This window comes from Dysidea avara, chromosome 13 (genome assembly GCF_963678975.1).
Source record: "Dysidea avara chromosome 13, odDysAvar1.4, whole genome shotgun sequence".
Classification (NCBI taxonomy): domain Eukaryota; kingdom Metazoa; phylum Porifera; class Demospongiae; order Dictyoceratida; family Dysideidae; genus Dysidea; species Dysidea avara.
In genome coordinates this window covers 15,418,199-15,704,643 of record NC_089284.1, presented here as the reverse complement: position 1 = coordinate 15,704,643, position 286,445 = coordinate 15,418,199, and the positions used below count along the sequence as shown (strand labels likewise).

The following is a 286,445-nucleotide window of genomic DNA, read 5'->3' as shown; positions in this document are numbered from 1 at the left end:
AAGAATAGAAAATAACATTAGTATAGCATAATACTGTCTACGAAGTGCTAATGTAGGCCATCTGAGCTCTTTTAAACAAACATCACTGCTCTTGGTCCACTTATGAACATTAGGATCATACTTACTCTGAATCCAACGTGCTGCCTACGCTGAACACTTTCAAGTACATTAATATCTTTGGATGTATGTGGAGACCAGACGGAACAGCCATATTCTAAACAAGGTCGTACAAGGGCCTTGTAAGCTAACGATTTAGTAGCAGCTGTGCAACTAAACATGGCTCGGCGAAGGCGATTTAAGCAGAGAGAGGCTTTGTGGGCTATTTTTCTACAATGATCTGACCAATGAAGCTTGGATTGAATCAAAATGCCTAAATATTTGACTTTTGACGTCCAACTGATTGGTTGCTGTCCAATATGATAAGTAAAAGATATTGGTGATCTTTTGCTAGTGATACTGATGGCTTCACACTTACAAGGGTTCAAGGTCAATTGCCACTGAACCGCCCACTTGTAAATACATGACAAATCTTCTTGGAGCTGTAAGCAGTCATCAACAGAGGAAACTATCATCAGCAAAAAGTCTCAAAGATGAGGACTTGACGACAGATTTGATATCATCTATATACAAAATGAATAATAAAGGGCCCAAAACAGATCCTTGCGGAACACCTGATATAACTTAATAAAATCATATTCGTGAAGCTACGAAGTTGTCAAACCCACGAAGATACGCTTGTAATTCAGTGAGAAACGTTGAGAGGTCAAGTTAGTTCGGTTGCTAGGCACGCGTTTAATCGAAAATTAATGACATCATTAATTATACAAAGAGAAACGCACAAAATCAGAAATGTTACATCACAACTTCACGATACGCCCTTCGTGAGGAACTTTCCTCCGTATATAGAACTCTAGTTAATACTTTGGGTAATACAGTTTTGTAGGTATCAAGATATTCTCTAATAGAGCAGTCACAAGACTGCAATCACATTTCTACATTTTCTGGCATCATGATCAATTGTTGAAAGAAAACACATAGTCGAATTGAGAGCATCTGGAGGGAATTCTGGAGGACATATTCCTAGAAGGGGGGATGACTACATCCTATGGTCATCATTCTGCATGGGGCTTCTGTGCTTGAGACCAGATTCAAGAATTACTTGTGTATGTCATAAAAGACACTGCTTGTAGAGCGATACTGAACATCCATAACAACAAACATGGCAAAGTGCACACAAAACTACATTATATTATTATTAAGTGATCTTCAATCAGTTTGTTCTTCAATTGGTGCTGGAGTAGTCATACATCCTCCAGGATCCTGTGAAACAATAAGTGAAAACTATTACCATGATACGGTGTAATGTGTTTAGCATGAAACTGACTACTAACGCAATAAACAGGGTATATTATCTGGCCCCTAGTATTTCTAGAAACATCATTGACTTGTAGTTTAATCATTGGTTGGACGGTATAACAGATTTGACTACCAAATCATGAAGATTACACATGCAGTACAAAGCACATTAATTTGTTTCATTCATTTTACACACAGACAGAATACTCTAGTTAAACAGTCATTTTTACTTTTGGATAATGGGGATATGGTATTGTAGTTGAATTGAGTGACAAAGGCCTTCTTTGTTATTCCAGTACTTGTTACTGGATCTTCAGTCACTGATGGGGAATTACTATTGCTGTTCAATAGTATACATGTGTACATGTGTATTCTAATAAAGTGAGCTACATGATCTCTAACACTCATCTGTCTTACCTGGTTGAACTTCTTGAACTCTACAATTCGCTCAAAGATGAAACCCAACACGTGTTTGGCAGATTGAGAGTCACTGTCCAACTTTTGAGTGACACCTAAAATGTTTCCACATTCTCTCACGTAGTACTCCAGATCATCTTCTGTACCTGCAGTACACACACAACAGTGACAGTATCAACAGTTACCTATAATTAGACCCTTTTTGTGGTGGATTTTGGAGGTGTCTAAGTTACTTAGACCCTTTTCATGTTTATTACACACTGGCAATGCATCAATTAATTTTAAACCCAGGACTGTTGTTACAGGTGGAGTGATGGTTGTTTCTACTAATTAACACTACATTTCTCTGTTATAAGCAGCTGTCAACAGTGTTAAGGTACAACAACTACATACAGGGTCTAAATAAGTTAGACTTCAGACCACAGGGGTCTAAGTGCTGGCCTAGTCTCACTGATCGTCGTAACTATCTGTCTGTGTCAACACTGTATGATATCCTCAACACTGTTTGATATCCTCAACACTGTATGATATCCTCAACAACAGAACATCTCTTAACTTTAATGATTACTATCGCTGTAATACTTCCTGCACCAGAGCCCATGAACTGTCTATTGTACCTTTACTATCTTCTATCAACAGTCACCGTTATTCTTTTTTTGTGAATACTGTATTTTTGTGGAACACTGTATCATTTGATACACTCATTATTAAATCTGTAAATTATTTTCGTCGCTCCATTTATCATCTTTTTTGTATGTAGCTTTTTAAGTCTCTGTGTGTGTTTTGCTTATTGTAACTATTGTTTCTTTTCTTTGTAGTGTACTTTTGTGTTGTTATTCTTTGTCCTTGTAGTGTTATTTTTGTAATGTATGTGTTTAGGGAAGCACCCTTGTACAGGCTATGCCTTTTGGTGCCACCCTGTCATTTTGGAAAATTAGATAAATAATAAAATAATAATAATAAGTAATTTAGTAACCCTCAGGCCCTGTGTGTGGCGCTACTACAGGGCCTGAGGGTTACTAAATTACTTAGACCATAGATATAATAACACCTATCAGGATTGGAAACGGAAGTGGGTGCACATGGGATCCGTGTTTCGGGTACTTTTGGTACATCTTACTACATAGCAGAGCAGTTTCACTGGATAAATTAGGCACTACTTATTAGTTATGGCCATGAGACATGCGCTCAGCGTACAAATTAGTTTAAATACTCACAGGTGAAAAAGATACAAGCCCATATTTCATAGAGTCCAACCCTGCGCTTTCAACTGACACGGTTACAGAAACGAAATTTACAACCAGCAGAAACTTTTTACCTCAGTATATTGCAGTCTAGCGGCTCCATTAGTGTGTAATACAACCTCATAGCGAAGTAGTTGAAATTCGTACAGAAAGTGAGTTATCTGTACCAACACAGTAAGGCGAAACACAAATAACATCAAAGGCTGTGACGTAACATTGGGGATTTTGTACGCAAATGATGATGTAGCATACTTCCGTTTCCAATCCTGGTAAGCGTTATTGTGTCTATGCTTAGACCCCTGTGGTCTGAAGTATAACTATTACATAAACAGTGTTCAGATAACAAGTAGCGCTGTTTAGTAGGGATCGCCCCAATAATGAACATTGCCTGCCAAAATGCCACCTCTAAAAACCACCCCTGAAATACCTTGAGTGGCAATAAGTACCATAATGGAATAAATAGTCTTAGCATATCTACAAACACCCCACACATGCACCAATATTAAATTTTAAATACTTGTATACAGCTTCTTTCTAGTAAGAAAAAACAAGCCTATAACCTTAGCTCTGTTACTGAGTTATGCTTGTCTGAAGGAATCAGGTTAGTCGGTCAAAAATGTCACTAAATATACATATTTTTAATTTCATAGCATCTACATCGGACACATTTTGGGTCACACTAAAGTTTCTTCAGGCTGCCAAGGTACCATGAAGGTATTGTGAGGCTGGTTTCTGGTCAATACTCTTTTGTGAGAAAGTGCAAACCTCCATGATCCCTAATATACAGTACTACTGTATTGTACAATAAACACATGTGATTTCCTCAAGATTTACTTACATTTAAGAGTTTATCTACAGGGCAACTGATCACTTGTCATGGAGTCAATACCATCAAGCTCCCAACTTTTAGACAAGACAAATTACTTAGTTTCAAAATTATCAGCCTTCTTTTTCAGAAAGCAACACCTCTACCATAACCTGTGGAAGTACTGTATCTGCATGTACTGTTTCTAAGGACATAAATTTTGTGTTGTGTTGTTGGTAAAACTTTCACACTCAAATTTTGTCACTATCAGGATATGGTCTATGCCATATTAAAATATGAAACTGTACAAATGCCCAGCCAACTGTAGGGTCACAAAATTTCTAGCTTTAAATATTTGTTACAGTGTACACATATACAGTAAACGCATATGATATTGTAACCCATCCACCCACCACTCCGTGCATACATATGTCATTGCAAAATATAAAAACAGTACACTCACATTTGTTAGTAAGCTGAGCAATTCGTACTCTCTCAGATGAGAAGTGTTCATCCAGGTCAAACAAGTCTAATGAGGGAGCAGGCAGCTCACAGAATTGTGGAGGAAACACCTACACAGATGACATCACATATATTACTACAGCATTATTCTTCAAACATACACATGTGTAGTGTATAAAGCAATAAATCAAAGGCAACTACTAGTACAGATATCGTAGAACAGACATGGCTGAGTGTCATTTATACTACCACATAGCAAGTCTTATTGTGATTCGTGACTTTTGTGAATTAATAGCTACGCATTCATAAAAATATGCCCCCAAGATAGCTCTGATCACATGGCCAATTGCTATGCCATCTCAAAACATCACCAGAGTGTAACTAGTTACCATGTGCATTGAAGCTTTCTAGCACTGAAGGAAATTTTTCACGGATCACTCTTTATCTTGTTTTTGAAGGGAATTGTAGTGTGAAAATTTTTCGGACTTACAAAAATACAATAATTGGTTCACTGGTAACATTGGATGGAGACAATTTGTAAAAACTTTTACTCTAAAAAACAACATACTACATACACACAGATCTCTTCCTTTACTCACCGCAGGTTGTAATGGTGGGAGGGGAGTCTCAAACTGAGGAGAGATGAGTGTTAGAGGTTCGTGTTTCAGACCAAGTGTGTCATATGTCCTGAAATACAATGTGAAATACATATCAGTTTAAATAATTTCCTTTTCAATCATAAATAATCTTAAAGGTGGAATTTACTACATGCACTATACACCAATGCCTTACGTTACTACATTTCCCAGGCTGTGACAAATGTTATACATAAGTAATTTGTATGATGCTTGTCGAGCATAGAATTACTCGAATTAGACACTCATTACAATTATTAATAGTTCAGTGGTTGACTGTGTTCCATATACTGCTATTTCACTAGGCACAGAGAAATGGTATGCCCAAAAGCTCAAGCACAGCAACCGCTATAATTCTTTTACGCATATAGCCAACTTCCTTTGTGATTTTCATTTGTGATTTAGTAGGATTAGTGCTAAAGTTTATGCAATGACTGAATATTACCTGAACCAGTAATGGTATGGTGTATGACATTTTGATACTCATAGAGCAGTCACCTAACTACTCTAATAGAACATTCAGTGGAAACATGAAATCTATTATCTGTATCCCCAAATCTGGCTGTATTAAAATATGTACCTATGTAAAATGAGTTTATTTTAAATGCCTTCATTGTTCTCATACAGGAATGAACACCTTATTTAACTGCACACGTACTACTGAAAATGCTCTCAAATTAAATTTCAAATTTCTAAGCATTCAAATTTCTCCTATGGGGGGCATGATCCCAGACCCCCTAATATTGGCTAAGGTACAGTGATTGATTTAAAACTATTTCCTTGATGACATCCACCCCATGTGACCCTGTCCTTGTATCTCACTGCTAGGCATTCATCTGTATCAAACAGATCATTGTAGGACAGTTAAGGATTCAGAATATTAGGCGTCCATCTATGTATGTAACTATATACTATATAATACTTGCTCTCGGTTCACTTGTGTGAGCAGTTCCTGACTGCAAAGGGCTGTATTTTATATCTCACCAATTGTTCTAAACATGTCCTTCATAGGTGCATTATAGAAACATTGAAGGCTTCTTTATGAATCACACACATACACACACACACACACACACACACACACACACACACACAAACACACACACACTTGATCACATCTGGCAGAACTGATGTATCCATCTTGTACATGGACAGGTCAAACAGAGATGTGAAATCTCTAGGAACCTCATCAGTCTCCTGCAAGCAGACTTTTACACGTTCCGACATCGTTCCAACATCAGGCATGAAGTGGTAGTCAGTAACCTCAGGGTCTTCAGCATCAATGGCATTTAGTGTGATCTCATCTGTTGTGAGCCACCGAAATATGACATCCTGAAGAAGGGTAGTGATATGTATTTTTGATACAAAAATAAACCACACCTACACACTCACTAGCAACTACAAGACAGTAACTTAATGAAGTCTATACCAACCTCTGGACATAGAACATAGTGCCTGAGAACTAATCTGGCATTGTATTTCCAACCGATAACCTTCAAACAATATTGCCTCCTGGCTAACAAACCATTTTTCACTAAAGCATATACGTATGTACTTACTACAAAGAGCATATTTTAATCAATCAGTTGTCAACAGTCAGGGTGGCCGAGTGGTCTAAGGTGCCAGACTTAAGATCTGGTCCACTGATGTGGACATGGGTTTAAATCCCATTCCTGACAAGTTTTTAAAAATATACTTTGTACATACAAGTTTTTACATACAAGCCAATGACATTCGCTTTACTAAAATGCTCACACACATCTGATCCATTTTGAATGCTTGATTGGGTATGATCAGCCAAATCTTATGTTTGAAGTTCAGCTCAACATCAATCAACAGTCAGGGTGGCTGAGTGGTCTAAGGCACCAGACTCAAGATCTGGTCTACTGATGTGGGTATGGGCTCTTAAATGTAATTCCCATATAATTAGCAATCCATGCAAAAAACAGCCAAGCTGTATAAAGGGGTGTGCCTTTAAAAGCCTGGGTGAAAAAGGTTGTGAAATCAAAGGGCGCGGCCATGAAATGGCTACAGTGACGTTAATGATAATAGCTGCATGTATTATCATTAATGTCATTGCAACCATTTCATGGCCACCACCTTTGATTATCATTAACATCAATGTAGCTGTTTTGTGGCCACCACCTTTGATTTCACAACTTTTTCCACCCAGGCTTTAAAATCCACACCCTTTTTATACAGCTTGGCTGTTTTTACATGCTTTTGTATTCTAAATACCCCAAAGCCAACCATAAACTGGCATTGAGGCTTGGTTTACATAATTATTGTTCTTACCGTATAGTGAAAATCTTTGGCGGTAAGAAACTTTGGCGAAATTGGTGAATAGCATTTGATTCGCCAAAGTTTTTTCGCCAATTATTTTAGATAATCACACGAGCACATTGAGTAACTAGAACTTGAGATGAAGGTTAGCTCAAATGGGTTAGCTCGTACCACCACGCAATAAAGATCAAGCTGACTTTGGAGATCTTCCTAGAATGTGTTCCACAGTTGTAAGCACTCCTTGGGATAGCATTTCCAACCGGCTTCCCGTTCGCACGTCAGCTAGTTCATTGTCTCGCAATGGATTTGGCCAAATACTTTGATATACATGATAACCTCTGCTACAGGAGTTCACTGAAAAAGTAAATACGGTCGCTCTCGGCATAGCAGGAGATAGCGAAGTACGCCTTTGCTAGCACATTGTTAGATCAGTAGCTATAAAAGTACTACAACAACAACAACGCTAGCTACCTATACACTTACTACTCTACTTAACTGATGAGTTGACACCTTGTTGTTATCCTTACGCACTGTACAGTAAAACTTTGGCGGTAAAAATTTTGGCAAATATTATTTCAATAGGCTCTTTCCAAAACCACGCCCACTTTTTGGCCGCCATTTTGAATGGGGCCACCGGGCCAGTTCAAAAATGCCGCATGGTTGTTGTGTTCCTTTGTGCCGTAAAAAAGGGTATAGGACTGTTATTATCGATGAAAAGGAAGTAACAGTGTCATTTCACAAATTACCAGATGCCAGCCAGAAGGACATTAGACTTAAATGGCTTCACGCAATCCTTGAGATGTCGGTACGTCGTGGCCATGTTTCCATGTAGAACAACTACATTGTGTGTAAAGCGCTGTGTTGTGTACTTGTTTATAAATGAATACAAGTAGCTTAGGGGTGTAAGTCGCATTTAAAGTAATTTTTCACTTTGCAGGCAAGAATTTTAGACCCGGAAAATGGACAAAGATTTGCTCCCTCCATTTCAAGCCAACAGATTTTTACAATTTCTGGGGCCCCTGCCGGCGTACTCTGAAAGAAGATGCTGTTCCATCAAAGTTTCCTTTTCCCTCTAAGAAGGTCAGTAAAGCTAGAAGACAACTTAATCAAGTTCAAGCTAGTGAGGAGCCATCCAGTTGTGAAGATGATGAACTGAGTGAAAGTGATGAACCGAGTGTAAATGAAGAAGTTGAAGATGTACCGAGGTTAATGCACAACTTAAGAAAGCAAATGATGAGATCGCTAGGCTGAAGCAATTGCTAAGTGGTGCAAATATGGAAATAACTGAGCTACAGAAAGGAGTTAGTAGAAAACGTATTGGAATTGAAACTTGTCAAGATTCTGATAAGGATATTCAGTTTTATACTGGCTTACCTTCTGTTAGTGTATTTTATCAGTTGTTAGAATATCTTAGTCCATCAGGGAAGAGATCTAATGTAGTATACAATGCTACAGCCCAAAACTGGATGAAAGAAGGATCAGCTGCAGATTCAGGGAATGCTGAATGGAGGGAGTCAGATTTGCAATTAGGTCGTCCATCTAGTTTAAGTCAGGCAGATGAATTGTTTTTGATGCTAGTGAGATTGCGACTTGATTTAAAGATATACGATCTGGCCAAATGTTTTGAAGTGTCACAATCATCGGTTTCACGGATATTTTCCACCTGGATCAATTACTGTTACCTCCGTTTAGGTATGTTACCATGTTGGCCCAGCCATGATACAATAAAGGATACTATGCCTGCTATTTTTAAAGATCAATATCCAAACACAACAGCAATTCTAGATGCAACGGAAATCAAGGTCCACACTCCATCTTCTCTCCTACTCCAGTCACAGACCTATAGTAGCTACAAGTCTACAAATACGTTTAAAGCACTGTTAGCTATTAGTCCAGCAGGCCATGTAATTTTTGCCTCATCACTGTACACTGGGTCTATCTCTGACAATGAACTAGTAAGCAGGAGTGGATTTTTGGGATTACTTCGACCAGGAGATGAAATAATGGCAGATCGTGGCTTTACAATTGAAGATTCATCAACTCCACTGGGAGTTGGTCTAAATATTCCTCCTTTTCTAGGCAGAAGACAGCAGATGGATGCAGTTGAGGTGGTAGAAACGCAGCAAATTGCTTCACTGCGAATTCATGTTGAACGTGCCATTCGTCGAGTAAAAGAATACGACATTCTTGCAGGAGTAATGCCTGCATCTCTTGCAGGGTCAGCCAATCAGATTTGGACTGTTTGCTGCTTATTGACAAATTTACAAAATCCATTAATATCATGTTGATAAATATTATATAGTACAGTACAGTATTTATTGAATGATATTTACCTATTCACTGTTTACATTTATTTCTTGGCTGAGCATGCATGCTTTGGGTAAAATGTATTTGAAATAAAATTCTGTCAACTTCAGGTGCATGTCATTCCAAAAGTCTTCATTAAATCTTATTCGTTGAACTGTGAAGTTGCAATGTGTATAAATAACAAAGTCACACCAAGATAACTTAGACAAGGCCATTTGTCCTTGAATTTGAAAAAAGTGTTTGTGATTTTCTTTCAAGGTTACTGAACCACTTTTGATTTCAGCAAAGAAACTTGAGTCGCTACAAGCATCTTCTACTGTAGAGAAGTGTTGTGTATAAGGGCACTTTATTTCCAGTAGACCAAATGAATTTTGCTCTGCTGAATCTTTAACCAGGCCATCAGGAGATGCTCCTAGCCAAGGTACTGAGGGGTTGACAACTAATCCACATCTGTGTACGGTGAAACCGGTTCTGGAGCAGTATGCATTTCTGGCTTTCACTTCGTTTTGAATACCATGAGTTATTTGTACAGGCATTGTAGTAAATTCCTTGTTATTAAAAAATGAATTGATAAATGCTTCAGAGGGTAGTGACTGCCTTAGTAATACATCACCAAATCGTGATGCTGTAACCCTTCCCACTCTGGACTGCTGCCACTTTGTAGATTGGGACTGCTCGCATGTAGATCGTTCCAAAGAGTGGGCTGCATCTAATGTGATAGTGAGTTTTGACAATTGTGCACGTTGTTCTTCACATTCAATTTGAAATACACAAGGTGTATTGTCTAATGAGCCAATTGGCAAAGCAGGAAATTCCTGGCTGGTCACTTCTGTACTGCCATGTGCTCTTGGTTTCTCATATTCCAATGCTTGATAAGATAATATACTACCTTTAGGGGTACAGCCAAATGGAGTGCTTACAAACTCTTCTGAAGGGTTATCAGGCAATAACTGAGCAAATGCACAGAAGGGATAATTGTCCAATAAGCCACTCTTGAAGCCATGCTGTTGTTGAAAATTGTAGTCTTGAACTGATTTAGCACGGGCTTCATAAAGACTACAGATTACTGGGTGTTTTTTTGCTTGACTTGCAGATTGTTTGGCTTTACAATATGTAATCGACATAACTGGGGCTGGTTCTATTTCAATAGGCCGGGGCTTGTGCCACGACTGTTGCATTTGTGTACATGTGAGGTCAACAGGTACATGATTAAGTTTCATCAATATGTAATGGATCAGTTGCTTTAGCAATCCAACAATGTGGCTACACATGCCTGCACTTCCAGCAGTACATGAGCAAAAAGCTTTAACCACATGATGTGGTACATGGCTCGAAATTACAACCTTTAATTCATGCATTGAGTCATTTTTCTTTTGACTACGATAACAGCGAGCTTGTATCCAAACCAGGTTATCTTTACAGCAAAACCGAATATGCCTTCCTGGTATGTAGGACTCCATAAAGTATTGATGCCCCCTCTGAAGATTGGAGTAATCCACATTGGAAAAGCTTTCACTCTTCTTTAAACACTTTCCAGATGACTGCAAGTGAGTCACAACAATTTCTTCAGTCAGCACAGCTGGAAGTACACCCTCAATTTGTTGTGTATAAGGACCCTTCGGCCAACACTTGCCAGTACTCAGCTCAAAAACTGAATCCTCTGCTTCATCATGATGACATTGCTCAATAGCAGCCTTCCTCCGTGTGTACTGTTTATTCGGATCAGGATCAACAATTCTGCTGTCCCAGCCATTAGAAATATAAGCTTTCACTCTAAATTAGCACAAGGGAATACAATAAAGTTTACAGCTTGTGAGTATGTTAGTGCAGGTGGGTTACCATGCAGCAATAAAACTATAAACACATGTTTCTACACACTTACTACGGCTAAACAAGCTCATCTACAAGTATACAAGAAACGGGACTTTTTATAATAGCTACGACTAGCTAATTTAGCTATAGCGATTTTAATTTGCTTACTGCCTAACATAGTCCGCCTTCGTTTTCAGCTTGGATAACCCTGTTGCCCCTCGACAACGCAACCAAAACTTCAACTCAGCTACTTTGAGCGCTTCAGGATCACGATTTCCTAAGGCAGCTCCAGGAATATCCGCTTCCGTTAAATTACTTGCCATGGAATGTAACTAAAACCACACAACTATTTGAAAAGTGGTCCCATTCAAAATGGCGGAAACATTGTTACTATGACGATGACATACTTTTGGAAAGAGTCTATTGCCAAAGTTTTTTCCACCAATTTTTTCAACGGAGGGGTTTCGTCACACTTTTTTTACCGCCAAAGTTTTTACTATACGGTATCTACAGATACAATGACAATAAGACAAACTAGTATTCTACCAATACAGAAAAATATCTACTGATCTGATACCAAAGTCAAAGGATCTAGCTATGCAATAACCAAGTAACTAATAACTACTGATTGTTACTATAATTTAGTGCTTGCTTGTTCATGGCTATGCTAAGTGCATGTATTTATTTGCAATAGTTTTATTTTATAGTTAAAGCACCACCACGTGTGTGTATGGAAAATACAGTACGAGGGGGCGTGTTGAGAGGCTAATACAGCACGGGGTGAAGCTGAGTGCTATATTTGCCTCACGACACCCCCGAGTGCTGTATTTTTCGTACACACAAGCATAGGCAATGCTTTAAGTGTTATGGATATCAGTAAGTGTTTATGTAATCTATTTATAGTCATAGAACGAACTAATAAAATTAGTTAGGCTAGTTTTAGCGATTTACAATGTCACGCATGTGATCAATCGTGCTGTCTACGTGGAGTAATGTTTCAATAGCTTTGTGATCAGGCATTCAGTAAGCGTTTATACAATCTATTTCTAGCCGTAAAACAAACCGGTAGGATTAGTTTGGCTAGTTTTAGCGATTTAAAGTGTCACACACGTGCTGTCCCAGTGGGTTGTTTTCGTAACATTCCTTAAATAAATTATCTGCATAACTGTACTGTATTTGCCCAAGTATTCTGTATTTGCTCAATTAAGTGCATAACTGTACTGTATTTGCCTAAGTATTCTGTATTTGCTCAATTAAGTGCATAACTGTACTGTATTGGTCCATTTAGTTTCTGTATGACTCATACAGTACAGTGTATGACTCATACAGTACAGTTATGCAGCTAATTAGTACTGTACGGACAATACAGTACGCAGCATTGCTTTGATCCTCCCACGCAAAGTACAATATAACAAAATTTTCCTTCCAAATTAGTTATGCCAACTATGATGGTATGTATGTTTGCATTAAAAAGCATTTAAAATAAATAAATAAGCATGCATGATTGTAGCTACTATTTGTCTATTATTAGGATTTCTACTTTGCAGTGACTGTTCTATTAGATTTTTCATGCAAAACGTGCATTTGCCCTACTTTTAACAACTGCACCTTTTATGTTTGCTAGCATAGCACTTATTATGATGATGATGATTGGCACAAGTGGTTCTTAATCATAGTGAACTTTGAGGGTTTGTATATTTTCATGATTGCGTTAGGACTCAAATTTGGTATGTGGAATGCTGAAGGTGGAGGGCGCATTTGCAATACAAAAATGATTCCAATTCGAGAAGGGAACTACATATGCGTGAAAATCATGTTTTCTTTCTTCCTGTAAATATACTCAAGGTGTGGGCGAGCTGGCTTTCTTGACCACACGAAACACTACCATGTGTCTTGATAAACAAAGCAGGGATTAAATTTGTACTTTAGGTAATGATTGGTGACATAAAACATGACAGACACACAAGGTAACGGTGAAATATAACACAACAGATGCATAGGATAATGGTGATATAAGACATGACCAGTGCAATGGCAGTGTACATGCCATGTACTTGGCTTTAAAGAATCAACAGTAATGGGGATAAGGTAAACATAGATAGTGAGTGGGTCACACTGACATTGTATGACAGATAACACTACACACAACACTGGTCGTGTAGTGGATATGTGGGGTGTACACCAACACAAATAGCAATATTATCAATGTGTCCTTATTAGTGAGGTGCTCTGATATCAGGGGTCTAAATGTGTGTATACTGGTTCAATCCCGACAAGACTATCAGTTCTTTTCTTACTTTCTTTCATATAAATAAAGCACAGTACACTATTACTTTCTGAAAAAAAAAACAAAAAAAACAAAACAAGTCAGGTTTTCAAGTTGGTTGTCCACACATGTACAACGAATTCCCGTAGAATTACAGTAATTCATTAACAAACTTATAGTTATTCGTTGCCATACGCGGACAACCAACCTGTAAACCTCTGTAGCAAAGTGTCCAAATCAAGGTTGAATAAAGTCAAGTCTGTACCATTGTAGTAAAAAATAGTTCAGCCATAAACAAAAAGTCAGAGTGGCCGAGTGGTCTAAGGTGCCAGACTAGTAATAATGCCTGGCAATGTGCAGGTGGCTTGCAGTTATATGTGACCCACTGAGCAAAAACCAGCCGTTTTCAAAAATTTTTCTTTTGCCATAAAACCGTATTGAAATACACTGGGTAAAATATGCATGCTACATGAAAAATTTACGTACACTTTAATTGCATTTGTACACACTGAAATTAAGCTCAAATCAATAAAACCTATACACCACTGGATTTGCCTGTTTATGGAGAGTAAGAAAGTCTTTGTTTCATGTTCGCACATCAAAGGATACGTGAGTTATAGATGCTTATTTACGATGTGGTAAAAACAACATTCACCATCATCAATTCTTAGTTGGAATGGCCTTCTTCCTTTGTCAACACGGAGGAGTACAGGGAAAGCACAACACCTTGATTGATTTGCCAGTTCATGGTGCACAGATTGAGCCAAGTCCCATCTTCGTAACTTGTTTCATTCGTGAGTTATGATTGATTATCTAAGCGCCTGTAATTTATTTCCCGTATTGCTGCTGTACAAATCGAGTTTATCACTGTTCCAACTGTCAAGTGCTATAACTCCAAGACATAAAAGGCTGAAACTTTGGCTTTCCACTCTTTTGTTACTATAGATTACAGAGATGCCATAAAATGGAATTCGAAAAATGTGCAAAAATGGTCTGTTATTACTTAGCCAGTCACATATGGAAACTAGCCTTACAGGGAGGGTCATTTTAGAGAGGTTCCACTGTACACATTAATTTTATAGGTGGTGTTTAGTAAGGCAAGGACAGTTCAAATGGCACTGGCTTGTATGTAAAAAACATCTTAAAATACCAAATACCCCCCCCCCCCCCCCCCCCAAAAAAAAGTTCTTGTCAGGAATGGGATTCGAACCCATGCCCAGGACCAGATCTTGAGTCTGGCACCTTAGACCGCTCGGCCACCCTGACTGTTGATACATATTCCACTAAACTTTGCTATAAGAGTGGCTACACTACCAAATCACATTGCTGGAAAAAAATCCAACACTCAAAAGTTACATTTTACAAAGGAAAAGAAAGAAAAAGATCTTGTCAGGAATGGGATTCGAACCCATGCCCACATCAGTGGACCAGATCTTGAGTCTGGCGCCTTAGACCGCTCGGCCACCCTGACTGTTCATACACAGTGAGTTAAACTTTACCATAAGAGTGGCTACACTTTGGCTAATCATCCTGGGCACATTACCACACAGTACTCAAGCATTCATTTCAGTAAATACAAACAATACAATGTATGAGTCTGGCACCTTAATCCACTTGGCCACCCTGACATCTTTGGCATTGTACAGTAACAAAAAATTTGGCCATTGATTCAACTAAATAGCTACTGCACAAGTGCATAATTCCAATGCTTGCATGCATTACTATTGAGAAGCACATCACACAGAAATCCTCAACAGTTTTAGGATTGAATACTTTTGTACAATATTATAGGCACACTAACTACATCTAAAAAATAGCTGATTTACATAGCCAGTGGTAACTACTAACCAATGTTATCGTAAACACATAAAAAAATAAAAAATTTATAATACATATAGTGATCAAGAAATAAGGAGTTTGATTTGTGGAATTTGATGGACTTCGCTTACAGTAACATTGGTACTAAATACAGGGTGTGCAGGAAGTTATAAGTGCCAAAGGTGCCTTTGGTACTTATAAGCTCCTGCTATTGCTGTTGCTTGAAAGAACACTTAAATATTTGTGAGTACTCAATCCCTAACACAGAGAGGACTTGACCACCTGAAATTCATAACTTGTATGTGTGACTCCATACCAAATGGTTGCCCCTAATAAAACTACTATGTAGGTATAAGCATTTGTGCCCCCACATTCCTACACATCAAACACAAAGAGCTAAATACATGCAAACAATGTGTTGTACTGTAAAGCCATTTTAGAGGTATGCCAGATAAAAAAGCTGACAGCATGCTTTATGCCAACACAACGAGGATGGCAACTGAGTAGTTTACCATTCTACACTTTGAAGGACTGTGACAATAATCCAACCTGCCACATTAACAACAAGTCTGGCTTTGTTAACGTGAAACTATGCAACAAGTTTTGTTAAACAATACACAGCACTACTTAAACAAGAATGAGCTGCAAACAGTAGAACAATGTTAAAAGTGTCACAGGTGTACAGGTGTGCACATGCATGCACTCACTCACACATGCACGTACACAATGCACACACGTAACACTTATACACCAATACCAAAGCACAGACTTTTCTAGCTCATGTCAGGAGTCCATGATTGCTGCAAGGCATGCAATTGTTTGAGACTTTGTTCAGAGAGCAAATTTTATACAACTACAACATGTAATAGCAATCACATACTCAACTTAATTATAGTACCAACCAACTGACCTGAAGTTTAGAGTTTTCTTCCTTATCAATGAACTGGTCGGTAAATACGTGAGCTGAGCCCAATACTGCTAGTTTACCTTTACCAGTCTGGGGGGTAGGAGAGAATAGGATGACAAGATGTTGGGAATACTTTTGTGTAAATATACACTAGTGCATGTAGTACGTGTGTATTGCTTACAATGGATTTTCATAGTCTTGCTGTTAATGATATGCATGCAGATTAAAAAACTACTTTGTGAGGTGACAGAATCATTGTAAAGTATTTTACTGGCTAGGGATAGGAATCACCAAGTACGTATCACCTAGCTACCACTTTATAAATACACCATTATACAATACATAATTACGTTATCACAACATTTGTTAGGTAGGTAATATGTGTTTACAGTGTATTTTTAAGCAGTTTACATTGATCACCCATTTACAGTAACAGATCTGAAATACTTCACATGTGCACTTAGCTGCATGGGTGGGTATGTAAGTTGAGACATCCAATGTGGAAGAGGTGAATCAAGCAAATAGTTTGGTGCTAACTTTTAAACTGCTGCAAGCAAATTAAACCATGTAGTGCTGAAGACCTTGGGTCTGAAGGCATCATTTACGTCACTAAAAGCCTTCGCCAGTAATAGGAATGTGTGATACAAACTGTTATGAATTTCTGTGTGTGATTCTTGTTGAATGGTAGAGCAGGCATGTTTTCCTATATGCGTCTTTGTGAACTGTACAAGAGACTAACTTGGTTAGTGTGTACTGATATATTGGTATAAAATTTACTATTGTGATACTAATACGATATCATGATAGCTGTAAATGGCAGATTCAAAAATTCCTTGTCAAAGATCACAGGAATAGGTGACATGCGGTAACACCAGTACTGTAACTTTGTGTGTTCTCGAAAACACAATGTAGAGCAACTAAGCAAAAAAATCGTTCTTACACTGCATATTAATAATGGCAAGATTCCTTGTGCACCAGAGTTACACTATGTACATGTATCACACACTACAAATACTGCATAATACTCTTACTCGGTGATGGAAGGCACAAACAGGTCTGTTGAGTGGGAAGGACACACTACCAGAAGACAGCACAGCCATCGATGGTTTCTCCACATTCAGTGTGGCACCGTAGGGGTATACAAATGACAGGCTCTCTCCTTCGGCATCTTCCAACAAGCCTGAGGCTTGCTTGCCAGCAGCCTTGTTGATTTCCCTTCACCAGCAACAAAATAGCATGAACAACTAATTGATACAAATTTTCCATACATACACACCATAGCTATGTTTTAAGTCTTATAGAGCAGAGCTCTGGTCCTACATTAAAAACGTCCTTACTAAAGAGATAACCTGATATCAGGGACCTAAATAATGTATGATCCATACTGATGCAAAAGTGGAGCCATTTTTATTTGGACACCTTGGGACCACAATGAATGAAGTGTCCTCATTAGTGAGGTGTCCTGATTTTCAAGGTGCCCTGTATTAGTGAGGTGTCTTAATCTCAGGAGTCTAAATTGTATGTATACTAACGCCAATGGGCAGCATGTTTTCATGGGCTCCACTGTATGTAATGGTTGGGATATTTGACGTAACACAACATCAAGGCCCTTCAAATACTTTGTACATGTGTGAGCATTCATATGAATTTGGTATACATTGTATTAGTACCTGTTTAAGATTCCATTAGATATGAGGGCTTCTTTAGGATGGAAGTACTTGTAGTAGACCTTCCGTACCACACAATCTAAGAGTGCAACAAGATTTTTTTTACAACTGTACACATGTGAAGTACACTATGTTACACTGAAGTAGTGAACTATCCAGCAACTGTGTGAAAGCTGGTGTGAAACATGTGTATTAAGAACTTCTTGGAACAAATCAAAAGTATCAGTGTTCTAATTTTACAGGTCACAATACATGCTATGGGACCATTACCAAGTGTCCTGATTATGTAAGTGTCCTCATTTTTTAATGTCCTGATTAACAGGTTCCACTGCTATTAGCACTGCGGTACCTGTGCACCACTCTGGTACTCGGAGCAGGTAAATCACTGGGGCAGGCTAGTAACCTGCAGGAGGACATGTCACATAGAGAGAGTTCCACAACAACCCTAACTTGTGATATGGTTCAGTATCAAAACCTGGAAGCTTGTGATCAGATCAGCTCACTCTCACACATACATATTAGCTACAATAAAAATCTACTCACCAGGATTAACCATCACTCCATATTCTTCTAGGAAGAAGTTGACATTAGTGTTCAGCCTGGCCTCCCCTCCTTCAGTCAACATGAACAACACACTTCCTCCATTGTTAATGTACTGGTGGATCGCTTCAAACTAGTGCACAATATATATTAATGTAAAATATGTACACTTTCCTAGGCATGATATAATGGTGTCCTTACTTTAGGACTTTAAAGCAAACATAATAGGTACAGTTCAACAGATGCACTGAAACGTGAACACTTTGATAAATCAAACCACTTAATCGGATATCACTTGTATATATTACACATACAAAGCCCTAATAATGAGGATAATTGTCCCATATAGAGCAAGGTATAGAGTGACTCGAAGTCTCACATAGTGGACACTTCTTAACCTTTTGGCCCCGAATGCCACTATAGTGGTTTTAGTTCTTAAAACAATTATTTAACGTAAAATACATAATTTGACATACAACACTTGGGATCTTGTTAATCCATGTATGGACCACCTATTCCTCTGTGGTTAGCACTAAACTACTCAAATCTACAATATCATATAACCTCTTTATTTCTTCTATTTGTTGTGACAGGTAGTATCATCGTAATCATCGTTTTTGAAATGGCGAAAATTCTTTCCAATGCAGATTTGCCTTATATCATGCTTGATCATGCTACAGCATTCAAATAAAGCCTAAGAAATGGCTGTTAACTGCAGAGTAACATGGTACAAAACATCTACTCATAGGATCCGTTTGCAAGATACATGCCTTTAAATACATGTGTGTTGTGAGAACCATGGCACATTTGTATTTAATGAAACTTTTTTTTACTTCAAGGCCAAAGGGCACCTCATTATAATGGCCATGTCAAGTAAGTTTCATTGTATACTTCAAGACCTCATAAATATTACCATCTCATTATTAAGGCCATGATCTGAAGATGACAGTACTTTTCGGGATTCACTGTACGAGCCTCAAGTCCTAAATATGCTATTCAGACATCACTTAACTTATGGTTCCTATGCAAATGAAGGAATTAATTTGATTACACTTCTCAACTTTATTTGGCAGCTACATTATTCATATATTCATAACTCTGGACTATCTGTAGCTAGTAAACAACAGCATGAGACAGTCATCCAGCTGGCTGGGTTAATGATATTCACAGAACACTATAGGGCCACCTAGTGAGCTAATCTTGCTGACACAGTAATAACATTGATAATAGTGGGATTTTTAAAGAAGATGGTCAAAACCACAAGCCTTGTCTAGCAGCAGTATGGCTTGACACTACAAAAGGGACCACACACAAAATATGATCATGGTAGAAACACAACAATACCATACATATGTGATACCACAGTGTTCATGTTAAGGACCATTTGTTTCTTTGTGAAGCATATATAAAACAAGCTACTAAGTCACAAAGAATATAATCCAGCAAATAACCTTTATCAGCACGGAACTCACTACCCCCTAAATACATACACAGCAACATTTCGGTAGATGAATATTCATACCCCTTCTAGCATATGTCTCAAGCTGTATTGAGAGAGGACCCTCATCTGGCATGAAAATATATTTACAACATAACCACGAGACAGTGTTTTGAAATAAGGAGCTGGTCCATTATTCTAGTGTATGTATGTGGCAAACTAGTTGACCAAATTGAAAATTAACATTGTCACCACAAGATGCTTGCTGTCTCCAGTTATTACTTTCTCTTCAGAGTTCACAATACAAGGTACAGCTTAGTTGCTACAATCTTGTACTGTGTGGGAAGTGTGATGTAAACAAGTGGGAACAGAATGTAAGTATTAAGAGCTCTGTCTGAGTGGGACCAATATTTGTGTGTACCAACATGATGAACGTGATGGTATATTTTCCATGAATTTGCTTGGAAATAGCACATAATTGTGAAATATTTAAGCCTTCAGATGCATAGCAACATTTAAACCGTCTACGTAGCGGGGTAACTCATGAACCCAACACCAAGTAAATAAAAGTGGAGATTGTGTAGACATCACTGTTAATATGGTCAGATAACAGTGGGTTGTAGATGAGCTAACAACTGGCTGTCCACTGGTGAGTAATGATATTCACTAGGTACCTACCTACTAAAGGTGGTCTACTAAAAGGGAAGCTACTACGTGAGGTTTAACTGCAGACCTACAACTTCTGGGCCACATTTTTGGTGGCTCTTTTGATAAGGTCTTACTATAATACACATCACTTACTTCGCCTGAAGTGAACTTCTCCCGAGGATGTGAGAATATAACCAGTTTGGCCTTCATGAGGTTGTTCAGAGTAACATCATCCTTGTTGCTATGGAATGTATATGTAATAAATAACAACACTAATTCTCCCATAGGACATGTGTTACAAGCAGTAAAAACTCTACTACTGCTGTTAATATAACACATGTACAGTGGATAATATTTCTCTTGTATGTATGTATAGTATAACAACAATAACAGATACCTTGACACATTCCATGTTGACTTTAGCCTTCTCTGGAGTGTCTTGTAACCAGATGTCAGATTGAATAACTCCTTCTTTGAGGCGTTGAACATTATACAGCTGACATCTTTGGCACCTTCCTACAAGTGATGAAACAGCTAATTCTTATATGATCTGTACATGGATGAATGGCACATAGCACAAAAGAGCACTAAAGCTTTGTTCCCATGCATGAAGTTCCTCACTACCACCACTCCATTATTCATATCACTAACAATCGTTTACCATAAAACATGTGAAATCCAAAAGGCTGTGAATTATTTGCAGAATGTCAAAGACCTGTGAAGTGGTTAACTGGCCACCAATCTACTTACTTAAGAATACTGACCGAAATCTTAATGACGCTATTCAGCAATACAAAACAAAGCGACCAAGTACTTTGATGTAACTTTTAACTACAACTAATGCAGCGAAATATTCATCTCTTTGTGCTGGTATCAAGTTTCAATTGCTTCACTTCTTGGCTTCCATTTAGCACACTATGCTATCATCACATGTGCAGTTATTGTCATGCTAGACTATCTCAATTAGCCCCTTTCCTCTACAGTGTAGTGTTGCTCATAATGAATAATGGGTAGACAGAAAATCATAATGCAATTCAAAGCAGTTTCTAAAACAAACAGTGAGAATATATTCAGAAATATTATCAGTTGATTAGACATTTTACTGTAAATAAATAGCTGCTTTTTTGAAAGCTGTCATTTTTGACCTGTCATCGTTTGTACAGCAAGCATTCATACCTTTCATTGCATTACATTCAAATTGTAGTAGTAATCAGTGTGAATTTGCCTGTTTTGTTTCAAATGCCTAGTTATACCTCTTGGATACAAATAGTTCATTTGTAATTTAAAGAATATTCGGTTCCTTTTACCCTTAAGGCCGGAAAACAAGTTGGCTGTTAATTTTACTCAGTGGTGCCATGAGGTCATGTTACATTAATGCAATAAGTTCATAACAATTAAGGTACGCTGGAATAATGTAAATAATCAAAGAAACAACTGCAGCATGTGATCATAGAATTTTCAAAGCATCTAAATAAGATATTCTAATTAATACCCACTATTATTTGGTAAGCCCGATTTATGGATGTCTGCACACTGCAACACGTGCACATACGGATTATTAAAATGTACTATGACATTTTATACGCTTATTCTACATGCATGTAAAATGTCAGATTTAGTTGTTGGATACCGTTGCCAATAGAGACGCATTTTCATATCCTTCAGGCATCCCGGGTGTTTCGACTGGTAGAAATGGAGGACAGCGAATTGAATCACAACTAACTCAACACCATCATATAATGTATCCTCTACCGCTGCTTTGCTGCTACGACCGAGGCTACCACAATCCTAAAACTGCTCACGTGAGGTTACAAAAATAATTGGTCAGCCAGCTTCTGGAAACAAACCTGTCAGCTAATTGTCTGCGCTTGTTCTACCATTGTAAGAAACGTTGTATTTGCTGTAGAGCAACGGCTATCGAATTTATGCAAAAGACATCAGCGAGGAGCGAGTGGAGGGAATTTCTAGGCAAGCAATTAATGCACGTGCATACATGCACGTGATTTTATTATTTAATCGTATCGAGGGCGGTCCTTATCAACAACAAAACAAGAAGATTTGTTGCGACGATAAGAGTTTGCTTGCTATCCTCAGCTACAGGCTATTCTTCACCGCACAGAAAATGGTTGAAGAGATCGAAACTGCAATTAAGGTCGTCGTAGTTGGAAATGGGGCGGTTGGAAAGAGCAGTATGATTCAGAGATTTTGTAAAGGCGTCTTCACTTCAGACTATAAGAAAACGATTGGAGTGGACTTCCTAGAGCGCCAAATACAGTGAGTTTGGCGTGAATTGGTACACCGTCTCCCCTTTCTCACTTGCATTTGTGTTGTTCACAACAAAGCTTTAATGTGTTAATATAAACCATAATAGTGAATTAATCCTTACTTGCAATTATAGTGTAGCTTTTATTCACACATGCAACTAAGTGCTGTTACTTTTGTAAAAACTTGTATTTGTTTTGCACTACATACATCACTAAACATGCCGTCGTGATAGTACAAGAAATTCATGACTGAGCTAGTACAGAACAGAGCTATCACCACTGTACAATTCCTGGTTGTGTGTTACCTGATCTAGTGTATATAATACATGTATGGTATTTCTGTTCCCAACGTTTTTGTGTTTAAATCTCCTTGCACCATAAACGTCTGCTAAGTTTAATGTGCTATCCTTGTTAGATATGATTCATTGCATTATGAGGGGTTAGCTTTTCACCACTGTTTTGTGTTTGGTGTTTTTAGGGTTAAAGGCGAGGACATCCGGTTGATGTTATGGGATACTGCAGGGCAAGAAGAGTTTGACGCTATCACAAAGGCCTACTATAGAGGTAACCTAGTTTACTAATATTGTATGCTTTAGCTACTTAATTATGCAAGTAATCAGTCTCGTGTGCTTATGATATTGCATCTTGCAAAGAACTCAAAGAATGTTTCAGTATAAGGTTTGGAACTGTGAATAGTGTAGAGGATTTAGAGTGGCTGTACCAAGTTGCTGTCAACAAATATGCTGTGGTTGTTAAGTCATCACTTAACACCTATCTTTCCTGCTTGTAGCATTTGACTTTATCACATTACCACGTAGTTTGTGTTCTTCACTGGTGATTACTCTGTAGGAGCACAAGTGTGCGTGCTAGCCTTCTCAACTGTTGATCGAGATTCGTTTGAAGCTATAGAGAGATGGAAAGAAAAGGTTTGTAGTCAGAAAAGTTGTCGTGTTTGAGTTACAGTAATTTTACTATAGGTTGAAGCTGAAGTAAGCGACGTTGTGATGACAATAGTACAAAATAAAGTGGACCTTATTGACGAGTCTGTTGTTACTAGGTGAGCTAGACTTATGTATAGCTAAATGTTTTTGTTGACATATGTACCCAATATCCATACAGTGGAACCTCTCTTAAAGGATACCCCTGAAATTGTAGACAGCCTCTTTACAACCTTGTTCCCAAATCTAATGGCGCCTCTTTACAAAGGACAATAATATTAGTCTGTCTTTACAGGAGTTCTACTGTATGAGAAAACTTCATGTAGAGTACCATAGTTCTGTCCAACCTGTAGGATTATTTACTGCCGGAGGATCTTCATATAGAGTGTAGTGGTGCAACATGTTTTATGATTATGTTTACCATTGCTCCTATCCCAGGGCAGTGTTTTATCACTGGTGGTTATGATGTACTTCAAACCATCAGTATAGAAACATTAACACATCTACATTCCTACAATATGTGCCAGATTGTGAATATGACTAGAAGTGGAATGCTAATTTATGGTCTACCCTTGTGACTGGATATTTAACAAATCAGTTTCTATATATGCACTAAATATTTTTGTATACCCTACCACGCCTATAGCTAGCTGGAGTATCTTGTGCTTGAGGGGCCACTGAGCTCCTATTAAAAATCCTCTACCAGGTTGTGCCCAGATCACTTGCAGTCAAGTTCTTAAGAAGCCACACAGTCTGAGATCCAGAAATATTCCCTCTGCATATAATAACAGCAATATTTGGGCTGAGTGGCTCACAAGATTATAAATGATTTTATGAGGTGTACATTTCACTAATAACAGTCTGGAAGTGTACATAGAAAGAAGCCCATCAACTACACACTATCCAATTTAATCAGCTAAGTCCTGTGCCATTTCCAGAGACACCAAGCTGATACTGAACAGTTCTAAAGGGTAGGCATTGTAGTGTGTGTGGTAGTTTAAGGAGAAGCTAAAACTGTTAGCCCATAAGTGAGCCCATTAGGTTGTGATAGAAGAGCTACTTGGACTATATGCACAAAAAAGTAAAAATTTATATTTGCACGTTAGTATTTATGTTTTTTTCCCCATACACTGATACCAATAGTTAGTAATAGTGTTAGCTGATACCTTTAAGCCATCGTGTGGTTTACTAATTTCAAATGGCTTGTTGTGCTGTGAAAGTTACCTGTAACCTGACCCCAAAGATGATGTATGATCATCATTCAAAATATTTAAAACTGAATACTCAGTTCTTACCTAGTAGTGATCCACTTCCCATACAGGTCCTTTAGAATAAAATTATCCCGCATTCATCACTTGGGAAGTGTGGCTCATCAGTGACAAGTATTACACAGTGATTCTATATTGTATAATAATATTCACTTTTAAAACTGCTTTTTTTTTTTGGTGTACATCAAGTGGATAAGTACCTGATAATTGGTATTTATTATTTGATGTGTAGGGTTTACATAGTTTAAACCACATGTTTATATTTGTTGGGTTTGCCTGTGTGTGTTCAATCTGTGTGTTTAATGTGTAAAAACTTGTTCACCTTTTGGCCAAACTGGCTGGCTGCATTAGGCAGGTCCTAATCGTGTGATACACTTTGCACAGGGACATATTAATTTTGTATATCTTGCCATTGTGTGTTAATGTTGTGTTGCTAGTGATGAAGTTGAGGAATTGGCAAGAAGATTAAAACTACGGTTGTTCCGTACTTCAGTGAAGGAGGATTTCAATGTAAACGAAGGTTGGTGTATCATTTAATATATCTCATTGTCATCCACACCTTTCCATTCGACAGTTTTTAACTATCTATCTGAGAGTTATATTGAGAAGCAATCACGGTCAAATTATACCTCAAAGCCTTCACAATCTTCAATAGGTACTCTATTGTGTGTTGTGTTCACCTGCTAACTGTGGTAGTTATTGGACTGACTATATCAGTTGTTTGTTCATGAATATTTACTGCCATGGCTGTATGCATTGCCAGTTTTTAAGGGGTGTGAATTGTAGGCTTAGCAACTTGCAACAACAAAGCATATATAGTAGTAATAACAAGAGTTCATAATATATATAATTAGGAGAGTGTCGTACCCCTGTAGAAGGGCATATCATGAAGGTGTGATGTAACGACAAGATGCTGTGGTTTGCGATGTATATGAAGCCATAAAAGTACAAGAACTGTTAGCACCGTTTCACACTCATAACACTCAGGATAGTCGTATTCGCGAATGGCCTAGTAAGAAACACCTACGAAGCGGTCTTAACCCATGAAGGAACGATTGTAGTTCAGTGAGAAATGCTCAGAACTGAAGTTAATTTGGTTGCTAGCGATGTTGTTAGGCACGCGTTCAATCGATACCATGTTCAACTAATGACATCATTAATTATACAAAGAAAAACAGGCAAACTCAGAAGTGCTACGTCATAACTTCATGATACGCTCTTCTACAGGAATATGTAAGAGTAGGACACTCTCCTCAGTATATACATTATGAATTCTTGGTAATAGTTATTCTATCGTGCAATATCATTGTAAAATTAGTAGATAACAATAGATCTGTACAAAATTGTGTCCCTTAATTAATAAACCCTTCGAGGACCGAATTAATTTTCAACTATGGAGGAATGCGTAACTTTGTGTTATAAGGAAGGCAGTGGTCTTCTGTAAAACGAAGATGGATTATTGTTTGGCATTGACTTAATAGTAATTTCATTCACAACAATAATATCAAAACAGTTTTGTTCTACACAAAATAGTACTTGTGATATGAAGTGATGAACGGGCGATGTCATTTCCAATGAATGTCCGCTTCGTTATTTCTTTATCGCGAATTGATGAGGTAGTCACATGATCTTTTGTATACAAATTGAATCGTCATCACGTGCTAAGTCTAATGGTGTTTAGTTTGATGCGCTAGGACAAAGTATTATCGAGATATGGCCGATCAAAGTAGCAAGTGTAGAGTAATGGCGGACAATAATGGAAGGGTTACTTTTTCTTGGTGGCCTAGCAGTGGAGATTTTCTTCAAACAAAGTGATACTTGGTGTGATTTTGTCAGGAATTCCACGGTGAGTATTGTGGTGTTAGCAAATTCTTTCTACTGTGTACTGATAAGTAGTTATAACAGCTTATACCGGCCCATGTACTTGTGCCCAATATATTGGGCTTTGGTCCTCGAAGGGTTAACAAAGTTGTTTGGCATAATTTGATAATACAACATGAAGCATATGTGTTAGCTTATTATTTTGGCTGCTATGTTATCTACTGTGTGTTAGTTCATTTCCATTTTGCAAAACAAGTCCCTGGACTTGTCTTGACTCTTGTGCATGATATTTCTGTTTAACTGGTACTAATATTGGCCATGTTGCAGATCCATTTGTGGGCATGTCATATTAAAGCTAGTACAGGGTATTTTACTTGTTGATGTTTAGGAGAAAAGAAATAAGTCAAAATTTCTTTGTCAGAAATTTATACTCTATCCATAAATTATGTGAACCTTCTTATTGTGTAAATTTTAACAGTTAAAAAAGATGGCCCTAATAGCACTCTTACATAGGGTTGCTGTATATGACGGATCGCAGATCGATGGATTACAGATCGACAGATCACATGATGAGCATATCCCTCTACTCATTTGAGATTATGTCAGTGTTGTATATATTTGATATATACGTAGTTATTTTAATAATAATGACAGAATGCTGCACACTTTAGACACACTCACTTCATCACTAAAATTCCCACACACCATTCCAGATTTATGGATTTACGGTCTTAGTATATAGTCCACTATCTGGTGCTTTATTAAAATTGTAGCACGTGTACATTGTTAGTCATGGCTAGGCAGGTGTTTGAGGAGTCTGTGGATTTTATCGACTTAACACAGTAAGTTAACTTGGCATGCTAATTAGCTATTGATGTTCTTTATTGAAGCGAAGATTCGGTTTCTGAACAGGAATCAGCGATCTGATAGTCAGGGAACACTCTCCTCCCACGAGAAAAGAAGCTAAATTTTATAATCTTGTGTTATAAATAATCATTGTTTTTACTAGAGCTGAAGATAGAGCAACTAACAAGAGAATCTGTTCTTCCCACCCACCTAGCTAAAACAACTTAGCCTGTTTGTGCCCCTACCCTTGCCAGTTCCTACCAATCCGTCATCGTAGGATTACAGCTGCAGTGGCATGGGCTGGCTGTAATACTTTACCGACTCTCACTTTGATCAAGGGTAGTAGACTTAATCTACAAATGAGTCTGCAAAGTCTTGTAATGATATCATGTAGCTAAACGGCCATAGCTAAATCTGTAAATCTGAAATGATGTGTAGGCATTTTAGCAATGAATGTACCTAAAGTGTGCAGTGCTTTGTCATTTATTACAACACTGACTCAATACTTATAAACATCTCCAATGAGTAGTGGGATATGTTCATCACGTGATCCATAATCTGCCGATCTGTAATCCACCAAATACAGCAACTCCTCTTACATCTGGTTGAAAAACTAGCCTGTTTGAAACCACCATTTTGTGTGGTGTCATCTTTTCTTGCTGCTGCAGTTAGGTCTATTAATCTGTGCTCGTGTTGGGGCTTGCACACTTTGGAGGAGTGGAGTAGGTATTGGAGTCCCACTGTACATTCTGAGTACATGCTATAGATATTTCCATGTAGAATATTGTTCCCTTAAGCTTAGGGATGTGCTGGTTTATTTGTAGAGCGAATAAGTAACCAGAATATAGTGGTCATTAAGTGACATTGATTGCTATGTAATTATACTATGCTATGATCAAAGAGTTCATACTATTAGCTAGTCCTTGTATGATGTATTGATGAAGTTTCCATAGTGACCATGTTTAAAAACAAACACAGTTGAAGTAAAAACCAGGGTTGGCATGGACATAGTGCAGTCTGTTCCATGTTAGCAGCAAACTGCAAAAGCTGACAACCAACAGTTGTCCACTTACATTTCACAAGGATGACAGCATAGCTTGTTTGGTCTCCAATATTGCATGCATTGTAACTGTGATGTCAACTATGGTAAGGTTTCACAGCTACACTTTACTTCATCACCAGGCACTTCTATCCAGGTCAGTACCTAGGTGTTCATACACGGGTTTCACTGTATACTGTAGTATAAGGTAACTTCAATCTCTCTAATAGAGTAGTCATTGATTGTGTATCAGGACATTTGAATAGTGAGATTTTATTTCTCTAATTAAAAAACCAGTACCATTTGATAAATACCGCTGTCCTTGTCTTCCTGTGTGTCTGACCAACTGTTACAATCACCGCGTTCTCTGTGCGAATGCCTCTCACTTGCTTGTAGGGACCTGGAAAGCTACAGCTATGGTAGTTACATCTTCCCTAGGCATAGACCTAAATAACACAGTGTTTGTACTTTATCAAAACAACTCGTTTTACAGTAAGTATAACATTGTATATTAAGACAGCAGTAATTTCAAGAAATGTACTAGCCAGTTTACGGCTGCCTTTGGAGGTATGATGAATTGATGCCAAAGAAATTGTGCTTACTTTTCACAAACATCATTTTTGTTACTGTAGGTATGTTCAATGGTACTGCTAATGGATCCAATCATCATCAGAGTAGCAACTCTAGCAGTAGTGCTAACACTGGTGCTAATTCTACAGGAGGTGAATCATTTCAAATAAAGCCAGTAAAACAACGAACAAAGAAAAAGCACACAACATGTACATTACTTTAGCTTCTTTGCACAATAAGTTAAACAGTTTTATTTGTTGTTTATGTCCATTTTTTAATGCTGTATACTCTCTGGTGACGTGTATTTGCAATATAATTTAATATTGTGCTCTATTTTTTCTCACGACGTTGTAATGGATGGTGTCTGTATATCTTCGGATATTAATTACGTAATTGGTGGCGTGATGGTTTAAAGATCACTATTAGCTACCAAATGGCGTGAGATCAAATCGCTATTGTTTGCTAGAGGGTCACTATATTTTAGCTACTAAATGGCGAGCAATAGAGAAGTCAGCTCTAGGCCTAATGATACAGTGGAAATTTTTAAAGATGTTCAACCTGAGGAGGTCTCCACGAAAGTCGACGGCTATTCAAATTTCTTCACTGGTGAAAAGAGCAGTGTAGAAAAGGTCGAGTGCAGGAGAGAATCAGCTAAAGAAATGACGAGCACGTATTATGACTTGGTGACGGATTTCTACCAGTATGGCTGGGGGGACTCGTTTCATTTCTGTCCAGTCTACAACAGGAGGTCGTTTCAGCAGTGCCTGGTGGATCACGAGTATTACTTATCAGAAAAACTAGACTTGAAGGCTGGAATGAAAGTGCTGGTATGTGCGTGTCACGATGTGTGTCGTCCTGTCTGCTTAGAGGTCTGCATGTACATGGCGGTGTGGCTGTAGCTCTAATAGAACATATACTTTACAGCAGCAGTACATTAATTTTGTGCATACATTAAACGATCTCATATTTGTAGGACATGGGTTGTGGTATTGGTGGTCCTGCAAGAAACATAGCTCGCCACAGTGGAGCTGAAATAATTGGATTAAACTTTAACGAGTACCAAATCAAGAAAGCAACAAAACTAACTGCAGAGGCAAACTTGCAACACCTGATCAAGTATGATAAGGTGACATAGCCCTATATATGGAATTACATATGTGTAAAGCAATATGATATTATTGTCAGGGTGATTTTAATGAAGCTCCATATGATGATAACAGTTTTGATGTAGTCTATGCCATTGAGGCCACATGCCACTCCTATAGTAGAGAGAAGGTATACGGGGAGGCACTGAGGGTTCTAAAGCCAGGTGGAGTGTTTGGTGTATACGAGTGGGCCATGACAGACAAGTATGATCCCAATAACCTTGAGCACAAGCAAGTGAAAGAAGGAGTGGAGGTAAGTGAACAATGTTGGCACTCACATATATACACTTAACAGGAAGGTGACAGTCTTCCCGAGTTGGAAACAATCACAGCAAACCTTCAACATATGAAAAATGTAGGATTTGATATTGTGGAGTGTAGAGACCTTGTGGAAATATCTGAAATACCTTGGTATAGTTGTACGCTTGTAATAATAATAACCAATTCATTATTTGTGTACTCTTCCCCAGGTACAAAGTTTTGGATGGTTCATCTCTGCGCAATTTTAGGATGAGCTCACTCGGACGTTTCACCACTCATGCTATGATCAGTGCCTTAGAATTATTACATATTGCTCCAGCTGGATCTAAGAAGGTCCATACATTATTATGTAATGCTGCAGAGTCATTGGTGAAGGCTGGCAAATTGGAGATCTTCACACCTATGCTATTGTTTGTTGCTAGAAAACCAACCAGCCAAGAATGATTTTGAAAGGTCATGGCTACAGCACTGGATGACTGGAGAACATAACACATTAATTTAGAATACAATCACGTGATATAGCCCCCACCACATTGTAGTTAACAGTTTATCACAGGGAGAAAAAAGATTTGGAGATACTATAAGGCTAAGCTACACGACTATCTGAAACCATTATATTATGCATCTATAAGTGACTGGCACCAGTATTATGACAAAATTATGGACTTTGAAAGGAACCTCTGCTTGAATTTGAGACTCTTGAATACTTGCCAGTTATCAAAGATCAAACAATGTCCAAAATCAGTATAAATTAACATTGTACACTTATAACATATGCACACGTTAGGCACATGTGATCAATTGATTGATTTATGGATTGATTGATGATTTTGCTTCTCAATGATCGGCAGAGCTGCTCTTCCTCATGGAGGGACACAAACACAGTAAAACACACACACAATGTACACATACACATGACAATTAAATATGTACAAAAATAATTATTAGTGGCATCATAAAAGATAGTGTAAGACATTGGTTCCTTTAATTCCTGAGGCAGATGGTTTTATATTATGGTGTCTTGCATACTTCTGAGTTTGAGACAACTACCAAGAATGTGCAAAGTTCAGTCACCCTATCGAGAGTACAGCTAGAAACAAGTCACCCTGTAGAGAGATCAGCTACAGAAATGTCACCCTGTGGAGAGTTCGTACTACATGGTTTTGAAGTTGTAAATACAGCAACTGACAATGATGGACCCCAGACTGACAATGCATACTGCATGTGTGTGAATCCATTAGAAGTTTAGTCAAACTAGAAGGAAGAACATGTCTGTGATGATTAACCAAATGAAGGTAGTCACTCATCTTCTGACAAGTACAAGCATGATCTCTGTGTAGAATCACATAACATACACCAGGATTACAGCATATTACTCAAAACTTATGATGGAGCATACATTGTGTACCTTAAACAGATCTATACACACATGTTTTACACATGCCGATCATATGCATGTGATAGCATGTGATTTAAACAGATTGCTGTTATGACATACTATGAAATAAAGTGGACAGCTATACTTGTTATACATGCTAGCATGGCATGTAGCTATAGTAATCACATAACTATAGTGGCTCAATCTGCAGTGATTTATCCAATTTTCTTCTTAGCAGTTGCCAGTTGGTTTTACTGACACTTGTTTCAGTCTGAAGGTTGCATGTTTGCTGTCAGCTGTATATAGCTGTACATGCATGTCCCCAAGCTATATATAAATCTTGATCAGTTGTTGCAATTGTGTGAGTTCATAAATATTTGAACACTTGGCTGTGTCTTGATTGAGTGTATATACTTGTCTTGCTTTTCTTGTTTGATCTACCAGTTTTAGAGAAAATAATGTGCATGATTAGTGTATAAACTTCTCACTTCAAATGGGCCCTTTTGCCTTTCTAAGTACAGGTAGCCATGGCCACCAAGACACATTTCACTGTACTTCCCTGTAAATATTATCAATACAAAAATTATTCTTCTACAGTGCATCCTCCCTAACTCCACCTTCTTTCCAGTCTGTTTAATCCAATACACATTCCATGCCTAACACCATTTCGTGTTCAATCACATGTATACATATTTACTTCTCTTCACGTCATTAGCTCTCTTTTATAGCAACCACTCCATCCAGCTGAAGGCTTCTCTTCCTCAAAAGAAGTAAGGCAGGACCATGCAACCGTAGTTGTTTGGGAGTGTAAAGTTGCAGTGTTGCAAGTGGTCCAGGGAATTAAAAATGGATTTCATTGATAGCACAACAGACCCAAATTCAAATGTGTGATTGTTCTAACAGCCTTGACTGCTATAGGTAATTGATTACTGAAGCTAGACTTCCTGAAGATGTGTGGTGAAGTTACCTACTGTGCTCTACTCCCACCAGCTTTGGAATAATAATAAGTACTTTTAAGTACATTGCTTTTGGGAATTGCCTTGCTGCTACACCACTGCATTTCCACTTGAACATCCTTCAGAATGTCATCAAACTCAACTACTAAATTATATATGATGCAGCTGGCATAATTGGCTCAAACCTATAGCTAACAGCCTTTAGATAACTAATAACTTATAATAATAAGTTAAGTGAAATTAATGGGAAGGAAAAAAAATTACACCTGTTTGTGAAAAATTCTTCAATCCTGTGCTTGTAGGGACAGATAGAAATGCCTGTCTCTTTCCTGGTCTACTGAGTTAGTGAAGCAGTTGGTCTTGCTTGTGCTATTTCAACTATTTTACTAGTGCTCCTAGCCATGCTAGTTTGAGGTCGCTGAGGAGTTAGGGTTTCTTTTGAACTTGTCTGTTCTATATGTCTTTCTGTGTGATACGCAGCCTTGGGTGAACTTGGGGAGAACACTTTAATGCAATCAGGATTGGCAGCCTCTTGTACTCAAACTGTTTCATACAATGGACTGGGCTCTGACAGTCTAAACATTATTTCTTTTAGTCTCTTACGTTTCTCATCCTCAGTTTCAAACCTGTGCACCAAATTTGGAGGTATATACAGTACATAAAAAATTTTCAATGTTGTTTATGTAGTAATTTACCTTGGAGTGGCTTGCCTCTTTGATGTGAGGTACTGTTCATATGCTGCTTCTCTTCTCAACAAGCTCTCTCGTTGTTCTTTAGTTTCTTCTTATAGCTTTTTAAATGGTAATTTTTCTGGGTCATGGCTAGCAGCAAATTCTTAATGGGCCCCAATAACTGAATAGATCTCTAAACACAGTTACCTGTGGCAAGATGAACATGTACAGTTTACAAAAACTTGTAACAAACCTGTGCTTCTCTAAATACATATGGTTCCATCTGATCCTTGTTTGTGACTTTTTCAGCAATTTCTTGTGGAATGTTTAGTTGCAGCTTTTCAGGGGACAAAAGATAGCAGTTGATAATAGCAGACATTTTACTCTCTAGCATACTGGGCATTGTGTGGTTGTGATACATCTCTTATAGGATGATAATACAAGCATAATAGATTTTTCTACTTGCATGTACATATATGAACAAATTTTGACCACAAGTTACCAGCAGTCAGGGTGGCCGAGCGGTCTAAGGCGCCAGACTTAAGATCTGGTTCACCAATGTGGGCATGGGTTCGAATCCCATTCCTGACAAGTTTTTTTTTTCCTTCTTTACTTTTTTGTTCATATACATCACTAATGTGGGCATAGGTTAGAATCACCTTCTTAACAAAAAAAAATCAATTCTTACAGTTGAAACCATAACTGTCATATTGTGTTGATCTTTTTTAAAATAATCCCATTCCTGACAAAAAATTCATCTTTTTCAATTGTTCCTACATTCATATCATTAAAACTATACCATGCAGTATCAAATACAGAAAGGTTGCATTAATTTCCCCTAACCCCTTAGATAGATGCTTATAATGCTGAGCGTATTTAGCTCTCTAATGAGTAACTTCCATCCAAGCAAAATTCTAATTTTCAGATCTGCTGCTACATGAGAAGTTTGTTTCGTCTGATAAAATTCCAATATTAGAGTTGTTCAAACAATGTGTCCAGGAAACGTTGCAAGTTGAGCCATCTTTAAAGCAAAAATAGGTCAATATTTTATTAACAGTCAGGATGGCTGAACAGTCCAAGACACCAGATTCAAGATGTAGTCAAATAACATAAAGATGCATTAGAACCTCATTCCTGATTATGTATATATACTGCACCTTGTGCTTTCTACAGTGATCAAGCAATGTGTAATACCTGTTGCATGTATGTAAGTTAAACACTAATAAATCACTTTATCAAAATTTGAATTGCAAGTGGTTATGGTGAATCATGCTATAGTACAAAATTTCCAAATTGATACAAAATTTTGGTGGGAGAAAATATCAGTAAATTTACCAAAAAATTCTTGTCCAATCATTTGCAAACTAAATAGAGGGATTGCAGTATGACACAATTTAAGGACTTGCTAAAATATTATCTGCCAAATTCTATCTGGAGTTAAATTGCCAAAATTTTCTCCAACCAAAATTTTGTATCACACGGTATACACATATGAGTGACTACATTATGTACTAAATAGGTTCATGTATAGCTATACCAACTGCAATTTCAAGTTGAAATTACTCCTTACAAAATGTGAGAATGAATGCGTGGAAAAGTCCAGCAGTTGTATTATAATGTGACATCGTATAAGCAGGGGGCATATAGAATGCATTTTCATTATCCACAAAACAAGTTCATTAAAATTCTAAAGTGTTGGTACATACATATGTGGAAGAGTGGACATGGACATTCTTTACTGCTTGAAGATAGCGTTTGGTGACATGCACAAGTGCTACACAAAAGTTTATGACAAAAAGAAATTGTATACAGTCAGGAATGTAATTCAAACCCATGCCACATTAGTGGACCAGATCTTGAGTCTGGCACCTTAGACCGCTCGGCCACCCTGACTGTTGATAGACCTTGTACTAAACTTTACACTTTAGCAGACTGCTAATTACATTGCTTCAGCACAGTGCTGAGTGAGTGCTGGTATGAGACACATTAAAGTAAAAGCAATGATCTACATAAAACAAAGAAGAAAAAAAGAAAAAACTATTGTCAGGAATGGGATCCAAACCCATGCCCACATCAATGGACCAGATCTTAAGTCTGGCACCTTAGACCGCTTTGCCACCCTGACTGTTACTAAATGTTCCACTAAACTTTGCTATAAGAGTGGCTACACTGCTAAATCACATCGCTGGAAAAACTCCAACATTCAAAAGTCACATTCTACGAATAAAAAAGGAAAAGTCAGGAATGGGATTCGAACCCATGCCCACTTCAGTGGACCAGATCTTGAGTCTGGCGCCTTAGACCGCTCGGCCACCCTGACTGTTGATAAATGTCCTACTAAACTTTGCTATAAGAGTGGCCACACTTTGGTAGATTGCCAATCACATTGCTGGAAAAACAAAATGTGCAGTGCTGAAAGAAGAAAATTTTTTTGTCAGGAATGGAATTCGAACCCATGCCCACATCAGTGGACCAGATCTTGAGTCTGGCATCTTAGACCACTCGGTCACCCTGACTGTTGATACATGTCTCACTAAACTTTGCTATAAGAGTAGCTACACTTTGGCAGATTGCCAATCACATTGCTGGAAAAACTCCAGAAGTCAAATTTTAAGGAAAAAAAATCTTGTCAGGAATGGGATTCAAACCCATGCCCACATTAGTGGACGAGATCTCGAGTCTGGCACCTTAGACCGCTTGGCCACCCTGACTGTTGGTGACAAACCAGTTAAACTTCTTACTATAAATATTGCATGTCTATCTACATTATATGGTCAAACTATAACAGAATTAGTTATTGGGGATGCACAAAAATATGGATCACGTATACAACATGCAAGTCTCTGTTGTTAAGATGACGTCAGTTCGACTTAGTAGCTATGTATGTACAACATCACTGCCAAACATTTCTGCTTTCAATAATGTTCATCCCTACATGCTACAACTTTTGTTACATCAGTACCTGGGATGTTACATGAGAGGTTTTCTAAGGGATATTCTCAGCAAACTAACTCAAAATTTCATTGCCAGCAGCAATTGTTATCAATTGAAAAAAGATTAACTGGAACCATTGACTTTTCAGCCACTCTCTAATCTTATAGATGTATTGCATCATGAACTAGGGCCAGTGTTTATTCTAGGGCTGTTAGGGGGGAACTTTCCCCCCCTTAAAATCTCAGACTCACCCCCTAAAATTGTGAGTGTCTACTACACTATACTTAGGTTTAGCAATGACATACTAAACTTATCAAAAATGCTCTGAGATTCAATCTGAGAGTGGTTAATATGTAAAAATTTCCAGGTTAAAATTGCAAACAAACCTTAAAGTGCTCTCAGTATATATTATAGTGATGGCTATTCAATATCTGAGAGCCCAAGTATTGAAAAAACGCATGCTTAACTCTCAACATTGTCCTTAAATTCCATCTCAAAAAGTGTATATAATTTTGTAAAATCTCTACTTTCGAAATGGCATGTACAGCCATCTCAACTACCCCCAGATATAATATCAGAAAGCCTGTATTAAAGTCTTGTTTTGCCATAACCATGAGAATGCCCTAGTATTTAATTTCAAACACCAAAAGTTTTAAATTATTTCTTGGAAGACATCTACATCATTATATTATCACTACCGTGCACTCATGCATCAAGCTCTACCACTGGATTCACAAAAATCAACACTCATGAGCCTTAAATGCCTAACCAGATTGGCAACTATTTCAACTGCTTTGTATAGTTGTGAACTTGGACAACTATATAACAGACTTTCACCTGGTCACCCCCTGAATTCCTGATTCCCCTCCGAAGGAGAAATCCTAGAGTAAACACTGACTAGGGCTGGAAGATTCTGGGATTAATTGTGATTGTTCCTGAGCATTGTGATGTTTGAGATGCATATTAAAAAAAATCATGATGTTGTGACATCACATGTAAATGTTCATTCTAGTAAATTCAAAATGTGTTGTGGAAGAACTCGATCTGGAAAACAATCCTAAACAGGCTACACTACTTAGACAGTTTATAGTGTGAATAAATTTTACTAATTAAAAACCTTACCTATTGGACACCGTTAAATATCTAAGGATACTATTATTCATTATACTGTTTGTATTAAACTGTAACTAAGAACAGTTGTACACAATTTTACCCTGTTTTGTTAAAATAAATAATTAAATTGTTCTGTAAATATGTATTTATTAGAATGCAATGGTGCGACATGTTTTACCACTATGATTACCATTGTATACTCCTATCCCAGGACAGTGTTTTATCACTGGTGGTTATTATGACCATCAGTGTAGAAACATAGACACATCTACATTAGACACATCTACATTCCTACCAGATTGTGAATATGACTAGAAGTGGAATGCTAATTTGTGGTCTACTCTTATGATTGGATTTCTAGGCCATACAATGCCTAATATACTAATTGGAGTATCTTGTGCTTGAGGGACCACTTTGAAAAAATCCCACACCAGGTTGTGACTTATTTCCAGATCACTTGTATTCTTAGACAAGTCCTTAAGGAGCCACACAGCCTGCATGGGATCCAGAAATATTCCCTCTGCATACAATAACAGCAATATTTGAGCTGAGTGGCTTACAAGATTATAAAATGATTTTATGAGGTGTACGTTTCATCAATAACAGCCTGGAAGTGTACATAGAAAGAAGCCTGTCAACTACACACTATCCAAACTGATAATGAACAGGCCTGTACAGTAGTGTGTGTGGTAAGGAGAAGCTAAAAACTGTTACTTCCATAAGTGCCATTAGGTTGTGATAGAAGATGTACTTAGATTGTATGCAAGAAAAAGTGAAAAATTATATTTGCACACTAGCATTAATTTATGTATTTTCTAAACTGTACGCCGATACTTTTGAGGCGTCATGGTTTACTAATTTCCAAGTGGCTTGTTGTGAAAGTTAACTGTAATGTTAGCCTGACCCCAATGATGTACTGTATGATTATGATTCAAAAAAATTTTTTAAACTGAAATGTAAGTGATAACTGTCATGTTATCAGACACTCTAGTAGTGATCTACTTCTGATACATGCCATTTAAAATAAAATTGTCCCGGCCACATTCATTACTAGGGAAGTGTGGCCCATCAGTGACAAGTGTTATGCTATATAGTACAATAATATTCATTGTATGGTAGTGGGGATATGATGTTTAAAACTGCTTGGTTGTACATCAAGTGGATAAGTACCTGATAATTGGTATAGTAGAATGGCTAAGCAACAAATTTTGATGAAATTGTTCACTTTGCGATCATCAAAGCACCAAATTTTCTATACTAAATCATTTGAGATATGGTGCCACATCAAAATCATTGCTTTAGGGCATGTTCTGAAACTTTTAAACTAGCCATTTCTAGCCGGTCAGGAAACCATATAAGTGCATTCAAAGTCTTCATTTTTCTTAATTAGCATGAATGTATCTCAAGTTTACAGGTGTAATCAGACAATCTGTCAAAATGTGGTAAAATAACATGTTTTTAAACACTTTCAATGAAGCCAATATTTCAATGTTAAAAAGTACAGGTACGATCCAATAGAAATAATGTATTGGATATATATGGCTTCATATACTGTGGCCCTCCATGCTTCTTAACATGGCAAGCTAATTACCTGGATGGGCACATCCTTTGATCAGCTTTTGGATGTGACCATCCCTTGCTTGTGTATGCAGATGCAAAGTTTCAGTATATTCACTGTTGAGCTACCTCAGAGCACTTTATGGCTTCCCCAATACATTTTCTATTGATTTCAGGTTCTTTGAGCGTGATATGATTGGTAATTTTAATGGCACCATATCTAATATGAAATAGTATGAATTAAGCAAATAGTTTGGTGCTTTTATCAAAAAGCGAACAATTTTTTCACTTAGCCACTCTACTAGTAGTTATAGACAATGCCTGTATATGATCCTATTCTTGTTATATGTAGGGTTTGCACAGTTTAAACCACATGTTTATATTTGTTGGGGGTTTGCCTGTGTGTGTTCTATCTGTGTGTTTAACATTCACTTTTTGGCCAAAATAGTCGGCAGGTCCTATTCCTTACACAGCAGCACATAGTCTTGCCATTGTGTGTTAATGTCGTGATGTATTTTGTGCCTCTGATCTAGTGAAGAAGTTGAAGAATTGGCAAAAGATTAAAGTTACAGTTGTTCTGTACTTCAGTGAAAGGGGATTTCAATGTAAATGAAGGTTGGTATATCATTTAATGTGTTTCATTGTGATCCACACCTTTTCCATTCAACAGTTTTTAACTATCTGTCAGAGAGTTATGTTGAGAAGCAATCACGGTCAAATTATGCTTCAAAGCCTTCACAATCTTTAATAGGACTCTACTGTGTATTGTTTTCACCTGCTAACTGTGGTATAGTTATTGGACTGACTATATCAGTTGTTTGTTCATATTTACTGCTATAGCTGGTCAGTTGTGAATTGTAGGCTTAATGATGGCTTAATTAGCAACCTGCAACAATAAAGCTTATGCAATTGATTCTATCATTTCATTATTATAAAATTATTAGACAACAATAGATCTGTACAAAAGTGTGTCCCTTTAAGTTGTATGGTATTTGGTAATGCAACATGAAGCGTATGCATGACATACATGTTAGCTACCTTGTCTGTTATGTTTCAAACATTGCCAGCATTGTGTGTGAGTTTGTTTCCATTTTGCAAAACAAGTACCTGACTATTGTGCATGATATTTACATTTTGTGTTCCCCACCTCAGCATGTATAACTGGTACCAATATTGGTCATGTTGTAGACCCTTTTGTGGGTATTATTAAAGCTAGTACAAGGTATTTTACTTGTTGATGTTTAGGGCTACTTGTCAGAAATTTATACAACATACTTTACAGAATGTAAAATTAATTATGTGAACTTCTTATTGTGTAAAGTTTGACAATTAAAAACATGATCCTAATAGTGGATGAAAGACTAGCCTGTGTGAGACCACCAGCTTGCGTGGTCTCACCTTCGCTTGCTACTGCAGTTAGGTCTATTAATCTGTGCTCATATGGGGGCTTGCACACACTGGAGGAGTGTACTAGGTATTGGAGCCCCGCTATGCATTCTGAGTACATACTATAGATTTTTCCATATATTGTTCTCTAAAACTTAAGGACATCTTTCTGTGCTGGTTCATTTGCAAAGTTATAATCAGAGTGTTGATCATGACCTGTGCATAAAGTGCCCTATAGTGGTCATTAAGTGACGTTGATTGCTATGTAATTGTACTACGCTATGATCAAATTATTAGCTAGTCCTGAAGCAAATCGGATATTAGGCAATGGCTAGCAAATTGGACATTAGGCAATGGCCTAGATGAGCAACAGTCATTATCCAAACACAGCAGTTCAGCAAATGATTCTGATAACAGACTTATTTTTTGTCTGGATCAATAGTGTTAAATAATAGTTGTTGTTTTGATGACTTTCCATAATGATCATGATTAAAAACAAACAGTTGAAGTAAAAACCAGGGTTGGCATGGACATAATTCCCGTGTTAGCAGCTGTAAATAATGTAAAAGCTGATAGCAAAAAATTGTCCACTTATATACTATACATTTCACAAGGATTACAGCATATAGCTTGTTTGGTTTCCAATATTGCATGTTGACAAGGTGCATTGTAACTGTGATGTCAACTATAACAAGGTTTCACAGCTACAATTTACTTCATCACCAGGCCATATTACAGTGGAACCTGTTAATCAGGACACTTTTATCCACGTCGGTCCCTAGGTGTTCACTCTATACTGTAGCATGAGTTAATTCAATCTCTCTAATAGAGTAGTCATTTATTGTGTATCCAGACATTTGAATTGTGACATTTTGTTTTCTCTAATTAAAAATCAGTAAATACTGCTGTCCTTGTCTTCCTGTGTGTCTGACCAACTGTTACAATTGCCATGTTCTCTGTGTGAATGCCTCTCGCTTGTTTGTGGGGACCTGGAAAGCTACAGCTGTGGTAGTTACATCTTTCCTGGGGATGGATTGCATAGACCTGAATAACACAGTGTTTGTGAAAACTGGTGCTTTATCAAAACAACTCGTTCTATAATAAGTATAACATTGTATATTAAGACAGCTGTAATTTCAAGAAATGTACTAGCCAGCTTACAGCTGCCTTTGGAGTTACGCCAAAAAATTGTACTTACGTACTTTCCACAAACATTATTTATGACCTTGTTTTGCATGTGCTGTAGGTATGTTCAATGGTATACTGCTAATGGATCCAATCATTATCAGAGTAGCAACTTTAGTAGTAGTGCTAATGCTGGTGCTAATTCTGCAGGAGGTCAGGAAGTGAATCATTTCAAATAAAGCCAGTAAAACAACACAACATGTACATTATTTTAGCCTCTTTGCACAATAAGTTAAACAGTTTTATTTATTTATTTAATTAATTATTTATTTATTTATTTATTAGTGATGCACAAAACTCAAACATGAGTGTATGTGTTAATTATATTGTATATAATACTAACTCCGATATCAGCAACAACTCATTCAGCACTAACATACAGACTGACTCAATACAGAGAATGGCTAACTTACATATCCTACATCTAAAGTGTTACATTAAGTGTGTGGGTATGTGTTAACTAAGACATGTCTGCTGGAGTCAAGTATAATGTTACATCATTCTTACATACGAATTTGTTGTCAATGTCCATTTTTTAATGCTGTATACTCTCTGGTGACATGTATTTGCAATATATATTTTTTCACAACATTCTGAAGGTCAACTTTGCCGTATACTATCTCCGGATATTAATTACGTAATTGGTGGCGTGATGTTTCAAACATTGCTATATTAGCTACTAAATGGCGTGGGATCAAAACACTGTTCTTTGCTAGAAGGTCACTATCTTAGCTACTAAATGGCGAGCAATAGAGAAGTCAGCTCTAGGCCTAATGGTACAGTGGAAATTTTTAAAGATGTTCAACCTGAGGTCTCCACGAAAGTTGACGGCTATTCAAATTTCTTCACTGGTGAAAAAAGTAGCGTAGAAAAGGTCGAGTGCAGGAGAGAATCAGCTAAAGAAATGACGAGCACGTATTATGACTTGGTGACGGATTTCTACCAGTATGGCTGGGGGGACTCGTTTCATTTCTGTCCAGTCTACAGCAGGAGGTCGTTTCAACAGTGCCTGGTGGATCACGAGTATTACTTATCAGATAAACTAGAGTTGAAGGCTGAAATGAAAGTGCTGGTATGTGCATGTTAATATGTGCGTCGTCCTGTCTGTGTAGAGGTCTGCATGTACATGGCGGTGTGGCTGTAGTAACTCTCTATTAGAGCATACATTTTACAGCAGCAGTAGATTTGTGCATGCATTAACAATCTCATATTTGTAGGACATGGGTTGTGGTGTTGGTGGTCCTGCAAGAAACATAGCTCGCCACAGTGGAGCTGAAATAATTGGATTAAACTTTAACGAGTACCAAATCAAGAAAGCAACAAAACTAACTGCAGAGGCAAACTTGCAACACCTGATCAAGTATGATAAGGTGACATAGCCCTATATATGGAATTACATATGTGTAAAGCAATATGATATTATTGTCAGGGTGATTTTAATGAAGCTCCATACGATGATAACAGTTTTGATGCTGTCTATGCCATTGAGGCCACATGCCACTCCTATAGTAGAGAGAAGGTATATGGGGAGGCACTGAGGGTTCTAAAGCCAGGTGGAGTGTTTGGTGTATACGAGTGGGCCATGACAGACAAGTATGATCCCAATAACCTTGAGCACAAGCAAGTGAAAGAAGGAGTGGAGGTAAGTGAACAATGTTGGCACTCACATATATACACTTAACAGGAAGGTGACAGTCTTCCCGAGTTGGAAACAATCGCAGCAAACCTTCAACATATGAAAAATGTAGGATTTGATATTGTGGAGTGTAGAGACCTTGTGGAAATATCTGAAATATCTTGGTATAGTTGTACAATTGTAATAATAACAACCAATTCATTGTTTGTATACTCTTCCCCAGGTGCAAAGTTTTGGATGGTTCGTCTCTGCGCAATTTTAGGATGAGCTCACTTGGACGTCTCACCACTCATGCCATGATCAGTGCCTTAGAATTATTACATATTGCTCCAGCTGGATCTAAGAAGGTCCATACATTATTATGCAATGCTGCAGAGTCATTGGTGAAGGCTGGAAAATTAGAGATCTTCACACCTATGCTATTGTTTGTTGCTAGAAAACCAACCAGCCAAGAATGATTTTGAAATGTCTTGACTTGAGCGCTGCATGGATAGTGTGACACTTCAATCAAACAACTACAACACTTTTAGGAATGGAGGTTTCAAAAACTTTCTAATGCATGTATTCTCTTACCACCATAAGATAATCTATCATGAAATAACACACACGCATACAATAGCTTACTCATGTATCATTAGTATGTGGCTGTTATACTGTTGTAAGTTGCAAATCAAGAGTGACTCAGCCTGTCAAAATAATAAAGCTGAGAATATTTGCCTCATACTGAGACATCAGTTTAGAATGCAATCATATGCAAGATATGATGTATATACCATGCAGTCCTAGCTGATACCTTATCACAGGGAGAAAAGATTTAAGGACACAATAATTCTGTTTTGTTGGTAGCTGCATGACTATCTGAAACAATATGTACAATTTCAAGTCTGCAAATAACTGGTATATCATAAGACTTCAAAAGAAACCATCATTGAATCATAGCTCTTTTGAAGTCTATTTTTTAAACCTTAAAATTCTGTGTTTGAATTTGAGAAATTCAGTTATCAAGGTCAAATAAAACAGTAGATATCTATACACACATTAGGTAGCTACTGTACATATACACACCAGGATTATATATATAGCATTATGTATACTCAAAACATAATATGATTATGCACTATGTAATTTTATATAGACAGTCATGCATGCACATGCTGACCATGTTACAGTAATAGCATGTGAGATTGCATGCAGTGCTATTATATGTGCATATAGGAAGCCACTTAAGTTACAGTATATTTATGACATATTATAGTACTGTTTATCTCTACAAGTCCCATGCAATTAAAAGTGGATAGCTACTTGTTCTATACATGGCGCCTAGCTATATATGTAGGCTGCATGGAGTGCCCCATGTAGTGTAGTAATCAAATGCACACTGCTATAATTTACACGACTAAACTAGTGGCTCAGTTAAAATAAGACTGCAGTGATTATATTCAATTCTCTTCTTAGCAGTTGATTTATAATTTGCCAACACTTTGTTGTCCCTACATGTCTCTAATAAATCTTGATCAGTCGTGTGAGAAGTAATAATACTTGTGTATATATGCAATCTCAATAATAATATTTGAATGCTTGGCTGTGGTCTCTGTAGAGTGTATATACTTGTGCATGTGATTTGGTTTGATCTGCCAGTTTTATACAGTAGAGTCTTGTTATGATCAGTGTGTGAACTTATTTTTCATTTGTGGAATTTTGAGTAGGCCCTTTTGCCTTTCTATACAGGTATAGCCATGGTCAACACTATATACATTTCACTGAGTAACAATACAAAGATTATTCTTTATCCTATCTAGCTCCACCTTTTCTCTGGTTTAACTTCTTTCATATACCATACCTATAGTTTTCATCATCTGTGCTGCTATCATGCACGCGTAATGCAATAGATAAAATGAAGCATAATATTGCTGCAAGCAGATAAAATATACTATATGAACATGCAATTGTATACTTCTATGATATGTATGTGTACTTTTCATTTTAGATGCAGGATCTGGGAGTGTGCATGGCTCCCAGCTGTTCACAATTTACAATCTCTAAATATTTGAAATGTCAAATTTTATCCTTGGTGTCCAAGTGGTTGTGAGTATAATACAACATCACATCAGAATAGATCACTCCATGTATGGATGAGGTACGCTCATGATTACCCATTAGCACCATAACTTTGACCGTTACATTTAATGTGTTATGCACTTGTAGAAAAAATATAGAGGGGTCAACCCTATCAAAACTCCCTTAAATATTGACTCCTGAACATTTTAATGGATTTATTCACAATGAGCAGTTTGAATAACTTATTGTGATACAATGATTTTCATGTCGGAATTATAGTCCAGCCCTTCAGCATATCTATAGTTTGAAGTACCAGACGAAAATTTCATTTTTAGCAATCGTTTAGACTTTGGTTTCTTGAGGGTCACATCTTCGTCTTCTTCACCAGTGTGAGTCTCAAATATTATCTTGTTACCAGTGATAGGTCTGTTGTGTGGTCGACCTGTTTGTGAAAAATTCTTCACTTCTGTACTTGTAGGGACAGATAGGAAAGTTTGTCTTTTTCCTGATCTAGTTAGTGAAGTAGTTGGTCTTGCTTGTGCTATTTCAACTGTTTTACTAGTGCTCCTAGCCATGCTAGTTTGAGGTCGCTGAGGAGTTAGGGTTTCTTTTGAACTTGTCGCACTAGTTTGTTCTATTTGTCTTTCTGTGTGATATGCAGCCTTGGGTGAACTTGAGGAGAACACTTTAATGCAATCAGGATTGGCAGCCTCTTGTACTCGAACTGTTTCATACAATGTACTGGGCTCTGACAGTCTAAACATTATTGCTACATCAGCCATTTCTTTAGCTTTAGCCTCTTCTTTTAGTCTCTTACGTTTCTCATCCTCAGTTTCAAACCTGTGCACCAAATTTGGAGGTATATACAGTACATAAAAATTTTTCAATGTTGTTTATGTAGTAATTTACCTTGGAGTGGCTTGCCTCTTTGATGTGAGGTACTGTTCATATGCTGCTTCTCTTCTCAACAAGCTCTCTCGTTTTTCTTTAGTTTCTTCTTCTAGCTTTTTAAATGGTAACTTTTCTGGGTCATGGCTAGCAGCAAATTCTTGAAATGGGCCCCAATAACTGAATAGATCTCTAAACACAGTTACCTGTGGCAGAATGAACATGTACAGTTTACAAAAACTTGTAACAAACCTGTGCTTCTCTAAATACATATGGTCCCATCTGATCCTTTTTTGTGACTTTTTCAGCAATTTCTTGTGGAATATCTAGTTGCAGTCTTGGTGGAACCGGGGACAAAAGATAGCAGTTGATAATAGCAGACATTTTACTCTCTAGCATACTGGGCATTGTGTGGTTGTGATACATCTCCTATAGGATGATAATACAAGCATACAAATACTGTAGTAGATTGCTATACTTGCATGCACATATATGAACAATTTTTGACCACTACTTACAAGTAGTCAGGATGGCCGAGCGGTCTAAGGCGCCAGACTTAAGATCTGGTCCACTGAAGTGGGCATGGGTTCGAATCCCATTCCTGACAGCTTTTTTTTCTCCTTCATTACTTTTTTGTTCATGCACATCACTAATGTGGGCATAGGTTAGAATCACCTTCTTAACAAAAAAAAAAAAAAATTCAATTCTTACAGTTGAAACCATAACTGTCATATTGTGCTGATCATTCTTTTTACCACAAGAAGACAAAAAAATAATACATTTTGAATTTAATCCCATTCCTGACAAAAAAAATCACTCTTTTTCAAATATTCCTACATTCATACCATTGAAACAGTACTGTGCAGTGTCAAATACAAAGGGTTGCATTAATTTCCCCCAACCCCTTAGATAGATGCTTATAATGCTGAGCATATTTAGCTCTCTAATGAGTAAGTTCCACTTGAGCAAAATTCTAATTTCAGATCTGCTGCTACATGTCTTCCTCTTCCTAAGTCTCATTGCTGCACCCAAGTTACCGGGATTGTGTTCTAGAATCTCAATAACCACCGGATGTGTAGTGGATGGGTTAAATTCAAGAGTTGGCATCTTTCCATCCAAAGACGTTCCTAGCAAATTCAATGACAGCTACTTGCATTACAAGACAAACTCCGAGGTAAGGAATTGTCTTTGTTCTGGCCCACTCTGCAGCTGCTATTTCCCATCAGTTCCTCTGGACCCAAATTCTCCTGGTGCCAATACTTCTTGGTCACAGAGTGTCTTCATGAAACTTGACAGGATCTTTTTCTTTAACCTCATTCTCCAAGTGAGTAGCTTCTATCCACTTGATGTGTAGCTTCAGTTGATAGAGTAGTGCAGCAGGTCTAAGTGCCTTCATGACGGAGATGTAGGAGTCTTCTAGTTTAGTATATATACTTGCCCACAATGGTTATCACAACTGGCTGGTAGGGTTTGTCATATCTGTCTGCTGAGTTCTTCCACTTGCAGATTGTTTGTGGTTAGCAGGATCCAGACTTGACTGGTAAGTGAAGTAAGTGAAGTCTCTTGAACAAGAAGTCCAGTACTCCCTATTGTTTGAGAAGTAGGGGTACTTGGTAGATGGAAGTACAATCATGAATAGCAAGAACCTGTTTAGGAGAAACATGACAGAAATTTGATATCTTCTGCTTGACGGACTCCTCCAAAGGTGAAATACTGACACCAAGTCCTCTCAACTGACGAACACTGTTCTGTGTCGGCTCCGTCTTCTGCTCCCCTGGTTGTGGTACAAGACTGACATGGATGTTACAGAAGTTCTGTTGTCCAACAGTGAATTGGAACTGTCTAAATGCTTCAACAAATGGCATCCCTTCAATGTCTCCAATTGTGCCACCAAGCTCAATGATGCACACCTGCGGCATCAGACCACTACCATCCACCGGTACCATGGCAACCTTCTGTACCCACTCTTGTATGGCATCAGTCACATGAGGTATCACTTGTACTGTCTTCCCCAAGTAATCACCTTTCCTCTCCTTCTCAATAACATGTTGGTAACTCTTGCCAGTTGTGATGTTGCTATCCTGATGGAATGTGATGTCAAGGAGCCACTCGTAGTTACCAAGATCAAGAACAACCTCTCCTCCATCATCAAGAACAAACATCTCTCCATGCTCATATGGTGAGAATGTCCCAGCATCCATGTTCAAGTAAGGATCTATCTTGATAGCAGTAATACGACTTCAACAAAGTTCCCACACTATTCGTAATCACTCCTTTACCCACGCCACTTATCACTCCACCACTGACTAATACATATTTCATGGGAGGTGACTCAGAATCTTCTAATTCTACCACAACCAGGTTTGAATATGATGCTTTGTGTCTGAGATCGGTTTTCTGTCGTTCACTTGGTCAGGACGATATCTTCACTTCACGCGTGCACTGAACTAGGTGCCATTTGGACTAAACTTCAGCATTAGAGTTAGATGTAGTCAAATAATGTAGAGATGGGTTAGAACCCCATTCCTGAAATGTGTGATTTCTTACATACATATATATACTGCACCCTGTGCTTTCTAAAGTGATCAAGCAATGTGTAATACCTATTGCATGTATGTAAGTTAAAAACTAATAAATCATTTTATCAAATTTGAATTGCAAGTGGTTATGGTGAATCATACTATAGTACAAAATTTCCAAATTGATATTGTATGACACAAAATTTTGGTGGGAGAAAATATCAGTAAGTTTACTTCAATTTTCTGAAAATTTCTTGTTCAATTATTTACAAATTAAATAGTTTACCTGCCGATAAGTGTTGCACTAAACTTTGCTATGGGAGTGGCTACAGATTGCTAGTTTCATTGCTCCAGTGCAGTGCTGAGTGAGTCCTGGTATAAGACACATTTGAAGTAAAAGCAATAATCTTCATAAAAACGAAGCAGAAATCTTGTCAGGAATGAGATCCGAACCCATGCCCACACTATATGAACCAGATCTTAAGTCTGGCGCCTTAGACCACTTGGCCAGCTTGACTGTCAATAAGTTTTCCAAACTTTGCTACAAGAGTGGCTACACTTTGTCAGATTGCTAATCACATTGCTGGAAAAAAAAATTGCAACATTCTCTGCTTGAAGGAAAAGATAGAAAAAAAGATCTTGTCAGGAATGGGAGCCCTGTGGACCAGATCTTAAGTCTGGCGCCTTAGACCGCTCGGTCACCCTGACTGTTGATAAATGTCCCACTAAACTTTGCTATAAGAGTGGCTACACTGCTAAATTACATTGCTGGAAAAACTCCAACATATATTATTCAAAAGTTACATTTTACAAAATTTAAAAATTTTTTAAAAAGGAAGAAAAAGATCTTGTCAGGAATGGGATTCAAACCCATACTCATATCAGTGGACTGTCTGGTGCCTTAGACCGTTCGGCCACTCTGACTGTTGGTGACAAAGCAGTTAAACTTCTCACTATAAATATTGTATGTCTATCTACTGTATAACGTTATATGGTCACATTATAACAGAATTAGTTATTGGGCAAACACAAAAATATGGATCACGTACAACAAGTCTCTGTTGTTAAGATAACTTCAGTCATTAGCAACTTAGTAGCTATGTATGTACAACATCACTGCCAAACGTTTCTGCTTTCAATAATGTTCATCCCATGCATGCTACAACTTTTGTTACATCAGTATCTGGGATGTTACATGAGAGGTTTTCTAAAGAATATTCTCAGCAAGCTATCTCAAAATTTCATTGCCAGCAGCAATTGTTATCAATTGAAAAAAAATTAACTGGAACAATTGAAACTTTTCAGCCACTCTCTAATCTAATAGATGTATTGCATCGTGAACTAGGGCTGGAATATTCTGGGATTAATTGTGATTGTTCCTGAGCATTGTGATGTTTGAGATGCATATTAAAGAAAATCATGGTGTTGTGACATCACATGTAAATGTTCATTAGTAAATTCAAAATGTGCTGTGGAAGAACTCGATCTGGAAAACAATCCTACACTACTTAAACAGTTTATTATGTGAATAAATCTTACTAGTTAAAAAAGCTTACCTATTGGACACCATTCAATATCTAAGGATACTATTATTCATTATACTGTTTGTATTAAACTGTAACTGCCTGTGGCCTTAATTGTGTTGAACAGTTGTACACAATTTTGTTAAAATACATAATTTACACAAAGTTGTGCACATGCAATGCCACTGATGCAAGCAAGTTATATCATCGTGATAGTTATGATATGTTGCATCCTACAATCATGAAAGTAGCATAAGTTCACAATCGCTAGCCCTACTACCTGTAAACATATTGTACATGTACAGTACATACCAACATGTGCCTCAGAAGTTGCACATTATTTGGTATACAATAAAATAGCCAAATGCCAGAATTTTATGAGAACATTAGAGTGTACCTTATATCTCTGAACTTCAAGCCAGAACAAGACATTATTAACAAGGAACTGTTCTGGCTCTTGTTTGATCGCCAGATATTGTATAAAATTGGCACAAGTTAGGTTGTCCTGTAGTGCACGACGAAACAAAATGGCATCCCGACTATTTGCCATCCAACTGAGCTCTCCAACCTACAATAATAATAATATGTGGCAAATAAAGAAGATATTCTGTCGAGTATACATACCCTAGTTCCAGCTGCCGAAGAGACACTTGATCGCCCACCTTCTTGTCTTACTGCCATATGCCGCTGTTTAAACTCTGGTGTCTCCAAAAACATGGGCAGCCATTTCTTCTCCAGTCTTGCCCTCACATACTTCTGTGCTTCTCTGAAGACAGCTGAGGATGGCCTTGGGGGTAGTCTCTGTCCATATACTCCACCCCCAGCACACACAACCTAGAAGATATGTAGTAGTTCACAATGGCAATACAGGGAACAGTGCAACAAATCTGCTAAATCAGTAATACATAGGAAGGTGTCTGTCCAAAGTATACAAGGTAGGTAAAATGATTGTTAATGGTTGCTATGGTGATAAATACTGGTCAATGCCATAAAGAAGGAAAGTTTGGCAGGAGGAACTATAGCACCTTAACCATGGTGGGTTTTTGCTAGGAAGTAACACACAAACACACACACACACTACACAAATAGACACAGATACACAACACTACATACACAGACACACACAAAAAGCAAAGCAAAGCCTTCAGCTGCTGTGCACATGGTTATGCCTACCCAGTAGAACATTGGGTCACCTGTGCACTATCAGGTGCAACATGTCCCTACAGGCAAATCCTCCTGGGAGAAGGTCTAGTACTCTGCAGGAGGTTGCATCATATCTCATGGGTGAAAATATGGGCACCTGAGGTCCCACCTGAACTTTTGAGACATGAAAGCTGTTGGCATTTGCTTTCCCATTTAACACCAGGTACACATTAAAACAGTTGAGTGGGCTGGAGCACTGTGAGAATAAATTTTGTTGCTTAAACAGGAACAACAGCAACTGGGCATCAGCAAGCAGTGAACCACTGCACTATATCCACTTGGCTGTACTGCCTCATGTACATCATGTGCATGCATGCAAACACACACACACACACAAACACACACACACACACACAAACACACACAAACACACACACACACACACACTACACAAACAGACACAGATACACAACACAACACTACACTACATAAACAGACACACACAAAAGCAGAGTAAAACCTTCAGCTGCTGTGTACATGGTTATGTCTACCCAGTAGAACATTGGGCCACCTGTGCACTATCAGACGCTACATGTCCCTACAGGCAAATCCTCCTGGGAGAAAGTCTAGTACTCTGCAGGAGGCTGCATCATATCTCATGGGTGAAAATGTGGGCACCTGAGGTCCCACCTGAACTTTTGAAACATGAAAGTTGTTGGCATTTGCTTTCCCATTTAACACCAGATACACATTAAAACAGTTGAGTGGGCTGGAGCACTGTGAGAATAAATTTTGTTGCTTAAACAGAAACAACAGCAACTGGGCATCAGCAAGCAGTGAACCACTGCACTATATCCACTTGGCTGTACTGCCTCAAGTACACACTATCGCACACATGTGCATGTATGCAAACACACACACACGCACGCACGTACGCACGCACGCACACACACAACAAATATGCATGCATGTACCTGTAATTGCTGTTCTTTGTTTGCAGGACTTTGAGGCCCAAAGAAATAGCTCTTGTTAAAGAACTGCTTCCTGATTTGTCTCGCTTTTGTGTCCCTTAATTTGGTTTCACAAATTGACATAGAACGGAAGTGCTCTATCTCCATCCAGCACATCAAGTCCTGTGCTGCATACTGCTCATTGAGAAATATCTACATGAAAAGAAAATATACTAACACATTCTGTAAAATGTCTGCTTTATGCTTTATATAAATCAGCAAGTATACTAAACATTGATATTTGGAAGAAGGCAAAAAAAAAGGCAATGTCTCAAGTTTGAAGTACCAGCAGACAGCATATACAGCAACAACAGACCAAACTATGATTTTTAAAAAGTTTCGCTGCAATATATCTACAAATGCAAAGCTAAACCCTCACACTAAATACAGCACCCTCTCATTATGTGAAGTTTTATTGGTCTCTAGTGAGATAGCAATTGCGATGTACATGTCCGAATCTCTAATAGAACCTACAGTTACTAGGTGCATTTTTGATTCACTCAATTTCTACAATTGCTATAAGACAAATATAGAGAGGACAAAAGGCAACTCTAGCCTTACAGGATTTATTTATGCTTGACAACTTGAGTATGGCCAACATTTCTTGATAAAAATATATTATCGAGTAGAGTAAGTACTAACTTTGAAGTGGTCTAATTCATTTCCATCTTGCAAAATGTCTGACAGAGCCCAGGGTTTCTTCTCTGGATCTTTAAGCAGTAACTGAGACAGACTGTCTTCCATAGGATAGCCATCTAACAGGTCATCATTCTCAAAATCACTCTATTAAAAAATGGAGGTATGTAAAGAGTGTTAACATTGATAGTATACAGTGTGGTATAAATTTGTAACAGCTTCTAGTGATTGGTTGTAATGTGATAATAACTGCACAGATTAGTACTGTGAAGAGATCGGTTGCTCTCTACTGTACATGCTAACATGGTCACATTACACAATGCTACGTATATACACAAATACAACACCTCTTCATCCAACTCTGCTAACATTCTTGAGTGAGGCCTTGAGTACATCTTCCTGGCACTCTGAGCTCTCTCCATCTGCATGAAGGAGAACACATTGGGGAGTGTTGTAGTGTCATGGTGGACACTATTAACACATGTCTATACTATGTGTGGGTACACCATCACACCTTTCTGAACATGTCACTGTCATCACTTGACATCTCAATCCATCGGGTGAGCAGACATTTAAGGGTGTGTTCCTCTGCAAGATCAAAGAGGTCCTCGTAAGGAGGCAATATAGTGTTGTTGATGGCCTGTTGTATGCTGACACTACAAGCAATGCTGTCTGTGGCTCCTTCCACAATATACTTTCCATAGAGGCCCTGCATGGTAATAGCACATGAACACTCCTACCAGTAGTAACACAATTAATCAATTATCACACATGTGCTAAGGAATTCCTCGTGTTGCTTTGTTACAATTGCTATTGTAAAATTATAATATCTTTACACAAGCCAGTATCATCCCTAGTCCCATTACAGTAAAACCTGCCCACTGTAAGGCTTAGTTACCATGCACACATTTGGGTATGGTCAGTACAGACAATTCCATACTGTATTTGAGCAGGTTTTTGAATGATGGCACCATCAAGAACCATTTCTTTCAAATTTAAAGTATATTAGACACCACAAGGAAACAAGAGTGTGTGCAGTGTGTGGCATGGAGTTGCACCATACCTACATACCTTAGCAGCCATTTCTACACAGCAGGGATTGAAAGAATGCTGCACAAACATGTTTTTGAAATACTGGAGTTCCCGCCAAAACGTGAGACAGTTAAGACACAACTACATGGGAGCAAATGACATACATGACATACATTTTGAAACAAGCAAAATACTTACTTCGTCATCCTTATCTTCCAGGTACCTCTGAAACACACCGCCAGCTTTGCGTTGTTCTATGCTGAGAAACTTCAACAACATTTTATACTCTGTTTCCTCGTCCGCTGCAGTCGCACTAGGTAGTGGAGTTCCAGACACTGACATGATTTGACAACTGCTGTCCGTAATCAGTGAGCTGCTAATCAAAGTGCTGTCTGCTGCACTGCGGACACTCTACAGTAGACACAAGATCACTTACACGTAATACTACATGTGCCATGTACAGTAAGTGATGTGGGAGGATTGGCTGAGGTCTCAGAGGTAAGATTTATACTGGGTATCGCAAACAACAAAAGTTTGCTGGGACTTTATAAAGTTTGGAAAATTTGATGAATTGAAGGATAATTAGAAATTATTGGCTGCATGGTAAATGCCATGCACAGAAATGTAGGTACTGTATATGTAGTTCAATATTTGCTGCATAGTAGCACTATTGTTGTCAAACTTTTATCAACCAAATTACTTGGCATGTTGATCTTCCAAACCCTCATCTTTTATACTACAGTAGTGTCCCATTTATCTGTACTCTTGTTTATTCAAAAATGGAACGACTGTTCAATTAGAGAGTGTTCTGAGTACAGGTGTATATGTTCTATTAGAACATTTAAATGAACCTCTGTATATAAAGGAATAGCGTATATCTGAACAAATCTCTTGAATGAACTCTTTTATCATTGCCTGGACTGGGGTTTACAGTACTGTTTGTCTTTACAACACAACACATTCGGGTGTTTACAGTGATAACTGTTATATTTTATGTACACTGTGAGAATGCAGGATTAGAAATGTCATATTGACTATTCAGGTCAGGTCAGACCACCAAGGTTGCACCCCAGAGAATACATCGCATGACATAAAACTCTCATACCATTGCTGATGGTTCTCGTGATGGAAGCTGAGGAAAATGGTGCACCATGTAACGCAGTGTTCTGTTGTTACGAGAGTGAACTCTGGTAGAAATACCGGATGAGTGGCCTCGTCTCTCCCATATTTTCCCACTATTGAGGTGCTGATCACTGACTGAAGCTTGGACCGAGGTCTCTAACAACAGCTTGTGTGCTAAACGTGTCTCACTGATGGAGTTCTTCCTCCCATCAACCTCAGGAAACATTGGCTGTTTGTCATACAATGAAGAACTCTGAGGTCTCTGCTGGCCGGGTGAAGACTGGTCCAAGGCTTCTTTACTACAACAATTGTGTGGCACGGGAGTCGGCCTTGAGCTCAGTGAATGAGATCTAGATCTGTTGGGGTAAGGGCTACAGAGCTGGTCCTGGGAGCCTTGCTCTAATGTGTATCCATAACAAGTGTGTGGTCGAATATGTGAAGTGTATTCCTGTGAGTGATGTTTGAAGTGAAGGAGAAACCGAGCAGACCTGAAAGAAATTATATGTAGTACCACAAACATACAAAATATATACCATGCTTTGAAATGTTCCTATTATAGGTTAAAATGGTGTTAGGATTATGACTAGTCATCTAGCAGATATTTAATCAATAGCATGATACCAGTAGCAGTTGTCATTAAATTATTTCCATATATAGTTAAACTATGCATCTATTAATAGATATTCACAGTACATAATTACCAGTAGCTTCTCAGTGCATCAGTCAACACTTTCTGGATGGTGTTGAGGTGGTCTAGGGACAATTTTGATAACTTGGTGATCCCCATCTGTTTCCTGGTCTCAGTGGGTAATTCAAAGCTGCCACCAGCCTTGAGGTATTTATCCCGTAGTTCACGTAATAACCTAAGAACAAACCAGAGATTACACGTAGCTGGGATTTTTTTATTGTTTCATAAAAGTCAAAATTGGATTAGTCAGCAAGAATCCTAAAGAATCCCTTGTGTATCCCTAGAAATTTTAATTGTCTATAGTAGACCCCCAGTTACCTGTATCCTTAATTACACATATGAAATAATTAGAGTATTTCGAGTGTATATGTATGTTTATATTAGATGTTGTTCTATTAGAGTATTTGCTTTGGATACCAATGACTGCTCAAACAATTCATGATCAGATATCATTGTCTGAGACTATTGGGATAGCTAACCAAGGTTCTGTTGTATAATGCTGAATTTTGTCTTAGGCATTTTCAGCCATACAACACACACACTTTATTTATGAAATTCGTCAGATAATTGTATTTGCTAAGTCAAACAATTACAAAATATTTGACCATCTGTATACCACTTAAAGTGTGCTAACTACACAACAAAGAATTTAGAAACTGAAGGAAGCCTGAATCATACTTGAAAGAAACATTAATAGTTGTGAACTCAGCAAATTAACTCGATAATCATATTAACAGATTATATCAAAGTTAAAGTTTAAGGTGTGACACTTTGGCTCACCTGAGTTGTTCAATTGGTTTACTGAGGTATCGAGCTCTTTCAACATCCAACCAAAAGAACCAATATTTCTCTCCAGCTGTTCCACGCAGAAACCTCCGGAATTGTCCCATTGACACTTTGCTATCCAACAGACTGTAATCCAAGTCTTGTCCTTCTCTCAACAGTATGGTACTCAATGGCTTGATGTCAGCTGGCTCTATAAACCTTCCAAATTTAGAATCTGGGCCTCCTGGAAAGCTGGATTGTCTTCGATGGCCCAGTCCAAATGTGACTGGTGGTTTAGAAGATGTCTCCACCTTTGCCACCCTACCTGATGGACTGCTTAGTATCTTACATAGTTTATACTGGGAATACAAGTCACTCTTGATAAACAATGGCAGCCTCTCCTTCACCACCCACACCCAGCACTGATGCTTGTCAAGAGTCTAAACAAAGAAGAAAGAAATTCAATGTACTAGCAATAACAGTTGGACATTTTCCAACAAGTTTCGGTATTTTTGCAAAGCAAAATCTGAGGTTTGGTCATTCTGCAAATCATACAAAAAGTGTTTCCACTATAGTTAACTGGTTTCCATGGATTATTAATAAAGAAGTAGTAGCCATTAATTAGAGCTAATAACTAACAGCAATAAAGTTGTCATCTGTCAATATCAGGCTGCAGCTGCTGGTGGGAGAGAGGACATGGGGAACAGATTCAACTGTGCTGGTCTTCTGTGGCACCGACACTTCCTCAAACAAGCCCAGGTCTGAATTATAGAACACTCTATGACTGAATGCCTATGAAACACACACAAAATGTTACAACATTTTCAGTTACAGTTTATAGTAACTCACAGGAAGTAGCAGGAAGGCATTGAAATATTCCACAAATGTCTGATCATTGAGATGTTCTGACTGTACAAATAGAATACACACGTAGCACATCCAATAGGTAACATACACTGTTGTAATTTCATTGGCTTACCAAGTTGGCTGCTGTAAGTTCGTCCATGTGTCATAGAGGATCACTACAAGGTTGAAATGGATAACATCTGTAAGCTGTCTTACATGAAACATTTGGAAGTTTTCAGTTCAATTATGTAGCATAGCTTGTGTCAGGCAAGAAACTGTAATATTATTCAAGTGATAATGGTGTAAAGCTTTGTGACAATCGTCACATAAAGGTGCTAAATCTCAACACCTTAGTAACCACTTAAGTAGTGTAAACAATCCTTGGAGACCCCATGGTGAGATGGATAAGTATTACAGCCGACTTCAAAAAATGCACATAGATTCCGTACAGGGTTAACAAAGGAATCCAAGGCTGAACCAACATTCCAGGCATGCTGGAGTGGTTTACCTGTGGAATTGCTATCAAACATGCAGTGCCTGAGGCCATGACTGATTTATTGCACATGCCTGTCATTGATTGACTGATTCAATATAGATTAGAGATGAAATAGCAGTAGCTAGAATTCATCAACACTGATTTTAAACAATTTACTGAGTCATTAGATATAATGCCTAACATAATTGCTAACAGATAAAATTAAATGAACTGTGTATACAGCACGGCTTGATAAGGCACGTGATCGAAACGTATCTTAGAACACAATAACAGCCATTCAACTGGACAGGTAGCCTGCACTATACAGTACTTCCACAGCTACACGCTGTACAGCATTGGTGTGGGTTGGGTTGCGGCATCGAATCCTCTCACGATTTGCACCGCTTTCAAATATAGGTGCATGCCGATAAAGCTTGTCAACCTTCACGATCAAAGCTCAGAAAAGGTACAACACAAACTCAGCAAACTCACGGCATCTCTTTGAGGTTGTTCCTGACTCTTTGTAATTGTTGTCTTTGGGGCGTTTCCGTTATCTCGTTTCCTGGATACTAATGGTTGGTATTATATAGAATACTAGATGGCAGAAGTACATCTCATCGGTGAACTGGTGGGCGGTAGCGGTTTTTCCTCCCCTAACCTGTTTTGCAAGTGGGGACTGGTCGTAGGCAGCGCATGGAAGATACTGGAGGGTCAACACGAGGGCCAAACACAAGTGGATCATCCACAGGTAGCGAATATAAACCGAGGTATAAATTTCTGTGAGGTATTGTGCACAAACCGTATACGCTTTGAAGCTGATTTAGAAGTGAAACATCTTCAAAGTATTGATTTCCCGGTTTAAAAATCTCATAGAGAAACTGATGCATAAACAGCTGTTTTTGTGTACTTGGATGTGTACGTGAGTTTGTGTTATGATCATTACAGGATGGCAGTTTCTCTAAGTGGTGTCATCCAATAGGTGAGTAGATCTAGACTGGTTTTAGCAGCTACTGTACTGTAAATTTTGAAATAATTTCTCAAAATCATAAATATTCGTTCATTCATGATGCCTCCCCCCCCCCCTCTGCTGATAGTGAGTAGCAAACAGTTTATTCACTAAATCATAACAGCTGCTTATGTGCCCAGATTTATGACATGTATGTGGTATTTTTTAAACCATGTGATGCGAATGCTTAAGATTTACTATACTGGTGTTTTATGGAAAATTGCGGGTTGTCACTCCTGTGTAGCTGACTGATTTGATAAAAAGTTAAGTGTCATTAGATGAAAACATCCAGGAAGGTTCAGAAAAACAGTTTTGCATCTAGGGATTTTCTTTATAAATGGTTAAATTATTCAGTGGAAGCTATGGAATAATCTATAAAATGTATGAATTCTAGACTTTTTAGTGTATGGTGTGTGACTAACAATTTTGAAATTCATTTTGTTAGTTACCCATTGTCTACATTTGGTTGTCCCCTCAACACTAAATTAAAAGACGTTTTGTGTTACCTGATAATATATTCTGTACATAATTTAATTGATATCAGTTTTAAATTTCTTGTTTGATAGATATTCATCTAGCTACTAAAGGCCTACAAGGATGGCCCAAGTTACACTTTGAGGTGTGGGATGAAGACATGTTTGGTAGAAGTTCATTGTGTAAGTACAATGGTGTTTGATTATCTCTTTGCATTTGTACTGTCATGATCTTGTATACCATAGATCACCAACCAATAGTGTATTTTGTTGATGTAAAGTACCATATGACTACCTTAGCCTTTTGGTTATCTGATCCAAATCTAGTGTCGTTGTCGTATGTTTTATTAGAGTGTATTGTTATTAATGGATGAACTTCAATTACCATATTTTTCCATATTAAAGTCAGTCTCAAAAATGCAGGGACTCAATTATACACCTGGTACTTCATCCAAAACTAAGTTGCCTGGGCTCATTTAAATGCTAGGGTCTGGGGTATAGTTCCGGAATTGCATGCTATATTAGTCTATATGCTGGATAAAAATTCTTTACTTCATGTTTCATTGTTGCAAGTGAAGATTTCAAACTGTTAAGTTGATTATGTAAGCACCAGATCTTAGCAGTGCTTTTTCTACAATCACCCTGTGCTTTGTGTACTCTAAGAAATAAATGCCTGGGCTTGGATAGACGTTGGGCTTGTTTAGATGCCATGATTTATAGAAGAAAAAAACAATTGGGTTATATGGATAAATAATATTATGATATCTGAGCAGTTCACTGGATAAGAAAAGAACCCACTGTTCAGTGTAGACCATGAATTGAAATTTTGTGGTGCCAAATTGGGGAATTTCCCTAGGGCCTTTGTTACTGAATTTCATTGAAGATGCACATATCAATTAATAAATTGATTGCAAATTCTCTTTTATAATATTCTACTATACAATTCCCGTAATTATGATATGTTTGAGTGGAGGTGAAATGTTAAGACTGTTTCCCTCACTGCATACAAACAGTCTTTGTCCCTTGCAGTACATAGTGTATTACAGCAAGAAGAGTTCATGTTGTGAAGTTGTATTTTACTACCCTCTCTATTCTGAACATCTTTGGACCACCTGTTAGTATTCATTCTAGTCCTGGTCAAGTTTAACCCTTATATAAACTATCGCCACATATTTATGTTGCTTGTTTTATACTGGATGAAATTTCACACAATATACTGTTACTAGAATGAAATATGTTTTGTACGTACTACACACACATATGTAACTATTGCAGATTTGTAGATGGATAAATACTCAGAGTACAATGCGTGTTTATGTGGTACAGTCACTCGAGTCTACTTGGTACATACAGCACAAGACAGCTCCTTGTTTCTATCATAAGGAGGACATGGTAGTGATCCACATACTCCTTCTACTGGGTAGAAAAGAATACCATGGTTTTCTTTGTCAGAGTTAACCACTTCACTGAGGTTAAGATCAACACATGAGAACGTTGTTCGATGATGACTGTGAGTTTCACTCATCAAGTAGCCAAAGTATTCCCTAGTCCAGGACAAGTGTACTTGGCTGGTATCATGTACATAGCATTTCTGGTGGGGACATAACAAACAGCACACGGGACATCTTTATGGACAGTATTTGCACGTAACTGATTTGTTGCCTCATACTCTGTTCCATACATATAGCCATGATTCTGTGCTCCACTGATTGTACGGTAGAAATTTGGGTCTAGTGGCAGACATTGTGGATTGCCACCACCTCCTTGATGAGTGTAGTACGACCCTCCAGCTTGGCCAAAGTACACAAGTTGTGCCCCAGTATTTTCTGGACAGTAATGGTGTCCCCAGCGTACATACACCACTCCACCTGTGGTTTCTCCCTTAGGACCGGTAGATCCTGTGTTCCCCTTAGGTCCAGGAGCCCTGGTTAGTCCTCGGGGACCTGCCACTCCATCATGACCATCTCTTCCTCTCAGTATCTCCAGTTGCTTGTCAGTAGTGCTCTCAGATATATACTCGTATCATCAATCTGTATAAACAACAGAACTTAAACGAGTCACAATTTTAACACGTATATGCATGCTTACATTTAATAGATTTTGTGTAACCTGCAGTTGTACTTGTAACTGATTCAATTGCTTATTCTGTTCTTTCACTGTTTCCTTAAGGTGCTGTATTATTTCTGCTTGTAGGTCTAACTTCATCCTCTATTTTGTGATGTCTTCTGTCAGCTGCTCTGTGGCATCTTGTTGCTGGGTTATCATCTCTATCCTCATTTCAACCAATGATGACTGGAAATACCAGCCACCCACAAGCACGACACCCACAAACAGTAGTGAAAATGGTAATAAGCTGTAAAAGTTAAATCCATTGCTTGTAGCAGTCATCGCCTATCAGTGACCTGACAGCAGTTTGACTATATCACTATGAAGTACGCCAGCTATCAATAAGAAAGCAAGTACATAACATACAAAGATGATTTATTTACTGCCTTTAATTATTTATTAAGGCTTTACAGTCTGCAGGACTCAGCCTGTTTAAAGATGTTGTATAACGTGTGATTGTAAAGGTGGAGAAAGGAGAAAAAAATCCATGACTGGACTTGGGCAGCCTCTTGTATGCATGCATGGCTATGAGTATATGAACAAAATGTGTTGATCCAAACTACATGCATGATGTACTGATAGTGGTTGTGCTGTATCATTTGTATGGAACCCAAAAAAAAATATTTATGAGGTTATAATTTTCAAACATGTAACTAGTCATGGTAGGGATAGCTGTTCTTATCAACTCACTTGATTAACTTTCACCACAAATAGTTACAACACTGCTAATGCTCTTATTTTTATAATAGTCTGCAACTAACTAACTTTACTAAGTACCAGAATACTGGAAATTTGGTCGTTGACTATTTATAGTCATCCTAAAAGTGGTGTGATCTATGAACTGCTGAGCAATGCAGTAGACTGTGTCAATACAAGTGTCTCACTGAGACACAAAGCCACTAATTAAACTAGTGTTAGTGGTCAAGACCAAATAGACAGTAAACATGACTTTGTCTCAAGATGTTAGTGGTCAAGACCAAATAGACAGTAAACATGACTTTGTCTCAAGATGTTAGTGGTCAAGACCAAATAGGGGGGTTAGTATTCAGTGGACTGGACTACTGGACTGGAACACTGGACTGGACTACTGGACTGCCATATTTTTGGTTTTTACACATTCTGAGGTTGGTTTTATTGAGTCTTGATAGTAAGAACCCTTTGGGCACCTGCAGCCCACTTCTAAACACTGAAGACAAACAGTGGAATATGCGAAAACTGTCTCTTAATAATTTCGCTACTGTTCATCATGCCACTAGCTATACAACACTTATTCCTTACCTGGTGTGTAGTAATGCTGCAGGCAGTGCAGGGAACTGAATATGACAGCAATATATTATAGTTAACCAGCGATCAACTAGCCAGTAGACAATCTTTCAAGATATCCTTGAGGAGCAAGCTAGTCTCGCCAGCGTGGCCAGACCTCTCTAGTCAGTACGGGAGCTTACCAATTAGAGATTTTTCAGCATGGGCGCTTATAATCTTTATTTGATAAGCCGGCCCCTACACTGAAACAGTGAGACTAGTGAGAGCAAGAGTAGTGATACGTGATACTAGCTTGCTCCTCAAGCTTGCTCTAAGGATATATCTTGAAGGATGTTGTCTACTGGCTAGTTGATTGCTGGTTAACTATTGCTATCACATTCAATTCCCTGCACTGCCTGCAGCATTACTACACACCAGGTAAGGAGTAAGTGTTGTATAGTGACATAATGAACAGTAGCGAAATTATTAAGAGACAGTTTTCGCATATTCCACTGTTTGTCTTCAGTGTTTAGAAGTGGGCTGCAGCTGCCCAAAGGGTTCTTACTAGCAAGACTCCGTAAATCCAACCATAGAATGTGCAAAAACCAAAAATATGCTAGTCCAGTAGTCCAGTCCAGTGTTCCAGTCCAGTAGTCCAGTCCACTGAATAGTAACGCCCACCAAATAGACAGTAAACATGACTTTGTCTCAAGATGTTAGTGGTCAAGACCAAATAGACAGTAAACATGACTTTATCTCAAGATGTTAGTGGTCAAGACCAAATAGACAGTAAACATGACTTTGTCTCAAGATGTTAGTGGTCAAGACCAAATAGACAGTAAACATGACTTTGTCTCAAGATGTTAGTGGTCAAGACCAAATAGACAGTAAACATGACTTTGTCTCAAGATGTTAGTGGTCAAGACCAAATAGACAGTAAACGTGACTTTGTCTCAAGATGTTAGTGGTCAAGACCAAATAGACAGTAAACATGACTTTGTCTCAAGATGTTAGTGGTCAAGACCAAATAGACAGTAAACATGACTTTGTCTCAAGATGTTATTGGTCAAGACCAAATAGACAGTAAACATGACTTTGTCTCAAGATGTTAGTGGTCAAGACCAAATAGACAGTAATCATGACATTGTTTCAAGATGTTAGTGGTCAAGATCAAATAGACAGTAAACATGACTTTGTCTCAAGATGTTAGTGGTCAAGATCAAATAGACAGCAAACATGACTTTGTCTCAAGATGTTAGTGGTCAAGATCAAATAGACTAAACATGACTTTGTCTCAAGATGTTAGTGGTCAAGATCAAATAGACAGCAAACATGACTTTGTCTCAAGATGTTAGTGGTCAAGATCAAATAGACAGCAAACATGACTTTGTCTCAAGATGTTAGTGGCCAAGATCAAATAGACAGCAAACATGACTTTGTCTCAAGGTACAAAATCAGAGCAATCACAAACTATTTGCTGATAAGACAAACTCTCCTAATTGGCTTCTCTAGATTTGACTTCCACTAGCTTCACTGCGTGGGTAAAAACAGTAGACTCAGGGACCAAATTCCCAGGACCAGGGACCCATGAGGACCCCAGGATTTTTCTGACATTTATGTGCTTTATGATGTTTATATACATTCCTTACCTAATTGTACTAGCTAACTCTACAGGTTATGATCGCATAGGTGACCCTCAGGTAGACCATTTTTCAGTCAAACAGATTAGAAGTGCCTCTTCATGCTAGCCCATTATGTTATCTTCCAAGCAAGATGCTCATTACAGAAACTTTGGTGTACCATTTCATTTTAGGGGAATAGCTGCTTCAGTGGTAAAGTGGTGTCCCCGAAGCACGGAACTGGTACCTCTGACAAGTTCAGTGAATGTGGTCAAAGACTAAAGCCAATCCATTCATATGGTTGTAGTTGTGAAGAGCAAGTGGACAATGCTAACAAGCTGCCAGAGTCAAGACTCTTCAGAGTAGGTGCTTATAATGCACTTAAATTTCTAATTAATAAGCACTGTGTAGTGCTTTAGTAAGAACGATCATGACTTACAGTGGAGATTAAAAGGTGTATTATAACTTATAAATGTTATGAAGCGTAGACCTAAAATTTGAATTAAACGGTATGGTAGTACCGTTTAAGTAGGGATCGCCCCAAAAATTTTGTGCGCTGCCCAAAATCCCGCCTTCAAAAATCATCCTAGAGACATTTTACGTGATGAAAATATGGAATAGTGCTAGTCCGTATAATACATAATACAGTATTAAATGTAACAAAACACAGGTGGCCAGATATAGAATTTTTTAAAATAGCCAAAACTCGAATTTTAGTCTCACTGCCTGCAGCTGACCACAGTCGCAAGGCTAGAGGCCAAACAAAGCAGCACATGGCCACCATTTTATGTCACAATAACAAACTCACCAGTGGGATGTGCCTATTGGGGTTCCGCCTCTATGCCTTGTCTTTTCTTATATCTTTAATCAGGCTGCTTGTCTTCATTCAACGAAACCATATCAAGACGTTAATTTTCCATATCAACACTTTCTTTCAGCAGCATATTTAGATGCCACAGAATTAGGATTTCAGAAGCGCTTCAGTCTCGGCGCAACTATATGAGGTACACCAGCTAGTAGGGATATATCTGCAACTTTACGATTGGGATCCCGTTCGCAATAGATTCACGACCACGCCCATCAAATAAAGATCTAGGTGGATTAATAGCGATAGAGTACGGAGACCACACCTCTTAACAATCTAGCTATTTACATAGCAGAAAACAAGATCACCTCACTCCTTATTGGTCTAGCTAGCTGTACACCTCTTGGCTGACTCGAGATATACTCTAATACAACAATCATGTATGATAGAACAGTTACAAGTTACATTGTTCTGGTAGACATAGCTATTTTTATCAGAAAAAGAAGCAAGCACAATATAAAATAATCATTGTTCTAAAGGAGACGGGTGTCCCTCAGCAATAGCAAGGTCGACAGCTGGAGGCACACAGGGACATTTGGATCCCATTATTGAAGAGCACAGCAAGGAGAATCCCAAACTACAACGAAGCCAGCCCATAACCACAGAATATGGGGAACTCCACTTCTCATTGAGCAAATGGGCAAGAAGTTTTATAAGTGATGGTACTGTATCTGCTTTCCCCATACCTACAGATGTGGAAAATACAAGTGGACTAATACAAGTTACATTGTAGCTAGCTGTGCGGCAACAAAAAAACTAAACAAACTAGCATTTTTAAAAATTGTCAATTTTAAAAAAATGAAGTAGGGATCTAAGTAGTGAAACAAGAGATGAATGATGGTGTTACAGCATAGCTCAGTGGGAAAGTCCCTACTTTGGCACGTTAGCTACTATTATTTTGTTCACTGCCAAAGTAGGGACTTCCCACTGAGCTATGCTGTGACACCATCATTCATCTCTTGTTTCACTATTTTTATTGCATAGATCCTACTTCATTCTTCATTAATTATAAAATTCATCAACATCTAGAGAAAAGTTGGGTCCATCCACTGTTTCTATACCTACCCAATAAAAGATTATACATTACATGGTCAAGAAACAGCATTAAAAGCAAATATCAACCATGGTGTATTTCCACTTTTATAATTACAGGTGGGTATGGATTTTGTCATGTTCCGACATCCCCTGGGTTACATGAGCTCACATGTGTCACTTGGAGACCAACTGGTTCCTTCTTTGACCAGATCAGCAGTGAGTAGCTTATTGTAGGGAATGTTGGTAGGGGAAGACTTCAAATAAATTAACAACAAAAAATTATAACTATCCAGTCACTGGCTCTACTTGTTTATGAAATTTGTCAAATTTGAAAAAAGTCTCCCACCAGAATTTCCCAATTAATCAACAGAAACTTTATACTCTGTGTTTGTATGTCAGCATTCTTTCTTGGAGGCAGTCCCCATCTCAAAGAGGACAGTCTAGTGTACAACGTGACGGACAGACAAAGATTACGCACCACTTCCACTGGAACAGTCCACCTGAGGCTGGGAGTGATCCTAAGAAACTTTGACAAACATGGTGTAGAAGTGACTTGATGTGTATATTGTCATTACATCACAATGTTTATCATGTCATGGATTTGTAGTAAAAGGGATGATCCAATATCTCTTTTAGGAAAGGCTGAACTAAAGAACAGGAGCCACCTCATTGCAATTCCCACACTGGGTAAGGTATAAACAGTGGACCCGGAGACCAAGGACCCGGGGACCCACGAGGATCAAACTTTTTTGGAATTTTATATGCTTAACAATATTCTATACTTGTACTAGTATGGTACCTCTGCAAGTATTTTTGCATAGCCAATCCACTTTTTCCTCATCACAGTGTATCACACGATGTTTATACCAAGCACCTTTGAAAAAATGTTTAAAGCTGACAGCATTTGTAGGCCACTCGCCTGCTGCACAATGAGCATAGACACTAGTCTATTATGTTGCCTAGCTAGAAACATTGTGCAAACAATTATTCCAGGGAAATAACAATTACTAGCTAAGCAAGTTTCAGTCCGGGAACTAGACAACCAGACATCATACAACACGGTGCATTTGCACAATGTTTCTAAACTTTAGTAGCTAGGAAACATAATAGACTAGTATACTTATTGTGCAGCAGGCAAGTGGCCAATAAATGCTGTCAGTTTCAGAGAGTATAATTTCTAATTGGTATAAACCTAGGTCCAGTCATGGATTTTTTCTCCTTCCTGCAACTTTTCAAACACACCTTATGTAATTAATGTCTTTGTATGTAATGTCTTTGAGCAGGCTGTAGGACCAGGTGTCCTACAGACCTTCAGCACTTGTGCTGTAAAGCTTTAATAAATAAAATAAATAAAAAAACATCATGTGCAGATACTGTGACTGGGAAAAAGTGGATTGGCCATGCAAGACTACTTGCAGAGGTAGTACAAGTATAGAATGTAGTGAAGTGTATAAAATTCCAAAAGAGCTGGATCCTCGTGAGTCCCTGAGGTCCTGGTTCCACTATTTATACCTACCCGCCCACATCAGTAATGAGTCCCAAAGGTGTACTTTGTGACTTATAAGGCACATCAGTAACAAGGCCGCAATTTTGGTTGTATAGGTGACCCTGTTAATGAAGTACATACTTGTTTTAAATTGTGTAGCTAGTGTTTAATATTTATGTACTTATAGCCGTGGGCCTTTCTTTTTTGCCTGACATTATAATGATCCATCATTACCTACACCTAACCTAATTACAAGGACTTAGACTATTCAGTCACAACTCTGTTAAATCTCCCTTCCCCTTCAGGGATCAGAGGAAGAATTAATGAGAACAACAGTCCTCAGACTTGTGTGACCACAATCCCAACTTTCATTTTCAAGTCTGCAATGAAGGTGTATTTGATGAAAACTCTGTAATTTTCCTAAAGTCATATAATGAAATTGGAAGTACAATAGTATTCCAAATTTTTATTAGAATTTTCATTTTCATTTGATCGTAAGATACAAAACCAGCTAGAACAATCAAATAAGACATAAACTGTTAGAAAATAGCCTCAACTTGACTTCCAAATATGGCACTTGACTAGTATTGGTGGCCATCAGGACAGTTTTCTTCTGGTTGTTAGTATCAGTCATGGTATCAGTGCATGTGCCTAAAAGTATGCCATGTTGGAACATTTCTATTAACCACAGTCATGTACTACTACAATATAAGTGTGTGACATCAGATTAAGAGATCCGTAAATATCCAACCCCACCAATTGGAAAATGAAACAATACTTTTAATAGTATAAATAATTATAAAACAAACCATACCACACTAACAGACATAGTTTGCAGCTGGTATTGCAGCAAAAGAAACCTCCCAAGCTTCATACATGTACATGCCAACTTCACTGAGGCGTACGCATGTGTAGCTATCCAGGAGTCCTCAAAGCGTGTTGGTGTAAACCATTAAGGTAAAGGTTTGGTGTCGCTTTTATCACACCAGAAAATGTATATGTGTCCTCAGCATAAGAACAAGACCATAACTGAATTACATACAGGTACATAATATCAGCTTTTTGCCCACTTCTGTGTTTTATATTGACATGGGAATAATTTTACTGACATCAGCACTTTGTAAAACTTGTATGTAGATGTGGATTTGTGGTTATTATATTGTGTACTCACATAATTCTCAAGTGAAATGTGGGACCATTTTATTGGCTAGTGCTATACACTCCATTTAATGGGTCATTTTTGTAGGGTGGTGTATACCATCAGTGACCGAGAGTTCGTAATACTTATAGAAGAGAAAATGTCTAACTTCAATAGTGCGTCAAACACACAATATGTATAACAATGTATACAATATGGATGACTTTGTGTACATTAATTTTCATTGTTGACTCTACAGTTAGCAGATACGTATGAGTGCATCCTGAGGTTACTATGGGCACACTTGTTAAGGATTGTGAACAAGGAAATGTAGAAAACATTCCCTTAGAAGCCTTAGAATGTGGTCTAAGATAATACTTTTAAGTGTTATGAACTATTGCAGTAACTAGCTGCAATACATCAGTCAGTATTGTGTGGTATTGTATAGTCAAAACATTAAAACAGATACCAATGCAATCATCATTCAACTGATGTTTTGCTCAGCACCATGTACTTTTATAATTACAGGTGGGTTTGGACATCCCCTGGGTTATGTGTATCACCAACTGGTTTCTTCTTTAATCAAATCAGCAGTGAGTAGCTTATTGTACGGATCGTTGGTAGGGAAAGGCTTCTAATAAATAAGGAATTGTAACTGTCAAAACACTGTCAAGTTCCCTCCTATATACCAGAATTTCCTTAACTAACTGTTCCAATAAACAGAAACTTTATACTCTGTGTTTGTATGTTAGCATTCTTTCTTGGGGGTAGTCCCCATCTCAAGGAGTGTACAATGTTGCAGGCAACAATTACGCACCACTTCCACTGGAACAGTTCACAGGAGTGATCCTAAGAAATTTTAACAAACATGATGTAGAAGTGACTTGATGTGTATATTGTCATTACATATTACGATGTTTATCATGTCATAAAACTGTGGTGAAACGGATCTAACTTTTGCTAATATATACCCAAACAACTTTTAGGAAGGGCTGAATTAGTGGTACTACAGTACAGTGGCCACCTCACTATAGTGGACACCTCAGTAATAGGTCCCAAACATATAGCTATGGTGCACTTGTGACCTCATTAATATGGCGCCTCAGTAACAAGGTGACATTTTTGTGGCCTTATTAATGAAGTTTCACTGTATACCTGTTTAAATTGTGTAGCAGATGTTTAATATTCATGTACTTATAGCCATGGGCCTTTCTTTTTTGCCTGACATTATAATAGTCCATTGTTACCTAGAAGTGAAAGCAATAATAATATTAATACTTGTGTACACTGTGCACCTGTTAAGATTTCTACCAAATATCATCAATCTTTGTGGACTCCAAGGCTTCATTTTTCCACATCACTCAGATTGTGAGAGCAGACAACAAATGGGTCACAACAAGTATTATTCTTGTCACTAATTTTATCTTGTGCTTGTGATAACCTTATACTGTTAGGCCTGTAGACCATGTAGCTTTGTCATCAGTTTGTGGTCACTGATTTGTCCATGATTTTATTTCCTAAATATTCTTGAGATGTCATTAAGGAAGAACAGCTGTGAGCAACTAACTACATCATTACTAGCCCACTCATTGCCAACCATTTAGCTTATATACACCCACACAGTGTGAACAAGAAATGTAATTTTTAGCTGTTCAATACATTGGCACATTATACTGCAGTTAGTTTACTTATTTAGTGGCAGCAACCAGTTGATATCTGATTAGATGACTGTAGACTGTGAATGCTTAGAGATGTACTTACCAAAGTCTCCCATGTGCTTAATAATGTTAACAAGTATGTACATGAATGTGCCATATAAAGTTTTATATCAAGGAAATGATGTCAGCATTCAATGATTACATCACTTGTATTGGGAAGCTTGGCAAGAGAGGTTACTACAAAGCTCCTTTGAGCTATCCATACAGCCTCAGTACTGCTTCATGTACGTGCCAACATCATTATGCACGTGTAGTATCCTCAGTATAACAAGCACATGACTGTAACTGTGAATTACATACAGGCACATATGAACTATGATATATGTTGGCATTCAGGAGTATTTACTCACTTCTGTGTTTTATTTTTATAATGAAACAATTCTTATGGGAATGATTTTACCGGTGAAGTTAATTTCTAGCTACTTTGACATCAGCACTTTGTAAGATTAAGATCAAGAGAGAGAAAAATCTGTGGTATGTAGTTGTGGATTTGTGATTATTATATCATGTACATACATAATACAGTTCTCAAGTGAAGTGTAGGACCATTATTATATTGGCTAGTGCATGCTAGCTATACACTGCATTTGTCAGCATTTAATAGGTCATTTTCGTAGCTATAGGGTGGTGTATACCTTCAGTAACTGAGAGTTATAAGAAGAGTAACTTCAATAATGTGTCAAAACACACAATATGTAACAATTCATACAACATAGATGACTTTGTGTACATTTCCATTGTTGACTCTAAAGTTAGTAGATATGCATAAGTGCATCCTGAAGTTACTATGGGCACACTTGTTATGGATTGTGAAGAAGGAAATGTAAAAAAAATTCCCTTAGAAGCCTTAGAATGTGGTCTATTACAGTAACTAGTCATACATCAGTTATTGATGCGTTATAAGTGCATCCTTAATTATGGTGGTATTGCGTGGCCAAAAAATTAGACAGTATTGAAAACAGATACCAATCATTGTTCTCACTGACCCAGGGGATGTCAAACATGATAAAATCCATACCCTCCCGTGATTGTAAACTAAAGTGCATGGTGCTGAGCAAAACATCAGTTTGAGCTTATGTGTTTCACTTGGAGACCAACAGGTTCCTTGACCAGCAGTGAGTAACTTATTGTAGGGAATGTTGGTAGGGGGAGGCTTCTAATAAATTAACGACAAAAAAGAATTGTTACTGTCAAAACACTGTAAAAGTTCCTCCTACCAGAATTTAAATAACTGCTCCAATGAACAAAAACTTTATACTTTCTTCTTGAGGGTAGTCCCCATCTCAAGGAGGACAGTCTAGTATACAACGTGATGGACAGACAATGATTACGCACCACTTCCACTGGAACAGTTCACCTCAGACTGGCAGTGATCCTAAGAAACTTCAACAAACATCATCAGTGGTATAGAAGTGACTTGATGTAGATTTTAGAAAAGCAGTCCAAAATCGCACAGAAGTTTTGAGGATAAACGGTTTTGAAGAGTTTAAGTTTAGTGGATGATATGCAGCAAAAACCACACAAAAAATGTTTGTCTGACTATATGAATCCATCCACCTGTGCTCCATTGGTTCTCAAGAAGCCAGGTCCTTCACAAGGCCAGAAACCACCATTCAATTGCAAGCTTGCCATGCACACCACTCGGAAAAGACATCTGTTTAAACCTGTTTGAGTAATGCTGTGGCCTGTGGGCAAAACAAATAGACTGGTAGTGTAACTATCCACTGGTGGTAATTTGCCTGATGTAGTGCGATTGGATCGGTTTTGTAAAAGCTGACATATTGTCAACATGTCACTATATGTTTGTTATGTCATGAATTTGTTTTTGCTAATACCCAAAGAACTTTTATGGAGGGCTGAATATTATTAGTGGCATTATAAAGACAGGAGCCACTTCATTGTAATGGTTATCTCGGTAAATCGGGTCCCAAACATAGGCAAGGTGTACTTTGTGACCTCATTAAGAAGACCACCTCAGTAATAAGGCCTGGTCATATTAATGAAGTTTTGCTGTATCTTTGTATAAGCTGGTGTTTATATTTATGTACTTAAAGCCATGTGCCTTTCTTTTTTTCCTGACATAAAAATTATTATGATAATAGGTCAGTCCATTGTTACCCACAAAGCAGTAACACTTGTCAGTACACCTGTTAAGACTTCTACCAAGTATGACACATGCTTTACTGCCAGCAAAGCCAGCAATATTTGCATAATTATGGTCTCCCTGGCTTCATCACTTAGATTGAGAGTTGAGGTGAGAGTAGACAACAAATGTGTCACAACAAGTGTTATCACTAATATCCAAATCTTATTCTGTACTTGTGTTAACCTTACTGTTAGGCCTGTAGACCATATGGTGTACTTTATCATCAGTTTGTGGTAACTGATTTGTCCATGTTTTTATTTCCTCAAATATTCTTGAGATGTCATTAAGGAAGAACAGCTGTGAGCAACTACGGAACTACATCATTACTAGCCCACTCATTGCAAACATTTAGCCCACACAGTGTGAACAAGAAATATAATTTTTAGCTATTACAGTGGCACATTATTCTGCAGCTTGTTAGTTGTATTTGATTAGATGGCTGTAGACTGTGAATGATTAGGATGTACAATTTATATTAAGTGCAATTTCAGGTAATAAGGTTATAACACACGTATGTACACCATATAAATTATAGTTTGAGGAAGGAAATGATGTCATCAAGGATTACATCACTTGTTAGCTATACCAATTATTATAAATAAGGAACATCTATATCTGTGTGTGTAGTGTCAAGTTTCTTGTAGTGAATGTATAGTGAACCTTAGAGGGATGAAGGACTTTGTAGTATCTGGTGGACATTACTCTACTGATCACAAGCTTAGTAAAGTATTGAATATTGACAACATGAGGTCACCTGGTCGTATTTCATTTGGTAAAAATGGCATATGGGCAGTAACTGACAGCTCCAAACACTGTGTCCTCTTGTTTAATGATGAAGATCAACTGGTTAAAACATTTGGTACCATTGGTAGTGCAAATGGAGAATTTAAGAATCCCAAAGGAGTAGTGTTTGATGGTGATGATCACTTGTATGTGGTGGATGGTAACAACCACAGGGTGCAAAAGTTTGACACCACTGGCAACTATCTACTCCAGTTTGGCAGTAAATCTGACTATGGAAAACTGAACAGTCCAACTGGTATTGCGGTCCACAATGATAAGGTCTATGTTGCTGACTCTGGTAACTCCATCATTTCAGTATTTAGACTTGATGGTAAATATTGCTTCTCGTTTGGATCAGAAGAATTTGCTGGCCTACTAGATGTCACTATTAATACAGATGGTCATGTGTTGGTCTCCACTTGGAGCAATGAAGGTGTCCACAAGTTCACACTGGATGGTCAGTGTATTGGGAAGTTTGGCACAAGAGGATACTACAAAGCTCCCTTGAGCTATCCATACAGCCTCACTACTGATTCCAATGGGTACACACTTGTGGCCGAGTATTATAATCATCGAGTATCAGTGTTTGACAAGGATGGTGCTTTTGTGAGTAGCTTTGGATCAAAGGGGTCTAGTGCAGGCCAGTTTAGTTATATAGAAGGAATAGCTTTGAGTTCTGATGGAAATATTTATGTCAGTGACAATGGCAACCACAGGATCCAAGTATACACATGAAGCCTTATTAGTCACAGTACCTATATTGAATTAGCTATGCTACATCAGTATCTTGTACACCATCTATTTAATTAGAATTATGGTCATGCATAGTTATTACCTTAATTCGTTTTATTTTCGTGCAAATAATTTTCGTGTAAAAATATTTTCGTATGATTTACGTAAATGACTGCTTTATTAGAGTAGTTCGATCTTGTATAAAAATTTTCGTACAAGAAAGTTTCGTACAAATTTTGCATACGAAAATTATTTTGCAACGAAAAAAAGCAATTTACGGTACTTTCTGCAGAATTTGTAGTAATCTAATAAGAACTAAAATCATTTTTGCATGCATATATTTCAGTAGTGTTCTATAATGGTGGTATAATAGAGCTGTAACCATGGACTCATGCAGCACAACAAACTTGTTTACTATAATATGTAGCTACTTGTTAACACTGTTATTAGCATCATAGTTGTTAGTTTGTGTATATTGGTGCAGCTTGATAAGAAACTTGTTTTTGTAAGCATGCAGGCATTTACACCTTTGTAAACAAGTAAGTTTCTTGTGCCAAGGTGTGAAAAAGGGTGTGGCCCTCCAGAAAGACCAGAGTGAAAAAGTTGTGAAATAAAAGGTGGTGGCCAAAAAATGGCTGCAGTGATGCTAATGCCAATCATTTCAATGATGACGACTCTTTGGGTCTTTTGGAAACCTTAAATTTTCAAATGTCTACGTTAAATCTCAGTGGTTCAAATGTGGTGTATGCACCTGGCATGGCAGTATACCAATGATGAATTTAGAGATCTTGTAGCTAACCACCTCACTTTAAAATTACAGTAATGACTGTACTATACAGTGGAACTGCTCTATAATGGAAACCGGCCTTGGTACCTGGAATTTAATATACGAACAATCAGGGAGGGCAACTGCATAATCATAGCAGTAAGTACAAATGCACAGACATTAAATTACTGATCTAAATGTTTCAGTCCAGCAGAAAGTCATATATACATGATCACAAAAATTTTATTTTTCTATAACAGTTATATATAAAAATTTACCCAGAGTATAGCTAGTACATTCACTTGTGTCATTTGGTCCAATCATAGCTAATGGTTGGGGGTTTTCTGATAGTTCAGTACAAGATGGCATTAAATGAAGCTGGTGAAATAAAAAGTGGAAAATGAGATGTAGTAGTATGTGATAAATACTGTTCTAGAATATTAATGTGTGGAGGATATTGAAAACTATAAAAAGTAATTAGCTAATTTACTGTAGGGTCATGTAGAGTGGACCAGATATCACATCAGATACTTGTTAGTCTGTACTCTTTAGTTTGACCTACCTGCGTGGCTATGCATCGTTACACTATTTTAATTTTTGAAAAATCCTAATTTCTTTCTGTTGTTATTCGTGACTTTTCTTGATTACATGTGTTGGGTACATGATATGGAATCATGTTGCCCATAGTATACACCTATAAGTATTTGTTGTTCCTCTGACCCCAGTATATACCTACCAACCATCTTGGGCTACCTATTCTATCAATAATACACTATTACAGTCCTAAGCTAGGGGCATCTATAGTGGGGTAAATAAAGTGGAAACTGGTTGATACAACTAGTAGTGTAGTGTGCAAAGCACATGCACTCAGCATGCTTTATCTAGGGAGGTCTGGGGGTATACCCTCACAGGAAGTTTTTTTCTGCAAATTTAGTTTTCTGAGATAGAATTTGGCAATAATTTTGACTGAACCTTTTACTAAGCATTGTAAGCCACTTTAGTTATTAAAGTGAAATAATTATTATTTTTCTAGCAGTGGTAACTAGCTTCATAATTTATAAAGGGCACAGTATAAATACTGCAGTATGGTTTGAGTACAATGGGTCTACGAGTTGGTCTTTGTTCTTTATAGTTTAAAGAATTTTAATTACGGATGTTTCATTTGAGTAGTTGACTGTTCTATTAGAGTATTTTGATGTTTAGCAGTTTTATTAAACCCTGAAATATAACTTTGACACCCAGAGATTAGCTACTGATTACTACTGATTGTAATAATTATGTGTTGTAGTTAACTGCTAACTGTTTGCTGTGTTTATTGTCTTTGTAGTATCTCTATGTATGTTTGTTGTACGTTATATTGTTGTGTGTATGTGTGCCCTTCTGGCAGGGAAGAGTGGCTCTGTCTGACTGTTTAGAGGGAATAAACAACTATAGGGACCCACTTATTATGCTCAAATTATGTTCAAGTTTTATGCCTCATTTCCCATGTTTTGCTAATAAATTTGCAGTTATGGGCACATAATAACTTTACTCTTCAAAACTGCATGTGACAAAAAAATCGATATACTCTAATAGAACAGTCAGCTGCCTGGTTGTTCTATTAGAGTTTTTGACTGTTCTATATCGATCTTCTGTGATATGTAGTTTAACCATCAAGGATTTGTAGTATGGCTGAAATATTCTTCCTATTATGCTAGCATTATGCTCAATTCCTTCAGGCACCTATTATGCTGATAATTATGCCGGCATAATCGGCGGGTCCCTATAAAAAACCAATCAATCAATCATCAATCAGCTCTTCTCTTCACACTCGAGCTCTTTCCATCTTTTCATTGTCCACATATGCTTTAGATGCATAATTGCACCTGTACTGCATGTAGCTTATACTATCTTTCTATAACTAGTACATAGTACAATTCTGGAGGGGGGTATACCACAGCCCCCCATGCATGCACCCCGTAAATCTTCCCTTGCTGTATCAGCTATATTATAGCAACTATATAACATGGGTTTAGTTTGCTCATGGCCTTCAACGTGCTATATAGTAGCGGACGAAGAATTCATGTAGGAGCTTGCAATAAACTTTGTGACATAGCAGTATAGAGGTTATTCATGTGCATATATGGATAGCCAATGTATATATGACTGAATGTAGGACAAGTGTGCAGGACATAGTACAGGTCAGAGTGTAGCCATATCATATGTCTTTAAGTTGTTGTCTGATTCACAACATGCATATCAAGGTGATGGCAACCCTCTCATGTACAGCAATTCATCTCACATGGTAAATATGTGCAATCAAATATAAATTACACTCCACGTGCAGTGCTAATGAACCATAATTGTGTTTCACCTGATCTATATAAGTAGCAACATCAGTCAGAGATCATTATGGCAAACTGCTGTCTCTCCTTACACTGCATGCATGACCACATTGACACCTTCAGTTCTATCATTAGAATATCTTCATTGTTTGTGCTGACAGCAAATAGCCCTGCATATGATAAGGCTACTACTGCGATCTGTGCAAACCCACAACCAGAGAAAATTGATATAAGAAGTTGGTAAACATGGTGTGTTGGTAATGATAATTATCAGTACAGTCAACTACAGGATGTGGTTATTAATTATATAGTGTCCAATGGTACATAGGGGTCAGTACAAAGTGCAAGGCTCATGCAAGAGATTCAATATAATTTGGATGCTGCATGGCCCCCACAGGTAGCTAAATTTAGTATGTTTTGAAAATGTGTTGAGAGTCACTTCTGTACCAAACAGTCTCATGCACCATTCATTGTGACATAATATTGTGGATAGGGTTTCTAGTTAGTGGGTCATCAGCACTACAGTTTATGAAGCTACATAATATATGAGCATAGGCAGATCTAGGAGACATTGCTGGGGGACTTCACAGTGCACAGATTATAACTGTAAAGTGCATTTATAGCTGTTGTCTTTTCTTTTTATTTGGCTCTTGGTTTTGCCTGTTGGTTTTCTGTAGCTACTTCTCAATAGCTACAGTGTGAATGCATGATTGAGAACCACACAATATATCTATGGAAAATCTGCATAAGTATTAGCACAAAATTGATACTTAGCAAGGTGCTTATTAGCAGCGGCGGAGGAAGTAGTTGATATGAGGGGGGCTTCGCTGAGCTGACCCAGACTTCTTTCTATAGTTTGGTAAGGTGAGACCAAAAAAAAAAAAAAAAAGGTCACAACCAGCTCACAAGAGCTTTCCACCTCACCAGCTACCATTTCTAGCTGATAAACTACATAAAAATCCTTACATAGCTCGCTACACACTGACTACTTTATTAGTGTGACTGCTCTATTAGAGTATCTCGATCTTTATCACGGTTTTCAGCCCCACTCCAAGAAAGATAATTTCGGTGTGATATCATTCTGAGGGGGGGCTAAGCCCCCCCTCAGCAGACCTAGGGGGGGCTTTAGCCCCCTAGCCCCCCCCTTTCCGCCGCCTATGCTTATTAGTGTTCAATATTACTGAGTATAATTGCCTGGCGGGTAGCTATAGCTAGCATGTCTGTTAACTCTTAAACCCTACCATTTTTCAGCGGCTAAGTTTATTTTAAAAGGGCTAGTTACTAAAGTGCAGAGATGTTTGCAAAACAAAGCCAATTGCATGCTAGCTATACCAAGACAATTGGTAATTAGCTATGCTTAAATTCGACTTTCAGATCAGTGCATATAGCCAGACCCTTTTCTTTCTTTTGTGTGGGGTGGACCCACACAAAAGCAAAAGGGTCTGGCTACGCGAGACTAGATCAGTCTATCAATTGTGACGTTTTCATATCCAACAATTAAGCGACTTTTAAAAAAAAAATTTTTATTGGCAAGATACACGCGTCTACACTGGAAGCAGGTTTTCAAGGCTCTGTTATGGAGCGTCAGATAACTTTTAAACCTTTCCCAGGTTCTAGCAGGAATGGCCAGCATGACATCTACTTTCACGTAAAATGTAACAGCTTAATACGGCCTTCTTCATGGTACAAAGTAGGGGGTTTAACATTACACATAGAACCATTGGCAATGAAAATATTGGCTCACCCCAACAATCCAGGCGCGAACTTTTTAACGATTCCAGGTTATACCAGGCTAGATCTATCCTTTCTTGAATACTTCAGCTAGCTATACCGTTCGTGACGAACGTTTTACACGGTACAAATAATTTTATAAAAATCACCATCTCAATCCAATAGTCGCATACCCCGGCTGAGCACTGATTATTAGTGACGCGCGCGCTATATTGCGTGGGCGAGTTGCAATGGAGAAGTATTCCGTTCTTGAGTGTTTAATTCATCAACTTTTGAATGGTCAATAGTCCTTGTACATCATGCTAATAACTTTTTTGATCACGTGATACATCTTTGTATTTTGTACATGTAATCAAATAAATATTTTTAAAAATGGTCATTATAAAAATTTCAAGTTAGTTGATTGCAGTTCTCCAACATATAAACCTGTGGAAAAAACGGTCACATTTAAATTGGTGAATTAAAAAAAAATCTTTATCACGCACACACTACACACACGCTACACACACACACTACACACACACACCAGGGGCGGATCCAGAGTTTGGAAAGAGGGGGGCACCTTTCTGAAAAACAGTTGAAGACCAAAAAAACTTGCTGAAAACCAGTTGAAGACCAAAAAAAAAAAAAAAAAAAAAAGGTCACAACAATAATAGCTAGTTATCCTTACCAACTATATCACGTCTGTTATGTAAAATAAAATCCTATTCATAGGTAAGCTACACTGCCTCATGAACATTGTGACTGCTTTATTAGAGTAATTGACTGCTCTATTAGAGTATCTCGATCTTGTATGCAATTTCTTGAAGGGGGGGGGGGCATTTGCCCCAAATGCCCCATCCTGGATCCGCCATTGCACACACACACACACACACGCACACACACACACACGCACACACACACACACACTGACACACACACTGACACACACACACACACACACACACACTGACACACACACACACACACACACACACACACACACTGACACACACACGCACGCACGCACACACACACGCACGCACACACACACACTGACACACACACGCACACACACGCACGCACACACACACACACTGACACACACACACGCACGCACGCACGCACACACACACGCACACACGCACGCACACTGACACACACACACACACTCACACTGACACACACACACACACACACACACACACACACACACACACACACACACACACACACACACACACACTTCACTACATATTCACATAAAAATAAAACACTACAAGGTATGGTAATGGTTGTTTACATTGCTTAATTTTGTGGTGTGCCACATATAGCAACAAGGGAAATGTGTATCTGTGATCAAGAATTTAATTTAGAAATATCATAATTAGATGGTCACACTATCTTTGTCAACTAGAGATGAACTGGCTTTTGGTAAAAAGCGAGGGGTAGCCAATGCCTTGGGACTCTTGTATGCTATGTGAGAAATCCAATCAGAAATACACAAATATATTAGAAACCAAATCCTAAATCCAAAATCATGCAAAAATAATGGAGAAAGTGAGTTTAACAAAGTAGACAATGATCGATCACGAATAACTAGAACAAGATGTAGATCAACAACTGTACAGGTAGTTACTAGTTAGCAATATCACTAAATGCTTTTAAAAATACATAAAGATTGGGAGTCTCGTACACGCCATTTGGGTGCTTTGCGTGGGTATTGGCAACCCCTCTGGTACACCATTTCTGTGTTTTGCGTGGGTGTTGGCTACCCCTCGGGAAAAATAAAATAATGAAAGACTATACAGAAGCTGATCTGTACAGAAGATGAGCCCTGCACAGCTACGTGGGCTTCTTTTTACAAAGCATACACTCACCTTATTTGCACATTGCCCAATCGTCATCATGGACGCTTCCACCTCCCACCGTGCACTAAAGTAATAGAAACAAACATCATTAAATAATATAAGCATTAATATTATTATAGCATAACACAGCAGCACAATATTACAGCATGATAAACAAACCAAAGTATTTATACAGAAAACTATGTCATAGACATTTAATCGTCTTTGAGCAAGGCCATTTTAACGATGGCGCAAATTTGGCGTGGACGGGCAATTCATTACATTCTTTTCGCCGTTTATAACTCACTGGCAAACTAATGCAGGGGCGGATCTAGGATGTATAAAAGGGGGGGCTAACTCAAGGTACTAATCTCTTGGGTAGAGGTAGCGAAGCACACTTCCCAGCATGCAAAGCATGCTGGAACTAGGGGGGTCTGGGGGCATGCCCCCCCCAGGAAAATTTTGAAAAATAGATGCTAAAACACTGCAATTTGGAGACATTTCCACATAAAATTCATAATATTTTCTGCCTGTAGATATTTTATATACTGCCTTTAGATTATAGGTATGGCTCTCTGAAGCATTTTGCTAATGGAAAAGTTTGGGTAGGTACAGATAACCAAGTACATGATGCACCCCTCTCACAATTGCACAACACTGAATAGGTGCATGTTAGAATAATAATGTTGAGAAAGTGGAAAATTTTGAAATTTGAACAATACAAGATTGAATCTGAGAGCATTTTAATGGAAATTGTGTACCTGAATTAAGTATTGCCATACATATTAACTACACAAGTAGATGAATGAAGCCCTTTAAACAGACCAATTCATTTCATTGCATGTATAGGTGCAGGCAGATTTGGAAAAATTCCATAACAGAACCAACTACATGTTTCCAGTGAATGTTCTATTAGAGTAGTTAGCTGACTGCTCTATTAGAGTATCTCGATCTTGTAAACCTCCAATGCTGATTCGGGTCCTTGTTGCATAAATCCACTGATAATACCTTGGAAATACGTTTATAAGGTGGTTTTATGAGTATTTGTATTATTAGTGATCATATAATTATGCTAAGACAAAATTTCATTATAATACTCAGCATATTGATCAAGTAAAGCCTAAATATGAAGGGGGGGGGGGGGGGCTTCAGCCCCCAAAGCCCCCCCCCCCCCCTGGATCCGCCCCTGTAATGCATATACAATATCAAAGAACGTATATATTTAAACAGTTGTATGATACTTATAGACTGTTTTTTTCACTGTCAACCACTTCTTGTGCGTGGGCCACCCCTCCCCTCCCACCCACCCACCCCCTATATGATATACGTGCTATACAGAAGAGCATATAAAAGTTGCTAAAATTAACAGGTTTTTGTAGAATCAGTTTTATTTTTAAAATTCTAATTGAACAAACAGTACATTTTCATACTGTAGCTGAATGACATTAAAATACATTGAATTGTCTGATATGATGATGATACAGGCGAATGATTGTTACATGGAAAGCCTAGAATGCAGTATCGGTGGAGTCATTTCTATCAACTGCTTATCTCACATGTCCACATACACCTTTGGTAGTACCAATGGTTAGCCCCTTACCACATTTCAAGCAAAAAAAAAAGTGAAACCGACACAGGCGAATGATTGTTACATGGAAAGCCTAGAATGCAATATTGGTGGGGTCAATTCTATCAACTGCTTATCTCACATGACCACATATACCTTTGGTAGTACCAATGGTTAGCCCCTTACCACATTTCAAGCAAAAAAAAAAAGTGAAACCGATACAGGCGAATGATTGTTACATGGAAAGCCTAGAATGCAATATCGGTGGGGTCAATTCTATCAACTGCTTATCTCACATGACCACATACACCTTTGGTAGTACCGATGGTTAGCCCCTTACCACATTTCAAGCAAAAAAAAAAGAAGTGAAACCGAAAATTTCTCGCTAATACTACCCCGCGGAATCTTTAACTACTAAATTGACTAGTTGAGAACCAGTACTGTTGAGACCCTTGGAAATGCCTGCATGATAAAATGTTTAGTGCTGTTATTTATGGAATTAATGAAATCCAGCCGAAAACACCTAGAGCTACCAGACAAAAGAAGACATGGAATGGATGCTATGCCATATGGCCATGCTAACTGTTTTCTCCAATATTGATTCCGCTACTCCTTCTAAATCCTCTATCCCTTCACCATCTTGGTAAATTTAAGTCCCTAACCCAAAGCCCAGACCATTACTAGTAAAGCTGTTAGCTACATTCCTTTGATGCAACATCATTACTATCCAAAAGATCATTGACACCAATAGATATCGTTTTAAAGCCTTACATGACCAGAGAGGAAAGAGCAATTGAGTCAGTAAGAACAAGATGGGAAGTAGCCCAGAAAGGAACAAACAAGAAATGTGTTAAACTGAACGGAAACGTAATTTACATTAAAAGGAGCTCTTTGGCAAAATAGAAAAGTCTAATGGATCATATGTATTGACCAAAGTAACATCCAATCAGACTTCCTCTCCTGCAATGACCATCCCACCCAACTGTCTTGACTAAGAACATAGCTACTGTAGGCTATGGGCACATGTTTCCCTGCAGATCTTTACCTGCATTATATATAAAAGCATTAAAAACAAAAACAAACAAAACAGCTATTAGCTACTTGAAATGACAAAATTTCTACCACAGATTTTATGTCTAAGCTAGAGATATACTAGTGGACTGTAATATATTTCGTTGTGTAGAAAGTATTATGTAATATATTACTGTGAAAAGGTAACTTCCTCAACTCTGATTGCTAGTATGCTATGCCTGTTACTCAAGCTGAATCATGAAGAACAGGACACAGAATATTTCTACTTAGCATATATGGCACAAAATTGAAGTGTTCTTGTTTTACATAGCTTGTAACTAGTTATACAAGTACACAGAATTTTCAACTAGAGTAGGGACCATAAGAGAGTAGGGATCTCAAAGCATTCAAATTTCAAAATTTTCCTGTGGGGGCATGCCCCAGACCCCCTAGTATTGACATGCTCCACATGCTAGTATGCTTTACACACTAAGGTACAGTTAATGATTTTAAAACACTTTGTACCTTACAGCCACCCCACATGACTTTCCCCCCCACTTTTGAGTATTGTTCTTCACCCTTGGCTAGGTGTATGTATCAAGATTGGGTGGTTTGGGATGTTTAGAGCAGATGCTACAAGGACATGTAAAATGGAAACTATGTTGGTTGTCTGGATTGAAGTTTCTCATAAAATGTTGCCATAAGATTTTAGTTTAATGGTAACAAAAGGTTGAGTCGAGTCAATTACTGGTAAGCTGTTGAAAGTTCGAGGAAGGCTGTTGAAGTAGAAGTTTCTTTGTTGATTAGATGATGTAAAAACATGTTCAAGTTTGTTACTGGAAGAATACCTAGTAACTAGAATGATGACAGAATTTGATGAAGGTCTGGATATTGAACTGATTGGATGAATTTGAAAGTTGTGAAATCAAAGGTGGTGGCCAAGAAATGGCTGTATCATAACAGTTATTTTATCCTGGCCCTTTTTGGAAACCTTTAAAGTAAAATTTTCAAATGTCTGTAGCAAATCTCAGTGGTTTAAATGTGGTGTATGCATCTGCCATGGTAGTGTATGCCATATTGAATTAGAGATTTTGTTGTTGACTTCACCAATCAGTAGCTAACCACCTCAATTTAAAGTTACATAATGACTGTACTACAGTGGAGCCGCTCTATAACAGAAACCTTGGGACCTGGAATTTATTATAGAAATTTTCCTTCTTCAAAGGTATAATTTTTTGAAGTTTGACCTGAATAATTGTCCCTATTTTTTCTATTCTATTCTTAATTTGGGGATCCATTGTAATTAACTGCTCTATTAGAGTCCACTCTAAAATTTTAATATGCAAACATACATATAATATACATAAGGTTGACTTTTGAACTAGTGTTTGCTGCCCAGATTTTACAACCCAATTAATGCCATCACCATTTTCAACTAGCCAAAAGTTGCTCTGTTCACTGCTTACTCAAGTAGCTGAGGTATAGCCTCTATTTTAGCCCTTCAGAGAACATGTTACTGTCTACCAATTCATGGTAGAGTATAATAACATTATGTATATCAAACATTAAAGTATTCTAATAAAACAGTCATATATCCTTAAATTGTATGTAAATGTTATAGGTATTGTATGCAGTCTTATTATCTCCAGCATTATTTCAGAAATCCTGGGAGGCCATGCATGCCCCAAATCTCCTGAGAATGGCATGCACATTGAATCAGATGCATATCTGTACTGTGTTCCACTGCTCCGGCCTTCCTATACTAGTTAACTATAATATGGGTGTTATCAACAAAACAGCTGACAGAAAGAGCCACTGTATATATGAGTCATATAAATCCTAACCAATAGCTGCAGTTTCAATCTTTTAGTTTTGGCCAACTATGCCATATTTTTGGTGCGCTTATTATCACCATATTATTACCCCCAGCATCCAGAAGATTTAGATTTAATTAGACAACATAACTTTGGGGGAGGAGGGTGCAGCACACAACATATCAGTAATTTCAAATGCACATATATGTCAGAAAATTAAATTACTGATCTAAATTGTGTTTCAGTCTGGGAGCAAGTCATATATATACATGATCATAAAACTTTACTTTCTATAGTGACATAAAAATTTATCCAGAGTATATAGCTACATTCACTTGGGTAATTTACCCTCTAAACTTACCCTCTGAATGGAAACACACAAAATAATTACTGTTTTCAAATCTGGAGACAAAACTTCTGTTGCCAACTATTGACCAATTTCACTCCTTTGTGTCATCTCTAAAGTGCTAGAAAGATTAGTTTATGACAAAGTGATAAATACAATAGTTCCCTCCATCACTCCACATCAATTTGGTTTTCAAAGTAATGCTTCAACTCAACAACTTCCTCATCTACTTTCATCAGCTAATCACTTCGAGGAAGAAATAGACACCATCTACATTGACTTCAGGAAAGCCTTTGATAGTGTGCCACACAATGAATTATTGGTTAAATTATGGAACATAGGAATCATAGGCACTCTATGGAATTGGTTTAGCAGCTGTTTAAGTAACAGATCCCAGTGTGTCTCTGTTGAAAACCACCCATATAATCAATGAATCACCCAGTTGCAAAGACCTAGGGATTATTTTCACTAACTCATTGTCATGCAGAAAGCATTATGAAATGATTTCCTCTAAAGCCTACAAGTCACTTAGATTACTACGCAGAGTATTCAAGGATTCGCATTGTCCTCAGGCTAGAAAATCCCTATACATATCATTAGTGAGATCTAAATTGCTATACTGCTCTACATTGTGGAGACCTTATTTGTTGAAAGACATAGAATTAATTGAGAAGGTACAAAGGCGTGCTACTAAATTCATACTCTCTGATTACACTTCAGACTACAGGACTAGATTGACCCAACTTGGTATGTTGCCATTGATGTATATTTATGAAATATCTGACATCCCCTTTTTTATCAAATCACTTAAAACTCCTACAGATAAGTTCAATATCCTGAACTATGTCAGCTTCAATACTGGTTCTACTAGATCTTCTGCATGGAATCAAACTACACTACAAGACAGCCCATACCAATGCAGCTATGAACTCCTATTTTTTTCGCCTACCTAGACTATATGGAACTCTTTGCCAATAATTGATCATACACAATCACTAACTGTAATAAAACAGAAATTGAAGAAATTTTTATGGAATCATTTCCTAGCTAACTTTGACAATTCACCCTGTTGTTTTCATTACCTTTGTCCCTGTTCCCGTTGCTCCAAGAATCCTGCATCTAACAATTTTAACCACTTGTAACTAAGTATGTAGTGTTAGTGTATAGTTATTTTTAATGTATGTTAGGCTATCAGTGTAGGTCACTGGTAGACCCTCAGAATTATTATTCTGTAAAGCATTATTATTATTATTATTATTATTATTATTATTATTATTAAGTCAAATTTGCTGCCTCCCTTGATGCATAGCTAAGAGCGAGGCGTGGAAGCTGTGGATGAAACAATAATTGACAACCGCTATTACCAAACGTTAGGGACATCTTTTGCCATAGTTTTAGTCTTATTTATGATTGTTGTAGCTGTAGAAGTGCTGGAAATGGCTAGAAAACGCGACACAATAGAAAATTTTGACACTCGTCACCCAGATGGTGAGAAGTCTCAGATCTTTTCCAAATTAACAGCATAGACAGACTATGCACCAACCGTTTCGAAACACTATATGAGGAATAGTTATGATATAGAAAATCATTTATTTACCCCATCCACTTCTACTGTAACAAGAGGTCACACAAGGAAATTATTCAAACATCACACTAATTCGTATACAAGATCTAATTTTTATAGTAACAGAGTAATCAATGACTGGAATTCATTACCCCAATCTATTGTTGATTCTCCCTCTGTCAATGATTTTAAAACACTGCTGGACAGACACTACAGTAATTGTTTATTTGATTTTGTATAGTAATTAGAATAGCTAAGTACATAATAATTATTAATTTTGTTTATGGATGTACAGGCATAAGCCTTTATCCTTAAAATACAAATACAAATACAAATACAAATAGTTGGTTTCTCTTTCCCCGGGGTGGTAGGGCAGTTTGAATTCGAAACTTCGTATTTCTTTGTCTGTTTTTTTCAAAGAAAACAACCCTATGCCGGGTACCCAGCAAATCATTTACTTATTTCTGTGCGTAGTTTTCAATTAGGCCCCTATTCGGTGATTATTAGTTTCTCATCCACCGCCCGCATCCTTCTTAAGCTACCGCATGGTAAGCCATTATTTACTCTGTGCATGCTCAGAAGAACACGTGATGCCAAAATCTTATAATTTTTTGTTGATGAACGCTACAATGCGCTATATATCGCCAGGAAAACTGTTGTTTTCCTTAGCAAATTGCTGCAGTGCTAGTTGCAATCGTGTTCTATTGACTTCGCTTTCAGTTGACTGTCGAAAAACAGTTGGCGATCACGAAAAGTAGAATTAGCTGGTGAAGGAAATGTTTTTAGTAAGAAAGAAAGACAATTTGGACAAGGTCTGTACATCAGTGTGAAAATAATGGCACAATGGTAATACCCTCCCGCCCGCATCATAATAATTAGAAAGGCTGGATGAGAAACTAATAATCACCAAATAGGGGCCTTACAACAACTCTGGATACGATTTGGCTAAGTATAGCTAGCAAGTTTCATCTGGTCCTTTGTGTCGAGCACGAAATTTTAAAATTACATCTTGCATCTTGTGAGATACTGAAAATGATATTTCTGTGAAGACAACAATCGTGCCTCCGGTTTCATGGTGGATCGGCAAGCAATGGGATACTACAATGAACATCCCACAGTGGTAGGGGGATTGATTTGTAGAAGTTGATTTTTCGGATTGCGGACCCTAAAGCCCCTAGCTATTTGGTGATTATTAGTTCCTCATCCACCGCCCGCATCCATTTTAGGCTACCGCATGGTAAGCCATTATTTACTCTGTGCATGCTCAGAAGAACATGTGATACCAAACCGTCACTCAGTGTTGTTTCCTTGGCAAATTACTGCAGTGGATTCTATTTTCGACTGTTTTTCAAGCTGCTATAGCTCGATATAGCACGATTGCAACCAGCGGCGGAGGAAGTAGTTGATATGAGGGGGGCTCCGCTGAGCTGACCCAGACTTATTTCTATAGTTTAGTAAGGTGAGACCAAAAAAAAAAAAAAAAAAAAAAAAAGGTCACAACCAACTGACAACAAGAGCTTTCCACCTCACCAGCTACCATTTCTAGCTGATAAACTACATAAAAATCCTTACATAGGTCGCTACACACTGACTACTTTATTAGAGTGACTGCTCTATTAGAGTATCTCGATCTTTATCACGGTTTTCAGCCCCACTCCAAGAAAGATAATTTCGGTGTGATATCATTCTGAGGGGGGCTTTAGCCCCCCCCCTTTCCGCCGCCTATGATTGCAACTAAAAACCAATGTTAATTTGTGGGAGGAAAGAAGGAGAATTTGGACAAGGTCTGTACATCAGTGTATTAATATTATAATGGCCTATAATGGTAATGCCCTCCCGCCCGCATCATAATAATTAGAAAGACTGCATGGATGAGAAACTAATAATCACCAAATAGGGGCCTAAAGTAGCCTACATTTACAGTTTTTAAAGCTGGTTTGTTGTGTGTGTGTGTGTGTGCGTGTGGGGGTGCGCGCGCGAATCGCAATCTCAAGTGACCCAGAAGCAGCCAAAGCCCGCTATCATGCCTCGCGGCACCTTATGTTACCGGGTATGCTTCCGTATATTTCCGAATTATGTATAAACGCATCTATAAAAGCGTATAGTACTTTAACATTACTTCACTTTTTTGAAAATCGTTTTTGGGTGGTGAGGGGGTAGTGCTTTGCACTGTAAATGATTGACCGTTTGAAAATTCCTTTCATTACCTGAAAAGGTCTGTGCTTATACCAGTTCGGACTGTAGCACAGACCGACCTAGGGTGCTCCGAGTCGGCCTCGTTACTCTTCGATTCGACACCCTTAATGACTCAAAACAATCCAACCATGCATGCATGCATGCATTCCGGCCTACATTCCGGCCTACATTCACGCTGAGTCATGTTTTGGCCGTAGAGTCAATGTAATGACGTTGACGTGGGCTACCTGCAGGTGTAGCAAACGAGCCGTTCCGGAGAATTTTAATTTTTTTTTTAAGTTGTAGTGTCAAAAGTCCCAGCTACTTAACATGTGCAAACACCATGACTCTTTGCACTTCTATCCGCCATGGCCAACATAGTTACTACTGCTATATAGTCTATTGAAGAACTCGTCCAGATACACTATCAACGCGTCGCGGAATAATATGCGGCAGGGGATAGCCCTGGCTTTGTGTACCAAAAGAAGTGTGGTATTTAAGGGACTTTTTGCAGCTAATAAAACTTCCCTTGATTGTAAAAGCTGGATTACGCATAGGCCTCTTGGCTTTTTAGGGCGTGGCACTTTCATTTTACGAAATGATCACGTGAATTATCCATTTCGCGAATTTTATTTATTTATGATTACTGCATGGGCAGTCAGCACAGCTGGTGTGCCCTGAAAAAAAAAGGGGGAATCACAATATTAGGTACAATTGTATACTAACTATAGTGTGGTGCTGATTGTTTGTAAAGTGTGATATCAAGTTAGCGATTTTTGTAGGGCAAAAGTAACTTAAGGATGGAAATGAGTGATTACGTACGAGAGATAGATCGTGAAGCAAGGAAACATTATTGTGCGTGCTTGTAATGAGTCGGAACGGTGCTCAGGAGGAAAATCTCAGCGGTGAATCTGAACCCGGTTGGCCAGTCCGTAACTCCGGCCCTTATACGGCCCTTTTCGAAAACTCCTGTTATACTTTCGGCAACCCCACCAGTTTACAGAGAACTTGACTCCTACAAATTCTCATTTTGTCCATCAACTATTACTATGTGGAACGGTCCACCATGCATGTGAACAGTTTACCATTATCGGTGGTTAAAGCTGATCGTCTTAATCAATTTAAGAACAACACTGATGGCTCTGTAGGTCTGTGTAGGTTCTGTAGGTTTAGTTGCTTTTTCTTTTTTCTGCTTTTTGTCATTTATAAATTAAATTACTAGCTAGAGATCGGGGAGGATGGGAGTGCATGCCATTAGGGCCGGAATAAAAAAAATAAAATAAAACATAAAAATTTAAGAACAACATTGTAAATTTGTACATATAATACTCAATCTGAGTTCTGTACTTAACACAATATAATAATAATAATAATAACTCAAGAAAGGATTCCGCGTATTTCAGTATCACGTGATGTTATTATTCCTGATATCTAAGATTTAAAATGCTCAGAAATCTTGTCAAATTGAGAAGATTTTAAATCTCGTATAGGAGTTTTCCGAGTTGCGGATCCTCCGCCAGTGGCGTAGCCAGACCTTCAGGGATGGGTGGGCACACTCACCCACACATTTTCCTCCATACCACTAACTAGCACAAATTCAAAAAGTGCATAAATGTATCAGTCCAGCTAGCTGCATGATAATATGCTACGCTGCTGTTCCTGCAACTCACTATTTATTTATTACTATTTATTGTTAATCAGCAGGACCCTCCAGGGGTATAGTGCTGATGTGTGTACAATTTCAATTAGTTACTTAACTATATAAGTATGTACAATTACGACAAGTTACTTAATTATATACATAATATTGTGTACAATTACAATAATAATTTATAAAAATATATACAACTACGAGAAGTTACTTAACTATATACATAAAAGGGGCTAATTTTTGCTTAAATTCTTCAACACAGTCAGTCTCAATAATCTCATCATCTAATCTATTCCATTCTGGTACAGTTCTTGGGAGGAAGGAATTGTATTATTGTATTAATGCTTTACAGTGACCAGCACTGAAGGTCTGCAGCAACATGTGCTGCAGCCTTAGGATTACCTAACCTAATTTCAAGGACTTAGACTTAGTGACTTATAGCTATTTATATACATCAATTCTTGGTTGGTAAGGTACTAGTTTAAAGTTGTGTGAGTGTCGGGTCCGTAATACAGTAGATTTAAATGGGAGATAACAGTTCGGTATAATTAATAAATCATGTAGTACTTTATATAGTAAAACTAGTCTAGCTGATTTGTGACGTTCTTGTAATGTAGGCCATTGCAAGTTTTCAAGGATGTTAGTGATGCTGTCTCTATTATTTCGTCTCCATGGTTGACCTGTGACAAAACGAGCAGCTCTATGTTGGACCATCTCTACTTGATTTATGTTGGTTTGGTGATATGGATCCCATATTGGGGAACAATACTCTAAAATAGGCAAGACAAATTGTTTATATGCTAGCTCACGTAGATGGCTAGGACAATGCTGAAGATTTCGTTGCAAAAAACCAACAGCTCTGTTTGCCTTATTGCACATGTAATCTATATGTGGCTTCCATGACAGCCTGTGATGTAACTTTACTCCAAGATACAAATGTCGTTCTGTAACTGCCAGTGAGGTGTTATTCATTACCATCTACATTATGACTTGGACCCATCTACATTTTTTACTTTAAATACTGCTACCACCAGGGGCCATACTCTTAAGCTTTTTAAAGAAAGATCAAGATTACTTGTTAGGCAGAACTTTTTTACAAATAGAATAGTCAATCTATGGAACTCCTTACCTGACTTTATAATTTCAGCACCAACAGTTGTAACCTTCAAGCTGCGCTTGGATAATTTTTGGAAGCAATCTAGATATGGGCACCTTCAAAGGCCTGCGGCCTAGCCTGGCAAGTTAGCTTGCCTTGGCATCTACAAGCCCATTAAATAATAATAATAAATTCTTCAGCAAATTCTTACCTAACACCTGTACCAATGTTACATGATACAAGAGGCCATATAGCAAGAGATTTATACAACCAATGACAAGAATTGATTCTTATCTATATTCCTTCTTTCCCTCCACTATCAAACTCTGGAGTTCTCTACCCCAACATGTGATTGACTCTAAGGACATTGATCAATTTAAGTAAAGACTAGCCGGTCTAGCAACAATTAATAATATTGATTAAGCTATTTGTTTGTTTGTTTGTTTGTGATCTGTGCATCATACTCTTTTCAGAGGTCTGCACAGTAATAATTATACAACCAAGTACTAAGAATAATACGAAATGCGGTAAAATTACGTCATTAATAATGAATGAAATAAATAAATAAATAATAAATAAATAATAATAAATAATGTTTGAGAAAACTACGAGGCCTAGAGACATGAACTAAGCGGGGATTTGTGTAGGTTGTGTTTTAGTATTGTTTTAGTATTGTGGTTTTCTGATGCCAGTTAAACTCCCTTGCCTGTGTATGTATGCATATGCATCATTTCCACCGGTACACGCACACTGTTCTGAGTGCTGCCTATGGCACTGTTTAGGCCAATGAAACTTGATTACCAGTTTCTCGCTCAGATTTTTGAAAATTTGATGCGGGCGGGCGGTTATTATTCATTATTCATTATTTTCCAAAAGGCACAACACACATCCCAAACATGAAGATTTCTGCCAAAAAATTGAGTCTACATTGATTACTCCTGCATTAAATAGCTAAAATACGTTACTAATCCATATAACAAGTGATTTTTCCATTAGAGTATAGCTCATTGCTCCATTAGAGTAAAAGTGACTGCTCTATTAGAGTATTTCAATCTGCAATACCAATAATGAAATTCCATGCGGGTGTATCAAAAGCATGCGGGCGATGACGCGAAACTGCTAATCAAATTTCATTGGCCTTATACTTGCCCAATGGGTAGGTTGCAACGTTGGTGTATGTACTTGGTTGTATGTGACGCGGTCCTAGTATAATAATAATAATAATAATAACCCCGAGAGGGCCACTTGCTGATGACAGACCGCCTTCAGGACCGAGATGAAAGAAGATGGAATGATTACCGGTCAACAACAGGAAGATTTGTGTTCAGGGGAGCCTTAGGGCTCCCCTGTTCCCCGTCCTGAGCATGACGTTAACAGGCCTGCCAACCTGGAAAGTAAAAAAATCTTGAGATTTCTGTACCTTTATTGTAGTATTGCAGTGTGTAGTAAAAAAAAAACTGGTAGATGCTATGCTGAGACCAAAAAAAAAAAAAAAAAAAAAAAAAAAAGGTCTCGACTTTTTAAACTTGAAATCCGTGACATTCGCGCTACAAACCGTGAGATTCTATCCAATGAAGGTTAGTGAAACCGTGAGAGTTAGCAGGCCTCAAAAACCGTGAGATTCGATCTGCTGCCCTTGAGCAGGGTAGTGAAACCGTGAGACTCACGGTAAACCCGTGAGAGTTGGCAGGCCTGCGTTAAGGCCACTCCAAATAAATTCTCTGTTTCCCGTCCTGGACTCAGGCATATTTGCATGCGGGCGGGCGGTCCATTTCCATTATTTCATTATAGATTGGCTAGCTATTCAAGCCATAATTTTCCTGGCACTGCCAAAAAGGCTGCATAAAAGCATGCTTAAGCTTGTTCCTTCCTTTGTAAGTTGCAAAAATAACACAAACGTGAAGTTTGTGCGGACTTGATAGCACTGCTGACACGTGAGCTGACACTGTTTCAAGATAGCTTTTACTGAGCCTATCAGTATGCAAGAATAACCGGAAAATAATGGAAGAATACGAATAATGGAATATTTAGAGCTGGCAGTAACCAGATGCGGGCGGTGGACGGGAAACAGAGAATTTATTTGGAGTGGCCTAAACTGCTTGGAGGATGTGGTTAAGTTTACCACATTCCTTCTAAGGATTCAATGACATTTGTACCACATTACACTTCCTGTAAACATCATATGACCATCATGTGATATATCAGGTGATATTGTAAGACCATTTTGTATACATATAAATGCACGTATGTTTTGAAATGTTTCATGATTTGTCCAGACTAAGTAATTGTAGCTGTCAGATGGTTAGACTCTTACTAGTTGAGAAGTAATAGCTAGTCTTACTTACCTTTCCCTACTTGGATCCTTTTATAATAATAATAATAATAGTCTAATGCGCCCCTACTGCATGAATGATAAAGAAGTTAGAAATGCTTATTACACCTTCTTGTCTTGATCTCTTTAGCTCATCCTCAACTCTTTGTATTGCTTACTCAGTTACCACTGAATCTTTCATCTCAATTCAATTCAATTATAAGGTTCATAGTGCAGGAATATGCTGCTGCAATTTGGGACTCATACCACCTAAAGGACATAAATAAAATAGAAATGATACAACATAGAGCTACTAGATTTGTCCTGAATCGACCATGGAGAAGGAATATGTGAGATAGTATAACTGAAATGCTAACATCATTAGAATGGCCACCACTGCAATTAAGGAGAAAATGTGCAAGATTATCTATTATACAAGACTATCCACAACCTAACTGAAATACCTAACAGCTACTTATCAACATTATTACCTGTCACCATTACAAGATCTAATCATGAACAAAAATTCTACACTATCATACATCAATAGACAACTATAAGTACTCATTTTTCCAAGAACAATACCAGAATGGAATGGACTACCACAAGACATCATTAACCAACAAACTATTGACAGCTTCAAACAATTATTATACAATCACTTTTAATTTTAATGTACTGACATTAGCACTTATGCCCCAGGCGGGCTCTGCTAATTAAACAATATAATAATAATAATAGTACAATGTTACAGGCGTACATGGTTGTACAACAACTGAGTTAGTGTACAATTGCACTAAAGGTAATCTGGTAAGTACCAGAGTGAAACCCCATAACACATTAACTTAACATTAAAATTAGCTAAGTACTTATTATTACTAATAAATTACAATTAGCTGCTAGGTGCAGGGGTGGAGGGAGGGGGGCAGAGGGGGCAACTGCCCCCACTTTCAACAGTGGAGGGGCAGTGTCCCCTGGCTCACTTTTCCAATGCCCAGTTGAAAAAGTAAAGCAACTACTGTAGTCATTAGACTTACTTTGCCTTGATTTACTGGGATTAAAGGTTATGCATGAATGGAATACAGCATGAATCAGTGCTGGGATTGCAGAAGATCAATGTACTCTAATAGAGCAGTCACCTAACTACTCTAATAGAACATTCAGTGGAATCATATATGTGTTGGTCCTGCTATGCAATATGTCTTCATTAACACATATACCTATATGTAATCAAGAGCATGAGTCTATCTGAAATACAGTATCTTAATGATAGCCATTGCCATATTCAAGTACACATGTACCACTGAAAATGCTCTCAGATTCAATCTCAAAGCATTCAAATTTCAAAATTTTCCTGTGGGGGCATGCCCCAGACCCCCTAGTATTGACATGCTCCACATGCTAGTATGCTTTACACACTAAGGTACAGTCAATGATTTTAAAACACTTTGTACCTTACAGCCACCCCACATGACTTTCCCCCCACTTTTGAGTATTGTTCTTCACCCTTGGCTAGGTGTATGTATCAAGATTGGGTGGTTTGGGATGTTTAGAGCAGATGCTACAAGGACATGTAAAATGGAAACTATGTTGGTTGTCTGGATTGAAGTTTCTCATAAAATGTTGCCATAAGATTTTAGTTTAATGGTAACAAAAGGTTGAGTCAAGTCAATTACTGGTAAGCTGTTGAAAGTCCGAGGAAGGCTGTTGAAGTAGAAGTTTCTTTGTTGATTAGATGATGTAAAAACATGTTCAAGTTTGTTACTGGAAGAATACCTAGTAACTAGAATGATGACAGAATTTGATGAAGGTCTGGATATTGAACTGATTGGATGGATTTGAAAGTTGTGAAATCAAAGGTGGTGGCCAAGAAATGGCTGTATCATGACAGTTATTTTATCCTGGCCCTTTTTGGAAACCTTTAAAGTAAAATTTTCAAATGTCTGTAGCAAATCTCAGTGGTTTAAATGTGGTGTATGCATCTGCCATGGTAGTGTATGCCATATTGAATTAGAGATTTTGTTGTTGACTTCACCAATCAGTAGCTAACCACCTCAATTTAAAGTTACATAATGACTGTACTACAGTGGAGCCGCTCTATAACAGAAACCTTGGGACCTGGAATTTATTATAGAAATTTTCCTTCTTCAAAGGTATAATTTTTTGAAGTTTGACCTGAATAATTGTCCCTATTCTTTCTATTCTGTTCTTAATTTGAGGATCCATTGTAATTAACTGCTCTATTAGAGTACTCGTGATCAAATTATTGTTTTGTTCACAAAGTATTTTGGCTACTACTGGGTAGTAACTAAAAATGATTATAGCTGTATGGCTATCCACTCTAAAATTTTAATATGCAAACATACATATAATATACATAAGGTTGACTTTTGAACTAGTGTTTGTTGCCCAGATTTTACAACCCAATTAATGCTATCACCATTTTCAACTAGCCAAAAGTTGCTCTGTTCACTGCTTACTCAAGTAGCTGAGGTATAGCCTCTATTTTAGCCCTGCAGAGAACATGTTACTGTCTACCAATTCATGGTAGAGTATAATAACATTATGTATATCAAACATTAAAGTGTTCTAATAAAACAGTCATATATCCTTAAATTGTATGTAAATGTTATAGGTATTGTATGCAGTCTTATTATCTCCAGCATTATTTCAGAAATCCTGGGAGGCCATGCATGCCCCAAATCTCCTGAGAATGGCATGCACATTGAATCAGATGCATATCTGTACTGTGTTCCACTGCTCCGGCCTTCCTATACTAGCTAACTATAATATGGGTGTTATCAACAAAACAGCTTGATTGCTGACAGAAAGAGCCACTGTATATATGAGTCATATAAATCCTAACCAATAGCTGCAGTTTCAATCTTTTAGTTTTGGCCAACTATGCCATATTTTTGGTGCGCTTATTATCACCATATTATTACCCCCAGCATCCAGAAGATTTAGATTTAATTAGACAACATAACTTTGGGGGAGGAGGGTGCAGCACACAACATATCAGTAATTTCAAATGCACATATATGTCAGAAAATTAAATTACTGATCTAAATTGTGTTTCAGTCTGGCAGCAAGTCATATATATACATGATCATACAACTTTATTTTCTATAGTGACATATAAAAATTTATCCAGAGTATATAGCTACATTCACTTGGGTAATTTGGTCCAATCATAGCTAATGGTTGGGTGTTTTCTGATACTTCAGTATCATCTGTATAAGATGGCATTAAATGAAGTTGGTGAGATAAAAAGTGGAAAATGAGATGTATAGTATGTGATAAATACTGTTCCAGAATATTAATGAGTGGAGAGTCTTGAAAATTATAAAAAAGTAAATTAATTTAGTGTAGGGTTATGTAGAGTGGACCAGATATCACATCAGATACTTGTTAGTCTGTACTCTTTAGTTTGATCTACCTGCATGGCTATGCATCGCTACACTATTTTAATTTTTAAAATCCTAATTTGTTTCTTTTGTTATTTGTGACTTCTCAATCACATGTGTTGGGTACATGGTATGGAATCATGTAGCCCATAGTATACACCTATAAGTATTTGTTGTTCCTCTGGCCCCCTTTGGATCTACCCCTGTACAGTATATACCTACCAACCATCTTGGACTACCTATTCTATCAATAATACACTTCACAGTCCCATGTTAGGGGCATCTATAGTGGGGGTGAGTAAAGTGGCAACTGGTTGATACAACTAGTAGTGTAGATTGCAAAGCACATGCACTCAGCATGCTTTATCTAGGAAGGTCTGGAGGTATTCCCTCACAGGAAGTTTTTTTTTTTTTGCAAATTTAGCTTTTTGAGATAGGATTTGGCAATAATTTTGACTGAACCTTTTACATAAGCATTGTGAGTGACTTTAGCTAAACTAGCAGTAGTAACTAACTTCATAATTTATAAAGGGCACAGCATAAATGCTGCAGTATGGTTTGAGTACAATGGGTCTAGGAGTTGGTCTTTATTCTATACAAACAATTTTAATAATGAATGTTTATTAGAGTAGTTGACTGTTCTATTAGAGTATTTTGATGTTTAGCAGTTTTATTAAACCCTGAATATAAATTTGGAACCAGAGATTAGCTACTGATCACTACTAAATTTTTTTGGCTTGTAATAATTATGTGTTGTAGTTAACTGCTAACTGTTTGCTGTGTTTATTGTCTTTGTAGTATCTCTATGTATGTTTGTTGTACTTATGTTGTTGTATGTATATGTGTGTGCCCCTCTGGCAGGGAAGAGTGGCTTTGTCCGACTGTTTAGAGGTAATAAACAACCAATCAATCAATCATCAATCAGCTCTTCTCTTCACACTCGAGCTCTTTCCATCTTTTCATTGTCCACATATGCTTTAGATGCATAATTGCACCTGTACTGTAGATTATACTATCTAACTAGTACATAGTACAATTCTGGAGGGGGTACTTCAGCCCCCCATGCACCCCCTAAATCTGCCCTTGCTGTATCAGCTATATTATAGCAACTATATAACATGGGTTTAGTTTGCTCATGGCCTGCAATGTGCTGTATAGTAGTGGACGAAGAATGCATGTAGGAGCTTGCAATAAACTTTGTGACGTAGCAGTAGACGTTATTCATGTGCATATATGGATAGCCAATGTATTCATGAATGTAGGACAAGTGCGCAGGACATAGTACAGGTCAGAGTGTAGCCATATCATATGTCTTTAAGTTGTTGTCTGATTCACAACATGCATATCAAGGTGATGGCAACCCTCTCATGTACAGCAATTCATCTCACATGGTAAATACGTGCAATCAAATACAAATTGTTATAACGTAGGTTTATCTAGCAATTTCTCGGTACTTTAGTTTTGTAATTAAGTAAATTAAGTTTTAACTTTTTCGGGCTGCCAACACGGGTTGTTGGTTGACCCTCAATACGTTTACTGTATTGTAAAGTATTAATCATAATAATAATAATAATAAATTAAACTCCACATGCAGTGCTAATGAACCATAATTGTGTTTCACCTGATCTATATAAGTAGTGACATCTATCAGAGTTCATTATGGCAAACTGCTGTCTCTCCTTACACTGCATGCATGACCACATTGAATTTGTTTGTGCTGACAGCTGCAGCAAATAGCCCTGTACATGATAATGACAGGTAAGGCTACTATTGCCATCTGTGCAAACCCACAACCAGAGAAAATTGATATAAGAAGTAATTTTGATTTATGACCATAGCAGCCATGGTGTGTTGGTGATGCACCTATCAATGTAATGTCCAACTACCACTAGTACGGGCTGAGGGTGGGGAAAGGTTGGGGATGGTGGGGGAATTGATCGCTAAATCTCCCTGACATAGTGGGGATTTGTCTTCAATAAAGAAATTCACTCGGACAGCAAAGGTGTGTGCTTTCAGTTTAGGAAGGAGTGTCTCGGGTGCTAGCTATTACGTTCATACTAGCATCCACTCGAACTAAATCATCACTAGACCAACACAGCACGACAGTACAAATCCCCTCCTAGCCCCAGTATTCCCGGGGTTTGCAGGTCAAGACTTGGTCGGGGTTTGCATCACCAGTCTTTCCCCAGTAGGTGGGGAATTGTAATTTTCAGTTTTGCAAATCCCCACCTTCCCCCACCTCAGCCTGTATTAGTGGTAGTCAGGGATTACATTGATAGGTGCATAATGATATAATTATCAGCACAGTCAACTACAGGATGTGGTTATTAATTATAGCGTGCAATGGTACATAGGGGTTACTCCGGGTTAGTACAAAGTGTAAGGCTCATGCAAGAGATTCAATATTATTTGTTGAAGGTCATTTGGAAATTTGGATGTTGCATGGCCCCCCACAGATAAATTTAGTATGTTCTGAAAATGTGCTAAGAGTTACTTCTTTACCAAACACGAGTCTCACCTTTCATTGCGACATAATATTGTGGATAGGGTTTCTAGTTAGTGGGTCATCAGCACTACACTTTATGAAGCTACATATATATATGAGCCTAGGCAGATCTAGGAGACACTGCTGGGGGGGGGAGGAGCTTCACAGTACGGTGCACAGATTATAACTGTAAAGTGCATTTATAACTGTTGTCTTTTATTTGCCTGTTGGTTTTCTGTACTTCTGAATACAGTGTGTACTGATGCATGATTCCTGTTTCTGGTGCCAATATAGTTCTGCAAGTCCAGGGGGGAAAGAGAAGGGCAAGGGGGGCTACCCCCTCAAATCCGCCTATATATGAGCTTTTGAGAACCACACAATATATCTATGGAAAATCTGTATATGTATTAGCACAAAATTGATACTTAGCAAGGTGTTTATTAGTGTTCAATATTATTGAGCATAATTGCCTGGCAGGTAGCTATAGCTAGCATGTCTGTTAACTCTTAATCCCTATCATTTTTCAGTGGCTAAGTTTAGTTTAAAAGAATTAGTTAAAAGTACAGAGATGTTTGCAAAAAAAAACCAATTGCATGCTAGCTATGCCAAGACTATTGGTAATTAGCTATGCTTAAATTTGACTTTCAGATCAGCGCATAGCTAGGTGGACCCTTTTCTTTCTTTTGTGTGGGGCCGGAAAAGAAAGAAAACGGTCTGGCTACGCGAAACTAGATCAGTCTATCAATTGTGACTTTTTCCCTACACTGCAAATGTGAATTACCAATTCAACTTAAGACTGAGATCAGAGTTAATATAGGCAAGACTAATAAGCAAAAGGTAGGCTGAGCAGTTCATATAACTGATTTTGGCCTCATCGATTTTTGGACAGTTAGCTAGCTAGGCTCCTTCCTCATTCAGCGGTTTGTAACATCTCCTTGCCCTTGACCAACTCAGTGTTTTATGCATGGATAATCATTAGGGTGTAGTGTATATTTTATCTCCGCAATGTCCGAGACAATGTCAAAAACATTAGAGAGACAATCGTGATAAAAAATATTATTTGAAATTTTTATGACGTCATGGTAACTGAGAACACGTGGTACCGTAACCGTAATAATGTGATTATGGTTTTTAATAAGTATACACATCGGACATTACAAAGAAAAGAAAAAAAAGAAATATCTTTATTTTATTTATTTATGATTACTGGGCAGTCAGCACAGCTGGTGTGCCCAGGAAAAAAAAGGGAATCACAGTATTAGGTACAATTATATACTAACTAATGTGGTGTTGATTGTTTGTAAAGTGTGATATTAAGTTAGTTGTAAACTCATCATAGTTTGTCATCTCTATAATAAATACAGGCAGTTCATTCCATTCTTTGATTGATCTTGAGTAAAATGATTGTTGATAAGATGTTGTTGATGGTGTGGGCAGGATAAAATGCAAGGGATGATAGTGTCTTGTTTGTCTCTCTACAGATTGATAATATGGGGGAATTGATAGGGATATGTCTTGATGGAGGATTTTGTGGAGCAGTTGCAGTCTAGATATCTTTCGTCGTGTCCGTAGGGTAGGCCAGGATAGTTGATTTAATATTTGTGTCACGGAGCTAGTTCTATTGTAATCACTGATGACCCACCTGGCTGCTCTACGCTGGATTTTTTCCAATTTGTCTACATCAACATTATAACAGGGGTCCCAAACAACTGAGGCAAACTCCATTTGGGGTCTTACCATGGTAAGATATGCTTGTGCTTTTACTTCTCTTGAACAATCACTCAGATTACGCTTTATAAAATTTAAAGTATTAGATGCTTTCTTAGCTATGTTTGATATGTGTGACGACCATGACAATGTCTTATTCAACATAATCCCCAGGTAGCGATGCTGGTCAGTTTCTTTTAGGAAAGAACTTAATCTGAGTATGACAACAGGACAGGAGTCATTTAGTTGGTCCAGAGTGAAAATGTCGAGTACTGATCAAGACAAAGATTGGCAACAGATCGAAGACGAAGTTACTTGTTGTATCTGTGGAGATCTCTTTAATGAACCGAAGACCATCCCGTGTTTACACACGTTCTGTAAGCGATGTATAGAGAGGAGCATAGATGCCAATAAGAAAATGGTGGCTGCCGTTTCTTGTCCGTTGTGTCGCGCACCACTTCCGGAAGACGAGATAGCATCTATTCCCACTAATTTTACCATTGACAGTTTAGTAAAGGTTTTGCTGAAGAGGCCAAAAAAAAGTGGTACCAATATTCCGTGTGATAATTGCCAGGAGAGCAGTGTCTCTTCAGATGAGACTTTATGTGCAACAATTTGGTGTGTGGAGTGTGAGAAGCGTTTATGTGACACTTGCTATGCTGCTCATAGTCAGTGGGCAGAGTTTAAGAAGCACAAAGCTGTCTCCATAAATGAATTTGCAGATAACCCACAGACAATCTTGGCAGCACCTGAGAAACCTGAGTATTGTTCAAAACACTCAAGACAAATACTAGACCTTTACTGTGAGACTTGTGGCATTCTGATTTGCCGAGACTGTACTGTAAAGGATCACCCTCGCGGCCATCGAAATCATAACTTTGATTTTATCAATGACATTGGAGATGAAGAAAGGAGAAAATGAAACAAGTTACTGATCCATTGACACAGTTACTGGAAAGAGTGAATGGTGCAGGAAAGAAAATTGAACACTGCGAACAACAAATTGAAGTAGAGAGTAATGGACACATTGAGAAGATACGAGCTGCATATTGTGAGGTACACAGGCTATTGCATCAAGAAGAACAAGCAACAGTTGAGACGATAAATACCTTGACCCTGAGTGTAAAGCAAGTGACATTGTGGTTAAGTTGTGAAATCCAACTGAGTTTGTGAACAATCCAGTTTGTGCGGTGTCTTGTGTACCATATTTACCTCATTGTAATTGCTCTAAATATGGTCAACTAGTCAAACCAGATAAAGTTAAAGTGACTGTGACGTTGAGAGATTATTTTGGGTCACTTGTAGTAAACCAATCGGAAAGTCTAAAAATCCAGTGTAATAAGGGAAGAGAGTTTTTACAGAATGAACACATTGAAGAACATTCAGGAGGACAATATTGTATATGGTACAAACCAAGAAGAATGGAAGATCATTTATTATCAGTCTACTGGAGGGAGTCTTTAGTGAACCACGAAGAAATCAAAGTGTTGGTTCATATGCGAGACTACGAGACTACGCTAATATCAAACAAAAGGTAGTAAAGGTCATTGACAAATATGAACAAACTAATAAGCAGTTGGTAAGCCCTAACATCTTAGCCAAAGGACTTAATAATGAAGTGGTTGTTCGTGATAGTTCCACCAACCAGTTAGTAGTATTTGATAAACACTTTCAGTTTTCACATGTTATCGGTGGAGCAGGTAGTGGAAAGGGAAAGTTTCAGTTCATCACTGGAATAGCAGTAGACAAGTGGGGATGTTTGTATGTTGCAGATAGTGACCTTAACTGTGTTCAGAAGTTAAATATGAATGGGGAGTATATCACACAGTTTGGTTGTCAGGGACAATCATTTGGTGAATTTCAATGTCCCAGGGGCCTACATGTATCACAGTCAGAACTTTTGTTTGTGTGTGACAGGTACAATCACAGAATTCAAGTTTTTCAGAATGACGAGTTCTCTTACTACTTTGGGCAGCATGGCACGGAGCCTGGTACCTTTGGTGGACCTGTTGATTTAACTCTGAACAATAGTGAAGATCAGCTGTTTGTCACAGACTTTGATAACCAGCGGGTCCAGATGTTTACTCCCAAAGGACAATTCCTCAAAGTATTTTGCAGTTATGCTGGACCTATATCTTCAAGGCACAAAATCCAGTTGGGATATACTACACCCCTGATGGGTATCTATTGGTCAGTTCTACTAGTACACATGACGGTAGAGGCCTCTACTGTGTGTCAGTATTTGATAATAGTGGAAGTATTGTAGCTTGCATTGATGGTAACCATCAAGGTAGGAAAAGGTTCCGCAATCCCTGTGGAGTAGTGGTGATGGATAGTGGACAGATAGTGATTGCTGATGGTAGCTTTGGTGGTAAAATGCTGGTAGTGATTTAGGGTATTAAGTATATGTTGTTTTTATTGGAGCATTTTAGATTGTGTACTATTTATCACTTTTTCACATGGAACAATGATCTTTCCTCTAGATCTACGTATAACTAAATTTGTTACCTTCCATATAGCCAGCTATAATGTATTTCATTCATCTATTATGACTTATTAATGTTGCATGCTTCCAGTTACAGTGGACATCAAATGAAAAAACTAAAATGAAAGGAAATAGCTAAACTCTATGTGTAGTGGCCACCTCTTAATTTACCTATCAATGTCAGGTCCAACCTCCAGGGATCTCCATACACCTACTAGGGATTTTACATCTACATCTTGCCCCACCCCTGGGGCTTTTGACAATGGCAGTTTGCTGAACGAAAAATTATTTTGTAGTCAAATCCCCTGTATAGACTCATAGATGATAGACCGAACTCCTCTATCAAGGTGGGGACATAGTGGGATTTTGACAAGCTTCTTCAGTAGCTCCAGTATTGGGAAATATGACAGTAGACATTTGTCAAATCTCCTGTATTTCCCCACCCTACCTGGGGGTGGGATAGTCTCATGTGGCCAGACTGCTTTTTTTTTCCTTTTTTGAGTGGTAGTTGGCACTGAGAAACCATCACTTTAAAAAAGTGGTCTGGCCACACAAGACTAGGGCATGAGAGGTGCATAAAGATCACCTTATTACACAGACCACCTCTTTACAGCAAAGCAACATATATGGTGTATTACATTTCCAGCAGTCAGAGCTCACAGTAGTACCGTGTGCACAGGAAAAAAAAACTAGCTACCAGCCGTAGCTTGCAAACATCATGTCAGGGGATATTTTTCAAATGCAAAAATTACCCTAACATACCTCACTTCCTTTGTATAACCATGCAGGGTTAATATCATCTCCCACGCACCACATTCCATTCACGTAGCCCTGATCAGGGTTTCTGCTGGAGTAATTGGACCGTCTTGCTGGCTTCCATGGTCCCGAAGTGTACTCAGTAAATCGTTGCTATCCGGTACCTTGGCTTCCTGGCACAGAAGGCTCGGCGCAACCAACAAATCACCGACTGTGACCGGGAAGAACCAAAATAAATGATAAACAAATCATAAAAACCTGATCACGCGAGTTGCGACTGTGCGATATTACAGGCCAACATAATTATCTACTGTGTATGTAGCTGTTGTGTTGGGTATTGTGAGGGTGACGAATCCATTAAGAATTCGGAGCACCCTACCGCGCCTGCACCCGCCTCCGAAGGTCGAGGTACAGGCTACGGCTTAGGTAATGAATGGAATTTTCAAGCGATCAATCCGCATTGCCGGCTCAAATGCTTGAAATAGCGCGCTTCAGTGCAAATGCACACCCCCCTCCACTACCTTAGACTAACTAACTGATAAGCCGGCGAACCGGCGCGGTTCACATTTTATACTGGTTACTCAGTGACGTAAATCCTGGTAGATGTGGTGCTGTCCCCGGGATTTATAGACGTCGGTAAATCAGAATCTATGGGTAAATAGTCTCGTGCCCAACCGGGCTCGCGCTAATCCGCAAGGTGTTTACGCATTAGCGCGAGCCAGGATGGACACGAGATTTACCAGTAACCACATTTTAATCTATAGTGCACCAATACATGCTTATTATTACTAGACAGATGCTGAAAGCATGATGGGGCGAGCCTGAGTTGTGTAAAGTGATGCGGCATCAACTGTGTGTGTGTATGTTTGTAGCTATACACACAGAAATGCTCAGGCTACTCTAGAGGTAGCTGGAGGGTGAAAAAAAGTTCCAAGTTGGGAGGCTCATCAGTGGCCTGCCAGTATATAGCTACATAACTGTGTGGAAGAATAGTCAGCTAGGACTTATCTCCCTGTCTTCTGCAGTTTCATTGGCCAACTGCATGCTCTCTTCTGCGAGTGTGCATGGCGTCTATCAGGTGTATACTTGCTTCTGGCATTTCTGCTGCCGTCCTCGCCCTGTCTCGTTCTCTCCCTGCCTTCTTCTAAGACAGTCTTCTTTGTCCGTGTCTATGTAGATAAGAAGTTGTAACCCACGAAACAAATTCTAAGCCAAGTGACGCAAATACGGCCTTTTTGTACAGGAAGTTTTCGTGAACGTGACGTACCATTCACCCAAGCATTCACCAGCCAGTGGTCCCTCCTCGCCCTGTCTCGTTCTCTCCCGGCCTTCTTTCAAGACGGTCTTCTTTGTCCATGTCAATGTAGATAAAAATGAGTTATGAGATAAAAATGAGTTATGAGCGAAATGACAAATTCTAAGCCACATGGAGGACTTTTCCGTGTTCGTTATGTAAACTCTCGGGAATGGTCAGACGTACGGTTGTACGTACCAGTTGAGCACTACCAGTGTGGGGCTGTCCGTATTCGTTACGTAAACTCTCGGGAATGGTCAGACGTACGGTTGTACGTACGAGTGACTACTGCCATTTGTGGGGCTCGCTCAGGCTCGCCCCAATTATGTGTATGTGTAAAAGGAAAGGCAAAAGCCTGTGATACCTATCATTACGAAAAGGTCGGTAGTTACCATTCCGGATGAAGAAATTCGCCAAGTAGCTATGTGAGGACTTTGAACCAATTCTAGAATACTCTGCCACTAGCGAAGGAGAATAGGCCAGTATTTTGTGAAGGCCAATGTAATGCACCATAGATAGCTGGTATTGAATGACCGAGTTAATCTCAAGGCTAATCTGTGACTCAGTCATTCAACACTGAAACCACCAGTGCCAAATACCTTGGGAGTTTTACCATCACAAGCAATTTCTCATGGTCTGAACACATCAACAAGATAACCAACAAAGCCAATTCCACCAGAGCTTTCTTGCAAAGGAATCTTAATCAGTGTCAAACGTCCATCAAATCAGCCTGTTACACAACTTATATCCACCCTATGCTTGAGTATGCTTCAACTGTCTGGTCCCCCCATCAAGTTGGAGATATAAACAGAATCGAAATGGTCTAACATTGCTCTGCGAGATTTGTGCATAACAACTTTAACAGAACAGCTAGTGTAACAACAATGTTAAACCCACTGAACTGGCCAACTTTAGAGCTTAGAAGAAACCAAGCTAAGCTAAACATGTTTTACAAGATCATCAATAATCAAATCTTGTCAGTCCCACATGACCATCTTACTCAGTCATCTACAACCACCCGGGGTCACAATAAAAGATATATTCAGCTAGCAGCTAGGACAAACGCATATCTGTACTCCTTCTTTCCATCTGTCATCAGACTTTGGAACTCCCTCCTGAAGAAGTTGTTAATTCAGCAGACTTTATCAATTTCAAAACACTTTTAGAAATTCACTTGTTTAATTAATTTTAATCTTTACATGTACTTTATACTCAATTCTGAGTTTTGTACATCATAAATAAATTAATCTATAGGCAATTCTAAGCTACTGAAAAATAACTTTAAAAAAAAAATCTTGGGGAAAAGTGACAGTCATGATAGCTAGATTGGCATTGTTATTCTTAGCATTTTTCATGTTTTTAGCATAAATTTTAGGCTGTTTTCAGGCTGTCAAATTGAAAAAAATCTGCAGCAATTCTACTTTTTTATTACAGCCAAACAACAATAGTCATGCTGTTCCCTACTCCCCCTCCTGTAGGTCAGGTCTAGAATCGCTACTGATAATGCACGGATACACTGAAAGTGCAGTGGACTATTAATAATATTATTTTGATATTACCGCTGTTGCCACTGCAACAAATGAAAGAGATAAACACCCTGATGGAAGAGCCTTGTGCGGAATCTTTAATTGCAAAAATTTCTGGCTAATACTACCCCCACGGAATCTTTAACTACTAAATTGGCTAGTTCAGAACCAGTACTGTTGAGACCCTTGGAAATGCCTGCATGATAAAATGTTCAGTGTTAACGTTGTTGTTTATGGAATTAATGAATCCCAGCTAAAAACGTCTAGAGCGACCAGACAGAAGAAGACATGGATGCCATGCCATATGGCCATGCTAACTGTTTTCTCCAATATTGATTCTGCTACTCCTTCTAAATCCTCTATCTCTTCACCACCTTGGTAAATTTTATGTCTCTAGCCCAAAGCCCAGACCGTTACTAGTAAAGTTGTTACATTCTTTGATGCAACATCAGTACTATCCAAAAGATCATTGACACCAAAATATATCGTATTAAAGCCTTACATGACCAGAAAGGAAAGAGCAATTGAGTCAGTAAGAACAAGATGGAAAGTAGCCCAGAAAGGAACAAACAAGAAATGTGTTAAACTGAACGGAAATGTAATTTACATTAAAAGGAGCTCTTTGGCAAAATAGAGAAGTCTAATGGATCATATGTATTGACCAAAGTAACATCCAATCAGACTTCCTCTCCTGCAATGACCATCCCACCCAACTGTCTTGACTAAGAACATAGCTACTGTAGGTTATGGGCACATGTTTCCCGCAGACCTTTGCCATTATATATAAAAGCATTAAAAACAAAAACAAACAAAACAGCTATTAGCTACTTGAAATGACAAAATTTCTACCACAGATTTTATGTCCAAGCTAGAGTGAGTGCTGTATAGGCTGGAAAATTAGGGATCATAGAAATAAAAAGTACTGCATGAAACAAGCTTAAGGTTGCACCGGCTGAAGATATACTAGTGGACTGTAATATATTTCATTGTGTAGAAAGTATTATGTAATATATTACTTTGAAAAGGTAACTTCCTAAACTCTGATTGCTAGTATGCTATGCCTGTTACTCAAGCTGAATCATGAAGAACAGGACACAGAATATTTCTACTTAGCATATATGGCACAAAATTGAAGTGTTCTTGTTTTACATAGCTTGTAACTAGTTATACAAGTACACAGAATTTTCAACTAGAGTAGGGACCATAAGAGAGTAGGGATCTCAAAGCATTCAAATTTCAAAATTTTCCTGTGGGGGCATGCCCCAGACCCCCTAGTATTGACATGCTCCACATGCTAGTATGCTTTACACACTAAAATACAGTTAATGATTTTAAAACACTTTGTAACTTACAGCCACCCCACATGACTTTCCCCCCCACTTTTGAGTATTGTTCTTCGCCCCTGGCTAGGTGTATGTATCAAGATTAGGTGGTTTGGGATGTTTAGAGCAGATGCTACAAGGACATGTAAAATGGAAACTATGTTGGTTGTCTGGATTGAAGTTTCACTGTGAAAAAAGAGGGATATAAGATGGTATTTCCAGTGGCTTATTGAATACAAAAAAGCTTGGTATAACCTGTATTATACTAACAATCCCACATAAGGCTTTAGTTAATGTGTTAAACATACTGAAACCATATATGTGATAGTATAGTGTGGGCATTATATCAGATATAAGCTATTTCAAGTATTGTGGTAATTAAACTGAAACCATACATGCAATAGTATAGTATGCATTATACTAAAGTATAAGATGAGTATAATACAGGATTTATATTAAGGCTTATTTGTATTCAATAAGCCACTGGAAATACCATCTTATATCCCACCTTTTTCACAGTGTTTCTCATAAAATGTTGCCATAAGATTTTAGTTTAATGGTAACAAAAGGTTGAGTCAAGTCAATTACTGGTAAGCTGTTGAAAGTTCGAGGAAGGCTGTTGAAGTAGAAGTTTCTTTGTTGATTAGATGATGTAAAAACATGTTCAAGTTTGTTACTGGAAGAATACCTAGTAACTAGAATGATGACAGAATTTGATGAAGGTCTGGATATTGAAATGATTGGATGGATTTGAAAGTTGTGAAATCAAAGGTGGTGGCCAAGAAATGGCTGTATCATGACAGTTATTTTATCCTGGCCCTTTTTGGAAACCTTTAAAGTAAAATTTTCAAATGGCTGTAACAAATCTCAGTGGTTTAAATGTGGTGTATGTATCTGCCATGGCAGTGTATGCCATATTGAATTAGAGATTTTGTTGTTGACTTCACCAATCAGTAGCTAACCACCTCAATTTAAAGCATAATGACTGTACTACAGTGGAGCCGCTCTATAACAGAAATCTTGGGACCTGGAATTTATTATAGAAGTTTTCCTTCTTCAAAGGTATAATTTTTTGAAGTTTGACCTGAATAATTGTCCCTATTCTTTCTATTCTGTTCTTAATTTGGGCATCCATTGTAATTAACTGCTCTATTAGAGTACTCGTGATCAAATTATTGTTTTGTTCACAAAGTATTTTGGCTACTACTGGGTAGTAACTAAAAATAATTATAGCTGTATGGCTATCCACTCTAAAATTTTAATATGCAAACACACATATAATATACATAAGGTTGACTTTTGAACTAGTGTTTGCTGCCCAGATTTTACAACCCAATTAATGCCATCACCATTTTCAACTAGCCAAAAGTTGCTCTGTTCACTGCTTACTCAAGTAGCTGAGGTATACGTATAGCCTCTATTTTAGCCCTGCAGAGAACATGTTACTGTCTACCAATTCATGGTAGAGTATAATAACATTATGTATATCAAACATTAAAGTATTCTAATAAAATAGTCATATATCCTTAAATTGTATGTAAATGTTATAGGTATTGTATGCAGTCTTATTATCTCCAGCATTATTTCAGAAATCCTGGGAGGCCATGCATGCCCCAAATCTCCTGAGAATGGCATGCACATTGAATCAGATGCATATCTGCACTGTGTTCCACTGCCCCGGCCTTCCTATACTAGTTAACTATAATATGGGTGTTATCAACAAAACAGCTTGATTGCTGACAGAAAGAGCCACTGTATATATGAGTCATATAAATCCTAACCAATAGCTGCAGTTTCAATCTTTTAGTTTTGGCCAACTATGCCATATTTTTGGTGCGCTTATTATCACCATATTATTACCCCCAGCATCCAGAAGATTTAGATTTAATTAGACAACATAACTTTGGGGGAGGAGGGTGCAGCACACAACATATCAGTAATTTCAAATGCACATACATGTCAGAAAATTAAATTACTGATCTAAATTGTGTTTCAGTCTGACAGCAAGTCATATATATACATGATCATAAAACTTTATTTTCTATAGTGACATATAAAAATTTATCCAGAGTATAGCTACATTCACTTGGGTAATTTGGTCCAATCATAGCTAATGGTTGGGTGTTTTCTGATACTTCAGTATAAGATGGCATTAAATGAAGTTGGTGAGATAAAAAGTGGAAAATGAGATGTATAGTATGTGATAAATACTGTTCCAGAATATTAATGAGTGGAGAGTCTTGAAAATTATAAAAAAGTAAATTAATTTAGTGTAGGGTTATGTAGAGTGGACCAGATATCACATCAGATACTTGTTAGTCTGTACTCTTTAGTTTGATCTACCTGCATGGCTATGCATCGCTACACTATTTTAATTTTTAAAAATCCTAATTTGTTTCTTTTGTTATTTGTGACTTCTCAATCACATGTGTTGGGTACATGGTATGGAATCATGTAGCCCATAGTATACACCTATAAGTATTTGTTGTTCCTCTGACCCCCTTTGGATCTACCCCTGTACAGTATATACCTACCAACCATCTTGGACTACCTATTCTATCAATAATACACTTCACAGTCCTATGTTAGGGGCATCTATAGTGGGGGTGAGTAAAGTGGCAACTGGTTGATACAACTAGTAGTGTAGAGTGCAAAGCACATGCACTCAGCATGCTTTATCTAGGAAGGTCTGGGGGTATTCCCTCACAGGAAGTTTTTTTTTTTTGCAAATTTAGCTTTTTGAGATAGGATTTGGCAATAATTTTGACTGAACCTTTTACATAAGCATTGTGAGCAACTTTAGCTATTAAACTAGCAGTGGTAACTAACTTCATAATTTATAAAGGGCACAGCATAAATGCTGCAGTATGGTTTGAGTACAATGGGTCTAGGAGTTGGTCTTTATTCTATACAAACAATTTTAATAATGAATGTTTATTAGAGTAGTTGACTGTTCTATTAGAGTATTTTGATGTTTAGCAGTTTTATTAAACCCTGAATATAAATTTGGAAACCAGAGATTAGCTACTGATTACTACTAAATTTTTTTGGCTTGTAATAATTATGTGTTGTAGTTAACTGCTAACTGTTTGCTGTGTTTATTGTCTTTGTAGTATCTCTATGTATGTTTGTTGTACTTATGTTGTTGTATGTATATGTGTGTGCCCCTCTGGCAGGGAAGAGTGGCTTTGTCCGACTGTTTAGAGGTAATAAACAACCAATCAATCAATCATCAATCGGCTCTTCTCTTCACACTCGAGCTCTTTCCATCTTTTCATTGTCCACATATGCTTTAGATGCATAATTGCACCTGTACTGTAGCTTATACTATCTTTCTAACTAGTACATAGTACAATTCTGGAGGGGGTACTTCAGCCCCCCATGCACCCCCTAAAACTGCCCTTGCTGTATCAGGTATATTATAGCAACTATAACATGGGTTTAGTTTGCTCATAGCCTGCAATGTGCTGTATAGTAGCGGACGAAGAATGCACGTAGGAGCTTGCAATAAACTTTGTGACGTAGCAGTAGACGTTATTCATGTGCATTATATGGATAGCCAATGTATATATGACTGAATGTAGGACAAGTGTGCAGGACATAGCACAGGTCAGAGTGTAGCCATATCATATGTCTTTAAGTTGTTGTCTGATTCACAACATGCATATCAAGGTGATGGCAACCCTCTCATGTACAGCAATTCATCTCACACGGTAAATACGTGCAATCAAATATAAATTACACTCCACATGCAGTGCTAATGAACCATAATTGTGTTTCACCTGATCTATATAAGTAGCAACATCAGTTGGAGCTCATTATGGCAAACTACTGTCTCTCCTTACACTGCATGCATGACCACATTGACACCTTCAGTTCCATCATTAGAATATCTTCATTGTTTGTGCTGACAGCAAATTGCCCTGCATATGATAAGGCTACTACTGCCATCTGTGCAAACCCACAACCAGAGAAAATTGATATAAGAAGTAATTTTGGTTTATCATTATGGTAAACATGGTGTGTTGGTAATGATAATTATCAGTACAGTCAACTACAGGATGTGGTTATTAATTATAGTGTCCAATGGTGCGTAGGGGTCAGTACAAAGTGCAAGGCTCATGCAAGAGATTCAATATAATTTGGATGCTGCATGGCCCCCACAGGCAGCTAAATTTAGTAAGTTTTGAAAATGTGTTGAGAGTCACTTCTGTACCAAACAGTCTCATGCACCATTCATTGTGACATAATAGGGTTTCTAGTTAGTGGGTCATCAGCACTACAGTTTATGAAGCTACATAATATATGAGCATAGGCAGATCTAGGAGACATTGCTGGGGGACTTCACAGTGCACAGATTATAACTGTAAAGTGCATTTATAGCTGTTGTCTTTTCTTTTTATTTGGCTCTTGGTTTTGTCTGTTGGTTTTCTGTAGCTACTTCTGAATAGCTACAGTGTGAATGCATGATTGAGAACCACACAATATATCTATGGAAAATCTGCATAAGTATTAGCACAAAATTGATACTTAGCAAGGTGCTTATTAGTGTTCAATATTACTGAGTATAATTGCCTGGCGGGTAGCTATAGCTAGTATGTCTGTTAACTCTTAAACCCTACCATTTTTCAGCGGCTAAGTTTATTTTAAAAGAGCTAGTTACTAAAGTGCAGAGATGTTTGCAAAACAAAGCCAATTGCATGCTAGCTATACCAAGACTATTGGTAATTAGCTATGCTTAAATTCGACTTTCAGATCAGTGCATATAGCCAGACCCTTTTTTTTCTTTTGTGTGGGGTGGCCCCACACAAAAGAAAGCAAAAGGGTCTGGCTACGTGAGACTATAGATCAGTCTATCAATTGTGACTTTTTCCTTATCCTTTACACAAAGTCAGGCAAGACTAATAAGCAAAAGGTAGGCTGAGCAGCTCATATAACTGATTTTGGTTTCATCGATTTTTGGACAGTTAGCCTAGCTAGCTCATAGCTAATCAGTAGCCACAGGCTCCTTCTTCGTTCAGTTTGTAGCATCTCCTTGCATGCCCTTGACCAACTCAATGTTTTATGCTTGGATAATCATTAGGGTGTAGTGTATATTTTATCACGGTACATTGTCTCGGACATTGCGGAGCTATAATTATATTACAACCTTTATGACCTTTATGACGTCATGGTATCGGCGAACACGTGGTACTGCAACCGTAATAATGTGATTATGGTTTTTAATATTAAAGTACACATCGGACATTACAAAGAAAAGAAAAATATACCTTGCGCGTATATAATCTGAGTATGACAACAGGACAGGAGTCAGTTAGTTGGTCCGGAGTGAAAATGTCGAGTACCGATCAAGACAAGGATTGGCAACAGATCGAAGACGAAGTTACTTGTTGTATCTGTGGAGATCTCTTTAATGAACCGAAGACCATCCCGTGTTTACACACGTTCTGTAAGCGATGTATAGAGAGGAGCATAGATGCCAATAAGAAAATGGTGGCTGCCGTTTCTTGTCCGTTGTGTCGCGCACCACTTCCGGAAGACGAGATAGCATCTATTCCCACTAATTTTACCATTGACAGTTTAGTAAAGATTTTGCTGAAGAGGCCAAAACAAAGTGGTACTGATATTCCGTGTGATAATTGCCAGGAGAGCAGTGTCTCTTCAGATGAGACTTTATGTGCAACAATTTGGTGTGTGGAGTGTGAGAAGCGTTTATGTGACACTTGCTATGCTGCTCATAGTCAGTGGGCAGAGTTTAAGAAGCACAAAGCTGTCTCCATAAATGAATTTGCAGATAACCCACTGACAATCTTGGCAGCACCTGAGAAACCTGAGTATTGTTCAAAACACTCAAGACAAACACTAGACCTTTACTGTGAGACTTGTGGCATTCTGATTTGCCGAGACTGTACTGTAAAGGATCACCCTCGCGGCCATCGGAATCATAACTTTGATTTTATCAATGACATAGGAGACGAAGAAAGAAGAAAAATGAAACAAGTTACTGATCCATTGACACAGTTACTGGAAAGAGTGAATGGTGCAGGAAAGAAAATTGAACACTGCGAACAACAAATTGAAGTAGAGAGTAATGGACACATTGAGAAGATACGAGCTGTATATTGTGAGGTACACAGGTTATTGCATCAAGAAGAACAAGCAACAGTTGAGACGATAAATACCATCAAGACATCAATGAAAAAGAGACTGAATTTACAAAAGGAAAATGCAAAGTTGATGGAAATCCAATTGGCAAGTTGTGGTGACTTTTGTACAAAGATAATGGCAGTTAACAGAACACGACAAATGTTAACATACAAGAAGTGGATTAAGACTAGAGTTGATGAGCTGACAAAAGAGGTGAAACATACCAGCCTTGACCCTGAGTGTAAAGCAAGTGACATTGTGGTTAAGTTGTGTAATCCAACTGAGTTTGTGAACAATCCAGTTTGTGCGGTGTCTTGTGTACCATATTTACCTCATTGTAGTTACTCTAAATATGGTCAACTAGTCAGACCAGATAAAGTTAAAGTGACTGTGACATTGAGAGATTATTTTGGGTCACTTGTAGTGAACCAATCGGAAAGTCTAAAAATCCAGTGCAACAAGGGAAGAGAGTTTTTACAGAATGTACACATTGAAGAACATTCAGGAGGACAGTACTACATATGGTACAAACCAAGAAGAATGGAAGATCATTTATTATCAGTCTACTGGAGGGAATCTTTAGTGAACCATGAAGAAATCGAAGTGTTGGTTCGTATGCGAGACTACGCTAATATCAAACAGAAGGTAATAAAGGTCATTGACAAATATGGACAAACTAATAAGCAGTTGGTAAGCCCTAACATGTTAGCCAAAGGACTTAATAATGAAGTGATTGTTCGTGACAGTTCCACCAACCAGTTAGTAGTATTTGATAAACACTTTCAATTCTCACATGTTATCGGTGGAGCAGGTAGTGGAAAAGGAAAGTTTCAGTTCATCACTGGAATAGCAGTAGACAAGTGGGGATGTTTGTATGTTGCAGATAGTGACCTTAACTGTGTTCAGAAATTAAATATGAATGGGGAGTTTATTACACAATTTGGTTGTCAGGGACAATCATTTGGTGAATTTCAATGTCCCAGGGGCCTACATGTATCACAGTCAGAACTTTTGTTTGTGTGTGACAGGTACAATCACAGAATTCAAGTTTTTCAGGATGACGAGTTCTCTTACTGCTTTGGACAGCATGGCACGGAGCCAGGTACCTTCGGCGGACCTGTCGATTTAACTCTGAACAACAGTGAAGATCAGTTGTTTGTCACAGACTTTGATAACCAGTGGGTCCAGATGTTTACTCCCAAAGGACAATTCCTCAAAGTATTTTGCAGTTATGCTGGACCTATCTTCAAGGCACAAAATCCAGTTGGGATATACTATACTCCCGATGGGTATCTATTGGTCAGTTCTACTAGTACACATGGCGGTAGAGGCCTCTACTGTGTGTCAGTATTTGATGATAGTGGAAATATCGTAGCTTGCATTGACGGCAACCATCAAGGTAGGAAAAGGTTCCGCAATCCCTGTGGAGTAGTGGTGATGGATAGTGGACAGATAGTGATTGCTGATGGTAGCTTTGGTGGTAACATGCTAGTGGTAATATAGTAGACAATGTTAGTTGTAATTTAGTGTGTAGTTGTTTGTATATATTAGGAAGTGTGTATGCAAAGTATATAATTATAGAGAAAGTTTGAATAAAATATCTGCTTGTCAGGTGTGGTGAGAAAATGTAGGGGTCAGTTCAACAAAAGTAATAACGATGTGTGATGACATGAAATGCATCATTGTTAACAAACAGATTTCTGCCCTCACCCCATGGCCAACCATGTATAGTCTATCAATCTTTGCATTGATTGCTGCACAGCAATTAATAATGTACTTCCAGAGCTGTACCTCTATACTTAGTATTGTAGCCTACTTCTTGCAGACTCAGTGTCACCGGCCTCTGGAAATTCTCTTGACTATTTTGTTTTGCTATTTCACTATGAGGAGGATGTCGTCACAGAGTAATGGTTCAGGTAGATTTGCTTACTGGTTGGCCACCATTCCAAAGGTCCAGAGATACTGAGCTAACAAACTTACCGTGCATGGGCTCGATTATAATCTCTGCTAGCACTCCCTGTATTTATTAGGTGCTGTCATATTATACCTACTGTGAGTATTTATTTCATACTGGGAAGGCAGCTGTTTTTTTGGCACATCAGCAGGCAGCTCTGCTGATGTGCCCAGGAAAAAAAAGTAGGTATATATTATCTATGTCAATATAGGTATACTATCTATGCAGCCACTGAGTGCGGTTTTTAAGCAATCAATTTGTCACATCATAGATCACATGCCCTTCACATGAGCTCCACGCATTTTTTGCATACATGCTCACGTGAAGAGTATTATAAAAGAGCAAATCCTGTGCATATTTTGCACTTTTTGCGACTGCAAAGCGCTGTTCCAGATTTTTGGGTGGTGAAAGGAGGGGGGGATGCTTGACCGCTTGAAAATTCCATTCATTACCTGAAAAGCCGTAGTCTGTGCCATAGTCGTCGGAGACTAAGTGCAGGCACGGTATAGGGTGCTCCGAGTAATCGTCACCCACAATACTCAAAACAAGACGCACATTTTATCTTGCATTTTATGGTAGCCGTAGGTAATAGTAGCGTAATACCATTGTTGGAGCTATTAATGTACCCACGGCTATGTACACCTACATGGCAACACTGAAGTTTAGCCAGATTGCTGGCCAGACGGCTCAGTAGGTCTAGCTCATGGCCGAAGCTATAATGTGAGTGGATGTATGCATAGATAATATATGCCTTACGGTACAAATGCAAGATAAAATGTGGGTCTTCACTATGATGTATGGTACATGTGGTGATCCGCTTATACACGCATGGCGGATCTTTCAGCACACGTTGAAACTGCACCGCCAGTCTTCATTTGTGAATGGTCGCGATGATGTGCTGCGCAGTAGTGCACGATGCAATGTCAGCTGGGGATAACCCTGGCTTTGTATTACATGTATACAATGTGGTAATCAAGGGAGTTTTTTTGAAGTTTATAAACCTTCCCTTGATTTTGAACGTACAATGGTATTCATTGTAGCAATAATACATAAACCGGCTCTAAACATATATAGGGAATATATATAATCTATGCTCTAAAGTACACAAAGCAGAAGGTATTGCCGGTGATTTGGCTGTCATCATTTCTAGTAAAGTTGATTCACACCAACAACTGATGCTCTTTTCCTTAGCGCTCTAGGCTGCTGACATCTGCTCTGAGTTTCAACCTCCCAATTGTGTATTCCTTCATTTTAATGGTCATTGTGGGTTGTGCCCACTACACAATTCTCCGGCAATGTCCAACGGCAATCTGTAGTATTAATTGTACAAAATTTCTAGACAAGACTATTGGTATTTCTGCTACTCGTAAGCAGGCCTCTGACAACTCAAACAGCAAATCTTATTGTATCTCCAACGTATTGACAACTGTTAGCTATATCAGAGGGCAATACAAAGTGTGGATCCTTAAAAACTTTGTGACATCTGTACTTCACTTTCATATTGCTGTGGAGAGGCTTACAGTGACATCCATTCAATCCACCCAATCATCTGTGCTGAAGTTTGTAAAACACTGGTTACTTGCCTTGTAACTGCACACCAAGAACTGTTTTTCATCCTGATGTTCTAGACTAGTTTCCATTTTTGCCTCATCTCATGGAGTCTGCTAAGCTGTCTTATATCCTGGATATTGAACATTCTGTTGACCCAATGATTGTTGAATTACATCAGTGTCTTTTATCTACTGACTTTCAGGATGCATGCACCATTTGTTGTTTTCAATGCATTTTCTGCTGCTAAGGCATCAGTTTCTAACATCCGTTCATCTACTTTTAAAAGCAAGGCTCATAGCAGTTTACGTTCTTCTCATGCTGATTATTAGAGTACTACTCTCGAATCATTGACTGTACAGAATAAATTTCTGGATATAGTTACTCTAGAACAAGAATGTTCCCTGCGGAAAAATTTGATGTATGGTTTACCTGAAAAGCAACTTTCTTTCTTATTGCGAGCCGGTTGTGACACCTTACTTACAGCATTGAATCTAGCTTGCTGGAATATAATCATTAGTCCAGTTTGTACCCTACTCAGCCTACAACCAACCATGTTTTAACTGGTTGCTCCATTACACTTGATGAAGGTAGATACACTTGGCATCATGACTCTGTTTTGCAGAACTTTAAAAAGGATTTACCACCTAGCTTGTTATAAGTTTTATGCTGATCTTCCTGGCTACCAGGCTAGTGTTAGTCCCCTAAGTACTGTTCCACCTCATATCACATCTACTCTAAGTAGACCTGATCTCATGCTGGTTTCCACAGATTCCGTCATGCTATTAGAACTATCTGTGGTCACTAATACTGAACATCACCTTTTGGCTGTAAAGAAGATCGCTATGGTTCGTTACTGTTAGACCTTCAACATACTGGATTTTCAGTTGATCTTGTGACAATTGAAGTTGGCTGTCTAAGCCATTTCATGCCAGTGACTGTTACAAGACTTAGCAAATGCGTGCCATCTACCGAAGAGGCAGATGGAGTATACATTGTATACTTCAGCAGGCAGCTCATGTTGCAATCTCCTGTTCATACAGGAAATTTAATGCTCAGGCTTCAGCATCATGGGATGTTGTCAATCTGTTGATTTTCTTATAAGTGACTAATGTTTTTTCTCTTTGTCTTGCCAGGGCCTCAGTTATTATTACATTTTAAATAACTTGATAATTCTGAGACTAGACTCCTGACCCCTTAACTGTAATTGTCAATTATGTTGTCATTATTACCCTGACTCTTCAAGATCCGCAGTTTCATTGATTAACCCAACTGAGTAGTCTTAATTGGACCCTTGGTGTAGAGGTCTAAAATGCAACACATAACTACAGAGCTTCAAAGTGGTTAATGCACGGTAGCTATTAGAAGTACATACATGTAGGTTGATCAATGAGGTTTTCATAGTAAACACCCAAGACACATGCATGCATTGAAATCATGTATTTTACAATGCATGCATGTAATATCACACACAAAGAAACAAATGTTTGGAATCTAAATCTGAAACTTTGCATTTTTATATAGGTAACCAAGGCAAAAGCTGATCAAGGTAGGTGTCCATCTAGATGACAGGTTGTAATCTAGGAAGGTCTATGCAGTATAAACCAGACATGTGACATAACTTTTTATATAACTAGTTACATGTCGTTGTAACTGTTACAGTAGTAACTTGCAGAGCAACTGACCAAAAAGTAACGAAGTTAAACTAGTTAGCTAGTACATAACCACAAAAATCAGCATTTTTGCTTCATCCATGCACAACCCAAATAAGTAGTGAGACACATTCTGTGCTCCATGATTAAGGCTGTGTATTAAGCTATTTAAAACTAATATTATCTTAGTGGAAGCACATTATATTCTTTCCTTTGTTAGGCATTGCTGGTGCATACACAAACATGTTTTTTAAAGTTAACAAACAAGAATATGAAAATGAACCTCTCTAATCCAACACCTGTGTAATCCAGAATCCTCTCTAATCTGACCAAAATGTCATTTACCAGCAACTTTGTATAGAAAACAACCTCTGTAATCTGACACCTCTGTACTCCATAATCTGACACAAAATTTGGTTCCCTAGACTTGGAAATACATTGTTTTCGACCTTTGTAATCCGACAGATAATAATAGCAGCATTAAACACAATCACAGAACATAATTAGTAAGCAACCAAGCATTTAATCAGTTGACAATAATAAAAGTTGTAATACTTGCAAATTCTAAAATTTATATATAAACCTTGTGTGATCTGTTTTACCTATAATTTATTTTATAATCTGACATAATTCTGGATATTGCACAATGCCGGATTACAGAGGTGACTTGATAATCCAACAACCTCCTTAATCCAGTAAAATTTATGGCTCCCATCGAGCATCAGATTAGAGAGGTTTGACTGTATCATGCATGCACTATAGTTACTTTGCAAAAGTTACATGGGATAAAAGGAGTAAATATTAGTTACTTCTGTCATAGTAGCTAGTTACCCATTGATCACTTTATGGAATGATCTAATATAGATTTGCTACTTCTATGTTGTCAGCTATATATAATGCATGATTTCCTTATGGCTATACTCATCATGATCCACAAACCTTACTATAGCCATACACCATATATGTTCACACATGGAGGTACGGGGAATTCTATCTGAAATTTTGTATTACTGCAAGAAATTTAATTCAGCAAGACTAGTGCAATACAAATTAATACACATTTCTTGGCTAACGTGGAAAATTGGCATGCGCAGGGTGGAAATTGCTACCAAATATAATGAATCACTTTGAAAAATGCATATCAGTTTTACATTGAATTTGAGTTAGTAAACAAAAAAGACTCTCAGCAGTATTGCTCTTTATTAACTGTAACCCCATACTTGGAATTTCATAATTATATAATAGCTATACATGGCAAATACATAATTATTATGAAATAACATCACTATTACAATAATAATGGAGTTGGTCTTTTTCCAGGCCATGCTTCCTTAGCATATTTCTTTTTCTGTGGTTCAGTATCACCACCAAACATTGGTATGGTTGTTACTGTTGACAGTGCAACGTTTTGTGGCTGAGTGTTCATAGGCACTGCTGGTAAGGATGGTAATTGTCTTTCAGTTGGGCTTTGTACAGGAGGTGCTGCTGATATGGTGCGGGTGGTAAAAAGTGGTGACAGAGGATCAGAACTTCCCTTGATGGCAGATGGTGAGATTTGTTGTGCTATTTCACTACCAGGAATGTCATCATAGAGTGATGGTTTTGGTAGTTCATATCTCTTTTGTTTACTTGTTGGTGAAACTGTATCAGTTGGTGAGGTTGGGAATGGATCCTTTGATGTTTTCTGTCGCTGTAGTTAAATGAAGCATCACACAAGATGTAAACAGCTGCACAGTACATACTTAAAAAAGGATTGTAACTGAACTTTTTTGCACAATATATTTCCACAATATATTTCGACCTATTGGACAAAAAATACTAAATAAAATCCCAGGATATTGCTGTTATCAATCTGAAGCCAGAGGCAAAGCTGAGGTGTCTATCCCACACTTTGAAGTAGTCTCATTCCCAGCCAGACTCGCGCTAATCCGAAAACACTGCCTGGTGACAATGCTCAAGTTTCTGGGCCTGGAAGTGCGATCCAGCCAATATTCCAATCAGAATCGAGTAGTTGCATAATTGTTAAAAAAACAGTGAAAAACCATTCTAAAATGGCTAGGAATAAAGCATTACTCAGAACAAGGCGTTTACTAGATGCGATCTCTTCTATTACAAGTATTAGTAGAAGGTAGCGTTTCATTGCTGGTGAAATGTTGAGTCATGATTCTTCGGTCTTATAAGGTGAGACCGGAAAACACAACGTGACAACAAACCTCTGGAACTTCTAATGAACAGCTTTAAATTGTCTGCTTTTTCGTCTACTTCCAATACACTCGTGTGATTGTGCAACTCATCGCTTCTGATTGGCCAGCCAATATTTTGGCTGGATCGCACTTCCAGGTGCAAGAAACTCAAGCATTGTCACCAGACGGTGTTTGCACATTAGCGTGAGCCCCGGCTGGGCACGAGATTTCATAAACATGACAATTGCTGAAATTGAGATGTTGATAACAACATGTTATGACACACCACACTTCGAAGCATTTGACTTCATAAACAATGTGACAATGAGGCTGGATAAAAATGTGTTGTGTATGGTTTCAATTTTTGCTGTGCTTATAGTTATAGTATATGATATGGTTTTGCTTTGACTCAACTGAATATGTAAATTATGTTCTCTTTCATATTACAGGATTCTCACCTACTTCTATTTTTACTTTGATATGGGGATTCATTGGGCTCATTATAACAAGGTACACCTGTAGTTGTGATTGGAACCTACTAGAGGTGGACACCATATCCTTCCATATAATAGCTCTGTTGAAACTACATTCAATACTTTTATCATAATTCAAACAATCACATTGTGTAGTAAGACACAAGTGATGTCAATACTGATTCAATGATGTCTCTACTGATAGGACATAAATACGGTACGCTCAAATGCAACGTCTTCTCACAATAGTGCAAGCAATTAAACAACTTGTTCATTAAAGGGCGTGGCACCCATTGCGCTTGCAAGTATTCATCCCGTTTTGTTTAGTATGAATACTCATGAGTGAAACAGGTGTCATGCCCTTTAGTTAGCAAGTTTTTTAATCGCTCGCACTCCTGCAAGATGACATTGCGTTTGAGTAGTACTGTACAATGACACCTCATTTAGCATGCACCTCTTTAATAATTCAGAACTCACTTTGCTGGACGGAATGAATGAAGTTTGGATCATATTTCTGAACCTCCCAACTGATGGATCAACATCCTCTGCATAGTAACACAACAAAACAAACCTTACAGAGAGCCCTGAACATTCTTGTTCAATATAGTCAGGAGCCATGCAGTGAAGCATTGTGATTGCTTTAGTGAAGTATTTCAGTACTGGGTGCAATGTGGTATTTTAGAGTACTGCGTGAGAGAAAAAACCAGATACTGTTTCCGTACAGGATAGTTCAATCAGAGAAACTCTGTCCAGGGAAGCATAATTTGGTCATGTTTTTTGTAAAAATCCTAATAGAACGCACACCTAAAAACCACCTTGAAAAGCATCTTTCAACTCAAAACAACTCTCTGGTGGTTCTTTGCAATGAGTATTGGTCCACTAGTAAGTATCAAGTGAAAAGGAAACAGTATGTGTATTTCAGACAAAACTGAAATTTGCATGTTTGTTCATATTATTATTATTATTCACTAGATGAATAAAAAATTGGAAATTTTAAAATGGGAAAATAGGGATCGCTGAAAAAAGCCACCAAAACAAGAAGGGATCGCTGGGGTGGTAATGTAAACCACAAATCCCTATTTTGACTCTCTGTCATAAATATTTAGTTACATGCTCCCCTGAGTCACTTTGAAATGAGCCAAAATAGGGAATTGTGGTTTACATTACCATCCCAGCGATCCCTTCTTGTTTGGTGGCTTTTTTCAGCAATCCCTATTCCTATTTTAAAATTTCCAATTTTTTATTCATCTAGTTTGTGTACTTTTTATTAATCCAGTAATGGATTTTATTTTACTGATGTTGTAGATATGTAGAGCAATTTACAATTAGTGGCTGTCAAGTTCAGTGTAAGCTTTGTTGTTATCAGACACACTTGACTGCATTATTAGAGTATTTACCTGACTGCTATTGGCTGTGGACGAGACTATACATTATACACATTCCTAATATTGAGCAGCTGTTGTCTAACTTGTCTTACTACATGTGTCAGGACTCTAGTCTCTTAGTCATTGTCATCACATTAGCATCCTAATGCAGTGTTCATGAATACACACACCAGATGGTATGATACTGAGCTAGCTACCTGTCACAAGACATGGAACTCTGACAAGCATATAATTATAAGATAAAATAGTCAGTGGTTGTGCATTTATTATTTCAGCCAAGACCGTACACAATAAGAAGTATCACATGCAAAATTTTCCATGGGTGCATGGACTACAACATTGGCTCACTGGTGCACAGTAGTATAAATGATAATACTGTGGATTTTCTGTCCATTTGAACATTGCGTACTGTGTATCACGTACTGATTATTGCATTATAATCCATATGATTTATAGTGTTGCACTGATAATAGGATCGGTTATCGGAAAAAACCATATATCGGCTTGTTTTTGGTATATTGGTATTGGATCGGCACCACAATGAAAAAAGCAGCAGATACAGATATGTGTATGTATTTAAAAATACACGATCATGTATGCCAAATGATGTTTACAAATACATTTAGTTGCATTTCCTGCATCACAATGTTGTTATTACTACTTCAGTGTACTGTCAGCTGTTGTTGTAGCAATACTGCTGCTATAAACAAGCTAAATTGGTCCTTCACAAGCAAATCTCTAGTTAAAATTGCTACAAAATAGACATGCTCTGCTATATCGGATCGGCTACATTTATCGGCTTGAAAACATTATTCAATATCAGTTATCGGAATATCGGCAAAATCCCATATCAGTGTAACACTAACGATTTATGCAGTACGCGCTTCAGTTATGCAATACGCAATGTTCAAACAGACAGAAAATCCACAGTATAATGCTACATGTACATAATTTAGTTTGTTTGTTGTTCATGTGAGTATTGTATTCATTGGGATAGTGAATACAATACCCACATGAAGAAATCTATGGGACATGTATGAATGCATATGGCTTCCCACAAACAATATGTGGCATCCACAAATAAATTGTTCACACCACATCGTATATATATACACTTAGACTGTAGAGTAGCTAATCTGCATGCACACACATCATTCACAACAACAAAGTCAGTTACTGTGTAGCTGCAATGTCTATTGTAAACCATGGGTTATCAACAGCATGAAGCCATGTTGTTTACACAATGTGGTCTGACAATTATGGAACTCATAAATAGTTTTAATTTTAATCAATGCTAATACCAAGAGTTAATAATAAGAGAGGAGAGTGTCTAATGCTGTATAGGCTTGTAATAGATGATTGCGCAGAAGTTAAACGGCTTCCTTTCCGTGTAACGTACAGGCTTCTAGTATTTGTTCGCTTCCTTACCGCAATTAGTTTAGCCGCATCGTGATGAATCCTCGAGAATATTCGAAGACTGAACTAAAGACTGAGCTGTATGTACAGGGAACAGTGCTCCTTCAATTGAAGAATGCTCAAAGGTAGGGTAACATGGCGATGCAGCGAAAATTCGAAGCGATACTCCACCTTTGGTTCAGTGTTTATTGGTTTCTCAGATGCTCTCCCCCAGAGTTATCTTCGAGGTTAACAGCCACACTTCTTTACGCAACAGAGTGATGCTGTTCGTGGTGAACTTGAACATCGAGTTGAACGCACGCCCTTGTGTCTGGGATAGCCTTTGTGGTTAAATGCAAAAATATACTAGCCAGTCTGTCGTTACGCGGAAAAGAAGCCGTTTAACTTCTGCGCAATCATCTGTTACAGGACTATACGGCGTTAGACACTCTCCTCTCTATATTATTAACTCTTGCTAATACTGATTCCACCTAACTTTAGGCTTTGTGTTTATAGAAACTATATTCATAACAATGAATAGTCTCTGGTATCAGCACTATCACTTCGAGAGAGCACTTGTATGGTCACTTGTAGCAAATCGCGATCATGCACTTACAGGAAGAAGTAGACTATACTCACCACGCAGAGACACTATGTGTGATCTTCTAAGTCTAAGAAGTGCTGTTGAGTACTTGATTAACGCTGCAACAAAACCCAAAGGAGCTCTCACAACGGAATCCTATAATTTCTTTGTTATACGGCTTCTTCAATATGTGGAGCTGCTGCCAATAGTGAAATGGCGAAGAGAACTTTGAAAAATTTCGAGGTGTAGGGTGGTTGGTGATCTGTGAAATACGGGCTTATTATTAATAGGTCATGGACACACGGAAGGGCTCAGTAAGCATGGCTATATAGTTTTTAACATGAAAAAGTGGATAACTTTAGCTGTACATTAGTGAAACAAATAATATGAAAATAATATGAAGATGAACAAAACGACGAATTTCAGTTTTGTCCCAAATACACATAATTATTGTTTCCTATTCACTTGATACTTACTAGTGGACCAATACTGATTGTAAATAACCACCAGAGGGTTGTTGTGAGTAGGAGGATGCTTTCCAAGGTGGTGTGCGTTCTATTAGAATTTTAGCAAAAAACATGGGCGATCCCTAATATGAACCCACTATCGTGGTTCATGATAATATTATTCTTTCAGTGATTCCTATTCTCCCTCTTAAAATTTTCAATTTTTTATTTATCTAGTATTATTATTCATAAAACTATTCTTTCATGGGCATAGTGATGTTTACAAGGAGAATCCTGGGATAAAAAGTAGCAAGGCTTGCTGAATGGATCATTGTGTGTGTCCATGACCTATTTTTGATTTCATTTTCGGATGGAAACAGCCCAAACCGAGTCATTTCTTCTTGCCAAAATTCCATTACCTGAGAAGCCATACAAGATTGTGCTAGATTTTCTGGTGTGCGCAGTTTGCTGCTAATAGAATTCAACCCATTATATTCAACTCATTATATTCAATTCATTATATTCAACTCATTATATTCACAACAGTCTTCATTATCAACAAATCCATAATCCATTATAAAGTACACAAACTAGATGAATAAAAAATTGAAAATTTTAAGAGGGAAAGCAGGGATCACTGAAAAAAGCCATGAAACAAGAAGGGATTGCTGGGATAGTAAAATGTAAACCACAAATCCCTATTTTGACTCATTTCAAAATGACAGAGTATGTAACTAAAGATTTACGACAGGGAGTCAAAGTAGGAATTTGTGGTTTACATTACCACCTTAGTGATCCCTTCTTGTTTCATGGCTTTTTTCAGCGATCCCTATCCTCTCTCTTAAAATTTTCAATTTTATGTTCATCTAGTATGAATTAACTACTCTACTATGTTAGAATGATTTTAAGACATTGGCTCTATAAGGTAGTGATGATGACTTTGTCCTTTCCCCGTAGTTGTACTTTCTTCATTGTAGTTACAATTTGTTTGGTAGAGTCTAATTGTAGTATTTGTTGTCATGTATTTGTTTTACTATCTATTACTCTATTGAACATACACCAGTTCTTATAAAATGCACACAATTTATCAAAATACCCTAATTGAAAGGTCACTGGGGCATTTGAATAACTGTCACTAACTAAGCAAAAACCTGTCATTGTTTACATTCCTTGAATTCCATTTTATTGTTTCTCTGTTATTTATAGAATGAGCTACAAGGAGAGCATTGCCAAAGTTCTAGACAGTCGGTACAGCAAGAAATTCGGTTTACATAATAACAATTAATTGATCATAACTCACAACTGAAACAAACTATGAAGATGGGGCTTGGCTCAATCTGTTTACTATGAACAAACAAATCAGTCAAGGCATAACGCTTTCCCTATATTCCTCCATGTGCAGTAAGAAAGACATTCCAACAAAGAAATGATGATGGTAAATTTTATTACTAAATAAGTGCCCATAACTGACGTACCCTTTACTGTACGAACATGAAACATTTTCTTACTCTCTAAGAACAGGTGAATACAGTGGTGTATAGGTTTATCAATGTGAAGCTTGTTTCACTGCAATTAAAATGTGCATAAATTTTTACCTAGCTCATTTTATAGCGTTTTCGCTTAGCTGGTCACAAGACAGTTAGATAAATAACTTCCTACCATACACAGAATTCATGGTAGCACAATTGACTACAAAACTTTGCTGTTTATTGCCACCAGGATTACTCCTTTACTATTTGTTTGTATTTTAAGGATAAAGGCTTATGCCTGTACATCCATAAACAAATTATGTACTTAGCTATACTAATTACTATACAAAATCAAACAAGCAATTACTGTAGTGTCTGCCCAGCAGTGTTTTAAAATCATTGACAGAGGGAATCATACAGTATAGTAGGGACCACAAAGGAGTAGGCGTGGCCCATGAAATAACATCACCCAAAAACCAGCCTCAATTTTCCCTGATGATGGTGAGGCAGGTAAAACTAAGCCCAAACAAGCTTTCAGATTGACCCGAAACGCTTTCAGCAAGTTGCTACGGAATTTTTTTTAAAATTATTTAACAGAATTTTAATTTTCTACTGACTGAGTAACTGATGCCTTCAGACAAGCATAACTTGATAATGGCTAAGGGCTTGTTTTTTCACTGTTCAACGTCGCTTTGGCCCAAGACGTGCCTTTTGGCATACCGCAATTGGTGCATATAATGCATTCTTCATGGACTTACCAGTATCCTCCTTTGTGTCCCATTCATCTTTGCTGACAGCAAAAAGTGTCGATTTGGTGATAGCACGTGATGGCTTCCCTTTGTAATGGAAATCGTCCGTATTTTACATAGTGGCTATTTTAATTGCAGAGGTGCTTTTCAAACAATTCTTGATTTGTACTGCTGTTTGAACATAGCCGACAACGAAGCGTAATGGATACTTCACTTTTCAGACGATAGATATAACTGGGGTGCATGGCATTATTTCTTTCTTTTGGTATGTGTGGATTGCAGAGGTGCTTTTCAAACAATTCTTGATTTGAAATGCTGTGTAACAGGTTGAACATAGCTGACAACGAAGCGTAATGGATACTCTACTTTTCAGATAATTGATATAGCTGGGGTACGCAGTGCCATTTCAGATGCGGTATGCGTGGGTTTACCAGTCATAATAATTATTTACAAAAAAAGTTAACAAACAAGTACACAATAAAATTAGGAATTTTCAACTAGAATAGGGACCATAGCACATCGATAAAAAGTACTGAAACAAGCTGGAGTAGTGCACAATATTAAATCACAGTAAAACAACAAGTGTTATATCCCTACTGTGCATTTCTATTATGGTACCTTGAGCACAGTAGGGATATAACACTTCTTACTGTTTTACTGTGATTTAATATCGTGCACTACTCCAGTTTGTTTCAGTATTTTTTATCAATGTGCTATGGTCCCTATACTCTAGTTGAAAATTCCAATTTTTTTGTGTACTTGTCAACAATAGATTTACTACATGGCATTTCAAGTGTATTAGAGCGATCCTCTCCCTCTCTTAACAAATAAAACTCTTAGTGTTGTGTATTTACTTTGCTACACAAACAATATACTAATACTGAGCTAACCAGGATTAATAACGTCTATGTCATTGTTGAAGTTAACAGAAGACGATAATCTTTTCTTTCTCTTCTTAGGCCTATTGTCCTCCTCAGCTATTCCAACTGTAGATATCTGTCGATTGTGCGCAGTGTTGTATTGAGTGAGGTCCTATGTGTATAGGATTAGTTGATCATAGCAAGATCATAGCATGTCACTAGATATGTTAATGTATATGCAGTGTGTGTGTACGCACATACATGTTGTGTACTATAGGTGTATAAGAGAGATGGTACAACTGCAACACATTAAGGTGTATGGCATACAACTCACATCCATTTCAGTTTCAGACTCAGGAAGACCCAACAGTCCTGACAAGGACTCCCCAGCCTGGTCACCATCCTGAAGGGACGAGGTGACAGCATGAATGGCTTGTGGTCTCTTCCTCAACGTGTACGTCCTTGTGCTGGCACCAAATGATATAGTGATGTCAATTGGGATCTGTTGAGGTTTATCGTGCTCCAGTCTCATGCTGCCTACAAATGTTCCATGAGCTGTGTACAACAAGAATGTATATAATGTGAACAAGTCCATACTATGTACATGCATAAATTTTGAACTACTAAAATGAAAACCACAACAGAAAATGTACTAATTTAAGGGGTTTCAACTCTGTAGCATAGGCACATGCTAAGTAATTACATCATTCTTGAGCTTTGTTAGTGGTAAATATGTCCTTAACAATTGATTGACTCAGTCAAACTGCTGTTGTAGTCCCACTCATAGTGCTAAGTCTCAATGTTTGTTAGGACTTGCCTGTCACAATTCATCATGGAAGTGATGGAATTTAGCACACGCTGCATAAATCCTCTAGGTTATTCCAAACAATACATTCCAAAAATTACTATTTGGGTAGTGGCTCAGCTACTCTATTGTGTTCACCACCACATTACAAGAATAGTATGATAAATATGGTCTTTTCCCCGGGCTAGATATTGTGCCCTTGCCACCACCCCAACACAGATAGCAGAAGTGCTGGACTAATGCTGATAACTTAAAACCGAAGCCAGGCAATATGGTCTTTGTTTAGGCACAAAAAGTTACCTATTCTGTGACACACACAAGCCCATGCAACAAACACAAACACATGATGCACATTAATAGTGCTAGCCCATTATTGGGAAATGATATCCATTTAAATGAAAAAGCCATTCTATAATTTAGGCCACCCATCTGACCCTATATTCTAGCACTGGCTACAGCATACAACACTTACTGCTGCCAAGATCCACCAAGAATGGTCTGTCCAAGTGCTTGTGGTACACTAGTGCAGCATGGAGCCTGGATGCTGACTGGTGCTCCAATGTAAAGTCACACACGTCCTTGTTACGGCCAAACAGGTAGTAGGACTTTTCATCTATCAATAGTTTCTGAAAATCAACCAAAAGTGACTGCATTAAGAACAAATTTACAACCAACAAACTAGCACTGAAAACAAAGAATGAATGGTCCCACCTGTGGGGCTGGTATTTAAATGCCACAGTCAGCAGAGGGACTAGTTAAGACAAGCCCAGCAGTGGTTAATATATGGTGGTCAATTTTGAATATAACACAATTCCATTTACATTCCAGTGGAACAAAATTATTAAAATGATAAGAACTTTTACCACCAGTCATGAGCTAAACTAGCCTGGCCTGGATGCTAGGTGGTGGGAACAAGCAAACAGATCTTTACACTCTTTTCAGGGTAGTTGGAAAAGGCGGATATGGACGTGGATGCAGACATCAAAATACCACTTTGCATATAATTTGTTGTTCTTTACACTAGTCCGTGCTTTCTGACCCAAACATCGTCTTCGTACAACACTTATCCATTTATAAGCGCATGTGTGGTGAATTGGCTAGCATGCTACAGAGTACCATACATTCTAGAAATCAAATGCAGACTCATAGAGATTCAGCTGGCATGTCTTAACTTACTCTTGCAGGCCAGGCCCTTAGAGAGTCATCATTTAGGTAAAAGCACCTGTGCCTTTAACTGAAAAGTTTGAGCTGCGAGACTAAGCTAGGGCAAACTACCTGAATTTCTACCTCCTAGACTATGTATACAACAGTATAATCTATAATACTTGTAGCATGCTCCCGTACATGTGCTAAAATTAATGGATAAGCGTTATAGTGAAAATATCCATGTCCGCCTTTTCCCTTCTTTACATGCCAATGGATAGCAAACTGGCAATATAGCCTGCACAGTTAGTTACAGTGACAGACCTAGCATTTCAGGAGAGAAAGAAGCAGCAAAATTGCTTGATGATTGTGTACATATGTAGTGCTGACAAGCACAAGGATGTCTTGTTGGTGTGAAAGGTAGCATATCTGCATGCCCTTGGACCTTCCACCCCCAACAAATAAGCTGTATGCTGGTATATGTGATGATGATCTGCAAACATTAATCTTGTAGTTTTACTGTACTGGAATATGACATGTATTATGTATTGTCAATGCATTAAAAGTGGGAGTGTATAAACAGTGGAATGGACTACCGGAATGGTAATTTTAAAAGTTCAATATTGATTTTACATCCAAATAAGTACAACTCCTCCCCTAAGTAAGCAAATAAATTCCCCTTGAAGTCAGCTCATTAGCATACTTTTCCTCACCACAACACTTGTGTGACTTACAACTCAATATTTTATTACTTGTCTGAAACTAACTGTCTTAATGAAGCCTCAGTTCAGTGTGCAATGTGGCACTCCCACAACGAACTTTGGCTTAAATTTTCTCATAGTTTACAAGATAGTCCTGTTTCACTTTACTCAAAAATTTTCGCTTAGGCTCCTAAGTTAGTGGTAAACACCTTGTACAGGCTCTGCCTTCTGTGTTCGCCCTCCAGTGCCTAGCTGGTAAAGTTGATAATAAATAATTGAATACTTTATACAGTGGATGTACTTTACAATGCATACATGTAATCAGCTAGCTAGCTAACTTTTTATTATTTGGGAACAAGGGTTGAGTCAGGAGTCATCTTAGTATTCCCAATAAACTGCTATTGTACATGTTCATAACTGACTTTACAGTACATTACTTTGTCTGTGGTGAGGTGAATTATGCTAAAAGAGCTGACTTCAAGGGGAATCCTATTTATAGGGGAGGAGTTGCACTTATTTGGATGTAAAAACTGATATTGTACTTTAAAAAATTCCATTCAACCATTCCAGTATTCCACCATTCCAGTAGTCCATTCCACTGTTTATACACTCCGATTAAAAGTCTCTAATCAATATATTTTGAAATCATGGTTCTGTTATTAAGCCCCAGATATAGGTGTATCTGTTCACTGGACTGGACTACTGGACTGGATTACTGGACTCACATAAAATTTGTTCAAACACATTTTTTCAACCACAAACACCTTTTTCAACCACTAAAAGTGATTACATAGAGCAGTATACCACACATGGAGAGGGCTCTTGCCCTCTTTCTTGTCTTGAATATTACAGGCACATACATACAGCTAACCGTAGTCTATTATTTTAAATTCATTTAAGAACAAGTACTGAAGGTCTGTAGGACACCTGGTCCTACAGATGTGTGTTTGAAAAAGATGCTAGTTTTGGTGGTTTATTTAATGGTATAACTTTGGTTTGAACTCTCGTTACAGTTACCGTATTTATTGCAAATACGAGTAACCTTCCTTACCTTCCTGTTTGATAGTGTGCACAATGAGAAGCAATTCTTTCTAAAATGTAACACTGCCCACTCGTTGCTATTTAAACCAAAGAGCCAGCAAAGCCAGAGTGAATGTGCAGACCGCTGAAAGGCTATAGGCGATTTCTATGTTACATAACATAATTGCATTGTGTAAAAATTATCATTGTGTGCTATTTTACAAGAAGGCTATAGAGAAGACAGACAGATGCAATAGTAGTGTTAACAGTGCACAGTGCTTGAAACATTGCTAGCAGTACGCAAATTATTTTTGATAATGAACTGCACTTAGGTTTTAGTGCAGAGTTTGCGATCAAAGTACAAGTTTTAGTACATATTTTATGTCAGTGAATGGTATCAATTTCTAAAACACCTTTTGTGGTTAAGTCTGGTGATAAAAGGCAAGAAAATAACAAAAAAAAACTTGAGTCCAGTAGTCCAGTCCAGTAATCCAGTCCAGTGAATGGATACACCCCCCAGATATAATTTTGTAGTTTTGCTAAAGGTTAACTTGGTAATGTCTAAGGTACGTAGTTCATTTGGACAATGCTAATTGTGTACTGTGTATAATTAAGGAGTTTAATAACTGAATTGCATTTGTACTCATTTTAATCTTTGTTAACTGTCAACACATAGTATACATTAAGATTGCATAGCAAATACTACACAAGCATAATACCAGACTAGGTCCCTATTTACACAGCTAGGTAGACTGAACACAAACAATCACATGCTACACATGTATAACCCTAGTGAACAAAATCCGATAAATTTATATAGATCTCATAGTTCTTAAATATGCCGCCGATCTCCTGTGTAGCACATATTTAACATTTTCAGCTACCTTATAGTGGTTGACTGAATTTGGTGTTCAAAGCATGGCAAATTTGATATGATTAATTGCTTTACAATTAGTGAGCACACTAGAGGGTTTTACATATGATATGCATCACATAATATGATGCATGTGTGTGCACAAATAAAACAGGTATTTATTATCATTAGGCACCGGAGGGCAAATCCTATAATAAGGTGTGCACACATGGCACTGTGTCCAGGGCCAGTTTTGATTCCAAGTGTGGCATACAATACCTGTAGCCACTGCTTGTATTATCAATTACTGTTAAATGCCGACAAGTTTGCATTAAAGGTCTGTGTACCTACGTAGTTACTAAAATCAATTTCCATACATTACCTGTAACACTGTTCCATTCTTCACTACATCAAGGTGAAGACCTGGTGGCGGTTTACCAGCCCTACATTAAACACGAATGTCACACCCAATTTTTAAAAAAATGTGTCAAATGGATGAAATTGTACAATTACATGTGCCTTACCAACTTGGTGGCTTATACTCGCTCATTGCACACTCTCAGCTAGGTAGACAATGAGGTGCTCCGTTGTTTATGATGGGCATTATTTAGAGTATTAAGACAACTCTGGGTGTGCATTAAATAAACATTGCTGTTACTGTCTCGTGATATTTTGCGGGAAAATCGGATTCAGCATGGCTGGGAGGAGGCAACAATGGAGCGACATTCACAGAATGTTTCTGCAAGTTATGATGTCGCGACGGGTGCTGAGTGTGCAAGAGTTACGCAAGGTCTATGGCAAGCTGGAGCCAGATGAAAGTGAGTGTTGGCTCACTTAGTTTCCGCTGATATAAACATCGTCCTGATAGGCGTCAGAAACCTGACAACTTTTCTGGCTACCGTCAACGAGAATTTAGAACCACTATCCATGAGCATCGTGGAGGGGAAGGAGGAAGATACAGGCCGCAGTTACTATGCACTAGTATGTCATCACCGCCTATATAGTTTCCTCCCAGTGTGGTATCAAATTATTGCCAGTAGTCTTGTATGTATGTCTGACCCATCTTTGTGGGTTGGGTGTATAAATACCTATGCCCAAGCTATGTGCCATAAAGCAAGAGAGACAAATTTTGTGAATAATTTTCCATAAATCTAATCTCACCAAACTTCTGTTGCAGTATATAACTTTCCTGCTATGTGGCATCATAGATGTAATAACGCTTACTGGGATTGGAAATGGAAGTAACTACGTCATCATTTGTGTACAAATCCCCAATGTTACGTCACAGCTTTTGATGTTATCCGTGTTTCGCTTTACTGCGTTGGTACAGATATCTCACTTTCTGTACGAATTTGACTTAAACTACTTGCTACGAGGTTGTATTACACACTGATGGAGTCGCTAGACTGCAATATGCTGAGGTAAAACATTTCTGCTTGTTGTAAATTTCGTTTTTGTAACCATGTCAGTCGAAAGCGCGGGTCAGACTTGATGAAATATGGGCTTGTATCTTTTTGACCTGTGAGTATTTAAACTAATTTGTACGCTGAACGCATGTCTCATGGCCATAACTAATAAGTAGTACCTACTTTATTCATTGAAACTGCTCTGCTTTGTACCAAAAGTAACTGTGGGGAAGAAGCCAGTTCTCAATATTATTGTGAAGTGGCTGCAGCAGCAATCACCAGCAGCCAATGTTACAATTAATTGTGGACTTGTAACATCCCAAACTTACCCGTGGTTAGCAGCCACACCTGATGGTTGGGTAGAGGATCACTTCAGCACGGTGAACAATGGAGTTTAAAAACCCACACAGCTACAAGGAGAGCAATATTGACGATGCCATCACAAGCAAAAAGTGTACCTGTTTATATCTTCACGATAGCAGGAGATCACTGAAGCAGTCTCACGATTATTATTGTCAAATGCAATTCGCCATGCTGTGTACTGAAGCTGAATGATGTGATTTTCATCTCAGAACAACGGTAGATGTCCACATTTAGCGCGTCCCCTTCGACGAAGAATTCTGTTTATCAAAGATCACTAAGCTCAGAGAATTCTATTTTTGTGCTATATTGCCTGAGCTTGCCCTCTCGAAAAGTCCCATACGAGAGCCACGAGATTGGATTCCGAATAGTGAAGAATGGCTACAGAGAATAGCACTACTTCATACCAATCCTCCAGGAATGTATGACTGAATTGTTTGACTCATCTTGTAGATTTCTTTTGTAATAATGTTGTTTTAAAACACAGTACTACATGTTGTTCTCCATAAACAAAAGGCCGCGAGGTAATCTCACACGCAAAAATTGTGTAAGAAGATTTTTCATATGGTTAATAATCATTTCCAGTTTGCAAGGGTATCCCGTAACCCTAACTTAGTGACAGAATGGCAAAACATTAAATTATGTAATAAAGCATATACTGATTTGTTGTGAAATCTTGTATTTTTTGTAAGTTGAACAAATTCACAAAAGCTTTATTTATGGTGGTTAAATTGTTCCTATTAAAACTGAGTGATAAACATTGCAAAGTGCTTCAAATCCCATAATTTGTTAGTATGCTTTTCTGGATTGGTCATACATAGTATATTCATTTATGGTATATTCATATTTTGTAGCCTGGAAATGTTAATTATATGTTTCTTGTTCCTTGTCTGATCATTTTTTTTGCTGAATGAATTGTGCAATAACCATATACCATACAAGATGGGCGAAAGTTCATAAAGAAGCCTTGTGACCTGGTTAATTTTTTTGGGAGCCAGAAACATATAGTTCACTTTGTAGCATTTGTTATTACCTTAGCAACTATAGGTTTCAGTGTACAGTAGACCCCTATATTGTACCTGGGGGTCACATGTTAATCACATGCTTGTATACCACTGTATAGGCTAACACATCACCTGATGCAGCTGCAAAACTAGCCAGTGATTTCACACCAGCTGAACTAGAATTTTTTCGTAAAGTGGTAAGAACTTATTCATATGATATCATGGCAGTTGACATCATCAGTCTTGCTTGCTCATGGTGTAAACTTGCATAGCAGTTGTCAGTTTTTATGTGCAGCATGGGAGTGCAAAAATCCATTTGGCATATCATGTTGGCACTGCTAGAGCTATTTTTATTTATTTGATTATTATTACTGGGCAGGCAGTGTTTACTGAGTATGCCCGGGGGGGGGGGGGGGGGGTTACAATAGGGGGGAATTTACAAGGGGGGAACATATGTACAATTAGCTATTTACAATAGATTAGTTAGCTACAAATGTCATCTAGAAATAATTCAAATTAGTTCATACTTATAACAATGTAGTACCACTTAGGATGGTACAACTGTTACTAAGAATGCGAAATTACCAACAATTACTGGTAAAGGTTATTTACTACCTCCACATGAAATTGTTCAACTGACTCTAGCAATACTTGATCTTGTGTGCATTGTTATGTAGAAGGCATGCTTTTTCTGCTACAGAACATGTTTTAAAATGGAGCCACAAGTGGCTTTTAGATGCATATAAAGTCTTGCTGATTGTTATGATAATAATGATCGACCGCTAGGTTAAATGGTGGTCCCAAGTGACAATTAGTCCATTCTAACTGCAACTGTCGTGAGATTATGTTAAGAATCATGCAATGTCTTGAGGGCCAGATTTCTCATATAAATAAGGCTGTGCTGTTGTAGCTAAAAACATTTTGATACCTTTTAATTTGGTATGTGTTTAAGTCTTGTACGTTTTCAGGTTGAGATGTTAGTTAACTCAGACACAGGGTCTACAGAATCTATTAGTTTAATGAATATCTCCATTGAGAGGAAACTGAGCAAGACTGACGTGCAAGTACGTCAGTATTTATGTGTGTAGTGTGTGTTTGCATGTGCATGCGTGGGTATGGTATGATGTGTGCGTGTCTGTGTGCATACGTACGTATATTTTTGAACATTTATGTGTACATGTCATTTTTTCATCAGTATTTTTAACCTTAGACTTTGCTGAAACGGCTAACAAAGGAAAAATGGTTGACATTTATTGAGGTAATACGCTAAAATATATACAAATATAAAAGTGGTGTTAACAAGATGAACCACATATCTAGCTTCAATACAATATATATAAGAGTACTGATGTGTATGTACATGTCTATTCTTTCCTATAGAAGTGTTGTTCCATACTTATCATCTGTGTACTAATACATTAGGATACAGGCCACTATGCTCCTGGTGTTAGATTTATCCTAGAGTTGAGGCCATTCTTGAGGGAGACATTTGGGGATGATGATGTGTTCAAGTGTCCAGTATGTTCCTCATTAGTGATCCGGGTAAGTGACAAGAATTGATACTACAAGAAATACGTTCAACCTCCCAACCATGGCCTTATTAGGGAAGTGTCCTGATTTCAGGGGTCACAAGGCATTAACAATAGTGAGAACATGGTGATGGCCTGTGAATTAAGGTGTTGGGTATCGTGTTTGCGGTACAGTAATGAAATATTATAATACACTCTAATAGAACATACATCTTCAATCTTCCCATATGTAGATTTTGGCTCATAGAAATGGTAGTCTAAACCAGGAACACGAGGCTTCACAGCCAACACATCCTGTAATGCAATGACCTTTTTTGTGTGTTGTTCCATGAACAGGGTCAATTTTATTGTGAGTAGTTTGATTTTTTACACTGAGGTTTGCTGTATGAGATGTTTAGTATTATTTAGGAGATTGTATCATACAGCTAGAAATGTTTGATGTATAAAAATTTCACCTAGATTTATTGAAAATTTCTGTAATACATTGATTCTGCTAGAAGAGAAGTTATCATAGAAATGTAAAGATGGTGTCCCTTCGTACTACACAAACAAATATATGTCCACTGTCTCTTCAATTACTCTAATAGAAAATACACTGTCATGAATGTGTAATTAGAGTATTTGAGTAGCCAGGATTAATGTGTTGTTTGTTATCATTCTAAGGGAGAAGTGTGCACAGGGTGTTCAGCAAGGATTCACTTGTACTGTGCTGAAAAACTTTTTAATGAAAGGTTAGATACTTGTAATATACTTGTATTGCTAACTTTTTGTATTGTATTGCTACATAGTACCAAGAGTTCATAATATATACTGAAGAGTGGGGGTGAATGATGCCACCTTTTTAGTATCACGATCAATACTAAACCAACCAACTGTGAATAGTTCATGATACTTACACATAGTTCTATCACTGTTGGTCCAACATATTGTATTGTACAGGGCGGTGTCTAATTAGTGGACTGGATTACTAGACTTCTTTCTAAAACCAATTTTACAGGTAAGATGCGTGGGGTTTTCTTTTAAATAAGCTACTTTATTGGTAATGTCAGGACTCTAGGCCTGCTATAATATTATATGTGACTGGGCCAGCGATAACCAAACGTGTGGACACAAACTACATAACAGGTTATATTATTTCATCACTAGAATGGAATTTATGCCATCCTGTAACTTGTATTAAACATTTGGCTAGCCATTTAATAAGAGCATAAACTTGCATTGTCATAGCAAAATGGCATTAAAAGTTAGTCATACAGGTTTGTATAAAGTAATCAAAATTGATATGCCCTAAGTGATAAGGCTCAGCTGGGTGAATATCACTTGTATCACTGGAGCTACTTGCTCCGCACAATTTTTGAGGACTCATGTGGGTATATCATCTGGGCCAGCAACTTTGAGATTCTTTAGTAGGGATGCAATGCCACTGGTGTTAAATGTTATGTTGGGCATTGAGGGATACTGGCTGGTGGGTATTACAGGAATGTTGTTATCTTCTCTGGTGAATATTGAGAAAAATTGTTTTCCAAGTGCTTCTGCTTTAGTTGATGCTGTAATTTTCAAGCTATTATCGACTTCAAGTGATGCCAATGACTGAAAAGTTTTATGAGATCTCTTTACTAGTGACCAGAATCTCTTGTGATTATTTGTGAAAGAGTCGTCAAACAAGTGCTGACAATAATTCTCATGTGCTTGCCTTAAGGATTTGTTGACAACATTACGTGCTGACTTATACTGGATTTGTTGACAACATTACGTGCTGACTTATACTGGATTTGTTGACAACATTACGTGCTGACTTATACTGGATTTGTTGACAACATTACGTGCTGACTTATACTGGATCCAGTCAGAGGGGGATTGGGTACATTTGGCCTTGTTGTATGATCTCTTTCGTTTCCTCATTTGAGTTTTAATATTTTTGTTCATCCTTGGCAGGTCTTTGTATGAGTTGATGGTTTTGTGGGGAAAATACAATTCAATTAGATGCAGCAAAATGTTTTTAAGCCTCTGCCAATTGCTCTCAACAGAGTATTGATAGGCCAACTAGGGTTCTTGAGAGAGGAATGTACCTGAGAAATGGTTCATTTCCTCTAAGACTCTGTTGGTGTTGACCTCAGAAATGTTTATTTGCAGTATTAGTTGTAATTTTCCTCATGTTTTGCAGATGGAATACTTGAGGGTAGTTTAATTTTGAATGTGACTGTTTCATGATCAGAGATACCTGGCACAACATTGACATCATTGATTAGGTCAGGATACGTAGTAAATACTAAGTCTAGTGTATGGTTGTTTCTGGTCGCTTGGGTAACAAACTGTTCTAATCCAGAGTCATTAATAACTTCAGTAAACAGATGGTTTACACCACTACCATAGGTTGGGCTTGACTATATACATCCTATACCCTCCTCCCATTCTATAGAAGGGAAGTTGAAGTCACCTGCAATGATGATATCTGGATTGTGAATTGATATTTTGTTCAGTGAGGCCCCGAGGTTGGTGATGGGATCAGTTAGATTGTTTGGAGGTCTATAGAACGAACATATATAGATTGGTTTAGAGTTGCTTATGCAAAGCTTGGCCTGTATCATTTTAGCATCATCATTAAGTAATGGCTCCTCTATTATAGGAATATTACTGTTGTAAGCTATAAATACTCCACCACTACCTTCTTTATGATCTTTTCTGATAACATTGAAATTTTGTGGGAATATTTCAGAAGATAGATATGTGCTGTCAAGATGAAATTCACACCCGATGATGATTTCAGCTCCATGTTCATCAATGATTGCATGCAGCAATCCTTGTTTGGCTTGGCTTCTGATGCTTCAGCAGTTCAAGCTTAAGACACTGAGGTCAGGGGGATTGTTTGTGCTAATTAAATTAGTAGGTGTGTTATCATTAGAAGGATTACTTATTAAATAGGATGTATCATTATGTATGTTATTATCAGTGCAGAGAGGAGGGTTTAGGTGTCTCTCTACACTATTGTGCCATTTTTTATAATGAATTTTCTACCATCTTTGTTTAAGTTGGCAAGTTCTTCCCTTAACCTTTTGTTTTTCTTCTGCTCCATGGGGGTTAGGTCTGGTGTAACAAAGATTCTCTTAATCTGAGGGGGATTACTTTCTTTGCGTAGATGGATTTTGTTTCTAAGTATGGTCTTTTTGTCATCAATGTTAGATACAGTAATTTTGAGAAGGCGTGGCTTCTCACCTGAGGTCTTTTTGCCTAGTCTTATGGCGTGGTGATAGAGCACTTTATCTGTAAATGATCTTTGAAAATACAGGGGTGTAGAAGTAACTTTTGCAATGTCTTCTTGCTTTCTTGATTGCGGGGATTCTAAAGAGGGTTCATCAATATTGTAGACAATTAAATTCACTTGGTGTCTTTCTTTTTCATGTTCTTCAGAAAGAATCGTAGAGGCAAGTTGAGTAAGGGAGTCATTGGTCTGGGATGCTTCATGAACACTAGGAATCATGATGTTAACAGTAGGAATTTCTGTCAAAGATGTTTTGTTCTCTTTTAATAAAAATTCTATTGATTTTGAAAGTGTTTAAATTGATCTTCTACCCTGTTTACGGTGTCATGAAGTTTACGTTCAGAGCACTGTACCTCTGTGACAGATTTCTCAACAGTTGTGATCTTAGATTCAACCAATGCTTGGTTGTCATAGTACTTAAGTGCAGTAGGTAACAGACAAGTATAACAGAAAATACAACATTACTGGTTACCTCTGATAAAGCTTTGCATTGTTCCTTACTCATTTTGGAGCACTCAGCGTGTTGGTGGCCTTCACACCAGATACATTCAAAGACATTCTCACTGGCTGGCTCGGAGCAAATTAGGCAGTCAGTTTTCTTGGTTTTCTTCGAGTCTTTACAAGTGGGCAAAGTTGCTGGTTGTTTTAGGCTTGCCATTATCTCTGTGAAGTCTCGCAGGCTGCAACACTGGACCAAATTGAAACCTACGTGATGGGTGGGACATTGATATGTTCACCTCACATTTCTCATGTAATCCAGAATAGCTGGCAATCACACTGTGATCTGAGCCATTCAGGTAATTACATTTTGGAATGCTCGGATCACATATCAACGTGATGTTTGTAGAGAATCTGTTGAGATGGACAATACCGCTTGTCCCATCTGGTTGCTATTGACTGGTTTATAATAAAACCTCTCAAAAACAGATTCAGATCTCCAATCAGCAGCATCAATTATTTGATTAGTGGTAATTCCAGCTGATGCTGCTGCAGTAGCTGAAGCACTTCTCACTGACAGTGTCTATCCCAGCTAAATTTAACATGGAGCTATCCATCTGGCCACTTTAGATGATGATATTGGGCTCTGAAGAACTCTGTCCTTGGCCTTGGTCTCCTTTGAACACATAGTTGCTTGTTTGCAGTAAATGATAGGAATGTAAATGGCCTGGATGGTCGAGATTGTTTTGAGAGACAAACTGAGTTAAATTGGATGCCATCTGGCAACAATTTCATAGCTTTCAAACTCAAGTTGGACAAATCATTGGACCTTGAATGGCCAGTAACACTACCAGTTTAAGTGACAACATCTTCAATGATAATGACTCATTATCACCCAAGGCAACAATGTAGGAGGTGACTTTAGTCAATTCCCAAAGGAGGAATTGTATGACTTTGTGGATTTGTCCCTCCATGACAAGAGGACAAGACCTGTAACTGTCTGAGAAAGGTTAATACTTTCACACTGATGGTGGATATAACCCAAATGGTTAAGTGCAGAATGGTGTCTGGTAGGGCTGGGATGAAGCTTTGAATGTTTCGTAGGTTTGAAGGTTAGGTAAACTTCAAATTTTAAAAGTATCCTTAATGCACTCAGTCTACGAAAGAATTGCAAATAAACGTTGTTATCTTTATTGCAGCTGCTTATTCATCTTGCACAATCGATGTTCGTCTCTTTGCGATCGATCTTTGTGTGCCACGTCCACTATTAAACCATCGCAGTTTAGCTTGCTACCATAGTTGTAGCCTTAAAACACCTTATAAAGTGATAGATAATGCATGTAAAACGTTCTTTTAGCCATTAGTTGGTGTTTACCTATGCATGATTGCAGTATAGCGGACACCCCCATTTGCAATCAATCGATCGTGTCATTCAGTACTGCTGCTATGCACTTTCCTAATGCTTACAAACTTATTAAATAGGATAAACTTAAGAAGAATGCGAAGAAAACCTGTAACTTGAAAGCTAACACTGAAGCTTCAAATATTCGAACATTTTATTAGGAAACGTTCGAAGGTAAATTTCAATATTCGTCCCAGCCCTAGTGCCTGGTGGGTTGCCCCGACACACTGACTGTATTGTGTCTGGTAACCGAGGAATAAGAATTGGTACTCTGACCAACATTTAAAGGAGCAAGGGATACCAAGCTTGGGCTTACCAACCAGTACCAGTTCCTGAACTCCTTGGGAGTGTACCAGGGACAGGACTCTGCCTATCAGACCCCAAGGTAGGATGGCATACTAATTTTCTGGAAAAGTGCTCCAATCCTGAGTGAAGGCATCTGTGGCTACTGTCAAAGGGTCTGGCTTCCAACTCAGAAACACTAGGAGTTGAGATGATAGTCTGCTTGCAAACTGGTCTGTGGATACCGGTCCCAGGAGGTGATTGATTTCCTGGAATAGGATTGGAGAAAGTTTCCAGTTTGACCATGTTCTGGACTCCTCGTCTGCAATTGTGTGTTCAGAGTTCCTGGTAGATGCTAAGCATGAAGGAGGATGTTCCTCTCCATTCACCACAACCACAGGTCCTTCGTTAGCTGAGACAACGTTGGTGATGCTGTACCCCTCCCTCCCCCCTCCTGTTGATATATGTAACTGCTATAGAGTTGTCGAGATGTAGGAGGATTGAAATGCCTGATTTCTCTTTTGCAAATGACTGAACTGTCAAGGTGGCTGCTAGCAGTTCCAGACAGTTGATGTGAAGGGACTGTTCGGATGGAGACCATGGACTTCTGGTCTGATTGTCATTGCAAGTGACTCCCCAACCTTTTAGAGAAACATCTGATATTATTGTCATAGAAGCTGACTGGTGATCAGGCTTCTTCCATTCCACGAGGAGGGGTGGAGCTCCCACTACTGAAGGTCTTCCAGTGCCTGGGGAGACAGCTGGACCACTGCCTAGTAATTCCCTTGATTGTCTTGAATTTGAAGTAATGGAAAAGTAGGGGAGCCATTTGTAGGGCTGGAGAGGTTAAGCTGGGTAAGCAGTTAGGCTGATGGCTGCTTTAGGTGTAACAGACAATGAACTTCCTGTCTGATTTTTCTAATCTTATTTCCTGGCAATTTCAGGTCCATTGTTAGGGAGTTTACAATCATTCCCAGAAACTCTATTTCCTGGGTGGCTCCCAGGATGGACTTCTTGCTATTGACCAAATTCTCAAGAAAGAACAATGTCGACTGGACATGGTCTGTTAGCTTGCTCAGAGATCTGAGCGTCTCCACTGCTGATTTGAGTACTGTATAGAAGGAAACTTTGGTGGGGAAAAACTTTGCTACAAATTTGCCAAAGTTTAACCTGCCAATTACTCGTAGCACCTGAGGTAAGCACCTTTATAGCTAAATATTGAGCTTCAATTTGTCAAAGTTTATTTTGCCAAATGCAATTTAGCTGGCTATTCGCCAAAGTTTACCCCAGCCAAAGTTTCCCTCTATACGGTATCTTTGTGAATACCCTCGGGGCTGTGCACAAGCCAAAGGGGAGACAGTTGAACTGATATGTCTTCTTCTCCATCCTGAAGAGGAGAAATTGGGGGGGGTTATTGGGACCATGAAGAATGCCTACCTTTGCCATCCAGTCATTTCTCCTTAGTAGAGCTTTGACTGTGGAGGCCCTCCATCTTGAAATGCTCTGATTTCACATGTTTGTTTAGATGTTTTAGGGTCTCTGACCCTCATCTTTTTTGGGGACTAACATTTTTGAGTAAATTAAATCTCTGCTGGAACTAGGGAGATGGCCTGCTTCTGCAGGTGAGACTCTGTCTCCTCCTCCAATAATGTAATGTCCTGTGAGGACAGGTGAGGGGTGGAGAGCACTGGTTGGGGACGGACATGAGGGGGGTATGATAGCCTTCCATCACTGTCTGAATTACCCATGTCTCCTGGGTTAGAACTTTCCAGTTCAGTTTGAATAGGCTGATTCTGCCTGCAAAAGTCTGGCAAATGGCCTCTGCCATTGAAAGTATATATATCTTCCTGATTAGTTGTGGTCCTATAGAACTAGAAGGAAGTGCTTAAGGGAATGCCCAAGACAGAATGCTGAGTGGGCTTTGCCACTGGCTTCTGCTCAGTGGTTTCTTAACACCTGTTGATTGGAGGGTGATACCCTTTGCTTTTGTGTGCACTCTGGCACCTGGGAGGTCACTGGTAGGGAGTTTATCACCCTGGCTTCCTTGGTGGTGGACCCTAGACACCTGCTCTGGGTGTCATTCATAACCCTTTGAACATTCATACTTTTGATACATTTAATTACTTGTTCAAACAGCATACAAATCCAGTCTTTTTGGCATTTCTCTGACCCCTGCCCCTGCTGTTGCCACCTCCCCAGGACTGTGGAGGGTAGCTCTTTCGAAGAGGCTGTTCCCGTCCATAACCATAATAGGTAGATTGATGTTTGAGATTTCTAAGTGCCTCCATATGGTCCTTCATCAGCTACTTCATTATTTGCCAAATGTTTAGGAGTAGAAACCTCAGTTACTAATGCCATCAGAATTGGAAAGAAAAATAAAAGACATCGCCTACTTAAAGTTACTGTTTCCAACCTTCAGGACAAAGTAGCGATTTTGAGAAATAAGTACAAACTCAGGAATGGAAATAACTTGAACCAAGTAAAGCCAATTTATGTATCTGCGGACTACACTCCACATGAACAGAAAAAGAATAAAATGTTAAGAAACCAACTAAATGAAATGAATAAAAATGGTAAGAACTATGTGATAAAAAATGGCGCAAAAGTGCTGAGGAGAACATAATTGGCAACTCACTCCCCAGCACTGATAATCCCACCCTAAATGATGTCATCTGTGGGCAGGGCAGCATTGCTGAAGGTCCTTACTAGGGTGGACAGCTCTCTATTGAGGTACTGAGAAGCTTTATGGTGTCTCTCAGTGGATATATGAGCCAATGCGTTGCTGACAAGCTTCACGGCTTGTTGGGCAGACTCTGCTACCTCCATGGGGTTGGTCTGAGTGTACCCGTTCTGGCTGATTCCATCTTATTGACTAAGGGAATTGCCGCATCCAGGGTACATCCTTGTAGACCAGCTAGGCCTCTGTCAGCTGTCTTTGCTGCTGGCGTTATCCTTGACTGGATAGTAGGATCTAGCCTGGGAACCTTGGTGAACAGGTGTCTGGGATGGGATGCTTCTGCTTAATAGCTTTCTCCTTCTTGGGAAGCAGCTTTTTTGAGAAGGCATCCTTGACTATCTTAGCTGTAGTAGCTGAGATCCTGTGGGTATCACCCTCTGCAGGGTCAGAGTTGCTGGGCTGCCAGTAGACGAGCTCATCGTAATCAGGTTTGTTGTCCCGTTCATCCCAGTCTCAGGTAACTTTGCTAACTGGAGAGGGCATCTCGCAATGCTGGTCTTGTTGGGGCTCTGCCCCATCAGCTTGATCTCGATTGTTGGGGGAACTTTGCCTCAGGGAATGGCTGGTTGCAATTGGGAGACTCTGTTCCACTGTTGGATGGCGTAGAGGGGAGACTCTGCTCCACGGAATGGGATGAGGTGGTGAGGAGGCTCTGCTCCTCACTGGTCGAGCCTTGTTCCATGGTGGTCACTCTTGAAGAAATCTTGCCCAGCTTGTTGCGGAGTAGGGAGTGGTTTGACGCCATTTCTAATGACTTGAGCAAGGAGACTAGTTGTGATGACTTGCGGGAGTGGCTCCATTTGTGACGGTGGTGATGCTTCTTGCGGTGCTGGCAATGTGAAGGATAGTTGCCTGATGACATGACTAACGGATCCTAACACTCACTTGATGAAGCAAGAAAAATGGCCGATTGGTGTATGCACGTGCCAGTACTTTTGTGGTGACGTCACTTCCTTTCTTATTGATCCTACAAAAGCTTGCTGAAATAAGGAAAACTAGGCCAAACACGTTGATATGTGATCTGAGCATTCCGAAATGTAATTTTAACACATATGCATGCTTACGGTTAGCTAATAGTTTTTGAGTAACCTGTAGTTGCACTTGTAACTGATTCAGTTGCTCATTCTGTTCCTTCACTGTTTCCTTAAGTTGCTGTATTATTTCTGCTTGTAGGTCTGACTTCATCCTCTGTTTTGTGATGTCTTCAGCTGTCAGCTGCTCTGTTGCAACAAATGTGCCTTCATGGGTTTAGACAATTGTGTAGGCATTTCTTACAAGGTCATTCGCAAATACAGCTCTCATGACTGTAACACAGTGCAAATAGTTCTTGCACTTTTGTGGCTGCTCATACATCACAAACCACATTACCCTACATGTTGTTGTGTTGGAACTTAAGATAAGCCCTTCTACAGGGGTACATGAGAGTAGGATACTCTCCTCAGTGACTGGATCTACAAAAAGGGTCTTATAACGTTGCATGTACCTGTCAATCTATAACTTCACTTGTGAATAAGGTACTAGCTTGAAATGTGGTCACATTGTATCCCTATCGTACCACTGTTGTTGGTTGCAATTAGGCCAAATCCGAGAAAAGCCATGACTAGTCAAACTTGGAAATTCAGAAAGGCCATAATACCCTTTTGCGGATTTAGTCGCATATTATATATTATGAACTCTTGATAGTACATGTTGTAAAAAAATCCATTATTTGTGCTATCATAAAGCTATACAGGGGGGTAATGGATTTTTGTAACCTCATGCAGGGTATTTGTAGAATTGAAAATTTTGAGTCCTCAAACCTAGCTAAAACTTGTTAGTATTTAAGGTAGTTGGATTGAGGTACTCAGTCAGGAAATAGATTAGACTAGTTGCACAGTTTGCAATGAGATAACTTTACCAGGGATATCTGTAATGAATTGTGTCTTGTGAACTGCATACATAGGACTACCGCTACTTGTCCAAACTGTCGTTCCCAACTACACCGACAACAGAATGTGTCATCCAGCCGTAAGAGAAGCACACGCGAATCATTGAGTGACAATGGTAAAGTTAAAGATGTCTAGATTATGTTGTTATGTCCTGTGTGTAGCATATCTGGAGGAGGCAGGTGATTATGATGCTTTGGCGCCCTCTGGTTCTGGACTAAGCCAGTATGAACTAAAGCAAGCTGTGTTGAGGGCCTCACAACACAAACATGCTAGAAGATAATCACTGTTCACTACCAAGTTGTGTAACTAATACTTGCTCATGTGATCACAGTGTAAATTTGTATCCTATATTATTCCTATTACAATGAAAATAAATTCCATTTCTTTTCCCAAGTTAGCTACATAATTTTTTTGCACTGTAGTGTTGTCTAGTGTGTAATAACAGCTATGGTCCCACAGATTCTTTCTCATGCTATACACCTGAACATTTGGGAACCAGCAGTATATCGGTTTACACTTTTATACATGATTATTACCATCATACCTGATGCAGATTCATATAATTTATAAGTGCATGCAGTGTATGTGACTGCATAAAAATGTATATAGCGTAGACATGTTACTCATGATGTCATCATTGATAGTAGGTGTTTGCAGTTTGTGCCAGTGATATGAGGCCACCATTACTCATAGTGTATCATAAGGAAATTCCTGTAGGAAAAGATTCAGGAATCTCCAATTTAAGAAGAACCACGACTACCAATTTTAATAAACTTTTTAAAGCCAAAATCAGATTATCACTCATCAAGGAAATACTAATTGCATAACTTAGTGACTTCATGTAGCTATAACTTTAGTAGAAAGTATACACATATTGCCAAGAGTTCCTTTACTGTAACTCCCTTTACTGCAATTGTGCAAAATCACTCCCTTAATTACTGCAAAATCACCTGAAATTGTCACCCCACCTTTGTATGTAAATTAATCTCACTAGGCCAGTAATGGCTAGCTCTTTCTTAATTATCTGCGGAAGCCTAGCTATATAGATTCAACTACTGGGACGTGATAATTTGCTTACTAGCTAGCTACCATGCCTCAGAGTGGAACTCTCTTTAAAGAAAAGTGTAATAGAGAGATAGCTAAATGTCATAATAATTTGACAATTGCATGAACAACATAATTACAAGGGGTTAGTTTCATTTATGTATAGTAAGGCCAATGAAACTTGATTAGCAGTTTCGCGTCATCGCCCGCATGCTTTTGATACACCCGCATGGAATTTCATTATTGGTATTTCAGATCGAAATACTCTAATAGAACGGTCATTTTTACTCTAATAGAGCAATCAGCTATACTCTAATGGAAAAATCACTTGTTATAGATTAGTAACGTACCTTAGCTATTTAATGCAAGAGTAATCAGTGTAGATCTCACTGTTTTTTGGCAGAAATCTTCATGTTTGGATGTGTGTTGTGCTTTTGGAAAAATAATGAATAATGAATAATAACCGCCCGCCCGCATCAAATTTTCAAAAATCTGAGCGAGAAACTGGTAATCAAGTTTCATTGGCCTAAGTGTTTAGTGGTTACTAAGCCATTAAATATGTAACATGAATAAAAAGTATATGGCAAAAGGAACCAAGAGCAAAATAGTAGCTAGGTCATCGCATGCATACAGTAATACATAAAAGTGCATGGTTAATGAACACTTCAATCATCCGCGTCACTACCAAGTGCGGGGGAGTAGTGTACCACTAAAACAGACTTCCGTTTGAACACTTACGTATTGCGGTATTCAAAAAGAAGTCTGTATATATATATATATAGCTCACCCAGTTGACGCCTTGATCGTACAAGAGCTTTTTGAGATTTAGAATATAGCTACATCATTTTTTTTGCCGCCTTTCTTACGAGAGAAATGGTTCGCTGTTCAAGCTACTACTATACAGCTATGGTAGCTGGAGTGATCTTGTTAGGATGGAGTGAAATGGTCGGGTCTTTTAACATAGATGCAAGGCGACCTTTAGTGGTACACTACTCCCCCGCACTTGGCAGTGACGCGGATGATTTGTTCGGATACAAGATCGTATTGTACACTGATTCTGAATATGGGACTACCAGGTATGGTCTGCACAATCTCGAGCTATAGCTACGCACTCGGTGTGTGTATTAAATAATATTGTCATGTACACTCAGAGGCAGATACAGGGTTTGACAAGGGGGTGCACCAGGAGGCTAGTTCTGTAGTTATAATGGAGCAGGGGTCTGGGGGGGCTTAGCCCCAAGGTATTTTGTATGTTTGAGTCTCAGTAAACATGCTTTCATCAATATAAGTGATCTGCATTGTTCAAGAGCTGTAGGGATCAGTGACAGTCAGTTATGAGACAACCACTACGTGCAAAAACTTCTAGCAGGCTATAGCTAAGTGTGCATGCCTATGGAATAGTGAAAGTTTTCAATCTGGTGGATTCTAATATTATATATGTAGTGATTGTTCTATTAGAGTATTTGGCTGACTGCTCTATTAGAGTATCTCAATCTCATATGATTTTTTTTTTTGGGGGGGGGGGGGGGGGGGGGGGGGATAGTCCCCTGGATCCGCCACCGCCAAAACCATGATATGTGCATGCATAAGGCCAATTGGTATACTGGCCTCTGGTCCCCTATCTGTACCAAAATAGAAATCTTTAGGTTTAAATGCTAACAAAACTGCTATTACAATATTGGTGCTTATAAACAACACAAAACATTTACTAGAGTATGCATGCGCATGTGCAATGACCATATCTTCTTCAAAGATTTTTTTTGAGGAAATGCATATAAATTGGCTACAAAATCCCTACATTGGCATGTTATAATAATGATTTTGTTCAATGCCAAAGTAGGGATTTTCCCACCAAGTTATGCTGTAATATCATCATTCATCTCTTGTTTCACTACTTTTTATTGCTTGGATCAATTAATATTTCTAGTTTGTTTGGTTTTTTGTTATAGCATACAGCTATACACATGTGACTGTTCTATTAGGGTGACTGCTGCATTAGAGTATCTCGATTCAACCTTTCACTACCAGGGGCATGTCAAGTGATAGCATGCAGATAGGCCAATAATAACAGGGTGTGTATTGTTAAGAGGTATGGTCTCTGTGCTCGATCGTTATTGATCAACCAGATCATGATAGTTAATTAATAGACGTGGCATTGAACCTATCGTGAAGTTTTACAGGTATCTACTGAGCGTAAGTGCTTCAATAGTTTGCAGGGTCTAAATATGCTTCTCAAGGAAAGTGTTGATAGGAAAAATTAATAGACCAGCCTGATAGCCTGATTGAAGATAAAGGGAAGACAAGGCGTAGAAGACACACACTCGTTGGAACCCCCAAAAGGCACATCCCACGGGTGAGTTTGTTATTGTGGCATAAAATGGTGGCCGTACACTGCTTCATTTGACCTCCAGCCTTGCAACTATGGTCTGGCAGGCTGGCAGTGAGACTAAAATCCAAGTTTTAGCGATGAAAAAAATCCAGCGTTTTCTTGTTTTTAATGCTGTATTTGATAATAGATGGACTAATATTATTCCATTTAGGTGATATTCACCGCATAAGATGTCTCTAGGATGATTTTTGAAGGTGGCATTTTAGGTGACAAGTGCTGTTCTTGGTACTTAAACAGTACTACCGTATTGTTTGATACAGTACGGTAGTGCTGTATATTATTATTAGGGATCATGGTTTTTCTGGCCAAAAAACCAGTTTCATAATACCATCCTGACACTTTGGCAGTATACCAAGCCCAAAAGTTCCTTCAGTACGACCGTAAATGTTTCCAATAAATTGCAACAAAATTTTAATTTTTTTTATTCAATGGAATGTTCTACCAACTGACTAACTGCCTGCCTGATGCTTTCAGACAAGTGTAACTCGTTAATGGCTAAGGCTACGCGCTTGATTTTTTCACTGCTTCAGCCCAGCATGCATCATAGACTTACCTTTGTCCTCCTTTGTGTCCCATTTCTTTTAGCTGACAGCCAAAAGTGTTGATTTGCGGTAGCTCAATGACTTCCCTACATAGTTGTAAATGAGATTTGTCCGTATATTCTGTGGTGACTGGATTGATTGCAGAGGCACTTCTCCTACTATTCTTCATTTTTAACACTGTGAAATGTGTATATATGTTGTATATGTATAACGCTCCAGCATGGAAGAACAGCTAGTCCAAATGCTATGAGTATAATTAAACAATCAATCAATTACTCAATCAATTTATTGGCTTACTTTACCACACCCTGGATGTGGTAAAGTAAGCCAATAAATTATTCCTGGTGAGCGTTTGGGACCATTCTCTTTCTTTTGATGTGGTATGCATAGGCTCACTTGTCATAACTTACGTATGTTATGAAAAAAGTAACCAAAAATTAGGATTTTAAAATTTCAGTGTAGGCATTATAATAGAAAAGTTGTAGCTATATACTTAGTGGACATTTGATCTGTACCTCAGTCATGGCTGTATTATTATTATTTCATGAATTTCACAGTAAATGACGTACAGTGTACACAAATACCGGTAATAAAAACCTGGCTCTAACCAAGAGCGTAGGTACAAAGGCAAACAAAAAGCTAGCTACATTACAACAACTAAACAAGTGCAACAAAAAGTCAAATACTCATAAATCGCCTGATTATTGAGGTGGTGCTATACAAAACTGTCTTTTGAAATGTTTGTATTAGATGAGATGGTAAATCAAGTTTCTGTAAACTGGCTGACAAGTCAGTGGGAATAGATCCCAATGCCCCAACAATTATAGGAATGGTTGATACTCGCTTAGCCTTCCAAACATGTGTAACTTCAACTTTCAAGTCAATATATTTAGAATGTTTTTCAGCAAACTTGTGTGATAGACGTGAGTCACCAGGGATAGCGATGTCGATTAAAAATACTTCATTATTGTTTTTAAGGATATAAGTGATATCCGGACGGTTATGCTGGAGTGGAACATCAGACACAATTGAGAAGTCCCAAAGTAGTTTGCAAACACTATTTTCACAAACCCTAGGAGGTGAATACCTCCACCAAAAGATCTGGCACTGTAAAGCCCGCCTGCTTAGCAAGTGTATAATGGACCAATGAAGCAATACGATCATGTCTGCTTTTGTATTCTCTCTGAGCTAGGAAGGCACAACTACTAATCAAGTGATCAATAGTCTCATCCGATGTGCCACACAATCGACATCTAGGAGAGCAGGGCATCTTGTAAATATGAGCCTTGATTGCATTTGTAGATAATGCCTGCTCTTGTGCTGCAAATATGATGCCTTCCATCTCTTTAGAAAAGTTACTAAACCGAAGCCAAAGCCACTGAGATTTATGACAAATTTGGGAAGAAATATCCCACAAAAATTGCCCATGAAGGGGTTTTTCATTCCAGGTTTGTAAATGTTGGTGCACAATAAAGTGCTTATAATCTTTGCCAACCAACCCAAAAAGTTTAGAAGTTTCTGCAGCCAATTTTACAAATGGGTCTTCTGAATGGTGTACATAATGTGATAAGTTTCTTTTCTCACTTTCAATAGCAAATGTAACAGATATAAGGCCCCTACCACCATTCTTCCTTGGAACGTAAAGACGATCAACATCACTGTTCATACAAAATCCACCATGCATAGTAAGCAACTTTCTGGTGGAAACGTCCAACTTCTGTATTTCAGCCTGGGACCATTTTATTATTCCTCCAGAATACCTTAACAGCGATACAGCACATGTGTTAATTGCAGAGATCAGGTTTCTGCTGTATAACTTTGTACGAAGAAGTTTTCGTACACGACGCTTGTATTCTTTTGATAACATACACTTCATTTGCTGGTGCTTGATAGAGTCTGCTTCGATAACTCCCAAATATTTGTAAACTCCAGCTGGGGACAAGTAATGAATTAGTTCACCAGAAGACAAAACAATGCCATCAGACTGGACAAGACGTCCCCTAGAAATGGCCACAATGTTACATTTACTAGCACCAAGCTCCATACAAATGTCATCAAAAAATATATTAACTGTGTGAACTAAAGACTCTATTTCTTGCTGTGAACGACCATACAGTTTAACATCATCCATATAAACTAAATGATTGATACGTGTAGATGAACTAGAAATTTGATAACCTTTAGGTGATTGGTCCAGAATCAATGACAGTGGTGCTAAAGACATAATGAACAATAAAGGAGAAAGGCTATCACCCTGAAAAATCCCACATCTAATAGCTATCTTACCAAGGAACATACCATTTACAGTTAACGCAGTAGACCAATGACACATTGCAGACTTCAAAAATGTAACAATTTTCTCATGAACACCAAACTTCCTTAAACAATATAAAATCCAATCATGGGGAACTGAGTCATAAGCTTTCTTAACATCAAGCCAGGCCATGAAAAGATTTCGGTGTCTCCTCTTCGCATCATCCATAATAAACTTATCAATAAGTAGATGATCCTTGCTTCCCTTCGAATCAAGTGTACATCCCTTTTGTTGAAAAGGAATTGCACCAACAGTAGATAAATGCCTATACAGCACAAACCTCAAACAGCTGGACAGAAACTTCCATATAGTTGACAGGCAAGTGATTGGTCTATAATTTGCTGGAATATTACCCTTTGATGGGTTCTTAACAATAAGCACAGTTCTTCCAACTACTAAACTAGGATCCAAAGTAGATGAACCTGATACTAACTCGTTAAAGTAAACAAAAAATGCACTGTGTAGTGAAGTAAATTTTTTAATCCAAAAGCCATGAATCAAGTCAGGTCCAGGGCTTTTCCAGTTAGCAATCCTTTTAAGAGCTCTGTTAAAGTCCTTCTTCTCCAAATGAGAGTAAGACATTGGTGCATAACCTTGACCCAAAGTATCCTGCCAATTAACATTCGTGTTGAAATGTCTAGGGATACTCCATAAGTCACTTCAAAACTTTAGCGTCTCCTCAACTGGAGGTGGGTCAAGTGAGACAGGCTGGCTGCCTATCTGCTGATAGAACTTGTGCTGATTAGATGTGAACATAGAATTCTGTTGGCGACAAGATCATTTGTGTCTGTAGCGTGTCAACCTGTGAGACAAAGCCTTGACAGTCTGTCGGACCTCCTCACATACTTCTTCCACTGATCTAGAATTTAAACTATACTTTTCTGACAAGGCATTCACTTTGTGCTGTGACAAAAGCCTACCATTGCGTAGTTTATGTAACTGACTAAGATCGTGATTGTATTTCTGTAATCTAGACAATATTCTAACTTCCCATGGAGGAGCAGACTTCTGTGCTCTGGAAGTTGACAAAGACACTCCACACACTTCAGTAACAACTCAAGCAGCGCAATAACAAAGATTGCACAACTCAGTAAGGGAAGAAACAGATACTCTACTGAGAGCAACGTTCATGCTGTCCATGATAGATTTCAAATTCGGAAATGGTTTGCCCTTTAATGGTGGTAAATAAACTCTTTCACAATTGCTAAAATTATTCATGCACATACTAACTCTATCAAACAACTCACATTGAAACTCCGTAAGAACAACATGTTGACGTGGTTCGTGTGGTAATAGATTATTATCAGACTGATTAAGAACAACATCCTCCACCACCTGAATGTCAGCTAACTGATTGGTAGGTCCTGACACTACACTGATATTGTTTAGGGCTCCTTGAGCCCATAATTGTAGCCGCCCTAGCTCAGCATCAGTAAAATACTTATGTTGAAGTAAGGAACGAGCTTGACCACAGAGCCTCTGTTCATTAAAGGTTGAGTAGACAATGTTATCACTATTTCTCTCTTGCCACAAGTCGTGAAGACGCCTGCGAAACCCATAAATGCTGGGGCGAACAGCATAGTAACAAATAATCAGTTCTTCGTTCTCAGCTCTTGTCCAATAATGCCTCCCAGGCCGGGATTCAGTACTGTAGTGTAGAGGATGCCATCCTATTCCAAATAAGCCACACCACAAAGAAAAGGCGACTCACAGCCAGCTGCATTTGTCAATAATCAACGTTATCGGTAAAGTGAGGTGAAACACACTCACTACTGAAGGTGAAAGCTACCAGAGAACACTAGAAGAAGTGTTCCAAACGTAAGGTCAACAAAGCCATTGCTACTTTCGCGATCACGTGATTATTATTATTATTATTACTAGGACTACATAGGAATTAGATGGTGGTGCACTTGTATAGGTGTAGGTGACCTCCCTTGTTTCCGTTTTTATGATCCTATTAAAATTTAAAATTCTTTTATACTTGTATTTGTATGTACTTTATTTTATCTATACAGGTTGATAGTGTCCGCTCCAGCTGGATCAGCTCCTGGTGGAGTATTAAGGAGAACTGGTTTGATCTACACTTGTCCAGTTACCTCTGGGGAATGTACTGGTTTAGTTGGTAATGATAACAATCCTACTGATGGTAGACTATTTGATTTAGAAGGTGAGTAGTATCATTGTCATAGTTGTTAACATGAGTACGTTCTTTGGTTCTTGTTATATTTTTATAATAGATATACATGTATAGAATCACTGAGTACATACTTATGTAGTATTAACATGTATGGAGGTTTTTACATTTTACCATCAAAGAATAATGACAAGAAGCCAACCTCATAATTATTAGCTACATGACACCTTGACAATACATTCAAATCCAAACATGCCTTCAAAGCAATCTGAAACATTTGTAATGAGTTCCTATGAGCTTAAAGAACATTTATTTGATTAAATTTTGACCAGCTATGCTATCTCATGGGCTAACTGTTACCTTCGTACAAGTACAAAAAAAAACAATGGTTAATGCTATATATGGGCTGTATTGTGCCATAGTTAGACATGACTTGGACCTATAGTATGTACATGCTGAACCTTTTTGTAACTCAAGAATGTAATTACGTAAGTTCTTGAAATTTGGCTCATTTGTATTGCTGTTTGACCTACTAAACATATTTCAAATTACGAACCTTTTCAGAACTCATATTGGTGCCAAACCACACATGTCTACTCTTGACACCTTTATTGTCACCACTGGTTAGCTGACATTTTATTTCTCTTTAGAAAAATACACTTTCTCTTTTTAGTAAGTCTTTAACATGTGCCTTTTGGAGATACAATGCATGCATTATGGATTCACCATTGTTGTTTGTGTCCTACAATTCGTCAATGGCTTTATATTACATACAACAAAATTGTACACTTCTTCACTACACCATCTGCAGCCAAAGTACACAAGTGGCTCGAAGACTGACATACTTTGCATGCTGTTCCCCAAGGCTGTGTATTAGCTTAAAACAGGTGCAGTGGAGCAAGCCAAAGTGTGTGTGTGTGTGTGTGTGTGGGGGGGGGGGGGGCATCTTTAACAATTGCAATTTTGACAGTAGAATTTGGAGCATACAACATTATATGGATGCTAGTTGGGACTTTCCCTCAGGAAAATTTTGTGTTTTAGAAACTCTGAGAAAGTACATTTTAAACAGATTTCACTAGGTAGCTAGTTACAAAGAAATGTAAAGTGACTGTTCTATTAAGTGATTAACTGTTTTATTAGAGTGGTTGACTGCTCTATTAGGATATCTCGATTTTATTCTTGCAAGCATTGTCCAATAAAAATGGTATGGGCTTCAGTTATCCGAACTATTCACTTATCTGAACACTTTTACCATTGCCTGAGACACATTGGGGTTCAGATAACTGAGGAATGTTATTGGCTTGGAGTGTCTGCCAAAGTTACAAAAGCATAAATTGTGTATGTTTTGTGCCATTGCAGTCCATCTAGAACTCCCCCAAGGGCATGAAATTTGGTCTGAAGCTCACTATTGCAACACCTGTCCATTTCCCAGGTGTTGCCACCCCACCTCCCCCACCCTCCACCCTTTATCAGGCTGCAATATTCATGTCTAAAATGGTATAGGCTGCTTCTTGTACTCTATATGATCTGAAAGGTGATGAATGTCTCCATCTTTAGGGAAATTTTACCCGCATCGCTTCCACGGTTGATGTAATATTATCATTTAATTATAATACCGTTTATCAGCTGTACAATGTGTTGGTTTTCTAAAACCAGGTCACATTATTTATAATGCATTACTACTATAACTAAAACTAAAAATTTTAGGTGACATGACTATAACTAAAACCAAACCAAAGCTAAACTTTTATCTGGTTTGCTTTATAAAAGTACAATGCATTACTAAAACAATACTACTTTGAACAGGTAATTCAGAGGAAGATGGAAATTTTGTAGAAGAAAAGTCTGGTCAGTTTCTAGGTGTGGATATCCAAGCATCTGGAGATCAGTTTGTTGTATGTTACTATTATTGGTTTGTATGTTTTACTAACTTGTTTGTATCAATTACAGTGTTGTGCACACCATTACACTAATTTAGCTGTGAACACTGTTTGGGGAAGATGTTTTTTATCAGATAGAGGTTTACGAAACTTCAGAGTGATATCTCCTTGTGATAGAGGTCTGTCACATCTCCATACTATTATCATATGTAGTAGTTACGCCAGTATACATCACAAAATTCAGCATGTTACGACTGAACTGGGTCACCTGTTTTATAACTTGTTGATACTGTCTGACCAGATTAAATATTAGTAATTGCTTTGACCCTTCCAAAACCAGTCAATTTTTAAGCAGGTAAAATGACATGTTTTAAAACAGGTCAACCGGTTTTGAAATTGGTCAGCCTGACACTTTGAATGAATCCGCTATAATTATGTACAGGTAATGACTTGTGTCTTATTTTGTTGTTGTTGCTGCTGCTGCTGTTGCTGCTTATTGCTGAGGTAGCTGGTAGCAGCTTTTTTACTCATTTTTAGCTGCTTTCTGCATGTGTATATTGCCAACCGATGGGTTGCTGCAGGTATTTAATTTTGCTTTTATAATGATGATTGAATTTTATGCATGAACTTGCATGCAGGTGTTGCTGCAACTGTAAGAACTACTATTGTTAATACTAATACTATACTACTACTAATACTGAACTACTGTTAATACTACTTCTACTACTACTACTACTACTACTGCTGCTTGTCATTAAAATGATTACACAAGTACAATATAGTACAGAAAAACTTTGGTGCACGAGCAAAAAGCTTAAGTCACACCAAAATGAAAATTAGTGTCCCTAATTATTGAGATGGTCCCAATTAGTGCTGCTTGTTGGAGCTGCCGGAATAGACTATCACAGTAACACTACTGCTGCTGCTGCTGCTGCTGCTGCTACTACTACTACTACTACTACTACTACTACTACTATACTACTAAATTACTACTAACTGTTAACATAGTATTAGTAGTAGTTCTAGTATATAACAGTAGTTCTTGCTATAATTGTAAACTACTTTATAATGAGTCCTATAGCTACTAGCATAGTTAAAATCCACAAAAGTTCACAAAATCTTGTAGTATGGAAATACATCCAAGGACTCCAGAAACTCAACAAAGTGAAGTCATTAGCTAAGATTTGCTAAGTAGTGTTTCTGAATCTTCGCACGATTTCATGGAATAATATAGTAACACATTACAAGCTTCATGTTTTGCTAATAAAACAGGTCAAGAACTGGTCAACCGGTTTTAAATGGGTTAACAGATGCATACTATGCGAATCAAAAGGTATTCTCTTCTAGTAATTTCATGAGTGTTCATGTAATCAATCTTCTCCATTGTATGTCAAGTTGTGTATGTTTTATTACTTGTATGGCATTCATTACAGTAGGATTTTGCTAAAAGACATATTTTCTCAAAGGCATGGTGTCTATAGCAATCACTACCAATTATTAAGTTATAGTGGATACCCTTAATTTATACAGTCCATATTTGCAGCTAGGAGTTAATTATTCAAAGTGTGTAATTACTGATGCAACAGTCTCATGAGCCAGCCTTTCTTAAGAAGTGTGTGGGCATGGCAAAAAATTTAATATGTTGTAACTTTTGTCAGCTTTTTGATGACAGTCAGAAAGCAATTTCATGACATTAATTTTTCTCCTGGTAGAATTTAGTCAAGTGGTGTTGTTATTTTTCATGCACCTGCACACAAAGAAAAAATATAGCTGGTTTGCAAGAGTACTGATGTAATAAGACTGTCAATTTTGTTTTCCACTATTTTGTTCATTATTAATGTAAGATATTGTGTTTATTGTGCAGTCACATATGCAATGGTTAACATATATATATGTATATAATTTTACAGTCTCCACTTCTCATCTTTCATCAAAGTTTGGTGTTTGTCAAGCAGGAACGTCTGTGAATATTGCTGTAAGTTTTATCTACTGCCATATGGGTGATGGAAGTGGAAGAAAGGAAGGAAGTTCCTTTCTCCCCTCTTAACATTTTAAGTGATACTAATAGCAATAGTCAGCAACTCTAATAGAACAGTCACACACAGTGGAAATATAGTCAACAAGACTAACACTGGTACTAATCCATACATCCTGTTTAGATCATTTAGAACCTCAATGACAACATATTCACTGTAAACTTGAGTGAGCATTAACAAAAGCATGTAACTAGCCTCTCCCTGACCTGTGAACAAACATCAGTCTCATAATTTACTGTCAAAAATGTATTCTTCAAAAAAAAATCTATTTTACCATACACAAAAGGAGAAATGTTGTATGTGGTACTTAGCTATAGCTGAATGTTCAGTGACAAATGCATTTGTTTTGTCAACCTTTAGAGTAATGCAATTTTTGGAGCTCCTGGAGCTTTGAATTTTAGAGGTACTGTGTGACTGTGTTCATGTATGGAATATACATTAACTAGTTAACTACAAAAATAGCATTAGGTATGCATATCAGGCTTGGGGTGATTACAGAAGAACAGTAGTTGATTGTGATTATGATTACTTTGCTTTCTATCATTATGATTGTGATCGTGATTGCAGTGGTCTATAAATGTATTTGAATAAATTACAATTACTTTCATCATCAATAATCTCAATCTGATCATGATTATAATCATGTTTACATTGTGGGTGTGTATGTGTGTTAGATACAAATCAATCCATATATCACCACGTGTCCTGTAGTATACCAAACAAATATTATTATATTAAGTCTGTGTCATGGAATAACAATCACTTTAACAACATGTTTTTCAACATCTCATAGACCGAAAACTTTGATTAAATTATGATTATGATTGCTTTAAAATTTACAATCAAATACAATTACTGGTTACGATTATCCTATGCCTGATGCATATCTACTTTGTAATATTTAATCACTCATTAGTCAATGTTTCTAAACAGTATCTGCAATTTGTTACAGGAGCACTGTTTGTTGATTCAATGCCAGTTGAATACTCAATGGGAGAAACAACGCAAAATTACTTTGGATATGAAACAGCAGTTGGCACCATATCATCCACAGCAGGTTAGAGCTGTGATTATCGCATAGTGTGCATTTTGTGTGTTGTTTTATGTCAGTGAGTTCAGTAAGCAAGGTTATTGAAATTGGCAAATCAGTACCACATCACTTAAACATTGCTCTTAGCAGACTCTATAATTGTAGCCATATATTTGCTAGAAGTTGGTATTTTTACTAATTGAGGGTTATTATTATTATTGTTATTATTATTATGATGTGCTTTCATGTAGATGCTGTTGTTTCTGCAATTGGTGATTCAAATAATTTTGGAAGTGTGAGCATTAAAATTGTGTAGTGTAGTGTAAAGTATGTTATGCATTAAGAAAATTGACATAAAAATGTAAGAATTTCAGTGGAACCTCAGTTATCCGGACCCCACTTATCTGGATTCTCAATTAACCGAACTACAGAAATGACTGCTCTATTAGAGTAGTGACTGTTCTATTAGGGTAATTGACACTACTAAAACTAAAAAAATTCTTTATGCTATTTTAAGGTTATAGATATGCAATTTTAGAGATACGGACTTTTCAGACTTATGGACTATCCCTAGTCCTAGGTTCGAGGTTCCACTGTATGTAAGAAAAGTTATGTGTTACACAGTGTATCTTCAATAGTACATAGCCGACATATTTGTGCACATGGTCCCCCAATATATAAACTACGCATGTCACATGTTCAGCTACATATGTGCTGTAGCTATGTCATATGGACTATACTTTATAACATTAGTCCACAACTGTTTGTTATACATTACATTTATTTTTAAAGCACTTTTGGGGATGCCATTTAATTACTTCTAGTAAGTACTATACCATGGTTAATGATATTATCACATAGGTCTATAGTATTTCAACCTCATCACTATCTAACACAAGTAAGGTGGAAGGAAGTCAGGTATGATTATTATCATTGTTGTGTTAAATACACAATTAAAAGTATTTTCATTGTCCAAGGTTGGATCTGGTTTTGGATTTTCATTGGCTACAGCAGATCTGAACAACGATGGGTATGATGTTTTGTAGTTGGTTGTAATGTCAGTTATATTACTATTAATGATATATTATATGAATCTAGAAAGTTAGACTTTGCTTTTTCACAAGTTATGTCAGAAAATTTTTTCATTTTTGATGATATATAAATGCTCCCATTGAAAATGATGGCAATTGAATGAAATTATTTTGTCAAATTACACAATGCATAAAACAGTTTTATATTGTTATGTGAGGGATCTGCAGAATATGCTAGAGTAATTTCTGGAGTAGCTAATAGGCAGTAAAAAAAAGAGGATTTTTGGGAATAATTAATTGAATTCAAAATTCATGACTTTTCCTTGCTGTGTAGTAAAAAAATTGTCTCAGAAATATCTCAAAGATTGCTAGCATAAATCAAACTGAGTAGCACATTCATTTGCCCTAATAAAACAATCACCCCTTGATTTCTTCACTGTTTGCCACTGCTTCACCCCAAGACATACCTTTTCACTAACCACAGCAGCTACAATGCGCTCATTATGGACTTATGTTTGTTCTCTATTGTGTCCCATTTCTTTCTCCATTGCTGCATAGGTGTTGATTGGTGATAATACATCATGGCTTCAATACTTTAATTTCTGTGGTGTGACTGGAAGAGGTGCTTCTCATACTTTTCTTCATTTTTACACTGTGTAACGGATGAAATGGCCTTAAACAAACAAACAGTTTGAACAAAAAATTCTTTATAAAATAGTTTGTTTAGTTTTTTAATAACATAATTCATTAGATTATTGCATACCACATCAAAGGAAAGAATAGCGCCAGACACATTATATAAAAATAAATTGTGTGACTGAATGCACACTTGCAGCTATGCTAGTGGACATTTTTTTTTATTTATTATTAATGCTTTACAGCACAAGTGCTGAAGGTCTGTAGGACACCTGGTCCTACAGCCTGCTCAAAGACTTTAGCTACTTAAGGTGTGTTTGAAAAGTTGGAGAAAGGAGAAAAAATCCATGACTGGACCTAGGTAGCCTCGAACCTGCAGCCATCCGATTTACGCTCGAACACTTACAGGAGTCTTCCAGGTGGTCAGGATGTTTTCTCCTTGTTATTTTCATGTAACTATATCCATAGGAATTCTAGAGAGTAACTCATTATCTCAAAGTACCCCAAGTAGAACCACATTTAATCCCTACTGCATTCATGGCTATACTTTTGACAGAATGTATATGACTGAAGTAGAAATTAAATGTCCACTAGTATAGCTGTAGGTGTAGATGACCTCCCTTGTTATTCATCGTTAATTTTCCTTACACTTATAAATAATATTGACAAAGGTTTGTCAATAATACTGAAACTCCCTGGGAGGATATGAGTCCATCCTTACTTTTCGTAATCATATTATTTGAATATATAATATTATTTTAAGCCTTAAATTCTTGTTATTGATACTAAGATCTTTGATTTGAAGTAATAGGTGGCTATTATTTAGTGTCATGAAGTATAGCTACCAGTTACCTGTAATATGCTCAATACATTACCATCAACTCTACTTAGTAAGAACAGATACACTAGAATTTATTGTTTCCTCTGATATATATTCAAATATTCCATGTGGCAAAATATATGTTTGTATTATTTGGTGTTGTACTTAATTTTCAGCTTTGATGAATTACTAGTTGGGGCTCCATTCTTCTCAAGTGGACCTCCAGAAGTTGGACGAGTCTATGTGTACCGGAATATTGCAGTGAGCACAATATAGGTGTTGTTTTTGTCCTTTTTATCCCACTGAAGCCCTACATCAAAGTAAAAAACTAGGAATATATGGTAGTTCCCCAGTAGGTGAAATGATTTACACCTTCATTTTCAAAATTTGCACATTTGGTTGTGTTCAAAGGCCACTTGAAGCCATCCTAAAACTACAAGCGCAGCAAAAATTGAAACCATGCATAGACTACTTACTTGTTTATCTAGGCTCATTGTTTATAGAGTCAATGCTTCAAAGTGCAGAATAGAATTAACACATGGATGTCATTATCAAAACCTCAATTTCAGCAATGTCACATTGTTCATGAAGCCAAGGACTTAAAAGTGTAGAATATCTTTGCTATCAACACCTCGACCTCTCAGCCTTGGGTTGATAACAATGATATCCCGGGGTTTAACTTAAATGACATGTCCCCAATATTGATAATTCTTAGCATGACTTCTACTGATGTTATTATGTGGTTGGTAATAGGGAAGCTTGCAAGATCCTCAGTTATATGATGGAGACCTCCCATATGGTCAGTTTGGCTATGCAATGGTACGACTTGGAGACATTAATGGAGATGGGTTTGAAGGTATATCTGTACGCATTCCATGTTGTATACTAGTTGGCATGTTATAAAGTAGATAATTTATTAAAGTAGATAGTTTAATTGATATTGCATTACTACCTGCATGAATGTATAAGTTATTTTCAACTGCCATGATACGTCAATATAGATTTAAGGATCACAAACAGAATATAATTATGTAATAGTGATGTAAAATCAACATGTGTAGCAAAGGATTTTGTATACATTGTGACCCTTTTCTGCTTGAGACCATGTTAAATTGTCCTTAATAAAGTCATGTTAGGGGTCTAATGTACATATATATACAAATGAACAAGTGTACTGGACTCCAAGACCGAGAGGCAGGGTTCCATTATAACTTATGCATCTATTATTTATTATTAACACTTTACAGTGACCAGCACTGAAGGTTTACAACAACATGTGCTGCAGCCTTAGGATTACCTAACCTAGTCTATCAATGTTAAGCCCCCCCCCCAGTACGGGTAGGGTGGGGATATAGTGGAGATTTGGTCAAGTGGAAAGTCAAATTCCCCTACCTGGGGATGAATTATCAGGTCAAATACCCACATAGTCCCACCCTATGAGGTGGGGATAGGAAGGGGATTTGACAACCAACGTGTTGTAAAAACAGAAGCCACAGTGACAAAGCACACGAGGTGCTGCAGTTTTATCACGTGTTCTCTCGCACTTCACTAACTACTGTAAAGGACTTATGCTACTATAGAGTGCTTGTTCAAATTCCCCACCCCTGGGGGCAAAATTTAAGTTCAAATCCCCTCCTAACGCCCCACATAGCCCGTACTGGGGGTGGGGCTTAACATTGATAGGTGCATTATTAATACTTTTATGGAGCAATCAATGTTGTGTATAGCTAACAGTCCATGTATGTATTACTAAATGGATATAGATGTAGCCATCAGTCAACCATTTGGTGAAGGATCTGGTACAGTCTTTATCTACAATGGAAAAGATTCAGCTCAACTAATGGTCAGATCACAGGTTGGCATAAGATTTTCTTTTTCACAAGATTGCTTGACATACTAGTACTCATAGGCAATAATTGGGGCTCAACTAAATGTTGCAGATAATCTAATTGGATTCGGTACATCACTATCAAATGCTGTGGACATTGATAATAATGGAATTAATGGTAGGTGACTAATGGTTGAGTTATGTATTAGTATTGTCACACAGATTTTGCTGTTGGTTCATTCATGTCACAAGTAGTAGTATTACTGAGGTATAGTATACTAGTGGTAGATGTGTGTACATGTGGTATATACTTACAGAGGACTACCACCAGTTAATGTTACTGTGACTACTAGTGAATGGGACTGTACCACATGTAGTAGTGATGGTGGTGTGTATACAAGACAGTGAGTTAAGTGTTTTAACAATGTCCTTCAACAGTTGTACATAGACTTATTGTTAATCTTTAGCAAGCATAAATTGTAGCTAAAAAGATTGATATACTCTAATAGAGCAGTCACATTACATTTCAGTGACTGGGTAGCTCATGTGGTCTATATCTTGATACAGTGTTGTATTGAGCAGGTTTGTTGCAGTGATACATGATATGCAAAATGCCCTGTATAGCAGAACCCTATATGTAAGTGAAACAAACAATTAATATTACATGTGTAATTAAATTATGTGACCTAGTCTGGGAATACCGGTCTTATCACCTATTTAAAGGTATTGAGAAATGCCAGGTTTAAGTAATCAGTATGTTGTAGCTTGCCAATGGTTGAAGCTATGTGTACCAAATTTTCACATGTTTTACACCAATTCCTTATCTTCCACATCCACTGTACAAGTAGCCAACAGCTAAGTTTCCCTCCATTTTAACTCGATGTTGACTATATCAGATCAGGTGATTTCCAAAAGGGCTGGGTGGTGGGGGCTGGAGGAGAAAGAGGCTGTTTAAGCAAAATAAAGAGGAAGGTATAGGGATGAATTAGGCCAAGTTATATGGGCCATTCAAAATTAGCTAAAATATATTAATAGGACATTTACAACACAGTCTTTATTCAAGACCACAGAGCTGTACAGCCACATACAGTGATCCCCAGGTTAGCCAGAGTTCCGTAAGAGCCCCAGACCACTCATATGGATTGCCACTGTGCTTGGGAAAAACAGCCAGCAAAAGCAGATTACTCAAGTCTAGCTGATTTTGATTGTGATGATAATTAACTTTGTGTTCTTGGGATTTGCTGTCATAGGCAATAAGACCGGTTTTCCCAGACCCAGTCACTTATCAGAAAGGGTAGGTAACCTGCAGAACTGATAGAAAGACATTGTTTTGCTGTTTGATGCTTGGTAGAAACTTAATATATAGCTGCAGCATGATTACTTACGCATGGTTAATGAACCCCAAATAATTTTCCTAGCAGATTGAAACTCAGTATACATAATGCACTAACATGGCAATTTGTGTACAGGTTGCACTGGTGTACACTTGCAATTATACTATATGTACAAGTTGAGCCGAACCCTCTAAAAAGAAAAAATGGATTTTATTCCACATTTCAGCCAACCATATGATCGATTAGCGGTGACAGTAAATGTGTCAAGTGCAAACGTATGTAGTTGATTCCATTACAAGTTTGGAAAGGGATGCAATAGATGATGTACTTTTATAGCTTCCCCACAGGAAATGTTTTGCAAAAAGCTTGATTGGTTATAAAAATATCATGCGAGACATTTGAATGAAAATATTTTGAAATATTTAGAGGGTCAAACTGCTAATTTCAAAAACTTGTGTTGTCCAATCCTTGAGTTATTAGTGTTGCACTGATAATCGGTTCAATAATCGGTATCAGGCCGATATTGGCTACTATCTGATTAATCGGTTTTGATGAAATCAAAGCCGATATTAACCTCCACTGTGCTGTGTAGTATAATGATGTGTGGAAGACTAATCATTAGTTATTTGACATGTTAATTAAGTTATGTGTTGATGGTTTAGCAGTGACTACAAGCCATGCCCATAGTAAACTGTCAGGTTTTAGGCCATGCCCAACAGTAAACTGAGGGTTTAGGTTTCTGTGTGTATAGTACCAGCCACTTGCCTCAACTGTATAATGTACTTAAGACCTGTTTACCATGAGTAACTTTTATTTGTGGTATACATCTAACTTTACATTGTAGCCTAGAATGAGCTGTAGATCAATACTTATATCACTAATATGAGTCATTTAATAATGATGAGGATGAGTGTTAGTGTTATTAGTGCATATCAGATTGGTTATCGGTATCGGCTAATTATGTTGCTTAATACCGGTTATCGGAATAATTGGCGAATTTGGATATCGGTGCAACACTATGAGTTATTGAGGGCTCAACTCGACATGTACGTACTGTAGTCCGGATACAAAAACTAGTAGTGTGCATAAGCCTTTTCAATCTTTGATAATTTTCTGTGTAAAGATTACTGAGTTCCTGGAATATGTTGGTGTCACCCAGCTTTCATGGGGATTGTTGGCAATAAACTGCTCATACCTTAATGTCATTACTATGCGTGTAGTTTCATAAAGTGTAGTTGGCAAGTCTATTACTTTATGACAAATAATAATTACATGTCTTCTTTTTATTTCATTTTTATCCTTGCAAAGTTATTTAAGTCATCATTGCAAGTGCTATATATGTAAAAATAGCATGCAAAAGGGTTGGTGAGAGACAAATATGGCACGAGGCAAATTAAAGCTGAATCAAGACACACGGTAGTGTGTCGTGCGGCCCAAGAAGCCGGCGCGTAACACCCGTTAGTATATTGACAGGAAGAAAGAAAACGCAATTTTCGCACCTCCGTAGCTCTGTGCTTCCTTGATGAAACAAGACGATTTTTGCTGTGGACATGCCCTCCAACTGCAGCACTCCACATTCCAAATTTGAGCGAAATTTCTTCACGCGTTGCTGAGATATGCGACTTCAAAAATTGGCTCAGTTTCTTCGTTTTTTTTCTTCTTATTTTTCTTGTCGCACACTTACAAAAACTGCTATAAAATGCGAACGCCACATCCGATTGCATTGAACTTTGGCACACAGAAGGGGGATATAAAGGCGCATCTCGGTACCAACTTTGGCTGGAATACGATAAACAGGCAAAGAGTTATGAGCGATTATTCACGAAAAATAACACCAATATGTTGTCACGCCTGCAAGGTAAACCGCGTATGGGAAGAAGCTGAAAATCGGTGGGTGAATAGGTTAACTATTGAACCTCAAACCTTTTGTGGTTTGAAAGAAATTGAGCTAAAAAACAGGAAGATACAATGAAAAAACCAACAGTGTGTAACAATTATGCAATCGAGATTAGCTAATAAAAAAAAAACGACTGCTTGCCACGTCTACCAGATAAACCGCTTGGGGTAATTCTTTGAAAATCGTTGTACAGATGGAGTAATCATCTTAGAAAGGCTCATCAATGGTGTAGAAGAATCAGACTTAAAGCCTCGGAGTTATAACACAAAATCCAACTTGGTGCAGCAAGTGCGAGATTGAGATACTCTAATAGAGCAGTCATCCTAATAGAGCAGTCACCCTGAAGAGAATTCAAGAAATCAGCTAGAAACAAGAAACCTGTATAGATATCAGCTACACACAAGTCACCCTGTAGAGAGATCAGCTAGAAGAAGTTACCTTGTAGGGAGTTCATGCAACTATGGAAAGAGATAGTTCAGCTAGAAGAAATCACCTTGTAGAGTTCAGCTACAAAGAAACCACCATGTAGAGAGTTCAGCTACAAGCAAATCGCCCTGTGGAGAGATCAATAGAGGAAGTTACCTTGCAGAGAGTTCAGCTACAAAGAAACCATCATGTAGAGAGTTCAGCTACAAACAAATCTCCCTGTAGAGAGATTAGCTAGAAGAAGTTACCTTGTAGAGAGTTCAGCTACAAAGAAACCACCATGTAGAGAGTTCAGCTGCAAAGAAATCGTATAAAATTCTGCCACAAACAAATTGCCCTGTAGAAAGATCAGTTAGAAGAAGTTATCTTGTAGAGAGTTCAGCTACAAAGAAACCATTCTGTAAAGAGCTCAGCTGCAAATAAATCGCCTGTACAGAATTCAGCTACAAACAAATCACCCTGTAGAGAAATCAGCTAGAAGAAGTTACCTTGTAGATTGTTCAGCTACAAACAATTCACCCTGTAGAGAGAGCAATTAGAAGAAGTCACCTTGTAGAGTGTTCAGTTACAAAGAAACCACCATGGAGATTTCTGTAATTAATATATGTATTATATATATAATTTGTACATTTACTGATAAAATATTTAAAGTACATCCACTTCATCTTTTCTTCTTCCTGTGGTAAAAAAAAGATAGGTTAAAAAAGTCCCAAAGCCGGCCTATATGGGGTATACAAATACAAAAAGAAATGATATCTAATCCAAAACAGCAAAGCTGTAAAAAAAAGTGTGCGGCCCTCAAAAAAGCTATGGTGAAAAAAGATGTGAAATCCAAGGTGGCGGCCAAGAAATGGCTGTGATGGTAGGTTAATGGTAAAAATTGTAATAACGACAATTCGGGTGAATTTTGTGCCAAGACCAAGTGGCACAAAAATTCACCTGAATTGTCGTTATTAAAATTTTTACCATTAACCTACCATCACAGCCATTTCTTGGCCACCACCTTGGATTTCACATCTTTTTTCACCATAGCCTTTTTGAGGGCCGCACACTTTTTTTACAGCTTGGCTGTTTTGGATTAGATATTGTATGTCTTGAGACCACTTCTTTAGTGCTATATTTTATATAGTACAAGTATGGTGATTTTTTAACTGGTATAGAGGGCCATCTACAACCTGAAATAAGCAACATGTCTGCATGAACAATTCAAAACTCACAGAGAAGTTTTGAAATTCATTACATGTCTTCAATAAATTGTGCATATCCTGGGCACTACATAGTGTACTATGATGACATGCATATTAATTTGAAAGAGGGTATGGCGAACATTGAAAATGAACTAGTCTTGAGGTTTTGGCCAGTAAATTTGGGAAAAGAAACACAATGTACTCATATAAACAATTGATAATCGCTTACTCGTCTTGTACCATAGACTCCAGTTATTACGCACACATGGTTAAATATTAAGCACATATTGCCTGATAAGTGCACATGGCATACTTGTCTATACACCTGTTTGTTAAGTGCATATAGTTGAAGAATGGCAGCTAATGACCAAATAGTAGATGTGTTACAGTACACTTGTTGCTTTGTCAAGCAGACAGTAATAATGATAGCTGCATGCCACTTTACAAGGTTGCTGTTTCCTCAACTGTTTGACTGAGTAGTGGTATTCAAATTGCTTGAAAAATGTGGTACAAACAAATAGCACCGTTGTAGCAAAAGCTCCTCGTGGTCCTTTATAGGCACATGTGCTTAACTAGCATGGTAACATTTCATAAATAGCTCCTTATAAGTGCATGTGCTTAATAATCAGAGTCTACAGTATAATATTATAGCATGCAGATGTTGCATATTGTTGCTAGTATAGACTGTAGCGTTTAATTATACTGTGGTTTTTTGTTTGTCTGTAGAACTATTTTGGAAGTGTGCTTATCATACAGTGGTATCAATGAATTCAACCCTAGTGAAATTGGTATGTGTGTTTACAAAATGGGAATGTTAATTGTTGTTGTGTCTCATAGCACTGCAAGTGGTCTTAGTTGGTGATGCACTGTTTGTGTCAAGAGGTAATCAACCACGAATAGTCTTTACATCATCTGGCAGTAGTAATATAACGAGTGAATTAATTTTATTATTAAATGATGATCCTGTGTGTATCAATCACACTGTTACAATTATGGTCAGTAGTATATTAAAACTGTTGTGTCGTGATCAGTTTATTTTTACACAGAACATCATTGACGGACAACCTTTACCAGCTGTCAATATGATTCTTCAAAACAACACTGAATTGTCCTTTGACATAACTGGGAATACTAATATTGAAGTGAATTGTTGCTTTAATTGTGTAAAGCTTAACTGACTTTTTCTTCTTACGAATAGTTGCAACTCTTGCCAGCACTTTTACCAACTGTTAGTGGTAACAATGAAGTCATTGCCACTGAAGTAAGATAACCTTGTTCCATGTGTGACATATGGAATTTTTTATAATCCTGTAGGATGAGCCTTATTCATCCACGGTGCAGATTAGACCACAAAAACTGAACTTGACATTAACAGAAAGTATGTACACAAGTACAGTAATAAAATAATGGTTCCACATGTGGTACTTTGAAATAATAAGTCACTCTCTGAGGTTTCTATGACTGGCTATGAGTACAGATACATGAAATTAACATGACCACCTGACGGACTCCTGTAAGTGTTCAAGCTTAAATTGGATGGCTGCAGGATCAAGGCTGTCCAGGTCTAGTCATGGACTTTTTTCCTTTCTGTAATCTTTTGAACATACTTATACTTAACATCTTTAAACAGGCTGTAGAACCAGATATCCTACAGACCTTCAGCACTTGTGCTGTAAAGCCTTAATGAATAAATAAATAAATAAATAAATAAATAAATAAATGCCAATCATTTATGATACCAAGACACAACCCCACTATTACCACAATACTGACCCTCATGTCCTATAGCACTGACAATATGGACATGTTGGTTCAAATCATTTTGTATAGATGTATATACTTGTAAAGACTATGTTTTGTCTTTAATTACTAGGGGATCATGCTACAAGGAAGGTAACGTATTGTAGCTGAACTCTCTACAGAGTGATTTGTAACTTTCTACAGGGTAACTTATTTGTAGCTGAACTCTCTATGAGGTAACTAGTGATATAGCTAGAACTCTCTAAAGGGTCACTTGTTACTTTCTACAGGGTAACTTGTGACTTGTATTATAACTAAATTTTCTGGTGATTACTTGGCTGTACTATCTACAGTTGTAGCCGAACTCTTTACAATGAGACTTGTTTATAGCTAAACTCTCTACAGTGACTTGTCATCTGCTGAACTGCACACATATATTCTAATAGAATACGTAGGCTGACTGTCTAATGGCCAGTAATAGAGTGACTGCACTATTAGAGTACCTTGATTGCACACTTGTTAGACGTAGTTGTTTTTTTGCATTATAACTCAATGGTTTATAACCTGATTATCTGAAAGGCCTTTATGATGATTAATCTACCTATATACCAGTTTTTGGTTCATTTCTTTACAGTTTGCCTGATGAGTTTTTTTTTATCAGCAAAACTAGATCTCATGATTGTTATACACTGTTGATTTTCATGCTGTGTATCTTCATGGTCTTTATTTCAATTTCTTCCAAACCACAAAAGGTTTGAGGTTTGATAGCTAACCTATCGACTTACTAATTTTCACCCTCCCATAAGCAATTTACCCCGTGTATAATCATTAATAGCTCCGCAAATATTAAACATATTCAGACCAAAATTGGTACCAAGATTCATCATTAAATCCACCTTATGGTGCCAAATGCCAAGGTGGTAAAATAATGTGTTTTTTTATGGCAACAGGTGCAAAACAAAGAAAAAAGAAAAAATGTAAAGAAATTAAGTCAATTTTTGAAAACTTATATCTCAGGAATGCCTGAAATGATATTGCTCAAATTTGGTATATGAACTATTGAAGGTGGACAGCATTTTCCATGGAGAAAAATTGTCTTGTTCTATAAAGGCAGCATGGATGAGTGGAATCACATAATTTTTCTTCCCATCAATAACACACTGGTGTGACATGCTGGCATCTTGGGCCACACAATACACTACCATGTGTCTTGATCTAACAACAAATCGTCAAATGTGTGCATTATCAGATGCTTTATATGGTTACAGGTGGGGAGGTATCATTTCAGATTCGAGTTAGGCCATCAGTAGCAGATGCAACAGATTATTACATGTTGATGGACTATTCTTATTCAATGAGAAATGATGTAGCTGTTATAAGAACATTGACATCTTCTATAGGTATGTACTTTAGGTTGTTACTATCATTAAGTGTATTTGTATTGTTACTATATATCATTAAGTGTATTTGTATTGTTATGGTTAGTGCAAACTTTGACATCAACCAATAATCAAATTGGATTCGGAGTTTATGTGGATAAGCCTTTGACACCTTTTATTCATGTGGATCCTGAATAGTGGGTCTATGAATGTCTGCACTCTGTAGCTATGTATATAATGTTGTTATGTAGTGTTACCAATACATGTGGAGTAGATCTAGAAGATTGTATACCAACATTTGGATACAAGCACTTGCTGAATTTAACAGCAGATGGAACTGCTTTTGAGGTGATAAACAAGTGTTTTGTGTCAAACAGAACTTAGTAGGTACTCATGAATATTGTATTCCTATAGAGTATATTAACCAATCAGAAAACATCTCTTAATTTGGATGTTCCTGAAGGAATATTTGATGCTATGTTGCAATCAGCAGTTTGTTCTGATGTGAGTTGCTAGTGTAATAAATACCTTAATTTTTATTATACAAATACAAGAGAAAATTAGGAATTTAAACTTCCAGTGAGTATCATAGAAATGAGGTAGCCTACACCTGCAGCTATACTGGGGTTTTAAATTCTTACTTGAGTCTTATAGCTTGTCAATAATATAGCAATGACTGAAGTAGGGATAAGGTGTCCACTAGATAACTGCAGGTGTAGGTGACCTCCTTTGTTTTACTATTTATTTCTGTGATCCTACTCAAATTTAAATTCCTAATTTTACTTGTTCATTTACATTTTTGTAACATGGTACCGGACAGACCATTGATGAGTTTGAATTCGTACCCTGACTATCAATTTCTGAAACTGTTTGGCCATTCCACTTCATATTCAGGTCCATGATGCATCCATTTTGGGTGATATTATTGGGCAGGAAAGCCCAAACTCTCGGTAGTATTGTACGATGTATTCCTAAAATCGTGTGTGCTATCCCATAATAAAAGTACATATTCTCAATGATAATTTGAGTAATTGTACATAGTAATTGTAGCACTGTTTAAGTAGGAATCCCCCAAAAATGACTTGTACTGCCTAAAACTCCACCTTTAAAACCATCCTAGAAACATCTTATGTGTTGAAAATCACCTTTACAAAATAATATTAGTCCTTCTAACATCAAATACAGCATTGAAAACAAGAAAACACTTACAAGCAGCTGGATATAGAATTTTTTTTTAAATCATCCAAACTCAGATTTTGCCTGCCTGCCTGCCTGCCTGCCTGCCTGCCTGCCTGCCTGCCTGCCTGCCTGCCTGCCTGCCTGCCTGCCTGCCTGCCTGCCTGCCTGCCTGCCTGCCTGCCTGCCTGCCTGCCTGCCTGCCTGCCTGCCTGCCTGCCTGCCTGCCTGCCTGCCTGCCTGCCTGCCTGCCTGCCTGCCTGCCTGCCTGCCTGCCTGCCTGATCATGGTTGCAAGGCTGGAGGCCAAACAAGGCAGCATACAGCCACCATTTTATGCCACAATAACAAACTCATCAGTGGGATGGCCTTTTTAGGATTCTGACAAGTGCATGCCCTCTGCGTCCTGTCCTTTTATCTTCAAACAGGCTTATTATCATCTTCTTCATGCAACAAAACCATGTCCAGGTGTTAATTTTCTGTATCAACACTTCCCTTGAGTAGCATAATTAGATGCCACAAAAATATTTAAAGTTCTAGTTACTGTAAAAGGTACTGGACACCCAGTAGATACCTGTAACTTCATGATAGGTTTGAGACTACGCCCATTAATGATCTTGGTTTGATTAATAATAATAATCAAGTGTGGAGACCACACCTCTTAACAATCTATTTATTCGAGCATGATCACCACACCCCTTATTGGTTTAGCTGTATTTATAATAATAGCACAGTGAAAATAAGGAATAGTGACCATGCCTAGGTCTTGGTAGGCTAGAGGCTGACTTGAGATACTCTAATATAGCAGTCGACCTAATAGAACAGTCACACATTTATAGCTGTATGCTATAACATAAAACTGAATATTTATATATAATTTAAAACAAAGTCACAAGTAATAAAAAGTAGTGAAACAAGATATGAATGATGGTATTACAGCATAAATCCCTACAGTACTGCCCATAGGTAACGTTACAATCCCTTGTGAGTGCTCAAATCCAGGCCACAACTTGACACAACACATGACTGGTACACATCACGTGCGAAGACACGTGGTTACTGGAGCAGCCACCGGAGGGAGCTCGCATGTTATGGCTACACTTGGTGAGTTAGTTAGTGGACACATGCCAAAGAAACTAACGATTTAACAATGGACTACACAAGTGTCAACTGCTCGCGAGTGTAACATTACCTCTGGGCGGTATACTGTACTTTGGCATTCAAGACAATAATTGTTTTAACATGGGCTTTCTCACAGAGCTATATACTATAATACCATCATTGTTTCATTATCGCTTGGATCCCTACTTCATTTTTTTAATTTAATAAATTTTATACACGTACACATAGATATTAGGTTGGAGAGACTCAGCCAGACATGTCATGATAATTCTCACTGATGCACCACCACATTTCTCTGGGGATGGAAAGGTGTGCAAATGAACAGTTATTATTACTCTTGTACAATGTACCCACAGTTAGCAGGATTGGTAAGACCTCATGATGGTGGATGTTATTTATCAAGAAATGCTGATGATGTGTGGGAATACAATAGATCTACAGAGCTGGTTAGTAAAATGAGATAGGTGTGATTTTGTTTATTGTAGACCATGTAGGATTACCCATCAGTCAGTCAGTTAGCTGCTGCATTTGAAGCTAATGACATCATCCCTGTATTTACTGTGGATAACAGGGTTAGATCATTGTATGAGGTTTGTGAAGTGTATATCAAATTGTGTGAATTGATAATGTATTATACAGAATATTGTTGCATTGTTTTCTAATGGATATTTGGAAACTCTTGCAGAAAATTCTTCCAACATAGTTGAAATACTGAACAATGTCACTGTATGTGGAGCATTGATCAATATTATTGCATATAGATGTACCTTCTATTAGAACTTACAGCAGCACTCAATAAAACTTGTCCCTGATGCAGTACCTGGTCTCAATGTCACTATTACTCCATTATGTAACACAAGTGACGGTGAAACTTGTGAAAATACACCATTAAACCAAGAGGTGAAATTAATGTAAAGTGTTTGTTCACTAAAACTACAGCTGGTTTTCAGGTAGTATTCAACGTGACAGTCAGAGCTGAGTACTGTGATGATATGATGACTTCTTTACAAATGAAGGTGCCTTTTGTTGGCAGTGTTGAGATTGCTGTGCAGTGTGTAAGTAAGCTGGTGGTTACAAAGTGTTAGTAATATTTTTGCCAACACATACAGAATGATTTAACACCAGTTACTTCTACAGTAACACCGTCACCTAGTCCAATTACATCCATTAGTACTATGACAGATTCACAATCATTGGTGACAACTACAGCCGTTAATAATATCATAACAGATTCACAATCATTGGTGACAACTACAGCCATTAATAATATCACGACAGATTCACAATCATTGGTGACAGTTCAACCTACTGGAACACCTCAGCCACCTAGTATGTTTGTTCTTATAGCTATGTTAGTACTGGTATTTGCCCTATGGTGCAGGCACATGTAGTGAGAGAAAGATATTAAGGTGCACTTAACAAACAATTTTGTACCAAAAGAATCAGACATACCTGAAAAAGTATAGCAGAAAAATGGCTGCACTAAAAGTGTTGGCAAGTGAAAAATTAATTATTTAATGTTATTGAATGTTAATGTGTCCCTGCTATCTGCAATTGATGGTAGTAACATGGACTTTGCACATAAAAGGTACGGCTGTTCTGCAAGTTCTTTTTACCTTTTTAGCTAGTGTATCTGCATGCACATGCAGTGCTTTAAAACTGAAGAAAGTACATTTTCTTTGGGCTTCCCATAAATTTTTAAGGAAAAATGGTACAATTGACCTAGATTGCCTTGAAATTTCAGTTGCTTCTAGCTACAAGTTTGTACATGTAATGAGAGTAGCTTCAGGGTTTATTGGATCTCAGCAATCTTTGTATGCATTGTGGTGAGCAAATAATTTATGTTTTCCTTAATACACTCTTGTTGATATACCATGACACTCATACTCAAGTGGCTATCTCATGTAAGTAAAAAGGATTAAAAGTTAGCAACTTATAGTGGAGGTATCACAACACCTAAGGTGGAGTTGTGGTTTCAATTGTGGCATTGTTATGCAGAGTTTGAAACGGTTTATATTTTTGAGTTGGTGACACAGCCATCAGATAATTGTGCACTTTAAAGTAAAAATTATAGTGAATTCCTTCCACCTGACAGAATGTTTTTAAAAATTGCAAGGTATTCTGCATACACTACAAGTCTTAAAGATTATGTATAAGGAATAAAATTCAACAAGGTGTCCAGTCATGCGCTCCCTTTGACTAATCAGTTTAGTTAACTGACATCTACTTCATCAGTTTGAGGATGTACTCCAGAGATTGGGAGCTGAGATACACCAACCAATCTAGCTGTTTCTTGTAAAGGAATTCTGCAGCTCTGTCATGTATTATCCTGTTCACCATGCTTCCAGATAAAGTCCATCCAACATTTCACCACAGTCTCAGCCTTTCTATCTGGGACAGCATAAACTTCTGGCTATGTAGTAAAATAATCTTGTATCACCAATGTGTGTCTATATATTTCCAGCTATACTCTTGTCCATATCCTTGAAATCCATTCCCACACATTCAAACTCTCCTCCTACTTTGATACTCTTCACAAGTGGCCTTTCCTTATGTCCTTGTTCTAGAAACACACATAATACAGCTCTCACACTTCTTGTGTACATCCAGTCTAATGGCGATACTGTGCCAGTCTGCGGAAAATTTGCACCAATGTACTCAGTCAGCAGCTTAGTACCAAAACCAGCCTTAACCTGGAACTTTCATAGTGCTGAACTCCATCAAGCAAGAAGTATCCTTTCACCTCCAGAGCTGGCACTTTATTAAGATCAGTCTGGTCTATTTGCTTCTCCAGACAGTAAAATCTGAGGGCTCATGGTTTGGTCATCAGCTAGAGTAATTTGTAAAACAATACTGGTAATTGTCTTTAGCCTGGCTCTGTATATCAGACAGAAAAGAGCATACCTGTACTTGATGATCTGTGTAGACTGTTGTAATACTGCCAATCAATTAGACTTTGACTGCAAAGATCATTGCTGCAACCTCAAGCTCTGTTGGGGGATATTCTGTTCCACTAAGTTTACTTGTCGACCGGCCAATGCCACCATCCTTCTCTTGTTGTCCCAGGACTGCACTTCAACCCTTGCTGCTTGCATCTGTCCACAAATAGAAACCCTTCGTCAGGTCAAGAGGACACACAATATTGGAGTAGAAGTCAGGAGTTGTTTCATCTTGACCAAGCGGACTCACACTCCGCAAACAAAATGGTACTATCAAACCAGTGGCTTTATCATTTCTAGTCAAAGCTGTTAAAGATTGGAAAACAGCAGCCAGGTTGCAAATATTCCTTCTGTAATAATTGAGGAACTTCATACTTGTTTTCACATCAGACCAATCACACAAAACAGTAAATCAAAACAGGTCATCACTTGTGAAATAAATTAAAATAATCCCTAAATCACCACTTAGAGATTGACAGGCATACCAGCTGGGAGACCAGCTCCATCATCAATACTTGTGCCAGATCTCCAACTCATCCGCGATCCTCTCAAACAAAGGCGCGCAGCTCGGATTACAGCAAATGACAGCCATGCCCTGATCCAGCCCAACACCTCACTATAACTCTTTCCCCATCTAATGACAGTTGTATGTGGGTTGGTTTAGAAGGTGTCGATTGACAAACATCTTTTAAATATACTTATTAACAAAAAATACAAAAGATTGCCAAAGTAGTCAAGTTGCAAAAGAAGGATGCAACCTGCAAGGTTTAAAAGTCCTAATTAGAAAATGGCAGTCACAAAATAGCTGTAATGATGTTAATGCTATGACAGCGAAGCTGTCATTATTGACATCCATATTTTTAATGTCATGTCTTCATAATACCTGACTTTATAAAGGCCACATCTTTATAACAGTTTGGCTGAATGTTCTAATTAATCCGTCAAATATTGAACTGTTTCATGTTCAATATCTGTCAGTCTCTCAGCATCTGTGGCCACCATACCTGCACCTGTGACATAGTTAGTTATACTACCATTTTAACCTTTCTTTGGTTGCATCCTTTAAAATTTTTAGCATTAAATGTAACACTACAATATGTAGCATCCACACTGTAAAATTTTGATACCCAAAATTAATAATTTTTGCTGTATACACATGTTGGTAACAAATCTGTCATGATTAACTTTATGCAGCTACTGAGTCTAACAACCTGCTGCCATCATTGATAGTCGGAATGGTTATCCTGGCTCTGTTAGTACCTATCATAATATCACTACTGGTGATTCTGTACTGCAAAAAGTCAGTGACTTGCTGTACAACACTACCCACTGGAGCAACAGTTGAAAAGAGTGATATGCAAATTAAACCTAATTTACCTCCTAGAAATACAAATACAATTAAAGATGATTCAGTTCAAGGTAGCATGAAAATAGAAGATGAGCCAGCTCATGTTAGCAGGAAAATTGAAGATGATTTGTCTGATACTAACATACAAATAGAAGATGATCCAGCTTGTGATAGCAGGAAGACAGAAGATGATCTGGCCGATGCCAACACACATGTACAAATAGAAGCTGATCCAGCTTATGGTACAAGGGAAACAGCAAATTATCTAGTTGGTATTTACACAGATGATCCAGCTTATGCTAGCACACAATTGCAATCTTGTGGTGATGTGGAAGAGACAAGTAATTCAAAGCTCAACACAACATGTAGATCATCATTGTCAGCTGGAAATTATCTCTATGAAGCTGTTTTGTAGTATGTGTGTTGCCAAAGTTTTGAAGTTTTTGTTCTTATCTTGTGTGTAGTATTTTATGCTGTTTTCCTGATAATTGCCAATTATGCCAGCATAGTGTCATTATAATAAGTCAGCAAAAGCATCAGGCGTTATGCCAGGATAATGGGAATGAGAGATGCAGTACACAGTGCACATGCACAAGCAAAACAAATTAAAATAATAAACACATTACATATTACTGTTGCAGTTCAAATAAAAATAGAACTCAACAGTTTATTGACCTGATCCTGACAGATATTCTAATACAGCAGTCACTTCTGTAATACACAGTTACTAAATACTGTAACATGACTTATGTTTGGCAAATCAGCATACAAAGCAGGTTTACAGTCTTTAGTAAACAATATAAAATATGGCAAATAAAAAGTTTGGCGAATCTACTTCGATTTGCCACAAATTTGCTAAACTTAAGTTATGCCAAGCCTAATATATTGTTTGTCTCTAGTATCAAGTTGAAAGCTTTCTATACATTCATGATCATGAGCTAAAGTGTTTTGTACAGATCATATGAATTACGGTGAGGTTTGCAAAAATGTATATCAAGACTCATGGTAGTGAGTCACATGCTCAAAAAAAGCGTGTACCCCAATAAACAAGTGCAACCATGCACTACTTTGACATTTAGCAACATCTTGCAATCCTCACTATAATTCACGTGATCTGTACAATTTTTAACACCTCAGCTCATGAGCCAATGGCAAGCTTTCATCTTGACACTAGAAATAAACAATCTTTGTATCCATACTAATTCACTCACCTAATGTGAGGTTAATTGGTGCCAAAAGCTTGGTTGATTCAATGCTGTCATGCATGCCCTGAGATGGTTTTCTTCAATTATGTAAAATCCATATGATTTTACAATTCATTTCTCAACCTTCCTTTTATGAAGTTAAGTGGTAAATAGAATTTTGGAGGACTTTTCATGAAGATTCCAACTAGAACTTCTTCCACAAGCAGTAACTTTGAAAGGTGCTGCCTGGACACAATTGCCATTGTCATAATTAACACACTATGAGAGGTCAAAGGACGTAATATTATTTCAGAAAGAGATGATGCAAGATCAGTTAAACCTGTGGGCTTTGAGTAGTGTAATGCCACAACAGAAAGAAAAATTAGATCTTGCACAATTTTCTGCAGAATATATTTCTGAAATCTGCAGGCATTTTCTGAAATTTCACATTCTCAGAAAAGTTGTGGGCTGTGGATCAGCAACATAATTACCAATTAGAGTGGCCTGTACAAGCAAATTCACTAACTGGAATGCACAATCAATTGAATTATCATCATGCGCAAGTAATGAAATTTGACAGATCTGTGGTTAAAATACACTCTAATAGAACAGTCACCTATTCTAACAGCATTCTTTATGCTCTGCTAGTAAAATAAGTGCATATGTGAGCCTTTTACTTCCTAACCTCTTTACTGATTGTGCCAAACATCATGCTGTGCTAAAGTTAAAATTTGCATATTTATTTTTATTAAATTGGCTACTAGACAAGCAGAAAAACTGAGGACCAGCTTGAAAATGATTACAGTAAATATATGTAATACAATACATCATTATTTAGTTAAATATGATACAGGATGGGAACCTCAGTAACATAACACTTAGTTTACAGAATCATAACTTGGTGGAGGCTGAAGAGATTAGCTCTCTTTCCATGTTTTCATTACCCATGCATGTATGCTTTAGATGCAATTGTACATGTACTACTGGGTAAGCTGGTTTTTTCTGTGTAGTTTTGTGTGAACAAAGGAGTAGTGTGAAGTGGAAAGAGAATAGCAGGAAATGGTAGAGATTTGCCTGTTGTTAGCCCCTCACTTACCAAATGGAAGCCCGTGTTTATTGAACAGTTTGATCTAGGAATTGGCGAAGAGTGGCTGCCATGTGGGTTTAAATTAGGACATACGGCCTGTTGTGGATTTTGATGAAGGAAACAGCACTTTTGCGTCAAAAAGCGTAAGTACCAAGAACAATGCTGACCACGGTGTTGGTTTAGTAAAATCAACCAAGGCACCTGAGAAGAAAACAGCTATTACACCTATAATCTTGACTACACTCGTTTCATTGTCCCTGTTGGTTCTTCTGAATATGAAAAAGTTGCTAAAGGAGTAATTCCTGCAAATACTTTGACAATATTGAATGTTAGTTACTCCCTTGAAACTATAACAATTAAACCGTTTATAGGTTTACAAAGGACCCTACTTAACTGACAGTGTGCATGTGCATATAGATGCAGGAATGTGTACCTGCAACCTCAGGAAAAGCCACACAATGAGTATGTGGTAGCTGCAGTATGTGTAGGTGCATGACTCCAATGAGGAGACTATCTGTGAAGGGACCTGAGGATGATATGAAAGTGTATGTATGTCTGTTCACTTGTGCTATTACAAGAGCAGTACATTTGGAAGTGGTAACTGATCTTAGTGTTGAAACTTTTCTGTTAGCCTTGAGTGGTTGAAAATCAACACCTAAGACCATAATATCAGACAATTCCTCTACTGGCTTGGCTGCAGCAGATGAACTGAAACAAATATTCAGTTCCACACTACTTAGTGACAGACAAAAAATTGACTGGAAGTTCATACCCAAACGACCTCCTTTGTTTGGTGGATTTTGGGAGCGTCTGATTGGATTTATCAAACTTACTCTGAAGAAGATGTTGTGTAGAACATTTACCACCTTAATTACCAATTCTACAGACATTTAATTATTGAAGTTGAAGCTGTCTTGAATAACAGGCCGCTTACATATTTGTCAAAGACCCACACCCCTTAACTCCATTCAACCTCATTTATGGTCACAGAATAGTAATGCTAACTCACTTGCTGTGTGAAGATGATGAGACAAGTGATGAATTCTTTCAGATTGATGGATCCTATACACTACTGAGAAGGAGAGATAAGGCCCAAGTGCTTGTAATGAAACATTTCTGGGTGAGATGGAAGTAGGAGTATTTAACTTCACTAAGGGAGTTTCATCGAATGACTGGGAGCAAAGTACTCTTGCTATTAGGCCTGATGTAATGTTTATGCTTAGAAGTCTCACGTGTGTGTAACTATTCTTTAGTTTGTATATTAATGAATTGTAAATGGCGTGTGCATGTTAAAGTGCTGGCTTGATCGGTGTTAATCAAGGCGATAATAGCTGAAAATAGGTATAGCTTCTGTCTAATAATCGAGAATCAATCTTTGTTACTATCCAGCCAATCTTCTTCCTCACACATGTTGTGGGTACATTGTTTACTGTTTGGAGTTGTGGTGTAGACTGTGCTGCATTGGATCAAAGGAAAAACACTGCAGCACACCTGTAGTCTTTGAAAGGTGTACAATATAGAAATAAAAGTACACTTTCACCCAAACAACAGTTGTAACACAATACTTTGAGGTTATGTAATGATATTCACATCTCTCTGCAGGGTAATTTATGGTTAAACATGTAGGTGAGCTGAAGCTGTTACAAGGATTCCTAACCAATTACTGATGAATTAGTACAGACATAGTTGATATCAAAATGTCATGATATTCATACTTCAAGATGTATTGCTAAAATGACAATATCGCTTGACCTTTCTAAGGAGAGTATCCTACTCTTGTTAGTAAGCATATACCTCATCAACAACAGAGACTAAATGAGTCACAATTTTAATACAATATATGCATGCTTACATTTAATAGTTTTTGAGTAACCTGCATGTAACTGATTCATTTGCTATTTCTTAGTGATGTGCGATACACCTGAAAGAGTGTATCTGTATCTAACAGCTGTGTAGCCATTGATACAATGCACAATATGGTGCATTTATCTAAAAGTTCCTTGAATGCTATTAAATGTGTGGGCTGATAATAAAGCTAAGTACCAGCTATTACTCACTGCATTGTTATGTAGCAAGCTCGAAAGAGTTCAGGAAAGTGGTAAGCATGGTAGCTACACTGTTATAGTGCAAAAATACAGGCCTTCATATTAAATGCATGGGCAGCCTATGATTCTCCATTGTTTAGTACCAGCTATTACTCCACTGTACTGTTAGGCCAGGCAAAGTTGACTGCTAGTTTCCCCGTTTCAAGATTTTCAAAATATCATGCAGGCGGAAGGTAATTATTCATTATTCATTATGGCTAAACTTGAAAACCTTGAAGAAAACACCAAAATAAACCCACTAGTACAATAACAAAATTATTGTGAATATTTGAAAATCCATGTGGTGGAAATAGCCATATAGTGAAAATTTTGTGGCACTTCTATTAAGGCATACGGGCAGAAACGGGAAACTAGCAATCAACTTTGCCTGGCCTTATATATAACAAGTTTAAAGAGTCTAGAAAACTGGTAAACAATTAAGCTACACTGTTAAATTGCACACAAAACCAGGCTGACACATTTCCGTAATTGCACAATCAAAATACACTAGCATTATACCAGTGTCATGATACAACATGAGTATCATGATATTCTGATATATTGATATCTATTGTACATCACTACTTATTCTGTACTTTCACTGTTTCTGTATTGTTTATGCTTGTAGGTTTGACTTCATCTTCTGTTTTGTGATGTTTTCTGTTAACTGCTCTGTTGCAACAAGTGTTACTTCATGGGCTTAGACAATTGCATACGCATTTCTTGCAAGGCTTTTCACAAATACAGCTCTCATGACCGTCACAAGTATGACACGGTGCTAACAATTCTTGCACCATGGCTGCTTGTGCATCACAAACCACAACACCTTGTTGTTATGTCATAACTTTAAGATATATTAAAGGGATTATATGAGAGTAGGATACTTAGTATGAACTCTTGATAGTACATAGTACATATCCATTGTTTGTGCTAGATAAAGCTGTGCAAGGATTATACAGGGCTTCTCCCAGGGGGTATTGGATTCTTGATGTGTAGAGTATTTGTAGAATTCAAATTTTGAGTCCTCAAAGCTTGTTATTTGATGATTAAGGGGGCAAGCAACTATGTCCTATGGTTTCCGTGAATAAAATTATGTGTTTAATATGAAGCTGTAAAATCAACACAGATACTGTTCTCTACCTGATGAATAACACATGTTGTATATAGCTGAGACATTGAACTTCTGTTTAGTGCAAATCTGAGTGAAATCCTCTGAAGTATGTACAAATTATGGCATGGTTACAAAACACTGTAATTTTAACACTAAAATCGATTCTCCTCCTACAGCTAATTGTGAAACTCCCCAAAAATTCTTGCAGTGGCTTGTATCTTTAAAAGTATGGAAACAGATTTTTAGGAATGACTACTATGGCTTCAAAAGAGGAGATAACTGTTTTTCATAGAAAATTTAAAGAGTTCAATAGCTCAATTGATAAAATACTCCAAAATTTGTAGAATTCTCATTCCTTAGGTCTAAAATACTAAACTGAGTCATAAAGTCAGTACTTCTAACTGGAGATGGTGATTTTTAATTATCACAAACACAACTGATGCAAAAGGGGATGGAAAGCAAGCACAGATCAATGAAAACCAAAATTTTGCATGTGAAGCCATAGGAATTAGTAACGTGCCCCCTTAAGGTACTCAGTCAGGAAATAGAAGCCATTTAATTTTTGGCCCTAACCTATGCAACAGACTAATTACTGATGATGTAAGTACTGGAGTACAATTTTCTGTGAAAATACCCCAAGCCTCAATAGGCCTTTTCGTTTAACTAACCAAAATATGTCATTATTATTAATTACTTCTTTCACTTTTCTGGAGTGTGATATTGCTAACCACAACTCACGGTTCCCATTGACTCTACATTTTTTTAAATGAAACTTTTTCATACTAACAAAGTTTTTTGTATTGTATTGTATTAATGCTTTACAGTGACCAGCACTGAAGGTCTGCAGCAACATGTGCTGCAGCCTTAGGATTACCTAACCTAATTTTAAGGACTTAGACTTAGTGACTTATAGCTGAAAAGGTGTTTTGAAGCATTACAAGCCTACCACGAAGGGATGTTTCCCTCTCACAATTCACTGTCTTTTCAACTGGGGGATTCCATATAGTAGCCCATCTATAGTTCATCTATGGATGGTTAATCATTGCACATTATGAAATTTTCACAGATTTTATTTTCATGGTTGCTGTGTTGACCACAAAATTCGTAAAATTATGTACCGTGAAATTTCCACGCGGACAGTATGGTTACACAACCACAGAATTTTTAAAAAGGGCTAAAATGTACGGGAGCCTGTTGACATGGTATTTTGGTTGATGTAATGTACTCCAGCTGTCAATTAAGAAACCCTACAAAGTTAATGAATACTTCTATGAAAAATGAAATGGTCTATTGCACAATTTGCAATGAGATAACTTATCCAGCCACTGGTGGGATATCTGTAATGAATTAAGCCTTATGATGAACTGCATTCATAGGACTACAGCTACTTGTGCAAACTGTCATTCTCAACTACACCGACAATAGAGTGTGTCATCCAGCCGTAAGAGAAGCACACGTGAATCATTGAGTGACAATGGTAAAGTTAAAGATGTCTAGATTATGTTGTTATGTCCTGTGGTAGCATATCTGGAGGAGGCAGGTGATTATGATGCTTTGGCACCCTCTGGTTCTGGACTAAGCCAGTATGAACTAAAGCAAGCTGTGTTGAGGGCCTCACAACACAAACATGCTAGAAGATAATCACTGCTCACTACCAAGTTGTGTAGCTAACACTTGCTCACATGATCACAGTGTAAATTTGTATCCTATATTACAATGAAAATAAATTCCATTTCTTTTGTTCCCAAGTTACAAATAAAACCTTTGAGGACAAACCTTTTTGTGATGGCATGGGTACTAATACCGAATGAAACATGCTGCATGTAGAATCACCTTCACTGTAGTGTTGTGGGTAGTGCTTGTCTAGTGTGTAAGTAACAGCTGTGGCCCCACAAATTCTTTCTCAGACTATAACTAGCAGTCACTCCTGATGTAGTATCACAATTCATTACATTTCATAAGTGCATGCAGTATATGTGACTTACAAATATAGTGCAGACATGTAGGCTCATGATATCACTGATAGTGGGTGTAAGCAGTTTGTGCTGGTGATGTGAGGCCACCATTAGTCATCATGTGTATGTATCATAAGGAAAGGATATTCCTGTAAGAAAGATTCAGGAATCTCCTATTCAGGAAGAACCATGGCTACCAATTTTTAATGGGATAATAACATTTGAAAATAGCTACAACTTCACCACAGTACAAAACTTACACTATGTAACTAGGCAGTACAAAAAGTTTCCCTAATCATCTCATACTGGCGAAGAACCTTAGCACTGTAATGCCACAAGGTTATGGAAAGTTTTTGTAGCAATTTACGTACACCTATAGCAATTAAACTTTGAATGTATATATACGTAGACTGTTTTAACTGTGGTTCTGTCAACAACTTAAAAAAGATGGCTTGGGAAAATGGTGACCAGACACCAAAGGTCTCGCACACAAGGAGGGGCTAAGATCTCCATTCTTGTATACATCAAAGAAATACTTATTACATAGCTTTTAGTGTGCTAGTACATATTGCTGTATTCCTTTACTGCAAAATCACCTGAAACTGTTACCCCATTTGACCAGTAATGACTCTTCAGTTCTAAGATTTCAAAATTATCTGCAGAGGCCCGCTAGCTATATACTGGGAGCCGGGTGAGAATTTGCTGATTGTATAACTAGCTAACCATGCCTTAGACCTTAGAGTGGAACTCCCTTTTTAAAGAGTCTGGCCTGAAGTGTGTAACAGAAATTTGAGTCAGTTTCTAGTATATCAGAACTGTGGGATCTAAACTGTGTGCGTGCACGTGTTTGCCTTGCCAGGGCTCCAGCTGCTTTAAAGTTTCTTGGTAGCTACCCCTACGTCTAGGCCCCTCATTTATTTTCTGTACATTTGTCTTAAACCATAAGATGTGGACTATAAATCAATAAGTTACTAGTACGATTGATATGCATATGCTGCTGTAGATAAGTTTGACAACTAAAAATAATTCTCAAAAATTAAAATGTTTGGTTCTCGGGTAGTCCACGTGCCAGACGATTATTTGCCGCCCCCATGCGCACAAACCGCAAGACGGTCATATATCCACGATCCAGGTGTATAATATAGCGAATTTGCCCTGCCGGTTCGTATATATAAATAATGTTTTTCACTCTTTCCCACAATAAGAGCATTTAGTTCGTGCAAGAGCGTTTACAGCTATACTGAGATTTAGCTTTAGTTTGCCGTTCAATTCTTACGAGGAAAATGGTTCGCTGTTCAAGCAGCTGCTATACAGCTATAATAACTGGAGTGATCTTGTTAGGATGGAGCGAAATGGTAGAGTCTTTTAACATAGATGCAGGGCGACCTTTAGTGGTGCACTACTCCCCCGCACTTGGCAGTGACGCGGATGATTTGTTCGGATACAAGATCGTATTGTACACTGATTCTGAATCTGGGACTAACAGGTATAATCTGCACAATCTCACGTGTACAGATATAACTACGCACTCAGGGGCGGATCCAGTATGTCCAGGGGCAAAAAAAGGGGGCTAGTTGTGGCCAAAAAACTAGTTGTAAAATTAATGACTTTTGGCTAGTTGCAAATGGTGATTGGGCTAGTCAGGCTAAAATAGCAAGCACACCACAGAAAAGTATAACCTCCAGGTTACAGGTTACGTATAATATTATTGTGCATATGTGTGCAGCTTAAATCTCTTTACAGATATTTGGCTATAACTAGACCTACCTCAAAATCCTACGTATCTTGAGATAGCTATTTTTCAAAAAATTTCTCCACTATTTGATTAGAGATTGCCTTGACAGTTCAGCCTATAGTCATAGTTACTTTTATTACAGTCCATGATTAAAATTGCCCTAAAATCTAGCTAATAAAACAAGTATCTATGCTGCCTATAGCTATATGTAGTTCTTTATATCCTTTCATTTCACCATTTCCTTAAAACATCCAGATTTCAGTCATTTCTCTCAAATTGCTTCCAGATTTAATCTCATCACAGCTACATTTCAAAATTTTCCTGGGGCAGTATATGTCCCAGCCCCCCCTAGTCCCCCTTTGGCGTTCCCCATCCACTGACACTTCACTACACAAGTTCTCTCTTCACTACTTTAGCTATTTAGACAATGACAACAATAATTATGGAGTACAATGTGTATATTCATCAAACATGAATGCAATTTTTGTTTACATGTGTAACAACTGATGATGTAACACTTTCACACCTCAGATCAAAGGAATTCTTTATCATACACTAGTAGGGACCACAAAGGAGTGGGTATGGCCCACAAAATAATATCACCCAAAAAACAGCCTCAATTTCCCCCAACCGCGATCAAGCAGTATTGGTTAGGTGAAAGCGGTCCAAACAAGCTTTCAGATCAACTCGAAATGCTTTCAACAAGTTGCTACGGAATTTTAAAAATAATTTATTTAACGGAATTTTTTACTGGCTGAGTAAGTAAGTGACTGACTGACTGACTGACTGACTGACTGATGCCTTCAGACAAGCGTAACTCGATAACGGCTAAGGCTACGGGCTTGATTTTTTCACTGTTTGACATCGCTTCAGCCCGAAAGGTGCCTTCTGGCATACCACAGTACGTACAATGCATTCTTCATAAACTTACCAGTGTCCTCCTTTGTGTCCCATTCATCTTTGCTGACAGTGAGAAGTGGCCTTACTAATGAGGTGGCCAAAAATTAAATACATGTAATATGAGGAAAAATATGTTTGGACTTGCTGGACCTGCATGGCTACTATAACGAAGTGGCCTCATTACTGAGGTGGCCACTAAGTGAGGTGGCCACTAAGTGAGGTGGCCACTAAGTACTTTATTTTATCTATACAGGTTGATAGTGTCTGCTCCAGCTGGATCAGCTCCTGGTGGAGTATTAAAGAGAACTGGTTTGATCTACACTTGTCCAGTTACCTCTGGGGAATGTACTGGTTTAGTTGGTAATGTATACAATCCTACTGATGGTAGACTATTTGATGTAGAAGGTGAGTAGTGTCATTGTCATAGTTGCATTTGCTATATATACATGAGAACATTCTTATTATAATATAAATATGGAGGTTTACACTTTACCATCAGAGAACAATGACCAGAAGACATATTACCTTCATGACACCTTGACAGTATTGGTTGAATATAATCAAGTCCAAACATGCCTTCTAAGCAATCTGAAACATTTCTAATGAATTCCTATGAAATTAAAGAACAGCATTAATTTTCTGTTGACTGACTGACTGACTGACCAACTGATTAATCTGATGGGCTAACTGTTACCTTCATATACAAGTACAACAGAACAATGGCTAATGTTATGGGTTGTATCATTTCACAGTTAGACATTGCGAGGACCTATATACACATTGAGCTGAGCCTTGAAAAAAGACATTTAATAACTCAAGGATGAAATTGCACTAGTTCTTAAAATACAGCTAATTTGTAGTGCTGTTTAACCTTGTTAAAATAATTCAAAACTAATTTATTTATTCTATGGGAACCATAAAAGTGTTTAGCATATTATGAACCTTTTCTGAACGCATATTGGAGCCAAATCACACATGTCTACCCTTGACACCTTTATTGTCACCACTAATCATATGGTTAGCTGTACCACTTCTCTTTTTTAGCAAACTTGTACATACTTTAACATGTGCCTTTTGGAGATACAATGCATGCATCATGGATTCACCATTGTTCTTTGTGTCCCATGCAATTCATCAATGGCTTTATGTGTTTGGTATTACATACAACAAACTTTTTTTCACTACACCATCTGTAGCTAGACTACACAAATGGGTTGAACACTGACATGCTTTGCATGCTGTTCTCCAAGGCTGTGTATCAGGAAGAAATAGCTTAAAACAGGAGCAATGTAGCAGGTCAAAGAGTGTGTGTTGTGGGGTTTGGGCAACTTTAACAATGTAATTTTGATAGTGGAGTTTGAGTCATACAACAGTATGCTAGTCATGGGGATCTGGAACAAGAGAAATTTTAGACAGATTTCATTATGCTTTGTAAGGTAGCAAGTTACAAAGAAATGTAAAAATGACTGTTCTATTAGAGTGATTAAATGTTTTATTAAAGTAATTGACTGCTCTGTTAGAATATCTTACTTTTACATGCAAGCATTGCCGTGGGAGAATGGCCTCCGGTTTCTTAAACAAACTGGCTACTCTTATCAGTAATTGGTATTTGAGGATTTATTTTGTTATGCAGTTTATAGTCTAATAGGTCTGGAATTCTTCTTCCATTGATGTGGTAGGTGTCCTTGCTATTATTATTATCAGAGCTACACAGTACCCAGTGCTGAAGGTCTGACAACAACTTGTGCTATAGCCTTTGAATTACCTAACCTAATACTGAAGTTTTGGACAGTGAAAAAATTATTTAATTCAGCTGGGCAGAGTGGAAGATTCCAGACACACAAATATTACAGTATTACAGATGTAGATACATTGCTACTATAACTTAAACTAGAAGCTTTATGTGACAACACTATAACTAAAACCAAAACTAACAAGTACACAAAAAATAAACTGAAGTACTGAAACAAGCTGGAGTAGTGCACGAAATTAAATCACAGTAAAACAATAAGAAGTGTTACATCCCTACTGTGCTCAAGATACCATAATAAAAGTGCACGGTAGGGTTATAATACTTCATATTGTGTGATTTAATATCGTGCACTACTCCAGCTAGTTTCAGTACTTTTTATTGATGTGCTATGGTCCCTACTCTAGTTGAGAATTCCATTTTTTGTGTACTTCCTTGTTAACTTTTTTTGTAAATACTTATTATGACTGGTGAACCCTCACATACCACATCTGAAATGGCACTGTGCGCCCCAGCTATATCAATTATCTTCTGAAAAGTTAAGTATCCATTAAGCTTCGTTGTCAGCTATGTTCAACTTGTTACGCAGCAGTACAAATCAAGAACTGTTCGAAAAGCACCTCTGCAATCAAAATAGCCACTATGAAAAATACGGACAATTTCCATTTCGAAGGGAAGCCATCATGTGCTACCGCCAAATTTACACTTTTCGCTGTCAGCAAAGATGAAAGGGACACAAAGAAGGGCACTGGTAAGTCCATGAAGAATGCATTGTACATACTGCAGTATGCCAAAAGGCACCTCTTGAGCCGAAGCGACATTGAACAGTGAAAACAAACAAGCCCGCAGCCTTAGCCGTTATCGAGTTATGCTTGTCTGAAGGCATCAGTCAGTCAGTTACTTATACTCAGTCAGTCAGTAGAAAACTCCAATTTTTAAAAAATTCTTGTTGAAAGCGTTTCGGGTCGATCTGAAAGCTTCTTTGGGATTAGTTCTACATAACCAATACTGCCTCATCGTCGTCTGGGAAAATTGAGGCAGATTTTTGGGTGATGTTATTTCGTGGGCCACGCCTACTCCTTTGTGGTCCCTACTATACAGTACTATTGTACTGTATGATTTTTCATATGATGAAAACTAAAATTACAATGCGTTGCTAAAACAATACTACTTTGAACAGGTAATTCAGAGGAAGATACGTCTGCATCTGGAGATTCATTTGTTGAATATGGAAATTTCGTAGAAGAAAAGTCTGGCCAGTTTCTAGGTGTGGATATGCAAGCATCTGGAGATCAGTTTGTTGTATGTGACTATTATCATTTTGTACAATGTTTACTTACTTGTTTGTCACTTACAGTGCTGCGCACACCGTTACACCAATTTAGCTGTGAACACTGTTTGGGGAAGATGTTTTTTATCAGATAGAGGTTTACGAAACTTCAGAGTGATATCTCCTTGTGATGAAGGTCTGTCACATCTCCATACTATTGTATGTAGTAGTTACACCAGTCTACACCACAAACTTTTATGACTTGATTTTAACTTTGACTTGTTTTAGAATGGGTTGCCTGTTTTGTAACATATTGTTTGACCAGATTTACAAATAGTAATTGCTCTGACCTTTCCATAATTGGTCAATTTTGAAGTGGGTAAAACAAAGAGGTCAACCCATTTTAAGACTGGTCAGCCTGATTTGTTTGGTTTTTAAAATGAATATGCTACAGTACATGTATAGGTAGGTAGCAATTTAAAATGGTTTGTGTCATATTTTACTGCTGCTGCTGCTGCTGCTGCTGAGGTTGCTATCAGTAACTCTTTTCTCTGTTTTCTGCATGTGTACAGTTGCCAACTGGTGGTTTGCTGCAGGTATTATTTGCTTTTATAATGATGTTTCCAATTTTATGCGTGAGTTTGCAGGTTAGGTACTAGTGTCTGTTCCTTTGTTATAGCTGCTTATCAGTTAGTTGCAATTATAGTCATGTAGCTATCATAACAGTAGCTCTTGTTATAATTGTAAACCACTCTATAATGCATGGGTCCTAAGACTACTAGCATAGATTAAGACCCACAAAAGTTCAAATGATCTTGTAGTGTGGAGATGCATCTGAAGACTCCAGGAACACAGAACAAAGTGAAGTCATCAGCTAAGATTTGCTAATACCATTGAATCTAGTGTTTCAGAATTTCGCATGGTTTCATGAACAATAATAATGACACATATACAAGCTTCATGTTTAGCTAATAAAACAGGTCAACCCATTTCAGACCTGGTCAACCAGGATTATAGATTTTAAATCAGGTTGTGATACGATCGCTACTAATATTATTATTAAGTTATGATGAACAACCTTTATATAGTCCATATTTGCAGCAAGGAGCTAACTTAAACTTATTCAAAGTTTTTAATGTGTACTTACTGATGAAATAGTCTCGTGAGCCAGCCATACTTGAAGAGTGTGTGGGCATGACAAAAAATATCTTGTAACTTTTGTCAGCATTTTGTTGACAGGCAGAAAGCAATTTCATGACATTTCTTCTGGTAGAATTCAGTCAAGTGGTGTTGCATCCTTTTATGTACTAACTGTTTTAATTGGCTTTACCACAATTTGGCAGTGTCAAAAAAAAACAGTGGTGAAAGTCACCAGATGGTATTTTTCATGCACACCCACAGAAAGAAAAAAATAGCTGGTTTGATGCAATAAGACCATCACCTTTAGCTCTTCGCTATATTGTATTAATATTAGATATTGTGTTTATTGTGCAGCCACATATGTATTTGTTAATATGTATACTTTTAACAGTCTCCACTTCTCATCTTCCATCAAAGTTTGGTGTTTGTCAAGCAGGAATGTCTGTGGATATTTCTGTAAGTTTTGTCTACTATCATGAGTGATGGAAATGAAAGAAGGGGTGGGGTACCTTTCTCCCTTCCTCACTTTTTAGGTGATCAATAGAGTAGTCAACAACTCTAATAGAACAGTCACGTCTATTTTATTATCACAACTCATTATATAGTTACCTGTAAAAGCACAGTGGAAATAGTTTTTACCACTATCTCAGAACTTCTAAAACCATGAAAATTAGGAGCATGTTTCCAAAACCTTATGGAGTGATGCATGAATTATTATGTTCAACGCTACCATGTAAATTTCTGTTATTCAATCTGTTCCACTGTGACACTGCCCCCACTGTTATATTCAAACTTTTTGATGTCAAGAATTATTCTCCTTAAAGTTATCCATTGTTGTGCACAACCACACTATGAACACTGTAGTTAACTGATTGTAGACAGAATCTCAGAAACATTATGATTTTACATGTACACATATTGTGTAACAGTGGATTGAACTGATATAATAGAACAGTATTACTCTATTGGAAGAACCAAAGCCAATTTTTACAATTAGAAGCTGGGAAGAATAAGAACTTTAAGTTCAATTAGTGATCATAGACATAAAAAGTAGTGAAACAAGCTAATACAATGTATGTATTGTACAAAGAGTAGCTGTATTAATATTTAGAAGAGATACAATGCATTGTCTCCTCAACCTTCTCCTGCTTATCCAGTTAACTACCAAAACAAATTAAGTTGCTCTAACAGAGCACTTTAAAAGTACATACAGTCATTACAATATCACATGTGTTTGAATTTACTAGCCAACAAGACTAACACTGGCACTAATCCATATAAAAATGTATTATACATCCTGTTTAGATCACTTAGAACCTCAATGACCACATTCACTGTAAAATTGAGATAACACTATAGTATATAACTAACTTCTCCCTGACCACCTGCACCTTGGCTTGGGTGTGTCACTCCCCTATCAGCTCCTGTTCCCCTGCATCAAGTGATGTAACCAAATGAATATGTATCAACAAGTAATGATGGTAATTAATTACCTTACTAGGTTGCCAGATTTTTGAAATGACTTCTGACATTTCTGTTAATTAAACTGATGTTGTGAACAACAATCAGTCTGGTAATCTACTGTCAAAAATATTTTTACCATATATATGCAAATGGAGAAACATTATTATCTGGTAATTAACTATAGATGAAAGTTCAGTGCTAAATGCATTTGTTTTTTGTGAATCTTTAGAACAATGCAATTTTCGGAGCTCCTGGAGCTTTGGACTTTAGAGGTACTGTGTGACTATGTACATGTGTAGCACTCTGAGCACAAAAACATTGTTACGGAGCACATTTTTAGGCATAAAGTGTGCATTATGACACTGTTTTGTGCCTTCATTTATAGAGTGTAAGTTAGTTAACTATAAAAATAGCATTTAGGTATGCATATCAGGCTTGGGGTGATTGCACAAGAATTACGATTATAATTACTTTTCTTTCTGTTGTAATTACAATTAAAATTATTTTTAAAAATGTGCTTAATTAAATTACAATTACTGTCTGATTACAATCATGTCATGATTACATTGTGTTTGCGTGTGTGTGTGTGTGTGTGTGTGTGTGTGTGTGTGAAATACAAATCCATGTACAACAGGGCAGATCTAGGATTTTGCTAGGGAGGGAGTGGGTACACAATCACTCCACAGTGTACAAAGCACACTCCACAAAATGTGAGCCATGAGCTTTCTAGGGCTGGGGGAATGCCCCCCCAGGAAATTTTGAAAATTTAACATTCTGGGATTGAATTTGGTGGAAATTGTGACTGAAATTTGTTGATAGTTCAACACTGGAAGTATAAATGCTAATAGTATATCTACTGAGTTAATAACCAGACTTAGTATAGTGTAAAGGCCTAGAAAAAGTAGCATTCTGAGATTGAATTTGGTGGTAATTATGACTGAAATTTGCTGAGTTCAACACTGGAAGTACGAATGCTAATAGTAGCTATATACTGAACTAGAAAGAATTATATGTATATATAGTATTAGGTTTCCTCAAAGAAATTTTGAAAAATAAACTTTCTGATATTAAATTTGGTGGCAATATTGACTAAAATTTGTAAATGTCTATGAAAATTTAATGCTGGAAGCATGAATGTTACTGAGCTGGTAGTAGCTATAAAGTCTATAGGAAATTTTGAAAATTTGACTTTTGAGAATGATATTGGTGCTAAATTTAGCTGAAATTAAGTTGAAAAATTTTACTGAATGTTCAAATATTACCAAGCTACAAAACAGAAATAGCATAAAGTTCCCTGCACAAACATCACAAAGTATAGATAATCCTAGCATGTGGTGTGCAGCTGCATCTCCAGAGAATTTCTATAGTCACTAGAGTGTGGATAGATTCAGTAACTCAGTTTAGAACAGGTGTTTTAGTTGTTTAAAATGACAAACAGTGTTTTATAATTATGTTACTCTTGACTGTTTTATTAGAATAAATGACTGTTCTATTAGAGTATCTTGATTTCTAAATGTAGAGGGTGCTCTAACCCACCTAGTTCCTCTTGTGCTATGTGTATATGGATACCGATTTTCTAGAGACAGATTTATTATTATGCATAGCATCCAATAATGTATGATTTATGTCTAAGCCTAAGGTGCCTAGCTATGTTCAGTGATCAACATCATGAAAATTCTGAAGGAGGGGCCCCCTAACTCCCCCTCCCACCCAGATCTTCCCTGTACAAGGAATTCAACAAATAAGTTAACAATCTATTTGCAAATAGGTATTTAATGTGTGTTTCTCCAACCAGTTATACAGCTACATACAGTGCTCCCTCTATTATCCGAACTCATTGGGCCTTGAGGGTGTTCAGATATTCAAAAAGTTCAGATAATAGAATCCCATTCATTTTATATATAGAGCCCTGTACAAATACTCTAATAGAACACACACCACTTTAGACAGAATACTCTAATAGAACAGTCACCTCCATAGTTTGGATAACCAAAAATTTGGATAATCAATGGCCGGATAATCAAGGGATCACTGTATACCACCACACATCCTGTAGTATGCACAAACACTACAATAAGTTGGTGTCACAGAGCTATACAATTACTTTAACAATGTATTTAATATTACATATAGAGTTTGAAAACTTTGATTGATTACAATTACTTAAAAGATTACGATTATCCCTCTCTGATGTATATCTACTCTTGTAATATTTAATTACTCAATGTTCCTAAACAGTATCTGTAATTTGTTACAGGAGCACTGTTTGATGATTCAATGCCAGTTGAATTCTCAATGGGAGAAGCAACAGATAATTATTTTGGATATGAAACAGCAGTTGGTGCCATATCATCCACAGCAGGTCAGAGCTGTGACTAGTGTACATTTAGTGTGTTGTTTTACATCAGTGAGTTCAGTAAGCAAGGTTATTGAAATTGGCAAATCAAGACCTTATCACTTAAACTATAGTGTGATTTGCTCTTAACAGACTCTATAATTGTAGCCGTATTTGCTAGAAGTTGGTATTTTTCAAATTGAGTGTTTTCTTTACTTGTATTATTATTATTATTATTATTATTATTATGATGTGCTTTTATGTAGATGCTGTTGTTTCTGCAATTGGTGATTCAAATAGTTTTGGAAGTGTGAGCATAAAATTGTGTAGTATAAATTATGTTATGTTATGAGGATAATTCACATAAAAAATGTAAGAACTATATCTAAGCAAAGCTATGACTCAAACAGAATGTAACACACTGTATCTTCAATAGTATATAGCCCACATATTTGTGTACATAGTCCCACATTATATATACTACGTATATCACATGGTCAGCTACATATGCACTGTAGCTATGTCGTACAGATTATACTTTATAGCATTAGTTTACAACTGTTTGTTCATACATTGTTTGTTTTTTAAAAGCATTTGGGGCCATAGTTAATGATATTATCACATAGGTCTATAGTATTTCAACTTCATCGCTATCTAATACAAGTAGGGTTGAAGGAAGTCAGGTATGATTATCATCGTTGTGTTAAATACACAATTAAAAGTATTTTCATTGTCCAAGGTTGGATCTGGTTTTGGATTTTCATTGGCTACAGCAGATCTGAACAATGATGGGTATAGCGAATTGTAGTTGTCTGTTATGTCAGTTATATTATTATTGATGTATTTGAATCTAGAAAGTTAGCCTTTCCTTTTTCACAAGTTAGAAAAGTATTCATTTTTGATGATCTAAATGCTCCCATTGAAAATGATGGCAATTGAATGAAATGTGTCAAATCAAACAATGTATACAGCAATTATGTATTGTTATGTGAAAAGAATAAGAGGATTCTTGGGAATAATTGAATTCAAAATTCATGACTTTTACTTGCTGTATAATAATATCTAATCCAAAACAGCCAAGCTGTAAAAAAAGTGTGCGGCCCTCAGAAAGGCTATGGTGAAAAAAGATGTGAAATCCAAGGTGGCGGCCAAGAAATGGCTGTGATGGTAGGTTAGTGGTAAAAATTTTAATAATGACAATTCAGGTGAATTTTTGTGCCGCTTCACAAAAATTCACCTGAATTGTCGTTATTAAAATTTTTACCACTAACCTACCATCGCAGCCATTTCTTGGCCGCCACCTTGGATTTCACATCTTTTTTCACCATAGCCTTTCTGAGGGCCGCACACTTTTTTTACAGCTTGGCTGTTTTGGATTAGATTTCATTTCTTTTTGTATTTGTATACCCCAAAGCCGGCCTATGGCCAGCTTTGGGACTTTTTTAACCTATGCTTTTTTCTTTACTACAGGAAGAAGAAAAGATGAAGTAGATGTACTTTAAATATTTTATCAGTAAATGTACAAATTATATATACTGTATAATACATATGTGACCGGATTTGCGAAAAGGGGTCCAATTTGCCAACTTTGACAATTGATAACTTCAGATTGGAAAGAGCTATTGCCTTGATATTTGGGCAGTGGTGAGCACCACTATAGCTGAATACATGGTGAAATGTTCAGGTTAATATGTTACTTGAACACTGAGTTATGGTCTCCAACATTTACGGAATTGGATGTGTGTGGAAGACCCCTTTTCGCAAATCCGGTCACATATATTGATTACAGAAATCTCCATGGTGGTTTCTTTGTAACTGAACACTCTACAAGGTGACTTCTTCTAATTGCTCTCTCTACAGGGTGAATTGTTTGTAGCTGAACGATCTACAAGGTAACTTCTTCTAGCTGATCTCTCTACAGGGTGATGTGTTTGTAGCTGAATTTTGTATAGGTGATTTGTTTGCAGCTGAGCTCTTTACAGAATGGTTTCTTTGTAGCTGAACTCTCTAAAAGGTAACTTCTTCTAACTGATCTTTCTACAGGGCAATTTGTTTCTGGCAGAATTTTCTACAGGGTGATTTCTTTGCAGCTGAACTCTCTACATGGTGGTTTCTTTGTAGTTGAACTCTCTACAAGGTAATTTCTTCTAGCTGATCTCTCTACAGGGAGATTTGTTTGTAGCTGAACTATCTACAAGGTAACTTCTTATAGCTGATCTCTACAGGGTGATTTGTTCGTAGTTGAATTCTGTACAGGTGATTTGTTTGCAGCTGAGCTCTTTACAAAATGGTTTCTTTGTAGCTGAACTTTCTCCAAGGTAACTTCTTCTAACTGATCTTTCTACAGGGTGATTTGTTTGTAGCTGAACTATCTACAAGGTATTTCTTCTAGCTGATCTCTCTACAGGGCGATTTGTTTGTAGCTGAATTCTGTACAAGTGATTTGTTTGCAGCTGAGCTCTTTACAGAATAGTTTCTTTGTAGCTGAACTCTCTACAGAGTGATTTGTTTGTAGCTGAAATCCCTACAAGGTAACTTCTTCTAGCTGATCTCTCTACAGGGTGATTTGTTTGTAGCTGAACTCTCTACAGGTGATTTGTTTGTAGCTGAACTCTACAAGGCGATACTTCTAGGTGATCTCTCTACAGGATTCCTTGTTTCTAACTGAACTCTCAACAGGGTGATCTGTTCATAGCTGAACTTTCTACTGGGTGATTTGTTTGCAGCTGAACTCTCTAAATGGTGGTTTCTTTGTAGCTGAACTCTCTACAATGTGACTTCTTCTAGCTGAACTCTCTGCAAGGTGACTTGTTTCTAGCTGATCTCTCTACAGGGTGACTTGTTTCTAGCTGAAGGTGATTTGTTTGTAGCTGAACTCTCTACATGGTGGTTTCGTTGTAGCTGAACTCTCTACAAGGTAACTTCTTCTAGCTGATCTTTTTCACTGCATATTTGTTTGTAGCTGAGTTCTCTACAGGGTGATTTGTTTGCAGCTGAACTCTCTACATGGGAGTTTCATTGTAGCTGAACTCTCTACAATGTGACTTCTTCTAGCTGAACTCTCTACAGGGTGACTTGTTTCTAGCTGAACTCTCTACAGGTGATTTGTTTGCAGCTGAACTCTCTACATGGTGGTTTCTTTGTAGCTGAACTCTCTACAAGGTAACTTCTTCTAGCCGATCTTTCTACAAGGTGATTGAGTTTTTTGCAGCTGAACTCTTTACATGGTGGTTGCTTTGTAGCTGAACTCTCTAAAAGGTGACTTCTTCTAGCTGAACTCTCTACAGGATGATTTGTTTGCAGCTGGATTCTCTACGTGGTAGTTTCTTTGTAGCTGAACTCTCTACAATGTGACTTCTTCTAACTGAACTCTCTACAGGGTGACTTGTTTTTAGCTGATCTCTCTACAGGGTGACTTGTTTCTAGCTGAACTCTCTACAGGTGATTTGTTTGCAGCTGAACTCTCTACATGGTGGTTTCTTTGTAGCTGAACTCTCTACAAGGTAACTTCTTCTAGCTGATCTTTCTACAGGGTGATTTGTTTGTAGCTGAATTCTCTACAGGGTGATTTATTTGCAGCTTAACTCTCTACAAGGTGACTTCTTCTAGCTGAACTCTCTACAGAGTGATTGATTTTTTTTGCAGCTGAACTCTCTACATGGTGGTTTCTTTGTAACTTAACTCTCTACAGGGTGATTTGTTTGTAGCTGAACTCTCTACAGGGTGATCTGTTCATAGCTGAACTCCCTATAAGGTAACTTCTTCTAGCTAATCTTTCTACAGGGCGATATGTTTGTAGCTGAGTTCTCTACAGGGTGATTTGTTTGCAGCTGAACTCTACATGGTAGCTTCTTTGTAGCTCTACAATGTTACTTCTTCTAGCTGAACTCTCTACAAGGTGACTTGTTTCTAGCTGATCTCTCTACAGGGTGACTTGTTTCTAGCTGAACTCTCTACAGGTGATTTGTTTGCAGCTGAACTCTCTACATGATTGTTTCTTTGTAGCTGAACTCTCTACAAGGTAATTTCTTCTAGCTGATCTCTCTACAGGCCGATTTGTTTGTAGCTGAACTCTCTACATGATGGTTTCTTTGTAGCTGAACTCTCTACAAGGTGATTTCTTCTATAGCTGATCTTTCTACAGGGTGATTTGTTTGTAGTTAAACTCTCTACACGATAGATCTTTGTAGCTGAACTCTCTACAAGGTGATTTCTTCTATAGCTGATCTTTCTACAGGGTGATTTGTTTGTACCTGAACTATCTACATGATGGTTTCTTTGTAGCTGAACTCTCTACAAGGTAACTTCTTCTAGCTGATCTCTCTACAGGACAATTTGTTTGTACCTGAACTCTCACATGATTGTTTCTTTGAAGCTGAACTCTCTATGAGGTGATTTCTTCTAGCTGATCTTTCTACAGGGTGATTTGTTTGTAGCAGAACTCTCTACAAGGAAACTTCTTCTAGCTGATCTCTCTACAGGGAGATTTGTTTGTAGCTGAACTCTCTATACATGATTTGTTTGCGGCTGAATTCTCTACATGATGGTTTCTTTGTAGCTGAACTCTCTACAAGGTAACTTCTTCTAGCTGATCTCTTTACAGGGTGAATTGTTTGTAGCAGAACGATCTACAAGGTAACTTCTTCTTACTTATCTCTCTACAGGGTGATTTGTTTGTAGCTGAACTTTTTACAAGGAAACCTCTTTTAACTGAGCTCTGTACAGGGTGAATTGTTTGTAGCTGAACTATCTACAAGGTAACTTCTTCTAGCTGATCTCTCTACAGGATGATTTGTTTGTAGCTGAACTATCTACAAGGTAACTTCTTCTAGCTGATCTCTCTACAGGGTGATTTGTTTGTAGCTGAATTCTGTATAGGTGATTTGTTTGCAGCTGAGCTCTTTACAGAATGGTTTCTTTGTAGCTGAACTCTCTACAAGGTAACTTCTTCTAGCTGATGTATCTACAGGGTCACTAGTTTGTAGCTGAATTCTCTACATGGTGGTTTCTTTGTAACTGAAGTATCTACAAGGTGACATCTTCTAGCTGATCTTTCAACAGGGTGATTTGTTTGTATCTGAGCTCTCTACAAGAAATCTTCTTCTAACTGATGTTTTAACAGGGTGAATTGTTTGTAGCTGAACTCTCTACAGGGTGATTTGTTTGTAGCTGATCTCTATACAGGTTACTTATTTCTAACTGATCTCTTGAATTCTGTTCAGGGTGACTGCTCTATTAGGATGACTGCTCTATTAGAGTATCTCGATCTCGCACTTGCTACACCAAGTTGGATTTCGTGTATAACTCCGTGGCTTTAAGTCTGATTCTTCTACACCATTGAAGAGCCTTTCTAAGATGATAACTCCATCTGTACAGCGATTTTGAAAGCATTACCCCAAGCGGTTTACCTGGTAGGCGTGGCAAGCATAATAATAATAATAATAATAATATTAAAAATTAGCTAATCTCGATTGCGTAATTGTTACACACTGTTGATTTTTTCGCTGTATCTTCCTGGTTTTTAGCTCGATTTCTTTCAAACCACAAAAGGTTTGAGGTTCAATAGTTAACCTATTCACCCACCGATTGTCAGCTTCTTCCCATACGCGGTTTACCCTGTAGGCGTGACAACATATTGGTGTTATTTTTCGTGCATAATTGCTCATAGCTCTTTGTCTATTTATGGTATTCCAGCCAAAGTTGGTACCGAGATGCGCCTTTATACCCCCCTTCTGTGTGCCAAATTTCAAGGCAATCGGATAACGCGTTCGAGTTTTATAGCAGATTTTGTAAGTGTGCGACAAGAAAAAGAAAAATAAGAAAAAAAAAAACGAAGAAACTCAGCCAATTTTTGAAGTCGCATATCTCGGGAACGCGCGAAGCGATTTCGCTCAAATTTGGAATGTAGAGTGCTGTAGTTGGGGGGCATGTCCACAGCAAAAATCGTCTTGTTTCATCAAGGAAGCACAGAGCTACGGAGGTGCGAAAATTGCGTTTTCTTTCTTCCTGTCAATATACTCACGGGTGTTACGCGCCGGCTTCTTGGGCCGCACGACACACTACCGTGTGTCTTGATTTTCTTGGAAATATCTCTCAAAGATTGCTAGCACAAATCAAAATGGAAGACTGAGTAGAGCATTCACTTGCCCTAATAAAGCAACTACCCTTGATTTCTTCACTGTTTGCCACTGCATCACCCCAAGACATACCTTTTCACCAACCACAGCAGCTACAATGTGCTCATTATGGACTTACCTTTGTTCTGTTTCTTTCTCCACTGCTGCATAGGTGTTGATTTGTGGTAATACATCATGGCTTCAGTGCTTTAATTTCTGTGGTGTGACTGGATTGATTACAGAGGTGCTTCTCATACTTTTCTTCATTTTTACACTGTATAAATGGATGAAATGGCCACTTCACGTTTCAGTATTTGATAGTCCCGGTGTAGATGACCTCCCTTGTTTCATTGCTACAATCCCTACTCAAATGTAAAATTTCTAAATTTCCTTTTTGTATTTAAACATAATTCATTACCACATCAAAGGAAAGAATAGTGTCAGACACATTATATAAAAATTAATTGTGTGACTGACAGCTATACTGTAGTGGACATTTACACCCTAGAGGCTACTTCATTCATGCCTATACTATTGATAGGCTGAATGTGACTGAAATATATAGCTGCAGGTGTAGATGATCCCTTGTTTTATCACTTTTTATTTCGATGATCCCTATAGCTACACTCAAATGTTAAATTTCTAGTTTTCCTTACACTTATAAAAATAACATTGACCCAATAAAAACCACCCTGTGAGGATATGAGTCCTTTTCATAATTATAACATTTGAATAATAATATTTTAAGCCTTAAAATTTTGTTATTGGTACTAAGATCTTTGATAAGTGGCTATTATTTAGTGTAATAAACTATACTAGTCTATAGCTACCAGTTACCTGTAATGCTTAACACATTGCCATCAACTCTTACTTAGTAAGAACAGGTACACTAGAATTTATTTTTCCCTCTGATATATAATTTCAAATTTCCATGTGGCAAAGTATATGTTTGTATTATTTGGTGTAATACTTAATTTTCAGCTTTGATGAATTACTAGTTGGGGCTCCATTCTTCTCAAGTGGACCTCCAGAAGTTGGACGAGTCTATGTGTACCGGAATATTGCAGTGAGCACAATATGTTTGTTAATTGTTTTTGTCCTTTCTATCCCACTGAAGCCCTACATCAAAAACTAGGAGTACATATGGTAGTTCCCCTGTAGATGATTTACACATTCATTTGTTTAAATTTATGTGTCAAAGGAGCTATATCCTAAAACTACAAGCACAGCAAAAATTGAAAGTTTGAAACCATGCATATACTTGCTTATTTAGACTCATTGTCACATTGTTTATGAAGTCAAATGCTTCAAAGTGTGGGATAGAAGGCATGTCCCTCGGTTTCAGCAATTGTCATAAATTATTGTTTGTGAAGTTGAGTACTTCAAAGTGTAGGATATCTTTGCTATCAACACCTCAGCCTTGGCTTCACCTCAGCATTGGGTTGATAACAATGATATCCTACTCATGATGGGGTTTAATAAATGACCTGTGCTCAATAGTGGTAATTCTTAGCGTGACTTCTACTGATGTTATTTATATATGTGGTTGATAATAGGGAAGCTTGCAGGATCCTCAGTTATATGATGGAGACCTCCCATATGGTCAGTTTGGCTATGCAATGGTACGACTTGGAGACATTAATGGAGATGGATTTGAAGGTATATGTGTAAGCATTAAATTACAGATCCTACCTTTAAAACACATCAGAATTGCTTTTTTGCTAAACAGATGTACCACTATAGCATGTACAAGTTGAGCTGGATCCTAAAAAACAGCTAAATGGATTTTCTCAAGAGAGTTAACATTTTTAGCCAACCAGATGATTAGCGGTGACAGCAAAGGTGTCAACAACAAACACGTATGGTTTGGTCCCATTACAAGTTCGAAAAAAAGTTGTAACAGACACTGTACTATTATGGCTTTACCATAGGAAATGTATGGTGAAAATTGCGATTGGCCATAAATATTGTGTCAATAAAAAGATTTTGAAATATTTTTAGCAGGTCAAGCAGTGTAACAAATGAGCAAAATTTCAAGATTGTGTGTACTTGCATCCATGAGTTATTAAATGCTTTTGAGGATCCAGCTCAATGAGTACATACTATAGCTAGCTTCTATCAATATACATGTTATTATTTGGATTTTTCAACTAGAGTAGGGATCATAACACATTGATAAAAAGTACTGAAACAAGCTGTAGTAGTGCACGTTATTAAATCACAGTAAACAATTAAAAGTGTTATATCTCTACTGTGCATTTCCATTATAGCTAGTGTCCATTACAGTATCTTGAGCACAGTAGGGATATATATAGCACTTCTTTACTGTGATTTAATATCGTGCACTACTTCAGCTTGTTTCAGTACTTTTTATCGATGTGCTATGGTCCCTACTCTACAGTAGTTGAAAATTCCAAATTTTTTGCGTACTTGTTTGTAACTTTTTTTTTGTAAAATAACATTATTATGACTGGCGAACCCACGCTACTGCATCAAAAGAAAGAAATGGTGCCATGCCCCCTGGCTATCAATTATCATCTGAAAAGTGAAGTATCCATTCATTATGTTTTGTGGTCATTTATCTTCAACCCATTACGAATCAAGAGCTGTTCAAAGCATCCATCACGTGCTAGCTACTGCCAAATCAACACCTTTTGTTGTCAGCAAAGATAAATGGGATGCAAAGGAGGACACTGGTAAGTCCTTGAAGAATGCATTGTATGTACTGCAGTATGCCAAAAGGCACATGTCCGGCTGAAGTGACGTCGAACAGTGAAAAAATCAAGCCCGTAGCCTTAGCCGTTATCGAGTTACGCTTTAAGGCATCAGTCAATTACTCAGTCAGTTACTCTGTCAGTTGTTCACTAGAAAATTCCGTTTAGTAATTTTTAGCAACTTGTTGAAAGTGTTTCAGGTTGATCTGAAGGCTTGCGTGGGGTTAGTTTTACCTAACCAATACTGCTTCATTGTCATTAGGGAAAAGTGAGGTTGGTTTTTGGGTGATGTTTTTTCATGGGCCATGCCCATAAGTAAATGATTTTCAAGATGTGTTTGTAACAATGCTATTTAGCTATGATAAGTTAAGGACCACACACAGAATAATATTGCAATAGTGATGTGAAATCAGCACGTGTTAGCAAAGAACTGTGACCCCTTTCTTCCAGATATCCTAAGATCAAGTTAAAGTTTCCTTAATAAAGTCCTAATGTTAGGGGTCCATACAAAGGGCACTATGAACAAGTGTACTGAACTCCAAGGCTGAGAGGGTTCCACTATAACTATATGTATATATATGGCATACAGCAAGAAGTTATATTACTTTTAAGGAGCACTCAATGTTTGTGTAGCTAATATGTATTACTAAATACATACAGATGTAGCCATCAGTCAACCATTTGGTGAAGGATCTGGTACAGTCTTTATATACAATGGAAAAGATTCAGCTCACTTAATGATCAGATCACAGGTTGATTTCTTTTTCGTGAGGATTGCTTGACATACTAGTACTCATAGGCAATAATTGGGGCTCAACTAAATGTTGCAGACAATCTAATTGGATTTGGTACATCACTATCAAATGCTGTGGACGTTGATAATAATGGAATTAATGGTAGATGACTAATGGTTGAGACATGTATTAGATATCTATGATAATTACAGATTTTGCTGTTGGTTCATTCATGTCACAAATAGTAGTATTACTGAGGTATAGTATACTAGTGGTAGATGTGTTTACATGTAGTATATACCTACAGAGGACTACCACCAGTTAATGTTACTGTGACTACTAGTGAATGGGACTGTACCACATGTAGTGATGGTGGTGTGTATACAAGACAGTGAGTTAAGTGTTTTAACAATGTCCTTCAATAGTTGTGCATAGACTTATTGTTAATCACATGATAATTGTTTAGTCCTTTACTCGGTCAGCATAGTGATATGTATGTATTTTTATGAACTGTATGTACCAAGAGCATATACCCTCCATGATAAATGATTGTGTGATAGAGCATGGATATTCAGTAATTGTCCACTTGGTAATTTGACATGTGTATGTGGCAATGGGTCTAAGGACCATGCTGAAAAAATAGGTGATAAAAAGAATCAGGAATAATAGGATAATTTTCAATAAGTAATTAAAAATCATAAGTTTACTTGCAAAAGACCAAGATACTCTAATAGAGCATTCATCTACCCTAGCCAGGATAGTGCTCCACCAGTAACATGGATAGTTCAGTAATTGCTAGTTTATGTTGCCATCAATGGCTGCTGCATTTAGCCCAATTTGGCCACTAAACCAAGTGAAAATGCAATAGCGTTAAAGGAAAATGGCAAATATTATAGTTGATACTGGCAAGCAGATCCCTGAAGGTGAGGCAACATGTTCATTTGTGCCAGTTTTTTTTCATGTTAGTATTCAACAGTTATTGTACATGTAAAGTGTATTAAGGACCTGACATAACTCCAAGAAAATGGTGACAAAAACCCATTTAGAGACCCATGTAATATGCTTAAGGCTCCCTATATTTTTCTTTCTAGCAAAATTCTTTTTTTACTTTACCTAATTATTCCCTAAATTACTTATATTTTCTAAAGCAATTCCTGAAATGCTGTTAATTACATTTGTTTTGTTTGCAGCTATCAAGAAAATTGCTAGAAAGCATCAATTGTAATTGATATACTCTAATAGAGTAGTCATGTTACATTTGGGTGACTGGGTAGTGCATGTGGTCCATTATCAGTATTGTGATATAGTACTGTATTGAGCAGGTTTGTCGCAGTGATATGTGATATGCAAAATTCCCTGTATCTCAGAACCCTATTTACAAGTGAAACAATTTGAGGCATAACCAGAAAAAGGGTAGGCAAGGCACATGTGTAGTTAAAATATTAGGGTCATGCAAGGTAGTTAACCAGCAGAACTGATAGAAAAACATTGTTTTGCTATTTGATGTTAGCTGCAGCATGATTTATGGCAGTTAGTTTCACATGGTTAATGTTTGGAAATTTTGAACCCCAAATGATCTAAAATATTTATGGATTATTGGAACTCAGTGCATAATGCACTAACACGATAATTTGTGTACAGGTTGCACTGGTTGTACACTTACAATATATATATTGAGCTGAGCCCTGAGAAACAACTAAAATTTTTTTTGAGAAATAACATTTCAGTCAACCAGATGATTAATTAGTGGTGACAGTAAAGGTAACCTTGCAAAGTGGTATGCAGCTATCATTATTACTGGCAGTAATGTCTGCTTGATGAAGCACCAAGTGTACTGTAACACATCTGATTTGTACTAATGATCAATAGCTGCCATTCTATATGCACTTAACAAACAGGTGTATAGACATGTGCGCTTAACAGACAATATGTGCTTAAGAACCTTGCGTGTGTAATAACAATTGCAAGACGAGTAAGCCATTGCCAATTGTCTGTACCGTTTCCTCAACTGTTTGACTGAATAGTGGTATGCTAATTGCTTGGAAAATGTGTGGGAACTAATACTATCCTGTGGCACATGCACTTAACAAGCACAGTACAATTTCACAAGTAACTCTTTATAAGCACATGTGCTTAATAATAGTATAGTACGCAGTTATTGCATATTGTTGCTAGTATGCCATTTATTTTCATGTAAAAAAATTTTGTGTAAAAATATTTTTGTATGATTTGCGTGAATGACTGCTCTATTAGAGTGTTTGATCTTATGTAAAAATTTTTGTGTAAGAAATTTTCATACAAGTTTTGCATACAAAAATTATTTTACAACAAAAAATAAAGCAAATTACAGTAATACTGTAGCATTTATTATATACTGACAGTCTGTGGTCTTTTTGTCTGTAGAATTGTTTTGGAAGTGTGCTTATCATACAGTGGCATCAATGGATTCAACCCTAGAGAAATTGGTATGTGTGTTTACAAAATGGGAATGCTAATTGTTGTTGTGTCTCATAGCACTGCAAGTGGTCCTAGTTGGTGATGCACTGTTTGTGTCAAGAGGTAATCAACCACGAATAGTCTTTACATCATCTGGCAGTAGCAATATAACGAGTGAATTAATTTTATTATTAAATGATGATCCTGTGTGTATCAATCACACTGTTACAATTATGGTCAGTAGTACATTAACACTGTTGTGTCGTGATCAGTTTATTTTTACACAGAACATCATTGACGGACAACCTTTACCAGTTGTCAATATGATTCTTCAAAACAACAATGAATTGTCCTTTGACATAACTGGGAATACTAATATTGAAGTGAATTGGTGCTTTAGTTGTGTAAAGTTTTAACTAACTTTTTCTTCTTACAAATAGTTGCAACTCTTGCCAGCACTTTTACCAACTGTTAGTGGTAACAATGAAGTCATTGCCACTAAAGTAAGATAACCTTGATCTATGTGTGACATATGGAATTTTTTATAATCCTGTAGGATGAGCCTTATTCATCCACGGTGCAGATTAGACCACAAAAACTGAACTTGACATTGACGGAAAGTATGTACACAAGTAATAAAATAATGTCCATTGGGGTACTTTGAGATAATAAGTCACACTCCGGGGTTCCTATGGATACAGATACATGAAATTAACAATGAGAAAACATCGAGTGACTGCCTGGCAGACTCCTGTAAGTGTTCAAGCTAAATTGAATTGCTGCAGGATTGAGGCTGTCCATCCAGGTCTAGTCATGGACTTTTCTCATTTCTGTAACTTTTCAAACATACATCTTTAAATAATCATTCAGCCATCTTTCTCTACTGAAGGTCTCTAGGACCAGGTCTTCAGCAATTGAGCTGTAAAGCTTTAATAAATAAATAAATAAATAGTTAAATGCCAATCATTTTATAATAGTAAATACCATGCAAGACAAAAAGCCCACCATTACCACAATACTGACCCCCATATTCTAAGCACTGACAATATGGACGTGTTGTTTTGTATAGGGTCACTTGTTGATATCCTGAAGTCTCTACAGGGTAACTTGTAATGTAGCTGAGCTCTCTATTGGGTGACTTGTATTATAGCTAAATTTTCTGGTGACTTGCAACTTATGGGTGTCTTATTTGTAGCTGAACTCCTTACAAGGTGACTTGTTTGTAGCTACACTCTCTACAGGGTGACATGTTTAATACTGAACTCTCCACAGGGTGACTTATTTTGTAGCTGAACTCTTTACAACGTGACTTGTTTGTAGCCAACTCTCTACAGTGACTTGTCATCTCCTGAACTGCATACATGGTGACTATTAATGAAACTGAACATTCTAATAGAATACGTAGACTGACTGTTCTGATAGGATGACTGTGCCATTAGAGTATCTTGATTGCATACTTGTTTCATGTAGTTGGTTTTGTATTGGTTTATAGTCTGATTATTCTAAAGCCTTTTTATGATGACTAATCAACCTTTTTGGCTCATTCCTTATGCAGTTTGCTTGGTAAGCATGAATCATTTTTTATCAGCAAAACTAGATCTTATGATTGTTATACACTGTTGATTTTCATGCTGTATCTTCATAGTCTTTGTTCCAATTTCTTCCAAACCACAAAAGGTTTGAGGTTTGATAGTTAACCTATCAACGTACCAATTTTCACCCTCCCATAAAAGCAGTTTACGTTGTAGGTGTCACAACATATTGGTGTTATTTTTCGTGTATAATCATTAATAATTCGGTGAATATTTATCATATTCAGACCAAAATTGGTACCAAGATTTACCATTAAATCCACCTTATGTGTGCCAAATGTCAAGGTGGTCAAATAATGTGTTTGTGTTTTATGGCAACATTTGTAAGTGTGCAAAACAAAGAAAAAATAAAGAAATTAAGTCAATTTTTGAAAGCTCAATGCCTGAAACAATTTGTCTCAAATTTGGTATATGAACTACTAAAGGTGGACAGCATTTCCATGGCAAAAATTCATAAAGGCAGCATGGAGAGAGAAATTACATTGTTGTCCTTCCCATCAACAACACACTGCATGGTGTGACATGCTGGCTTCTTGGGCCTACCATGTGTCTTGAATCTAGCAACAAAATTAATGTATGTGTTATCAGATGCTTTATGGTTACAGATGGGGAGGTATCATTTCAGGTTCGAGTTAGGCCATCAGTAGTAGATGCAACAGATTATTACATGTCGATGGACTATTCTTATTCAATGAGAAATGATGTAGCTGTTATAAGAACATTGACATCTTCTATAGGTATGTACTTTAGGTTGTTACTATCTTTAAGTGTATTTGTATTGTTATGGTTAGTGCAAACTTTGACATCAACCAATAATCAAATTGGATTCGGAGTTTATGTGGATAAGCCTTTGACACCTTTTATACATGTGGATCCTGAACAGTGGGTCTATGATGTCTGCACTCTGTAGCTATGTATATAATGTTGTTATGTAGTGTTACCAATACATGTGGAGTAGATCTAGAAGATTGTATACCGACATTTGGGTACAAGCACTTGCTGAATTTAACAGCAGATGGAACTGCTTTTGAGGTGATAAACAAGTGTTTTGTGTCAAACAGAACTTAGTAGGTACTCATGAATATTGTATTCCTATAGAGTATATTAACCAATCAGAAAACATCTCTTAATTTGGATGTTCCTGAAGGAATATTTGATGCTATGTTGCAATCAGCAGTTTGTTCTGATGTGAGTTGCTAGTGTAATAAATACCTTAATTTTTATTATACAAATACAAGAGAAAATTAGGAATTTAAACTTCCAGTGAGTATCATAGAAATGAGGTAGCCTACACCTGCAGCTATACTGGGGTTTTAAATTCTTACTTGAATCTTATAGCTTGTCAATAATATAGCAATGACTGAAGTAGGGATAAGGTGTCTACTAGATAACTGCAGGTGTAGGTGACCTCCTTGTTTTACTATTTATTTCTGTGATCCTACTCAAATTTAAATTCCTTTGTTCATTTACATTTTTGTAACATGGTACCGGACAGACCATTGAAGAAATTTTGAGTTTGAATTCGTACCCTGACTATCAATTTCTGAAACTGTTTGGCCATTCCACTTCATATTCAGGTCCATGATGCATCCATTTTGGGTGATATTATTGGGCAGGAAAGCCCAAACTCTCGGTAGTATTGTACGATGTATTCCTAAAATCGTGTGTGCTATCCCATAATAAAAGTACATATTCTCAGTGATCATTTGAGTAATTGTACATAGTAATTGTAACACTGTTTAAGTAGGAATCCCCCAAAAATGACTTGTACTGCCTAAAACTCCACCTTTAAAACCATCCTAGAAACATCTTATGTGTTGAAAATCACCTTTACAAAATAATATTAGTCCTTCTAACATCAAATACAGCATTGAAAACAAGAAAACACTTACAAGCAGCTGGATATAGAATTTTTTTTAAATCATCCAAACTCGGATTTTGCCTGCCTGCCTGCCTGCCTGCCTGCCTGCCTGCCTGCCTGCCTGCCTGCCTGCCTGCCTGCCTGCCTGCCTGCCTGCCTGCCTGCCTGCCTGCCTGCCTGCCTGCCTGCCTGCCTGCCTGACCATGGTTGCAAGGCTGGAGGCCAAACAAGGCAGCATACAGCCACCATTTTATGCCACAATATCATCAGTGGGATGGCCTTTTTAGGGTTCTGACAAGTGCATGCCCTCTGCGTCCTGTCCTTTTATCTTCAAACAGGCTTATTATCATCTTCTTCATGCAACAAAACCATGTCCAGGTGTTAATTTTCTGTATCAACACTTCCCTTGAGTAGCATAATTAGATGCCACAAAAATATTTAAAGTTCTAGTTACTGTAAAAGGTACTGGACACCCAGTAGATACCTGTAACTTCATGATAGGTTTGAGACTACGCCCATTAATGATCTTGGTTTGATTAATAATAATAATCAAGTGTGGAGACCACACCTCTTAACAATCTATTTATTCGAGCATGATCACCACACCCCTTATTGGTTTAGCTGTATTTATAATAATAGCACAGTGAAAATAAGGAATAGTGACCATGCCTAGGTCTCGGTAGGCTAGAGGCTGACTTGAGATACTCTAATATAGCAGTCGACCTAATAGAACAGTCACACATTTATAGCTGTATGCTATAACATAAAACTGAATATTTATATATAATTTAAAACAAAGTAGGGACACAAGTAATAAAAAGTAGTGAAACAAGATATGAATGATGGTATTACAGCATAAATCCCTACAGTACTGCCCATAGGTAACGTTACAATCCCTTGTGAGTGCTCAAATCCAGGCCACGACTTGACACAACACATGACTGGAACACATCACGTGCGAAGACACGTGGTTACTGGAGCAACCACCGGAGGGAGCTCGCATGTTATGGCTACACTTGGTGAGTTAGTTAGTGCACACATACCAAAGAAACTCACGGTTTAACAATGGACTACACAAGTGTCAACTGCTCGCGAGTGTAACATTACCTCTGGGTGGTATACTGTACTTTGGCATTCAAGACAATAGTTGTTTTAACATGGGCTTTCTCACAGAGCTATATGCTATAATACCATCATTGTTTCATTATCGCTTGGATCCCTACTTCATTTTTTTAATTTAATAAATTTTATACACGTACATATAGATAATAGGTTGGAGAAACTCAGCCAGACATGTCATGATAATTCTCACTGATGCACCACCACATTTCTCTGGGGATGGAAAGGTGTGCAAATGAACAGTTATTATTACTCTTGTACAATGTACCCACAGTTAGCAGGATTGGTAAGACCTCATGATGGTGGATGTTATTTATCAAGAAATGCTGATGATGTGTGGGAATACAATAGATCTACAGAGCTGGTTAGTAAAATGAGATAGGTGTGATTTTGTTTATTGTAGACCATGTAGGATTACCCATCAGTCAGTCAGTTAGCTGCTGCATTTGAAGCTAATAACATCATCCCTGTATTTGCTGTGGATAACAGGGTTAGATCATTGTATGAGGTTCGTGAAGTGTATATCAAATTGTGTGAATTGATAATGTATTATACAGAATGTTATTACATTGTTTTCTAATGGATATTTGGAAACTCTTGCAGAAAATTCTTCCAACATAGTTGAAATACTGAACAATATCACTGTATGTGAAACATTGATCAATATTATTGCATATAGATGTACCTTCTATTAGAACTTACAGCAGCACTCAATAAAACTTGTCCCTGATGCAGTACCTGGTCTCAATGTCACCATTACTCCATTATGTAACACAAGTGATGGTGAAACTTGTGAAAATACCCCATTAAACCAAGAGGTGAAATTAATGTAAAGTGTTTGTTCACTAAAACTACAGCTGGTTTTCAGATAGTATTCAACGTGACAGTCAGAGCTGAGTACTGTGATGGTATGATGACTTCTTTACAAATGAAGGTGCCTTTTGTTGGCAGTGTTGAGATTGCTGTGCAGTGTGTAAGTAAGCTGGTGGTTACAAAGTGTTAGTAATATTTTTGCCAACACATACAGAATGATTTAACACCAGTTACTTCTACAGTAACACCATCACCTAATCCAATTACATCCATTGGTACTATGACAGATTCACAATCATTGGTGACAACTACAGCCATTAATAATATCATGACAGATTCACAATCATTGGTGACAACTACAGCCATTAGTACTATGACAGATTCACAATCATTGGTGACAACTACAGCCATTAATAATATCATGACAGATTCACAATCATTGGTGACAGTTCAACCTACTGGAACACCTCAGCCACCTAGTATGTTTGTTCTTATAGCTATGTTAGTACTGGTATTTGCCCTATGGTGCAGGCACATGTAGTGAGAGAAAGATATTAAGGTGCACTTAACAAACAATTTTGTACCAAAAGAATCAGACATAGTGTATGCCTGAAAAAGTATAGCAGAAAAATGGCTGCACTAAAAGTGTTGGCAAGTGAAAAATTAATTATTTAATGTTATTGAATGTTAATGTGTTCCTGCTATCTGCAATTGATGGTAGTAACATGGACTTTGCACATAAAAGGTACGGCTGTTCTGCAAGTTCTTTTACCTTTTTAGCTAGTGTATCTGCATGCACATGCAGTACTTTAAAACTGAAGAAAGTACATTTTCTTTGGGCTTCCCATAAATTTTAAAGGAAAAATGGTACAATTGACCTAGATTGCCTTGAAATTTCAGTTGCTTCTAGCTACAAGTTTGTACATGTAATGAGACTAGCTTCAGGGTTTATTGGATCTCAGCAATCTTTGTATGCATTGTGGTGAGCAAATAATTTATGTTTTCCTTAATACACTCTTGTTGATATACCATGACACTCATACTCAAGTGGCTATCTCATGTAAGTAAAAAGGATTAAAAAGTTAGCAAGTTATAGTGGAGGTATCACAACACCTAAGGTGGAGTTGTGGTTTCAATTGTGGCATTGTTATGCAGAGTTTGAAACGGTTTATATTTTTGAGTTGGTGACACAGCCATCAGAAAATTGTGCACTTTAAAGTAAACGTTATAGTGAATTCCTTCCACCTGACAGAATGTTTTTAAAATTGCAAGGTATTCTGTATACACTACAAGTCTTAAAGATTATGTATAAGGAATAAAATTCAACAAGGTGTCCAGTCATGCGCTCCCTTTGACTAATCAGTTTAGTTAACTGACATCTACTTCATCAGTTTGAGGATGTACTCCAGAGATTGGGAGCTGAGATACACCAACCAATCTAGCTGTTTCTTGTAAAGGAATTCTGCAGCTCTGTCATGTATTATCCTGTTCACCATGCTTCCAGATAAAGTCCATCCAACATTTCACCAGTCTCAGCCTTTCTATCTGGGACAGCATAAACTTCTGGCTATGTAGTAAAATAATCTTGTATCACCAATGTGTGTCTATATATTTCCAGCTATACTCTTGTCCATATCCTTGAAATCCATTCCCACACATTCAAACTCTCCTCCTACTTTGATACTCTTCACAAGTGGCCTCTCCTTATGTCCTTGTTCTAGAAACACACATAATACAGCTCTCACACTTCTTGCGTACATCCAGTCTAATGGCGATACTGTGCCAGTCTGTGGAAAATTTGCACCAATGTACTCAGTCAGTAGCTTAGTACCAAAACCAGCCTTAACCTGGAACTTTCATAGTGCTGAACTCCATCAAGCAAGAAGTATCCTTTCACCTCCAGAGCTGGCACTTTATTAAGATCAGTCTGGTCTATTTGCTTCTCCAGACAGTAAAATCTGAGGGCTCATGGTTTGGTCATCAGCTAGAGTAATTTGTAAAACAATACTGGTGATTGTCTTTAGCCTGGCTCTGTATATCAGACAGAAAGGAGCATACCTGTACTTGATGATCTGTGTAGACTGTTGTAATACTGCCAATCAATTAGACTTTGACTGCAAAGATCATTGCTGCAACCACAAGCTCTGTTGGGCGATATTCTGTTCCACTAAGTTTGTTTGTCGACCGGCCAATGCCACCATCCTTCCTTGTTGTCCCAGGACTGCACTTCAACCCTTGCTGCTTGCATCTGTCCACAAATAGAAACCCTTCGTCAGGTCAAGAGGACACACAATATTGGAGTAGAAGTCAGGAGTTGTTTCATCTTGACCAAGCGGACTCACACTCCGCAAACAAAATGGTACTATCAAACCAGTGGCTTTATCATTTCTAGTCAAAGCTGTTAATGATTGGAAAACAGCAGCCAGGTTGCAAATATTCCTTCTGTAATAATTGAGGAACTTCATACTTGATTTCACATCAGACCAATCACACAAAACAGTAAATCAAAACAGGTCATCACTTGTGAAATAAATTAAAATAATCCCTAAATCACCACTTAGAGATTGACAGGCATACCAGCTGGGAGACCAGCTCCATCATCAATACTTGTGCCAGATCTCCAACTCATCCGCGATCCTCTCAAACAAAGGCGCGCAGCTAGGATTACAGCAAATGACAGCCATGCTCTGATCCAGCCCAACACCTCACTATAACTCTTTCCCCATCTAATGACAGTTGTATGTGGGTTGGTTTAGAAGGTGTCGATTGACAAACATCTTTGAAATATACTTATTAACAAAAAATACAAAAGATTGCCAAAGTAGTCAAGTTGCAAAAGAAGGATGCAACCTGCAAGGTTTAAAAGTCCTAATTAGAAAATGGCAGTCACAAAATAGCTGTAATGATGTTAATGCTATGACAGTGAAGCTGTCATTATTGACATCCATATTTTTAATGTCATGTCTTCATAATACCTGACTTTATAAAGGCCATATCTTTATAACAGTTTGACTGAATGTTCTAATTAATCCGTTAAATATTGAACTGTTTCATGTTCAATATCTGTCAGTCTCTCAGCATCTGTGGCCACCATACCTGCACCTGTGACATAGTTAGTTATACTACCATTTTAACCTTTCTTTGGTTGCATCCTTTAAAATGTTTAGCATTAAATGTAACACTACAATATGTAGTATCCACACTGTAAAATTTTGATACCCAAAATTAATAATTTTTGCTGTATACACATGTTGGTAACAAATCTGTCATGTTTGACTTTATGCAGCTACTGACTCTAACAACCTGCTGCCATCATTGATAGTCGGAATGGTTATCCTGGCTCTGTTAGTACCTATCATAATATCACTACTGGTGATTCTGTACTGCAAAAAGTCAGCGACTTGCTGTACAACACTACCCACTGGAGCAACAGTTGAAAAGAGTGATATGCAAATTAAACCTAATTTACCTCCTAGAAATACAAATACAATTAAAGATGATTCAGTTCAAGGTAGCATGAAAATAGAAGATGAGCCAGCTCATGTTAGCAGGCAAATTGAAGATGATTTGTCTGATACTAGCATACAAATAGAAGATGATCCAGCTTGTGATAGCAGGAAGACAGAAGATGATCTGGCCGATGCCAACACACATGTACAAATAGAAGCTGATCCAGCTTATGGTACAAGGAAAACAGCAAATTATCTAGTTGGTATTTACACAGATGATCCAGCTTATGCTAGCATACAGATGATGCCATTGCAATCTTGTGGTGATGTGGAAGAGACAAGTAATTCAAAGCTCAACACAACATGTAGATCATCATTGTCAGCTGGAAATTATCTCTATGAAGCTGTTTTGTAGTATGTTTATTGCTAAAGTTACATATTGTAGTATTTGTATGCTGTTTTTCTGATATTTGCCAATTATGCCAGCATAGTGTCATTATAATAAGCATCAGGAATTATGCCAGGAGAATGGGGATGATTGCAAGATTCTGAAATGCAGTACATAGTGCACATGCCCAAACAAAACAGACAATAAACACACATTACTGTTGCAATTTAAGTACTGCTTCTTGACCTGATCCTTACAGAAATAAGATTTTAATTGAGAATTCTAAGAGAGCAGCTAATATGCAGTTACTAAATATAACATGGCATACATTTGGTGAGTCAGCATGCAAAGCAGATTGTCAGACAAAAGTTTTATAAATTTACTGTATAGTACCATGCAGCCATTATAGCTAATTGGAAAATAAAGTTTGACCAGTTTCCTTTGATTAGCCAAATTCACCAAACTTTAGTCATGCCAAATCTAATGTATATTGTTTGTCTGTAGTAAGTTTGCCATATAGATTCATGAGCTGAGGTGTTGAATCATGGTGAGGATTGTAAAAATGTATATCAAGACTCTAAATGTATGTGACTCACAGTAGTGTATGGTTGCACTTGTTTTTTCGGGGTGCATGTTTTTTATTTATTTTTTGACCATGTAACTCGCTACCATGAGCCACATTTTTGCATAATTCACATAATCTGTACAATTTTTTAACACCTTAGCTCATAAACCTATGGCAAGCTTTCAACTTGATACTAGTCTTCGTCTGACACAATCTTTGTACTCATACTACCTAATATGAGGTGAATTGGTGCCAAGAAACTTGGTTGATTCAATGGTGTTGTGCATGCCCTGATTAGTTAGGATAGCTTTCTTCAGTTATTGTAAATGATTTTACACTTCACCTTCCATATAAGTATAATAAAACCTTTATTTATGCTCTAAAGTGCTAGTATGCGTTAACTAGATTTTGGAGGATTTATCATAAAGATGCCAACTGGAACTTCTCCTACAGACAATAACGTCAAAAGGCACTGCCTAGGCATAATTGCCATTGTCATAATTAATAACACACTGAGAGTTTAAAAGAAATATGAATTTTATGGAAGGAGATATATAGTACTAACCACAAGATCAGTTAAACTTGTGGGCTTTTGAGGTACATAGTGTAATGCCATAACTTTTCAGTGTCTTTTGGTAATATTCCACTGAAAAGTTAAATTTAGCACAACTTTCTGCAGCCCATATATTTCTGAAATCTGGAAGCAACTGCAGGTATTTTCTGAGATTTCACATTCTCAGAAAAGTTGTGGGTGATGGACCAGAAACATAATTTGCATACATATTTATTTCTTTAAATTATAGATACTAGACAAGCAGAAAACTGATCTGCCCAGTGGAGCTTGAAAATGATTACAGTAAATACATGTAACACAATTTTAGTTTAAAATGATATAGGTGGGAACCTCAGTAACATTATACACTTAGTTTACAGAATCATAACTTGGTGGTGGAGGCTGACTCAGATTCACTGGTGATGGTTTTGTCTCATTTTTCTCTGTACTACAATATTGAAGGGCGTGTGTGTAATCTGGTGGGATGTTGTCATCCTTTACATGAACAGTATAGCTGTTAATACTATCACTGGATTGCTGTTCTGAACTGTTATTTGGTTGAGTAGCAGAAAATGTCACTGTACAATGTGTAGGTTGTTCTACACTAGTATCTTGAGTACATCGTACTGACATTCCAGTTGCATCATTCCTTGGTTGAGGTTCTAAAATAACAGTTACTGTAGGTGGAGAATCTGTAGAACTTGTAGGGTTCCTGTAACCAATGATAGAGTACATTTGTTACAAATATGATTATAAAGTTTGAAAGTTTTAATTACCAAGGCTGTTTGATTATGCTGTATAACTCACTGCTGGCCAAAAATCATACCAAAAAATAATTACACACAAAACATTACTAGAAAAACTGTTTGCAAACTGCATGGTACCATATTGATATACATACTGTACATGTATAATTTTTGTGATGACTGGTCCTTGTGTGAAATTTTTTTGCTTGAACCTTGGATGATAAAATGTTCTTTATGTTGTAGGTCTTCAAAATTACTTTTATAAGCCAACAAAAAAATTATTATCTGTTTCTAGTCCCCTTGGTGAAGAAGGAATTAAATTGTATAACCAATAACTAGAAAATGAGAGACGAAAATTGCATATGTATGCACGTGCTGTATGTGTACATATCAAGACTCACGGTAGTGAGTCGCGCGGCCAAGAAACTACATATGTATCTTAGCTGTTGTTAAGACAAAAACTGTCTGGAAAATATATCTAATCCAAAACAGCTAAGCTGTAAAAAAAAGTGCAGCCCTCAAAAAGGCTATGGTGAAAAAAGATGTGAAATCCAAGGTGGTGGCCAAGAAATGGCTGTGATGGTAGGTTAATGGTAAAAAAATTTAATAACAACAATTCAGGTGAATTTTGGTGCCGCTTGGTCTTGACACAAAATTCACCTGAATTGTCGTTATTAAAATTTTTACCATTAACCTACCATCACAGCCATTTCTTGGCCGCCACCTTGGATTTCACATCTTTTTTCACCATATCCTTTTTGAGGGCCGCACTCTTTTTTTACAGCTTAGCTGTTTTGGATTAGATTTCACTTCTTTTTGTATTTGTATACCCCAAAGCCAGCCTATGGCCAGCTTTGGGGCTTTTTAACCTATCTTTTTTTTCTTTTCCACAGGAAGAAGAAAAGATGAAGCAGATTACTTTAAATATTTCTGATTTTATCAATAAATGTACAAATTATATATATATAATACAGATTTTTATTACAGAACTCTACATGGTGCATGGTTTCTTTGTAACTGAACACTCTACAAGGTGTGTCCTTCTAGCTGATCTCTCTACGGGGTGAATTGTTTGTAACTGAACTATCTACAAGGTAACTTTTTCTAGCTGATGTCTCTTGCAGGATCACTAGTTAGTAGCTGAACTCTCTACAAGGTGACTTCTTCTAGCTGACCTTTCTACAGGGTAGTAATTTGTTTGCAGCTGAACTCTCCACAGGTGATTTGTTTGCAGCTGAACTTTCTACATGATGGTTTCTTTGTAGCTGAACTCTATACAGGGTAATTTCTTCTAGCTGATCCCTCTACAGGGCGATTTGTTTGTAGCTGAACTCTCTACATGGTGGTTTCTTTGTAGCTGTAGCTGAACTCTCCACAAGGTGACTTCTTCTAGCTGAACTACGTAGTTGAACTCCCTACAAGGTAACTTCTTCTAGTTGATATCTCTACAGGATGAACTGTTTGTAGCTTATCTCTATACAGGTTACTAGTTTCTAGCTGATCCTTTGAATTCTTTTCAGGGTGACTGCTCTATTAGAGTATCTTGATCTCGTACTTGCTACACCAAGTTGGATTTCGTGTTATAACTCCGTGGCTTTAAGTCTGATTCTTCTACACCATTGAAGATCCTTTCTAAGATGATTACTCCATCTGTGCAGCGAATTTCAAAGCATTACCCCAAGCGGTTTTTCTGGTGGGCGTGGAAAGTAGTCGTTTTTTTATTAGTTAATCTCGATTGCATAATTGTTACACACTGTTGATTTTTTCGTTGTATCTTCCTGGTTTTTAGCTCAATTTCTTTCAAACCACAAAAGGTTTGAGGTTCAATAGTTAATCTATTGACCCACCGATTTTCAGCTTCTTCCCGTCAGTGGTTTACCCTGTAGGCGTGACAACATATTGGTGTTATTTTTTGTGAATAATCGCTAATAACTCTTTGCCTGTTTATCGTATTCCAGCCAAAGGTGGTACAGAGATGCGCCTTTATATCCCCTTCTGTGTGCCAAATTTCAAGGCAATCGGATATTGCGTTCGAGTTTTATAAGCGGTTTTTGTAAGTGTGCGAAAAGAGGAAGAAAAATAAGAAAAAAAACGAAGAAACTAAGCCAATTTTTGAAGTCGCATATCTCGGGAACGCTTGAAGCGATTTCGCTCAAATTTGGAATGTGGAGTTCTGAAGTTGGAGGGAGTGTTCACAGCAAAAATCGTCTCGTTTCATCAAGGCAGCACAGAGCTACGGAGGTGCGAAAATTGCGTTTTCGTTCTTCCTGTCAATATACTCACGGGTGTTGCGCGCCGGCTTCTTGGGCCGCACGACACGCTACCGTGTGTCTTGATCCCTTGTGTACATGCATCAAGTTGCATGACTTAATATTGACCATTGATGTGCTACATCATAAAAAAGAATTGAAAACTGGTCATCTGGTTAATTTTGAGGAGTTGGTACTTAGGAAAATAATTAACTTTGTTTGACTTAATGGTAGGCACAATAATAAGAATGCAAAAGCAAGTGAGTCAATTATATCTAATCCAAAACAGCCAAGCTGTAAAAAAAGAGTGCGGCCCTGAGAAAGGCTATATGGTGAAAAAAGATGTGAAATCCAAGGTGGCGGCCAAGAAATGGCTGTGATGGTAGGTTAATGGTAAAAATTTTAATAACAACAATTCAGGTGAATTTGGTGCCGTTTGGTCTTGGCACAAAATTCACCTGAATTGTCGTTATTAAATTTTTTACCATTAACCTACCATCACAGCCATTTCTTGGCCGCCACCTTGGATTTCACATCTTTTTTCACCATAGCCTTTCTCAGGGCCGCACTCTTTTTTTACAGCTTGGCTGTTTTGGATTAGATTTCACTTCTTTTTGTATTTGTATACCCCCAAAGCCGGCCTATGGCCGGCTTTAGGGCTTTTTAACCTGTCATTTTTTCTTTACTACAGGAAGAAGAAAAGATGAAGCAGGGTGATTTCTTTGTAGCTGACCTCTCTGCAAGGTGACCCTTCTAGCTGATCTCTCTACCGGATGACTTGTTTGTAGCTGAACTCTCTACAGGGTGATTTGTTTGTAGCTGAACTCTCTACAAGGTAACTTCTTCTAGCTGATCTTTCTACAGGGTGATTTGTTTGTAGCTGAATTCTCTACAGGGCGATTTGTTTGCAGCTAAATTGCTGAACTCTCTACAATGTAACTTCTTCTAGCTGAACTCTCTACGGGTGGCTTGTTTCTAGCTGATCTCTCTACAGGGTGACTTGTTTCTAGCTGAACTCTCTACAGGGTGATTTGTTTGTAGCTGAACTCTCTACAAGGTAACTTCTTCTAGCTGATCTTTCTACAGGGTGATTTGTTTGTAGCTGAATTCTCTACAGGGCAATTTATTTGCAGCTGAACTCTCTACATGGTAGTTTCTTTGTAGCTGAACTCTCTACAATGTAACTTCTTCTAGCTGAACTCTCTACAGGGTGACTTGTTTCTAGCTGATTTTTCTACAGGGTGATTTGTTTGTAGCTGAATTCTCTTCAAGGCAATTTGTTTGCAGCTGAACTCTCTACATGGTAGTTTCTTTGTAGCTGAACTCTCTATAATGTGACTTCTTCTAGCTGAACTCTCTACAGGGTGACTTGTTTCTAGCTGATCTCTCTACAGTGTAACTTGTTTCTAGCTGATCTCTCTACAGGGTGATTTGTTTGTAGCTGAATTCTCTACAAGGTAACTTCTTCTAGCTGATCTTTCTACAGGGTGATTTGTTTGTAGCTGAATTCTCTACAGGGCAATTTGTTTGCAGCTGAAGTCTCTACATGGTAGTTTCTTTGTAGCTGAACTCTCTACAATGTAACTTCTTCTAGCTGAACTCTCTACAGGGTGACTTGTTTGTAGTTGAACCCTTTACAGGGTGATTTGTTTGTAGTTGAACCCTCTACAGGGTGATTTGTTTGTAGCTGAACTCTCTACAAGGTAACTTCTTCTAGCTGATCTTTCTACAGGATGATTTGTTTGTCTCTACAGGGCAATTTGTTTGCAGCTGAACTCTCTACATGGTAGTTTCTTTGTAGCTGAACTCTCTACAATGTAACTTCTTCTAGCTGAACTCTCTACAGGGTGACTTGTTTCTAACTGAACTCTCTACAGGGTGATTTGTTTGTAGCTGAACTCTCTACAAGGTAACTTCTTCTAGCTGATCTTTCTACAGGATGATTTGTTTGTCTCTACAGGGCAATTTGTTTGCAGCTGAACTCTCTACATGGTAGTTTCTTTGTAGCTGAACTCTCTACAATGTAACCTCTTCTAGCTGAACTCTTTACAGGGTGACTTGTTTCTAGCTGAACTTTCTACAGGGTGACTTGTTTCTAGCTAAACTCTCTACAGGGTGATTTGTTTATAGCTGAACTCTCTACAAGGTAACTTCTTCTAGCTGATCTTTCTACAAGGTGATTTGTCTGTAGCTGAATTCTCTACAGGGCAATTTGTTTGCTGCTGAACTCTCTACATGGTAGTTTTTTGTAGCTGAACTCTCTACAATATAACTTCTTCTAGCTGAACTCTCTACAGGGTGACTTGTTTGTAGCTGAACCCTCTACAAGGTGATTTGTTTCTAGCTGAACTCTCTACAAGGTAACTTCTTCTAGCTGATCTTTCTACATGGTGATTTGTTTGTAGCTGAATTCTCTACAGGGCGATTTGTTTGCTGCTGAACTCTCTACATGGTAGTTTCTTTGTAGCTGAACTCTCTACAATGTAACTTCTCCTAGCTGAACTCTGTACGGGTGACTTGTTTCTATCTGATCTCTCTACAGAGTGACTTGTTTCTAGCTGAACTATCTACAGGGTGATTTGTTTGTAGCTGAACTCTCTACAATGTAACTTCTTCTAGCTGAACTCTCTACAGGGTGACTTGTTTGTAGTTGAACCCTCTACAGGGTGATTTGTTTGTAGCTGAACTCTCTACAAGGTAACTTCTTCTAGCTGATCTTTCTACAGGATGATTTGTTTGTCTCTACAGGGCAATTTGTTTGCAGCTGAACTCTCTACATGGTAGTTTCTTTGTAGCTGAACTCTCTACAACGTAATTTCTTCTAGCTGAACTCTCTACAGGGTGACTTGTTTCTAACTGAACTCTCTACAGCGTGATTTGTTTGTAGCTGAACTCTCTACAAGGTAACTTCTTCTAGCTGATCTGTCTAGAGGGTGATTTGTTTGTAGCTGAATTCTCTACAAGGCAATTTGTTTGCAGCTGAACTTTCTACATGGTAGTTTCTTTGTAGCTGAACTCTCTACAATGTGACTTCTTCTAGCTGAATTCTCTACAGGGTGACTTGTATCTAGCTGATCTCTCTACAGTGTAACTTGTTTCTAGCTGAACTCTCTACAGGGTGATTTGTTTGTAGCTGAATTCTCTACATGGCAATTTGTTTGCAGCTGAACTCTGAACATGGTAGTTTCTTTGTAGCTGAACTCTCTACAATGTAACTTCTTCTAGCTGAACTCTCTACAGGGTGACTTGTTTCTAGCTGCTCTTTCTACAGGGTGACTTGTTTCTAGCTGAACTCTCTACAGGGTGATTTGTTTGTAGCTGAACTCTCTACAAGGTAACTTCTTCTAGCTGATCTTTCTAAAAGGTGATTTGTCTGTAGCTGAATTCTCTACAGGGCAATTTGTTTGCTGTTGAACTCTCTACATGGTAGTTTCTTGTAGCTGAACTCTCTACAATGTAACTTCTTCTAGCTGAACTCTCTACAGGGTGACTTGTTTCTAACTGAACCCTCTACAGGGTGATCTGTTTCTAGCTGAACTCTCTACAAGGTAACTTCTTCTAGCTGATCTTTCTACATGGTGATTTGTTTGTAGCTGAATTCTCTACAGGGCGATTTGTTTGATGCTGAACTCTCTACATGGTAGTTTCTTTGTAGCTGAACTCTCTACAATGTAACTTCTTCTAGCTGAACTCTCTACGGGTGACTTGTTTCTAGCTGATCTCTCTACAGGGTGACTTGTTTCTAGCTGAACTATCTACAGGGTGATTTGTTTGTAGCTGAACTCTCTACAAGGTAACTTCTTCTAGCTGATCTTTCTACAGGATGATTTGTTTGTCTCTACAGGGCAATTTGTTTGCAGCTGAACTCTCTACATGGTAGTTTCTTTGTAGCTGAACTCTCTACAATGTAATTTCTTCTAGCTGAACTCTCTACAGGGTGACTTGTTTCTAACTGAACTCTCTACAGGGTGATTTGTTTGCGGCAGAACTCTCTACAAGGTAACTTCTTCTAGCTGATCTTTCTACAGGGTGATTCGTTTGTAGCTGAATTCTCTACAGGGCAATTTGATTGCAGCTGAACTCTGTACATGGTAGTTTCTTTGTAGCTGAACTCTCTACAATGTAACTTCTTCTAGCTGAACTCTCTATGGGTGACTTGTTTCTAGCTGATCTCTCTACAGGGTGACTTGTTTCTAGCTGAACTATCTACAGGGTGATTTGTTTGTAGCTGAACTCTCTACAATGTAACTTCTTCTAGCTGAACTCTCTACAGGATGACTTGTTTCTAGCTGATCTCTGTACAGGGTGACTTGTTCCTAGCTGAACTCTCTACAGGTGAATTGTTTGCAGCTGAACTCTCTTACATGGTGGTTTCTTTGTAGTTGAACTCTCTACAAAGTGACTTCTTCTAGCTGATCTATCTACAGGATGACTTGTTTGTAACTGAACTCTCTACAGTGTGATCTGTTCATAGCGGAACTTTTTACTGGGTGATTTGTTTGCAGCTAAACTCTTTGCATGATTGTTTCTTTGTAACTGTACTCTCTACAAGGTAACTTCTTCTAACTGATCTCTCTACAAGATGACTTGTTTCTAACTGAACTCTCTACAGTGTGATCTGTTCATAGCGGAACTGTTTACTGGGTGATTTGTTTGCAGCTAAACTCTTTGCATGATTGTTTCTTTGTAACTGAACTCTCTACAATGTGACTTCTTCTAGCTGATCTCTCTACAGGATGACTTGTTTCTAACTGAACTCTCTATAGTGTGATCTGTTCATAGTGGAACTTTCTGAGTACTGGGTGATTTGTTTGCATCTAAACTCTTTGCATGATTGTTTCTTTGTAACTGAACTCTCTACATGGTAACTTCTTCTAGCTGATCTCTCTACAGGGCAATTTGTTTGTAGCTGAATTCTCTAAAGGGTGATTTATTTCAGCTGAACTCTCTACATGATGGCTTCTTTGTAGCTGAACTCTCTATTAGGTACCTTCTTCTAGCTGATCTGACTACAGGGTGACTTGTTTGTAGCTGAATTCCCTACAGAATAACTTGCAATGTAATATAACTGAGTAAATTATAAATGCAGCTGAATGCTTTATTAGGGTGACTGTTCTATTAGAGTATCTCGATCTCGCATTTGCTGCACATAGTTGCCTTTCGAATCATAACTCAGTGATTTGTAATCCGATTCTTCTGTACTACTGCAAGGACTTTCCATGATGATTATTCCAGTTACATACTGATTTTCAGCTCGTTGCTCTAAGCGGTTTGCCTGGTAGACACGAAAACTAATAGTTTTTTTATTCATAAAAATCGATCGCGTAATTTTGACACAGGTTGGGTTTTGTGTCATATCTCCATGGTCTTTATTCCGATTCCTTTCAAACCACAAAAAGGCACTCCTACGATGGTTGCTCCATCTACATATCAATTTTCAACTGATTCCTCCAAGGGGTTTACCCTGTAGGCGTGACAGACCTTCGACCTTATTTTACGCAAATAATCGGTCATAACTCCGTGAATGTTCATCGGATTCCTACCAAAGTTGGTACAGAGATCCGCCTTAATGAGCCCTTTATGTGTGCCAAATTTCAGCCCGATCCGAGCACGAATTCGTGTTTTATGGCGGATTTTGCGAAGTGTGCGAAATGAAGAAGTAGAAGAAGAAAAAAAAACGAAGAAATTAAAACGAAATTTTGTTCGCTCGTATCTCGGAAATGGCTGGAGCGATTTTCTTCAAATTTGGTATGTAGACTTCCCTAACTGGGCGACACGTCTCTAGCAAGTTTGGTTCCAATCGGATAAGGGATCACAGAGCTACATAGGTGTGAAAATTGCGTTTTCTTTCTTCCTGTTAATATACTCACGGTGTGGCGCGCCGGCTTCTTGGGCCGCACGACACACTATCGTGTGTCTTGATCAGTGTCCTTGTCCTAGCTAACCTGTATACCCTAAGAAAGTATATGTATAATAATTAAAAAGGAATGTAGGTAGTAAACACGCGCTCTAATTTGTTAGGACATGTCTCTGTATATGTAAATGTTTGTAGTACACTACATGAATGGAATACGTCAATATGATTACATTATTCAATACATACCTAGTGTTTGTATCTTTCTGTCTACAATATCGTCTTAAATCAAATAACTTCACACAGCCCACACATCCATTAATGCAACGTGCAAGTAATGCTTGACAAACTTCAATAGTTGTTGAGCACCATCCACATCCCAAGCATACACATGTCACTGTGACCACTATTGCTGCGATCAAACCAACTCCCATAACAATACCAAAAACCACCCAATTTGTATCTGGAGGATCTGATGAACCAGTGCGACACCCTGAATCAGTGCATCGTCCTTCTGGATCATTTTGGCGTTTTATGCGGTTGCTTCCTATGTCAAAATGGTTGGTTTTAAATTGTCCATCAGCTATATAACATTATGTATAATTATACACATAAATTAGAAGTGCATTAAAATTTGAGTACACACAAATGCATTATTGTGGTCCGTGTGTATGATTAACAAGAATTGTACATGTACATGTCACGCAACTTTTCTACGATCATAATACTAACATGTCCAGCATCAAACTCAACTCCATGCAGTACAGATTTTAAATGATAACACATTTCTAATAGTTAACCTAGATGCTTCACATATAGCAGTTCATATGTAAGTATGACAAAAGATATTTTACATGCATGCATATGATTATCCAGCTGCATGGGGTAGGCATATTAGCTAGTAAAGATCTAGATCACCAACATAACAAACACAAATGCAGCTAGATATATATAGTAAATTCAAGAAGACAACTTACTGCAGACTACAGCAACATCAGAACTGTGGTTACACCATCGGCTAACAGCATTAATAGCACACTGTATGATCCAAATGTCACTACTAGAACAGTTTAGCTGTATGATATTAACTGGACCAATTGCTTGACCAAATCTATATTAATGTATATAGATTAGTATAATACAATAGCAATGTATTATTTAAACCAGGAGCCTATAAGTGCCACAAGGTGCAAAACCAATATACATTATATTAATACAACATATTATCTGCATGCAAAACGTCCCATGCATAGTTTGTAGTAATTTTTGATATACTTTCACCAAAGAGAGTCAGAAACCAATAAAAATCAAATATATTATTATTACATGCTTTTCAATGGCTCATTTGATACAAGTATGGTGGGCTATTAAATGTTGCTTTGCCACATACTAATATTACAAATTAATTAGCTACCAACTTATTGTACTATTCACCGATTTAGTCTTAAATTAGAAAACGATTTTCAGCAATAGAAAAACATCAGAGTTAATCGCAAAACATTATACAAAGTTTAGAAGACACTCCTCAAGTCCTGAAGCAAACAGACACAAAACAAGAATATAAATTACTTTGTGACTGTGTTACTAAATTTGATCCTACTGAGGATAGCACTTCAACTGATGTTATATCTAATGATCTTCATCATATAAAAGACATAACAAGTCTATTATTTGTACACAAAAATTAAGCACTAAAAGCAAGTTGCCTAGGATATAAATACTAAAGGAATTATTTACCTAAGTGACAGGAAGTGAACTCATACTGCAGTAAGTGGGTTAGTGTGATTAAGTCTGTTACTCCCTAAAGATTATTGTTATGATCACAAGTAATGTCAACTTTGCTACATATCAAAGGTGATGGCCATGAAATAGCTGCAATGATGATAATGATAATACATTTTAACAATGCATGTACAAAGCCATAGTTATCATTAACATCACTGTATAGCTATTTCATGGCCACCACCTTTGATTTCACAACTTTTTTTCACCCAGGCTTTTGAAGGCCGCATACATACACCCTTTTATACAGCTTGACTGTTTTGCATGGATCACAATTACAGTAATCATTATTATACCAGATGAGTTTTACTATACAGCGGTCATGTTGTGTAATCCTACATCATACTGCACAATACTTGACACTGTTACATACCCAAGTTTGTTAGTGTCTCCATATTCAACTGCCTTATCACCGCCAAATTGTCTGCAAGCAGTATCTGCATCCTTCTTTGTGAATCCATTTATGCATATTGTACTCCATTGGTTGTTGAGAAATAGTTCTAGCCTACCAGAAACTTGACTAGCTCCAAATCCTGTTAATCGCAAGTCTCCTTCTTGTTGAGCAAACACTACAAATGATATGTGAAAGATCATGATAGTTAATAGAATCAGTAATGTTTGTGTACATGTGTGTGAATCTTAAAACCATGCACTAACTCTGCCTTTCTGCCTCATAGCTGAGTATTATTTTGAGTGAACTATTTCCCTAAAAGTAATCAAGACCCTACATAACATTAGCTATCATCAAGTTTCCCAGTGAAGAATTTACACAAGCCTGCACCAGATGCTTACCCATAATACAACCTATAATACCAAGCAAGATTCCATTATATTTTCATAGTTTGTCTACATGTACAGCAGCTTTCTTACAGTGAGAAACTAGTTTGCTTTATGCATATTTGTGCTTGCTCAGTTATAGCAATGGAGCCTTCAGAAATTATGCCACAAGACAGAATATGAATAAATGAGTGGGCTATTAGCTATATATGTGTGTATAGCCAGCTAGGTGGCTGTGTTGTAGCTAAGCAACAACTTTTAATGGCACACGCATGATCAAGATTATTGCATAATGTAGTTTTCACAGCAAAATGGCTTCCCATCCCAAAAAGTTTGAATGACATATCATATAGCCTATAGTCTAAAAACAACAAATACATGGACATTTAAAAAAAGATTATTTTAACACAGTAAATACATGGTAAAATTTCTTCAAAGATGCAATGACATGTACCTTGTACAGTGATGTAGCTACATTGACACTGCAATTATGTAGCTAGCTAACAGCTGTAAACGGTGAATGTCAGCAAAAGACCCCAAACTGGTAAATTAGCTATATATATATATATATGCCGTATAGACCTAGCTATATATAACTATAATTTATGCATTACCAGTTTGGAGTCCTTTGGTCTACAAATTATAGCTAGCTAGGAATGCTCTAACATGTGCCATTCAGTTCTAAAATGCATGGCTAACCCTTGCCTCATGACTTCAAGATCGAGTTCAAGATATACGTATAGCTAACTAGTATCGTTGGCCGGACATGCATGTATGGTTACAAATTACTGAATTATGTATGTATGTATGTATGTATGTATGTATGTATGTATGTATGTATGTATGTATGTATGTATGTATGTATGTATGTATGTATGTATGTATGTATGTATGTATGTATGTATATAATAATTGTAAAACTCACAAACAATTTGAGTATAAATAAAATATCTTACGATTAGTAGCTAATTACTGTTCATAAAATATAGTCAGAGAATGCGTTCAAATTCAGTTAGTGCACAATCATGCATTGTTAATGGCACTTTGTTCCACAAAGTTATTGATCTAGGAAAGAAGCTAAATTTGTAGGAATCAACAGTGAAGTGGGGTAGATTAAGCTTATGTTCATTTCCTCGTGTACTTGATCTGTTGCTATTGGAGATGTAGTCTAGCTGGGTAAGGAGAGTTCCACTAATTTATGTAGCTACAATCTCGAATAACATCAATAATCTCATTTTAGTATGTAATTATTTAGAGTCTCACCAGTGCCAGATGTAAAAAGAACCAGTAAAATAGCCGCCAAACTTGTCAAAGGACAGACTACATACATGATCATCGAACGATCGGCCAGTCGGTAGCTCAATAGCTATATGTAGGCGAGTATAGCTATATATTCTACGTTATGATGATATTCAGATATTCTATAAAGCTACCTTGCCGACTTCACAGCCGATAAATTGAATGATGATCGACTGGACACTAATTTATAGTTATACTTGTGTTCTAATCCCAGTAGACCTACGTATCAGTATAGCGTCATCTTTCCGTTTCCGCATATATCACAGCTCGATTCAAAATCCGCGTGACCACTTCAAATACGTGTAGGGTGTGGTTGTAAAACTAATAAATAAATAAATAAAATAGGTTAGAGTAAAATTATGTAAACTAGACTATTACTTAATATAGCTACATGCATGTAGCTAGCTACGTACCTCAACTTAGCCTCTTAGGCTATATCATTAGAATGCAAAAAGTTGCCCGGCAGGTAGCCACATGAATAGTCTACGTATATATGCATGTAGATTGAATGCAATCCGACAAGCCAATTCTAGATAGCTATAAATATAATAAATTCAGTTCCGTTAGTAACCGGCTATATAGCTACGGATATGCAACAAACGTCAAACTGGCTTCTCCTCGTGACAGGCATGCATGCCTTTAATATCATACTGTACAGACTTACTATTGGTAGCTACTATGTCGAATTACGCTTGTGCAACTGATATAGCCAATGAAATTTATTCTTCGTGGAATTCAAACATGAATTCGAATGTAGCTGCATGCATGCACATGCGCAAAGAAATCCGAGAAGAAATCGGTATCAAGAAACCTCCGAAAACCCCTGCAAGTTCGGAAATATGAATTTCATACTGAATTTAAGGGATGGCTAGGAATCACAACTTTGAAATTCATGCTTTCGGATTCACAGTGCATGCATGACTATGTAGACGTGCACTGATGACACACAAACAGACCGCTGACCCCTAGGTGGCAATGGAATTACTATTCCAATGCAATATATAGCTTTGGAGAGATATAGTACGTGACGCAACATCCAGCTATATATTATGGTCCTTACTTTAATATTAATTGTTTGTTTGATTAGTTTAGAGGTGCATGTACAATCCTGGCATAGCCAATTTTGTGCAATATTAACTATACTGACAGTGTAATAAAATCGAATCCTGGGGTTGGAGTGATTTTTTTCCTTACTTTGGCCCCTTTTCTGTTATACCTTATCAGTCACCAAGTCAAGTCATTAGGTCAAGTCATTAAGTCTAAGTCCTTGAAATTAGGTTAGGTAATCCTAAGGCTGCAGCACATGTTGCTGTCAGGCCTTCAGTGCTGGTCACTGTAAAGTGTAAATAATAATAATAATAATAATTTATCATTCCAATAAGAGTCAAGAAAGTTCTTAAAAACATTGCCTAGCACATGTACTCTTGTATTAATGGCAAGATTAAAAAGCTTGAACTTGAAAGCAGTTCGTAAACTTGCTATATATGCATGTATGTCATCATGCGGTGTGTTTACACTTTACAATCATACCTGCTATCAATCCACACACTAGCTGTGACAACATTGGGTGTGTAAGTTCACTGGTTGTGTGGGTGCATAATTAACTCATATACATATGCCTTTGGTGCCAGGCTATCTAAGCCTGTGACTGCTGTGGTCTTCCTTCCTTCATTGTTGCCTGTCCTCTTAGGGTGGGAGAAATATGGATTCTTTTGTACAACTGTCTGCTGATCTTTGACTTCTTCCTTTTGCTGCATTTACAGAATTTACCATAATTACATATGTAAAGACTAACAAACAATTATACTGAAATCCTAAACGTAGAGGAAGGCCCATATCAATCATGGTGGTACTGTAGTTATTTGATTTGTGTTGGCTATCACCTATTATGTGTGAATGAGCTAACTACAACCATATTAGGTATTTGTGGTGATTCAGTGATAATTATAACTGACTGTATTTCCTTAAGTGAAACCATTACGTTGATAAGACTTCAGGTCTAAGAATCCTTGATCTCTTTGTCATGCATGTACTACGTGCATAATATATAGTAGGAGGTAGATACATAGGAAAATTTTGCTATTAGCTATACTCCTGGCTATTCTAAGCAAAGATTATTTGAACATGGTTGCCGCTGCTGAAGCTATGAGTATACACCTTTCCAAAATAATTGTTAATACACAGCAGTGATGTGTATAAAATTTACAGGTGGAAACATGCTGACTAACTCTCTTCCTCTAACACATTATGCATATAACCATGCTGGTAGCTATAGACTTGCATCTTTTTAATGAAAACTATACATACACGGCTTCATTTAGCTAAAGCTTCATTGGTTCTACATCTTTTAGCAACAGCAATGCATATTCAGCACAGAATAACACTTAAATAAATAGCAGTTCCTTTGCTATTGGCAGTTCCTTATATTTAAAACTGTTCTGGTGCTTATAGCTGCATGCAAGCACATTATTTTAGCTTTTCATTAATTCAATAACAGGCTTATAGCTGGCAGAGGAAAGAGTTAGCCATATAAGATGAGTTCAAATTTTGTACACGTACATGCATGTGTACTATACAAGTATAGTGCCATGATCCCAGATGGCTTTGAGCCGCAAAGCTGATTTCATGCTCACTTGGCACTCTGAGCTGGGGTGATTGACACCACCAAGAAATTTACATATGTACACAAAGTGCAGCTATTTACATAACAAATGTGAGGTGATATTATGTAATAGTAGTACAGTAAAGATAAACTAAATTCAAGTTAACTGCAAAGAAATCTTGGGTTAAAATGATGGTAAAGGCAGTACCGTACAGTGGGGATTCCCCTTAAAATAAAATTGTGCGCTGACTTTAAAAATCACCATAGATATTATATGCAGTGAAAAATACTTTCAGGAGCCTAAAGGTGGCACTGAACTGATAAATGGCAGCCACACAAAACAATTTGTTGCAACCCACATGCTTAATCAACTATTATAGTGTGGTCCAAAATTTCATTAGTATACATCAGCAAAAATACTGTTGTGATAGCCTGTGATGCTTTAGTTTAGCGTACAAAATTTTGTGAATAGCACATCTTCATTTTATGTCTATCAGCTTATAACTCATAAGTTTCAAGCTGATTTTTAAATAACTTGGCTAATGAATAACCTAGCACCAATACACTTGGTTCCAAACTCGTAGAACTATTCTACACTTTCTTGTTTAATGATAACGACATGAAAGTAGTGAAATTGCACACCTTTGGACTACAACATTGGTGCCTATCAAGGCCAAATTATGAAAATTCAAAGTATACTATTGTAGAGTAATGCTTACCTGATGCATACCAAATTTTGATGGTCTGTGTTGCACAATGTTAAAGTTATTTAGTGAGAAAGGAGACTGTGTGGCTAGTCAGGGCGTGCTCCGTATAGCAGTATATGTGACCGGGTCCGCTGCGATAATAGGGCATGTGGGCACATGATTTTTGCCTACTTTTTCAAACTTCCATCACTCATAACTTTTTGTACTATTATGCTTTAACAATGCAATTTTCAGCTCTTAGTAGCTATTTAATTGGCTTTATGATAATAGTTATAGAATTCAAATAGTCAGTTCCAGTACTGAGATATGACCTGTAGAATGACAGGGTGTAGTTTGTGCGCAGGCCTGGTCACATATATACTCACACGATGGCAGCTGGTGTCTTTCGCCAGTGAATTAACCAGAGTTATGACAAGCTAAAGTGTGAATAATGTTAGTTGTATATGAACAGCAGTAAGTAACAAATCTTGTTCTAATAGTCCACTAAGACATTACACTATCATATTATGGGTTTCCACATTTGTTTGTACATGACCACTGTCCAATTAACTTTGTATGGTTTTCCTTGATTGGTTCAGTGCCACTTTAATGTATCTGATGTCAAATTGATCATTCAGTTATCAACCAAAGAAGCACTATTGAGTTTTAAAATATCAACAAAATATTTTGTTTGCCTCCTGTCTACCTCACCACAGTTGAAAGCCTGAATGCTAAACAATACAATGCACGGTATGTCTCAATAACAAACTCAAGCAGACAGGCAGGCAGGCAGGCAGGCAGGCAGGCAGGCAGGCAGGCAGGCAGGCAGGCAGGCAGGCAGGCAGGCAGGCAGGCAGGCAGGCAGGCAGGCAGGCAGGCAGGCAGGCAGGCAGGCAGGCAGGCAGGCAGGCAGGTAGTTGGTCAGTCAGTAGAAAATTCCATTGAACAGTTTTTAGCAATCTATCGGAAGCGTGTAGGGTCTGATACTATATGCATTTATATAATATATTATTATGTACACGTGTACTGTACAATTATATACATGTATAGTACTTACCATAATTATGTGTATGATAATGAGGTAAAGCACTACTATACCTCCACCATACCTCTGATAATACTCTGGCTTCATTTCCAACAGAGGTTTAGTCATTAGCTCTATGTTTCAAGATTGAGATAGTCTAATAGAGCAGATAAGCTGAGAGTCAAGCACTCTAATAAAACAGTCAGATGTAGCCGAGGAAGTATCTTGCATCATTAACACATACTTATGCCAAACTGAGAATAACAGAAAAAAAACAACATTAATTTTGATGAAAAAGCATGAAAAATACACATAAAAATAAATAATTCATGTAACGTGTCATCGGTCTCACACTACCATATGGCAAATGCCAAAAATAGGTGTGGCAAGGAAAATAAAATTAATTGTTAGTCCATTCTGGACAGTCTCTAGCTAGAAATATCTTCCTTGATGATGAGATAGCAATCCCTGCAGCTTCATCAAGAAGCTTCCTACATTGTGACTTTGAGATTAACTGATCAAAGAAATTCATGGTGTTATACAGTGCTGTTTACAACAGATGGTAAATAGTGGCCCAGAATCACTAAGCTCAATGATGTCATAATGTCTGATGGGATTCCTAGGTGATTTAATTCTGACAAGATTTGGAGATATTCTTCCTTAGATTGTTTGCGGTCTCTCGTAGATTCAAGATGACTGAAGGTGTCCAGTGGACAAGTTAACTCCAGTAATGCCACTGAATTATAAGTTTCATTGTAGATGACGACATCAGGACAGTAAGGAGAAATTATTAAAGATGGTGTTATGGTACCCTGTGAAGACTTGCGGTTATATGCAATCACTGGGCTGGACTAGTGGACTGGACTGGTGGACTGGGCTACTGGACTCAGGTTTTTTTCCCTTTTCACCAAATGTTAGTCAACTGGCTATTATTGTTTGTTGTATATATCTTATGTAATTTGAATACTCCCACCTCCACACACAAGTGTAGTCATGCCAGACATGTTAGCTTGCAGCTATACATGCCGGGTGTATGTATTGCTTACCAATGGATGGAATAGCAAGACAGTCACTTAATTTTGCTGACTCAGAAGACCATTACTTGTATTAGGATCACATGGTTATTATATAGCTAAACATGTACTGTACGATTTATATTCCATGATAAGAAGAATGGTAGTCATGTATGACACTCTGGAGATTATGCCATGAAAGAAATGCTTGACTGTAAAACAGATGAATGTATACTTTCATTTAAATACAAGCTAGTTAACAACTGTCTTTTTAAAGATTCATTGACAAATGATACCCGCTCATTGGGTTAATTGTGCTAAAATGCACAGGTAGTGTAAAGTAGACAGCTTTACCTGTATATTCTACATTAAAATTAGTGATAACTACAACAAATTGCCTAAATATGTGCTTAAAAGACAGAAAAAAGAAAAAAAACTTGAGTCCAGTAGTTCAGTCCACCAGTCCAATCCAGTGATTGTATACAACTGAGACTTGCTAGCTCTTCCCTGCATAAATACGGATGGTGCTAAAAACTCAGAAATTCCTGAAGCCAGGTAATGTAAAACTAGATCATGTCGATATGTGAAGCATTCTTGGGACAAGGCAACAGGGCAGCCACTTAAGATATGGGTCATGCACACCCACAAAAGGAACATTTTGCATCACATAGAATATGCCAACGTTACAAGTTTACAGCGGTGTCGGAAGCAGCATGAAGGATGAATGATGGATGACAACCCAGCAAAGTTGGGTCCAAGTTCCATGGTGATTTCTAAGCATGTTGATCCTTAAGCTTATACTGAACAGACAAAGTATCAAGGTGATCTTCATAGTGAGAGTGTTCATTAAAGGTTTCTTTGATGGTACATAGAGAGAAAAAAATAAAGGACAAGCCATAGGGAATGATGATGATTGAGAATGAGCCTTGGACAAAATGTGATAGTCTGCATTCTGAGTCTGTGAGTATGCATCTCCCAAATGTAGCTGTACGCCCAACTGCTGGAGTTGGGGGGTTGCAGTAGTACTGATACAAGCCAAAAGACTCAGCTTTGCCTCTCTAAGCATCTGTGAGATACTGGGGCAACAAACACCAGGATAGTACTAGTACAGTAGAGCACGGGTTGCACTTCTAGGTAGTCCAAGCCACTTTTTGAGGTAGCGAGTGGCCAAATTTTCTAACTTACTAATGGAATCATTAGTGATTGCATCCACTGACAGATGTAACCATAACAAAGAAACAATATAGTTTTTGTATAGTCAAAGTCCACTGATTGGTAAAGTGTCTACAGAGGACAAAAGGTCAGACAATTTAGTAGTCATTTTCTTCTTTGCAGAAGCCTTAGTAGCACTCAGGGATACATCTAAAGATCTCCCTAGAAACTTGGTACCACCTTCAGTAATTGATTTAGTAGATCCTCCAGACAACTGGATACAGTGGAACCTCAGTTATCCAAACCCCTTGGGACCAGGGGTGGTCCATAAGTCTGAAAAGTTCATATCTCTGAAACTGTGTATAAAATAGTATAAAGAACATTTTTAAAATACAGAATTATCAACTACTCTAATAGAAAAGTCACTACTCTAATAGAGCAGTCATTTCCATAGTTCACCAGTGAATCTGAAGGCTCTGACATAAATGTGCCTTTCTCACTCAGAAGTTTTACTGGTACTACTGCAATGAAATTGGCAGGCAAATGTACAGTTTTAATCAGACTCGCTTGTGAGATGTTACCTAATTCTTGCTGAGAGCACACTAATTCACTTGGCTCTTGTAAACTAGGCTCTTCCTTTTCATCATTCATGTCACTTCCCGAGGTTTGTGCTGGTTCAGTAGCAGGGGTGGTGTTGTTAGCCAGCTCTCCTGGTGTGTGAGTCTCCCTTGGCCTTACTTCCATAGTACTCACTGCCTCCATACTGACTTGGGACTCTGCATCCTGGTCTTCCCCAAGTGGCAGAATATCCTTCTTAATAGGGATAGTGATGGATGTTATTGTAACAGGACCTTTCTGTACAACCTGCAAATTCGGATGATAGCTGACTACACCTAAGGTACAGCATACAGCTTCAGACAATAATAGTGCATCAGGAGCTACTAACTTTATATATACAGTAGTACACAATGTATTCTCACCGAAACTGATGTTCAGGTCTATCTTCCCATCTAATGTTATGGGCTTTTGATCATATGTACATGTCCTCTGATCCATTGATCTGATCTTGCTAGCCTCTAACCCTGCTGTTGACGTAATGTGGTAGAGCAGGTCACCCCGTACAATGGTTATGTCCAATCCTGTATCTATCAATCCAGTGACAGGAACTCCTTCAATTTTTACCTCTACACATTGAGATTCTCTACCATTATCAGTGCAAGACCTTGTGCGGATCATCTTGTTATCTTCTTCTCCTGAGCACCTGTCTTTTTACCTTGACTTTCAGTTTTGCGGGCATGACAGTCACGAGCCAAATGATTTGGGTTGTCACACAAATAACACCTCAAAGATTGCTGCTTCCCAAATGCTTTATGTTTGTTCCAGCCAACTCCAGATTTCTGGGTACTGTTGTAATTTTTTTGTAGTGATCTTTTATTAAAACTATCTGAAAATGATGATGATCTATCACTCTTCAAATACTGCTGCTTCTTCTTTAACTCAGCCAACCTCCTCTCTTCTTTCTTTGCAGCTACACACAATTCTCTATAGTTCTTAGAACCAGATACTGATGGCGACTCCATTAAAGTGTATGATAGACCTTCCTGTAATTGTCCATACAATAGCATATCTCTAGTTTCTGCTGACAGATTTTCAGGACCAAATGCCATCTGAAACACTTTCTCCAATCGCCGTATGTATAAAATCAGATACAGCCTCACTTGGTTTTTGGCTGGTGTGTCGAAAATCCAAAGCTGCTATTGGCTGATTTCCAGGGTCAAGACATTCCCTTAACGCTTTTATGGTTGTATGATAAGTGGCTTTGTCCAATAATTTCTAGTGCTCAGCCTCTAAAGTGACCAGCAAACTGCATTAATGACTCATCCTCTGTCTAACCATTCCAGCTAGCAGCATGCTCCAGTACCGGTATCCAATCATCAATTGTGATCTGACTGTCTTCTGCGGTAAACTCATCTATAGGGGGGGCTTTCCCATGATGTTGTTGTACCTGACAGTGACCAAGTAGGGGAGTAACGGTTGGAAATCCACTACTTGTTGTACCAACGGAATTGATAGGCCTGCTATAGAATAAAGTGTTAGACAATGACACATATCTAATCCAAAACAGCCAAGCTGTAAAAAAAGTGTGCGGCCCTCAGAAAGGCTATGGTGAAAAAAGATGTGAAATCCAAGGTGGCGGCCAAGAAATGGCTGTGATGGTAGGTTAATGGTAAAAATTTTAATAACGACAATTCAGGTGAATTTTTGTGCCGCTTCACAAAATTTACCTAAATTGTCATTATTAAAATTTTTACCATTAACCTACCATCACAGCCATTTCTTGGCCGCCACCTTGGATTTCACATCTTTTTTCACCATAGCCTTTCTGAGGGCCGCACACTTTTTTTACAGCTTGGCTGTTTTGGATTAGATTTCATTTCTTTTTGTATTTGTATACCCCAAAGCCGGCCTATGGCCAGCTTTGGGACTTTTTTAACCTATGTTTTTTTTCTTTACTACAGGAAGAAGAAAAGATGAAGTAGATGTACTTTAAATATTTTATCAGTAAATGTACAAATTATATAATATACTGTATAATACATATGTGACCGGATTTGCGAAAAGGGGTCTTCCACACACATCCAATTTGCCAACTTTGACAATTGATAACTTCAGATTGGAAAGAGCTATTGCCTTGATATTTGGGCAGTGGTGAGAACCACTATAGCTGAATACATGGTGAAATTTTCAGGTTAATATGTTCCTTGAACACTGAGTTATGGTCTCCAACGTTTACGGAATTGGATGTGTGTGGAAGACCCCTTTTCGCAAATCCGGTCACATATATTGATTACAGAAATCTCCATGGTGGTTTCTTTGTAACTGAACACTCTACAAGGTGACTTCTTCTAATTGCTCTCTCTACAGGGTGAATTGTTTGTAGCTGAACGATCTACAAGGTAACTTCTTCTAGCTGATCTCTCTACAGGGTGATGTGTTTGTAGCTGAATTTTGTATAGGTGATTTGTTTGCAGCTGAGCTCTTTACAGAATGGTTTCTTTGTAGCTGAACTCTCTAAAAGGTAACTTCTTCTAACTGATCTTTCTACAGGGCAATTTGTTTCTGGCAGAATTTTCTACAGGGTGATTTCTTTGCAGCTGAACTCTCTACATGGTGGTTTCTTTGTAGCTGAACTCTCTACAAGGTAATTTCTTCTAGCTGATCTCTCTACAGGGAGATTTGTTTGTAGCTGAACTATCTACAAGGTAACTTCTTATAGCTGATCTCTCTACAGGGTGATTTGTTTGTAGCTGAAATCCCTACAAGGTAACTTCTTCTAGCTGATCTCTCTACAGGGTGATTTGTTTGTAGCTGAACTCTCTACAGGTGATTTGTTTGTAGCTGAACTCTCTACAAGGCGATACTTCTAGGTGATGTCTCTACAGGATTCCTTGTTTCTAACTGAACTCTCAACAGGGTGATCTGTTCATAGCTGAACTTTCTACTGGGTGATTTGTTTGCAGCTGAACTCTCTAAATGGTGGTTTCTTTGTAGCTGAACTCTCTACAATGTGACTTCTTCTAGCTGAACTCTCTACAAGGTGACTTGTTTCTAGCTGATCTCTCTACAGGGTGACTTGTTTCTAGCTGAACTCTCTACAGGTGATTTGTTTGTAGCTGAACTCTCTACATGGTGGTTTCGTTGTAGCTGAACTCTCTACAAGGTAACTTCTTCTAGCTGATCTTTTTACACTGCATATTTGTTTGTAGCTGAGTTCTCTACAGGGTGATTTGCTTGCAGCTGAACTCTCTACATGGGAGTTTTATTGTAGCTGAACTCTCTACAATGTGACTTCTTCTAGCTGAACTCTCTACAGGGTGACTTGTTTCTAGCTGAACTCTCTACAGGTGATTTGTTTGCAGCTGAACTCTCTACATGGGAGTTTTATTGTAGCTGAACTCTCTACAATGTGACTTCTTCTAGCTGAACTCTCTACAGGGTGACTTGTTTCTAGCTGAGCTCTCTACAGGTGATTTGTTTGCAGCTGAACTCTCTACATGGTGGTTTCTTTGTAGCTGAACTCTCTACAAGGTAACTTCTTCTAGCCGATCTTTCTACAAGGTGATTGAGTTTTTTGCAGCTGAACTCTTTACATGGTGGTTGCTTTGTAGCTGAACTCTCTAAAAGGTGACTTCTTCTAGCTGAACTCTCTACAGGATGATTTGTTTGCAGCTGAACTCTCTACGTGGTAGTTTCTTTGTAGCTGAACTCTCTACAATGTGACTTCTTCTAGCTGAACTCTCTACAGGGTGACTTGTTTTTAGCTGATCTCTCTACAGGGTGACTTGTTTCTAGCTGAACTCTCTACAGGTGATTTGTTTGCAGCTGAACTCTCTACTTGGTGGTTTCTTTGTAGCTGAACTCTCTACAAGGTAACTTCTTCTAGCTGATCTTTCTACAGGGTGATTTGTTTGTAGCTGAATTCTCTACAGGGTGATTTATTTACAGCTTAACTCTCTACAAGGTGACTTCTTCTAGCTGAACTCTCTACAGAGTGATTGATTATTTTTGCAGCTGAACTCTCTACATGGTGGTTTCTTAGTAACTTAACTCTCTACAGGGTGATTTGTTTGTAGTTGAACTCTCTACAGGGTGATCTGTTCATAGCTGAACTCCCTATAAGGTAACTTCTTCTAGCTAATCTTTCTACAGGGCGATTTGTTTGTAGCTGAGTTCTCTACAGGGTGATTTGTTTGCAGCTGAACTCTACATGGTAGTTTCTTTGTAGCTCTACAATATGACTTCTTCTAGCTGAACTCTCTACAAGGTGACTTGTTTCTAGCTGATCTCTCTACAGGGTGACTTGTTTCTAGCTAAACTCTCTACAGGTGATTTGTTTGGAGCTGAACTCTCTACATGGTTTATTTCTTTGTAACTAAACTCCCTGCAAGGTGACTTCTTCTAGCTGATCTCTCTACAGGGAGATTTGTTTGTAGCTTAACTCTCTACAGGTGATTGGTTTGCAGCAGCTGAACTCTCTACATGATGGTTTCGTTGTAGCTGAACTCTCTACAAGGTAATTTCTTCTAGCTGATCTCTCTACAGGCCGATTTGTTTGTAGCTGAACTCTCTACATGATGGTTTCTTTGTAGCTGAACTCTCTACAAGGTGATTTCTTCTATAGCTGATTTTTCTACAGGGTGATTTGTTTGTAGTTGAACTCTCTACATGATAGATTCTTTGTAGCTGAACTCTCTACAAGGTGATTTCTTCTATAGCTGATCTTTCTACAGGGTGATTTGTTTGTACCTGAACTATCTACATGATGGTTTCTTTGTAGCTGAACTCTCTACAAGGTAACTTCTTCTAGCTGATCTCTCTAGAGGACAATTTGTTTGTACCTGAACTCTCACATGATTGTTTCTTTGAAGCTGAACTCTCTAGAAGGTGATTTCTTCTAGCTGATCTTTCTACAGGGTGATTTGTTTGTAGCAGAACTCTCTACAAGGAAACTTCTTCTAGCTGATCTCTCTACAGGGAGATTTGTTTGTAGCTGAACTCTCTATACACGATTTGTTTGTGGCTGAATTCTCTACATGATGGTTTCTTTGTAGCTGAACTCTCTACAAGGTAACTTCTTCTAGCTGATCTCTTTACAGGGTGAATTGTTTGTAGCTGAACGATCTACAAGGTAACTTCTTCTTATTTATCTCTCCACAGGGTGATTTGTTTGTAGCTGAACTTTCTACAAGGAAACCTCTTTTAACTGAGCTCTGTACAAGGTGAATGATTTGTAGCTGAACTATCTACAAGGTAACTTCTTCTAGCTGATCTCTCTACAGGATGATTTGTTTGTAGCTGAACTATCTACAAGGTAACTTCTTCTAGCTGATCTCTCTACAGGGTGATTTGTTTGTAGCTGAATTCTGTATAGGTGATTGTTTGCAGCTGAGCTTTTTACAGAATGGTTTCTTTGTAGCTGAACTCTCTACAAGGTAACTTCTTCTAGCTGATGTATCTACAGGGTCACTAGTTTGTAGCTGAATTCTCTACATGGTGGTTTCTTTGTAACTGAACTATCTACAAGGTGACATCTTCTAGCTGATCTTTCAACAGGGTGATTTGTTTGTAACTGAACTCTCTACAAGAAAACTTCTTCTAACTGATGTCTGAGCAGGGTGAATTGTTTGTAGCTGAACTCTCTATAGGGTGATTTGTTTGTAGCTGATCTCTATACAGGTTACTTATTTCTAACTGATCTCTTGAATTCTGTTCAGGGTGACTGCTCTATTAGGACGACTGCTCTATTAGAGTATCTCGATCTCGCACTTGCTACACCAAGTTGGATTTCGTGTTATAACTCCGTGGCTTTAAGTCTAATTCTTCTACACCATTGAAGAGCCTTTCTAAGATGATAACTCCATCTGTACAGCGATTTTCAAAGCATTACCCCAAGTGGTTTATCTGGTAGGCGTGGCAAGCATAATTATACAACCAAGTACTAAGAATAATACGAAACGCGGTTAAAATTACGTCATAAATAAATAAATAAATAAATAATTAATAATTAATGTTTGAGAAAACTACGAGGCCTAGAGACATGAACTAACCGGGGATAGATTCGCCTGTGAATGAAGGCACAAACGTATAATCGTCGCTCCTGTTTGTGCTGATGACTTGACCATACGTGTAATTCTATATAACGCCCAGTACCACACCCTTACTTAATTACTTACATATTGCGCGAAGAAGATTAGTGATGCCCGTGCAGGAGAGCCAGAAGCCACTTGTGTAAACAAGAAGATTACAAGTAAGTTTTTATGTTTGTAACATCTCAAGTCTCCATGCCAGCTGCCAGTGGATTCATTCACGTAAATAAACAATACAAGAAAACATTAAACTGACATATGCCACGCTCTTTACAATAAGCTTACAGTTACATATAAAATACAAGTAAACATTTTTGTCTTGTGCAGCTGGCATGGCGAACTTTCTTTGTGTTGGTGTCAGGCAATTCAATACGTGCTTAATCTTTTTTGCCTTCACCTGGCGTAGCTACTAGGCTCTAGTGGCTTGGCTATCTTCCTTTATCTGGTTCATCTGGTTTGCATACGCCTACAGCATTGTGTAGCTATCTCCTGAAAGTTGTGTATGCATAACTATAGTGTGTCACCCATCACTGTGCCATTGCTACATCACTGATGAACCTTACTTAGCTCTAGTTGATGTTGATATGCATTGCTGTATATTGGCTAACAATTTTTATCTGCATGGTGATGTTGCCTATAATGTATTGCTGCATACAATACTGCAATAATGTATAGTTCTCTCCTGTATGTTTTGTATACATATACTTTGTACACATCGCTGTGCCATTTATACCACACCAATGATGTACTGGCACTTAGCTACTGGTGGCCTTTAGTTACGATGCCACTACTGTGACATATTGAGTTGATTTGGGGATAATGCATTCACCACCTAATAGCCTCACCGGGGGGCTGTCACGTTGGTGTATGTACTTGGTTGTATGTGATGCGGTCCTAGTAATAATAATAATAATAAAATAAAATGAATAAAAATTAGCTAATCTCGATTGCATAATTGTTACACACTGTTGATTTTTTCGCTGTATCTTCCTGGTTTTTAGCTCGATTTCTTTCAAACCACAAAAGGTTTGAGGTTCAATAGTTAACCTATTCACCCACCGATTTTCAGCTTCTTCCCATACGCGGTTTACCCTGTAGGCGTGACAACATATTGGTGTTATTTGTCGTGAATAATCGCTCATAACTCTTTGCCTGTTTATGGTATTCCAGCCAAAGTTGGTACCGAGATGCGCCTTTATACCCCCCTTCTGTGTGCCAAATGTCAAGGCAATCGAATAACGCGTTCGCGTTTTATAGCAGTTTTTGTAAGTGTGCGAAAAGAGGAAGAAAGGCCACACAAAGTCAATTATATGTTTCTGGTCCCCGTGCGGGTCATTTTTAAACCAGTCGCGCGCCCAGCCGGCTGTGTGCGCGCGCCTGTTTACTGAATTTGTTTTTTGTAAAAACGTGTGTCTGTACCTAGGCGACTCTTCTTAAGCGGTTTTCCCTTTCTGTTTTATAGATATTTACCACCTTTAAAAACAACGGTGAAGGCCTCATAAGCTTCCAGAGATAGCGTCTCCTTCGAGGAAAGAGGGGGGCGTTGCCCTCTCTCTTACGCGAACAAAAATGCAGGGCATCCTCGAGGCTTTATCTAAGAAGTTTGATTAAATAATACGATAGAAAGGCTATAAAACAGTTAAGAAGATAGCTCTGTACGTTATTTGTGGTTCAAAGCATTTTTTTTTCTGGTTAGGCTTTCCAAGATGCTTCCTTAGCATGACGCGATCGATCGATTGTAAATGGGCGTGTTTGCTGCTATATCCTCGGTTTATTTTTTCATAGAGTTTATCAGCTTGTACCTTCTTTTGTGATTCCTGAAATTTAAACTTTTTACATCATTAATACTAAACATTACAGTGCAGTTGGTAGCTATGTTGCATTAATCATTTGTAAAAAAAAAAACTAAAAAAAAAAGAAAAAAAAAAAAAAAGAAAGCCTGGTCACCTGGTCAATTTTTGCATCTGAGCTGGACCAGAAACATATAATTAACTTTGTGTGGCCAAAAATAAGAAGAAAAAAAACGAAGAAACTAAGCCAATTTTTGAAGTTGCATATCTCAGGAATGCCTGAAGCGATTTCGCTCAAATTTGGAATGTGGAGTACTGAAGTTGGAGGGAATGTACACAGCAAAATTTGTCTTGTTTCATCAAGGCAGCACAGAGCTACGGAGGTGCGAAAATTGCGTTTTCTTTCTTCCTGTCAATATACTCACGGGGTTGCGCGCCGGCTTCTTGGGCCGCACGACACACTACCGTGTGTCTTGATGGATTGGTTACCACATTCATCCCTGAACTACTAGCAGGGCCCACAGGTCCAAATAACTCGTGTGGTTGCCACTGTTAGGGTCCGCAATCCGAAAAATCAACTTTCACAAATCAATCCCCCTACCATTGTGGGATGTTCATTGTAGTATCCCATTGCTAGATCCACCATGAAACCGGAGGCACGATTGTTGTCTTCACAGAACTATCGATTTTAGTATTTCGTGAGATGCAAAAATTATTTTTAAAATTTCGTGCTCCACACAAACAACAGGATAGAACCTGCTGCTTAGCTAGGTATTATCTGGAGTTAATGTAGTTAAAAAGTACGCACAGTAATACGCAAATGATTCACTGGGTTACCGGCACAGGGTTGCTTTCTCTCAAAAAGCAGACAACAAAGTACGAATTTTCAAATTCAAACTGCCCTACCAGCCAAGATAAGAAAAGCCAACTCTTCCTCATAGTGATGTGATAAGGTTGGATGCATAGTCTGTCTATGCTGTTAGTCTGGAAAGGATCTGAGACTTCTCACCATCTGGGTGAAGAACGTCAAAATTTTCGTGCATCATTTCAAGGGATTCTCTCAATGGTACCAAAGTGCTTTCCAGTACTTCTGATGCCACACTGGTCACTTAATTTTGATTAGAATGATGATAAAAGATGGTTCAAAACGTTTGGTAGTAGTAGTAGTTGGTATTTCTGTGATTTCATATGATGCAGTATACCAGCAGCTCACCAGGAGCTCCACCCAGCTCGAATCAAAAATGAAAGATTTTGTGCATTTTTCGGTTTGTTTTGGGATGTTTTGCAGCATAATGGTGATGTAGGGTGATCTAGTGAAGATTTGAAGCTGCTGTGGAGCGTGAGAGGTGAAGTCAATTTTGGACGATTTTGCTGCCTCCCTTGATGCATAGCTTAGAGCGAGACGTGGAAGCTGTGGATGAAGCAATAATTGACAACCGCTATTATCAGACGTTCAGGGACATCTTTTGCCATAGTTTTAGTCTATAATTGATGATTGTTGAGGCTGCAGAAGCGCTGGAAATGGCTAGAAAGCGCGACACAATTCTTTGATGCTGCAGAAAATTTTGATGCTCGTCACCCAGATGGTGAGAAGTCTCAGATCTTTTCCAAACTAACAGCATAGACGGACTATGCACCCAACCGTATCGAAACACTATGAGGAATAGTTGGCTTCTCTTGCCCTGGGTGGTAGGGCAGTTTGAATTCGAAACTTCGTATTTCTTTGTCTGTTTTTTCAAAGAAAGCAACCCTGTGCCGGGCACCCAGCAAATCATTTACTTATTTCTGTGCGTAGTTTTCAACTACAACAACTCTGGATACAATGTGGCTAAGTAGCAAGTTTCATCCGGTCCTTTGTGTGGAGCACGAAATTTTAAAAATAAATCTTGCATCTTGTGAGATACTGAAAATGATATTTCTGTGAAGCCAACAATCGTACCTCCGGTTTCATGGTGGATCAAGCAATGGGATACTACAATGAACACCCCACAATGGTAGGGGGATTGATTTGTAGAAGTTGATTTTTCGGATTGCGGACCCTACCACTGTGCAGGCTGTACTGTATGCTAGTGTAAATATCTGCCTGTATGTTGCTGACTATTAGTCGAAAGTTTGGATGTAGATTGCACCATGCCTGACTGAAGATAATGGGACATTGCCAGTAACACTTGTTTGTCTCAAGAAATCTACATGACCTGTCCTTACCTCCTGGGGATCATGTAATACAGAAGATAGTGTACATGTAGTACTAGGGGTTACACAAGCAAATGAAAAAAACTGGTAGAGTTAACAAACTTGTCATACCTGTTCCTTCTACCTTCAGTCCGGTTAGCTCCATTTCTACCTCATTCAGTCTGTATTTCATCTCTTTCTCCTTTTCAAACATCAGGTTGTCATGAACTATAAGCTGCTTGCAATTTATCTGCCAAAGCTCTTTAATCCTTTCTTTACCCTTTTTGACCTCCTCCTGTACCTGTGAACATGACAACTGTAAATGTTGTTGGAGGGATTCCTTTTCAGCAGCCAATTTTTTCAATGACCTCTTGGGCTTCCAGAAGTCTCTGTTGTTGTGCTGACAATTCCTTTCTCAGGCACACCATTACCTCCTGAGCTGATTGTAACTGCAGTCGTGTATTTGTCAACTCAGTTTTCATTAGACTCAGGACTTCGTCCACACGTTTTTCTTGTAAAGAAAAACTCTCTTTCTCCTCACTATCTCGGGCTGGTGATGTCCTTGATGAACCTGATACCAAGGTTGGAACTGAAACTTCACTTCCTGGAGCTAGTGATGCTCCAGATAGCTCCTCCTTCAAGACTGGAACTCTTAGAAACACACCATCCTATAAATCCACACAAAAACAGCCAAGCTGTAAAAAGATGGTGCAGCCTTAAAAATCCTGGGTAAAAAAAGTTGTGAAATTGGCCAAGAAATGGCTGCAACAATGCACACAGCTATTATTAATTTTTTTTAGCATTATCATCATTGCAGTCATTTCTTGGCCGCCACCTTTGATTTCACAACTTTTTTCACCAAGGCTTTTTAAGGCTGCATCATTTTTTCACAGCTTGGCTGTTTTTGTGTGGATTTCATTTCTTTTTGTACTTTATAAGGCCCCAGAACCAGCCTATGGCTGACTTTGAGGCTCACATTTCTTCTTTTCTATGTAGATACAATGATGATTATTGAAGACACACTTATAAATGTATTTCATGATTTAATTCAATATTTGATAATATTATTGTAATACTCTAATAGAGTGCACATTTTGTGGACTTCTAATAGACTAGTACTTCTATTGGTAGATCTATAAAATTACAAATGTTTGATTATAAGCAGATTTAAACTAGAAATAAAAACTTTATAGCAGAGCACAAATGCTACAATAAGATAATAGTACATTACTTATATTATTGCAGTGATATTTCTCTGCTAGCAACCTGTACATATAGCAGCCAAATCAAAAGAAAATTGTACTATTAAAATTAAGAGTAGGAGCAATGTTACAGCAATTGTAGCAAGGAAAATGAAATAATAAATGCATGAATTGAATAAGTGTTGTGCTGTAAAATGATTCCAGAGCTGTTTGCAAATCACTGGCTTGATCGTGTTGATTAAAATCAATATGTAAGTTGTAGTTTATCTAATCATATTATTACGTAATTCAAAATGTTAGTTTAATTAAAATTTCACAAAAAGATATGTCATAATAATCAAGATTATACACATCAATGGAAGGAGATTTAATCTAATTTGTAATCTGATGTGTAATCACACAAAATATTGAACTTAGTGGCATGTCTGTGTACTCATCAAGTGTAGTGGTGTATTTTTTAGTCATAGACTTCATTAATATTGTGAACAGTAAGTGAGTTGGGAATGTAGAAGTGTTAACTAAAGACATCTAGCCTCCACCAATAGGGACCCGCCGATTATGCTGGCATAATTTTGAGCATAGTAGGTACCTAAAAGCATTGAGCATAATGCCAGCATAATAGGTTAAATATTTATACGATAGTATAAATTCTTGCTGGAAAAATGACAATTGCATAATAAGATCGATATACTCTAATAGAGCAATCAGTAACTCTAATAGAACAATCATCAAACTGACTGTTCTATTAGAGTATATCGATCTTTTCTCTTACATGCAGCAAGAATTTATTATTTGTGTTCCAGCCACTCATTTTTTTCTTTCTATACAGTGTTAAACTAATAGCAAAGCATATGAACTAAGGCATGAACATTGAGCATAATCGAGCATAATAGGTAAATATTGAGCATTAATTTAAGCATAATAGGTGAATTTTTGAGCAGTGCAGCATAGCATAATAGGTAAAATTATGAGCATAATCGGCGGGTCCCTATCCACCAACCCAAATCTACTAAATGTTCAACTCAACAGTGATTTATTGCCTTGGAGCAAATTATATTTCAGGATAGATCTTTATGTATTCCGAGATATTAATGTTCATTTAGATGTTGCAGCCTATTTGACTCAATGGGCTATGATGTTGATGACAGACTTACTAAGGAAACACATTTGGGAACTAGTGTGTCATCCTTCATTTGTTAATTTTAGTGCAACATGCACTGTTTTTGGGAAGATGACAACAAAATTAGCTGTACACTGCTTGATCACTTACCACAATTTTGTCACATGTGTCATTTCCCTTGTGGTGCATACATAGTTGTTAGGAACCATGGCAACATGTTTATGTATATGATTCTGAATTCTTTACAAAATTTCCCTAACATCCTGTTGTGAATACCTGTGGTTGAGAGGTGGTAAACATGGGAATTTTTTGTTGTTTACTGTCAAAACAGAGGGATAATTTCTTTATCAACAACATCCTGTTAGATGGTATGCCAATATGTGCAGCTATTCATGTTTTTGTTGTAAAGTACAGAGTTACATAACATATTCCAGTGACTTATGACAACTTATTTAACAGTGCCCATGTGTACAAATACATCATACGTATACTAGTATACATACATACATACATACATACATACATACATACATACATACATACATACATACATACATACATACATACATACATACATACATACATACATACATACATACATACATACATACATACATACACACATGATGCTTTATGTCCTATATAGTATACAAATACATATCTGCATAAATTATTATGCATGACATCCACAGTTATGCAGTATCAAAACAAAAACAAAATATCAATTGCCAAAACATCCTGTCAGCATTCCTATTAAAGCAGAGTTTTGAAGCATATAGCTATTAGTTTGCAAACCAGTGACTATGTCAAAGTACCTTGTTCTACTACTGCTGTTTGCAACTGCCTTGGCTAACAACGAAGAAAGTTTTCTTGGCACAAGCCAAGCCAATCCTGCTACTTCTTGTCATGATATATACCAGCATAATCCTACTAGTAGAGGAAGTGTTGGACAATACTGGATAAAGACTAGTGAAGGATTGTTTGAGGTCACTTGTAACATGAAGCTAAAGTGTGATGGTGTTGAAGGAGGATGGATGCAAGTTGTTGATGTAGACATGAATCGAGATGATAGTTGTCCAGGAACATGGCACAAGATCACCACTCCCAGGAAACTGTGCATAGGAAAACTAGTTGGTCCTTCATGTGCTTCTACACAATTTTATGTGAAGGGAGTTGACTATCAACACATTTGTGGACAAACTAAGGCTTATCAAAAGGGATCACCAGATGCATTTGTCAGTCGGAAACAATCTATTGATGATGCATATGTCGATGGTATTTCCATCACTTTAGGATCACCACGTAAACATGTCTGGACATATGCTGCTGGTTTAAGTGACGACCATGATAATGATTGTTGTAATTGTCCATGTGCCACTCATCCTGGTCCCCCTCCACCTGCTTTTGTAGGGAATCACTACTACTGTGAGTCTGGAAATGTAGGAACATGGGATGGTGCTTCATACCACCTATCAGACCCTTTATGGGATGGTACTGGTTGTGGCACTGGTAATGGATGTTGTGCTCAAATTGGTATGCCGTGGTTCTATAGGAAATTACCAGTGTGTGTGACTGATGATTTTGAAGTTCGTATCTGTATAGACCAAAGTTATTCTGATGAAGATGTAGCCATTGAGAAGCTAGAACTCTACATTAAGTAGAATTACTGCTACCCAAGAATTCTATGCTGAAATTTTAGTTATTAATAGTAACATGGAAATGCAGGACACACAAGCTGCAGCACATACACTGAAAGAAACTCATGCACTAGCTACTTAAATATATATACTTCAACTATATTTTGTTTTTTTGTATGCAGCTACTGAATAATTTTCAAGCAGTATGATACTTACATACAAAGAGTATAATTCTATCTACAACATTCTGATATGCTAGCAACTTCCTACTAACTTAGTAGCTACTGTACATGGAGTATATCGATAGCTTATCATATCAGGAATAACTGCAGTATGTAATATACTTGGGCTGTATTTCTCTCTATTGTCATAGATTACAGTGCATGCACCTTACTAAAAGTTTACACTGAAATGTTAATTTTGAAATTCTTCTATATAGCAGTATGGCTGTATCATATTGTACCTTCCTATATAAGTATTTAAGCAATTGCTTGTCTATATATGTTATTATAATGGATGACAACATTGCAGCAGAGTAACCAAGTTGCTCAGTGCCATGTTGGTGGCAGTTTCAAGGATTAGGTAGCATTGAATAATCATATATGTATGTGAAGCATGCAGTTATTCCACTACGGGAAAGCTATGGTTTTGTAATTTTGTGAATGTCTGCTTCCAACATTTTATGATTATATGTACTTCCTTTAAATACCTGGGTATTGTTTTATCATGGTTATAATTTGAATAAAACATAATTATTGTAACTAATCATAAATAGATAGTCTAGAAGTTTAAATAAGGAATCCAAACACACTGTGAACATAATATGCATAAGCTGCTTGCATTATTATCCTGCGTGTATGTGGTCTCCATCACATGTGCTATATGTCAGTTGTGTACTGCTATAATCAACCAGTTGCTTGAAGAGTCATCATTGAAGTGACTTCCAGATGACCTAAGCAATGTAAAGCAATTACCTTGGTCATCTAATGAGAAACCGTTGTCTACTGTACATACTACCACTATCCTTGAGGTTGAAGGTAAGACTCTAAGTCGTTGTCAGACATATTACAATGCTACACAAAATAAAGTGAATTACGGTAACCTTCATGGTGCTCACATAGCTATGTATTGTGCCTTGCTTAACATCCCTACTTACTAACATTTTGTGAACAACTGTAGTTTGTGCCCAGTGACATTGCTGTTGAGGACCATGGCAGGATGTCAAATCTGCTTTACAAACTTTCCCCAAAATGAGCCAGTCAACCAGATTAATAATAAACATGGACATTTTTGTTGTTTACTGTTAAAATAGAGGAAATATTTTATCAACAACATTCATTAGATGGCATTCCAATGTGTGCATGTGGCTGTTTTTGTTTTGTCATAAAGTACAGAGGTAATCCGGCAATTTATGACAGTCTATTAAGCAGTCGCACATGTCGCACTTTATTTTGCATCAAGTAGTACAAATATATATATATATATAACCACATATACCAGTAGCCCGGGGACATAGGACGATCTGAGGGGGGCCAAAGGGGCTGTACCCCTCGGTCCTTCTTGTGCCCCCTTGGACTTACAGGACAAATACTCTAATAGAACAGTCACTTTAATACACCAGTCAAGCATGTGAATATTCAGCAATAGTAACTATTCTAACAAACTGTTGAAATTATTCTCACACTCAATTTTCAGAGAAAATTTTCTGTATTTAGTAGAAGGCTTACTATAAATATCAAGATTGAGGAGTAGTCACCCTAATACAACAGTACAGTCAAATAGATATTAATTGTCTTGCGATAAACTGCTAAAATCACACTCAGATTCAATCTCAGAGTTTAATTAAAAATAAAGTCTGGAGGCATGCCCCCAGACCCCCTTACAGTATACACACTATAAGGCATGTCTCCAAGCTATTGATGCTATGTAGCATATTACTTATAACCATCAAACAGCTTCTATGTCATAAAAACTTAATTTACTCACGTTGAAGCAATAGCTATCAAAAATGTTCTGAAATTCAAACATAGGGAGTCTAATTTCAATTTCTCAGAAGATATGCAACTAGAGTCTTAGAATGTAAGTGTCCTTCATTCCTCAAAATATATAGATTAACCAAATTGCAAAGATATGTGAAAGAATACAGCTTGTGTACCATGGAGTTCCATTCTTTTCAGCTATGATGGAATGAACACATTTTATTTATCCTAATAAATCTTGCCTCTCTTCATTCAGGTCTCCTGTGCCCCTCTAACAGTGTCTCCTAGATCCAAAGAAAAAGAGGATGGATGCAAGTTGTTGATGCAGACATGAATTGAGATGATAGTTGTCTAGGAATATTACATGTGTTAACAACTCCCAGGAGACTGTGATTTAAAATAAGTAACTGGATGTACTTCTGCAGAGTCAATTATATTATGAATGCATCTTCGGAGAAGTTGAAACTTATCAAAAGGGATTTCTAGATGCACTTTTCAGCCAGAAGCAGTCTACTTTTTAAGTACTCAAGTACATGTGACTGGATCTGTGAAAAGGGGTGTTATATCCTTTCTGATTGCATGTACTTGACAACCCATAACTTGGCTAGTGAATATGGTACTACCCTGAAATTTAGTCATGCTATACTCATAACAAATTGCTATTGTTTGGTGTAATAATTGAAGGTGATAAGTAAAAAGCATGAGGAGTTATGGTTAGTCAAACATGGGATTTCAGAAAGGCTATAAGACCCCTTTTTGCAGATCTGGTCACGTTACATCATTCTTACATGCACGTACTTTATTTGCATAGTCCAGTAATCTTATTTTCAGTGGATCTCTAACAGTTAATCTCTGATTCAGAAGCAATATTTAAGGAGAATGTCTGCATGCCTACCCTAGCTACAACTGAAGTAATACTGTAATTTAAAAATAATTTTTCCTCTTAAGTCATAGTAGTGAAGGTCTTCAATACAGCATTATACGTGCATACATAGTTTGGCTAATAAGTTAGTACAAGTTGCTGCACAAAATTCAACCATGGCACATCTGCATACCCAGAATAAAAGCAGGCAGTATGTTTTGGTTAAACTCCATGTACCAGAACCTTAAAGGCAGACAAATTTTCTATGAAGGACCACTCTTTTTTGGCCTTTACATGTGTATGTTACATGTAAATAGTAAGTACACAATCAAGCAAATCTCTAGTATCCATGGCTACACCATGGGCAGTGGAGAAGGGGGGAGTTATAGCCCCTCTCAAAAAGATTATGGAGGGATTTAGCCCCTCTAAAAGTACTTCTAGCTGTCATTAAACATTATAGTAATAATAGTGTGGCACCTATACTAACTGTACAAATGCTTAGTTATGTATATACCTGCAATTACAGTGAATCAACTGTATAGATTTCTATTATAAACTGCATACCCAAATTGTGACCCATTTAAAAACCAGTTGACCAGTTTTAAATGGGTCATGCATACATGCTTGTAATTAGTTACTATGACTCTACAGGACAATGCAAATAGAGTGAAAGGTTCCAACTCAATGGCATAAACAAGATTTTAATGCCTGCTGTTAATTTCATTTCAGGTTAGATGGAGTCTTTGGACATTTCTCGATGCTACAACTTTTCGTGGTCTTTAACCTCTGTAGCTAGTAGTTAATCATTGCGGATTGGTTTGCACACATTACAGCAAAATCTATTGTTAATATTAACTATATAGCTATAGCCTGTTGATGATAGGTTACAATTAGCTGAATATACAGCAAGAAGCAGCTACTGGTAATAGCAGCAGTTGCATGAAATAACAAAATAATATTATGCCAGAGGTGGCTGCAGATAGCAATCAGCTGGCAGCTACACATGGCAACTGTACATGCAAAAGCAGCTACAGAATAAAAAATACAGCTGCCAGCAAGAGTAAATTCAGCAGCAGCAGCAGCAGCAGCAGCAGCAGCAGCAGCAGCAGCAGCAGCAGCAGCAGCAGCAGCAGCAGCAGCAGCAGCAGCAGCAGCAGCAGCAGCAGCAGCAGCAGCAGCAGCAGCAGCAGCAGCAGCAGCAGCAGCAGCAGCAGCAGCTACACTACATATAGTTGGTAACTGCTGATCTTAGATTCAGTTTTTGAGAGTCCAGTTTAAAAATTCTCTGGAGGCCCCTAGATCCCTGGATAGCAAAATAAATGCCTCAGAATTGAGATACCCTAATAGAGCAGTCATGCACCCTAATATAACAGTTAAGCTATATAATGTTAAATCACTCACAGATTTCAATTACAGAGGACTAATTTTCAAAATTTTCTAGATTGGTATCTTGCATGCCTGCTAGTGTGCTTCAAAGTATGTCATTTCCTGGAAAAGTATAGCTTTAAAAATGTTTCTTCCTCTGCCCCTGGATGCTCCCCTACAAATATGGCATATACGAAAGCCAGTAAGTAACGTGTCAAGTTGATTTGTTTGTTGCTGAACTCTCTGCAAAGTGTTTTGTTTGTAGCTGATCTCTCTACAGGGTAATTTGTTTGTATTAGCTGAACTCTCTCCACAGTGACTTGTGTGTAGCTGAATTCTCTAGAGAGTGACTTGATTGTAGCTGAATTCTCTACAGGGTGCATGACTTGTTTATAGCTGAACTCTCTTCAGTGTGACTTGTAATGTTCTGAATCTCTACAGTGATATATTAGAATTTTGTAGCTTATCTCTCCACAGGTGACTTGCTTCTTGCTGAACTGTCTATAAGATTAACTGTTTGCAGCTGAACTCCCTACAAAATAACTTGTAATGTAATAAAATTCTATAATGGAGTAAATAAATTATCCGAATGCTCTATTAGGGTGACTGTTCTATTAGAGTATCTCGATCTCGCATTTGCTACACGAAGTTGGCTTTCGAATCATAACTCAGTGGTTTGTAACCCGATTCATCTGTACTACTGCAAGGACTTTCTATGAAGATTATTCCAGCTATACACCGATTTTCAGCTCATTGCTCTAAGCGGTTTGCCTAGTAGGCGTGAAAACTAATACTTTTTATTCATAAAAATCGATTGCGTAATTGTGACACAGGTTGGGTTTTGTGTCATATCTCCATGGTCTTTATCTCGATTCCTTTCAAACCACCAAAAGGCACTCCTACGATGGTTACTCCATCTACATAGGTCTAGCAATTTTCAACTCATTCCATGAAGCGGTTTATCTTGTAGGCGTGACAACAAATCGATCTTGTTACGCGAATAATCGGTCATAACTCCTGAATCATCCATCGGATTTGCACCAAATTTAATGCTAGGATTCGCCTTTGGACTCCCTTTCTGTGTGCCAAATTTCAAGGCGATCGGAGTACGCGTTAGCGTTTTATAGCAATTTTTGCAAGTGTGCGAAAACACGAAGAAAACAGCGAAGAAAAAAAATCGAAACTTTGGCAGCTCGTATCTCGGAAACGGCTGGAGCGATTTCCTTCCAATTTGGAATGTAGACTTCCCTGGCTGGCGGGCAACTCTGTAGCAAATTGGGTTCCAATCGGATAAGGGATCACCGAGATACAAAGGTGTGAACGTTTTCTTTCTTCCTGTCAATATTTTTTTTTGAATTTTTTTTATTCCGGCCCTAATGGCACTCCCATCCTCCCCGATCTCTAGCTAGAAGTTAAACCTAATTAATTTATAAATGACAAAAAGCAGAAAAAAGAAAAAGCAGCTAAACCTACAGAGCCTACACAGACCTACAAAAACACCGCATGGACCGCCAGCAAAACCCCCGGACAGGGGCCTTAAGAAGAAAGCCCTGCAGACTACTGACCAAACTGCAGGGAGTGGGAACATGAAACAGAGTTCAACTCCCACAAAGGACTGCCAGGCAACAGGCTAAATAGATTCTTCCTGTCAATATAGAGTAAAGTATCAATTATCGGACAATATGATGTTCGGACAGCTGCCATTCACTTCCTGGAAATCTTGCAGCTTAGGTTATTGTACCAAAAGGTAGGTTACATGCACCAAGCAATAATTATCCTCCAATAATCAGCTTTGCGTGATTAAAAACTTAAGAGTTACAGCCAATAGTATGCTTAGTCCGATAAAATCTATGTTCGGACAAAACTATCAGTTGTCGGACTTTGATTTTTACTACCAGTAAACAATGTCCAATTTATTTCAAATTTGTATGCTATATACCTGTACTCATTAGCTATTAATGGCCAAAAAATGGTTTCGTTATCTTCAGCACAGAGGGAGTTCTAGCCACACAATTTTTAGCGGTATTGTCGGACGCCCTCCACTTTAATTTAGCCATGCCCACCAACAGAGTTAATGCTTTTTGCAACAAATGCACCAGTGCTGAACCACAGAAGAAAGTAAATAAATATCTTTCAAGAGTAGAGGTGCGTTTTAAAGTTGATATTCAGGATATTTCTATTGGAACGCAGTATTTTTGGCTCCTAAATGAAGGAGATGCATGCAAGGTGGAAAAATGAAATTACGAGAAACAACTTTCTGACCAACCACATTTGTTAGTCTTGGTGCCTCAATCGCAAATACCACCTAGAAATGAAAAGATGTTCCATTTTCTACCTTCTATGGATGCACAAAGCAACATTTTCATCCTTTTTGTTTCACCATATAAGGTAGAAAAAAGAAAAGCCTTTCAATTTCCGTGACAGTATATTTGTGATAGGACGCCAAGACTAGCATATGGAGGTGGTCAGGAGGTGGTTTTGCATAACTTCATTTTTCCACCTTGCGTGCATCTCCTTCATTTAGGAGCCAAAAATACTGCGTTCCAATGGAAATATCCTGAATATCAACTTTAAAGCACACCTCTACTCTTGAGAGATATTTATTTACCTTCTTCTGTGGTTTAGCACTGGTGCATTTGTTGCAAAAGCATATAAACTCTGTTGGTGGGCATGGCTAAATTAAAGCGGAGGGAGTCTGACAATACTGCTAAAAATTGGGAGGCTCGTACTCCCTCTATGCTAAAGATAACGAAACCAGTTTTTGGCCATTAATAGCTAATGAGTACAGGTATATTGCATACAAATTTGAAATAAATTGGACATTGTTTACTGGTAGTAAAAATCAAAGTCCGACAACTGATAGTTTTGTCCGAACATAGATTTTATCGGACTAAGCATACTATTGGCTGTAACTCTTAAGCTTTTAATCACACAAAGCTGATTGTTGGAGGATAATTATTGCTTATTGTAGCCTACCTTTTGGTACAATAACCTAAGCTGCAGAATTTCCAGGAAGTGAATGGCAGCTGTCCGAACATCGTAATGTCCGATAATTGATACTTTACTCTAAAAAAACAAACAAAAAAAACAACTCTACTCACGGTATGGCGCGCCGGCTTCTTGGGCCGCACGACACGGCACTACCGTGTGTCTTGATACTTGGTTTACTCTGTAGCCGTGACAGAAGTTTAATTTTTATGTGAATGAATGTTCATAACTCCTTGAAAATTACTCAGATTCGCAACAAACTTGGTACGTGAATCCACCGTTACACACTCTTCATCTGTGCCAAAAGATCGAGACAATTGAGTTACACGTTTGCATTTTATAGCAATTTTTGCAAACTGTGCAAAAATAAATCGAAGCCCCCCGTATGGCATAAGAAGAAAAAAAACGAAGAAACTAAAACGACATTTTGAACGCTCATATCTCGCAAATGGCTGTTGCGAATTTAATCAAATTTGCTGTGTGGCGTACCCTATTTGGGAGACAGCTATAATGCAAAAATGGTGTGCTTTGGAGAAGGGGCCATGGAGCTATGCACGCATGAAAAAGCTGTTTTCTTTCTTTTAAATATACTCATGGTGTGGTCGCCGGCTTCCTTGGCCGTACAACACACTATTTATTTATTTATTTATTTATAAGGCTTTTCAGCATGGGTACAACTACATACAGATACAGTGGTTATACATTCATGAAAACAATATTAGTCCATGCTGAGGGTCCACTAGCAACCTGTGCTAGTGGCCTGAGTATGTTACAAAAATTAATTACTTAACTACAGTAAGTTACTTATTTATTTAATTATAAATCAATTAGTATGTAACTACAAGAGATCAAAGTTCATGACAAGATGATTGCTGACACAGTTCCACACGGACAGAGATAGTGATATTTGTGTGGGTCAGTAGAATTGAAGTTTGTGATAAAATGATTCCAGAGAAAAGATTTGATACGTCTTTTGATGGTTTCTATAGGCAAACTTATATCAATGATTGGTAGGGAATTCCAAAGGCGACAGATTCGGTTGAAATAAAAATGACGCTCTTTATTAGTAAAGGATATGTTGTGGTGTAGCTTGACTGAATTGGATCTTGTAGTACTATGGGAGAATGAAATGTAGAGGTTGATATTGAAGCTTGGAGTGGGATGTTTCAGAGAGTTGACAAAAAAGATTATGTCTGATATTTCAAAGATGTACATTAATGGAAGCAAATTGAGTTTTGTCAGCCATGTTTTGTAGTCTGAGGAGAAGTCTTGTAAAATATATTTAGTTGCCCTACGTTGAAGTTGTTCAATTTTGGAGATGTCTTTTAAGAGATGAGGTCGCCACACTGGTGCACAGTATAGGAGCTGCGATCTTACTAAGGATATATATAGTTTGAGCGTAACCGAAGGCACAATGGTTTTACAAAAGGTTCTACGTACAAGTCTCAGAGTCTTATAGGCTTTCTTTAGAATGTAGTCATGATGCTCGTTCCAATTGAGATTATCACTAATCAGGACACCTAGGTCTTTATGCAAATGGGAAGTGTTTATAGGATTGCCATTGATGTTATAAGTGGATGTAAATTTACATTTAAATGACAGATGGGTACTTTTAGAGGAATGAAATGACAAAAGAGATGTTGTGCTCCAATTTGATAAGCAGTTTAAATCATGTTGTAAGAGCTGCATGTCGCTTGGTACTTTGATATGTTTAAAGCATTTTGTATCATCTGCAAAAAGAAAGATTTTACTGTAAGTGATGGCACGGGAGATATCATTCATGTAAATAATGAATAATAAAGGACCAAGTATACTACCTTGAGGTACTCCTGATTTAACAGGGAGAAGATTGGAATTACAGCCATTAATTGATACAAATTGAGACCTATTAGTAACATATGCCAGAAACCATGACCAGAGTTCACCGCCAATATCGAACATACGAAGTTTGTGAAGTAGATGTGAATGAGAAATAGTATCAAAAGCCTTGGTGATATCCAGGTAAATGATATCCAGCTGATGACGAGAGGTAAAAATGTCAGATAAAACTAAAAGGAGTTGTTGTACTGATGAATGATTCTGAATAAATCCAAACTGGGCAGGATTTATTCTGCTAGTAACATGTCCAATAATTTTATCGTGCAGTATTCGTTCCAACACTTTAGAAGTATTACTGAGTAAGGATATCGGTCGGTAGTTGTTGATATGGGTAGGGTCACCAGATTTAAACACAGGAATTATTTTGTGAACTTTCCATTCACAAGGAAGATAACCAAATTTTAATGTCAGATTGAAAAGATAGTGAAGAGGTTTATAGAGGACCGAAGCACACTTAGAAAGTAGAATGGGTGGGATGCCGTCTGGGCCCATGGCCTTGGATGTGTCTAAGCTTACCAATGCTTCATAGACATCAGCTTCAGTGATTGTAATATGACAGAGTGATACAGGACAATAGGAGTTAAAAGAAGGCGGTAAATCAGTGGAAGTGTTATTAAAAATTGAGTAAAAGTAATTGTTGAAAGCATTGGCTTTATCATTATCACAGTCGAATGTCGTAGAATTGTGATATATAGTGGAGGGGATAGATTTGGATTTTGTAAACCCTCTGATATATTTGTAAATTTTGGGATTGTCAGATGTAGTGACTAAATTGGATTCATATGTCATTTTAGCATTGCTGATCTTTGCTTGAAGTAGGTTTTGGGAGGTTTCCAGCTTATTTTTATTGTATTCAGTAGAGTTGTTGTTAAATTTATGTCTAAGTGAGCGTAGACAGTTGATGTGGTGTCTAATGTTGGAATTGAACCACACGGGCTGACTATTAGGTTTAATTGTAGTTATGGGAATAAAATGTGGTAGAGCATCTTTAATGGTGTTGCTAAGGTATGACCACACAAATTCAATATCTTCAGACATGAGACAAGGTGTGAAATCAGAGTTATATAAAAAGTAACACAGGTCATTGTAGTTACCTTTAGAGTAATTTAGAAATGGTGTAGCCCTTTGGTCACTGTCATTGTTCAATGATGAATGAGAGTCAAAGGTTATGACAAAATGGTCTGATGGGATAGGTAAAGGAGGATCACGGTGTATTCTTAGATTCAAAATATTGTCAGGAGCATTGGTTAGGACTAGGTCAAGTATGTTACCAGCTATATGAGTAGGTTCATCTATCATTTGAACAAGGTTAAGGTCAAATACAACGTCACAGAAATTCGATGAAAAGGGGGATTGACCACATAGGGAATCCCAGTTGATATCTCCTACATTGAAATCTCCCAGTAGAATTAAATGGCCAGTAAGATCCCTGAGGGTGTTAATGTAGCTCAGAAATTCTTGGCAATAATCGACCGATGAATCAGGAGGAATATATCCTAAGCAATACACAGTTAGTAAAGTAGATCCAATACTGATAGTTAGCATCTCTAGGTTGGTAGGGGATTGTAACACTTGATATGGTTTAGAAGATTTAACAGCAAACATTACTCCACCACCAAGAGTTTTGCGATCTTTCCGAATGATTGTATAGTTGTTAGGTAAAATTTCATTATCAAATATTTTTTCAGATAGCCAAGTCTTGTTACTGCGATAATATCAGGAGAATTAGAGTATACATAGTTCTGAAACAAATCCATTTTATTGACTATACTACGAGTGTTCATTAAACATACATGATCTAGTCACTTGGGCTGGCTACTGGTAGCGGATGGGGGATCAGGAGATACTAAGGTTATCAATGGTGTTTGTTGGTCCATAAGTTGTGAGGCAGCGACAGGTTGGTCTGTAGGGGCTTCAGGTAGACTGGTGGGACAGGTCTGAAAGACAGAGTTTTTGACTTGGCCATATAATTGGTTATTCACAAAGATGCTGTTGTTATGTATCCTGATGATACTTAGACTGTACCCTTTCTGTAACAATTCCCACCTTTCCTTCAGCAAGACTGCCTCCCTTGTCCTTTCCTCTGGAGACAGGTCAGGTTTTATAAAAACCGGAGTTGATAAGGATCTCTTGTTGGCTAGGACTTGGTTGACGTGAATAACACTACGGAATTTGACAAGAATAGGCCTTGGTCTTGGCGGTTGTACTTTGAATTTTCCAAGTCGATAGCAGTCCACAATGGTCCCAGGGTCAGGAGTAACACCCAGTCCACTGAAGATCGATGACACAGAGTCAAAATCTTTTTGGAGACGAGCCGGTCTGATTGTATTAGTAGGACATTCTTCAATTCCGTATACCACAACATTAAATCTATGGTCATTTGATGAATTCATATTGGAGGTTGAAGCCAAGGGCCTGCTACTGGCTGCAGATACTTTGGCTCCCTTGTCAGTGTCGACTGATTTGCCAGCAGAAGTGCTGACGTTTTTAATAAAAGCAATTGTTTCTGCTAGGTCTTTTTCAAGCTTTGCACTACGAGTAGCAAGGTTATCAACCTTTGAAGAAAGGTCGGAAACTTCAGGTTGATCAGAGGGACCAATTTTAGAAGCTAGCAGCTGTTTGAAACGCACATTACACTTGTTGGTTTTACACAAGTAGATAATGTTATCATTGTTGACTGATAGGATTTCATTGAGAGACTTGAAATGGCTTTTTGAGATACCTTCACAAGTTGCGTGTACCCATGAGTAACATAGGTCACACTGTATTGTTTCGCTGTTTTTCCCGTACTAGTACAACGTTTATTACAACATGCACACATATCAACGATCTTACTTAGGGCCTGAGCCCTTAGAGTATCAGGGGAGACGTTATCATCAGGTTTCTTTCGCTTCACGCTATTCCTGTCAGTAGTTGGCGGCTTGCTCATGTTGACCTTTGTCACTAAACGTTCGATAGGGGCGACTCTGTTGATGCACCCTTCGTATTAGTACTGTGTGTCTTGATTAATGCATCCAAATTATAGTCAGCAGTACAATGTATGCATGATCTTCCTTCATCTTCCCCTAGATGTATTGTCAGCAGACCAATGGTCAGTTCTGAAGTCAGCAATGCAATATCATGGGCCCACTCCATGGCAGGGTTACCATCACCAACAACAGACCCTTTCATCCACGCAGTGTTAGATGGCCTTAAAAGATCTCTGGCTAAACCAATCAACAAGAAGGAACCCTTCACAGCCGATATGTTAAAATCTATTGTTGAGGATGCTTTGGAAAATGGGTCTCTCGCTAGCATTTGACTGGCAACCATATATGTGTTATCACTTACGCTGGCTTCCTCAGGTACAGTGAGGTGTCCGACATACGGATTAGCAATATGGATTTTCATCCTGACTACGTGACAATAAGAATCCCCAAAAGCAAAAACGACCAGGGTGACCAGGTGCTTATTGCGAGATCAGGTTCTATAACCTGCCCATTGGCCATGTTGGAACAATACATGAAGATGGCAGGAATCACCCAAGGGAGCGAAGAGTACCTATTCCGGGGAATAACCAGACTGAGGAAAGTCCCATGCCTTGAGAACCTCTGGTACATTTTCGTACATGAGCTACTAAAACAGAAGCTGAAGGACCTTGGATACCCACCTGATGAATTTAGCCCCATAGTCTCAGATCAGGTGGAACTACAATGGCAGCAGGAGCAGGTGTCCCAGACAGAGTATTCAAGCGGCACAGTTGTTGGAAATCTGAAAAAGCAAAGGATGGCTATAATTTATCAAGTATACATTGGAGAAAAGATTATCGGTAACTAAAAACATAGGACTTTAATTTTTTAAGCTGATGACAATTTTCCCAGGAGAGTATGTTTGTTAGACTTCACTACCACTTAATTGTTTGTATATCGGTTGCTCTGTGCTGTAATCTGGTTGTATATCTGTCCTTGATCATGTCTTAATCAAGCCATAATACTTTTACCCCGCTCTTTGGACATCTAGTGGATACATGATATGAACTGGTAGCTGTACTTGGCAGCTACACCTCTCCAGTTGCTGTGTAGGTTGTGTGGGTATGAAGGGTTTATAACATGTATGAGGAAAGAGGTGTATTTTATGTCAGTTGAGCTTGCAAATTAGATGGAAAATAACTCTTTCCGGAATATGTAATGAAGGTGCACGTGCCACATATGTGTGAGCCCATGTTTAATTCTATGCTGTCATTTTAAGTGTAGGCTACCTTCCTACCCACCCACCCCCATGTTGATTTTCCTAAACTTATTGGCAGATCCTGAGTGGAGCTGGAGAAAGGAGTCATGATCTGAACTTGTCTTATGCACACATTTTTTCCCATGCAGTTTTCAGTAGGGTGGTTTTTTCCGAGCTGGCAAAAAAAGGAGCAAAAAAAAAAAGAGGAGCAAACTAGCCTGTTCAGTTTTTTCCCTTGGTCTCAATTGGACATAGTGAATTCAATGGCGGATCCAGGATGGGGCATTTGGGGCAAATGTCCCCCCCCCCCTCTTGTGGAGGAGCCATACTTCTGATTAAAATACAAACTTTATGCCAGCTTATAAAACTCACAAAAATATACACATTTTACTAGCATTGATTACGAATTCACCTGAAACTAAAGCAAACCAAAGTCAAACTAGCTATGAAATTATTGCCCAGTACCTCCGTGCGTACTAAAGCGCCTCTAAAAATAATTATTGTGTTGCTGGTTGTTTAAGACATTCAGAGCCTTTTAAACGGCTTTAAAGACTTCACAACTATATCTGCAAAGGCAAAATGATAAAAACCAACAGTGCATACTACAAAGATTTATATTATTTTTATTTGCTGCTTCAAAAATGCAGCAACCAACAACGGGATCTGGCTCTCCCTAACCGCCTACAACTTGCCTGTTTGTGCCCTCCCCTTGACAGGTCCTGGATCCGCCCCTGGAATTAACTGCACTGTGCAGGCCCCCACCCTCCTAGGTCATGTGCTAGTTGTATTTGCTTATGTCAATGTGGTTTGTAAGTGTGTTTAGCGTGTTACATGATATGAACTTGGTAGCCGTGCTTGGCAGCTACACTTCTCCAGTTGTTGTGTGGGTTGTGTGGGTACGATGGGTTTATAACATGTATGAGGAAAGAGTGTGGTTTGTTACAAGTAGGCAGGTACTTGTTGGTGTTGCAACCTCAATAGGGTATGGCTTCTGGGCACCATTAAAACCATCAGTGAACACTGAACAGATTGAGTAAAGGCCATTTTCCAGGAGGTGAAAATGTGCCCCAAACCTCTTATTATTTTGTAACTTACTGAATTGTCCCTTAAAATGCACAAACAAAACTGTAATTTGGCTGCATAGCTAGCTAGCCTACTTCAGACCCATTACTAACAAGTGAATAACAAACACTTATGAGAATAGCACGTGATAGCAAGTTCACTGAGTTTACCATGCTGTGTTGACTGCAAATAAATGGACGAATTCACCAACTGTACATAATAACTGCTATACTGTAGTTAGAAGTGTCTTAAATTTAAGATAGACCGCAAAATAAATCAGCAATTAGCGTAGGCAACATTATTACCTTATGAGCGGTGCACTTATGGGAATTAACTCACCACTTCCCAAAATAACAGCAGGTCATAATCAAGTGAAACTACTTCATATATCAAGACACACGGTAGTGTGTCGTGCGGCCCAAGAAGCCGGCGTGCCACCCGTGAGTATATTAACAGGAAGAAAGAAAACGCAATTTTCACACCTATGTAGCTCTGTGATCCCTTATCCGATTGGAACCAAATTTGCTAGAGAGGTGCCGGCCGGTAAGGGGAGTCTACACACCAAATTTGAAGAAAATCGCTCCAGCCATTTCCGAGATACGAGCGAACAAAATTTCGTTTTAATTTCTTCGTTTTTTTTTCTTCTTCTTCTTCATTTCTCACATTCGCAAAATCCGCCATAAAACACGAATGCGTGCTCGGATCGGGCTGAAATTTGGCACACTTAAAGGGCTCATTAAGGCGGATCTGTGTACCAACTTTGGTAGGAATTCGATGAACATTCACGGAGTTATGACCGATTATTTGCGTAAAATAAGGTCGAAGGTCTGTCACGCCTACAGGGTAAACTCCTTTGAGGAATCAGTTGAAAATTGATATGTAGATGGAGCAACCATCGTAGGAGTGCCTTTTTGTGGTTTGAAAGGAATCGGAATAAAGACCACGGAGATATGACACAAAACCCGACCTGTGTCAAAATTACGCAATCGATTTTTATGAATAAAAAACTATTAGTTTTCGTATCTACCAGGCAAACCGCTTAGAGCAATGAGCTGAAAATCAGTATGTAGCTGGAATAATCATCATGGAAAGTCCTTCCAGTAGTACAGAAGAATTGGATTACAAACCACTGAGTTATGATTCGAAACCCAACTACGTGTTGCAAATGCGAGATCGAGATATTCTAATAGAACAGTCACCCTATTAGAACATTCAGTGTATAGCTACACATGCATGCACGCATACAGTTCATATTACTTACAAGTTATTAGTTCATTGTGTAATAATAATGGAATTGATTTATTTGATAGTGCTTCTCTTTGTTCTTGTAGAAAAAAAGCAAAGAAAAAGATGTGATATCTATATGCATAAATATTGGAATTCATTTATTTGATGGTGTTTCTATTTGTTCTTGTAGAAAAAAACACAGAAAAGATGTGATATCCATGCATAGCTACCAAACTGGATGCTGCCAAGCTATATACATCATGGCTGCACCAAAGGCTAAGCCTGTACAAGGGTGCTTCCACAACATACAACATACACAAAAAACTTGACACACACCTACATAAACTATACATTGTACCGATAATGTAGCATTGTTCATTATATGATTATATCACCTTTATACCAATTATCAAACTTCAACAAACATTAAGCACAATAATATTTATTATTTTCAATGTACGTAACTACACTCACTAATATAGAGAACATGCAATGCAGTTATAAGTAGGGCTCAGCTTTCAAGTGCATTATTATTTATACAACATTGGATATTCAAATAATATGATATTCAGGATGCTGTTCAACATTCTACTACTAAATCATTTATAATCATTAAGTGAATGCAGTACGTAGGACTAAACAGTATATAAATCTATGGGCTGCTCACTGGCAGCTCCACCTTACAATCAAAACTGCATAGTGAGGCTTTGCTGAAAACATAACATCATCCATAGCAGTGTTGTTTTAGTAAGGAATTTTAGTTTTAGTTATAGTCATGGCCAGTTTCGTCAATTTATTTTAGGTATAGTTTTAGTAATCTTTCCTAATTCCTTTTAGTTATTGATTTAGTTAAGGTTAGCTATATTTCTGTGTCATTTTAGTTTTAGTTAAAAGATGTGAAAATCTTTTAATTATAGTTTTAGTAAAATTATAAAAACCCAATTATAGTTTTAGCTGTACATAAGAAAATCTTTTGGTTTTAGTTATCTTAATTCTTTTTAGTTTTAGATTTAGTACTGGTAAATTATTCTGTTGCGTTTTAGCTATAGATTTAGAGTTTTAGTTTAATTAATATATTATGAAGTTGCTTTTAGTTTTGATTAACTAAAACACATATATATATATATGTCTTACTAAAAGTACTTCAGGTTTAGTCATAGTTAACTAAAACAACACTAATCCTTAGATATCCATCGGAAACCCTCAGTCTCCACCACATCTGGAGTTTGCATTCTTACAGCAAGGTATCAAGACACACGGTAGTGTGTCGTGCGGCCCAAGAAGCCGGCGCGTAACACCCGTGAGTATATTGACAGGAAGAAAGAAAACGCAATTTTCGCACCTCCGTAGCTCTGTGCTTCCTTGATGAAACAAGACGATTTTTGCTGTGGACATGCCCCACAACTGCAGCACTCCACATTCCAAATTTGAGCGAAATCGCTTCGCGCGTTCCCGAGATATGCGACTTCAAAAATTGGCTCAGTTTCTTCGTTTTTTTTTTCTTCTTATTTTTCTTTTTCTTGTCGCACACTTACAAAAACTGCTATAAAACTCGCACGCCATATCCGATTGCCTTGAAATTTGGCACACAGAAGGGGGATATAAAGGCGCATCTCGGTACCAACTTTGGCTGGAATACGATAAACAGGCAAAGAGTTATGAGCGATTATTCACGAAAATTAACACCAATATGTTGTCACGCCTACAGGGTAAACCGCGTATGGGAAGAAGCTGAAAATCGGTGGGTGAATAGGTTAACTATTGAACCTCAAACCTTTTGTGGTTTGAAAGAAATCGAGCTAAAAACCAGGGAGATACAACGAAAAAACCAACAGTGTGTAACAATTACGCAATCGAGATTAGCTAATAAAAAACGACTGCTTGCCACGCCTACCAGGTAAACCGCTTGGGGTAATGCTTTGAAAATCGCTGTACAGATGGAGTTATCATCTTAGAAAGGCTCTTCAATGGTGTAGAAGAATCAGACTTAAAACCACGGAGTTATAACACGAAATCCAACTTAGTGTAGCAAGTGCGAGATCGAGATACTCTAATAGAGCAGTCATCCTAATAGAGCAGTCATCCTAATAAAGCAGTCACCCGAAGAGAATTCAAGAGATCAGCTAGAAACAAGTAACCTGTATAGAGATCAGCTACAAACAAGCCACCCTGTAGAGAGATCAGCCACAAACAATTCACCCTGTAGAGAGATCAGCTAGAAGAAGTTACCTTGTAGGGAATTCATGCAACTATAGAAAGAGATAATTCAGCTAGAAGAAATCACCTTGTAGAGTTCAGCTACAAAGAAACCACAATGTAGAGAGTTCAGATACAAAGAAACCACCATGTAGAGAATTCGTTTACAAACAAGTCACCCTATAGAAAGATCAGCTAGAAGAAGTTACCTCGTAGAGAGTTCAGTTACAAAGAAACCACCATGTAGAGAATTCATTTACAAACTAGTGACCCTGTAGAGACATCAGCTAGAAGAAGTTACCTTGTAAAGAGTTCAGCTACATAGAAACCATTCTGTAAAGAGCTCAGCTGCAAACAAATCACCTGTACAGAATTCAGCTACAAACAAATCACCCTGTAGAGAGATCAGCTAGAAGAAGTTACCTTGTTGATAGTTCAGCTACAAAGAAACCATCATGTAGAGAGTTCAGCTACAAACAAATCTCCCTGTAGAGAGATCAGCTAGAAGAAGTTACCTTGTAGAGAGTTCAGCTTCAAACAAATCACCCTGTAGAAAGATCAGCTACAAACAAATCTCCCTGTAGAGAGATTAGCTAGAAGTTATCTTGTAGAGAGTTCAGCTACAAAGAAACCATCATGTAGAGAGTTCAGCTACAAACAAATCTCCCTGTAGAGAGATCAGCTAGAAGAAGTTACCTTGTAGAGAGTTCAGCTTCAAACAAATCACCCTGTAGAAAGATCAGCTAGAAGAGGTCACCTTGTAGAGAGTTCAGTTACAAAAAAACCACCATGTAGAGAGCTCAGCTACAAACCAGTGACCTTGTAGAGACTTCAGCTAGAAGAAGTTACCTTGTAGATAGTTCAGCTACAAAGAAACCATTCTTTAAAGAGCTCAGCTGCAAACAAATCACCTGTAAAGAATTCAGCTACAAATAAATCACCCTGTAGAAAGATGAGCTAGAAAAAGTTACCTTGTAGAGAGTTCAGTTACAAAGAAACCACCATGTAGAGAATTCAGCTACAAACTAGTGACCCTGTAAAGACATCAGCTAGAAGAAGTTACCTTGAGAGAGTTCAGCTACAAAGAAACCATTATTTAAAGAGCTCAGCTGCAAACAAATCACCTATATAGAATTCAGCTACAAACAAATCACCATGTAGAGAGATCAGCTAGAAGAAGTTAACTTGTAGAGAGTTCAGCTACAAACAAATCACCCTGTATAGAGATCAGCTAGAAGAAGTTACCTTGTAGAGAGTTCAGCTACAAAGAAACCACCATGTAGAGAGTTCAGCTGCAAAGAAATCACCCTGTATAAAATTCTGCCACGAACAAATTGCCCTGTAGAAAGATCAGTTAGAAGAAGTTACCTTGTAGAGAGTTCAGCTACAAAGAAACCATTCTGTAAAGAGCTCAGCTGCAAACAAATCACCTGTACAGAATTCAGCTACAAACAAATCACCCTGTAGAGAGATCAACTAGAAGAAATTACTTTGTAGAGAGTTCAGCTACAAAGAAACCACCATGTAGAGAGTTCAGCTGCAAACAAATCACCCTGTAGAAAATACAGCCACAAACAAATTGCCCTGTAGAAAGATCAGTTAGATGAAGTTACCTTTTAGAGAGTTCAGCTACAAAGAAACCACCCTGTAGAGAGATCAGCTAGAAGAAGTTACCTTGTAGATCGTTCAGCTACAAACAAATCACCCTGTAGAGAGATCAGCTAGAAGAAGTTACCTTGTAGAGAGTTCAGCTACAAAGAAACCACCATGTAGAGAGTTCAGCTGCAAAGAAATCACCCTGTAGAAAATTCTGCCACAAACAAATTGCCCTGTATAGAGAGATCAGTTAGAAGAAGTTACCTTTTAGAGAGTTCAGCTACAAAGAAACCATTCTGTAAAGAGCTCAGCTGCAAACAAATCACCTGTACAGAATTCAGCTACAAACAAATCACCCTGTAGAGAGATCAGCTAGAAGAAATTACCTTGTAGAGAGTGAAGCTACAAACAAATCACCCTATTGAAAAATCAGCTTGTAGAAGTCACTTTGTAGAAAGTTCAGTTACAAAGAAACCATTCTGTAAAGAGCTCAGCTGCAAACAAATCACCCTGTATGAGAGATCAGCTAGAAGAAGTTAACTTGTAGAGAGTTCAGCTACAAAGAAACCATCATTTAGAAAGTTCAGCTTCAAACAAATCACCTGTAGAGAGTTCAGCTACAAACAAATCTCCCTGTAGAGAGATCAGCTAGAAGAAGTTACCTTGTAGAGAGTGAAGCTACAAACAAATCACCCTATTGAAAAATCAGCTAGAAGAAGTTACCTTGTAGAAAGTTCAGTTACAAAGAAACCACCATGTAGAGAGTTCAGCTACAAACTAGCCACCTTGTAGAGACATCAGCTAGAAAAGTTACCTTTTAGAGAGTTCAGCTACAAAGAAACCATTCTGTAAAGAGCTCAGCTGCAAACAAATCACCTGTACAGAATTCAGCTACAAACAAATCACCCTGTAGAGAGATCAGCTAGAAGAAGTTAACTTGTAGAGAGTTCAGCTACAAAGAAACCATCATTTAGAAAGTTCAGCTTCAAACAAATCACCTGTAGAGAGTTCAGCTACAAACAAATCTCCCTGTAGAGAGATCAGCTAGAAGAAGTTACCTTGTAGAGAGTGAAGCTACAAACAAATCACCCTATTGAAAAATCAGCTAGAAGAAGTTACCTTGTAGAAAGTTCAGTTACAAAGAAACCACCATGTAGAGAGTTCAGCTACTAACTAGCCACCTTGTAGAGACATCAGCTAGAAAAGTTACCTTTTAGAGAGTTCAGCTACAAAGAAACCACCCTGTAGAGAGATCAGCTAGAAGAAGTTACCTTGTAGATCGTTCAGCTACAAACAAATCACCCTGTAGAGAGATCAGCTAGAAGAAGTTACCTTGTAGAGAGTTCAGCTACAAAGAAACCACCATGTAGAGAGTTCAGCTGCAAAGAAATCACCCTGTAGAAAATTCTGCCACAAACAAATTGCCCTGTATAGAGAGATCAGTTAGAAGAAGTTACCTTTTAGAGAGTTCAGCTACAAAGAAACCATTCTGTAAAGAGCTCAGCTGCAAACAAATCACCTGTACAGAATTCAGCTACAAACAAATCACCCTGTAGAGAGATCAGCTAGAAGAAATTACCTTGTAGATAGTTCAGCTACAAACAAATCACCCTGTAGAAAGATCAGTTAGAAGAAGTTACTTTGTAGAGAGTTCAGCTACAAAGAAACCATTCTGTAAAGAGCTCAGCTGCAAACAAATCACCTGTACAGAATTCAGCTACAAACAAATCACCCTGTAGAGAGATCAGCTAGAAGAAATTACATTGTAGATAGTTCAGCTACAAACAAATCACCCTGTAGAAAGATCAGTTAGAAGAAGTTACTTTGTAGAGAGTTCAGCTACAAAGAAACCATTTTGTAAAGAGCTCAGCTGCAAACAAATCACCTGTACAGAATTCAGCTACGAACAAATCACCCTGTAGAGAGATCAGCTAGAAGAAGTTACCTTGTAGATAGTTCAGCTACAAACAAATCTCCCTGTAGAGAGATCAGCTAGAAGAAATTATCTTGTAGAGAGTTCAGCTACAAAGAAATCATCATGTGGAGAGTTCAGCTGCAAAGAAATCACCACTGCCCAAATTTCAAGGCAATAGCTCTTTCCATTCTGAAGTTATCAATTGTCAAAGTTGGCAAATTGGATGTGTATGGAAGGCCCCTTTTCGCAAATCCGGTCCCATATGTATTATATATATAATTTGTACATTTACTGATAAAATATTTAAAGTACATCTACTTCATCTTTTCTTCTTCCTGTAGTAAAGAAAAAAAACATAGGTTAAAAAAGTCCCAAAGCTGGCCATAGGCCGGCTTTGGGGTATACAAATACAAAAAGAAATGAAATCTAATCCAAAACAGCCAAGCTGTAAAAAAAGTGTGCGGCCCTCAGAAAGGCTATGGTGAAAAAAGATGTGAAATCCAAGGTGGCGGCCAAGAAATGGCTGTGATGGTAGGTTAATGGTAAAAATTTTAATAATGACAATTCAGGTAAATTTTGTGAAGCGGCACAAAAATTCACCTGAATTGTCGTTATTAAAATTTTTACCATTAACCTACCATCACAGCCATTTCTTGGCCGCCACCTTGGATTTCACATCTTTTTTCACCATAGCCTTTCTGAGGGCCGCACACTTTTTTTACAGCTTGGCTGTTTTGGATTAGATTTAATTAGCTACATATCAAAGACTATCCCAAGAGGAACAAGAGTGAATGAATCAAACTTTGAGAAAATCGCTTATGGTGGTTCTCGCAAGAGAGGTGGAGTTCCAAGATTTGTAATGAAGAAACTTAACTAGCCAAAGAAATTGTGATAGTAAATCCAAGGCTGTGGAACTGACACAGTCTAAGATATAGTCATTGCTAACTTGTGTGTGGTAGATCTAACAATATTGAACATACCCTCAGCTGTTCAAATGGAGCTTTCCCTACCATTTGCCACAATGACATCCAAGATCTAACATCTGATTTAATATCTGAAGTCTGCCACAATGAGCCCTCCCTTCAACCTTTGACTGGTGAGTCTCTCTCCCTCTGTATTGCAAATTATGATGCTGGTGCTTGCCTAGATATTAAGGCATCTGGTTTCTGGGGTTGTCAGTTTCAACCTACTTTTTTTGATGTAATCCTTATGCCCCTCTAACCATTCCAACCGCCAACATGAAAATGTGAAGCGTCATCTGTAAGAAGAGAGAGTTTGAGAAATCGAACATGGGAACTTTAGTCCTCTTGTTTTTTCCACTTCAAGTGGCATGGGTGCCTTTACTACTGTAGCCTATAACCGTCTGGCCTTCCCCCTGTCTCGCAAGTGGAAAACTCCTTATTGCAATGTGATGAGCTGGCTTTGCTCCCATCTTGGCTTTTCCCTTTTGCACTCGGTCATCATGTGCATCAGGGGTTGTCGTTCCTCCTCCGGTCATTCCCTTAATAAGAGTCATGTACCAGCCTCAGTCAACCTGACACTGGGGGAGGGACGCCTCGGGGCTGTCTAAGCCCCTCTTCTTTCTTCTCTTCTATTCTTTGTTCTGTAGGTTCTGTTGTTTTAGTTCTGTAGGTGTAGAGGTGTAGGTATTTGCAAAACCCTTTAAATAGAACATCTTAGCTTAGAGTTACAGTATGGTGGATGGGTGTGCCAATAGGGCTGGTTCTTCTATCCTTTAAAAAAAGAAGATATAGTCAAGCGTCAATAAATGGGCAGCTTGCACTCATGAGTATGCAAAGGAGGAGAAGAATACAACGTTTTCAGCAAAATTTCATGCGGCGTTACTAAATATAATAGGGATTATTTACTTAGTAATACGCTTATATAACAATATACTAAAGGTTTTGTTGTACTGCGAGGTCTATTTTACAAAAGAATAATTTAGATTATATTTATTACTGTGTAGCAATCAAAAGATTATAACGCACAGGTGTGATCATAAAAGTTACTTAAGTTATTACAAAACTCATTAGGGGTAGAGGAATTAATTACATCAGCAGGGAGTTGGTTCCATAACTTGATGGCTGATGGAAAAAAGGAAAATTTGTTCGCATCAATTAGTGTCATTGGTTGGTGATAGTAGCCACTCCTTAAACTTGAAAGTTTAGGGGTAAGATCATCTGTAGGCACAATCAAATATCCGTTAATTATTTTGTAAAAAGTACTTAAATTAGCTTGGATTCTTCTTGCCTGTAACAATGGTAGATTAAGAGAAGACAACATGTTAGTAACACTTGAATATCTTGAAAAGTCATTAAAGCAAAATCTAGCAGCAGTTCTCTGGATTGATTCTAGCTTGATTATATTCAACAAGGTGTGGGAATCCCAAGCAGACGCAGCATATTCAATGATTGGACAAACCATAATCTTGTAACAATTACATTTAATGTGAGTAGGATATTCACGTAAGTTACGATACAAAAAGTTGTTTACTTGTTTGGCCTTGTTGATAATCCTTTGGATATGCTCATTCCATGAAAGGTTGCTTGAAATTGTTGTGTCAAGGTATTTGGTATGAGCAACTTGGACAATAGGTACAGCTTCAATGCAGTAATTGAAGACAACGGGGTTTTTCTTATTGGTAATTCTCAAGAATTCACATTTGCTGGGGTTAAACTCCATCTGCCAAATGCGTGTACATTGTGCGAGGGCATCTAGGTCTTCTTGTAATGCCTGACAATCAGTTTCAGATTTTATGTAGGAGTAAAGTAATACATCATCGGCATACAACTTTACTTTAGAGCGTACTCGAGAAGGTAAATCATTTATATACAATAGAAAGAGCAGTGGGGCTAGCATCGTGTCTTAAGAAACTCCTGATGATACTGGGATTGGATAGCTCTTTTGGTTATCACATATTGTGACCTATCGGTTAGGAAAGATTTAAACCGAAGTAGTAGTGCTCCATGAATTCCATAATGGTGAAGTTTTTGGAAAAGACATGCATGAGGTACCTTGTCGAAGGCCTTACGGAAGTCTAACAAGAGGACATCACATTGACCCTTCTCATTAAGACACTTGGCAAAATCATTAATGGTGGTGATCAGTTGTGATTCACAGCTTTGTTTCTGTTGAAATCCATGTTTCCCATCACATAAAACTTTGTGGTACTGTAAATGTTTGGTAATGCTGGAATATAAAATATGCTCTACAATTTTACAGTAAATGCAAGTTAAGGATACTGGCCTATAATTTCCTGGATCGGATCTGCTACCTTTTTTAAAAATTGGGACAACTGCTGTTGTTTTCAAAATGCTTGGTAAAACACCTTGGTCTAATGACGCTTAAAAAATAACATTAAGGATTGGTGCAATCTCGTATGCAACCTCTTGTAGGAAACATGCTTGAAGGTTATCAGGTCCAGATGCTTTGTTCGCTTTGATGTTAGATAATAGCTGGGCTATACCATCTGAATGCGCTACAATCTGTTGGATACTGGGTAATGTTTCGCCACTTAGATCTGGAATATGAGATGTATCTTCATGGATAAATATGGATGAAAAGTAGTCTGCAAGCAAAACTGCCTTTTCCTGTGAGTCAGTATAGGTAGATCCCTGATGTTTCAATGCACTAACTCCTGTGTGATCTAGTTTTTTTGTTTTAATATATGTTTGGTAACAGCATTACTGTTGGGATCAATGAGATTGGCTACATACTGGTTAAAACATTTGCGACATTCATACTGACACACTCTTTTAATATTCTTATATTTAGCCCAGTCACATTCTGTATTAGTGGCACAGGCATGATTGTAGGCACGTTGCTTTTATGGGTTAGATGCTTGATGTGGCTATTAATCCAAGGTTGGCGGTGCTTAGTTGAAGAAAGTTTGGTCTGAACCTGATCCATGCAAAAATCATTCCAGAGAATATCACCTGATGTTGAAGTTGAATGTGTACTGATAAAATGTTGACAAAGTGACTGAGCACTTTGCCTAATAAGATTGAAATCTGTATGGGACCAAACATAGATAGCTCTTCTGGTAGGTGGTGGCAGGTCTGCTGTTATGGATGAAGTGACAAGTACTACTTCATGATCACTAATTCCATCAACTACATTGCAGCTTTCTAATAAACCTGGTCTATCAGTTATAAAAATGTCTAAAGTATTTGAGCCTTGAGTGGGAAATCTACCATTTGGGAAAGAACATTATTATCTAAGAATCCAAAAAAAAATTCAAATTTAATGAGTTAGAGTGACCTGCAATGCTACCATCGCACCACTTGATATCTGGAAGATTGATATCACCACCAATCCGAAGAGCAGCATTAGGAAAAATGCTTCTGATGTTTGTGAGCTGTTGACGGAGATTTTCCAGGTAAAGTTCGTCACTCAACAGTGGATGATAGACTTTAAAGGTAGGTTTTAGGTGTGTGTTCTATTAGAGTTGGTCGTTCATGTACTGAATAACTCATGGTAGTCATCTCACTACCATGAGTCTTGATAGTTATATCTAATCCCAAACTCTCCACACCTGCTACTTTTTGTCATGAGAATACTGGCATAGTAGAGGAAGCGTTTGACAATTAATATTGGATACAGGCTAGCGAAGGACCACTTGAAATCACTTGTAACATGAAACTATAGTGAAGGAGGATGGATAATGTAGACATAAGTCGAGGTGATGTATAGTTGTCCAGGCACGTGGCACAAGGTCAGCACCGCTCCTAAGCAACAGTGCATAGAAAATGGTCCTAATGTTCTTCTACACAATTCTATTTAATGGGATTGGACTACCAGCAAATCTATAGACAAGCTAGAGGATCACCAAATTCATTTGTCATTCTATTGATGATGCGTACATATTATGATAATGGCATTTCCATCACTTCAGGAGATCACCATGTAACATGTGTGGATCTGTATGCTGCTGGTTTAAGTGATGGCCATGGTAATAATTGCTGTAGCTAACTGTCCATGTACCACTAATCCTGGTCCTTCTCACATTGGTAATCAGTTGATATGAATAGTACAGTATATGTCTAGGGGGAACTGGGGGAATGCACCCACACTAAAATTTCATAACTCTGAGATTGGATTTGCTATCTTGGATTGAATTTGGTTAACAATTTTACAGTGCGCAAAATAACAACAGTTGAAATAACAGTCCGGACACTGACAGTTTCCACTGACAGTCTCTGGTCAATTACACTAGTTGTCAGGCCATAATTGAATTTGTCTGGAAATAGAGCCCTTTCAAGGTTTAGCAGAGTTTAGGGACATTGGAAACAGTGGAAATTGAAAACTAAAACTGAAAAACTGAAACTGAAAAACTAAAATTGGTCAAAACTTCATATTAACAGGTACCTCTTAACAAAGACCACCTCTGTAATAACACCACCTGTATAATAAGACCGCCTCTAATAAAACCACCTCATTATTGTAGTCATGTCAAGTAGGTCCAACAAAAAGGTCATTAGGTGTACTCATAATGTTATAAAGTATCAATCAATCAGACAGTACTTAAAAGTTAAAACGACAGCTGCAGGGTTGTACATAAGGATATACTATCTTACCATACCAAGACCTAAAGTCCATGGTCATGTCACAATGAAAATGGGGTAATTGCATGCACAATTACTCTGCTGATACTGGATTTGATAATGGATTTCTCATGAATTGTGCATGATTTAAGAGTTGCATAGTTAAATTAATGATCTTGGACTTTGTGTCTTGGTAATAGTTAGACACTCGTTATAAGTGTCTTCGAGGATTTAAAAACCTGTCAATAATTACCTGCGCCTCGGTAATTACTGATGTCACCTCAGGTTTTTAAATCTTTGAGGATGCTTATTACATGTGCCTAACAATTATTAAGACACAAAGTCAAGAATCATTAATGTTGATTTTGTAACTATGCAACTCCTAAATCATGCACAATAATATTCATGAGAAATCCATTATCAAATTCAATTATGCATGCAATTGCTCCATTTTCATTTGTGACATGACCATGGACTTTAGGTCTTGGCATGATAAGATAGTATAATCCTTTTGTACAACCCTGCAGCTGTCATTTCAACTTTTAAGTACTGTCTGATTGATTGATACTTTATTACATTATGAGTACACCTTAGCTATATTTTTGGACCTACTTGACATAACTACTATAATGAGGTGGTCTTATTATAGAGGTGGTCTTTGTTAAGAGGTACCTGTTAATATGAAGTTTTGACCAATTTTAGTTTTCCGTTTCAGTTTTTCCATTTCAGTTTTTCAGTTTCAGTTTTCACTGTTTCCAATGTCCCCAGAGTTTAGAGTGTGCTAGGAGGGAGGCCAGACATAGTGACATTGGCATGTAATTGAGTTATGTGTTTATGGTTTGTGGTGTGGCCACAAAGCCATGCCTAAGAGACCAACAGGTTACAGTACACATGTTGTGCCAGTCTATTTAATTTATTATTATTATTATTATTGTTTACTGAGCAGTCAGCCCTGCTGGTGTGCTCAGGAATCACATAAACAAATCACCCTGTAGGGAGATCAGCTCAACACAAATCATCCTGTAGAGAGATCAGCTGGAGACAGGAGAGAATTCGGCTACATTTCGTAAAGTTATAGTTACTTGGAAAATGTACTTATAACCTGTTAGCCATTACTAGCTTTTACTTGTGGTATTCATCTATACACCTAACTTGTATTGTGAGCTAGAATGAAGTCCATTTTTATAATTTATGTTAATTTTGAAAGAGACACTTTTTCACAGCTGCAATAGTAAAGTACAACTATACATAGCTATAGTACTGCTGAGGTAATTTTTCCTAATGGTTCCTTTCCTACAAATCGTACTCCTGTAACAGCATTGAATTTATAGGAGTTCTTATCTGTGACCAGAATCCTAAAATGCTGTGCTTGTTTGATCTGTGACTGTTAGTGTGTGCTGTCTGATCTGTCACTGTTAGTGAGTGGATGAGTAGTAATCAGTTGTATAGTACATTGGTGACACCAATGCTTGAAACAAATAATCTGGAAAACACATAGAGGAAAGGAAAGTATTAAACGTCCGGACAAACTGATCTATGCATGTCCTCTCAACTTTCATGTTATCCTGACAGTGTGTCAGCACATGTCTAAAAAGTTATTTCGCACACTGATTTTATTTTAACTGAATTTGTGAGATTGTGAGTTGAATGGAAATGATCACATCAGTGCCTCTAAAACTGTCATGCAGGGACACAGTACAATTAAGTGTAAGGTTGAATTTCAAGGAGTCTGGGGTGAAACCCTATGATTTTGATTGCTTAAATTGATACTAATATACTAAACAAATGCTACTGCAACCATCAACATCATGTTACAATTGTTCTCAAAGAGCTTTCAATTTATTTCCACCAAGGGAACAGTATCCTTTAGCTACATACACTGTATTCTAAAATGCATCTGAATGTATGACTGCTCTATTAGGGTAGCTGACTGCTCTATTAGGGTAGCTGACTGCTCTCTTTGGTCTTCAAAAGTGCAGGGTATAAGCCAACTCTGAAATAAATATAAGGGATCTAGTTCACTTCTTTCCACTATGCCTATGCGATTATGCAGTGGTTACATTTTTGCACCAGTGAGGAAATTTAGTGGTACTAAAACATATATCCATAATCCCGCAAGGCAAGTTACTTTCATAGGGATGTTGCTTTCACAAATGACCATGTACTTTCAAACTTTGCTATAGTTCTGCAAAAAAACCTGAGTCTTCATGCACTTCCATTTAAAAATACCTGGTTTATTGTAAAAATTTGTAGCTACATCAGGGGCGGATTGGGGGGGGGGGGGGGCTAAGGGGGCTGTAGCCCCCCTTTCCTTTTTAAGTTAGTTACTTGGCCAATAAAACCCTAAATCCTCTATGTGTATCAAAAACAGACTTATTTCAGGAACTATGCATCACTACCAACACAAATAATGTCTATGTAACTATACCTATTATTCAACTCTGTTCCAGGAAAGTATAGCTTCCTTTTCCTCAAGAGTTCTTCCAAAAACAGGTTTTCGATTGTGGGTTCTGGGTGCATCTCCAGTTACACAAGCTTTAATTGTGGGTTTTGTTTTATTCAGATAATTAGCAGTGTATTTCACTATGGCTGTAAGAGGTGAATAGTGTGGTTTTTATATTCAAAAAGTGTGAGTTGGTTTAATTGGTTAGAGTTGCTATGTAGCTTCCAAATTAGCCATTTAGCAAACTAGTTTTTTGGTAATCTACAGTCTCATTAGGCAGCTATAGCTATAGTTAAAACTGTATCAGATACCTGACTTAGATCCTGTAAAGGATCTATGCTTCCAGTGGCGTAGCTACCATTGAGGCAACCGAGGCAGTTGCCTCGGTAAAAATGGTCAACAACAGGCTGAGCAGGTCTGACTGAGTTTGGGCACCCCGGGTTTTCTACTCAAACGTTACTAGAGTTGTAAAGTGGTCCAGCACCATGTCACTATGGGTTCTAGCCCTGCTTAGTACTACAGCCATAGATTCTATATTATGTGTGGTACAGTAAGCTGTCTACTTGAATTTGTAAAACGATTGAGATACTCTAATAGAGCAGTCATCGTAATGATTATTATACTCTAATAGAGCATTCAGTATACAAATTATAGCCACTGTTCTCATTACACTGCTTGGTCTAAATCAGTTACATATATGTTAATTGTCTTTTCAAAAGTTCCAATGAGTCAACTGCATGGCATTGCATTGAATTAATTGTAATTGTAAATTTGGATAGAGGCGTAGCCTGTATATCCAAATCATACACACAATTAAGTAGCTACACCCATTAAAATTCATTACTATAGTGTCTGTCCAGCAAATTCTTAAATTGATTAGGGAAGTTGGAGACAATCACTGATTTAGGTAAAGAATTCCAATCGTTAATCACTCTAACTGAAAAGAAGGATGATATGATAAGCATTTTGCATATACTGTAGCTTGAATAATTTGTTGATCATGCATATCATGCATTAGCAGTTACAATCAAAAGTAGCCTCCATATGCCATTTCAAAGCATATATATGTTTTCAAAATTTTCCTTGAGGAGCATGCCCCCAGACTCCCTAGCTTGACATGCTTAGCACATGCAGTTGAGCATCACATGAAAGAGATAATCTTTCACTTAAACATCTTATCGGATCAATAAAAAGTATAGTGTGCATGACTATGACCTCCATTGCAGTCCTGACCATTCAAAATATCTCCAGAGTAAGTTGTGTTGAGTGCAATTAACAAGTCTAAAATAATTGAAGCATGGTATACTGTAGCATTAACTAAGCTGGAGCATTACTTATGACA

General features: G+C 37.8%; 15 protein-coding genes, 1 long non-coding RNA gene, 8 other non-coding genes and 2 pseudogenes across 27 annotated transcripts; 13 read left to right on the top strand and 13 right to left on the bottom strand.

Annotated features, from left to right (window-relative positions):
* Positions 1 to 1,225: 1,225 nt before the first annotated feature.
* Positions 1,226 to 22,474, bottom strand: LOC136242055 (intraflagellar transport protein 52 homolog). The gene is made up of 13 exons (XM_066033430.1): positions 22,453 to 22,474; positions 22,236 to 22,399; positions 21,003 to 21,121; positions 20,759 to 20,846; positions 18,523 to 18,652; positions 17,983 to 18,058; positions 17,344 to 17,527; positions 16,316 to 16,402; positions 6,028 to 6,251; positions 4,884 to 4,971; positions 4,286 to 4,394; positions 1,774 to 1,919; positions 1,226 to 1,320 (listed from the first exon to the last, which is right to left on the bottom strand). The coding sequence occupies exons 2-13, from the start codon at positions 22,272 to 22,274 to the stop codon at positions 1,267 to 1,269; spliced, it is 1,344 nt and encodes a 447-aa protein (XP_065889502.1). The 5' UTR covers positions 22,275 to 22,399; positions 22,453 to 22,474; the 3' UTR covers positions 1,226 to 1,266.
* Positions 6,515 to 6,598, top strand: Trnal-uaa (transfer RNA leucine (anticodon UAA)). The gene has a single exon. It is a non-coding gene; the product is annotated as a tRNA-Leu (tRNA).
* Positions 14,777 to 14,853, bottom strand: Trnal-caa (transfer RNA leucine (anticodon CAA)). The gene has a single exon. It is a non-coding gene; the product is annotated as a tRNA-Leu (tRNA).
* Trnal-caa (transfer RNA leucine (anticodon CAA)) lies at positions 14,975 to 15,058 on the bottom strand. Its single transcript has one exon. It is a non-coding gene; the product is annotated as a tRNA-Leu (tRNA).
* Positions 22,475 to 22,605: 131 nt separating the features above from the next.
* Positions 22,606 to 29,697, top strand: LOC136242057 (ras-related protein Rab-23-like). The gene is made up of 7 exons (XM_066033432.1): positions 22,606 to 22,879; positions 23,348 to 23,433; positions 23,719 to 23,795; positions 23,847 to 23,926; positions 25,513 to 25,595; positions 25,650 to 25,730; positions 29,414 to 29,697. The coding sequence occupies exons 1-7, from the start codon at positions 22,728 to 22,730 to the stop codon at positions 29,572 to 29,574; spliced, it is 720 nt and encodes a 239-aa protein (XP_065889504.1). The 5' UTR covers positions 22,606 to 22,727; the 3' UTR covers positions 29,575 to 29,697.
* Positions 29,698 to 29,737: 40 nt separating this feature from the next.
* On the top strand, positions 29,738 to 31,325 carry LOC136242056 (uncharacterized). The gene is made up of 5 exons (XM_066033431.1): positions 29,738 to 30,178; positions 30,325 to 30,477; positions 30,537 to 30,749; positions 30,792 to 30,907; positions 30,967 to 31,325. Exons 1-5 carry the CDS (start codon positions 29,843 to 29,845, stop codon positions 31,199 to 31,201), a joined length of 1,053 nt encoding a protein of 350 aa, XP_065889503.1. The 5' UTR covers positions 29,738 to 29,842; the 3' UTR covers positions 31,202 to 31,325.
* A 2,352-nt stretch (positions 31,326 to 33,677) lies between these two features.
* Positions 33,678 to 34,099, bottom strand: LOC136242104 (uncharacterized). The gene is made up of 3 exons (XR_010694477.1): positions 34,016 to 34,099; positions 33,787 to 33,969; positions 33,678 to 33,717 (listed from the first exon to the last, which is right to left on the bottom strand). It is a non-coding gene; the product is annotated as an uncharacterized lncRNA (long non-coding RNA).
* Positions 34,100 to 34,269: 170 nt separating this feature from the next.
* Positions 34,270 to 34,353, top strand: Trnal-uaa (transfer RNA leucine (anticodon UAA)). The gene has a single exon. It is a non-coding gene; the product is annotated as a tRNA-Leu (tRNA).
* Positions 34,354 to 35,998: 1,645 nt separating this feature from the next.
* On the bottom strand, positions 35,999 to 36,082 carry Trnal-caa (transfer RNA leucine (anticodon CAA)). The gene has a single exon. It is a non-coding gene; the product is annotated as a tRNA-Leu (tRNA).
* Positions 36,083 to 36,194: 112 nt separating this feature from the next.
* Positions 36,195 to 36,278, bottom strand: Trnal-caa (transfer RNA leucine (anticodon CAA)). The gene has a single exon. It is a non-coding gene; the product is annotated as a tRNA-Leu (tRNA).
* A 111-nt stretch (positions 36,279 to 36,389) lies between these two features.
* Trnas-cga (transfer RNA serine (anticodon CGA)) lies at positions 36,390 to 36,473 on the bottom strand. The gene has a single exon. It is a non-coding gene; the product is annotated as a tRNA-Ser (tRNA).
* Positions 36,474 to 42,521: 6,048 nt separating this feature from the next.
* On the top strand, positions 42,522 to 44,258 carry LOC136243070 (uncharacterized). The gene is made up of 5 exons (XM_066034588.1): positions 42,522 to 43,009; positions 43,155 to 43,307; positions 43,367 to 43,579; positions 43,622 to 43,737; positions 43,797 to 44,258. Exons 1-5 carry the CDS (start codon positions 42,677 to 42,679, stop codon positions 44,029 to 44,031), a joined length of 1,050 nt encoding a protein of 349 aa, XP_065890660.1. The 5' UTR covers positions 42,522 to 42,676; the 3' UTR covers positions 44,032 to 44,258.
* Positions 44,259 to 45,821: 1,563 nt separating this feature from the next.
* LOC136242136 (regulator of G-protein signaling 22-like) lies at positions 45,822 to 58,863 on the bottom strand. The gene is made up of 18 exons (XM_066033545.1): positions 58,771 to 58,863; positions 57,937 to 57,979; positions 57,807 to 57,866; positions 57,597 to 57,749; positions 56,973 to 57,397; positions 56,206 to 56,367; positions 55,488 to 55,992; positions 54,581 to 54,793; positions 54,422 to 54,523; positions 53,865 to 54,059; positions 53,698 to 53,772; positions 53,357 to 53,497; positions 52,679 to 52,867; positions 51,186 to 51,395; positions 50,959 to 51,129; positions 46,772 to 46,948; positions 46,541 to 46,725; positions 45,822 to 46,471 (listed from the first exon to the last, which is right to left on the bottom strand). Exons 2-18 carry the CDS (start codon positions 57,961 to 57,963, stop codon positions 45,874 to 45,876), a joined length of 3,588 nt encoding a protein of 1,195 aa, XP_065889617.1. The 5' UTR covers positions 57,964 to 57,979; positions 58,771 to 58,863; the 3' UTR covers positions 45,822 to 45,873.
* Positions 46,961 to 50,952, bottom strand: LOC136242137 (CTP synthase 1 pseudogene; annotated as a pseudogene).
* Positions 47,043 to 47,126, top strand: Trnal-uaa (transfer RNA leucine (anticodon UAA)). The gene has a single exon. It is a non-coding gene; the product is annotated as a tRNA-Leu (tRNA).
* LOC136242138 (B9 domain-containing protein 2-like) lies at positions 58,824 to 67,224 on the top strand. Its single transcript, XM_066033546.1, has 5 exons — positions 58,824 to 59,026; positions 59,224 to 59,257; positions 59,851 to 59,940; positions 66,742 to 66,840; positions 67,024 to 67,224. The coding sequence occupies exons 1-5, from the start codon at positions 58,877 to 58,879 to the stop codon at positions 67,179 to 67,181; spliced, it is 531 nt and encodes a 176-aa protein (XP_065889618.1). The 5' UTR covers positions 58,824 to 58,876; the 3' UTR covers positions 67,182 to 67,224.
* Positions 60,918 to 61,779, bottom strand: LOC136242139 (uncharacterized; annotated as a pseudogene).
* Positions 67,225 to 73,781: 6,557 nt separating the features above from the next.
* LOC136242281 (tripartite motif-containing protein 2-like) lies at positions 73,782 to 74,630 on the top strand. The gene has a single exon (XM_066033692.1). The coding sequence runs from the start codon at positions 73,782 to 73,784 to the stop codon at positions 74,628 to 74,630; it is 849 nt and encodes a 282-aa protein (XP_065889764.1).
* Positions 74,631 to 115,008: 40,378 nt separating this feature from the next.
* Positions 115,009 to 117,539, top strand: LOC136243022 (tripartite motif-containing protein 3-like). The gene has a single exon (XM_066034543.1). The coding sequence runs from the start codon at positions 115,087 to 115,089 to the stop codon at positions 117,442 to 117,444; it is 2,358 nt and encodes a 785-aa protein (XP_065890615.1). The 5' UTR covers positions 115,009 to 115,086; the 3' UTR covers positions 117,445 to 117,539.
* Positions 117,540 to 122,315: 4,776 nt separating this feature from the next.
* On the bottom strand, positions 122,316 to 135,819 carry LOC136242427 (nuclear inhibitor of protein phosphatase 1-like). The gene is made up of 7 exons (XM_066033848.1): positions 135,685 to 135,819; positions 135,543 to 135,603; positions 131,916 to 132,069; positions 130,973 to 131,193; positions 130,669 to 130,810; positions 124,229 to 124,296; positions 122,316 to 122,785 (listed from the first exon to the last, which is right to left on the bottom strand). Exons 1-7 carry the CDS (start codon positions 135,708 to 135,710, stop codon positions 122,384 to 122,386), a joined length of 1,074 nt encoding a protein of 357 aa, XP_065889920.1. The 5' UTR covers positions 135,711 to 135,819; the 3' UTR covers positions 122,316 to 122,383.
* On the top strand, positions 135,785 to 149,889 carry LOC136242428 (non-structural maintenance of chromosomes element 1 homolog). The gene is made up of 9 exons (XM_066033849.1): positions 135,785 to 135,978; positions 136,029 to 136,141; positions 138,050 to 138,127; positions 138,899 to 138,994; positions 139,141 to 139,188; positions 139,353 to 139,472; positions 140,123 to 140,190; positions 149,520 to 149,620; positions 149,667 to 149,889. Exons 1-9 carry the CDS (start codon positions 135,855 to 135,857, stop codon positions 149,783 to 149,785), a joined length of 867 nt encoding a protein of 288 aa, XP_065889921.1. The 5' UTR covers positions 135,785 to 135,854; the 3' UTR covers positions 149,786 to 149,889.
* A 1,480-nt stretch (positions 149,890 to 151,369) lies between these two features.
* LOC136242432 (integrin alpha-3-like) lies at positions 151,370 to 182,277 on the top strand. Of its 3 annotated transcripts, XM_066033853.1 has the most exons (34): positions 151,370 to 151,625; positions 157,810 to 157,961; positions 159,735 to 159,823; positions 159,879 to 159,987; positions 161,719 to 161,783; positions 162,205 to 162,247; positions 162,797 to 162,901; positions 163,126 to 163,169; positions 163,736 to 163,792; positions 163,852 to 163,904; positions 165,538 to 165,622; positions 166,115 to 166,217; positions 167,125 to 167,216; positions 167,271 to 167,367; positions 167,412 to 167,457; positions 167,507 to 167,593; positions 172,760 to 172,821; positions 172,871 to 173,028; positions 173,080 to 173,175; positions 173,232 to 173,294; positions 173,348 to 173,411; positions 175,042 to 175,173; positions 175,259 to 175,349; positions 175,404 to 175,500; positions 175,567 to 175,656; positions 177,678 to 177,758; positions 177,806 to 177,895; positions 177,944 to 178,039; positions 178,089 to 178,175; positions 178,227 to 178,349; positions 178,400 to 178,504; positions 178,559 to 178,674; positions 178,723 to 178,778; positions 181,583 to 182,277. In XM_066033853.1, exons 1-34 carry the CDS (start codon positions 151,423 to 151,425, stop codon positions 182,149 to 182,151), a joined length of 3,606 nt encoding a protein of 1,201 aa, XP_065889925.1. In that variant the 5' UTR covers positions 151,370 to 151,422; the 3' UTR covers positions 182,152 to 182,277. The 3 variants fall into 3 exon arrangements, with proteins under 3 accessions (XP_065889925.1, XP_065889924.1, XP_065889926.1); XM_066033852.1 differs by having other exon boundaries at positions 178,559 to 178,778; XM_066033854.1 differs by lacking the exons at positions 178,400 to 178,504; positions 178,559 to 178,674; positions 178,723 to 178,778; positions 181,583 to 182,277 and having other exon boundaries at positions 178,135 to 178,175.
* An 8,110-nt stretch (positions 182,278 to 190,387) lies between these two features.
* On the top strand, positions 190,388 to 221,105 carry LOC136242431 (uncharacterized). The gene is made up of 33 exons (XM_066033851.1): positions 190,388 to 190,643; positions 192,046 to 192,197; positions 194,723 to 194,844; positions 194,900 to 195,008; positions 196,344 to 196,408; positions 197,646 to 197,688; positions 199,674 to 199,778; positions 200,018 to 200,061; positions 200,378 to 200,434; positions 200,491 to 200,543; positions 206,849 to 206,933; positions 207,424 to 207,526; positions 209,242 to 209,333; positions 209,381 to 209,477; positions 209,528 to 209,573; positions 209,623 to 209,706; positions 211,719 to 211,780; positions 211,830 to 211,987; positions 212,039 to 212,134; positions 212,192 to 212,254; positions 212,308 to 212,371; positions 213,949 to 214,080; positions 214,135 to 214,225; positions 214,279 to 214,375; positions 214,442 to 214,531; positions 216,470 to 216,550; positions 216,598 to 216,687; positions 216,736 to 216,831; positions 216,881 to 216,967; positions 217,019 to 217,141; positions 217,192 to 217,296; positions 217,351 to 217,615; positions 220,423 to 221,105. Exons 1-33 carry the CDS (start codon positions 190,441 to 190,443, stop codon positions 220,998 to 221,000), a joined length of 3,738 nt encoding a protein of 1,245 aa, XP_065889923.1. The 5' UTR covers positions 190,388 to 190,440; the 3' UTR covers positions 221,001 to 221,105.
* Positions 221,106 to 222,326: 1,221 nt separating this feature from the next.
* LOC136243311 (uncharacterized) lies at positions 222,327 to 234,935 on the bottom strand. 2 transcript variants are annotated; one of them, XM_066034836.1, is made up of 5 exons: positions 234,763 to 234,935; positions 233,096 to 233,291; positions 231,918 to 232,051; positions 231,190 to 231,523; positions 222,327 to 222,803 (listed from the first exon to the last, which is right to left on the bottom strand). In XM_066034836.1, exons 1-5 carry the CDS (start codon positions 234,833 to 234,835, stop codon positions 222,461 to 222,463), a joined length of 1,080 nt encoding a protein of 359 aa, XP_065890908.1. In that variant the 5' UTR covers positions 234,836 to 234,935; the 3' UTR covers positions 222,327 to 222,460. The 2 variants fall into 2 exon arrangements, with proteins under 2 accessions (XP_065890908.1, XP_065890909.1); XM_066034837.1 differs by having other exon boundaries at positions 231,190 to 231,487.
* Positions 234,936 to 247,902: 12,967 nt separating this feature from the next.
* On the top strand, positions 247,903 to 256,132 carry LOC136243062 (uncharacterized). Its single transcript, XM_066034579.1, has 2 exons — positions 247,903 to 248,083; positions 254,899 to 256,132. The coding sequence occupies exon 2, from the start codon at positions 255,010 to 255,012 to the stop codon at positions 255,865 to 255,867; it is 858 nt and encodes a 285-aa protein (XP_065890651.1). The 5' UTR covers positions 247,903 to 248,083; positions 254,899 to 255,009; the 3' UTR covers positions 255,868 to 256,132.
* Positions 256,133 to 278,646: 22,514 nt separating this feature from the next.
* Positions 278,647 to 279,976, bottom strand: LOC136242280 (uncharacterized). Its single transcript, XM_066033691.1, has 2 exons — positions 279,127 to 279,976; positions 278,647 to 278,777 (listed from the first exon to the last, which is right to left on the bottom strand). Exons 1-2 carry the CDS (start codon positions 279,974 to 279,976, stop codon positions 278,647 to 278,649), a joined length of 981 nt encoding a protein of 326 aa, XP_065889763.1.
* Between the last annotated feature and the right edge of the window lie 6,469 nt (positions 279,977 to 286,445).

Excerpts from the sequence above, each read along its gene's own strand:
- LOC136243070 (XM_066034588.1), top strand. The coding sequence starts at position 42,677 with ATGGCGAGCAATAGAGAAGTCAGCTCTAGGCCTAATGGTACAGTGGAA. Across the intron at positions 43,010-43,154 it reads AGGCTGAAATGAAAGTGCTG|GACATGGGTTGTGGTGTTGG; the intron begins GTATGTGCATGT and ends TCATATTTGTAG. Across the intron at positions 43,308-43,366 it reads ACCTGATCAAGTATGATAAG|GGTGATTTTAATGAAGCTCC; the intron begins GTGACATAGCCC and ends TATTATTGTCAG.
- LOC136242280 (XM_066033691.1), bottom strand. The coding sequence starts at position 279,976 with ATGCTAGCCCCACTGCTCTTTCTATTGTATATAAATGATTTACCTTCT. Across the intron at positions 278,778-279,126 it reads TGAGTTTTGTAATAACTTAA|GGTTTTGCAAATACCTACAC; the intron begins GTAACTTTTATG and ends TTCTATTTAAAG.
- LOC136243311 (XM_066034836.1), bottom strand. The coding sequence starts at position 234,835 with ATGATCATGTATGTAGTCTGTCCTTTGACAAGTTTGGCGGCTATTTTA. Across the intron at positions 233,292-234,762 it reads TCTTTTTACATCTGGCACTG|TGTTTGCTCAACAAGAAGGA; the intron begins GTGAGACTCTAA and ends TATCATTTGTAG. Across the intron at positions 222,804-231,189 it reads CAGAAAGATACAAACACTAG|GAACCCTACAAGTTCTACAG; the intron begins GTATGTATTGAA and ends CATTGGTTACAG.
- LOC136243022 (XM_066034543.1), top strand. The coding sequence starts at position 115,087 with ATGACAACAGGACAGGAGTCAGTTAGTTGGTCCGGAGTGAAAATGTCG.
- LOC136242428 (XM_066033849.1), top strand. The coding sequence starts at position 135,855 with ATGGCTGGGAGGAGGCAACAATGGAGCGACATTCACAGAATGTTTCTG. Across the intron at positions 135,979-136,028 it reads CAAGCTGGAGCCAGATGAAA|GCGTCAGAAACCTGACAACT; the intron begins GTGAGTGTTGGC and ends TCGTCCTGATAG. Across the intron at positions 140,191-149,519 it reads GAAAAACTTTTTAATGAAAG|GACTACCGCTACTTGTCCAA; the intron begins GTTAGATACTTG and ends CTGCATACATAG.
- LOC136242431 (XM_066033851.1), top strand. The coding sequence starts at position 190,441 with ATGGTTCGCTGTTCAAGCAGCTGCTATACAGCTATAATAACTGGAGTG. Across the intron at positions 192,198-194,722 it reads TAGACTATTTGATGTAGAAG|GTAATTCAGAGGAAGATACG; the intron begins GTGAGTAGTGTC and ends TACTTTGAACAG. Across the intron at positions 207,527-209,241 it reads TAATGGAGATGGATTTGAAG|ATGTAGCCATCAGTCAACCA; the intron begins GTATATGTGTAA and ends AAATACATACAG.
- LOC136242281 (XM_066033692.1), top strand. The coding sequence starts at position 73,782 with ATGAAGGACTTTGTAGTATCTGGTGGACATTACTCTACTGATCACAAG.
- LOC136242057 (XM_066033432.1), top strand. The coding sequence starts at position 22,728 with ATGGTTGAAGAGATCGAAACTGCAATTAAGGTCGTCGTAGTTGGAAAT. Across the intron at positions 22,880-23,347 it reads TTCCTAGAGCGCCAAATACA|GGTTAAAGGCGAGGACATCC; the intron begins GTGAGTTTGGCG and ends TGGTGTTTTTAG. Across the intron at positions 25,731-29,413 it reads GCCTTCACAATCTTCAATAG|GTATGTTCAATGGTACTGCT; the intron begins GTACTCTATTGT and ends TTGTTACTGTAG.
- LOC136242138 (XM_066033546.1), top strand. The coding sequence starts at position 58,877 with ATGGCAGAAGTACATCTCATCGGTGAACTGGTGGGCGGTAGCGGTTTT. Across the intron at positions 59,258-59,850 it reads TAAGTGGTGTCATCCAATAG|ATATTCATCTAGCTACTAAA; the intron begins GTGAGTAGATCT and ends CTTGTTTGATAG. Across the intron at positions 59,941-66,741 it reads GTTTGGTAGAAGTTCATTGT|GTGGGTATGGATTTTGTCAT; the intron begins GTAAGTACAATG and ends TTATAATTACAG.
- LOC136242427 (XM_066033848.1), bottom strand. The coding sequence starts at position 135,710 with ATGAGCGAGTATAAGCCACCAAGTTG. Across the intron at positions 135,604-135,684 it reads GAGTATAAGCCACCAAGTTG|GGCTGGTAAACCGCCACCAG; the intron begins GTAAGGCACATG and ends TGTTTAATGTAG. Across the intron at positions 132,070-135,542 it reads AGAATGGAACAGTGTTACAG|AAACTATTGATAGATGAAAA; the intron begins GTAATGTATGGA and ends GTTGATTTTCAG.
- LOC136242432 (XM_066033852.1), top strand. The coding sequence starts at position 151,423 with ATGGTTCGCTGTTCAAGCTACTACTATACAGCTATGGTAGCTGGAGTG. Across the intron at positions 151,626-157,809 it reads TCTGAATATGGGACTACCAG|GTTGATAGTGTCCGCTCCAG; the intron begins GTATGGTCTGCA and ends TTATCTATACAG. Across the intron at positions 173,176-173,231 it reads CTGGGAATACTAATATTGAA|TTGCAACTCTTGCCAGCACT; the intron begins GTGAATTGTTGC and ends TCTTACGAATAG.
- LOC136242055 (XM_066033430.1), bottom strand. The coding sequence starts at position 22,274 with ATGCCTGAAGGATATGAAAATGCGTCTCTATTGGCAACG. Across the intron at positions 21,122-22,235 it reads ATGCGTCTCTATTGGCAACG|GAAGGTGCCAAAGATGTCAG; the intron begins GTATCCAACAAC and ends CATCACTTGTAG. Across the intron at positions 4,395-4,883 it reads TCCCACCATTACAACCTGCG|GTGTTTCCTCCACAATTCTG; the intron begins GTGAGTAAAGGA and ends TCATCTGTGTAG.
- LOC136242056 (XM_066033431.1), top strand. The coding sequence starts at position 29,843 with ATGGCGAGCAATAGAGAAGTCAGCTCTAGGCCTAATGATACAGTGGAA. Across the intron at positions 30,179-30,324 it reads AGGCTGGAATGAAAGTGCTG|GACATGGGTTGTGGTATTGG; the intron begins GTATGTGCGTGT and ends TCATATTTGTAG. Across the intron at positions 30,750-30,791 it reads AAGTGAAAGAAGGAGTGGAG|GAAGGTGACAGTCTTCCCGA; the intron begins GTAAGTGAACAA and ends TACACTTAACAG.
- LOC136242136 (XM_066033545.1), bottom strand. The coding sequence starts at position 57,963 with ATGGACGAACTTACAGCAGCCAACTTG. Across the intron at positions 57,867-57,936 it reads AACTTACAGCAGCCAACTTG|TCAGAACATCTCAATGATCA; the intron begins GTAAGCCAATGA and ends CTATTTGTACAG. Across the intron at positions 53,498-53,697 it reads TAGCAGAGTTGGATGAAGAG|AGTGATTTTGAGAATGATGA; the intron begins GTGTTGTATTTG and ends ATTTTTTAATAG.
- LOC136243062 (XM_066034579.1), top strand. The coding sequence starts at position 255,010 with ATGTCAAAGTACCTTGTTCTACTACTGCTGTTTGCAACTGCCTTGGCT.